At 37.0% G+C, this 288,358-nt stretch overlaps 13 protein-coding genes and 1 pseudogene across 14 annotated transcripts in view; 10 read left to right on the top strand and 4 right to left on the bottom strand.

The window, feature by feature from the left end:
* Window positions 1–287: 287 nt before the first annotated feature.
* mylk4b (myosin light chain kinase family, member 4b) lies at window positions 288–24,258 on the bottom strand. Its single transcript, XM_060865108.1, has 15 exons — window positions 24,077–24,258; window positions 17,784–18,003; window positions 8,703–8,787; window positions 8,219–8,582; window positions 7,889–8,106; window positions 7,698–7,803; window positions 3,010–3,103; window positions 2,793–2,902; window positions 2,555–2,696; window positions 2,404–2,474; window positions 2,147–2,275; window positions 1,330–1,482; window positions 1,159–1,237; window positions 877–926; window positions 288–614 (listed from the first exon to the last, which is right to left on the bottom strand). Exons 1-14 carry the CDS (start codon window positions 24,256–24,258, stop codon window positions 882–884), a joined length of 1,998 nt encoding a protein of 665 aa, XP_060721091.1. The 3' UTR covers window positions 288–614; window positions 877–881.
* A 4,030-nt stretch (window positions 24,259–28,288) lies between these two features.
* LOC132843259 (leukocyte elastase inhibitor-like) lies at window positions 28,289–33,001 on the top strand. Its single transcript, XM_060866451.1, has 7 exons — window positions 28,289–28,417; window positions 28,781–28,966; window positions 29,628–29,765; window positions 31,519–31,636; window positions 31,745–31,887; window positions 31,995–32,162; window positions 32,415–33,001. Exons 2-7 carry the CDS (start codon window positions 28,799–28,801, stop codon window positions 32,820–32,822), a joined length of 1,143 nt encoding a protein of 380 aa, XP_060722434.1. The 5' UTR covers window positions 28,289–28,417; window positions 28,781–28,798; the 3' UTR covers window positions 32,823–33,001.
* A 28,970-nt stretch (window positions 33,002–61,971) lies between these two features.
* On the top strand, window positions 61,972–181,064 carry lrfn2b (leucine rich repeat and fibronectin type III domain containing 2b). The gene is made up of 5 exons (XM_060866452.1): window positions 61,972–62,486; window positions 69,823–69,879; window positions 148,000–148,101; window positions 170,348–171,744; window positions 177,291–181,064. The coding sequence occupies exons 4-5, from the start codon at window positions 170,369–170,371 to the stop codon at window positions 178,216–178,218; spliced, it is 2,304 nt and encodes a 767-aa protein (XP_060722435.1). The 5' UTR covers window positions 61,972–62,486; window positions 69,823–69,879; window positions 148,000–148,101; window positions 170,348–170,368; the 3' UTR covers window positions 178,219–181,064.
* A 9,837-nt stretch (window positions 181,065–190,901) lies between these two features.
* Window positions 190,902–195,319, top strand: LOC132842432 (ankyrin repeat domain-containing protein 9-like). The gene is made up of 2 exons (XM_060865109.1): window positions 190,902–191,707; window positions 195,226–195,319. Exons 1-2 carry the CDS (start codon window positions 190,902–190,904, stop codon window positions 195,317–195,319), a joined length of 900 nt encoding a protein of 299 aa, XP_060721092.1.
* A 6,327-nt stretch (window positions 195,320–201,646) lies between these two features.
* Window positions 201,647–202,872, top strand: LOC132842321 (ankyrin repeat domain-containing protein 9-like; annotated as a pseudogene).
* A 3,147-nt stretch (window positions 202,873–206,019) lies between these two features.
* On the top strand, window positions 206,020–211,079 carry LOC132842322 (G-protein coupled receptor family C group 6 member A). 2 transcript variants are annotated; one of them, XM_060865002.1, is made up of 6 exons: window positions 206,020–206,292; window positions 206,409–206,700; window positions 207,059–207,847; window positions 207,928–208,134; window positions 208,268–208,385; window positions 208,835–211,079. In XM_060865002.1, exons 1-6 carry the CDS (start codon window positions 206,093–206,095, stop codon window positions 209,674–209,676), a joined length of 2,448 nt encoding a protein of 815 aa, XP_060720985.1. In that variant the 5' UTR covers window positions 206,020–206,092; the 3' UTR covers window positions 209,677–211,079. The 2 variants fall into 2 exon arrangements, with proteins under 2 accessions (XP_060720985.1, XP_060720986.1); XM_060865003.1 differs by lacking the exon at window positions 206,409–206,700 and having other exon boundaries at window positions 206,163–206,292.
* A 1,937-nt stretch (window positions 211,080–213,016) lies between these two features.
* LOC132842323 (uncharacterized) lies at window positions 213,017–216,493 on the top strand. Its single transcript, XM_060865004.1, has 2 exons — window positions 213,017–215,023; window positions 216,318–216,493. The coding sequence occupies exons 1-2, from the start codon at window positions 213,039–213,041 to the stop codon at window positions 216,421–216,423; spliced, it is 2,091 nt and encodes a 696-aa protein (XP_060720987.1). The 5' UTR covers window positions 213,017–213,038; the 3' UTR covers window positions 216,424–216,493.
* A 4,199-nt stretch (window positions 216,494–220,692) lies between these two features.
* On the bottom strand, window positions 220,693–224,821 carry ypel5 (yippee-like 5). Its single transcript, XM_060866453.1, has 3 exons — window positions 224,621–224,821; window positions 223,925–224,069; window positions 220,693–221,685 (listed from the first exon to the last, which is right to left on the bottom strand). The coding sequence occupies exons 2-3, from the start codon at window positions 224,063–224,065 to the stop codon at window positions 221,461–221,463; spliced, it is 366 nt and encodes a 121-aa protein (XP_060722436.1). The 5' UTR covers window positions 224,066–224,069; window positions 224,621–224,821; the 3' UTR covers window positions 220,693–221,460.
* Window positions 224,822–227,759: 2,938 nt separating this feature from the next.
* On the top strand, window positions 227,760–248,465 carry LOC132843263 (phospholipase B1, membrane-associated-like). The gene is made up of 43 exons (XM_060866454.1): window positions 227,760–227,869; window positions 229,912–229,961; window positions 230,176–230,230; window positions 230,971–231,034; window positions 231,137–231,171; window positions 231,306–231,415; window positions 231,695–231,772; window positions 232,196–232,249; window positions 232,350–232,411; window positions 232,691–232,766; window positions 233,293–233,397; window positions 233,487–233,561; window positions 233,639–233,707; window positions 233,823–233,888; window positions 233,966–234,109; window positions 234,884–234,944; window positions 235,792–235,850; window positions 236,452–236,519; window positions 236,802–236,845; window positions 237,255–237,363; window positions 237,460–237,511; window positions 237,781–237,861; window positions 237,980–238,045; window positions 238,385–238,485; window positions 238,629–238,710; window positions 239,535–239,636; window positions 239,792–239,887; window positions 240,022–240,093; window positions 240,215–240,292; window positions 240,469–240,529; window positions 241,203–241,261; window positions 241,650–241,717; window positions 241,811–241,854; window positions 242,479–242,581; window positions 243,826–243,877; window positions 244,753–244,833; window positions 244,947–245,012; window positions 245,679–245,773; window positions 246,408–246,489; window positions 246,751–246,855; window positions 246,960–247,055; window positions 247,284–247,358; window positions 247,935–248,465. The coding sequence occupies exons 1-43, from the start codon at window positions 227,824–227,826 to the stop codon at window positions 248,202–248,204; spliced, it is 3,417 nt and encodes a 1,138-aa protein (XP_060722437.1). The 5' UTR covers window positions 227,760–227,823; the 3' UTR covers window positions 248,205–248,465.
* A 1,947-nt stretch (window positions 248,466–250,412) lies between these two features.
* Window positions 250,413–255,156, top strand: fkbp3 (FKBP prolyl isomerase 3). The gene is made up of 7 exons (XM_060865005.1): window positions 250,413–250,568; window positions 252,191–252,292; window positions 252,457–252,555; window positions 252,672–252,807; window positions 253,819–253,886; window positions 253,978–254,075; window positions 254,921–255,156. The coding sequence occupies exons 1-7, from the start codon at window positions 250,464–250,466 to the stop codon at window positions 254,973–254,975; spliced, it is 663 nt and encodes a 220-aa protein (XP_060720988.1). The 5' UTR covers window positions 250,413–250,463; the 3' UTR covers window positions 254,976–255,156.
* A 133-nt stretch (window positions 255,157–255,289) lies between these two features.
* faua (FAU ubiquitin like and ribosomal protein S30 fusion a) lies at window positions 255,290–257,910 on the bottom strand. Its single transcript, XM_060866456.1, has 5 exons — window positions 257,807–257,910; window positions 257,096–257,178; window positions 256,157–256,301; window positions 255,817–255,872; window positions 255,290–255,463 (listed from the first exon to the last, which is right to left on the bottom strand). The coding sequence occupies exons 2-5, from the start codon at window positions 257,168–257,170 to the stop codon at window positions 255,338–255,340; spliced, it is 402 nt and encodes a 133-aa protein (XP_060722439.1). The 5' UTR covers window positions 257,171–257,178; window positions 257,807–257,910; the 3' UTR covers window positions 255,290–255,337.
* Window positions 257,911–261,385: 3,475 nt separating this feature from the next.
* Window positions 261,386–268,102, bottom strand: prpf39 (PRP39 pre-mRNA processing factor 39 homolog (yeast)). The gene is made up of 14 exons (XM_060866461.1): window positions 267,943–268,102; window positions 265,965–266,539; window positions 265,750–265,875; window positions 265,499–265,617; window positions 265,182–265,349; window positions 264,878–265,049; window positions 264,365–264,472; window positions 263,998–264,162; window positions 263,454–263,580; window positions 262,918–263,186; window positions 262,526–262,710; window positions 262,262–262,336; window positions 261,985–262,102; window positions 261,386–261,813 (listed from the first exon to the last, which is right to left on the bottom strand). The coding sequence occupies exons 1-14, from the start codon at window positions 267,953–267,955 to the stop codon at window positions 261,724–261,726; spliced, it is 2,310 nt and encodes a 769-aa protein (XP_060722444.1). The 5' UTR covers window positions 267,956–268,102; the 3' UTR covers window positions 261,386–261,723.
* A 4,340-nt stretch (window positions 268,103–272,442) lies between these two features.
* Window positions 272,443–275,368, top strand: arf6a (ADP-ribosylation factor 6a). Its single transcript, XM_060866463.1, has 2 exons — window positions 272,443–272,822; window positions 272,979–275,368. The coding sequence occupies exon 2, from the start codon at window positions 273,603–273,605 to the stop codon at window positions 274,128–274,130; it is 528 nt and encodes a 175-aa protein (XP_060722446.1). The 5' UTR covers window positions 272,443–272,822; window positions 272,979–273,602; the 3' UTR covers window positions 274,131–275,368.
* An 8,526-nt stretch (window positions 275,369–283,894) lies between these two features.
* Window positions 283,895–288,358, top strand: part of LOC132843265 (E3 ubiquitin-protein ligase pellino homolog 2) — a 13,864-nt gene continuing 9,400 nt past the window's right edge. The window contains exon 1 of the mRNA XM_060866457.1: window positions 283,895–284,195. Coding sequence (XP_060722440.1) covers window positions 284,122–284,195 — 74 coding nt within the window. The 5' untranslated portion in view covers window positions 283,895–284,121. The remainder of the gene's footprint in view (window positions 284,196–288,358) is intronic.

Consider the following 288,358-nt stretch of genomic DNA (forward strand, 5'->3'; position numbering starts at 1 on the left):
TAGTTAGTTTAAGTTGAAGAAGCTAGTTAAAGAAGCTACTATTACTGTACATGGCAAACATATCTCATAACTACTTTAGGGGAACTGTGTAATTATTATTTTTTTTTTGATGAACATCTTAATATCTAAATTAAATGTTCTATTTCAGGCAAATTATGTCATAATAATAATAATACAATGCAAAATAAGACAAAAGCCATGTATTTCCCAAATCTAACCAAGAAAAAAGCATGAGGAAAATGCTGGATTTGTGACATGGAGGGAAAGTAATCATCGTTACATAATGATATAGTAAAATAAAAATCTTTTAGCACTTTTATGACAGTATAAATATCAAACAATAAAATAAAGAGTATCACAGAAATAAGACTTGATTAGAAAAAGGTGAATTATGTACAACAGCAGGGTTGTGCGCAGGCTGTTTGCAGCAAATGGAGGACTGTAAAGACCGTAATGCTCTGCTGTTGTTCAGGCATTGTTACAAAGAAGAATTCATACTGTGTTGTATATTACTGATAGTAGTTATGAAATGGATACACATTGTTAGATAGCAGCTGGAGGGCATTCAGGTGCGGTGTTGTTGGTCCAGTTCTTCACATGGATAAAAAGGTTTTCTGTAGAAAAAACAATTGTAACTTAACACCAAATTCCTAGGCAAGGTCCATATAGTCTAGTGGGAAGAAATAATTCAATAGAATGAATGAAACTACTTTATATAAGATCTCAATGGCATTTGTAATTAGATATCACTGAAATATTATTAGAATTGAAGAGGGTTATCATTAGCATGTATCAATTTATCCCAGTCTGAAACTTCAGTAAGTGGTCTGCAGAAAGACGTTCATGTGTTTAGATTTCTGAAGAACAGTGAGTTACCTGTTTTAGCCTTCTGCTGGAGGAGCATGTGCAGAGTGGCATTTGTTCCTCTGCAGACATAATACATTTATGAGTGTTAAACGCATGCTACAAAGCACAAGTAAATGGTTTAACACTAGATGGCAAGCTCCTTACACATATATCAAAATTATTAACTTATATCCCCTAAATGGAGCTAAATTTAAAATGTTTAAATCTCACAATATCAGTCTCTATATATCTCGATATCTCTATCAGTCTATACTACTGTCTAAAATAGTGAGATGAGGTATTGGTGCTTACTTTCTGATGCAGACGATTGTGAAGTAATCGATCAGACAGCCAGGGATGTTTAAGTGATTGAGATGCACTCATCCGCCAGCTATATTGAACACAAGCATTACCCTGTAATGAACCCTCCACTAAAATGAACAATACCACCCACACACGTTAAACACACACAAAACACTTCACCTCTTGCTCTTAATGAGAAGGCGTGTTATGAAGTCTTTGGCTTCATCGGAAATATCTGCAAACTCGGCTTCTTCGAAGCTCCATTTACATTCCAGGATGTTATTCAGTGTCTCGTTGTCATCATCACCCAGGAAAGGAGAGAGACCGCTTAGCCTATAAGCACAAGCATAATAAGAAAATGACTATAGCCTGCATCTAAAATTAAAGAATCCAGCACATCCAGCAAAATGTAGACTTGAAAAAAGCTATTTTTAGATAGACTTGAGACTCTTTTTAACCCAGGTCAGGTGATTATAGCTCTGGGACGAGTAACAAGCGAGTAGCAAGACATTTCCACCACACAGACTACCTTGGGATATGCCCTCATACTATATGAATGCCAGCTTCTTGCGGCAGCCCTCTCTCTGTTACAGTGCTCACAACATAAGTCAAGATTCAAATCCATCTTTAAGCTAAAAAAATAGCCTATATATCAAAAAAACATCCAAGTGTGTTTATGCTTAAATTCTATTTTTCTCTTATTTGATTCCTGTCTCATTCTGTTAGTCACACTTTATTGCTTGTTTTCTTCCCCGATTGGCTGTGGAAAATGTGATTTCTTCCCATCAAAAAACTGAAGGCTGTTGAAGCTAAGATGTTTTGGAGATGGTTTCAATGTATATTCAATTTTGTGCCAATTCCAAGCAGATACCCCTGTCACGGTGCACGTTTGGAAAACTTAATAATCTTTTTCAGTTTCCAAAAAAAAAAGAAAAGAAAGTACTGTACTTTAATTACTAGAAATAAGTAGGTCAATATGTTGAGAGCTGGGACTCACAGCATGTAGGTAATGACTCCTAAGCTCCACATGTCTGTTGGAAAGGAAACAAACTCATAGTTGATCACCTCAGGTGCAAGAAATTCAGGTGTGCCAAAATTCACTCTGAGCTTCTCCCTTGGTTTATATCTGATGAAGGAAAAGAATTAGAGCATGGAAGATGAGTGAGTGAGAGAGAGAGAGAGAGAGAGGGAGGGAGAGACTAAGAGAGAGAGCTGATATTGATATTAGCCAATGTTTCCTGTCAGTATACTAACCTTCTGGCCAAACCAAAGTCGATGATCTTGATCTTATTTGTTTCTCGACTCACACACAGTATATTTTCTGGCTGAAAAAAACAACAAAGATTCATTTGGATCTCATTAATAATAACTTATGCATCTAAGTTGGTTGGTAAGTAAGTGCTACCTTCAAGTCAAGGTGCAGTATGTACATCTTGTGCATGTATTGCAGCCCTTCTGTGATCTGTCTGATTAACAGCACTGTGTCCAATTCAGTCAAATTGTAATTCTCATCGATGATGCGGTCAAATAATTCTCCTCCCTCAACACTGAGATCACACACACATAAATAAATACACACCTACATGTAACATAGACAAACAGACATACAGTAGCATGAGATCTAGGAAATTTTATTTACTTACTACTCCATGATGAGAGTGATATCATTGCGAGATTCATAAGCAGCATAGAGTTGAATGAGGCTAGCATGATTCAGCTGGTTCATAACCTCAATCTCACTTTTAACCACTTCCTGATAAGGCAAAATAAATCAATATTTCATAGTAAATACACAAATATACTATTATAAAGTATTATATATCCAGCAATAAATGATATGCAAGCCTATAAACGAATCACCTTCTCCTTCTGATTCCTGGTTTTGATGATCTTAGCTGCCAGTGTGAGGCCAGAAGTATTCTCCACACACTTATGGACCATTCCGAAGCGTCCACTAGCAACACCAAATAAATTTTACACAAATTTTAAGTCAAAGATTTATTAACTGCTTGCACTTGGCAGGCAATGTATTGCCCTTAACCAATATATGATCTCAAGCATACTTTATACTTCTCTCTCTCTCTCTCTCTCTCTCTCTCTCTGTCTCTCTCTCTCTCGCCCGTTCTCGCTACACTTGCTACTCCTGAGTTTCCAGGATTCCTGACTGCTTCTGGTCTCCAGACTACCTAATCCTTCCTGATACCCTACTTCTGGTTGCAGTCTCATTATTTGGAGATGCTCACTGAGTATGGTCCTTTTTGGACAGCCTGGAGATACATGGGACAGTACCACTTAGAGAGCATGGTGGTTTGAACTGCTTTTTGTGCAGTGTCCATCATTAAAAATTAATTAATAACATTCTCTAATGTCACCCAGATTAGGATCTGTTCATTTTTGAGTCTGGTTCCTTTCAAGGTTTCTTCCTAATATCATCTAAGGGAGTTTTTCCTTGCCACCATTAGCCTTGGTATTAGGGATGAATATAAACTTGAATTTTAAACTTTGTAATTTTTTTCAAGCTATGTTGTTAAAATATTCAAAAGCCTTGGCCTTTATTTTAAGTGATGGAGCAAAACAGGCATTCAAGCAGGTCACAGGAATCCCATTTTAGAATTCCCTAAGTAAGATGGTCTGTGCTTCTAGCAAACTTCAACACAACAAGAGGATACTGAGAAAGCTAAGAGAAGCAAGAATTATAACAGTAAAGTCTTTGGTGCAATTTCCTTAGTATCCAAGAGGGATTGCTTATCCAGGGTTCCCCAAATTGTCCTTTTTAGCCAAGGATTTCCTGGCTTGCTACTGACATTGTCTGAAATACACTGACATATTTCCAGAACTATAATAAGAAGGGTGTGAAAGTAAAACAAATACATTCAAACGGGTTGAGGGAACAGAGGAAGAAACCTCATGATAGAACATCATAGACATCAGTCTGAGCTTTAATTATCAAAAATTTTGGGAAGATAATCTGTCACACCTTCTACCAACAAGTCCTGAGCCATGAAAGACCAGGGAAAGTATTCAATCCCAAGAAGTGTAATTTCAATTCAAGCAACCCTCAACATAGACCGCACCACATTGTGTACACTTGTGTAAGAATAAAGTAGAAGTGTACATTGTGTACATTGTGTTAGAATAAAGTAGAAGACTTTAGTTGTCGCATATACATAACAGCACAGTGAAATTCTTTCTTCACATATCCCAACTTTTCGGAAGCTGGCGTCAGCCCTGCTATAGCACCCCTGGAGCAGAGAGGGTTAAGACCCCAATCAAAAACCAAGAGCCTTAACCATTTGAGCCAACACCACCCAAACACGTGGCCCGTTTGGGGCTCAAATCCAAGACATTGGCGTTTTTAGCACCACTCTTTAACCAACTGAGCTAACCAGCCTTTGAATCCTAAAATTCATGTCAAAAAGAGAGTCAAAAGACTTTCAAAAGCAGAGACGTCACTATAAAGCCTTAAAGTTGCTCCAACAAATAACTGACATTAAATCTTCAGGATATATTGCAGTGTAATTAGGATTCCTGTAAACAAACCCAATGGAATACTTTGACTGTCTCATTAGTTAAACATTTACATTTATGGCATTTGGAGTGACTTACAGAAGTGCTTTGAAGTCTATAATAAATGAATGCCAAAAGGTAATTTTTAACTCTTAAGCCGTTAGTTCCCATGTGGCAGGTGCCAGTGAAGGTGTTATTTGTTCAACGGAAAGTGAGTTAACTGTAGATCTCAAGTTTGCAATTTTTTCATTAAAAAACCTCAAGAAGCTTTCACAGAGAGTGTCAGAGGCTACAGACAAAGTACATACAGTTGGGTTAACAACAGAATTTATTACTGAAAACAGCACCTTTGGTCTGGAGTGATTACGTAAAATTAAATCCGAAAAATAAGATGTAAGGAAATATGTAAATTGTCCTTTTTCCACTTCCGCTCGGCCTTTCTACCGGCTTGTCTTAGCAGCCGAGTCTCAGCAGTGTGCCACAGTTCTGATTTAGGTTTCGGCTTAAAATGCTTTAGTGGAGCAGTCACATTTATCACATCAAGCCAGACAGAGTTTAATAGACTGAGATGTTGGCCAGATAGCGGTGAGTCCAAATGTACATCAGCATAGGACTCTATAAAGTACTGATTAAAATCAGTACTGAACTGAGGAGAATAGAAGCGGGACAGAGTTTGAGCTTTAGTGGAAACAGAAGTAAGACTGGGTAGGGACATAGAAAATAAAATGGGCTTATGGTCCGAAAGCATAAAATCAGAAATAATAATGTCATTAATATCGAACCCATGAGAAAGGACAAGGTCCAAAGTATGACCATAAATATGAGTAGGATCATTTATCCACTGTACCAGATTAAAAGCATCGATGAGGTTGAGAAAATCCTTTGATAGAGAATTTCCCTGACAGCAAACATGAATATTAAAATCACCCACAAGCAAAAATCGATCAAATTTAATAACAATATTGCCGATCAAGTCTGTGAGTTGCTGTAAAAAGTCCTTATCTGAGCGAGGGGGGCGATAAATCACCGCTAAGCAGACAGGGCCATTCCAATCGAGGTGAAGGAGCTGAGCTTCAAAGCTGGAGTAGGCATCCATAGGGACAGGTCGACATCGCGTCCGATGAGAATTTTTTAAAATTGTCACAAGACCACCACCTCGTCCAGAGGGGCGGGGGGAGTTAAAAAATGTGCAGTCGGCAGGAACCAGATCAAAAATGGGTGTTGAATCATCAGCCTTAGTCCAGGATTCAGTAATAAACATAAAATCCAAATTGTTAGAGGAAAAGAAGTCATTCAAAAGGAAAGTCTTATTTCCCACGGATCGAGCTCCCTCCAAAGATTCTCTATTGGGTTTAGATCTGGAGACTGGCTAGGCCATGCCAGAACCTTGATATGTTTCTTACAGATCCACTCCTTGGTTATCCTGGCTGTGTGCTTCGGGTCATTGTCATGTTGGAAGACCCAGCCTCGACCCATCTTCAATGCTCTAACTGAGGGAAGGAGGTTGTTCCCCAAAATCTTGCAATACATGGCCCCAGTCATCCTCTCCTTAATACAGTGCAGTCGCCCTGTCCCATGTGCAGAAAAACACCCCCAAAGCATGATGCTACCACCCCCATGCTTCACAGTAGGGATGGTGTTCTTGGGATGGTACTCATCATTCTTCTTCCTCTAAACACGTTTAGTGGAATTATGACCAAAAAGTTCTATTTTGGTCTCATCTGACCACATGACTTTCTCCCATGACTCCTATGGATCATCCAAATGGTCATTGGCAAACTTAAGACGGGCCTGGACATGTGCTGGTTTAAGCAGGGGAACCTTCCGTGCCATGCATGATTTCAAACCATGACGTCTTAGTGTATTACCAACAGTAACCTTGGAAACGGTGGTCCCAGCTCTTTTCAGGTCATTGACCAGCTCCTCCCATGTAGTTCTGGGCTGATTTCTCACCTTTCTTAGGATCATTGAGACCCCACGAGGTGAGATCTTGCATGGAGCCCCAGTCTGAGGGAGATTGACAGTCATGTTTAGCTTCTTCCATTTTCTAATGATTGCTCCAACAGTGGACCTTTTTTCACCAAGCTGCTTGGCAATTTCCCCGTAGCCCTTTCCAGCCTTGTGGAGGTGTACAATTTTGTCTCTAGTGGCTTTGGACAGCTCTTTGGTCTTGGCCATGTTAGTAGTTGGATTCTTACTGATTGTATGGTGTGGACAGGTGTCTTTATGCAGCTAACGACCTCAAACAGGTGCATCTTATTTAGGATAATAAATGGAGTGGAGGTGGACATTTTAAAGGCAGACTAACAGGTATTTGAGGGTCAGAATTCTAGCTGATAGACAGGTGTTCAAATACTTATTTGCAGCCGTATCATACAAATAAATAGTTAAAAAAATCATATATTGTGATTTCTGGATTTTTTTTTTTTTTTAGATTATGTCTCTCACAGTGGACATGCACCTACGATGACAATTTCAGACCCCTCCATGATTTCCAAGTGGGAGAACCTGCAAAATAGCAGGGTGTTCAAATACTTATTTTCCTCACTGTATTTATTACTTTAGAGGTAGATCATTGTTTGAAGACAGGAAGTGACTCAGCTGTTTGGCGATCTAGAGGAGTAGATCTCTTAGAGTACTGCATTAAACAATGCATGAGTACCATATTAAAGTTAATTTCAGGTTAATTTACTGAAAGCTTTTTGTATCTTTGAAGATTCCCTGCACATTGTTCATTAGGGGTTATGATGAAAGATACAAGATTTAACAATTTAAGAGCAAGGTTATGATTTACTTAGATTTTTTTCTTACTCTTGATATATACAATCCTGTCCTTTGTTCACTTGAGGAGTGCTCAGGCTGTTCTTATGTATGCAATAAACTAAATTATACCCTGGTATAATTATACCCTGGTATTTTAGTGTCCTGACTGTTCACTTACTTATCTTGCTTCTGGTGAAAAAGCATAAACTTTTAATCATCCAGAAAGATCTGGATATAAACTTTTAATCATCCAGTCTATCTGCAATTCTGTAGCTTACCCTCCAAGCATTTCCTCTCTGTTGATGGTATAATAGGCAGCTATATGTTGGGTTTTGGTTGTCACCACGCGGTGGTCAAAGGGTGCTGGAGGAGGAGGTGAACAATCTGGAGGACAGAGCAATAAGCAGAAATGATTGAGAAAGAACTGTCCAAATAAACAGCCATTGGTGACTGTGTTGTAGCATTCTACCTATGATGTACTCTTCCGGCATCAGTTCTCTTTGTTTCCTTCCCTCCTCAGGTTTCTCTGGCTCCACTTTTGTTGCTCCCTCTCTATGCTGTGTTTCTTCCTCACTTTTTTCCACCTCCTCTGACCTTTCCTCCACTCTGCTTTTCTTTAGATCATCTTTCTCCAGATTCTCGACTCGTCTCTTAGTACTTGAAACTGGCTCTGTGTGTTCATTATAGCTACACAAACACAAAGCACAAATGCATTAGATTATGCAGACTTTTTCTAAATAGTATCATCAGTTAGTTTAAAGTCCTTACTAAAGGTGTTTAATATAGGATCTTTTAGTACCTTTTCTGGGGCACTGCATGTTCTTGACTAAAGTCACAGGTTGACAGGAGTAAAGAAGGCACCTCAGGGACACTCAAACCATCTTTTCTTTCTGTTCTCTGATGCTTTCCTTCTTTGCTGGTCTCTATTTTTTCATTTATCTTGGATTCTATGGGAATATCTTTATTTTCCTTACTGCTTGCCTCATTTTCCTCTACTTGAAGCTCTTCTTTTTCATTCTCTTCTTCTGTTTGTAATTCTGTCTTATCTTGGATAAAATCCAAAAGTCCTGTTACGCTAGCATTGGCTTCAGCATTGCCACGGTGAAGGCTAGAGTTCTGTTGGTTGAGTGTTTGTACCTTTTCCAAGTCATCCTGGGCTGCACCTTAAAAGATATAAAAACACAAGGTTTATAATGATATGCTGAAGATTCAACATTTAATTACACATCCAAGACTAAATTTCCTAACAACATGAATCACATAGACGTTGGATTTGCATTTACCTGTTTCATCTGGAGGTTTCTTCTTCTGGGATTTCAACAACTTTAAGCAAACATTTGGCTTCTCCGTGCATTCTTTCTCTTTCAGCTGCACAGGGGCAAAGAAAAGAAAGAACAGGAAAACTAATATTATCGTGTAATTTTTTTGTATTTATCTATCTATGTTTTCAGCAATAGATGATACTGTATATAAATACATAAAGCAGTAGATGGCAGAATACATCCTACTTTAGCCATTTTCCAAATGTGTTAAATGAGAACAAAAAATACAAAATATAGTTTCATACATGACACTCTTCTGCTGTTTATAAAAATAATGACAGGATATTTTATTGTTTACTAAGTGATAAAATATAGTAAGGAATAACAATTATAACCACAGGCTTGTTAAAATAGTTTGGAGAAAAGATAGAGGCACATTTTTCATATGTCAGACTTTGTAAACACATATATGTGTACTTAAGGTTGCAATTTTATTTTCCCCTAAAATCATATTTATATAATTATATTAATAACTATTAATACTAGTTATTTTAATCCATCGATATATTGCACAGGCAAACATGAAAAAGGAACTTCAGGAAATAGAAAAATAGGTGAAAGGCAGAACATTAAATGCCGGCAGACACTGATAAAGCTACACTGGAATGGTTTGAAGTGAAGAATTTAAACCTGATGCAGTGGCAGACCTCAGTCCTATCGGGAATTTATGGCAAGTCGTGATAAATGATCATCATGAAAAAATCCTCTCCCCAAAAATGAATCTCCTTTTTTGATACCAAGCCATAATACTACAAAATGTAGAAAGGTTGGAAGGAAAGGCTTATTACAGTTAGAAGCTACAATACACACCACTGTATGGAGTGTTGTGAAAGTAAATTTAGAGCCACTGTGAAACAGTTAATCTGCTCATATCTCTCCCCAGACTTTGCAGATATTTCATCCACTATAAACATAAACTCCATGTCCTTAGATGAAATTGTGCAACTAGCTTCCAAAAATGTATAACTTTCCAATCCATCTAGTCTCTGAGACTGTTGGTCTTATTGGTCTGTTTATTCATTGTCCCTATGCTATTTAAAATGGTAGGGTACTTTTCTCCAGTACACTAGTGTTACAGTGCAGCAGCAGAATGGAAATTGACTTATCAGACATTTTCCATCAGTATAACCAAATGAGTAATTTTATATTTTTAGAATCAATATTAAAACATTTTAGATGCTTATGAACAACCACCCCATCTCAGAGAGCAGAAATTTGTTTGATTCACCATTTATTTAGAAGATATATACATGTGAAACACATATTAACTTTTCTATAACGATATTGTCCATAGTTAACAAAAGAAATACTTTTGAAAACTTATTGTTTAACTTAATGTAAGCCATTAACCACCACTTTGGAATGTGACATGACAAAGAAATTTAATGTTGAACGTGGACATGATGTATGTTCTTCCCATCAGTGATGAATCCTCACAACCAATTGTGTCCAGACAGCTTATGGCCAACTAAGTGCGTCAATCTCTCTTTCTGTCAATGCAAAGCAGGTTCAGCCAAATATAATTTAACTTCTGCAGTCAACAAGGATTTTTAGTTTCTCCATTGCCACTATTGCTCCCATTGCTGTGGTGTTTTAGAGTGCATAAGGGATTTTGGGTAAAAAACCTTGGCTGGAGATGTTATAAAACTTGAGCTCAACTTCCAGTTGCACTTACAAAAGATGTTGCAAATGCAAGAAATACCTGTCCTAAGGAATGCTGTTGTAAAAACTTGTTTGTCTTCAACTATATTGTTTATTCATTCCCTGTTCATTTCCTTTTGTTATATCTACTCTCAACCCCACAGTTCTAACATTTATAAAGTCATCTTTTGGCTGCTGCTGATTGGTCTGTGCTGAAGTGGATCATGTGAGACTCCTCTGCCGATCCTGCTGTGAGGCCAGGAGTCAGGTGTGAGTTTGCTCAATCTCTCTTTCTGTCAATGCAAAAAAGGTTCAGCCAAATATTATTTAACTTCTACGGTCAACAAGGATTTTAGTTCCTTCATTGCCACTATTGCTCCCTTTGCTACAACTCTGTAACCAGAGCTTAAAAGAGTGATGCAGAAGAACATGGATTTGACACTAAGAAACACTTAGTACATTATTTGGTTTGGAACAGATAATGTACTTTAAGTAAAAGGATATAGATATAAATATCAGGTGCAGTAACTCTTCTTAAATCCTTGGTTCATTTGTACACACATACAGTATGTGTCTATTGTTTTATAAGTTCTGGTGTGTGTGTGTGTTACACCAGGATGTTGCTTTCATTCAGGACAGGACCCATGTCCTGTTGCTGAACACACAGACAGAAATGTGTCTGTCAGAGAACCGGAGTAGGTGTGTTAGGGCAAATTGAGGAAAAATTTACTGTGGACCGATTGGATGAAATTCAATAAGGATGTTTACTTGCATTAGTCACTTACTGTATAACTTGTAGGTCTCATACTTGTACATTTGTTTAGTCATATCATAAATCATATGGCTTTTTTAAAAAGGCAATCAGCTTTATGTGGGATTATTATATTCATGCTATAAATGTACAGCATACTGCGAAGGTGCAGAGTCTGTCTGTCATTTACCACCTCTGTACAAGAGCTTAAATTGATCTGCCCAGATTTAGACACAGTCCAGGCAATAAACACCCCTCTTGCTATAATGAAACTTATACTAGACTGGTTCAGGCTGTCAGGAAGTCTACAGTAATGCAAACAAATGCAGCACACTTGGCAGCTTGAGGTAGATGGGCTACAACAGCAGAAGTCTCTTACTCTAGATTAAAGTTGCTAATAACTGAATGTGAAAACGTGATTTGGTTGTTTTGATGTGAAACATGATGTCTTGTAAAAAACAAAAAAAACAAAACAATGGTTATGTACCAACTGAAAGAAAATCTTTTATGTCAAAGGAATTGCAAAATTAACATTTATCTAGTTCAGGGGTTTCAAATCTTATCTGCATGGGCCACTGTGGGTGCAGGTTTTTATTCCAATCCAGCAGAAGCCACACCTTATTCCACCTGTTTATTCAGTTGATCTTAACTTTCAGTAGACTTAGGAATGACAAGCTACACACATCCCTGCACCCGATCCGGATAAGACCGGACACTCCTGATCTAGATAAATTTATCATGTTTTAATGTGCTCAGCAAAACACTGACCTTTTACTGATTCACCAGTGGAGGGCAGCAGATAAGCACAACCACACAACCACACACACACACACACACACACACACACACACACACACACACACACACACACACACACACACACACAAGATTCCATGCCACCCTAAAAACTTGGTGTGGTACTAAATAGCTCTTTCACTACTCAGTGTCACTCAGACACTCATTCACTGATCTACAAGTAAGCTTAGTGTCCGTCTTAAAAAAAATTCCCAAATGCACCACAAAAAACAGGGCACACTGATGGAACTATGTTCCTGTACTGGAAATGATGTCATGTTTTCCTAAAACTATCAGCTCAGTTGTAGCTCTTAAATGCTTACCTAATTTAACGGTTTATAACTTTATTTGATGTTCTATATACAGTTTGTTTGATTATAAGGACTCTTACGTGTTATTAAGTGTAATTAAATATTTCATTTGTTTGAGTTTTTACAATGACTGATAAGGAAATAAAAATGTAACCGGAAATCACTGTCCTAGTGTTGTAGTGATTCAGGGTCCAACCAGTGATTTTTGACATATTGTCCTAGAGAGCTGATTGAGACGCAACCTAAGAGTGCATTCATTTGTTTAAGTGAGTAACAGAAGGAGGAATATCTGTAGCAACAGAGGTTGAACTGAGTGTGTCATGTTATGTTTAATTCAGCCTGTTTAAAAACCTCCTGACTTTACAAGGCCTGTAAACTGCATAGAGTTTCTGGATAGAAGTGTATGTGAATGTGATATGTTTAGAGAATGTGATTGTTTGCATAAGGTTGGTAAAGGTCCAAGCATGCGTACATAGAGGTCAAGTGCTATTTTAGTGTTTGAGAGGGCAGAAGAAGGTAACTAAATATCTGCTCCACCCCCCACTCTCCTGTCTTTTCCCCTCAACACATCTCATTGGGCTCAATTTAGTTATCTAACTGATATGTGCACTGACAGGCACCAGGTCCTCTGTGCAAAAACACAGTGGGCATGTGCAGGGCTGCAGTGTAGAAATGTATGAGCTGACAGGAGGGAGTCCCAAAGAAACTCTGGCAAACACTTGTCCAGTGCTGAAAGCGGTGTCTGGCACACAGGTGGTAAACACACCACCACTGACTGTACTGCAGCCACTACTGATAATATTTCTGCCAATTATGACATTGCAAATGTAATTTTACATGATTGCAGATAGTTAGTAGTCTATAAGGACTAGACAGTATTTTAATAGCAAATATGCATAACTAATTAATTCAAGTAATTATTAGTTTCAGTTTCATTATTTGATGGTGTCTCCTCCATAAACCAACACAGAACAACTCTTTATCAATAACATATTGAATAATCTGTTAATTTTTATTTCTGGATGTTTTTTGTTTGTTGTTAAGTTATTTTATTTTTTATTAGAATTATCAAAAGTGCTTCTAATATATAATAACAATAATATAATAATAATGACTTCATTATTATTATTATTATTATTATTGAATTTGAAGCAATATGAACATATTATTTATATGTTGTTTGTTTGTGTAATGATGTACATACATGCATACATGTGAAAAGCTCTCCTTTCACAATTAAGTAACAATTAAGTGCAATTAAGCAATCAATATAATTGCAGTGATGATTTTATTATTATGACTACAATAAATGATTACTTATTATCTTTAATTTTACAGCTCAGTTCTGTAGATTTTACTGAAATATAGAACACCCTGCTGGAATACAAACATATTGATTTATAATACATTTATAATACTGTATGCTTATAATATTATATGTTATGTTTTTAGTATTTCATATATGTTTGCAGTGCAATTAGTATGAAACCATCTGCCTGAAGTTTTTGGAGGCTTCAGCAGGCAGGAATCGACTATGTTTAAATGAGTGAAAGGTATAACACAGGGCCACCTGCTTCTGACAGTCAGAAGTGAGAGACCTGTGCTCAGCATTGCTGATGATCCTGTTCCACCTGAACATGATGTTCTCCACAAACCTTCAGCTCATTCCTTAGACTATATAATAGATTCTGAACCAACCATGCCTTCATTCACTTTGCTTACTTTGTAAATTCCCAGCATAGTTTCATTTATAATTTAACTCGAATTAAAATTTTATCTTCCAAGAATTATGAATAAGCAAATGCCTCCATATCCTCGTCCTCCTTAAAAAACAAAGAGCTAATCAGAAGGCTGGACTTGTATAACACTAACCGAGGTCACCCCATACACCCATGACAAATCTGGTTACCTTTGATCACCTACTGTAATTTAAACTCACTCTTATTTTCAACTTTACAGGATCTTCAACTCCATACCTTTAAATTAATCTCTATGTATAATAATTATGTTAACTATGCACCTAGCTGTGGTTTTACTGGCTGGATTGTGGTATTTCAGTTAATCCAGGATAATTAAATACAATTATGCTCACGGATCAGACAGATCTGCAGTTACAGTTACTTAAAAAATGGTCTGTTATTCTGCCACATTCACATGAAGTACTTTTCCTTTTTGTATCCTTTACCTCGATGCTCCATTTAGCCGCTGCATGTCTAGTCTTCAGCACAGCTGCGTTTCTGTCTCTGCTTTATGTTTCATGTCACTCTTATTTATTTTTTTATTTATTTGCATTATTAGTATGCAGCAGCTAGATGGATATAAGGATGATGAATAGTATTGTAAAACTAGGGGCTCATACACTATTATACCTTTTATTATCCAATTTTATCCAATTGTTTTATGCAACTTTACTTTTGGGGAACAAGCCTCTGAATCTCTGCTTGTGTGTGATTAAAGTTCAAAAGCAAATTTCTCAAAGCATGTTAGTGATTAAAAGGCTTTATAACACCAGGTTACATGTACAGACAGCACCTTTACACAAATATGAGAGAAAAATTAAACACGACACACCCAAGACACCTAAAACTGGAGCACAAGCGGTACGTTAAGAGTACATGAATAATCAGCACTAATACCTCAATGAATACTTACTAAAATACGAAATAATGATGTGTGAAAAAATATACTAATCACACTAATTAACTAATTAGCTAACCTTAAACTACAATGTAAGTCTTAGAAATTTATGTGTGAATAAGGTCCACCTTATATATGATAGTACATGTTTGTGAGGTAATGTATTAATTAAAACATAATTTCAATTAAACATGCTCTTTAAGAAAGAATATATATTGACGTGTTCACCCTTTTGGGTGAAGGAGCAGAGCCCCAGGCACGAGACACTACACTGTCTACTAGTACTGCAGTGGGATTTGAAAAGAAATGGATGGAGAATGATGCAAAAAGGGTTGGTTTTTGCTATTTGAACGTCTTTCTGTGTTCAATAAGAATGATCGATGTGAATTCTAAGAGTAATCCAGCGCCATCCAATGATGTTCGTGGACGTAGCTGAATGTGGCTAATTAAATAAACAATTTGGCATGATTCAAAGTGAATTTATATTCTTTCTTATAGATCATACATAACATAACTAGCAAACGTACTAACATATACTTTATAGTGGTCATTAGTCACTCTATAGGTGGTCATTAGTCACACCGGAATTCACATATCATCACTCGTGATTAGTACATGTTGTAACTCCTCATTAGATCATTTTTAATCATGTTTGAATGCAGGTACTAGTGTCTGATTATTCATGTAAAGTTCATAAAGTGTAAACTGTAAATGGTTAACATATTACAACCCAAACTATATTATTTGATTGGAGACAGCAGAGCCTCACTGTTGAACCTGCTAACCTCTATCACATGATGAATGTGCATATGAATGTCTGAATTATTTGACTCATCACTGAGTAACCAAAGCAGGCATGGAGGCTTCCACAGCTGGCAGCTCACATACTATGTGCTGTTAGACCGTGCATTACACAGTTTTCTCTTCTATTTAGCACAAATACAGTATATTGAAACTCTCCACACTATCATTCATTGCTCACTTTGCCACTTGTAAAAAACTCCTGTAGGGATAAATGAAGGCATGTGTGTTACCTGTGAGTAAAGTGATGTGCTTCCTGTTGACTTGTCTTGTTTTCTCTTGTGGGTAAATAAACTCCAAAACCTTCTCCATAAAATGGATACGACTAAGCACACACTACCCACAATCCAAACCACTTTATCACGCAAAAGGTTCTCCATGGTAACCAACTTCACAACTATGGGTGAGCCTCTGCCTGTGCACCAACTTTATTTTAATGACACTTTTAATCCCCTATGTATCCCTACCTCCCGCTTTTTCAGCTCTACATTAACTGTAGTCTAGTTGTTGACATCAACGGTGTGGCCAAGCCACAGATTCTGAAAGAGAAACAGAATTAACCCCAGACCCCCCAGTCCACCTCTCTATAAGGAGCAGAGAATGTGTCAGTCACAGAGACAAGTGTCAGACAGGTGGAACTCGGCCTCTGAGAGAACGTACGGTGCTGAAGCGGACCCAGTGTATCCTTTAACATTAGACGCAGCACTTAAAGTGCTCAGTCATTCCATTGCACTTGCACACTTGCACTTAAATTCACACACACAAACACACACACACACACACACACACACACACACACACACACACACACTAACAACCAATCTATACAAACTGATATAAATTTATACATTCATGGCCTTGATTAAAGGCAGTCAGTACTCTTTAGCTGAAGTATGTGTCTATATATCAAATGTATTAGAGGTTACAGGGCTCTAACTAAAGGCTAAAGTGAAAATCTAATTCACAAATACTGATGGTGCACACCCAAAAAGCATTAGTCATTCTACAGCAGCCAAAATCCAAAGCAAACATTTGGGTTCTTTTTCCGGTTACTTAATTGTAAAGGGTAACTTCAATAGCAAGACTAGGTATCATATGGTATCAGGAGAGACCTGCTAATACAACCAAGATCTTTAACACTCTTCAGCAGTTTCAACATACACACACGCACAAACAGACACACACACACACACACACACACACACACACACACACACACAAAACAGTAGCAGACTGGCAGTGCTGAGGTGTGAACCCACAACTTTATACACACAAACCAAGTACCTTAATTACTGAACCACCACTGTCCAAATCTCATGAATCTTCTGTATTACCACTTACACATGGCACCAAAAGTATCCCCTAATGAATGAATACTCCACATAATTGTAATTGTTTAACTGTCCATCACTCATAATATATTGTATTCTGATACTTCCTACCAAAATGACTGAATTAGGAACCGTAATAAGAACTGAATTGGGAACAGCATGACAGCCCCCCCTAGTGGTGTTCTGTAAAAATCGTTTAGTGAAAAAAAAACAGAAATAACAAACAAAACTTAACCACATAATGCGCTTTCTCTTGCTCTGGAACTCTATTAATCAGCCTTTTAGTTATTTATATTAAAGTATTGTATTCAGTAAATAGAGTAAACATTTTTTAAACAAAAAAGTAAAAAGGACAACACAGGTGAAAAAACAAATCCTTATATTATTATTATTATTATTATTATTATTATTATTATTATTATTATTATTATTATTACTATTACTATTATTATTATTCAGTAGTCAATTTATATATACCTAATTTCATATATACATCTTCGGTAGTTTATTCTTTATTCTTGTCAGGGTCATGAGGAATCTGGATAATATCTCTCGAATACTAGACATAAGATAGAAAGACATTTTGGATGGGATGAAAAGTTCATTGCAGTGCATTACTCTTACTCTTACACACTCACATTTACAGTAACTGAAAAACCCAAATGGACATTGTGAAAACATAAAAAACTCAGGACAAAGGAGTAATATAGCAACTGACAGATAAGGCCATATGGGTATTTGGTAGTTTCTGATTATTCATCTGTTATAGTCATACCTGCCCCAGACCCTCCAACTGAATATGTTTGAGCTCCCAGTAGCAGCGAAGAGTCTCCACTCTTTCCAGGTGTCGGAAGAAATCCATGCGACCAATGGCTGTTTTCCTACCTTCCCCACCCACTGGGACATGTTTACCCAGACATGCAGAATGTGGCACAGGTGAACTCACTGCATCAGAGAGACCACATGTTCTGTGCTTGCCTTCTGAAATTTCCCAGCTGCAGAAAAAGAAGTAAAGAGATTTGATGATTCTGTTGATGACAATATCGTGACTGCTATATTTATTATTATTTTGTTAATAATTGTGTTGATTAATGTTTAAATTCATTTTAATACTGATCAGCTTTTATCAGAGTCAGAATCAGAATCAGATTTATTGGCCAGGTGTGTTGACACACACAAAGAATTTGGTTCCAGCTGTTTTTGATTCTAAAAGGTACAGACATAAATAACACTATACTATACAAGAAAACAATGCAGACGATGAGATACAATATAGACCGAATGAGTATAAAATATGAATATAGAATGAATAAAATACAGTATATAAAATATGAATACAGAATATGAATGATTAGTTATGTACATAAAGTGTGGGAGTGCAAATCACAATATTGTGTAATATTATGCTTTTTGTGCAATATACAGCAGCAGCAGTGTTTAATATACAGATGATTTGAAGACTGACAGTCCTGATAATGCAGTACTTATGATAAGAAGCAGTGAATATAATTATGGTGAGTTGTTGATCAGGGTGATTGTCTGGTGAAAGAAACTGTTCCTGTCTGGCAGTTTTAGTAAGCAAAGTTCTGTAATGCCTGCCAGAAAGGAGGAGCTGAAAGAGGATGTGTCCAGGGTGAGAAGGGTCAGTAGTGATTTTCCCTGCCTGGTTTCTGGTTCTTGTGTCCTACAAGTCCTGGAGAGTGGGCAGGGGGGCGCCAATTATTTTTTCTGCTGTTCTAACCGTGCGTTGCAGTCTGTCCCTGTCCTGTTTTGTTGCTGCACCAAACCAGATGGACAGATTCCATCTGGACAGATTCCAACAGGACAGATTCAATGACTGCAGTGTAGAACAGCATCAACAGCTCCTGTGACAGACATACTTCCTTAATTGACGTAGAAAGTACATCCTCTGCTGGGCTTTTTTGATGATGGAGTTTATGTTGCACTCCAATTTCAGGTCTTGGGAAATGGTAGTGCCCAGAAACTTGAAGGCCTCCACAGATGACACTGTTGGATATTGTGAGGGGGAGTAGTGTTGAGGGGTCTTTCCTAAAGTCCACTATCATCTCCACAGTTTTGAGGGTGTTTAGCTCTAGACTGTTCTGACTGCACCATAGCACCAGCCGCTTCACCTCCTGTCAGTATGCAGGCTCATCACCAGTTTGGATGAGACCAATGAGCGCAGTATCATCTGCAAATTTCAGGAGTTTAACAGTTTGGTCACTTGAAGTGCAGTCGTTAGTGTAGAGGGAGAATAGCAGTGGGGAGAGGACACATCCCTGTGGAGCGCCAGTGCTGATTGTCCGAATGCTGGAGGTGACACCTCCCAGTCTCACCTGTTGTTTCCTGTCTGTCAGGAAGCTGGTGATCCACTGACAGATGGAAGGGGGGATAGTGAGCCTTAGGAGTTTGGAGTGGAGAATTTCCGGGATTATTGTATTAAAAGCCAAACTAATGTCAACAAACAGAATCCGGGCATATGTCCCTGGGCAGTCCAGGTGTTGCAGATTGTAGTGCAGTCCAATGTTGACTGTGTCGTCCACTGATCTGTTTGCACAGTAGGTAAACTGTAGGGGATCCAGCATCTGTTCTGTGACAGTCTTTAGGTGGGCCAATACCAGCTGTTCAAAGGTCTTCATGACAACAGATGTCAGAGTGACAGGCCTGTAGTCATTCAGTCCAGTGATGGAGGGTTTCTTGGGGACCGGGACGATTGTGGAGAGTTTAAAGCAGGAGGGGACTTCACACAGCTCCAGCGATCTGTTGAAGATATGGGTGAAAATAGGAGCCAGTTGATCAGCACATGCTTTGAGACAGGAGGGGGAGACCCTGTCTGGGCCGGGGGCTTTCCTTGTCTTCTGTCTCTGAAAGAGCCGATTCACATCCTCTTCACAAATCGTGAGTGCAACTTGAGTGCTGATAGGAGTTGTTAATGGGGTTCCCAGAGATGTGATGTCAGTCAGTGTGCTGGGTTGGATGGGAGGTGTGATGTTCTCAAACCTGCAGTAGAAGGTGTTGAGGTCATCAGCCAGGTCTTTGTTTGCTTCAGTGGGAGATGATTTATATTACAACCACCAGCCTAATATAGTGTAAGTCACTCTTGTGCCACCAAAACAGCTCTGACCTGTCTAGGCATGGACTTCACAAAACCTAAAGGCATGCTGTATCTGGTGCCACGTCCAGTAAGTTGTGAGATGTAGCTTCCATAGATTATGTTTGTTCAGTACAGTATATCCCATAGATGCTCTATTGGATTAAGGGGAAGCCAAGGGGAAATTGGAAGCCAAGTCATCACCTTGAACACTTCAGTTCTTCAATCCATTCCTGAACATTTTTTGCAGTGTGAAAGGAACTGAATGAGGCCACTGCCTTTGAGGAATACAGTTGCCATGCAAGGGTATACTTGGTCTGCAACATTGTGTTGGTAGATGGTATGCGGTATCGTCCACAGGAATGGCAGGACTCTGGAATTCCCAGCAGAACTTTAGATGCCCAGAGCATCAATCTGCATCCACCAATGGTGCCATTGCTTCTCCAGGTACGTGACATGGCTATCCACAAGATGCAAAGGAATATGTGATTTATCAGACCAGCCCACCTTCTTCTAGGGCTCTGTATTCCAGTTCTGATGCTCACATTTCCATTGTAGGTGCTTTCCATGGTGGGCAGGGGTCAGCATGGGCACTCTGAAGGGTCTGGGGCTATGCAGCCATATGTGAAGCAATTAAAATCATACCATATAGACTAGCCCTTATTCCTCACATGCATCAGTAAGCCATAGATGCGCATGACCCTGTTACCCATGACCCTGACTTCCAGCACATCAGCTTCAAGAAATATTATTTTGCTGCCTAATATATCCCACCCCTTGACTTGCTTCAATGCAATGAGATAATTAATGTTATGTATGTCACCTGTCAGTATGTTAATGTTAATGAGTGGATAAAGGAGTGAATGTTTTTAAATGTATTTATGATAATTGAACCAATTATGAATGATTAATGAATTATAAATAGATGATTATTAAAGCATTACTGATCTTATCTGGATGTGATTCCAGAGTAACATAGGAAAAATGTCTTCCACTAGCTGAGATGAATAAACCACATGATTAACACTAGGTTTGATTCAGCTGAGTGAAGTCCTCAGGAACTAAATATGGCTCAGTAGGCGTTAACCATGGAAACAGTACTTGATGATGCTGACCTCTGGAGTACAAAAGGAATCACAGAATTTCATAAACATTTTGTCATCAGTTAGCCCCTGCTCTCCTTAACATGCAATACAGGGGCAGTGTCAGTGACAGGAATGTTGCCACTGTTGGGCCCTTAACTTTCAAGTGCTCAGCTGTATAAATGAGATAAATGTAAGTATGTAAATTGATCTAGATAATTGCAGCTGCCAAATACAGTAAATGTAAATGTAAATGCAATACCTGTGCTGGCAGAATGATAGCAAGCAAATGTGAAATCACAATAACTTGTGTGAAATGTGAAAGATTAGTGAACTGTTGCCACTAGGATTATAGACTATGAACAGATGGAATAGTATCCACCAGGACATCATTTCCTGAATATATTACATATATCTATTCAGTTAATGTATTAAACTGACTATATAAAAAGATCATGCGTTAAAGGGTGAGTGGGGATTTTCTAACCAGAAGAGTGTCTATAATAATTAAAGAAGTGTAGCATTCTATGTCTCAAAATGCTGTAGTTTACATTACAATCCCAAGGCACAACCTCAGTAAAGGTCACACAGCCCCAGTTAATTAGTCATGAACAAGGTACCAACTGGGACATGATAGTGTACATACATACATACTGTCCTGGAATATTCCACAAATGCAAGGAACACAATGTTCAGACTCCAAGTATGGACTAGTCTTGGTGCACTGGGAGGCTTCCCCAACAAAGTACTTAATGAATGATGTTCTATTTTTATCCCATATAATCCTGAATCAGCTCTGGCGCCTGAACTTAACCGAGATCCACAGCAATGACAAAGATGTTAAGTGGTACTGTTCCAGTCCCTAAGCAGTTGTTACTAAAAGTCAAGATAGATATGCTGACAGATATGTAGTACTACCATTGTTGTTAAAAAGAAATTCTTAGTACATAATTGTTCTTGTTAAAGGCTTGTTAAAGACAATAACTATTTACTTGAATCTAATTTATAACCAAAGTGCCAAATAATACAATGATGCAATACTGTGATTTTAAAAAGAAGGTTAGTAGTATATCATTGTTGATATTCTTCACTGTCATTTATTTCCTTGCACTTATTGTAATATAACCCCCTGAAAGTTTGTTGGTCAAGACATGGGACTGTGTGCTATGTTAATGTCTGTCATTTGATTTTTTTTATGCTGTATTGAAAGGCTTTGGATTGTTCTTGCCACTGTGATCAAAGATAAACTGTACGTCTGTCAACACATCTATTTTATAACAGAAAATAGTGGTGAGCCGGTGTCTGTCTTTCTGTCTCTCTCTGTAACTCTGTCTCCGTTGTTCTCTCTCTCTATCTGTCTCTTTCTCTGCCTTTCTCTGACATTATTTTGTTAGAGCACGTATAGGAGCTTGTTTCATGTTTGTGAAACAAAGATATGTTCAAATACAGCCGTACACTGTGTCACAAAATGCAAAAATCTTTTCCAAAGAGATTTCAGAAAATACTAAAAGACTATTTCAGTCCTGTAACTATAATTGCTTCCAAGTATAAAACCACCTATTTTTATAAATAAAATATAAATATATTTATAATTCATCTTCATATTACTACATTCACACCATTACCTGTTTGATAAGTGATTACAAATGCATTTATTCCTATCATTTTCTAAATCAACATTCCAACCAGCATTAAACACTGTATTAGCTTTTCATATTCAACATCGGTGAAAGAGATTTAAATCAGCCGGAGATTAAATATCAACATGCAGCGCAGTCAATAGTGTGAGTAACATAAGTTTTTGCTCAGATGTTATTTGGGAAAGGAAAATATATATATATATCATAACTTAGACTAATGCATTAAAAATGATATTAGATGCATTTGCACATAGAGTTAGCAGTGAAAATGATTTCATCTCAGTAGCAGCTCAGTTTGCAGTCAAAACATTTAGGAAACTAGAGCAGTTTCCTTGCCATTAATTTTGATTGACAGTTTATACTGGAAAGCATATGGGTGGATAAAGATTTGTGTTGTGGAGACATGATAAGCTACTTCAAAGCATGCGCTCTATCTATAGCTCAGGGGCTCCCAGGCATAAACCAAGTAGAATCCCACCAGGTGCATTCTACAGAAATAACAGTCATAAATATATATATACTCCCAAAGTTCACATTAATGTATCAGCTAATAAAAACTGAAATTTTTTTAAAAATATAAAATATATACACACATGACTGTAAACTGTAGTTTATGTTTAAACCAAATCCCATTGAATATGATTTATTATATTACTACATGATGTGTTCAGCTTAATTCGTTCATTTATTTAAACAATTTCAACTCCCTCGATTCAGTTCACTACCTAATGATCAGTCGAATCAGGTATGAAAAACACAACAGCTGCAAGTGCCCTCAAAATAGAGCAGCAGATGACAAATAATTGAATTCCTTTTTCTGCCGTAACATCCAGACACCCAAAAAAGAATTTAAGAGGAAGTGAGAGAATGTCTATAATGTCAATCCTGTTGTTCCCTTCTTTCATTATCATCACTCCTGCAGCAGCTTGAATGCAAATGCCAAAGTGTAAAATTACACTTGGATGAATACCCTCATGGTACATGAACACACATATGCAAATGCAAACAGGAAGCTAGAAAATCTTTACATATGCTAATCATTTATTCCCAAAAAAATGGTCAAACTGGACATATCTGTGTGTCTTGTTTTTGTAATATTCACAGTGTCAGCTGTTATCTCAAGTTTAATAAGTGCAAGACTCTGCAATATACCCTGACGAAGCAGAATTTAATTGCAGACACTAAATAGCAACAAGGACTTCCACAATACTGTGTATAAATCCTGACTCACCACACTCACTCAGTTTCTACTTACACTTCATATTTAGCAATGTTTAAAATCTTCTTCTCTTTTCCTCCCATCTCCTTTAACACCTGTTTAATTTGGATTCCACCTTTCTTTCGATTCCCTGTTCTTCTCTCAGCAGCAGATGCTAAGTCGAAGTGTTTGTTGTCCTCAGTCTGAGCAGTCTCAGAGGTCAGTGTCAGAGTGACCATACACACGATAAGACAAGGCTGAATTAGATATATGGCAGGGGAGAGGGAGGTAAGCAGGAGGGAGGAGTGTATCTTGTTATTGCTGGGCATTGGGAATTTCAGCAGTGTATGTGTATGTAGCACATTCAAACATATGAAAATCACTTGAAACCGGTCACTTGCCAGCAGACAGACACAGATCCTGCAGATCACGTGCAGTGTGTGAGGTGCTGAAACGGTAAAACCCTGCTGATATGATACATTTATTTTGGGCTTAATCTGACTTCTAAATGGTGCTGTCAGTGTGTAATACAAGCATGTCGTTTTAGTTCTGTCTCTGTAGCTAACTGGCTGTCTTACATTTAGTGTTCTAATGTAAAGAACTCTCGCTGTTATTGAGACTTCCTCTGATTTTGCACTGCTTAGGGGAATTGTATCTTTGCTGTTTATGTAATGTAGTTTTTTTTTTGTTTGTTTTTTTAATATAGAAACATTATATTGTCTACATTCAGAGGCTTGAATTCACCCAATTGTTGTAATACAGAACAAAGAATATATAGACAGTAAAAAAGAGGAACCATCACAAAATGCACAGCTGAGACTTCTACTAGTACTCAGTGAAATGGAAGTATATAAATTTATACAAAAATACAATAATCTACACAGACAGGGAAATCATTACAGTGAGCACATTTACACACACAGAGGTTTATTGGATTAACAGAAAATGCGCAATATGCATCAAAACAAAATTAGACAGGTGCATAAATTTGGGCACCCCAACAGTCATCAATATTTAGTATTAATATTTAGTATTAATATTTACAACAGTCACCCAAATCACATCAATATTTAGTAGAGCCTCATTTAGCGGAAATAACAGCCTCTAGAGGCTTCCTATAGTCTGTAATGAGTGTCTGGATTCTGGATGAACGTATTTTGGACCATTCTTCCTTACAAAACATCTCCAGTATAGTTAGGTTTGATGGTTGCAGATCATGGACAGCCCGCTTCAAATCACCCCACAGATGTTCAATGATATTCAGGTCTGGGGACTGTGATGGCCATTCCAGACCATTGTACTTGTTCCTCTGCATAAATGCCTGAGTAGATTTTGAGCAGTGTTTTGGGTCGCTGTCTTGTTGAAATATCCAGCCCCGGCGTAACTATCCAACCCCGGCATGGTAACTTTGTGACTGATTCCTCAACATTATTCTCAAGAATCTGCTGATATTTAACTTTAACCAGATTCCCAGTACCGGCACTGGCCACACAGCCCCACAGCATGATGGAACCTCCACCAAATTTTACTGTGGGTAGCAAGTGTTTTTCTTGGCATTCTGTGTTCTTTTGTCGCCATGCATAACGCCCCTTGTTATGACCAAATAACTCAATCTTTGTTTCGTCACTCCATAGCACCTTATTCGAAAATAAAGCTGGCTTGTTCAAATGTGCGTTTGCATTCCTCAAGCAACTCTGTTTGTGGCATGTGACCAGTTGATCTTGATATATATATATATATATATATATATATATATATATATATATATATATATATATATATATATATATATATCAAGATCAAATATATCAAATATCAAATATATATATATATTATTACTTGGATTGTATTGCACAAATACAGAAATCTGAAAGTGGTCGTGTGTCTGTAAAGAAACTTTATAAGAGTTTAAAATGAAGTTGTTAATTAAAGATTAAAGCATGTTTATTAAGTCAATGCTGCTATAGGAATCTCTGGCACTCAATCAAAGTGCTGTATGTTCCTCTCCAGCATAGTGCTCTAATTAGGGGGTTGGCCGAGTGGATGCCAACAGCTTTGGCCTTGATCTCTGAATTTCCCTGCTGTCATATCCACATGACTTTTCTGTGCATGCACTGCAGTTCTTCAGGTTAACTGCTGAATGGCAACTTAAAGCCACAGCTTGACAGGTCAGCTTTTCAAAAAAGAGTAGACTGAATTAAAGAAAATATCCACTCTGAAACACTTGTATGATGTGCTTAGCAAATCTGTCGCTAATTTGTAGATTGTGCTGTATTTTTGTTATTCTTGTGAGCAGTTAGAGGTTGTTGGCCATGCTGCTGTCACAGCAGGACATTAATATTGTAGTTAGAGAACACTGAGAGCGAATCAGGAATGCACACTGAATGGATTTCCAGTTCAGCTTAGGCCACTCATCACTGACTCAACACACCTAAATAAATAAACATTCATTCAATGACATCTTGCTTTCTTGTGTCTTTGTTCTCAGAAGGGTGTACAAGCAATAAAAAAACTGACAGTCCTCAGATTATGCAAGTCCACTCACCATTGCCGATGAAATCTGATCAGAGGGTTGCAATGAGTGAGCAAGCATTGCCTGAGCCTAGCTTGATAAACTGTTAATGCTGACATGTCTAAATACTATTTAATAAATACAAATATTTCTATAACTTATAACCAGTGTTCCTAATGTTTTCTAAGATTTTATGAAACTCACCCACCACACATATTGCTCTGGAAATAATGGCAGAAAGAAAATATGATTTATTTAACTTCATTATTGGTGATAAGTATGCGCTGTATTTTGGCAATGGTTACATAACACATAATATGTCATAAGAATAAGTCATAAGAAAGGTAAAATTGCAACAGAGTACAATGTATAATCATGAGCAAAGCAAGTTATCAGTCATACTGACAGATCTAGAGAACACACCCAGGTAGATACACACAAGTAGAGTCTAGTGGGTGTTTCATCAGTGGAACTGAGACCTCTCAAAGAAGCCTTTTAGACAGAAAGCACTATCCAGATATACAGTGATAATAACAATTGAATCTGGTCATTGAATAGCAGAATAAAGAGTCTGATCAATCCACTAAGAATTTTCATCTTTTTTAATCACTACTTCAGATCTCTCCTTTTCTGTACACAGTATCACTTTTACAAGTAGGAGTGTTGCATTACTGTTGGTTTTTGTATGTGAGCAAAATGAAAATATGTAGTTTCACCCATCCCTAACAATAAGCAAACACAAAAGTTACACATGAGCTAGGCCACACCTGCTTTTCTGCATTTCTTCTTCTTCACATGTCTCTATCAAAATATTTCACCAGCTGGATTTATATTCAAAGTCTTATATGCCGATTTATATGCATTAATTCTGAGTTTATAATTCAATCAAGCATTCGAGCCTCACAACTGCAGTGACCCAGGTTTGATCCTGAGATTGGGGTACAAGAATAAACTGTAAATTCGGTGTGGATTTTCTGTTCTTGTTAGGTGATGACTTGGCCTCTAGGTGTTAATGTGTGTGTGCGTGTGTGTGTGTGTGTGTGTGTGTGTGTGTGTGTGTGTGTGTGTGTGTGTGTGTGTGTGTGTGTGTGTGTGTGTGTGTGTTCCAGCCTGCCATACAGTAGGTTCCTGGGATAGACTCCAGATCCACAGCAACCCTGACTAGGCTTGTGTAAAGTGAGTGGCGTGAAATTGATTACAGGTTACAGGATAATTATCACATCCTAGTGAGGTATCATTCGGATTATGAAAAAATTATTAGCCTGAATGTAACAGTCACCACAATTGTAAAAAAAATTTGTAAATTTGCAAATGAAAATGCTAGTCATGTGGTAACACCACAAAGCATAAAATCAGATACAGATCAAGAGCTTCATTTAATGTTTACATCAAAATGACAGAATGGGAACTCAGTGACTTTGACCATGTTGTTTTTTGTCAGATTTTGCCTTGTCTGAGTCTATAAAAAATAGCTAATCAACAGTCTTTTGAGTTTAATGTGATAACGTGAGTCTGGTTCCATGTGATATTAAAAAAAAAAAACACTGTTTACTATGGAAAGCATCACACATCAAAACTTGCCATCCAGGGTTCTACTTCTGCCTGTCAAGATGAGGAATGAAGGGTTATACCTGGTTCACCTAAACTGGACATTTGAAGTTTTAAAACAAAAAAATTCTCTATAAGATAACCATCTACAGTTCAGCAGTTTATTTATCTTCTTTACTGGAATGTTCCGCCCACTGGTGCTGCGCCCTTATTAAATCCCCTGCGCTCTGCTCTGTCTCCCTTCCGGAAACACTACATTTCCTCGTTTTCCTCACCGCTTTAAAACCTCTGGTGTTGTCACTTGTTATATTCACCCTGTTCACCCGAAGCTGACATATGTAAGTATAAAAAAAGCCAGATTTCTAGGTTACGATAAATAGATTTAGAGCCGACATGTGTGTATAATGTAAACTTCCACTGGTCAGCACTCCAAATGTGTAACCAAAGTCTGACTGTCTGCTTCCATTTGAACTGTACAGTGTTTAACACACGGAAACTGTTTTGTGCAACTGAATCTTGCCTGTTATTCCTGTTCCGGTAATCGTGAGACAGGAATAGTTTAGTATTATGGTGAATAAAACATGTTTGTAGCGGTGGAATTGGCAGCTAGGGAAAAATCTATATATACGAATTTATACAAACAAGTCACTCTGGATAATTTGATTAACTGGTTGCGTTTATTTATTTATTTTTTTTTATAGACTTATTAAAACATAAAGATGGAGGGTTTGAGCCGTGCTAATAGTGCCTTCGCCATGGACCTGTACCGGGCAATAAGCGCTGATGCCCCGGATGGAAACCTGTTCCTTTCCCCGCTGAGCATCAGCGCCGCACTCAGTATGGTCTACTTAGGAGCCCGAGGAGCTACAGCTGAGGAAATGGCTACGGTATGAGAGTGTATCTTAAGCACATACATAACACCAGAGCTGTGTGTCCAAAATGTCATAATGGTGACTATAATGCTACATAATGTGATTGTCTTGTAATAAGCCAGACTGCATCTCAAAATCATTTTGGTTTTGGATCATGTCATTGATGACTGTCTATAAAGACATTTCAATGTCCATGCGACATTTCTTAAATTGGTCAGTATAATAAACAGTACACAGGACTTTTTTTTTTTGACATTCACAGCTCTTATGCTGAATATTGTGATAATAGCTGGTCGGTTTTACATAGACAACCCTAGATAAAACTATGCAAATCTGCAAGCATAAAATTTATAGCATAGCAACGAACTTTAGACTGAAACAACATTTGCATTGCCATGTCTAGGGTGTTATACAGTAAGAGTAATGAGACCACACCTGTTTAGACACTCAGTGAACCATGCCATGCTATGCAATCTGTGTTTTTTATTTAGTATTACATGTTCTTAAGGGATGTTAAACAATTCAAATGTTATGTTTAAGATCCGTTTATTGTCATAGAATTGTCATTTATGCACCTTTTCTTGTTATTAATGTCTGAGGCTTATTTAAGGAGTGTGAAGACATTTTGACATTTTGTACATTGTGGAATTCTTCATGGTTCTGTTGATCATTGCAGGTCTTGTCCTTCAGTTCAATCCCTGATGTTCACAATCATTTCAAGACCCTCAACTCTGCAGTAAACAGCCCCAAAGCCTCCTACATCCTCCGACTGGCCAATAGACTTTATGGAGAGAAGACTTTCAATTTCTTATCAGTAAGACTTTCAAAGCTGTTTCTTTATTTTTGTTTGGTTTTGTTACAAAAGTATGACTAGAATCTTTGATCTGTCAGTAAAAGACAAATGAAGTCCTAGAGATTCATGACTGTAACACAAATTCTTAACATACTGCTGACAGTACATGCAGTGCTACAACATTCAAAGAGACAAAATGGTTTCCTCCATCTATATTTAAGTAGTTTTCCATGCCAGACTTGAGTCAAATGTATTTGTGCTGAGTATTTTTGTCAAGCTTTCCACAAGCATTCCAGTTTACAGCCCGATCAGCAGCAGTGATTTCATAAAAATAGACTCTTTTTCATTTTTTTATGACTTTGGTTTCTTCTTTTTACAAAGAAGGAAAAGATACACTAGCTGCATTCAAATTTTGCATGTGAAATTTCTTGTATCTCCTGTTAATTCAGCATGTTCACTGTTTAACCATGCTAACATACCACACTGGAGCAGTCAGCCATCTCAGAATTGGAGCATGCATTTTCCTCCATCTGCTCTTCTCACAAACAACAACAGTGCACTGCCATTGGCTTGTGGACCTGTAGCTAATGATTGCATTCAGTCAGAGACACCATGCCATTATGTTTATGCAGCCGGTACCAAATCTTCTGAAATCTGAACACAGCCATCAACTATGTGCCCCATGCCTCAGTTTCAGTCTAAGTAGGCTGCTAACTATAAACATTCATACCTGGTCTTGGGTGACATCAAACACAGTTAATAAAATATATTTTAAGATTTTAAGATTAAAGGCAGGGGGGCACGGTGGCTTAGTGGTTAGCACGTTCGCCTCACACCTCCAGGGTCGGGGTTCGATTCCCGCCTCCACCTTGTGTGTGTGGAGTTTGCATGTTCTCCCCGTGCCTCGGGGGTTTCCTCCGGGTACTCCGGTTTCCTCCCTCAGTCCAAAGACATGCATGGTAGGTTGATTGGCATCTCTGGAAAATTGTCCCTAGTGTGTGATTGCGTGTGCGAATGAGTGTGTGTGTGCCCTGCGATGGGTTGGCACTCCGTCCAGGGTGTATCCTGCCTTGATGCCTGATGACGCCTGAGATAGGCACAGGCTCCCCGTGACCCGAGGTAGTTCGGATAAGCGGTAGAAGATGAATGAATGAATGAAGATTAAAGGCATGTAGTATGATTTACACAACTGAGGAGCATATTGATGTTATATCTGTTCAACATCCATAAGACTCTTCCATCAGCAACTATGTTACAGGTTTCATTGGCCATCAGCTTCACATTGAAATGTAGTTCGAGCCTTGGCTAGATGTCTGGTCACCTGAAGGATCCACATGAAATACCCCATTACAGACGTGCCGATGCCTTTCTGATAAAAGCTGATGGTTCATCTGACATGATTGAATAATTCTTTGGTGACTTTCCAGCTAGAACTGGCAAATTAGTCCCTCCACAATAGAGCTGATCAAAACTTTCACACCCTGAATCTTCCACAACCCTGGGCCAGATTTTCTTGCCCTGTGGGAACTGTAGTCCTTTGTCACAGGATTCATGGAATTCAGTGCTAGAGGCAAAAGTGCTGGCTTTCTTGTAGGGGCAACTGAATAGTGAATACTAAACAGCCGATCCCCATCTACCTTTCCAGATTATTCAAGGTCAACATCTAATTATAATGCTATTTTTTTGTAGAGTGATATAGAGAAAAAATCCCAGGTGTTTTAATTAGGTGTTTGTGCAAGTTTGTTTCCTGAGTGTGGAGCTCCGTTTGTTGCAGGATTTTGTGGACTCCACTCAGAAGTTGTACCAAGCTGACATGAAAGCAGTAGACTTCATTGGGTCATCAGAGGAGTCACGGAAGCTCATTAACCACTGGGTGGAAGAGAAAACTGAGGGTAAGAACCAAATTCGTTTGCGCATATTCTCTCAAAATCTATAACATATAGCACATAATACAACAGCTATGTTCAGGTCTAAATTTTTTTCTTTGATTGTGGTTTTAGGTAAAATCAAAGATGTTCTGCAGCCAGGGATGGTCACAGCAATGACTCGACTTGCCTTGGTGAATGCTATTTATTTCAAGGGGAAATGGAAGCATGTGTTTAATACTGAAGAGACTAAAGAGATGCCCTTTAAGATCAATCAGGTGGAAGTCACATAATACACATTCACATCATAGTGTTTCAGCCTTCATAATACCTATTCTCTGTATAGTATACTTATTCCTCGTTACTGTTCGTGTACGTTTATTAGAAAGAGACAAAGCCTGTGCAGATGATGTACCAGACAAAGAAATTCCTTTTCAACTATGTCGATGAGTACAGGCTGCAGGTGCTGGATTTACCGTATGAAGAAGAGGAACTCAGCATGGTGGTGCTTTTGCCTGAAGAGTCTCAGGATGGCTCAGACCCTCTTCACAAGGTCAGCACAAAAAAAATGAAGATAAAAAAAACTTATTATTAACTTATATCTACTAGAAATTTTAACTGCTTGTTAGTATGATCATAAACTATTATTGAAATGTTTAGTGGCTGCTGGCTGGCAGCTTTCACACTAGCATTTTTGTATGATTATCCTTATGACTTTTATGGAAGTATATAATTCTTATACCAAAATTGTACCACCATAGTCTCACTAGCACCTGAATGTGCCTTTGTGTTACTTCCTTAATAGCTGGAAAGTGAACTAACGGTGGACAAACTGCTTGAGTGGACAAATCAAGAGAAGATGGACAGATGGACTAATATCAATGTCCATTTGCCAAAATTTAAGCTGGAAGAGCAATATTCTTTGCAGGGTATACTGAATAACATGGGCATGAGCTCTTTGTTCAAAGCCAATGCTGCAGATCTGACCGGCATGAGCAGCGGTGGAGGTCTTTTTGTGTCTTCAGTGGCACACAAAGCTTTTGTGGAGGTTAATGAGGAAGGCACTGAAGCAGCAGCCGCCACAGTTGTAATGATTGCGCTATGCATGGCACGAGAAGAGCACTTCATGGCGGACCACCCCTTCCTGTTCTTCATCAGACACAACCCCACTAAAAGCATCCTCTTCTTTGGGAGATACAGAGGCCCACAGTAGAAATTAACTCTATAATGACAGCAAAATCAAAATGTTTGTTTATAAAAATAAAATCTGTTAAATGTGCTTTGAAATGAAGAGAGGTTGCTTTGGATGATGTACATTACTGTAAATCACAGAAACAGAACGAACATTACCTTTTGAAGTGTAAACATACAATAAACCACTTCATAACAACATGGTGGCTTTTCTTTTTCTTCTTTATGTCTGGTTCATCAGATCCTCCAAGGAATATGAGATATTATGTTTATGATATTACTGTGTCAATGTACTAATGTACAGTATTGTGCTCTATAATTCTGCAATAATTTTTCATTCAGCTATTTGCGGGAGTTTCTTATCCAAAATGCTGGTTCATAATTTTACTACTCGTACAGTTGTAATTTGTAGTGTTCCAGTGCTGCTGCTCGTTCGAAGTCCTCCGCCGGTGCTCTCCATATTATGTTGCTGCAGTGTTCTTTATATTATGCTGATTCAGTGTTTTTCTTCATACTGACTGGATTTGGAGAATTACTCATGCTGTGTGTATTTCATAGTGCTGTATTTCAATGCAGAGCTTGTCGAAATGGCCTAATCATTGGCATTATGCGCAAATTAAACCAACTACTTCAATCATCACCACACAGTGAGGATCCACCTTGAGCAGCATTTTTTAAAATTTATTTTAAGGTAAGTTTTATTTTATCATGATTAGCATTTTAAATCTTAAGTGGGCTCGATGTTTAAATGATACCTACCCATATTCACAACTACCCATCCCCAGGACCTTAGGTTACCTGTATAGTGTCTATAAAATAACTGACAGGAGATGCATCCAAACGTAAATATCAAACTGGAAAAATATTCCTGCCCTGCTCTCTGAAACTTTAATTAGAAGGCTGCATTTGTCACATACACATTACAGTACATTCTTTTCTTTGCATTTCCCAGCTGGGGCTTGAACCCCAGTCCTCCAATCAACAACCAAGAGCCCTAACTGACTGAGCCAAGATACGTTAAATAGGCCATTTATACATTCTTATACAGTATTTGGTATAGACTCTGATTATGAGAGAGTTCATGGCCAATATTGTCCTGTCCCATACTGTGAAGGCATGAAATATGAAAGGTTTGTAAGGATTAAAGAAAGATTTTGGACTGTAACTCTGCCTTGCATCCTATAAGAGCAGGCAAGTGTTAAAATAAATATTTATACAATGTTAAACATGGTCAAAATACTATAACAAATGTCAAATTAGTGTGCTTTGTGTAAACACTGTTTGCCATCTGCTGTGATTTTGGCCTACAAGAATTCAGTCTCACATTAAAAAAAATACATTATTGTAAGAAGACCAACAACTCTATTTGTGTGATGTTTTATTTATTTATTAATATGTTTAAGGGCGTTGTTCTGTGATTCGTATATAAACCACGTCCGACAGTTTGGTTCATAGGAAGTTAATATTATTTACAACATTTCAAAAGTGTTTTTTGTATCTTTAAATGTGTTTGTTAAAATGCATTTTGTTGTCTGGATCTTGTCTGATTCAGCAGTTACTGATAATTCAATAAACAACACCAGCTAAAAAGTAACTAGTACTTTTTTTATTTTTTATGAAGAATAATTTTTACTTTTTTTAACACCAGTACTTTTACTTGTAATTAAGTATCATTTCAGCAATGTAACAGTACTTGTTTTAGTACAATGTAATAGTACAAATTTTCAGTACCACTGGTTTCAACCACTGGTTATTAAGCCCCTCATTAAGAAACCTAATTTAGATCCTAACAAACTATCAAATCCCATTTCAGACCTTCTGTTTATATCTAAAATATTAGACAAGTTTGTGTCTGTTCAACTGTGCTCCTTCTGGCAGGAGAACAATATCTTTGAGGAGTTTCAGTCAGGTCTCAGATACCATCATAGCACGGAAACTGCACTTGTTGAAGTTATGTACAAATGGCTTGTTCTTAGCTCCGGACCAAGACTGCATGTCACTATTAGTTCTACTTAATCTTAGTGCTGCATTCAACACTATAGATCACAACTTTCTCATAGATCGCTTACAAAATTACACAGTTGTTCAAGGAAAGGCTTTTAGTTGGTTTAGATCCTACCTGTATGATTGATACTATTTTGTAGATTTAAATTAGTTAATTATGGGGTCCGTCAAGGATCAGTTTTAGGACCTCTGCTTTTCTCAATATACATGCTTCCCTTGGAAAACATCATTAGAAGGCATGGGATTAGTTTCCATTGTTATGCTGAAGATACCCGGTTATATATTTCATCAAAATCAGATATATCTAATCTAAGAAATATCTAAATTGTCTAGGTTAACCGAGTTAAAGATATAAACAATTGGATGACCTGAATGGATGATTGAATTTTCTATTGTTAAATTCTGATTAGACAGAAATATTACTTATTGATCCAAAAACCAGTACACAGAAGTTCTCAAAATGTACTTTCCATTTATTGGGATGTACTGTAACTACTAGCTCGACAGTGAAACACCTGGGTGTTAAATTAGACAGCAACTTGTCTTTTGAAAATCATATCGCCCATACTGTATTACAAAAACAGCCGTCTTCCACCTTAAAAATATTGCCAACCTAAGAAATATCCTATCTGTATCTGATGTTGAGAAGCTAGTTCATGCGTTCATAAACTCCAAACTGGACTATTGTAATGCATTACTAGGTGGTTGTCCTGCATCTTTAACAGGAAAAATGCTTTAACAGGAAAAGATACATCCTTAACAGGACAAGAAAATACGATCATACCCTGAGTACAAACCTGTGTACTACCCCGAGTACAACCCTGAGTACTTCTACCCCCAAACCACAACGGTGGAGACTGTTGAAGAAGAATGCTTCCTCCCATCTCCACAGCCTCCTCAGAACCACCAGCCAATTCTAACTGAAAGGAAATTCACACTGGTAAGAAATCAATAAAGGACTACAGTAAAAATGCTTAAGGTTCTTATAATGGTGTTTTCACATATTAATTGCAGACAATTAACACCTAAACAGCTATAGGCGATTCACAATTTAACTCTAACTTGTATTTTCTACACATTACAAATCAGGACCCCAATGATAGTGGCCGAGACATTATGGTCAATGAGCTTCTGGGGGAACAATAATGTATCCACCCAAGAGCGTGTTTCCACCGAAAACATGTCAGTACTCCAACATGTGTCTCCACTCGAACCTGCATCTCCCCCTGAACCTGTGTTTGCACCTGAACCTGTGCCTCCACCTGAGACTATGTCTCAACCAGAGCCTGTGCAGACTGATAATGCAAACACAAAGGTACAGCATTAAAGTCTGTATGCAAATTGCAGACCTGAGAGGACGTGACTTTGTGTCTATATCTGGACATGGAGACTTGCTGCTAACGTGATTTGATTATCATGAATTTAGAGGCACACTTTACTCACGTTTACATGCTGCTTTATGATTTTCTGTTTATTTTTCTGTGTCATTTCTCACATTTTGAGCTTTGTGATTGGCTTATTTAACAAATTGATGTTATCTGGTCTTTGCTCACTTTTCTGCAGGGAGTTGAATTGTTCATTAGGGGTTTGGACTCCATTGATGAGCAGTGCCTCTATAAGGATTTCCTCCAGTTCCAGAATATCATCAGAGCTAAGGTGAACTACTGATCCCTCCAGTCTCTTCCTTTTCCAATACAATGTGTTCATTTCCCCTTACTATCCCCTTTTGTAGAGCTGCTCTCTGAAATGACTTTTATCAGTATAGATAGATAACAAGTAAATATGGACTATAGGGGGTTTAATTACAGTTCCATGATACTAACACAGCATAGCCATTCTGTTTTATATATATTTTAGTGTGTGTGTAATGCTCATTTTTTGCTTTCTGTATCTCTTTGTACAGCTTATAAAGCCAAAAGGATTTGGATACATACAGTAACATGTTCCTCTGAAACTGAAGCCAAAACATCTATCAGGGAGATGAATGGGAAGTTTGTGGTAACGGACCTGCTGAATATTACTCTGTATAAAACAAAAAAGGAACTAGCAGAGGAGAAGACGAGACATGGCGGGAACAGAAGCATGAGGCAGAGTAATAACAAAGACTCGAAGTGGGTCTGGCCATGGACATAAAGAACCGTAATAAGACTGAATAAAATAAGCTCTTCCAAATGTTCTACAAATAGTCTTAGTTTTTAATCACAGTAAATAAATGTTGGTGTAAATGCCGCACACTTCAGCAGCAGTAAAAGTGCTGTGAAATAATCATCTCTAAAATTCCACCTCAATAAAATAGAATTAGAAATTAATAACCGAACATCATTAAAACCTCAGTTATGAACTATGTAATAACTGACGAACAGGATTAATTTAAGGCTATTTTATCCATATTATAGCATTTCCTTTCTGAAAACCTTTTCTTCTTGTAAATGTTCTGTAGAGCTGCCTGTTATAAAGCTTTTGCTGTAATGTGGATTGTTTAAGGATTCAAGATTTACAAACGAAGTCATCTTAACGTTCTCCACAAGGGGGCGACACAATCATGGCCATGTTTCGTCACTGCAGCACTGAGCTGATTCTCCAGCCAGCATCGTGTCATGGTGTACATGTAAACACTCGGTACATATCATAGCAAGAGTGTGTTTTTGGGCGGCTCAGATTTTTAGTTTTGACACCTGCTGAAACAATAAAACACTTTGTGCTTTAGCACAGCAGGAACACGTTAGAGCATGTGTTGGGAACTCAAATAAATAAATAAAAATATTTGAGTAAAATTAAATGAAATTAAATTAAACCCTACAGATTGTGAAGTTGACTTTATCGTATTTTATATAATAGCTCTAATTGAGGCCAGTAGTTAAGATCTATCTAGAAATGCAAGCTTTTAAAGGTCCACAAATGTCATGAGGCTCTGAATAACTGCCATAGAGCTCTAAGCCCCAATTAATTTTTATCATGTATGTGGTAATGAAATGATATATATAGAATTGTCTCACTGATATCTAAAGAATATGTGGTAGTGGTAGATTCAGAGTTCTTACCCAACATTTTGGTTTGTGGTTGTTCTATGGAAAATATCTGTTGCAGAGTTAGCCAGATTTTTTTATTTTTTTCATTTTTTTTTTTTTTTAAATTATAGATAGTAAGTAATTTTATTCATCTGTCAACAAGATTCCATGGTATGAAAATAGATAGACGTTATTTCTTCCCTATCTATTCTAGTCATAAAATTACCATGGCATACATGTGACACATACATTGTAATAAATCATATCAAAATCCTTGTCTGCTCCACTGTCAGATAGCTTATATATTGGTATGAATAGCAGGGAAATTGGGGGCGTGGGTGGTGAGGATGAGGGTTAATGTGGGGGGAGTTAAAGGGCAATAACATTGCTTGACTGGTTTGCATAAAGTTTCTCTGTATTTGGGTGCCATGGCACATAATCTACACCTTTAGAAGGGTGTTTTAACATTGTTTTAAGAGTTTGCAGAATGTATTATAAAGTTAAACAAGATTGCTGCTATTTGTATGTGAATTCTTACAAAGCAATTAATTTCCCTTTTTTGGATCGTCTTTAAGCCTAAAATTCTATATGCTGGCCTCTCTAGACAACTGAGAGATCAGATCTGGCCCTGTGAGACTGATTTTAGAAAATCTGCTAATTTTATTAAAAGGCTGACTTCCAGTTTCTGTGTTGAAAACTACTGTATATTGATGTTTTTGCCAGCCTTCGTAATCATATGTCCATGGCCATGCTATGAAGTTTGTGGAAAATATAAAGGAAAATAACTTACGTGATGTTGAATTGAACTGATGAATTGATTAACTTACTTTTTCTTTTGATTTTTTGTGAATAACCCTTTGTATATTTAACCCTTTCTTTTGATTATTTGTATAACCCTTACAATAGACCTTTTCCAAAAGCAGCTTTACATAACATTTTAATCCAGATTTTAACCTGGATTTTAGGGAGCAAACCAGAAGCCACAGTGGTAAAGAAACCACTTGGAGACGACATGAGGAGGAACCCTCGAGAGGAGCCAGATTAGAAGGGATCCCATTCTCTTCTGGATGACACCAGATAGTGGGATTATAAATCATTACAGTATATGCTAAATATACATAAAAGTCGATCAGTATTAAACGTATTGAAAGCATATGGAACAGTCTGTGTGATCGTTTTGTTAGTCGCTTTGGTGGTACAAGTCTCTAGGGTATCCTTGTGCGATTATCCACAGCAGCAGGAGGTGAGTCATAAGTGCAGAAGATTATGGCAGAGCAAACAGCTTGCTAGGTATGATAAGAACATACAAAGGTTTAAATATTGTTTTCCTTTTTTCACATATCAGCAGGTCATTAAAAGCTAATTTGTAAAGCCATATCACACAGTATTTTTTGTGCAGCACAGACTGTAGTCTCTTAATTACATTATTAAATATTTTCATTATTTTATACTACATTTTTAAAATGGTTAGTATGTTTAGCTTTAGCTCCAGTTGGGTGCTGATTTCTGTCTCGGCATTGTGTGGATGGAGATTGCACGATCAATTGAACAACAAATGAACAATTGCATTGTTCTTCAGTCCAAAGACATGCAGGGTGTTTGGCATATTTAGATTGTCTGTAGTGTATGAATAAATGTGTGAGTATATTGTACGTATGTGTGATGTCCAGGTTCCCAGTGATCTTGTGCAAGATAAGTGGTACAGAAAACCATAACTGGATAGATGAGGATGAGCTGGATAGATGGATAGATGAGATGATTGTTATTTCTCAGTATGAATAGTAAATAATTATGCTGAGAATGCATAAGGATTAGTAGATTAGTTACATTACACGAGAAAATTAATAAAAAATGAAAGAAAAATAGTGATATCAGAAATAAGAGCAGTAATTTCTGAAGCATTTTTTTTATAACCAGATGCACTGAATCCACATTTAATCTGAATAGCTGAATAGTTATGGTGGATGATGATCTGCGAGAGGAGGATCTTGTTCTTCATTATCTGACATTAATACCCATGTTAAAGCCTCGCCTTGCTGGGTGAAGAGGATGAAGCAGATGTTCTGGTCTCCTTTAAGGACTTATCTTGTCTGAGCTGGTAAGTTTGACTTGGTATAAGTCAAAGTGTGTGAGCCATTCTTAATATTCCTCCCCTCGGGCTGGTCTTGGCATTCAAGCCAGTCTTCATGTCTGTTCCTTTGTGAATGTTTATGATAACCATTTTTGTGTTCTTACAGCAGAAGAAATCTGATCTAGTGCCTTCTTGCCATCAGCTTGGAAGTGCTCACAGTATCTTCACACCAAAAGCCTCTCCAGGATTGGCTATCAGGCCTTGTGTCAGTGGCAAAACGCCAAGTAAAGCCGAGCCACCTACACACTGCCTGGTTTTATGTATTTAACCGTGCTTGATTTCACACAACTGCCATAGAAAAGGCAAGCAGCTTGAAATGGATCTATAGAGTTATCTTGGCTTAGGCCCTTTTACCTAAAGGTGTATGTGTGTGTGTGTGTGTGTGTGTGTGTGTGTGTGTGTGTGTGTGTGTTTGAGTGTGAGTGTTGTTCTGAAATAATGTAAATTCGGATGTGCAAACCATGTGTTAAAAATAACTACAGCTTATCCAGAATGTGGTGGCGTGAATTAGAATCTCAGAAAGGGTTGTCTCTGAAGTTGGAACTAAGCAACCATAATTATAATGTTAGCAGGCATGAGCTGTTATCACAGCATGACCTCATTGACAGTCTAAACCATGATTGTCTGAATACTGATTTGGGGAAATTGAAGAGTTATAATGTCAGGGCTGCTGATAGACAGCATCACTATAAACTATGTAGTTTCCAGAGCTTATACCTGTTGCACTATTTATTTCACCATAACAGAGTGAATTCCTGGCCCACAGAAACAGTTAGGTTCCAAAGTGCCACCCGGAATCAATAATCAGTGATATTGTTGTTCATGATAACTCACACAGAATAACGTTGCTGTGCAGTGGCCCAGACATCTTATATTACAGTGGGTTAGCATTACTGTTTAGATAAATCACTTTATCACATACAGATATTTTGTCTATTTTGTATTATGAACAGTATCTTTTTTGTGTTACCGTGGATCCTGAAATCATGGGATAAATACAAGTATGGTACATTAAAGGCAAAAATGACCTCTGTTACAGGTTATTATACAAGTGAGAGAAGCTTCACATTTCTGTGCTTAATTTTCTGTGTATGCCTGTGCTGTTGTTTTAAATTCTATTCGACCTAGCTTAAAAAAATGTGCTATGAGCAAGTGATGTATAACATTCATTAAGAAGTGTGAGGTAGTTTCACAGTGGAAACTGGGAGGTCCAGACGAAATCCCAGTGAGCTGGTCATGTTTCAGTCTGATTATATATGTATGAAAGTGGCTTGCCAAGGCTAGCCCTCACTGTCTACTACATGGAAATAAAAAGAATGCAACCAAAAACTGTAAATGTTACAAAATTCTGCATCTGTAGTCTTTCAGTTGGGTAAATCATCAGCTTTTTGCTACAGCCTAGATTAGAATTGGAAAAAAATCACCATTATCATGAAAATACGTTTTCAAATCATAACATTTTCACTTTGAATGAAGATACAGTACCTGGCTGCTGCCTTCAGTGTCCACCCACAACCACACCATGTCCACAAGCTGCCATTGTACTGCAGGAGTGCAAATCAATGCTTGCACTAAGATTAGCAATGCTAGGACAGTGTGTTTAATGTGTTACAAATCACTTGGCTATGCTGTATGTTTGTTGTCACATTGGTTTTACTGTGCTACACTCCACTGGGAAATTGTGCAGCAGTTGTGCAGAAGACAATGCAGCCAAAGCTCACCAAAGATCTATCTACAGCTTATTTGGATGAAATACTGAAAACCATAAAATGATGACAAAACACTTTATTCAATGCTAAACTTGTGCCCCAAAATCTCCCTCAGTATTCTGTTACATTTACTTAATAGTTATAATGTAAAACTAAAGCAGCCAAATTTGACCACCAACCATGTCTCATGATCAAAAACATTTGGGGTATCAGAGACAGGGTATATATTTAGTGTTTGGATGATCGATTGCTTTTAAAAGGAGATTAATTAAATCTTCTTCACCAGTAGTTTCTAATACAGGGACATGATAGGAAGGAAAACATAAGGTTCATCAAAATTTCAGATAAAGGATCAGACACAATCACTGAAGTAAAAGAGATACTAATACACTAATACTAATGATGATACAAAAGGAAAAATGTCTTTGGGAGAGCCAAGGAGAAAAAGAAACTGAGCCATCAATTAAGGTTTATGTAGTATTCATGTAGCATTTATATTTAATGTAGGGCAACTGAGGGTTAATGCTGGAAGGGGTGTTTCTGGGTAATGTGGTATTAAAGCTGCTAAATGAAATGCATTATAAATCTTATAAATGGGTATATAAGTCTTAATGAAAAAGAATTCAAACAAGTTCCTTAGATTTGTCAAGTTAAAAAAAAAACAAAAAAACTTACTTGCCCTGTCATTGCTTTCCTTTATTCTTTCAGAGGTTTATTTTTATTAGAAATTAGAAATTCCAGTAAGGCTGCATTCATTTGCATAAAATAAATAACACATTTTCACCTAAACAGTTGAAACAAAAATAGCATTTTTAAAATAGTCCAATATTATTGACACCTAAACTGAATATTTCAAAATGAATACCAAAAAAGAGTCTACTTATATCCTCAGTACCTAGAAACACCAATTAGACTTTGAACCATATCACTCACTGATCAATCATCAGCCATCCCTTCTTTAGCCATTACTGTAATGAGCCATTACAGCTCTATACATTTATGTACCTCAGCCTTAGTGTTTTCAAATATTTAGAAAAAAATATACACTGAAAATACACTGGAGTAACATTTTCTTAAGAAAAGCATGGTAACAATTTCTACACCTAGAATAAAGCATGTAGCAGCAAGGATTATTCTCACAAAATGTGATAAAATTTACAATAAAGTAAATTTAACGTTTTTAAGGTAATGTTACTCATATTGGAGCTAAATTGCACAAATAACAAATACATTTTGATTAATAAATCAAATTTTAAGTAAAATTTGTAACACAAAACTGAACTGTGTGATATGTTTTCTATTTCAGATATTAGCTACTGTAAACTACAAAGTTTATTCAATTTATTAAAAGATCAGGCAGATTTAAAGATATACACCATGTGTGTGGGGTGGAATGTCTGAGAAAAACCTTGCCAAATGAAAGTCCTTAGCAGAGTTAGAGACTTTAGTCTTTGCAAGTAACCCAGGATTACAAGCTGGAATACAGCCCCAAAGCAATAATCATCCACAACAGTACAATATTTTACAATGACCATATGGGGATTTTTAAACACTCTAGGTTTAGGATTTACTGACTACAGAAAATAAAATCACAGTATAGACAGTTCAGACTAGTCTTATTTAATAAATGTTATAGAATTTTAAAATTATACTTAGAAAAAATGAATAATATTTCTATTATTAGATGAAAAGTAAAATTTACTTGTTGAAAAAAACTATAATAGTTCCATTTTTAATTATATAATATAATCTTAATAATAATAATATATTCATTAGTGGCATCTTGTAGGTTTTAAACTTTTGAAGTGTAGAGACTGAAAAGGAGTTATGAGTTATGAGACATGACTGTGAAGCTCTCAGAGCAATTTATCTCCATGCTCTGCAACTGCAAGATTTATTTGTATTCCTGCTTTAGGGGTCTGAAGTCACAGATATTCAGCCTGAATTTGACAGGAGCTGAGATTAATGGTCAACTGGAGATGGTTTTCATTTTTATCTGCTGAGTTTAGGTCATTTTGTTTGAGCAGCAGGAAGAATGTCACGACAAATGTAGCCCACAACGGCCATAAAAAAGCAGAGGTGTTACGCATGCTAAAATGGTACTGTAGTCTAACGCTATGGCTTTAAGAAAATCTGTTCTATTATTCATGACATTGATGATTACTAGCAATTGTTAGCAAGCATTCTTCCACTATGGAGTTCACATTCTCAAAACTCTACAAACATCTTTCTGTCTAAATTAATTAACGACCAAAACAAATCCAAACATTTCACAAAATAATTTTAAATATCTCATGCTTGTTTACCCCAGTCTACTTTATTACACCTTAGGCCCTGTCTTGCTATAATATGGGTAAAATGGTTTCATCATTCATGAAGGACTGATCATTCGAACTATATGATCTAGTTTAGTACATATTGTTGTACTATTGTGTAAGTTGCTTTCGAGTACATACTGGACATGTATAACCTTTAACCTTGTGCAAAGGAGACATGAGACAACAACAAGAATCATTAATGTCTAGACCATTTTAAACAATAACTACAAATCTAGTGCATAGTATGTGTCAGGGCAAGCAAAGCCAATAATCTCTAGTGGATAATGGGTACTGTCACCTTTTTCTATGTAATGCAACTAGTGGCTCTTATTAATCTGTTATTATGCCCATCACAGTTCATGCAATAGATGGCAAGCCCATTGGGGAAGGATCAGTCATACAGGTTCCACATGCCACAAACAAAATAAAATGAAAGAATAGAGAAGACATTTTCTGGACTTCATCACATAGAAAGACGGGTTTACTAATGTCACTATCTGTCCCATGTTTGTCTGTCTTTGTTAAGTCCTCTGAAAGCTCTCATTTATTTGAGGCAGGAATTCCCTAATGTTATTCAAATCTTAAGGAAGTTTCAGAAAAGAGTCCCTAAACTCTCTCCTAACTGTGTAAGTGCCATTGGACTACGGAAAGGCACAATACCATTAGGTGACAGCATATATCTTTACTCATATAAAGAGATGAAGCCATTGGAAGAGTACTCTAAGAGGCATGCCAACAAGGATTTATTTGACCATCCAACACCCCTGTATCTGCTGGATTCTCTGTGAAGAAGAAACAGGGAAATCTCCATCCTTGCATTAACTACCTTTATTTGAAAGTAATCACAGCAAAATATATTCTCCCATTTTGTGTGCACTTATGGGAATACTCTACTATTACTTCCATCAACTTTAGAGCAGCTCAGAAAATCTTTATTCCAATAGTCTAGAGCCAAACCACAAGACAGAACTGGATATGTACAGTATAAGAAAGTGCAACAAATGGAACACTGAATTTTTTAGAACTAGCAGGCATTATGGTTACATGTTGATGTTTTATGGTCTGGACAAACCACCTCTGTGTTTCGGACATTTGTCAATTATGTTGTTAGCATTGTGTTGAATAAGCAAGTAATAAGGTACCTTGATGATATCCTGATACAGTCAGTTACCCTACCTGACAGTGCAAGATTGTCACTATCTGGATCTGTGTCTCTATCTGTTTAGTGTTCAAAACATGTATATCTGTATTTAAAGTGAGTGTCATCTAAACCAGAGAGTGTTGTTTGTTGATTTAAATACAAACCCACTGGAACCACTGAAAAACACTTGATAGGGGGAATCTCATTTACATAACACAAGCTGATGATTGATGTTTGCAGTGCTGTTTATTTTTAAATCCCATTAGCACTGTTTTTAATATATAATATTTTAATGAATTAACTGGTTTTATTTTCCAAAATGTAAACAAACACGTAGCTAAAATTAAACCATCACAAGCCTGACCAGGCAGTTACTATGGATAAATTAAGAATATGGTATTTGTTCCATGAACATAGCATCTGATTGCTCATTTACACCAGCACAAACGTCAAAGCCTTCCCCTCACAAGAAATGGGATGAGAAGAGAAGATTTTCAAATTGTTACCATATTTGTGCACAAACATCATCTGTTTTTCAATCCTGATAAATGCGTCTCTCACCAACAACAACTATTTCCTTCCTAGGAATTGTGAACAGTGCTGAAGGGATACAGATGGAGGTTGAAACAACAGCTGAGTGTCTAGAGCCTCAAATGTAAAATGAACATAAAGGATTTCTGGATTTTGTCTTTTTTCCTCATTCATACATTAGAAAATTCAGACAGTAGCAGCAATATATACTTCTCTACAAAATAGAGGGTCATGCAAACTTTAGCATGTAACACAGACCCTGTTACTTCCAGGGTGTTATCCAAATTGAAGTATATATTTAGTGATTCTGTTAAAGCACCTGGATCCTTTAGTTTATTTTTTGTGTACTTAGTTTGAGAGAAATTATGACTTGGGGAATGGGAAGCCCCTGGTTATTAAACTACCGCTGGAGCAGTAGAGACACTGGCTGGAAGTGGCTCTGTATTTATATATTGTTCTGTCAGAGCAAGTAAACTTGATTACATCCAGGCTGCTGAGAGACTCATCCCATGACAGGGCTGATGCACTTTGCTCTTTTCCAGATTCAATTTCACACTCCTATATTGCCTAGGTCTAAAGAAAGGGAAGGCAGATGTCTAGGAAATCTTCTTTGTCTAGAATTCATGAGAATGACCCCACTGAAAGAAACTCTCATACCATTTTGCCAAAATCCTGCATTGTAGCTCACATCCATTGGGAGATCACTGAGGAGATCAGGGCAGATTAAGCTGTGACAATAAGTCACAATAAATACACTGTTACTGTGTGGTGATCAGCTCTAATAACACCAATGGATGTCTCCTCCAGCTTTGAATCTTTTCAGTTCTGTAGCACCACTGAGTGTTTAGCACAAAATATTGCTTAACCAATATTGTTTAATAATTGCTTAATATACAAATCTACACAATATATAACATTTATTAACATTTAATAAGCTAGCCAGCTAGCAAAACCATAAAATTAACAACATTAGCAAGTAAACAAGTTAGATTAGCTAATGTTAACATACCCTCTTCAACAGTAGTTAGCTGATATTATCTGGTAGCAACCCAGGTAAAAGTCAAGTCAAGAGTCTAAGATTAGGCAATTTCTTGAACCAGGAAGAGTGTCATCCTACACGATCTATAATCTTATTAATAAAAGTGCACCAGCAACCGATATAACATAAGACTCAGTGTGGATGTAAGGATGTAGGCGAAAATGAAGATTATACATTATTTAGACATTAAGTCTGAATAAAAAGAGATCTCTGAAAAGAGATTGAAGTAATGTGTAAAAACATAAATAGAGAAATAGATAACAATAGGGGCTCGCTATCCTTAGCATAAATGTTCACAGAGCATCTAAGTGACATTTATGATTCAACAAAAAAATTCACAGTTGTTGATAAAGCTCAGATGAAGGCCACAGTCATTAACATGTAGATATTACCGTCATTAATTAATGGCCTGGTGTGTGAAGGTTTAAATTAGGCCACTAGTTTGTTTATATTTTGGGAAATACAACCAACCTAATTTTGCTAGAATACATCCCTGGCAGATACAATCAATAATAATAAAATAACCCCACAAGCTGAATAAATACATCCTACATCTCTCAGGTGATAGGAGGCAGAGAAACTGTCAGAGCCAGAATACTTAGACCATGCTGACTATACTTTCCAGTGTTGACTGATTGTATATAATAATAATAATAATAATAATAATAATAATAATAATAATAATAATAATAATAATAATAATAATAATAATAATAATAATAATAGGTAGTGTATATGAATAATTAAAGCGCTAAACAGACACAGACACTATTTGTGGTACTGTGTTACACTGCTAATGGCAAATAAATAAGAAAAAATGTAGCCTAACAACAAACATTTTTATGAAAATGCAAATAATTTATTCAATAACATGCTATAAGACAAGATAACTGCAGAATTTCTCCTTTGCTGAACCGTATTAGAATTTCCATTTCATCTGGTAGCAGTGGTGAAATTAGAAAGCAATATAGACTGTCACCAGAATTTGCACATGGAATCTCTGAATCTCTGTTTTCTTGCTTGTTTGTTTGGTTTGGTTTTTCATTCTCTGATCATGCTGCTTCCAATTTTTGTATCTGTATATTTTTCACAGTAAGATATTTTCACTATTATATTTATTTATTTTTTTCTTATAATAAACTGTTCTTACTATCATGGCTCTGAAACACTGAAACACTAAATTCCCCAGCAGCAATTAAAGTAACCTTATATTATTTTAAATTAATCTTATCTGAAAGAACACAACATTCATATTTGGATAGAATAGGTCTTTGAGACTTTGCTTGATCACTGAAACTCACAAATCACAAGATGTCTGTCAGAACTCTGCCTGGACTTTGGCCATGTGCCTTTTGTTTATGTTCCTTGTGCACGTGTCTGCCCCGCCCTTGTCTTTTCCTCCCCGCCTCTGCACACCTGTCCCTCATGTGTCATGATGATTTGTATTATTTAATTGAGCCGCGTTGCCTTGTGCAGCACGGAATCCTCTGTTGTCCTTGTCTGCTGTTGTCCACGTCTGTTGTCTTTGTCCTGTTTTGTGTTCCTTTAATTAATAAACCCTGTTTATGTTAAGCTGTCCTGCATTTGGGTCCATTTTTACCCCCGCGTCCGTGACAATGTCTCAATGATACTCCATGTTATGGGCCAGTACAAAGCTGACCAGTACACATTTTCACTAAAAAGATATCATTCATTCATTCATTCATTCATTCATTCATTCATCTTCTACTGCTTATCCGAACTACCTCGGGTCACGGGGAGCCTGTGCCTATCTCGGGCGTCATCGGGCATCAAGGCAGGATACACCCTGGACGGAGTGCCAACCCATCGCAGGGCGCGCACACACACACACTCTCATTCAGTCATGCAATCACACACTAGGGACAATTTTCCAGCGATGCCAATCAACCTACCATGCATGTCTTTGGACTGGGGGAGGAAACCGGAGTACCCGGAGGAAACCCTGAGGTACGGGGAGAACATGCAAACTCCACACACAAGGTGGAGGCGGGAATCGAACCCCGACCCTGGAGGTGTGAGGTGAACATGCTAACCACTAAGCCACCGTGCCCCCCCTTAAAAAGATATCAATAATCAAATATATCAATATCAAAGATAACAATAAACTAGCTATTGTGATGTGTAAATAAATGCAGTGTTCACATTTGCTAGTAAGCTTGCTTACAATGGGGGAAGAGATAGTGTAATAGATCAAAGTAGAATAGATCATGTCATATAAAAGAAAATGGCAAGATCTCTTATGGGATCCATAAAAAAGACAACATTTTACTCACATTCAGTTCATACAACTATATTAGCCTTTGAGCCACAGCACAATTATTTTTTTTGCTAACATATAACTGGTTATTATATGGTCATATAGAGAGGCAGTACAAATGCAGCTTACGAGGAAGTGTGCGTATGACATGTTCTTTATTATTTAGGGCAGCAGTGTGAGAGACAATCTAATTAACAATGCTTATTTTTAGCACTGGTTGTCTTTTCACATAATGCTTTATTAGCAGAGAGGTGTAAATTGTCAGCACTTCTTAGGCAACTTGGTACAGAATTAGAATTTAGGATCAAAAGTGTAGTCAAGTCAACTTTATTGTCAGTAAACAATGCAGAATGCAATTCCATAATAAAATGCCACAGTGACTTAAGCACAACAAGAAATAAAAATCATGATTATTATGAAAATCAAGATTCAGATTTATACAGATCAACTCACAGATTCTACGCAAATGAACAGACCGCTGGTTGTTCATTTTTTAATAATAATAATAATAATTAAAGCTGCAAGCAGCATTTCCCGGGTTCAAGCGTTTAAGGCCTTTAGGGAGTTTAAGGCCTTAAAGGATTTTCACATACACAAAGTGACAAATAAACAAAGTCATATCGGTGAGTCTACAATCCTCGTGCGAAGCAAAACGAAGTATGAAAACATACTTGGCAATAAAGATCATTCTGTTTCTGATTCTGATTCTGAGACTTTGCCTTACGAGTCAGCACAAAATTGGGTTTTTGGACCTATGGGCACAAACGCGTTTTGGGGGCGCTGAAGCGCCCCAGATTGTCCGATTCCGCTGAGATTTTGGCCCTGAGTAACTGTGACCAGTACTACCATCTGACCAAGTTTGAGCTCTCTAGGCCTTACGGTTTGGGCTGCACGACCATTTCTAGGGCGGAATAATAATAATAATAATAATAATAATAATAATAATAATAATAATAATAATAAAAATCCTAACAAAAACAATAGGTTTCCAGCGCTTCGCGCTTGAACTCTAATAATAAAAGCTGGCTAATTCCTTACATTTCACCTATATCTCTCTGTAAGTCTAGTTCAGTGGGTTTATGAGTAATCCTTGAATGAGTTGGCTATGAAACTCTATTAAAAGTCATGCACAGCATCTTTTCCATATAAAATGAAAGTTTGCATCATTTACAGCGCTGCACTTTATCTATTGTGTCAAAGACAAAGCAAGTATAAGCATAAAGATAAAAGATTATACCCTTCAATATTGCTTGTGAACTGCTTATTCAAATGTACAGTACACATACAAAAGAAAAAAGGGAATAGAAAGGCCTTTGGCCCCCGCTACTTCAAATATTTGCAAAGAATTGTGGGAAATGCGTGGGACTGAGTCATCCACAGCCAGTACACAAGCAAAGTTCATTGAAAAAAACAGGAAAATGTGAATGGCACAACAGTGTGTCACCTGTATTCAAAGCTCAAGTGAAAATGAGTACATGGATAAATGATTGTATTGTAAGAATCAGACAAGATAAATCAGGGAGGAAAGTGGTCAGTACAGTAAAACACTGGCCACTAAACATCACAGCTCTATCTATCATCTTATGTGTCTTAGCAGTCCAGATCCAGTTGTTCCAGTCATTATCAGAATAGTGGTTGAAGTAGGAGACTAACTCTGTGTTCACACTATCAAACATCACGTCTCTTTTATTGCTACAGTTTTGCCTCTTGCACGCATGTAAAGTAGTGACTGTTTAGTAACCTATAACATCTGTAGGCATGCAACATAGAGTTTTTAGTTTCTGATATGAAATTCTAGAAGAGCTGTATTATTAAAACTGTATAATGACCATAACTCATCCTCCATATTTCCAGTTACGTTACAAAAGTGTAGAGAAGGGTAAGTAAAGGTTACTGTCTGACATCAAAAACTATTGAAATGTATTGATACATATAAGAAATATTTACAAGCATTTGCATAGTTAAATTTTTCCTTTCACGAATTTACAAAATGCAAAAAATTAAACAAATATTTTAATGTCCAAAAATGTTACAATTCAGGTCTAAAATCTGTCATGTTTATTTCTAATAGACTACTGTGTCTAGGAACATCTTTATCATTGCTTGAGTTTTAAATGAATATCTCAAAAAAAAATGATAGAATTCTAGTTTTAAATGTAGTGTAGTTTTAACAGGGATAACCTTAAAACAAAATGAAATTTTGTGCTGTTTTTCCACCACATTTTTAATATGGCTCAAATTTAAATGCCACATATTGGTATTTGGTAATGTCTGCAAAGCTATTATGTTATACACTAGGTAGAAAGACTATATTTTCAATTATATTGGTACTGAATAAACTTTGTAGGCATACAAAACTGGCACACCTACCTTCTTATGGCTAGAAGATACAGCACTTTATTTTATCCTGAAGCGGGAAGAGAACAAAGCACACTGGCAATGAATAAAAGTTCTGCTGCTTTAGTGATAATTCATCTGACAAAAAGATAGTTGTCAGTAGTTGACAAAACTTCTCTGAACTGTTTTAAATCTCAGGCATACATTTTTGAACAATATTGTTATGTTAAGTAACCAATAAAGCCATGCTGAAGTAACCTTTACTTCAATTATCAACAAAATATAAAATAAGGTAATGTTAGCTTAACAACTACAGAGATTTTGCTAAATGCTGTTGGGGTTTCAGTAGCTTGTTAGGTTCCTTAGTTAGCTAGCTCATGGTAATTCATACATACGTTGTAATTCATACAACGTTTCTAGCAGTTAATCTACACTATATTGCCAAAGCTTTTGGGGAATCTGCCTTTACATGCATATAAACATTAATGGCATCCCATTCCTAATCCGTGTAGTTTAATATTTAATTGGTACAGCCTTTGCAGCTTCAAATCATCTGGAAAGGATTTCCACAAGGTTTAGGAGTGGATTTATGGGAAGACAGAGAAGTGTGATTCCTCACTCCACAGAACACGTGATTCGTCACTCCACAGAAAAAAAACATAAAACTGAAAACTAAACCATGAGCTTCCTTGATATTAGTGATTCAAATGCATCAGTTACAGTACGTCATCATAGCATATCTGGCCAGAAGTTGTGTGGTTAATGCTACTAAACAGCAAGGCCACTGGGGCATTTCTGAGATATTATGACCTTAGGTAAGATTTAATCAGTTTCAGCTTTGAAAAGGACCACTCTGCTTCATCTACGGTCACTGGAAGAGTGAGACACATCCTGAGAGCTGTGGAGAAGTGGAATCCTGATCCTCTTCTGCAGGTTCAGACACAACATATGTGAAGACACCTGTGTAGCTGAGGAAGAACTGGATGGCTCTTCAACCTGACTGATACCAGAAGGTGCTCCAAAATATTTCAGAAGAGCCCCTGAATTTGCACAAATTAAAACAAATTAATCAGACACCCTGAATGCATTTGTTGTGCAATTACTGTAAATACACAATGAATGCATGTCATTTTGCACTTGTATTTGTCATTTGCAGTTTATCAACTAACACAAAAAAAATATTTCATTTCAAAGATATAACCAGTCTCAACATACAAAACAAAAGATCATTTCTGTACTATTTCTATAATATTCTGTTTGTTATATATGCCATAGGTAATCAATGTAGTAGCATTAGCAATAGGATTCATTACATGCTATATACTGTTAACAAAATGATTAGTCTTAAACTAAACTTAAACTAAAAAGTCTTGTACCTATATTTATATTGAGTGTTTTTCCTCCTCTTCTTTTCTTTTTTTCTGAATAGGGCTTCTGATAGTTTTGGCCGTTTTTTTGTCCATTATTAGCCTACAATTTTTTTTCATGTTGAAACTCTGTGCCACCCCCCAGCCAGATGTTGCCCCTGGGCGTATGCCGATGTCGCCCATGCCTAAATCCCTCACTGGGTCTCACAAAACCTTTGACAATATAGTGTGTTTCATATGTTTCAGATAACGTGACTGGATTATATTAATATACTGATTCTAACATTCTCTTGCATTTGGCTGGATTATTAATTAATGCTAATAGTTTATACTTAAGGTTTTTAAAATATTGCAAATCATACAAAGCCTCCTAGCGAAGCCTCCTGACATTTCAAGTTGATTTGTTCAACTTTGAAATGTCGGTCATGTTCATAGACCATTTCTATCAATCATCATGAAGTGCATGCTTTACCACTGAGGGAAACCGAGCATCCGAGCTCAAAATAAAGTTTTAAAATACAGCTGTCCACAAACACTAACAGACACTGATTGCTGCACATGCTTCAGCAACTGTGTATTAGCTCTGTGTTGTGGGCTTCAAAGGAGATTTTCATAGTTTTAAGGAGTTTTAATAACCAGAGTGATATTTAAGTGAGCTATTTCTTCCTTTGATTCGAAATATTGAAGATCAAATGAAGATGAAGAATTCAGTGGAGATATGGAAGTCAAAAATTGAATTCCAATAAACTTGATAAATAATACACACTTTGATAAACGTTTTATTGCTGCATTGCACTGAAATTGTAGGGTTTTCGTGTAGTCTTAAAGCCGTTGTTCTGCAGGATGAATGTTGAGCTGTAAAATGTGAAATGATGCTTAGTGTTTCATATTAAATTTGATATTGTTCCGTTTGCAATTTTCTCTAAAAAGTAACACTATTTTGTGATTATATGATAAAAATTCAATGATATTATGCTCAAGATGATGACCACTTATGTATTTTTTTTTGTACTGGTGCTCTTATTGGATATTCAGGTTGACCAAAAGATGATACAAATGTCTGAGGCCAAATATAAAATTGCCCTTGACATATCAGGGGATTAAATTAAATCTACACCCATCCAATTAGCCACCTAATTTAAATAATGTAGTCATCATGAGCTCAGCCAGCCAAAACTCAAAGTAAGGCCTTCTGGGAAGGTTTCCTACACAACCACACTGTATTAAACCTAATGAGCCACAACTCTCTCCCAACACCAACACCCAAGTTAACAGAAACGCATGAAATGGAGTTAGGAAATAATCTCATAAGTTTCATTTTCTGAGAGAAACCAATTCAGGGAGCCAAACTGGACTGATCTATTGGGAGAAAATGTATTTTGTCCTGCTTCCTAAGGTCTTGCTCAGTCTTGTTATGTAGGACATATCACAGCCTTTCCTATAGAAATCACTAACAAAACTAACAACACCCAAACAACAGTCAATTTTATATACAACACAGGCTGCAAACTCTTTGCCAAGTCTCACTCCACTCCACTCAGTGTGTGTGTGTGGTTAGGTTAAGCTCTAGTCCATCCAGATTAACTAGCTTTTATCTGACCCTTTTGAAAGTATTGCCTAGCTGTCTTATTTTATATGGATATCTGTTTAATAAACCTTTCCCTGCCTTATATTCCTTCTGTCTTTAAGTTATTATGAAATACTCCAATATTGGTCAAATATATTTAAGCATTATACCAGCATATCTCATCCTACTAACCTGGCAAAGTTGCAATCATTGATTTTGTAGATGAAGACATATCTACAAAAGAGATGTCATAATATGAAGTTATTACTCATTAATAAATTCAGCTTCCTCTTCTCCCCAGGCTGCCCCGATGGCAGCGTTTAATGATGTTTTCAGTTTATTGCAGTGATCCCTTTAAGACGTACAATGAAAAACAATGCCTCATGACTGAATATCTGAACATATGTCATCAATTATTGTTCACCACTTTTTAATCAGCTACATCATTGATTATCTGCATATGCAAGTAAAAAGAAAGGCATTTAACATTTGCATCAAGGAAAGCCAGACTAAAAATTTATTGCTACCTTGTCAATAATACACACAGGAATATAGCCAAGCATTTAAACAGGAAATAGCTACAGTTATGAGCTAATGTTAATGGCACATTTGTAGCAGAGATTCCCTGTGAAAATAATACATCCAGCCTTTAAAACAGAAACATGCACTGCAAAAAATGTATATCATAGTAAGTGAACATCTTGAATAAAACATAAGTAATATTCTTATTATGAGATTATTATGTCATACATAAATGAGATACCAACAGATTGCCAACAGAACAATAATTAACAGATCTATTTTCATGTAAAATGTCAAGCTTAAAATGAGTACAGTTCAAATCTTTAACAGGTTTAATAATCTTATACAGTATACTGTACACACTCACTATGGGTACACTTGTTCTGCTGTTGTAACTCATCTAGCTCAAGGTTTGATGTTTTATGTTTGCCGAGATGCTTTTCTGCTCACTATGGTTGTAAAAAGTGATCCTTCCAGGCACCTCGAAACAATCTGCCCATTTTCCTCATTTTTACCATTTGTCTTTTTAATAAACAAGGCATTTCCACCCACAGTGGTAAGTGTTTTTGTATTTCTGACCATTCTGTTAACACTATAGACCCTGTTGTAGGTGAAATTTCCAGGTGATTAGAAGAAGATTTTATTTTTGTCACATATACATTCACACAGTGATTCGTTTTTTTTATATTCCATGTTTGGATCAGAGAACAGTGCCAGCCATGATGCAGTGCCCCTGGAGCTGGGAGGGTTGGGAGCCTTGCTCAGGGGTCAAGCAGTGGCAGGTTGGCAGTGCTGGGGCTTGAGTTTCAGCAACCGCTGCACCCATGGTCAGTATCTGATGATCAATTTCTGAAATACTCTAAGCAATCAATTTAGTTCCAACATACATGCTGCAATAAATGTTACAGAGATAAGATTTTTTTCATTCTGATGACTGATATTATAACATTAGCTGAAGCTCTTCACTTGTATCTGTTTGATTGTTCTGCGTTGCTCTGCTGCCAGATGATTGGTTGATTTTGATAACTGCATGAATTTGCAGGTCTAAAGGTATACCTAATAAAGTGGACAGTGAGTGCATTTTATATTTTACTTGCTTCAATGACATTTTTGGTGTGTGCCAAACCCATTTCAGTTTCAATTTTCAAAGAAGTTTCCTGAGGCTCCTATTTAAACTGTAATAATCAGGGCTTTCCTGTCCATTAGGTCGTACTGGCCCTAGGCCCAAGAGGTTGAAACAAATCCTGAACAACATGATCATAAAGCTTATACTGCAGCAATATTGGTCCGCAACATTCAAGTTGTTCTCGCTGTATCATTGCACTCCAAAAAAAAAAAAAAAGTTCTTGGAGTGGAGTGGTGCTGAAGTCTCAGGGTGCCTTAAAGTCTGTGCTGCCTTCTGCCTCTTCAATTATTGTTGAAGAGTCTTCAGCTAGCTAAGTTTGATTCTTCTATAAAATCAATCCGTTTTTGTTGGTCCACCAAGCTTGAGGTGTGCTCCTGATGTCCACAATTCAGATTCACGTGTTGTGGTTCTTTTTACTTCCTAATGCTTCTTTATCTTCATCTTGGATATTTATTGTTGTAGTGAATATACTCACTTTCTTGTGCCATATCCATATCATCCTTTTCAATATTCATACATTATTTGAGATGTGCACACCATGTTGCCATGAATGAAACAGGAGTTATAAAAAGGAAAATTAAGATCAGGGAGTGCACCGCTTCAGGCTTCAGAGGAACTTAGGGATGATTCATTTGATTGACAGTTTCCAATTCAATAATAGTTAAAACATTTCCCAGACCTCAGACTATCAAATCAAATGCTATGGTTAAGAATATTTTCTATAAAACATCCCTAAAATTACATCTTATTTCTTGAGATACCATATGTACTAAAGTCATACTGACATGGTCCTAACTCATCTTTCATTTATTATATCTATTTAAATAAATATATTTATATTTACATATATAATACATTGTTTTATATTTATTTCAAGCACAAACTATTCTAGGAAATTATTTTGTGTTCTAATTTTAAGCATGTAATATAGAAATTCTACACAGTAGAAAATATATTCGCCACTAAAAAATAAATACATAACATGAAATTTTTCATTTTTTTTGCAGTTTATGATGCTGAAAAACTAGAACATACATATTACTCTCAAGGTATAAGGTAAAGTTGCTCACACAAACACAAACACACACGCACACACACACACACACACACACACACACACACACACACAAACAGAATGTTTAGACTGCATCTGTCTGTAGCTGACACACTGTGATTATGATTAATTGTTACTAACTAAGGCCCAGAGGGCTCCATCACAAAAGACATCTGCCATTTGCACACACACACACACACACACACACACACACACACAAACTAAAAGAAAAACTGCGAATGAAATTTAATTAGCAGTATCTCAGAATAGTCTTTTTGTAAGACACTGACAGCCTTTGCTCTTTTTGAAGATGATTGTAATTGTCATCAGTGAACTTTCCTTCAGTCACAATGGCTCTCTAACTCTTTCTAGTTGCCCATTTATGTGTAAAAAAGAATGTAGCAGGAGGCAGCAGTATCCTTTTTAGATCAGAGAGAAATAAATGCCTTCTGTAGGTTGGACTCTGTAGTCGTGATATCGCATTGCCATCTCACACCTCCAGGGTTTAGTGGCCGTAGCTGGATCTGACTCGCAAGCATAATAATGTCTGATACACTTTGGTGGGATATTCTAGCATTCTCACTGAGATGTGGCCTTTTTCAGTGTTGGGGAACTTTTTCCTAAGTTTACTTTGAGACCTTAAGTATCAAGTACTGCCATGTCTGCAAAGACGATGTCCGTATCCCAAATGGTATGCAAACTGATGATGGTACAGTTAATGAAAGTGATTTTGTGCATTCTGTGATGCTCTCGTGTGGTTTTAATGGGCACATGTTTGCCTCTGTTCTCCATGGTATGAACAACGAGCGCAATTATTAGATTAACTTAGATAAACAGCCTTTGCACTTGAATCTGTCTCTGAGGATGAAGGAGGTAAAGGCTGATGTGTCTCCATTGATTTTTCTGCTGGACTTCCTGGGTGATTACTTACTAATGTCTGCTCTCTCACGCTTTCTTTCTCTCTCTCTCTCTCTCTCTCTCTCTCTCTCTCTCTGTAATTAACAGCTCACAGGTGCTTCATTACAGTAGCACCCAGTGATTTGAAGCGTGAGGAAGATAAAAGTTGTGTCCCAAATGAAGGTTTACACACTTACACTATGTGTTATATACTCTAAAGTCTAGTGTATGAATTTTAGAATGGTGTAACATCTCAAATTTAACACTATTTATTTATTTTTTTTATTGTTTTACAAATAGTGATGTCGCTAGCAGAATAGTCAAAGAATATATTCAGGAAAATGTATAAAATAATTTTCTATTTAATTTTAACAAGTTATAAAATAAATTCCACAGTGTAGGCTAACACAAGACATAAGATGTAAGATGTCTTGTCCAGTAGATTGTTGTCGACCATCTTGAAATTTTTTCCTCATCCGGCATCTTTTAGCCTTGTCCATCTTTACCTACAAAAGCAGAACTGTGACTATTGAGCACATGAATGTCAAACATTGAATACCTGCTATAAACTGCCCTTATCATGAAATTCAAGTCCATGTTTCTTCTTCTCATCCTAGAATTCTTTACCTACTCTTCATAGCAGTAATTTTGCCGTCAGTGTCATCAGCCAGCAGTTAACCATGTGTAGCATGTAACCATGTGTCATGGGTAATGCTCTTTAAACATCAGGATAAGGTGACCTTTGTAGCTAATTTGCCATTAACATGATGCCAGGCTCCTCATTAACATCCATTAGAGCTCTGATATGGATTATGTGCATTTCTGCATCACTGCAATCTGCTATACATGCTACAACATCGGTACTGAAACAATGGGTGAAGAATGGTTTAATAGTCTGATTAAGACAGTTTCAAAATTGTTCCTTTCTATATTGCCTTGTGTGTGTAAATAATAAACGAAACCATTATGGGCCATCACTTTGCGATGACAAACACAGACACTGTCATTTATTACACACTTTCTTACCATGAAGCACACAAAACATTGTAGATCACTATATTCATTTGATTGTTTAAATAAACGTGTTAAAGAAGCTTTGGTTATTTAAAATGTGATAGAATACATTAAAAAGTGTATAATAATGTTTAGTTTCATGCTACCTATAAGACAGCAAAAGGTCCGGTGTGATATTAATACTTTCAGCTTTTTTAAACCACCCACTGAAGTGCATTTTATTGCATTTAGTCATCTGACATTGCAGTCAAAGCTCTATTTCAAACCACATCACAGTAGTTATTATTTTTTCATGATAAGTAGTGCACTTTTCAGCTTGAATTGAGAATTCTGTTTAACTGATTTTATTAAGAGTTTTAGTTTTTAGTTTTCCTTTTTGGAGACTGATTAAAAATGTATATCCATGGCTCATCTTTAGAGGGGAATATGAAAGATAAAAACACACATATGATTTGAAAACTCCATATAAAGCACAGTATTAATGCCCATGGCTATGAAACAGGATCTCCCAACAACAACTGTAGGTGTGGTGGTCAACTGTCCACTTATGTTTGACCTGCACTTATGGTGTATTAATGACATGTGCTTAGACAGTAATTTGCGATATAAAAATATGAATTGAAGTCTGATCTGTCAGTCACATATTGAGTATATACTCTATTCAGTGTTACATTTAAATAACATTAATTACATTTAAATAACATTAACATTTTTATGTTAATACAGTTCTGTAAAATTAATGTGCTACATTTACTCACCATCACTGAAATCATTTACAATAATATTGTTAGATTAAATGGCATGAACACACACACACACACACACACACACACACACACAAAATAGCGGTGTTTCTTCTGTGAGCAAGTCTTTTGTGAACAACTCTTTTTGAACAAGCAAATTGCTCTTGTTCACTTCCATGTATTGACTCACATCACACACATTCACACACACACACACAATGCTAGCTTTTTGCTGCTTATTTTGGGGAATGTCGTTGGCTGAAAAATTGAATGACGATTACTTCTACTTTGACTACCCCTACTTTGAGTCTGAGCAATAGTGATAGATCTGATTCAGAGTTTTAAACTGGTGTGTTCAGTTTGTGAACCAAATGAACAAACTGCGTCAATTATCAGGAATCTACTGATCCACTGATGATGGCTTGGCTGATACATGCATGTTGTTCATTCAGTTCACCACCCTTGCATTCTAAAAGTGTGTAGCACTAAAACAAACCCTATGTGTTGTGCTGATCCGAGCATAATCGCCATAAACAATGGCTATTTTGTTTTACTATTGTACCATTGAAAACTACTTCGTAGTCATTTTTTTTATTCCAATCCTTATTTGTGAACACTTTTGAAACTCTCAAAAGAGAGATCCTGCACTGGCTGCACTGGCTAAAATGTCTTTCTTGAAAATAAAGTAAATAATTTGACATGAAAATTTCAATAAATCATAATACTAAAAACACTCCGTCCAGGGTGTATCCTGCCTTGATGCCCGATGACGCCTGAGATAGGCACAGGCTCTCCGTGACCCGAGGTAGTTCGGATAAGCGGTAGAAAATGAATGAATGAATAATACTAAAAACTTGACACTTAAAAATTTGGCATATTGAAATGAATGTATTGAGTAAATTAAACTTATCTTAATAACTTAATTATACCTTAAAAGTCACTTTCTGGCACCAACCTCTGGTGTAATGATGTAACTCATGGATAGAGTCACTGAACGAATCAGTAAACGAATCATTGGGTGAACGGAATCAAAAGATTCGAGTAACGGCATGAATCGAAATGACCATAAATAACACACATATACACAAGTATGTAAATTTATAATATATGGATATTATAACTCACAAAAAAGGTAGTACACTGAGCTACGCCATCATTTTAATGTATTGCACCACTCTTTGTTTTACAGTTAATTGTCCCTACTAAAATTACTTCTTATCTAGATTATGAAGAACATATATCTACAGTAGATTAAAAACATAGAGTCTGCAGCACAGTGAAGTGAGAAAAGAAACCCTGGAAACTATATTAGTCGTAGCGGTGAGAAATCCCACCTAGTGAAGAGCATGTATGGACAACCCAAATGGTCCACATAGGCTGCTTATCATAGTTATCAAGATAGAATGGGTAGCCAAACAGGTCTGTGTTGAAATTTTTACTTGGTGATTTCAGAACCTATCAAGTTACACGATCAGTATAGCAGAGCACTCCAACCTTATTCACAAAGGGCTGTTTAGGCTTCAGGTTTTTAATAGTTTGTTCTTAAAAATGGTGGACTCATGTCTGGTTCCTGCTTGACTGGAAATAAAACCTAGACCAACACCAGCTATTGTTGTTAAATTGGACACCCACACTATATAACCTCTTGATTTTAACCAATGTATTACATTTACGGTATTTAGCAGACACCCTTATCCAGAGTGACTTACAATTTATTTCAATTTATACAACTAAGTAATTAAGGGCTAGAGGCCTAGCAGTGGCAGCTTGGTGGGGATTTGAACTCAAGACCTTTCCATCAGTAGTTCAACCTGGGATTTGAACTCAAGACCTTTCCATCAGTAGTTCAACGACATAACTTGGCATAACAACGACATAATTTGTTTAGCTAACAAACATTTTCAAAATTGTGAATGTAGACAAAGAATACAATTATCACATTTTGTTTTTCACAAGATATTTCACTGCATTATTTTAAGCAATAGGCAGCCAAACATCTTACTGGAAAGTCTCAGGTTTTACTGAAGACATGAAAGTCTAATGTTATTTACATAATCTAAAGGCAGGTAGTGGCCATGCAATGCCAAATTTCCCAGGATGAATGGCAAGGTGATAAGGCATGTGTAAGTTTCCAGTTGTGTATTTGTTTGGTGGTCTGTAACGTTACAATTTTTTGTTTATTTCTTTATTTATTTTAGCACAAAACAAACAAACAAACAAACAAATAATCATTGTGGTGGGGTAAGTGTGAAAGAGACTTTCAGACATTACACAGGTAAGTTTCATGGAGTTCTATTGACGCTCGTTTTCGGCGTTTATGACTGTTATGGCTTTCCACACTGATCCGCGCACTTTCCTGTCTCTCCAGTACGAGTAATAATCGGATTTACTTTTGTTTCAAGATATCACAGACTAGGTCGGTTTTCTTTTTACCAAGAACCAGAAATTGGGTTCGTTGCAGTTATATTATGCTTTTCTTTTGATACGGTTGTGACTAGAATTTGTTTGGGTATTTTTATTTTATTTATTTATTTATTTTTAAATACATTTTCAGTATGCGTCCAGGAACTGGTGATGAAGGAAGCCTGTGCAGATATGAAGGCATCGTTAGAGTCTAGTGCAAAATAATCGACTCGGTTCTTATAAAGTGGTCGGTCCGAGATTATCTGAGGTTTATTATAGAAGATGCCAGGGGTCCAGCACTGAGAGACCCAGATCCGGTTTCGTCTCTCTCTCTCTCTCTCTTGCTCGCTTTCTCTCAGCCATTTTCGTCATGGATTGAATTTTCCGACTGGGAAAAGACGTGGAATAACATGCCGATGTTGATATTTCTCAGAGGTGTTAAATAATTGTACCGGAGCGCACCGGCGGATCATCATGGCTCTGGGGGCAGATCAGAGGTAGGCTCATCTGGGTTGCTTGGATGAGATGAAAAGGCGACGGTCATGATTTATAGCCAGATCACTGTTGGGGGAAGAAAACAGCACAACACAACTGGAACTTTTCACCTGCAAAATGTGGATAGTTTACTGTCAGTGGTCTGCTTTTGTATTCTGTGCAATAACTTCCTCCAAAGCTCAGATTTCACTATCATTGCAAGAATGGTTGTAGGCTTACACTCATTATACCATGCAGAAATAGTCAGTCTGGTTATTGTCTGTGCCCACATAGTGTAGGTTCTGATATACCACTTGTTTTTTTTTCCTTTTTGAAATTTATACCTTGCTATTTTTCCACCCAGATCTGATCTAACACCTTGAATTGCTTTCATTGCATATCTGAGTCAGGTACGATATATATTTCCTCTCTGCACTAAATCTGGGTTATGACAATGTTGTGTAGGTGGGAGGTGTATATCAGTCCCCATGTATCTTTATACTGTTATTCAGGCACAGACACAATGTCCAGCGCAGAAAATTCTGGGTTATATGCAGCATGGTTGAGTGGCACGGCTGTATTGTGGACTAAAATTGACCTGACTGTAAACAGCTCCAATCAGCTCAAAAGTCAGAATAGTTTTAATACACAATACACCATCGCCATGCAGCAGTATTTGACCCAGAATCATCTGCTGTCTGCTCTGGGTGGTAGACAAAAAGCTTCTTGGCTGTTCACAGTGCCATATAAAGGTGGGGTGAGCTTTTTTAAAGTAGAAGCGTTTTTAGCAAAATTCTAGATACATTTCAGCAGCTTTAGTAAAATATATCATCAAGATCTGGATGTGGTCTCTATGGTGCCTCAGACTCTGTAAACAGTAGGAAAAAAACAAATGTGTACCACCAACATTCAACCAACCATTCAGGACAAGTAGGCATCTGTGTTTTCCTGCCAGTCATATTTTCTGTTAGTTCAACAAGCACGTCAGGGGTTCAAACTGAAGCTGTGCAAGTAAGTGACTTGGCAATGAACGCTGAAGGGAGGAGATTTAATTTGATTTGCTTTGATTTCCAAACATCTAGCTTAATCTAAGTAGAAAATTAGTTTATTACACCTTTAAACAGCAATGCACTGACAAAACATATAGCAAGCCAATACAGGACATTTGTTTGGTAGCATTTCTTACACGTTTTAAGACAAGCTTTATTTACCATTAATTTAATTTAACACATTTAATGTTTCAGTCACAAATGTAATAAATTAAATATTACTGCCAGTGTTCACTAGTTGTGCCATTAAGATGGAGTAATGTTACAATGTTGGCTTGTGATTGACATTGCCTCTGTGGAAGCCTGCTTCAGATTTAAGAAACCCTTCATTCTAATCAAGGCTGTTTATTAGCAGTGCCTAGATATACGTTAAGTAGCTTGCAAATTGCAATTCTGCTGTCTGTTTACAACAAAAAATATTTATGCACCATAGATTTTATTGTTTATGACTAAACTACCACAGGCAGAGCTTTTTTTTTTGGCTGTTAGATATAGTTACCTTTTTGGACTATATTGCTACAGTTATTTACTGATATGTTAGTGCATGTCTACAATTAAACATCACTGTTATTCTACAGCAGTAAGTGGACCAGATGAAAGTGGTAAGCACTAGGATATCACTCTTTTGCTGTCTGGAATAACTGCTTGCCTGCTTTAGGAAATCCAGCTTAAAGGTCGACCTTTGGCCATATGGCACCCTATACAGGTTTATCTTGCACCATAATGCTAAACAGTAGTAACAAGCACATGCAAATCTCAATGGTTCTAAGAAAAAAAAATAGACTTGAGACTTGGAATATTTAACTGAAGCAAAGACAGACTAATGATAAAGTATTTATAATTAAAGTTCTGTGTTTATGGATAGAACATTTTAAGAAATCCCACAACTGCTAGACAGACACTGCTGGGTGCTTGTGCTGTTAGGATTCACTTAGCTTATCTTGCCTCACTTTTGGTTGAAAAGGCTATTACTATTATAATGCTGTTTAAACTGCTCTCACGGTTATCTGAAACACCTCTGCATAATGTATAAATAAAACTTAATTTCAAGCTTTTTTAGCAAAATCTCACCAGATTTCAGCAAACAATCTTTTTTCTACTTGTTAACTTCCACACTGGCTGTTGTTTTCAAAACGTTTCCTGCTTTATAAATAGCATTACAGCTTAAGTTTATTATGCCTACACATCCTTGAACCCGAGTACTTGTTTATCATGTTTTTTTAATAAATATGTTTAAATATATGTATTATGTACATTCAGACTGTGCTCAAGGTAAACTAGATAAACCGCATTAATATTCTTAATTGGGATTCAAAGTGAGTTAGTGCAGGAAATTTAAATTGAGCGCAAAAGATCAACACAACATGTTTAGCGATAGCCAGTGCTGCATATGAAGGCTGGAGCATAATTGTCAGACGAGAGTTTAATAGTATAATTGGTGTTATCAGTGTGATTGGAGCCTTAATAATGTTGCTTCAGGAACAATGTGCTAATCTTTTCCTGTTTAACAAGGGTCAGATTAATTAGTTCATATGGTTAATTAGATGGGTTCGGAACACAAATTTCACTTGATGGGGCAAATATTGCTCATTATAATTTTCGAATGGACTTTTTTGTATATTTGTTTTAATTTGGTGGTAAATTATTATGTTTTTGTGAAACAGTTAGTCATGGTCAATGGTATTGAGTGTGTTATTCCACTTATAACACAGTGATTTGCCAGCAATTTTTAATTGATAAATAACACTTTTTAATAGTTTATAGTTAATAGTTAATGATGTGGTATATTGGGAAGACAAGTTAGTTCCTTTTACCAATTACCTTATAAGTGAGCTTAGGTGGAGCATCCACCCTCCAACTCTATATGAGCTGTTACTATAGAATCACAATGCAGTAGATGAAGCACAATAATTATATTTCGTGTTCCACTCAGGACTATGGACTGATCCATGCTGTTATTAAATAAAATAATGCACATCATCTGACCAATCAGATGAGAGAATTAAAACTCTCTGTGATAAACATATCGAAATATAGAATATACGAAGATAAATAAGGCTAATATATTAAAGTACCCTTTGTCAACAATACTGAGCTTTAGTAATTAATACTGTATGTCATTGAGGATCAGGATCTGTGTTGATGATGGTGGTGTGAAGAGCTCATTTTAACACACTAGTCTCGTATACTGTAGGTGCTCAGGTGGGTAAATATGATGACTGCTTAGAATGTGATTTATCATTTTCACACTCACCAAATACCTCAGTGAGCCTTAGTGCTATGAGGATAGAAGCACTGACATCCTGGAAAAGAGTTTTCCCATCAGGTTAGAAATGTTTCATCCCAGGAAAAGGTGATCCGTCAAAGTAACTTGGTATTGATTTGCAGTGGCCCTTTCCACTCAGCAAAATGCCTGCAAGAGACACCTTTTTTCCATTTACTTAGTCAGCCATCTGTATATTCTGATACATCAAAATGGCTGATATGACATGAATGTATTTCAGGGAGGCATGATTTATCCTGCTGTACATGAAAGGGCTCAGTGCTCAGGGTCATTTTAATAGGAATAAGTGAAGGTCACTGGACTTGTAGTAGCGTTGATAGATTAAAAATTATATGGTAAAATATTAAGCAAAATGAGTGCTATAATAGGAAAAATAAAAAAAAGGGAAAATAAAACACTAGGTCTTAAGCACTGCTTTCTACTGGACCCAACTGAAGTGCTTCCAACCTTTTTAGACATCACAGGAAAGGGCTAAGTGTCGTTTTTCTTCAGTATTGTTATTAGCATGTGTTACATATCTTTTGCATATGTTTGAGATTCTAGCATTCTAGCTAGTATATGACATTTCATTGAAAGCACAACATATTTGTTAACACTGACCTTAATAAGGAAATATCATGTATAATCACCATATTTGCACCCCTAGACTGAAGACACAAATGGCTTTTATTGTTTTGTTTACTGTATTCAGATTTCTATATAATGTCAGTACAATAATTTCAGCTCTGATCTGCTGGCTATAAACAATACCTCATATGTCACTCAGATCTGGTTACTCCTTAACTCCTACTATGCTCACTAATGCTTTCCAACAGTCGGTGGACTTCTTGCTTTTCCTGACTTCTGGCTTCTGTTTATGTCTCTCATCTTTCTTTACTCCATCCCTGCTTCAGGCTATTGGCCCAAAGGCTTTTATATGACCACTGGGACGTGATGAAGGTCAGGGTTTTATTTCACTGAATTCCCAGGCCATATGTTAGGCTCCGGTCACTGATTGTGCTAGAAATTATTCTGTGCAGCTTATACTGTAGAATCACCACCTCAAATCTTGTCACGTTTGCTGTTTGCATAATTAAACCCAATTCCCTCTCAATACTTTTTTCTTGCTGTGCATTTAATTGCTTCAATTTAGCAGCATATTAGAAAAGAGATCTGCTTTTTGACCACCAAGCAGGTATCCTCTTCTTTAAAAGAATAAACAAGCATCAATAAAAATCTATTCATTTTCTTATTAAATTTAATAAAAAAAAAAACAATGGACAAAATTTTAGAGAGGTGGAGATGCTTAATGAATGTGTAATTTATTTGGTGATAAACAGGCCACAGGTTTACGTAAGAAGGTGCTGAAGAAACACCACTTAAACCTAGATACACTTCCAAACTTAGATTTAGCACAGGTTTGAATGTGTGAAAAGACATATGCGTAAAGATGTATAAGCAATGACCAAATTAGCATGTGTTGTTTGTTTTGTGTGGTTGTCTTAATCCGTATACACTTTGGGGAACGTTTTGCCAGAGATGTGATATGCAGGAATAGATCAATTAATCATGACATTCAATTCTTGAAAATCAGTTGTTATTATTATTATTAAATGATTATCATTGAAAGGCATGCATTGAATTTGCACAAGCCTTTTTTTAGCATTGTTTTTAACAAAATCGACCAATGAGGCCTTAATTAAGACATAATTAGAGCTAACAAACAATTTTAACTTTGAAAATAAATAGGGTTCACTTTTATATTTGAAAAACATAAATAACAATTTTCATATATTTATTTGTTTATCTTCGTCTAGCTTTATTTGACACCCAGATGCTGCTAATAATTAACCTGCTTGATGTCCATTCTTGGCATTATTAGTCAAAATAAAAAATGTCTGTCTCCCAAATGGAAGTTGCCCAGAGGAAAGGACAACTGTATGCTTCTTCTGGGAAATAAGGCAGAATCTCATTTGCTTAATTTGCTCCCAGCAAGTGGCTGTGCCTAAAGAATGCAATATTAGAAGATGCTATGTACTCAATCATGGCAAAATGTATGACAAGTGTATTGGGCAGAAAAAGAGAGAACAGGTAAAGCAGCTCTAAAAGAGAAGTCAGGGTTCAGTAAAAGAGAGGTTTGAATGATTCTAGTTTCAGCAGTTTATTTGTATTGTGTTTATTGGTAAAAAGGTATACAATTAAACAGATATTTTTAATGACAAGTGTTCAAATGAATTTATGTGGCCCCTTTGTTGCGCATTTTTATTAATTTGGCTTCCAACCCTAATTGTGTCTGCGACCCCTCCTTTAACACAGTTGACAGCACCCAGTTGTGTAATTGAGCTTATGAGCTGAATCAAATGTGTTGAAGCAGGAAACACACTACAGTGTGCAGAGCCAAGGAAATATAGCCACTAACAGCTTTAAAGGAAAATTCTGGAGAAGAGGTGTCCAGACTTATCCAACGTGGCTACCTTTTTTTTCTGGCCAAGCAGAAGCCACAGTACAGCTCATCAGCTTTTTGAAGACCGAGACTAATTGATTAAATATGTTCAGTCAGGTTCGGCAGCCACATCAGCTCTCTGCTAATGAGACTGGACACCTTTGTTTTAGGCTATCCAATGTTTGTTGTATTCACAAATCACCATTTCTTATAACAAACTAAACATAATCGTAAAATATTGTTGTGATCCAGTTGAAATTATGACTTTTTTTGTTTTTTTGATTGAAACTTTAGGGTCTTTTGCACAAACTGGACACTTTCATACTCTGTATAAATTTATTTTACGTAGAAATCTGAAGATTTTAGCTTCTTAAATTGGTTATGTGTATCAATGGCAACTTTCCTATCAGCTGGTTTATTTCAAGATGATAAACAAGAGTCTGTGGATTGACAGTAGCAAATAAGATACTAAAGATTAATTAAACACTAAAGATAATTAAACACTATTTATTTGCTTATGGAAAACACAGCAGAAGAAAGGAAGAATATTCACTGTGTGAATTTTTGTTAAAAGTATCTACAGTAGCTTCACAAAGTATTGAGACGCGTTCCATTTTTGCCCAATTTATTCTATTAGAGATTTAAATAAAAATTTTAATTAATTCATATTAACAAAAAAAGATTGTTAATATAAAAAAAGATTTTTGCACCAATTTTCAAAAGATCTTTCATAAGAAACCTCTTATTTACAGTAGATGCTTGTTCAGACTCTTGGCTAAAGCTTCCTTTACTTTGTGTTGTATACACAATGACACAACATGAAAGATAATCTTTACCTGTGCAGGGTCAGAAAATTTTGATTCAAATCTCAGAGTGTGAGCTCTGCTACGCTGCCTGTCTAAAAGCTACCAATCGGAGGATGGCATATGATTACACAAATCTCACAGGGTGGCTACAAATACACTAGTGGCAATGGTGATACATAAACAAATTCTATAGGATTTAAAATAAACTCTGTCTCTGTAATGTCTCGTCACCCTTATACCACAACAGGACTAAAAGAAACATGATAGGGAAAGAAACAAAGAATAAAGTCCTGCTTCTAGTTTGTAGATAATTAGCATGCAGACATTCCGTTCATCGCGTTTATTTACTATGGTGACACAGTGAAACAATTGCATGGTTCCAGATGAGGAACAACACACCTGTGCTGCATCCAGCAAGGCAGAACATAGTAACTGTGTAATCTGACATGAACAACATATTATCTGTTGTAGAATTCTGTGAGTCAAACGGTGTAAAACTACCTTGAAGTTCTCTAAACTGAGCTCAGGTATTATCTTCCAATGTCTCTGGAACTTGACTGGAGTCCACCTGTGGCAAATTCATTTGATTGGGCATGATTTAGAAAAGCACACATTTGTGAGTCCAACAGTTCACAGTGCCCATACGTAAGACCAAAAATCAAGCCATGAAGTCCAGTGAGCTCTCTGCACAACACTGTACCGATTTAGTCATTTCTTTGCTTCTGGCTGGTTTTGCATTTTGGTTTAAGCTGCTTATTATTAAAGGCAATATATTTCACTCTGTCCTCTCTTTTTTAGGGTAAGGTTGCCTTGGGCTAGAAAATGAGCTATAGAATAACAAGCTGTGGGATTCAGGTAAGGTGTTATTTCATTTACATGTCATGTTGTGTTTTGATCTGTGTTGAATTAAACGCATATCAGTTGTTAAATACATGGTACAATGATTTAGGCACCAATAACTTATAAGTAGTAGTAATTATTAACTATTAATAATAAAAATAAAATTTAGTTAAAAATATGCTAAATTGTATGAAAAGAAAATATAAACAGTTATCACTGTGTTGCTGTCTTTTTACCTTAACATATCTTGCCTAGGCTAATTCATTTATAGAATTATAATTTAAGGACCAGCACTTTACCACAGAAATTACAATTTAGATAGATTGTATATTTGTGTCATTTCAGTCTGTTCTGATGGAGTGGTTTGTGTTTTGTATGAAAAGTCTGTACTATTTGATATTTTTATTTGCTTTATTAAATGGCGGATCTGCTTTAGTATTGTTTTAAAATATTAGTAAGTAAATATATAAAGTACATTTTTAAACATTTTTAATAAAATGGTTTAAAATTTTGTTTAAAATGCTTCAAAAATAAATCACACAATTCGGGCTAATCTTAAAAGAAAAATACATATATATTTTTTTCTTTTTTTTCTGAGAGTTTTTAATGGACAGCAACAGTGAGGACTAAGAGACTTAACTGAAGTGCAACACAAGACATAAAGTGCACAACAAACTCACACAATAACACAAAATTCGAAAAAATGCATATAGATACACATAAAACTCCCAGTTATTTACAGGCTGAGATTGAGAATTGTGTGTTGTATGAAGTGGTGGATCTGCTTTAGTATCGAATTTAAGGAGAAATCCTGACCAAACGAACCAACATATTAAAATATGGGTTATTAAATAAAATAGTTACATGGTAAATAATTGAAATGAACAACACATCAAGTAATTACTAAATATCCCATTAACAATCTGCCTAATTACTCATTCAAGTTAATTACACAGATTAATTAGATTTTCCCTAATGTAGCAGTCAGTGTGTGTAAACATATTCATCTATATTTATATAGAGATTAATAATTTAACTTAGCTTATCATTTAATTACACATATATTCCTTATATTCATTAACCATTACTCAGAAGAAGTTTATTTTGAAAGTTTTCATTAAACATTTTTCATTAAACACCATTTTTTCATTAAGAAATATCCTCTTTTATGTATAATATAATATTTTTAAGTCAACAAGAATATTAAAATAAATATATAGGATTCATTTCTAACCATTTCTGAAAAATAAATCACAGATTGTGGGCTATTTAAGAAGACATCAGAGAATTGACTTTATTAATTCCCATAGGGGAAAATTTGGTGTCACAAGATTAGTACGACGACCTAACAAGAACAGCACAACACTTAACGTGCACAATAAACTCACAAAATACCACTGATGGGCATGGACACAACTTTGTAAGTTATTTACAGACCTAGACTGAGATTTCTGTACAGATAACTGTATGGGAAATATTTTCCAGGTTTAAAACTGTATGTTAGCCATCATAATAATCGTAATTATGATTGAGCAGTCGTAATAGTGTGTGTATAAAAATATACAGTGGTCATAATTAAAGTCATAAATACTGTGGCAGTGTGTGTAAGAATGAGCAGTCTGACTATATAATAGTGTGTTGTGCAGTATGCAGTGTAGTAGTTGGGTTTGCAAAATCAGTACTTACATTTGTAAAATTCAACTCCCTTATCTATGTTGTCTTGTCCATCAGTGTCATCGGCTATTTTTCAGTGTTTTCTTATCCTGCATGAGCATGTGGTAGCGTTGCCTCTCTTTAGCGACGTAACTGAAGTTCATGATGTCCAACATTTCACATTTTATTTTCCAGGCTGAATAAGTATATCTTCTTGGTACTTTATGTGTAATACTACTTGTTGGAATTTTCAGTGTGAACTCACTTCTCACAGCAAATTCTGGCTTTTATTATTTAAACATTTTAAAAAATCTAAAACACTAAAATTGGTGAAAACACAATTTTACAAAAAAAAACAAAAACAAAACACATACATTTACAGCATTTTTGCCATAATCCAGAGTGACTTATATTCATTTGTCACAACTGACAAACTGAGGGTTGAGGGCCTTGCTTAGGGGCCCAGGAGAGGCAGCTTTGTCGATCTGGGATTTAAACTCACAACCTTATGATTAGTAGTTTGAAGCCTTAACCAGTAAGCTACTACATACAAACAAGGTCAGGAATCTCTGAAAATCCCTCAAACATAAAAAATAATAGATTTATGAAGGAAAATGGTACTTTTACCTTCCTCACAACGGAATTCAAGGTAATGTAGCAAGGTGCAGTAAAGATCTAGACTAAACCACACCACTTTAGAGTACAACACCAGCTGAAGTCTAAGTTAAAAAAGAAACTCCCTTGCATATGTAACTCCTTGCATACTCCCTTGCATTCCTTGCATATGTATGTAAAACAATAAAAGAAAGTCCAGATGAAAGCATCTTGATATAAATCTAGCCTCCATTTACTCTAGCAAGCAGCAAAAGGACAGATGACGTGAGCAAATTCAATCTTAATATTCTCAATTATATAGTAATTATTTGTGATGTGGTGCAAAAATATATGCCGATATATTTTTGAATTTGGTTTGCCAAGGTTGGAGTGGAAGAACTCAAGTATCCTACACAGAACTCGCTAACCTCAACCCCATTGAACATCTTTGGGGTGAATTGAAATTTTGACTTTACCACAAGATTTCATTCAACATCAGTACCCAATCTCCCAAAAGTTCCTGTGGCTGAATGAGGAAAATTCTCACAGGCACAAAATCTACAGGAAAGCCTTTCTCAGAGGAGTGGAGCTTATTATAACCGCAAAGGGAAACTAAATCTAAATTGGGATGTCCAGAAACCATGAGCGTGGTAGTCAGGATGTTCCTGAACTTTAAGCTACTGTATATGGTGAATTTTTTTTCAGCCAGAAGAAGTCTAAAATAAAAAACAAGCGACCAAACAAACATCAGCAAGATGGTGCCTTGTAACCTGAATGCAGATGAGAGAATGAAAAAGTAAGAAGATGGATGAAGTGTGAAAGAGAGAGAACAAGAGAGTTTAGCAATAAAAAAACAAAAAAGGCTGAGGGTGTGAAAGTGATTTCAAGTTTCCTAAGATTCTCATTAGCGGGTCTGCTGTAGAGGCAGTGTGTATCAGTTGATGTCGGCATGCCACAAATGGCCCATGCCGTGCCAATTACAAATTTTTGGCTCACTCTATTTGTTCATTTCATCACTCTTTGTCTCTTTCTGAGATCTGAAAAGAGAGTTTTGCATCCTGTCTGTTCCAAATTACTTAATCCAAGTTTCTAGCCATGTTGTGCCCAGTTGTCTCAGGAGTTGTATTCTCGTAAAAATACAACCATAGCATTTACATAAAAATCCCCCTGTCTGTTCTGAAATTGGTGATCACTATTAGAAAGAAAGTAAATAAGACAAGGGAATTGGACAGTTTTAATGTTTATCAAATGAATCACCATCATTATAAAGCAGCAGTATCTTTACAGCAGGTAAAATAAAACAATTAATTACATAATGGGGCAGAATACATAAAAAAGAATATATCATAAATACGACTAAACTGTCAGTATAGATCAGCCGTTTATATGCAGATGGACATAAACATTGCACTAAAACTGAAGGATTGTAAATTACTGTGTCATTTGTCATACTATGATAGTTTTATTTCAGTACTGAAAAAGAATCATCTGCAGTATTTCAGGACTGGTATAAAGGATATTTGCTATACTTGCTGTACATCTATAGAGCATGTTGTTTCTTTATTGGTTGGATGTTATTGCAGGGGTCTTCAATCTTATACACAAAGGGCCAGTGTGGCTGCAGGTGTTAATTCCAACCAAGCAGGAGCCATGCCAGTTTCCACTTGTTTAATCAGTCTGTCTTGGTTTACAACAGCCACACCATTCCTTCACAGATAAGATTAAAGAGCACTGTGTTATTACATAATCACAGACATTATAGGGTTTATATCATGGTAACACAAATTTTCAGTAAAAAAAAAAAGCTTAATATATTTTTTCCATATCTGTCAGGACCTTTGCTTGGACATTCTCTGCCAGAGCATTAGGGGGCATTCCAGCAGTGTGTTTTGTGTCACGTGTCTCGTCAGTACTCACCTGTTCGTAATGGACTCGTTATTATGTCTATTTATTTCCCCTGCCTTGTGTGTCCACGTCTTTTGTGTGTCAGTTTTTGTATCATTTTTTGCCTGTTTTTGTGCTTGTGAATTTATGTCCCCTGTCTGTTTCTTTTGTTAATAAATTTTTTTAACTTGTTATCCCTCTGTTTTGGGTCTGCTTTTATCCCCGCCTCAACTGACAGAAGCAAAAGTCCTGACAATATCTGTATAATGCTCCAACTTACCCTTCTATAAAGTCATTTTATGGAACCTGTTATAGGCCAGTTTGGATTATTTGTTCTTTCCGTGACATCACAGAATGGTTAAACCCACATACTCACTTTATAGCAGGGTAACTCCACCCACTCCCTTTACAGCAGATTAATTCCGTCCACTCACTTTATAGCAGGTTAACCCCCACACTCACTTTACAGCAGATTAACCCCCACACTCACTTTACAGCAGATTAACCCCCACACTCACTTTACAGCAGATTAACCCCCACAATCACTTTACAGCAGATTAACCCCCACAATCACTTTACAGTAGGTTAACCCCCAATCACTTTACAGCAGATTAACCCCCACACTCACTTTACAGCAGATTAACCCCCACAATCACTTTACAGCAGATTAACCCCCACACTCACTTTACAGCAGATTAACCCCCACAATCACTTTACAGCAGATTAACCCCCACAATCACTTTACAGTAGGTTAACCCCCAATCACTTTACAGCATGTTAATGGTTTCCCTGTGAATGTTATAATAGGCATTATTCATCATGTTACGTCAAAAGCTACTGTAGAAGGCCGGGGCAATATTGGACTTGACAGCAGATCAACAACCAGTAAATAGCATTATTTCATTCTAATATTTTATATACCCAGGACAATTCAGTATGAACACTGAATGTGGGGCAATTTATAAAAATACATTAAAAAAAATGCTTTCAATATGCTAATCAGTGTGCCAATTTTATACTTCAAGGAATTTTTTTACTCCATCATTTCAACATCTTACAGAGTCTCCTAAACAGTTCTGCAGGTGTTTGGAGTAGGGTATCGTGCATGTCTGTTCACTTGTAAAACCATCCAATCAGAACAGAGGCCATGTAAATAATCAAAAACAAAAACAGCCTGAGGGATAAAGGCAAGTTTTTTTTTGTGCAGAAATCTAGACAAATAGTATGTGGAATTCAAAAAAGTGAACAATTTGATACCTTTAAATACAGCATTTTTGTGGTGACAGAAATTCTCAAGTATTACAGTAGTTCAGCCAGCTGCTTTTATTAGAATGGGAAGGGAATGTTGCCACCCCCAGTCTGAGGTTCATTGTCAACTGTATCATTGATATAATCCAATTGCTTTTATATTTCATGGACACACTGATATTTAGTGGTGCAGGAGTTGTGCCAAGTGTCACTGAAACCAGGAAAATATGAACAACAGCTATCAAAAAAATAAAATAAAATAAAATATTGTTGTCAGTATATTAGACTCCAATCAAGAAACTAATACAGCCTGCACTTAATGCATGGACCCACAAGAGAGGAAGAACATAGGAAGATGAAACAAAATCAGAGATTTTCAAAATTCTCTAAATTTATTTAGAATATATATATATATATATATATATATATATATATATATATATATATATATATATATATATATATATATATATAGTTAGACCATATTTTCCCACAGATTGGAAATAGGCATAGGAATAGGTTTGGATTGAACATTAGGGGATTGAAGTATGAATGAGTATGCTTCCTGATATATTTTAAATTAAGGTATATTGGGGAAAACAGCTTTGTTACATATTTAATATCTTTAATATTTGTCTAATCTATCTATCAATCATCCACAAAGCAATTATGATCCAAGGATTGTTTCATTAAAACAAATTACATAGGCTATAACAACCGTCTCAAATTAATGCACACTGTAACTAATTAAAACTTATACACATCATTTATCGTGAGATTTTAATGTTCCACTGTAGTGCAGACACGCGGAAACCAATATTATGCAAGTGAAACATACATTTTTCTCTGTAGCGTTAATGACATACGGTAGAAAAAAGCTGGAAACTGAGTAAAAAATATGAAAGCAATATGATAAAATAAATAAAATTAATATAAATTAAAAATATAATAAGTTTTAGTAAACTTGTTATATAGATAGTTATGGTTAAATTGCATTAGCTTGTGAATTAGCTAGCTTATGAATTAGCTAGCTTGCGTCAATGTATGTGGAATAGTGTTAGTTAGATTGCAACACATTATCCTCTTACAGAGTACATGTTTTTTTGTTAACTCTCCCTCTTTGATCAGCAAAGGCATAATAGTCTCTTCATCTATAAAGCTACCTTTAAAGCTACCTGTGCTCTCTTAGCCAAAGGACAGTATTCAAGTGGGTAAGGCAATAATTAGCCATTACCAACCTGTGCAGTGGAAGGCGGCTTTAAGTAAATGTATCTGATTTACTATGAAAAAAACTCAGTCGGTTTAGAAGCATCAATAATGTTACAAAATAAATGGCTTCTACGTATGTTTCACTTTGTTAGGGTTACCACCACCCATATATCTATAGAAACTGCACCTAGACTAGATGTATGCTTTATAGAGGTTATATACTGTATAACTTGCATAACTCACCTGTCTTGAATCTTGGTACTGGCAATACCATCTAAAAATGTTTGTTACTATTTCATCTTTATTTACAGTTCAATGTGACATTCTATTAATATTTGCATTAGAATTGTTACTAACATAGTTACTTTCCATGTTGGTGTTTAAACTTAATTAAAATTCATTACTTGGGCATATGACTGATCCACATGACTTCAAATATTTGTCTGAAGATTTTTTTTAGGTGTGCTCATGGTCAATATCGTCGCTGTTTGGGCGGAATCCTCGTATCTCCAAAACCATTATTTTTCAGGAAATTAAAAAAACGGCTTTTTTTTTTTGAGTTATTAAACATTGTATCGTTAAAGTTGTTATTATACCTTATATTTCTAACATACTGTTGTGTACCAACATTAACACAACATTTTCCCAAAGTCACGTTTTATCTGAGATACGAGGAGGTTTTATCGGAGCTTTATGACTTGGGAGCAGGGAGATACGTGATTATGCTGTCATTGATAAGAATGGTACGGACACAGACGTCACTGCTGCCAGCAGTGTTCAATAAAGTCTGCGGTCACGTTGAGCCTTTTGACAAGAGACAAGGCTTCAATAGTTAACCAAAGCTAATGACTGTAGTTACATACATCTTCCTAAACTCTATTTTAAATCTTGAGGAGAAATATGCCTCGAAGCTCTTCTGCTGACTGAAGAAGAGGTGGAGTTACGAGATTTCTCAGACAGTTGAAGTGTCCAATGGAGTTAAGAGATTTGCGCTCAAGCTATTTCAAGACTTTAGATTGGTTAATAACTTGTAAAAATAACAGACCCACGTGGGGACTGACCAACAGCATCAATATGTGAAAAAATACAAAATTGACAAAATTTGGACATAGGAGGTTTCTGCCCGACAGCGACGATATACAATATTATACAGACTGTCACCAAATAATTACTGGCAACCAGAATGCAAATGAGGTTTATTCATTGGCCAAATTTTGCCTTTTAATTTTAACATGGGCTGTGGGCTACGAGAAAGCATGTTATTACAATATGCTGAATAAATTCAGACTAGCAATTGTGTTCCAGTTGATTTCAGGTGCTACAGCTTGCGTGTCCACAATATGACTGGAGTGGAGCTGCGCAGTACACAAACAATCTGTTAACACAAGACAGTTTACCATCTTACGAGTCTTACAATGTACGAGTATTGCATGTTACCTTTGAATCTCACCGGGTAATTAACATCCAAACATTAACAGTAAAAAAATCCTTCACCAATTCTATATGGTACCAATGGTGGAAGTCCTGGTACTGACAATGTCATCAAACCTCTAGCTGCTCTGCTCTTCCATGCTCTTCCTTGACTACAAACTGTCGCAAATGAGAAAGTATGGCACCGTGTGTGTTTTTAGCTTGGATTAATAAATATGTGATAGTATTTGATCGGACAGAATTTATTTGTGCGGTCATCAGTATAGCTGAGCTCGCTACCCTAATATCAACTATATGATATAAACCTTAATATAAATTATTTTTAATTGAATAGAAAACATAACAATCAGAATCTGTTCATGTTCTGAATTTTCATGTACACTATTTTATTGCTTAATACGCTGTATTATATGATCAGTTCTGCAATTTCTGTTGTTTCTCCAATATCATTTTCTCCTTAATTTTTCCCAGGATACTCATATACCATCATATGGCATCGCTTCATTGCTAATATTATCACACTCAACATGGCATCTGTATTGAGGCACAAATTCTGTTGCTGTGAAGGCAAAAAAAAAAGGATATTTTATGTTTACAGTTTTTGTGCTCGAGAGAAAAGAGCATGTTGGCGATGCGTTAATCTCGAGTGTTGTGAAATTCATCAAGAATCATTTGCAACTTAGTGATGCGGTATTATTAAATGCTTGTTTGTTTGTGGTCTTCAGGCTCCTGTTGCTTTCACAGTTCAGCAGCGATTTAAGTGGAACTGTCACTCAGGGCTTATAGAAAATTTTATTTTGCGAGACTTGAGTCTGCTCTCCTTGTCTGAGCTCTTTCCTAAGACAACCTGATCCACTCTACACATAACAGTTCAAATAAAACCAGTATTTAACTGGAGGGCTCTAGAAACCATGCACAATTTAATCTATTATTCATCGTCTGTAATAAAAAGTGCGTCAGCCAATCACATACTGATGGTGTGACTTTAACACACACTCACTGTGTCATTGTTTATTTCAAACTATCTGTGACTGTTCCTGTTTATCACACCATCTTATTATTCCACACTACAACATCATGACTGTTGTTTTATATTTGTGGTGTTTTCACTACACATATTTTTAGAATTTTCTTGTAGAAAATGTTTAATAAAATGTGTCCTAACTAGAGGCCTTCAATCACCAGACGCTGTTTAATCAATTATTCATCACTGCAGGTGCGGAGAGGCTGTGTTTAGTCACACAGTTAGCAAATTGGATGTTTCATTAGGCTGGGTAGTGCAGAGTGTCGGTTTCGTCTTATGTGAATCAATTTGATTTGGTTTCCCAGTTGGAATAGGGCAAATTAGTTCATCAACCAGGACACATCTGCTTCTTTAGGGTTGCATTAGAGCTACAAGGCTAATGTTGCTAAGAATTAATGAAAGCCCACTGACCCAAATAGCTTCTTATAAATTCATTGATCCATATCAAATTAATTACCATGTTGCTTTAAGCTTCAGTTATGTCACACACTCACTCAGATTTGTTTTAGGATAATATGGTGTCAGTATTATTGCACTTCAGCATGCACTTCCAAAAGGCCAAGTTTTATTGGCTAGTTCGAGTGATTTTATATGCTTGCATGGCTACAAAAACACCTGCATCCCAAAATTCTGAAGATGAAAGCTGTAAGTAAGTGAGAAATGATAATTTACATCTATTTCACATGTCCAAATTTAGAATCACATTGCTGTTTTTTCAAGTTTACTAAGTTAATCCATTTCATTAGTTTATTCCATTCACCTCGGTAAATGCTCAGTTATCTTCATGCTTAGCTTCATGCTCAGAGAGAGAACATAAATAGGGCATCAGATGTAATATACAGGTGTGTGGCATCAACCATCGACCCCCTAAATCATATCCTCCTGCTGCAGAATCCTGCTAAACCTCACTCCCACCTGCTACACAGTGTAGACGATATGAGGATTTGGGTGTTAGAGATTTTTATATCTACACAAGCACCATATTAATAGTGGGTAGGAGCCTCCTTTGCTCTTAAAACCATAGCTATAAATCCCTAGACGCAACATTTCCTATTGATGCTGTTTACGAGATTTATGCTGGGTGAGATCTGCCATAAATGGGGCAATCTTGAAGAAACAAAGCTCTACACTGTCACGTGATATTTAGAGGACTTTCCCAAAGGAATTTCATAAAACTAGATGTAGGACAGGATATTGCACTATGACACTACAACAGATTGTACCCCTGTTACAAGTGAAAACCTACTTGATACAATATGAAGTAGTTTTGAAACAACTCAACAGAAAGTTCTTTTATTTCCAGTTATTATATGGAAATAGATGACAGAGCTGTAATTTATGTTATCTGAAACAGACTTCACACTGATTTTTTTTTTTTTAAGATTCATAGCATGTTTCTGTCCTTGCATAATACATAAAATACTATGGTTTTTACTTTTGAACATTTTAGATTGAAATAACTGCAAGTGACAATACAGGCCTTAAACTCAAATAATAAAGACTTTGTGTCAAAGTGCATGATGTCAACGACTAGAGATGAGACTATTCATGTACATGCATCACTATAAACATGGTCATTATTACATATAATAAAGTAAAACCTCTACTTGTGAAATGAAATGCCTCATTCAGAGGTCTGTAAAGTCCGTTGTATGTAGAAAGATGTTGGAAACAAATCCTTGGAACGTCCAGGTTGACATAAATGCAAAACATAGTGGTCATAAAAAAGACAACACTACACTACACAGTACTACGTAAAGTCAGTTAGATAAAATGTAAAAAAATATCTGATTTTGAATCACATTAAAATATGTCTACAAATAGTGCAGCGAGTCTATTGTTTGTGAAATGCCATATTTTCTAGACTCCAACACATTCAAATGAAATCATCACAGTTAATTATCGAGTTGTTCATTGGCTGTGTTAATGCAGCCAAAAAGGAAGAAAAAAAAAAAAGAAAACTACAAATGGGATTGTGAAGCACTCATCAAATAGGCCTGTATTTAAAATGTCATTCAGATGAGTTCATCCTTCACAGATCACAGCAGATTTGTCATTTTGTTTCCGTTAGCAACGTGAACCGATGAAGTTGTGAAGTGTAAAATTTTCTTGGAGAGATTTACTTACAGATTGGTGTTGTTTTTGAGGAACTGCACGTGGCTGATGGTGACATCATAGCACACCGGGAAAAAAAATGTTGGCAATCACCCGCTGTTTTCTCAAATTATTTTCCACCTGTCTGGATATGTTTGTGTTTACAGTATCTGTTTCTCTCTGTACTGTATCTCATGCTTCCATACTTTTACAAACATACTTCCAAACAAATGTTAGTTGTGTGATAGTGCTTCAGGGAGGAAAGACTCAGTATCAATATAAAATTGATTATATATTTGAAATGCATTGGATTAATTTGTACATTAGTTAGGTACAAACAGAAAATGTTCACTTCATGTCACTAATATCTAACAATGTTTTGAGTTTTTTAATCCAGATTTTGTAATAGTGGCTGTTTTACAAAATAGTGGATTTTGTAAAACTGAATTATAAGCAGTTTTGATTGCAAGCTGGAAATTGTGGTACTTTGCTCATATTTTAAGTGATGTGTGAAAACATGCAGAAAACTGGAGACAAGCGTTTAATAATAAAAGTAACATTAACAAATAAGACTCAGAATAAATATGAGACAACATGAGTCAGGGGAAAAACACAAATATGAAGAAAGAAAAACAACAAGAAACTAGGCTCAGGTAACATGAACTAATAAACTGAAATAAAGGGGATGAAAGCAATTTACTTACAAGGGAAAAGAAAACAAATCCAAATGAATAACAAAATCATGTATCCATGAACTGATAACATGAGTCATGAACTGATTAATGACAGATGAGCAGCACACACACAAAAAAATGTGACTCAGAAGGGAAATTCATAGAATTTGTTACAGGCAGTTTGGTATATTGACTGTATTGTGTAGCATGTAGCAATAGAAAGACAAAAACACACCTGCTACAAAAGCAGTTAGATTTTAATATCTGTTTTTATCTTCTGTGTATCTTTATTATACCTCTTACATATCAGACATGTGGTAAACTTGTGCCTGTTGTTAGTGTCTCCATGACAAAAGATCTATTAGCTGGCTATTAGCTGTGTTCTGTAATCTCTGCTAGCATTGCATGTGTGTTCCAGTTTGATAAAAGATGCCACTGGAGTCAGGCTAGCATCATTTTTTGTCTTCTGACCATGTGTTTTAAAATGAGGTTATGGTTTGTTTCAGGCTTCTTATTGTACTGTAGTGTATGTTCTTCATTTTTGCCAGTGTTTCTTAATCTTAATGTTACCGTGAATGCTTTAGCTATGGTGTTCCAGTCTCCAGCTCTGAAATGATGGCCTGTCATCTCTAGCATTGTAGACTGTCATTTCTTACTTCAGTGTCGCTGTAACCTGTTGAACTACACTTTCCACCCACACTGCTATTGCAATCAGTCACAAAATTAGAAATGATTTCTGGAAGAGTTTTAAAACATTGCAGTAAAATACAATGAAGAAAGTTGCCAGAGAGAAAGAGAAAAAAGAAATGCAAACACGTTTATTAATATTTATTCTGAGATTTATTGAGCTGTCAGGATGGATCATTGGAACACTTGAGCACTTGTTTAATCAGATTTCTAATCAGATTTTTTTCCCCCCATTTTTAAATTAAATTGTTCAACCTGAAAAGAGATGATGACGGCTAAGAAAATAAAGGAAAGCGCTTTGAAGTGGAGGAGATGTCACACAGGGAATTAACCTACATACCAGCTTTCACATCTTAAAATAATGCTTCTGCTATTCATAGCAGGCGATCTTGCTCTTGTCCAGTCAGCTGCTTTAAATAAGAAAAGCAGGGCTGAGTGTGCGGGAAGCCACCAAATGGTCCAGAAATAGGCTTTGCACAGGGACAGTTTATTGCCTCTTTTTGTTATATGTAGTGTATATCAAATGTTTTGTCCACTAGAGCCAGGGCTAAAGTTGAGGGGTGTAGAGAAGTGTGAAAGCTCCAGCACTATCATTTGATGGAAATGTAAATCATAGCATGGCATAATGATGATAGGAATAATAAGAGATATTCTTCTTCTTCTTCTTCTTCTTCTTCTTCTTCTTCTTAGTATTATTATTAGTATTAGTATTAGTATTATAATAAAAATAAGAGATATTATTATTATTATTTTATTATTATTATTATTATTTTTATTATTATTATTGAGAATTATTTTACTTCCACGCAGTTGAAAGCAAAGCACTAACACATGCAATTGTACTATGATAATTTGTAGTCTTATTTTGAATAAGAAATTGAATAACAATGCCTTATTTGTAATTCAATTCAGTTCTATTAGTCTCTTAACAGTAGACATAAAAGCATACATTTACAGAAATCTGCATGTAGATTTAGATCATTGATTAAGCCAAAGATGACAAGGAGTTGTTCCTTGACACCTCGACATCTCTGGTGAGGTCGAATCTTTGAGAGTAACCAGACTCAAAATCGAACCTCTTCTCTGTGACACCGGATAGTAACATATTAAAAATCATTACACTTAAACTAAAACAGTATACTATGAAGTTAAACAGTACTGAGATTACAGCATCCCTTCAGGTCAATAAGAACGAGTCTATAGTATCCAGGTGAGATTATGTTCCTAAGGCAGCGTGAGAGTGTTTTGGAGATGTGCTGTCTTTTATGACCACCCACAGCAGCAGAAAGTGAGTGAGAGGCTTTAAAGTTGACAGTCATGTGTATTCAAACCTTCATAGAACACTTTACTCGAGCTGAAAAAGTCATGCAGCCCTTAAGATGATAACAGGGATTTAACCAAGAGGAGATGATGAGCCAATAGAGTACTGGAATTTCAAGAGAATGTATGGGTGACATAGACATAGACTGTGTTTAAACTGTGCAACCGAGATGCAATTTACACTGCCAAACCATGCAAGGGCAAATGCAGCACTTTAACAGATCTTGTTTTTGCAGTTTAAAGAATGATGTGGGATATTTCCTGTAGCACAAAATTTTCTTTTTAAGACATAAATCTAAACCATTACAAATGGATTGTCTTTGCTATTTTATAAACATGTATATTTGAATATTATGCAGCCTATCAAGGTATCTGATTATGCAGCCTATTAAGGTATCTGAAAATCTGAAATATCAAGTGTATGAAAATTTGCTTACAGAAAAGATTTTTGGCTTGTTATGAAGACTGGACTCAGCGCTAGTGCAATATGCAAACCTCTGACACAGACAGCTGATTACATTTACAGTAACTAGACATTGTTCACAAATGACACTTTCTTTTGCCAAAATTGGTTAGTTAACTACATTTCTGCAGTGCTAAAAATTAAAAACGAGAACTTCTTCAGAAACAGAAAGAGCAATGCTGTGCATGCTGATGTCGTTTTGACAATTTTGCTCTCATTAAAGCCTTACCCAATTAATTTGATGTTCAAAGAATGCTGACAAGCACCGTGTGAGACTGATGAAGAGGTGAAAGTATGCACAAGCCTACTGTAAACATCTGCTAGGAGAATAATAATGAGAAGAAGTAAAAGAAGAAAATTACTTTATTTGCCAATGTGTCACATTAAAACAACAATTCACCATAATCTTACGGTTTGAGCTGCAGTATTAATAACTGCACACTCAGAGCTTGTATCAAATATTAATGATGACCGAAGCAACACTTAAAGTAATTATTTTGCATGAGCAACACATGCTGGGAGAAACACAGCTACTATGTGCAGTGCTTCTCCATTTGTGCCATCAGAGCCAAAAATAGTAATTCAGCTCAATGTATTAAATATGTGGCCTAAATGCATGCACACACACCTACTTTATGCTTCCTGTGAGATATGCTTAACACGCTTACCTTAACAAACTTTATTTATTCAGAAAATACAAGACATTATTAATGGCATTTATAACCAGAAAGTATAAAACACGTACGTCTAATATGTAAATTACCTCTCAGCGCCTTTTGATCTGGAACTTTTTGCGCTCATACTGTGTCAGGACGGAGAAGCTTCTGCCAAACTGTCATTAAAACACATATGCGATCAGAGAGACTACACACTTACAACTTTGATATGAAAATGTGTAGTAGTGTGTGCTCTCAGCAGTTGTAGCCTGCCAGCAGAATCAGCTTTGGCAAGAACAACAAACGAGGCATCTGGTGTGAAAATCAGAAGTGGAAGCTGATTCGTAAGTGTTTGTCAGATGGAAGAGTGGCTGCTTTTATTCACTTGGCAGACGCTTTTATTCAAAGTGACTTATAAGTGAGACAGAATCAAATCCAAACATTTGCTCATGGACACAACAGCAGCTTTGCGGCACTTCTAGGATTTGAATTCCTAACCTTCCAGCAACTTGAAAAGAGTTCACTTAGCTAATGACTGAAAGTTTACACACAGAAATCACACAAGTATGAGTATACATTTTCTCTAAATCAAATTAGTTGGTAGACAGCAACTTTTTAAGGTTGCATTTAAGTATGAGCTTTGACTTGAAGATTTTCAACAATTTGCGTATATTTTCAAACAATTGCATCATATTTAGCTTGCGTTTAATAAGCTTCTTTATAACAACTTCCTCTCATTGCTTTGCGAACAGCCCTGATATCGCCCACATTGTATCTGCAAGTTTACAATTAGACACAGTAGGTTTATTATACATATGTGTACACATTAGTTACAATTTAGAGTAATACATATACTAAAAATAACTAATCTAGTTCTAATATACTTACATCTGATGCTGAAATACTGTAAAAAGATAAATAATTATCACTGGGGATAAAAACTTTATGGAGGAATTGTAAATCTACTTAGAAATGGAACCAATAAATAATAGTGGAGTTATAACGCAAGCATCTAAAATATTAAACCATGATGACATGCTTTGACTGAGCAGACGGCATGGATGGATGGATGGATGGATGGAGGGATGGATCTTACTACACTCATTTGCCATCGTTTACAACTCATTCGAGTTAGGTAGCAGTGTGCTGAATGTTTAAACCTTAAGATTTGTTTTTATAAAATGGTTTAAAAGAAATTAAAATCAACATGAAAATTATATGTCAGTCAGGGATACAATACTTGTATTATTTTAATTCTAAAAGAATATAATAGAATTTAATGGTCTCTTTTACAGTTGTCTGGTTGATTTGAGCAAAGCATAGGTTTACATCACTTTTCTCACTGGGAACTTCTCACTCAACTAGACCATCAGATAGAAGCTAAGGAGTATTTTTTCGCCAGAAAACTGAACACCCTGCTGTTCTAAACTGAAAAGGCTGGCAGGAACATGATATGCTGTTATGCTATAAAGATTCAGAAGACGACTTACACCTGCTTTCATTGTAGCCTTGTTCATTTGCTTGTGCTAGTTCTTGACACTGGGCCAATATTTTGACGTCTAACGATAATGATATTTGATTTAAGACTTCCTCAGCCTCATGCAAATTAATAATGACATGAATAAGCAATCAGCAGACCAATTCTAGAGTCCCAAGAGTGCAAATTGTCCCCCAGAATAATTTCCTACTATCTGTAGCACATACTATCCTGGATTCAAGTGAATCCCCACAGGATTTTGCCCTTCACTGACTGGACAGGTTGTCCAGCCTGAATCTCAAGCCAACTGCAGTAGTATTTGTTCAATAATTAATCACCCAGTGGTGCATTGGACACATTCTATCTAACTGTGATATAAATTTCCAGTGTAGTTCACAGACCCACTTTATTTTGAGCCATTCTGAATCATTATTTACTTACAATACATCTACAGGTAAACACAAGCACTGCTATATGGCAACCGACTAGAGATTATTTCCTAAGTTCAGAATGCCTATCCTAATTCTGCACTGGCTATTAAGCAAAAATGATATTGATGGGAATTTAACCTGTGTATTATTTCTATTTGGCTGTCAAACTGCCTACTGTGAAAGAGAATACTATTCTTGACCCCTGTTGTACTTCAGTCCTGTCAGCTTTTAAGAGATCCCTGCTGTGGTGCTCTAATCCTCTTGACATATCAACAAACACCTCACAACTTAACCTGCAGTCAAAAATGTTTTTTGTCAACAGTTTGTAAAGAGTTTGTTTGACTCTTTCAAAAGCGTCATGTAATTCTTTGAATGCAGCGGAATTATACATTCATATTAAAACTGAAAATTCAAAGCACTGACAAACAGAAGCTCAGTAACAAGACATTTTTACTGCAAATAAATATTCGGTATATATTATGGGTGATTAGGATCTATCTAAAAATGGTAACCATGGATTCTAAACAAATATATAACTGTAATGGACAAGAAGAAAATTCAGCAGAAAATAACACAATGATACAGGTTTATGATCATCCTCACTTACAGACACTGGAGCCAATTAAACAATAAACCTTATCTTGTGACCAACAATTCTTTGGCACTACCTTTTTCTGAGATATTTTAACAAGGATGTCTATTAAGGATTTCCTAATAGAAAGATCTGAGTGCTGATTGGCTGCTGTGGAAAAAATATGCAGTAAACTCAGAAAAGGAATACTAATGAATAATGTCACTTAAAGGAAAGATGTGAGGAGAGGATATAAAAGTATTGTTTTTTTAAACATATGTAGCAGATTATATGGCAGTGTATCCATGACTTTTTAGTTGCTAGACATTTAAAAGAAAACAAATTTTGCATCAGCATTTTAAGATTTCTTTCGGTGTAAGTTTGTTTTGCGTATATCGAACATATGAAGAATCAATTCTTATAATAATTCAAAGAATTAAGCTCAATAATGGGGGCACGGTGGCTTAGTGGTTAGCACGTTTGCCTCACACCTCCAAAGTTGGGGGTTTGATTCCCGCCTCTGCCTTGTGTGTGTGGAGTTTGCATGTTCTCCCCGTGCCTCAGGGGTTTCCTCCGGGTACTCCGGTTTCCTCTCCCGGTCCAAAGACATGCATGGTAGGTTGATTGGCATCTCTGGAAAATTGTCCGTAGTGTGTGATTGCATGAGTGAATGAGAGTGTGTGTGTGTGCCCTGCGATGGGTTGGCACCAGAGGTGGGAGTAAGTCACACATGTGCAAGTCACAAGTAAGTCTCAAGTCTTAACCTTCAGGTCTCAAGCAAGTCCGAGTCATTTTTTGTGAGAGTCAAGTCAAGTCAAGTCACTGCTTTATGTCAAGCAAGTCAAGTCAAGTCGTAGCTTGAGTCAAGCAAGTCACTGGCAAGTCATACAGATGTTTGATGATTTAACTAAATGTATATACATTAAACAAAGTTAAATCTACAGTATTTATGGACTATGAGTTTTATTTGCAACAAAAATGATTATATGCATTTATTTTTAAAAGGTGTCCACATACAGGTGAGTTGTAAATACAATAAAAATCTAAAAATCAATAAAAATCAATAAGAATAAGATGTAATAATAAGATTTAATAAGAATAAAATGTAACTGAAACAAGGCCAACATAAAAGCATGAAAAGTTTCAATATGCCTCAAACATGGCAGAAGACCATGGAAAAGTATATATATAAAAAAGGTGCAATGGTTTCTATGCAACCAAATGGCATTTTTTGAACAGGCATTCCCATTTAATGGGACATGAACACATCCTTAAATTAGATCCTTCCTTTTTAACAACAGAATAACAACAACAACCAATCACGTCAATCAAAAAACGTAAATTATTGAATCACACAAACCTTGAAGTGAATTATCTATTGGAGAGAGAGAGAGAGAGAGAGAGAGAGAGAGAGAGAGAGAGAGAGAGATGATTGGAGTGAGTGTAATTTATTAATTAAAGGGATAGTTCACCTAAAAATGAAAATTCTGTTATCTTTTTCTCACCCTCATGATGTTACATACCTGACACATGTAGATACAGTATTTTGAGGACTGTTTGTAACCGATCCATTTATGAGCCCCATTCACTTCCATAGTGGGAAAAAAAGAATACTATGGAAGTGAATGGGTCTCATGAATGGTTTGGATAAAAGAATTTTTGGGTGAACTATCCCATTAAAGTGAATGTGTGTGCGTGTGCATGCGAGACAAGAATATGGCTGTGCTTGCAACTCTGAAGTTTTTTATTTTTATATTTATATTTATGTTTTTTATATATATGTGCATCCCCATAAACGATCCATACGCTTTTCACTCAAAGCCTAACACTGAAGACCAATTATAAGTGCTATTGCAAAAAAGCTGACATTTCCACATAAACAGTGACCAACCATTTACACTACATTGCGCTTGCAAAAAATTTAATTTGATAGAACCTTGTCATTCAATTGTAAGCGATGTATTCGCATACTGCTGTTCTTCTCTTCTCATCTTGCACAAAATCCCGGTACCCGAACTTAATTATTTTTGGTGTAGCGCCTTCCATGTTTCGTCACGACTGTTAAGGTTTATTAGTTAGTGCGCGCGCTCCCTCTGCGTGCCTGCTGCGTCACGTGGTTAGATTACGCTCTTGCGTGCGTTTAAAAACATATTTAAAAACAAAATAGACAAAAAAGATAAAACAAAAACAAGTTATTTCGAGTCATTTAACTCAAGTCCGAGTCAAGTCTCAAGTCATGAATGTCAAGTCAAAGTCAAGTCGAGTCTTTTTTTAATATTTGTCAAGCAAGTCTCAAGTCTCAAATGTGCGACTTAAGTCCGACTCGAGTCAAGTCATATGACTCGAGTCCCCCATCTCTGGTTGGCACTCCATCCAGTGTGTATCCTGCCTTGATGCCCGATGAAGCCTGAGATAGGCACAGGCTCCCTGTGACCCGAGAAGTTCGGATAAGAGGTAGAAAATGAAAGAATGAATGAATGAATGAAGTTCAATGATGGTTATGATTTGGCTGTCGTGACTTACGAATCAGTTAGAATATCCTATGTTCTCACAGGTTTAGGAGCTATATTTTCTGGTTTATTTTTCCTATAAATCATCTACTCTTAGTCTTTGTGACTACTGTCAGTGATATGCCGTACAGAATGGTGCACCTCTTTGCTATCCTTGACCCTGACCTGCTAAACTTGTCTCCACAATTCATCATGTCAGAGGCAGAGGTGAAAGCTGCTTTTGACAGCTTAAGTACAAGAAAGGCAGCTGGTCCTGATCATTTCTTTCTTTCTACACTTTAGCACTGTGCTAATGTTCTGGCATCTATCTTTCAGTGAAATCTTTAAAGAGGAACAGCTACATAGTTTAGAAGTTTGCAATATAGTTTTGGACTTTTATTCTGTTTTATATTCTGTCAATATTGCCATCTAGATTTTAGTTGTAGTGCTGTGTTCATTTTGAATAGGCATGGCTTTGTTTGTACTGTACAGACACCGTCACTTATGTAGTGCTTTTCACTTTTCTACACAATGAACAGTTCTAAACAGGACACAAAGACGGTTCTGTGGTTAGCCAGTCTCAGTAACCCAAATTTAATGAAGTTAAATAAACTGAGAAACACTTGTCATCACTAGAGGTTCAAATGTCTAAAAGCACGATGCCTCAGTGACCTCAGACCCATTACCTTAACATCTTTTGGCATAAAATCATTTGAGCACCTTTTCTATCTGGCAATAACATATGCACATCACATGCTTACTGAACCCAACAGATCTTCTGATGATAAAGTCTGGCATTGCATCATATTCTTCAACATCAAGAGTCTCTCCACAGACTTGAGACAATCTGTTTTTCAGACTTCAAGGTGAATTTGGCACGTAGTTACTGGATATTGGACTTGCTAATAAGAGTCAAGGTTAAAAATACATATGCTCTCAGGTCTTGTCAGTCAGAAATGGAAGGTGTGTTTTAACCCAACTTCAATTCTGTTCACTAACAGACTCGTTTTTTGTTGTTTTTTAGTTTTCTGATGAAACCATAATTGTTCATCACCATAATTATTCAATGCTGACAGGGAAAAAATAGGAACTATAATAATAATATTAATAATAACAACAACAACAATAATAATAATAATAATAATAATAATAATAATAATAAAAAGAATTCTGCATGTTCAGAAGAAAAAAACAGGAAGAAAGGAGTCTTTGGCACCTTGGAACATGCATGGGTGCCCATATTAATGTTTTATGGATGTATAAATCAGATCTTTAATCAGATATAAGATGTCACATAGAAATGAGAACAGCTGGACTTGCAGAGAGAAGATTATGGTTTCTGCCTATAAAGCTTAGACACCATACGGTACATCTGGATCCATTATTATTGTGTTGTGTGATGTGATGTTGTGATTTCACTGATGCCCTTCAGAACCGAGATTTTTCACCATAGCAAAATCTTCAATATGTAACATATTTGTCTAATCAAAAGCTGTAAAGTGTGAGATGATTTCTGATTTTGTTATCATTGTATGTCTTGTAGTACTGCATGTGACCATCTTTAAAGAAGTAAAATTTATTTAATGCTCCCCCTTTTGGAAATATAAAGCTGTAGAAGCCACTTAAAGCTCTGACATTGGGTAACACGGATATCACACCAGGAATTTATAACATCATTCACGCCCCCTGTTTAGAAACGACAATTTTGATTTCCTACCCAAGTGCTGATGTTGTTCTCTGTTCTTTACTTAGTCACATCACGGCTTATTGGTTGATAGGGAAGGCTGGCAAGCCAATGCCAAACCTCTACACCCTCGTGAGCCTTGAGAAAACAGCAGCTGAGCACTCGCCATCGTGTTACTGCGTACGGGGCAATGAAATATGTATAAGACCTATTGGCTTCAGAATTAAAGCCAGCTTCCAAGAATTTAATCTGCAGTTCACAAAATGCCAAGGCTACAGAGAGCAACCAGGGAATACAAATCACCTCCGCCTCTGTGAAAAATAACAGGATTTTCATCACTTCATGCTTCATGCCATCCTATTTAGGTTGTGCTTAATACTGATACGATATATAAGTTATGGCTTGCTTTCCTTTATAGAGTCACTGGTCACTTTAATAGGAACGCCTGTACACATGCTCATTTATGCAGTTATCCCATCAGCCATCATGTGGCATCAGCACAATGTAGAAAATAATACAAGTACAGATCAAGCGCTTCAGGTAATGTTCACATCAGAATAGGAAGGGAAATGTGATATCTGTGCCAGATAGGCCATCTCAGGAGTTTACTGTATACAGAATGGTACAAAAAACAAAACAAAGCAGAGGAGCCACAGACTGAAACACCTTGTTGATGAGAGAGACCAGAGGGAAATGTAAAGACCGGTTTGAGCTGACAGGAAGGATATAGTAACTCTTATATGCACTTTATAACCATGGTGAGCAGAAAAACATCTCAGAACTCACAAAGCTTTAAACCTGAAGACCAGATCAGGTTATGCTCCTGTCAGCCAAGACAATTATCTGAGGCTATCACGGGCACAGACTCACTGGACAGGGCAGGACAGTCAAAACATATAGGTGTTTTTTTCCAGATCTTTATTTGTCCAGGTTGAAAGAGCCTGTGCCCTCAATGGCCTCAGACTGCTGTTCTTGGCTGTTGGGTGTATACCCTGATAAGATCTTCTGCTGTTGTAGCTCACCCACCTTAAGCTCATCTACCGTAAGGTGCTTTTCTGCTCACCACGATTGTAAAGAGTGATTATGGGTTACTAAATTCTTCTTGGTAGGTTGAATCAATCTGGTCCAGTTTCTTCAGACCTGTCTTATCAACAATTATTTTATTTTTGTGTTTTTCACACAGCTCCATGTATACTCTAAATACTGTTTTGTGTAAAAAGCCCATAAGACCAGTAGTTCCTTCAAAAAAACATACACAGAGATGACACTTTATTTTTGAGGTGAACATTAACTGAATCTCTTCACCTGGATCTGCATGTTTTTATGCATTGCACCAGTGTCACATGATTGGCTTATTAGATTACTGCATGAATGTGCAGATGTACAGGTTCTCCTTATAAAGTGGACTTTGATTAAGTCCTCTGAAGTAAGAAAAACTATTAAGTTGTTCAGTGGTGCGAGTTTAAAATAACTAATTATGACGGATGATGTGACATTGTAGTTTGCAAGATATACTCTCTTTGGTGGGTATCTAGACTTAGGTAAGGTTTTGGACTGAATAACAGTCTCAGTGACATTTTCCTTAACAAAATTCCAAAAACACTTTTTGGTGCGTTCTTATTGAGAGAAGGGAATTAGAAGGGAAAATAATGCATAACTTAGGTAGTATCAGGTATTATTCACTGAGATCATTTCAGGATAGCAGAATTAATGAATCTATTTTATAGGTCTTAACATACCGTAGCAGATTGTGCTGCAATGATAATCATTATTATCCTTACTCAGTAATAAAATGGTGCATAATTACTTTATTTCCTCTACTGAACTACAGTACAGTAACATATAATTCATCCTTATATTTCTGTACAGTCCTCTGTCCCTGCCAGAGCATGTTTTTAGTTCTGTAAGCAGTTTTTGGCCTCTTGTAGAAGTAAAGGCTAAGAACTTAAGGCTACTGAGACCTAAAGCTCTGTTATAAAATAAAATTTAAGGAATGAGTCAAACATGGTGTGACATTTGCACTTAGTTATTTGGCAGACACTTAAATCCGAAGTGACTTGCAGGTGAGGCAAAATCCAATCTAAGCACGTGCGAGCGCAGCAGTGGCTCTCTGGCAGTACTGAGGTTTAATATTATAACCAACATTTGCCAGTTGTTCCTTCAAGTAGCATAGAATGTGTAGAATTCTCTTTCTAGCAGACACGGCATCGTAAGAAGTTATTCACGAAGTGATTGGAAAGCAGAACATTGGCTCACACTCAACCAGTCAGTAACAAAATTGGCCAAGAAACAGGAAATGCTGAATATGGTGAAATCTGATGGTAAAATACCAGTGCGTGCAAGTGCATTAATAAAACTCCTGTGTCAGTTTGAAGTGTAAATTTAAGTGACAGAAAAAAATTCAATTTGCAATTAAGTAATCAAAATCAAAAATCTCAGGGTCATTATTAATTTAAAGTAAATCACAATTGCACATGTGAAACTTCTTGTTCTTGTTGTGATCCATCCATCCTATTTTGTACCACTATTCTGTACCCTACTCATCACTTGCATAAATTGAGGTGTGTTTCATATAAATTATATGTATACTACAGTACATTTTGGCCTTGTATGATATAAATGATGTATATAAAAATATACAGTACTGTGTGGGAGCGGATTCTTCCGAAAGCTTGTTTCTTCCAAGTGTTAATGAATAAATGCCAGTATGCTCTATGACATTTTGTGCTAGCTGAGGAAAGAGCTCACTATGCTGGCTGATATAAATATCAAGTCATTTTGTAGTAAAGCCAATGATCCTGTTTATAAGTGACATTACAGTGTATTTCTGCATGATGGACCACAAAGGAAAAACACCAATATTTTCAAGAATCTTCTTTCCAAACTATAGACAAAATTAAAATTCATGTCAAGTTGTTCAGATTATGTTACTCAGTACTGGTAGACTTGCACTTTTAACAGAATTGAGTAGCTTTGCACTACAGTACAGCAGAAGATGCTACTAAGGAAAGGTATATGTTATAAGTTTTAACCAGAGAGCCGATGAGTTAATGATCCACCCTTCCCTAGTGTGAAATACACACTGTGCATCATTTTCTTCTAGTTTTACATTTTATTAAAGAACTATCAGGCATTTTTTACAAACACCATAGCATCAGTCCTCTGATATTGCTTTTTGCCTCCTAAGGCTCTTGCCAAACAGAAAACTAATACAATAGATGTGGTTAAAAATAACAAAAAAACAGTAACATAAAGGTAGCATCTTTAAGTGTGACAGATGTGTGTAACCCTCCAGGGTTTCTGAGTACACACACATGCCTTGAATGCAGAATTATCACTGCATTCATCTCAGATATCCTCTCAGGTTAGTTTTTTATATATAGTTTTATTTATACAGCCATCTAAAATAAACAAGAAACATAAGAAATGTTCATTAATATGATTTAAATTATCACAGAAATTCTTTACAGTGCTTTACTTCCTTGTTGGCTTTATCTGCTCATATTGTAAAGCTGCAAAGGCCACACGCTCACAGCACATACCAGACACATTTTGGCTGATGTCTGCTGCCAGTAGCTGCAATGCATTATGGGCCTCAATAGACTCATAGGAGAGAAAGAATCTCTCCAATCTCTCCAATTACTGCATGATTGTGTGGAAACCCGACTGCTCTCTCCAGTGAACTCCTCCAAGTGACCCCTTGCTTATCGGGAAGCATGCCAACGGGATTCCCTTTAGTCTCTCGGCCATGAAAATACAGACACACATACTGTACACACACATACACACAAACACACACACACATTACACACACACACACAGCAAAAATGATACAATTTCACTGTAGGTCTCTGCATTCGGCACATGGTGAATAAGAGGAAGAGAATATCGTATGTATAGTGGTTGTAAAGATTTGATAATAGGGATAGATTTTTGTAATAATCAGTAGCGAATTTGTGTGTGTGTGTGTGTGTGTGTCTGTCACTCTTTACATGGCACCATCTTAAACCACAATAATACAGACTAAATAGTCAAAGTAATCATACTATTTTGCTATATTCAGGTAAGGAATATCCTCTAGTCATAGTAACTGAAAATACTTTTATGGCTATGCTGAGTTAGCTACCTACTGTAATATTACTGGCTTTTTTGTGATAGACGATACATTCATGTACAGTATATTGCAACATTAGGTAAATTAGGTTTTTATATTCTGGCCTAATAAGCAAACGTCAAAATGTATTTGTGTAATAGAAATTATATAATGATTTAACAGATGTGACTTTTTATAGCAGCAAAAATCTTGTAGTAACAAAATAGATACAATGCCATGTTATTTGATTAGGTTATAAATTGGTCATGACTAATATATTGTAACAAGTCATGAATAAATATAGTAAATATAATCACATTAGTATTTATTAAATCATATACATATTTTAATTATTTAATCATTTTCATTAATCATGTGCCATGCTTCAGGTTACATAGATAGTCAAATATAGTAAGTGAAGAAAGAAAGAGTGAAGAGATATAATTAACTGTCATGAACTGATTAGACACTTAGAGATTTTATGTCCAATAAATATTATTTTTATGAAGCCTCTTAATAAGCAGAGTAATAAGTAAGATGGAAATTTTAGAAATATATTCAGGCCTATCAATGAATATAGAGAAATGTTAACTTTGTGTACTGTGTTTATGTTTATTTTTGAGGCTGACAGTGTTTTTGTGTTATGCTACTTAAAGAAATAAATTATAAAATGTTGCATGTCCATTAAGGATGGTTTTCTACTGTGATTTTTTTTTAAAAATGGTTAGTTATGAATGTTAAAAATGTACATTTTCTAAACCCTTTAGTTACCGTTAGCTATACTAAATGAAGTGTAGAATGCTACAAAGCTACACAACAACTTTTAAATTGTTTGCTACACAACAATATGTGGTCATGTTGCTACTGTGTCCAATGTGAGAATATGAATAAGAATTTGCAGAATGTTTTCTGCAGAGTGTTGTCATTAAAATCGTGGCTGAAAGTAAAGGATCAAATTAACAAATGTCATTAAAAATAATTTTCCGTCAGATCGTCAACATTTACAGGAGATCAGAAACATACCATGTTTACTGGACCATGTGATGAAGTATTGGTCTAGTATTAATAGCAATAAAGCTCAATTAAAAAACTCATCTGAACAAGAATTCACCTTAATATTTTGTCACATATTAGTATAGACCTTGTGCTCGTAAGACTATGTGATTGCCTAGTGCTCTTTTCGTGGCTGTGTAGTTTTAGAGGTTAGTAAGTAGAAATGGTAAATAAATAGTTTGGGTTGCATGAGTTTAAGATAATAAATGGCAGCAAGACACATTGAGCTCTGATTCAGCCTCATGTATTTAATCAGCTTAAGTTCAGACCAATGCTTAATGCTCCAGTTCTGAATCAGGAATGGTTCAGTTTTATCAAATGTGATTATCCGGAATTAGATCACAGTTCTTTATTGACCTCCTTGAGTTTACTGGACATGGTGGCATTGATTAGTCTCAACATTACAGGAACTGTTTTCCATCTCATGTAGGGTCATCACAGAATTTCAGACTTTTGTTTATGTTTATTCATGACTTAATGTGATATAATTTAGAGAGGTACAACATAAAGTGTAACAAAAGGATTGTGAAAACAGTAAAATATAAAGGAACGAGTGGTCATGTTTGCATCCCAGGGACTGATTGCATATAGGCTTTCACCTTCTTCACTGGGATCGATAGTTCCTTTCCTAGGGCTGACAGGAAGAGTGCCTTTGCTTCCACTAGCTTTAATGTGCATAGGCAGTTAAATCAACATTACAAAGTATTAGTTACTGGTTGATTTCAAACAAATTATTTTTTTGCACAAGAACAGAAACAGCATCCTGCAGGAAAATGCTGTAAAAATGTTTCCTTTATTAAGGATTTTCCTGAAGAATTCAATATAATATTGAACATTTCACAGTTTCTTATCACAAGAAACTGCCTTTAATGTGCTGTAGTTTCCCATTTAATGATATACCTCAAGTTATCATCTATAATTGAATTCAGAAAGGCTCTTGACTCTCCACAGTCCAGCTGTGATACTCTGCTGGTTTGTTGTAGAAAAGGTGTATAATGAGGATAGTTCATTGTTTTGTTCTGTCAAAAACTTGTCCGCTATAGATTTACTAAATTGTACACTGACAAATGACCTGTATTTTCACATTTTTTCTATCTTTTAAATATTACTACCAATTGCTCAATCTGTGGCCTACATTACCAAACACTTTAAAGTATAAATATTCTTGGATAAAAACCTGTGCTGTGTTAATGTTAACTACATCATTGCAGGGTATATTTCATTTATTCTCTTTCTTTCTCACTGTGTTGTCAGCCCTATGTTTGATCTCTGAGCTCGGAGCGCACACACACAGACACACACACAGTGCAAAATTTGTACATGTCCAATCAAGCTTGGCAGCGAGGGTCAAACCCCATCTGCGCAGGAAGGGCATATATCATTAAAATAATCCCAACTTACACCAAGTGCTATATTTCATCATAGAGTCAAGACAGGAAAGCAGCAGAAGGCAAAAAAAAACAAGGATTGAAAATAATAAGTGGCAGGGGTTTATCTTAAAGTGGGTGAGGAAATAGACAGTATGATTAATCATTTATTTCTGCATTAAATATATAATTTTTTAATATCATTTGTATTTTATTATTATTAAATTATTTGTTTTCAGTTGTTTTATTATTATTTTTTTTTAAAGATATAGTGCATGTAGTATTGTATATAGTCTGCTATAGATATAGTATGGTTTTATTATTCTTTTATTATTTGTTATTTTTTTTAAGATATAGTGCATGTTTTTTTTTTCATTTTCTCTTGTTCTCTAGCTAATTATTGAGTGACAGCAGAAGAAATATGCTGTAATATTATACTCCTAAGCTGTCACCAAATATTCCTGTAGTAATTTACAGTCATTCTTGTGTCAGTGCTTTTTGAATCAGAAAGATGTTTCATACACCAGCTCAGATACATGAAAAATCATCACTCCAACTTTAGACATGAAATAAATCAGAAATCAGATAAACAAGAGCCAGTAATCAATCAGTACAGAAAGAATGAGGGGGCATTTATTTGTTTTATAATTTGGTTGGAAACTAGTGAGTGACAGAAGATAATAGTTGGCTAGATGGATAGATAGTTAAATAAAGGTTTATGAATACAGTAGTAACTAAATAAGTGTCTTGGTATATTTTTGTATTTCAAACTCAGATATATTTGATAAAAATGAGTGATTCCAGTCTGCTGTTTGACTGACATGTGTTTATACAGTATGTCTATTAAAGAAACAACACTTGTGATCCAGGACAATTTACACACACATCACTGGAATGTTATATTGTTAACGCCCTGGATTTTTAATCATGTTGATGTGATGATTTCTTCCTTTGTCTTGGTCTGTCTGCCATAGTTCATTTAAAATGCAGTAGACACCAACAGGAGTGTCCAAATTCTTTTGCTCAGCAATCTGCATCCACATACATTTTTCAGTCTATCATGTGCGTTTTTTTTTTTGTTTGTTTTTATAGAAGCATTATTTTTAGTGATAAACAAACTAACTAACGGATTCAGGATGACCACAGCAGCAAGCTAAACATTCCATTTGATAACAGTAAGGGATGTAAGAGTAAGTGTGTTTTTGTCAGGGACGCGGGGGTAAAAATGGACCCAAATGCAGGACAGCTAAACAAAACAGGATTTATTAAATTGAAAAACACGAAACAGGATGTAGACAACAGCAGACAAGGACAACAGAGGATTCTGCGCTGCACAAGGCAACGCGGATCAAATAAATAGACAAGACAATCATTTAGACATAAGAGACAGGTGTGCAGAGGCGGGGAGGAAAAGACAAGGGCGGGGCAGACACGTGAACACGAAACATAAACAAAAGGCACATGGCCAAAGTCCAGGCAGAGTCCTGACAGTTTTATATCATAACTAAAATGTATCTATCTATCATGATCTTTAAATGTGCAAAGAATGGATTTGTAAATAATTCCAGTATTAAGTCAAATCACCATGATTATCAATCCAGATATCCTGTAGGCCTAAATTGTATAAATAATTAGAGTTTACTCTCCTGCTTGTTCTCCCAGGTGCCTTTTATAGCTTTCAAATAACTCATTTCTCTTATTTTCGGTTGCACTTCAGACTGCAACCACTTTCCCTTCAGCAAACAATTGCCGTACTTTATCATGTAGGAAAGAACCGTTTCAGTCCATTCTTGCGAGAAAGAAAAACAAGACTCTGGAATCTGTTAGGGTTTTAAAGCCAGTTTTAGATTTGGGCTTAAGCTGAAACAGAAATAAAAGAAAAAAAAATATTATTAATCTCATGTAAAGAGAAGGCGTGATAAAGGAGCTTGGAAACAAATTGCTTGGTGTAGTTTAGGACAAGCAGCAGTAGGTTTCAGATCCTTCACTGTAAACCGAAGTGAAATTGACTAAATTGTAAATAGTTCATTCATTCATTCATCTTCTACCGCTTATCTGAACTACCTCGGGTCACGGGGAGCCTGTGCCTATCCCAGGCGTCATCGGGCTTCAAGGCAGGATACACCCTGGACGGAGTGCCAACCCATCGCAGGGCACACACACACACTCTCATTCACTCACGCACTACGGACAGTTTTCCAGAGATGCCAATCAACCTACCATGCATGTCTTTGGACCGGGGGAGGAAACCGGAGTACCCGGAGGAAACCCCCGAGGCACGGGGAGAACATGCAAACTCCACACACACAAGGTGGAGGCGAGAATCGAACCCCGACCCTGGAGGTGTGAGGCGAACGTGCTAACCACTAAGCCACCGTGCCCCCCATTGTAAATAGTGAATTGACTAAATTAATAGTCAATTTCTTTGTGTACATTGTAGTGCATTGTAGTGGTGTAGTATTATGGCATACTATCACACACTGCCATACACAGCCAAGAGTGAATGCTTACAGTAACTGAGAGTTTTATGATGCTGATAACTGCTCAGCTTACTAACATTATTTGTTATAATAAAGGTACCACAGATGGTGAACTATTTTGACAAGGCCTACTGTTGCGTAGAGTAGTAGGTGGTTTGAGATGACTGTGTGTGTGTGTGTCTGTGTGTGTGTGTGTGTCTGTGTGTGTGTGAGAGAGAGAGAGAGAGAGAGAGAGAGAGAGAGAGGTGTAAAAGTTGAGGTGTGAGATGTGAAAGAGAAAATGTGGGAGATAAACAATGATTCCAACAAATGATCCTGTAAATAAAATTTCATACTACTGCAGTGTTGTACTAATAGTAAAAGATTTTTAGCACAGACCATCAGTTCATTTGTGTAAAAGGATGAAATAAAGTAAGACTATAGCATTAAGGTGGGGAGGAAAGAGAGTGTACTGAATAAATGATGATGTGGCGAGTTGGAAATGTGATGGGTTTTGCAGGATGAGCTGATATACCAACTCTCTTTATCATATATATCACAGCCAGGCTTCTTATTTGTCTTCTGTTTGCTGCAGTGTTTAGCGTCAGATAAAACTGTTCTAAATGTTAATTGCGCAAATAAAATCTGCTGTACCGACTCGGTGTGTTCTGTGGTGTTTGACTCAGTTTGGCTTATAATGCAGAGCTGAATCATTTCCAAACAACGTTTATAAAGCTGTTCTCTGCATTTCATTCTAAACTGAATTAATTGTTTGCACTCTTCATTTGGAATTCAGTCAAAGTGTAGATTACTTGTGGGCGATAAAATGTATTCACATTAGTTCAATTCAAATGTATTTGTATAGCACATTTAACAATTGGAACCTCATCCTCATTTGGGTGACACTGGAGGGTGTGATTATGAATATACAGGCAATACTCTGAGACATTTCTACAGAATGCAATACGTGTCATGTAAACAGTTTTGATAACAAAGAGCAAAACTGTTTTTGTGTTGCATTTAAAAAAGAATTTTGTGCACAATTTCATGATACTTTTATTTAATGAATATAAAAATGTTGTGTCATTTTGAAAGGACAAAGAACTTATATGTATAACTACACTTTTAAAATATCAATAAAAAAGTTTTTTTTTTTTCAGCTAACTAAAGTGCTGCACAAAGTCCTATACAAACAAATATTCACCACCAGCTATGTCTCTCAGCTGCTTTAGACAATTATATGCCAACACACAAAAACACATAAATCATACCGACTTGTATTGTGACATTGTCACAATATTTATCACAGTATCAATAATATACATATAGTTTTTCCAACTTAATTATACATAGGTACTAATTTGAACACTCAGAAGCTGTCAAAAAGATATTTGGCTCTCTGTGAAATGTGTAATTGTAGGCTTGCTGTATGGGCTATAAATCCCTGACAGTAATTTGCATTAATGTGTTAGCTACACTAGCCTTTCTGCTCCAGTGTTAAATCGAATAGGTACATCTCAAACAGCACACCTGTCTTGGATGGTTAACTTCATATCAGATATTATAAAAGAATCTGTATATTTTATGCTGCTCTCAGACCACATTAAATGTCAGATTCTTTTTTGTCCATTTGCAAACCTGGGAGTTTTTGCCTATTTATGTACTGTCATATCCAGATTTATTGGCACCCTTTAAGATTGAAAAGATTAGAATAAAATGAGCGATACACGATGCAATTTTGCCTCAAATCTCTTATCTTTTGTCTTTATAATTTCATTAAATAATCATGTTTTTTAATCCTTGAAACAACCATACTTGTTATCCTTAAAACAATCCTATAGCTTTTAATTGCTTTCAGTTCTCACATTTTTTGCCCTTGACTACATATGAGGATGTATTCATCTATAAGCCTTTTATCCTTTGTCTCAATGAAGAAAAAACAATGCTTTTATCACTTGTGGAACTCAACAAATGGTTATACACAGCAGGAAACTAGTTAATTTAGATAATTTTTGTGTTCGTTTTTTGTTGTTTTTTTTAACAGCTATTAGGTGACAAAAACATGTTCACTTCAAACATCACAAATGTGATCTGAGTGAGAAAGTGTGAGCTCAGTGAGGAGGCGTGATCTCAGTGAGGAGGTGTGATCTCAGTGAGGAGGTGTGATCTCAGTGAGGAGGCGTGATCTCAGTGAGGAGGCGTGATCTCAGTGAGGAGGTGTGATCTCAGTGAGGAGGTGTGATCTCAGTGAGGAGGTGTGATCTCAGTGAGGAGGTGTGATCTCAATGAGGAGATGTGATCTTAATGAGGAGGTGTGATCTCAATGAGGAGATGTGATCTCTGGGAGAAGATGTGATCTTAGTGAGAAAATGTGATCTCTGAGATAAGATGTGATCTCAGTGAGAAGATTCGATCTCAGTGAGAAGATGTGATCTCAGTGAGAAGATGTGATCTCAGTGAGAAGATGTGATCTCAGTGAGATATCTGGAATAAGATGTGATCTCAGTAAGATGATGTGATCTCAGTAAGATATCTCAGTGAGAAGATGTGATCTCTGGGAGAAGATGTGATCTCAGTAAAGAGATTTGATCTCAGTTAACTATGCTATAGTTGGTGCCACAGATGTTAAGGAATGAGTAGTTCATAAAATCCTGATCTTCTGGCCTATTGATACATTGACATGTATAAAATTTCCACACACTGTGATCTTTTATCTGACATTTGATGTGAACATTAACTGAATGTTCTTGCCAGTATCTGCATGATTTTATTCTTTGTGATGATGCCTCATGGCTGATTGGATTATTGAATTAATGCAGTTTGTTTGGTTTACATGAGACTGGATTGTGGAGGTTTTTAGGGTGGTAACAATTCACTCTGTTTTCAGGAACAGTTTGTTCCACTTTCAAATAGACAGAGTCCTTGACTCCTCTCTCAAGCTGTTTATCTTCTTTGTCCAGTATATAGACGTTATCACTGATTGTGTCACTATGGAAGTGAAGGTGTTTCTTGGGTCATTTAAAGCCAGTGGGTGTTTGATCAAAACTGTAGATTTTATAGCAATCATGCTGTCTCTCCCACAGCAAACATGATAGGAAAGATACAGAAATTCACCGGTTAGGGGAAGAGTGCAGCCTGTTTTCATCATCATCATGCCTTCCGTATACTCGTATACCGAGTCCCCAGGATGGAATACATAATACACCATGGGGCTCCATTCACACAGTTATAGATACAGTAAGAACAGAGGAAATGAATAAAAGGAATAAGAAAATCAAGATGAAATAGCGCAGGAATTTGAGAATGCTAATTTGACATCCACAGACAGAGAGCCTACCCTGCCAGCAGTGCAAATCAAATCTAGTGAATGAAGTTAACATTCAAGTTATGCTGCAGTATGTTGCTTTATGGAAGATATGGTTTACTTGCTGAACTGTGTCTGCTGTCAGAGAGACACAGATACAATAAGCACATGTTTACCACTGCTTAGTCACTGCCAACTGGTTCAGTGGTTATTTTCAATGCACTAGCAAGCATTTTGGGGTGAATTAAACAGACTGAGAGATTCAATATTACATTTTGATTCCTCTCAGTTGCAAAATGCCTTTAGTACAGAGTGAATTGTAGCAATCAGCAACTGTTTGGGTGCAGTAGTCAGATAACATCCTGCGTCAAAATAACACTTAGAAAATAAATTCTGCAACTTAACACCTCCATGGCAGCACAGTGTGAACCGATTGGGAAAAGGCCCACACTATACAGGTGAAGTGAAGTAGAAGTGAGAACAGTATAACTATAACGAGTTAATGCATAGGATTTGTTTGAAACCATGGTGTATGTAGCCCTTTGGTGAGGTTTCTTGGGACACATAGCAATCATATCCAAACTTCAACTGCAGTGAGAAAACTTGAATTAAGTCAATTAAACCTGCTATGTATTACGTTTAATTTTTTTTTAAACTCACATATAATTTTTTGGCCATCTAGCTACAACAAAACTATTTTCAAGTCTCTGTATTGATGGTGGATCCTGTACGCTTTGTATAGAGGTTTTCCTATTGCTGTTAGAGTGCATTAAAATAACCTTCCAAGGTAAAATTTATATTTTTTACATTAATGTCAACATAACCTCATTTGTTTCAAATTAAGCAGATGTATGAAAGACACTGTATGTATATGGCTAATTGTGGATCCTGTTCAAGGACCTGATAGTGGCACTGTGGCATCTCTGAGATTTGAGTTTGTAACGTTCCAGTCTCAAGCATAGAACCGTAACTGCTGACACACTTTATTTATTTATATTCTGTGAAATGTGCAACATTTTTACTTTACATATCCTTACGACTCATCATCCTCCACAACTCATTTAAATTATTACAGGACAAAGGAAAAATGTATGGTTATTTTGTGCAGATATGGACTAAATCTCATTGAGCAAATGCAAAGCTGTTTCTCGCTCATATTCTTTCTCTGGAAGCACATGGCTTTGCCTTCATCACAAACAGCAGTTCCTGTTCTTCAAGAAAGGGAGGTGGGATTTTACAGCTCATGTTGTTGCCAGCTTTTATTGAGAAGGAGTGTGTGATGTGTGATGAAAGCCTAAGGGGATCAGCGATGCTGTATGTCATGATGGAAACCCAGTTTGGTAGAAGAAAAAACACAGAGATAGAATATATGCATCAACAGTCTTCTCCTTCTGGACATGGAAGACAAAAAATGGATGTTAGTCTGAGACAGACAGCCTGGAACCTCCGTTAAATGAATTCAAGTGTGTGTGTGTGTGTGTGTGTGTGTGCGCGTGTATGTGTGTGTGTGTGTGTGTGTGTGTGTGTGTGGCTTAAACCCACCTGCTGTGTTCCCTGTGATGTGTCTCATTACTCCACACTCATGTGTGAGTATTTATGAGTATGTGTGTATGTGTATGTGTGTGTTTCTATGATTTAACCTGTACTTAACCTAGATGCAGTATTTAACCTACTTAGTTGCAGCGTTCATAAAGCAACATGTAAAGCTTTACCCTAGGTGCTAACATTATTATTATTATTATTATTATTATTATTATTATTATTATTATTATTATTATTATTATTATTATTTTAGTATTAGCTAGCTATGCTAGCCATGTTAAAAACTATTATTTAAGTATTAGCTAGCCATGTTAGCTATGTTAAGAGCTGTTATTTTAGTATTAGCTAGCTATGATAGCCATGTTAAAAGTTAAAAACTAAAACATACTAAGTTTGTAACTGTAGTTGAAGTAGCATAAAGATGTGATGGAGTAATGAGCGAGATGCTGATAATGTAGCTCACAATAACATTGGATCATGTCGGATGATGCACTTCCTAGAAAATTATAAAATAAATTTTGACAGTTGTTCATTTATCATTTATGGTAGGAGTCTATATTGTCAAAGCTTTAAATAAGTCAACGTTCAAGCTGTGCCTTTAGGTTTTCTACCACAGGAAACAGTATAGAGGATTTAGCAATTTCTCAGAAGCATGACAACCTGCTCTTTCTTTTTGTATCCATATACAGAGAGAATAACATGCTGATAAGAGATCATCTATAAATATCTGCTTTAAAATAAGGCATAAAGGAATAAACAGTAAAAAACGTTAACTTGTCATTTGTTATTTATTAAAAATGTGTTAGCATTTTAACAGGAATTGAATAATTATCGACATGCTATTATAGGAAAATAATAAAGAGGCTTCATCACACCACCACATGCTGTAGATAAGAAGCTTAAATGAAGATGGCTGAAATTATGCCCTCTGAGAACAACTACTGGTAAACACAAAGTAATTTAATAATATATATGATAGTATAAAATGTGATAATCACTGTAATATGAAGGTTTAATATTGGCCCATGCCTTCTCATATAGCAGGATCATTATGGTGTCTTGCGAGCTGGTCAGTAATAGGCATTGAATGAGGCGTGGAGCTTTAGGATAATCTCATGTGTCTCTAATGGCAGTGTAAGTCTTTTGCCCTGATGTTATATACCTTCAAAAATGTTTATCTGCAGTGTATAGAGGTTACAGGTCAAATGTGTACAATATCAAGAATTAGGGACGATGACTAAAATAACAATGACAATCATTTTTCCTCAATATTTATGTCAGGGAAAGTGGGGTAAAAACAGGCCAAATGCAGTATAGTTAAAAAAAAAAAAAACATGGTTTATTAACAAAAACCAAACACAGACCAGACAAGACAAAACAAAAGACAACAACAAAAGACAACAAAAGACAAGGACAGAGCAGACACGTGAACATGAAACGTAAACAAAAAGGAAACCATGATCCCGTTGAGATCCAGGAGGGGGGAGCGAGGCACACGGCGAGGGGAGCGAGGTAGGTGGGGGGAGTGAGGCACACAGCAAGGAAGGTGGTGGGAGCTACAGTAGGCACACAGCGAGGCAGGTGGGGAGAGTGAGGCACACGGTGGCGTAACCAGAGAGGGCAGAGCGACATCCACAGTCGAGCAGAAGGGCCGAGTGATGTCCACAGCCGAGCAGAAGGGCCGAGCGAGGTCCACAGCCGAGCAGAAGGGCCGTGCGAAGTCCACAGCCGAGCAGAGGGGCCGAGCGAGGTCCACAGTCGAGCAGAAGGGCCGAGCGACGTTCACAGCCGAGCAGAAGGGCCGAGCGAGGTCCACAGCCGAGCAGAAGGGCCGTGCAATGTCCACAGCCGAGCAGAGGGGCCGAGCGAGGTCCACAGTCGAGCAGAAGGGCCGAGCGACCTCCACAGCCGAGCAGAAGGGCCGAGTGAGGTCCACAGCCGAGCAGAAGCGCCGAGCGACGTCCACAGGCGAGCAGAAGGGCCGAGCGAAGTCCACAGCTGAGCAGAAGGGCCGAGCGACGTCCACAGCTGAGCAGAAGGGCCGAGCGATGTCCACAGCATAGCAGAAGGGCCGAGGGACGTCCACAGCCAAGCAGAATGGCCGAGCGACGTCCACAGCCGCCGAGTGACATCCACAGCCGAACAGAAGTGCCGAGCGACAACCCCGACACGCCGCGGCCAGAGCAAAAACAAAAATAAATAAATAAATAAATAAATAAATAAATAAATAATAGGGCAAACATACAGGCCTGCAACACCCCCCTTTTAATTACTTTTAAAGTAGTGAGGCACATGAACACAAAACATAAAGCACATGGCCAAAGTCCGGGCTAGATCCTGAAAATTTAAATCAGTATTTTTATCACAGTTTTATCATCTAGTTTTGTAAAAAAAATATTTATTGTGTTTTATCTTTTTAAATCGACACACATCAGTCTTTCATCTTTCCACATTTGTCATTATAAGCCTGAATTCCTTAACAGGATTAAATCTGTGAATATTGGATTCCATTTACACCTGGCACATTTATACTGCTTTAATCCTGATGAGACTTTAAGATTTTTGTCGGGAACTGTGACTAAGTATCATTCCACTAACATCCTATTTATACTTAGTCATTTTATGCGACATAAACACCACTGTAAGGGGTTTGAATATAATCTGATAAGCTGATTTGCATATTAGCATGCAGTTTAGCTATTGGATTTTTGGATATTTGCCTGTACATTTTTAGCATTTTAGCAGATGCCCTTATCCAGAGCGTCTCACAATTTATCTCATTTTATTATACAATCGAGGGTTAAGAATTCTTATTCTCATACTGTGTGTGTGTTTGTGTGTATGTGTGTGCATGTCTGTGTGTTTGTTTGAGTGGTTTATTATATGCAAATATTTGACATTAGTCCATTTTAGAAGAATGTATCACAATATAAATATTGCATTTGGAATAAATACATATAAATATATTGCCTTGCATATCACATTTATTGGCATATACTGTATATTGAGAAAATGTATTCACAATCATTCACAATCATCCAAGTCCATTATTTTTAATGCTGTTTTTACATATAAGCTGTATTAAACATTTGATTCAATTTCAAAAATAGATACTGAAATATATTACTTTTTCATACAGGTTAGGAGACATGTAACAATTTTCTTTAGAACTGTTCTAACAAGGCATGTTTTGTGGTGTTATAACTGCCTCTGCTCTGAAAGGTCTCAGACCAATTTACTGTTAGTGCAATTTGCATTTGATGGCAATCCATCCGCATCGGGTCTAATTTCACCAGCTTCTCTGAGAAAAGTACATCTAATTTTTAACCCGCTGACAGACCTGACACTGTGTAAATTGGGACACTTGTTCATCATCTCTGTTTCACCTTTCCAATTTGGTACGATAGGGGTCAGAAAATCCTCAGCTCACTCTCAGCTTTTTACTAAATAATGGTGTGGACCTTGGAGGGAGCGGTGTTCATTGTTTGGACTCCATATTTCCATTTCACTGATGCTTTTTTTCCCCCCCATGTCCAGTTCACACTTCTGACCTGAGTGTAATGGAGCTCCTGTCTAGACTGTCAGCATGAATGAATGTGCATTAGTGCAGGGATTAATATTCAATATCTCTGCGTTTATCATGCTAAAGGAATGTCATTTAAGAAGAGTAACGAGTTTAATAGAGGCCATGTTCAAAGTAGAAGACGGACCACAAATGTTATTGTACATTATTTATGAAAGGAGCAGACATATAGATAAAGTAATAACTAGTACAAGTAGAATTTGACGCGTGAAATGGAACGCCTAAAACAGTGTTAACCTTAACTACAGTTTCCTCAGGTATTCTCTCTCTCTTCCTCTATACTCAGTCATGTTAAATATTGTTCATGACCCAATGTTTCCAGCTTATTATCTATGTCCATGAACAGCAAGCAACGTTGCACAGGGTACTCTGAGTGATTTCTCGGCTGTGGAAGTAACAGCCAATTTTCAGTGCACTCTCTCTGAGAAAGGGCACGAGATGGAGAATCTCTGATGTGAAATCAGATGTGACAGAAAGCCAGAAATATCAGCACAGCTGCACTATATGTCAGTTTATGTGTGCAACTGTGAGGACACTTCTGACAAAAACCCATCCAATGAAGACAGGTCAGACATATATTTATTTCCCGAAGGACTACTATACATGCACTACAGGAACAAATATGAAAAAAATCAAGTCTATTTTGAGCCTTTCAGTCTTTTTTTAGTTATCATCAATAATTTTAAGCCCTATGAGATATATACAGTATCACAGTGAGGTACTGTTGATTTTTTCTGAACAAAGTAATCAATTTAATAAAAAAAGAAAGTAGAAGATGTCGCAGTTGTAAACATGAATGTCTTTAATCGCTGAATTACAATTAAACTTTATGTTGTCAGAAAAGACAGGTGTCTCCAAGGATAAAAACCCGTACCCAAATGCAAGGATAGCTAAAAACACGATTAAATGTAACATAGCAGAAAAAACAGGAAACACTGGGAAAAAGAAAAGAAAAGCGAAATTCGAGACAGAGACACAAAACAAAAGCCACAAAGACAAAACCGAGACCATGAAGACAAAACAGAGACCACAAAGAAAACAGAATGACAAAGGGATAAATAGGAAGATAATTAGACACATGAGGAACAGGTGTGCAGAGACAGGAAGGAATTAAGACTAGTTCATGGCAGACACGTGAACACAAAACATAAACAAAAACACATAGCACAAGAGTCAACTGCCAGAATGCCCCCTAAATATTCCGACAGGTAAAAAGTCCAGGCGTTATTCTGACATGTTTAGGATTGTGCTTGCAGAATTGTTTATAAAGTAACTAAAAAAGGTACATCACACGTCTTATTTCCTATTTTTGTCTGGTCAAGTGGACTGAGAGTTACTTATTTAGCTTTAGATTTGTTATATACAGTATACAACTTACAGTGAAATGAAAACCCAGCAATTCCTAAAAAAAAGTTCAAATTAAAGCTAAGCTAAAAATGAATGAAAATGATTAAGAAGAAAAAGAGGTGTTTTGTACAATATGTTTACATGTTACATGTACCAATATGATGTGCTTTTTGTTTATGTTACAGATTTTGCTTATGTCATGCAGTGTGTAGAACTTTATGGACATTTCTAAATTGTTCATCCACAACATTACAGAAGTACAGTGAGCAGCATACAAACATGACTGGTTGTGACCATAAACCTGACAAACACATTTCAGCATTCTAATTGTTGTAAAATACAGGCAGTTTCAGGACTGACATACCCTTTGCATAGTGTTAGCCTTAGCACACAGTGTGTGTTCTCAAAGTTTATGCAAATCACTACAGAGCTCCCGGTGTGCCAGGATCTGTGCATACTCCCTTATCACAATGTTGGGGACAACAGCAGGTGATGAGCCAGACAAAGCTCCTGATCTCATATTCGGAAGTACTAGGACTAAAAGTTAGTCATGAATAGAGACACTTGACTCTTATGCAGACTGTTCAGTATAATGAGGCCCAGCAGGCAAAGTAGAGACAAATGCTTTAGGCCAGGGTGTGTTGGTGCATGACTCAAATCTACAGCAGTAAGCTTTTCCACTACTTCTGCTGCCGTGAATGACACTGCAGTGTGACTGTGCAGCTGGTTTATTAATAGCCCCACTCTGGCCAAACAGGCCATGGTTTTGTTTGCTATCAGACTGAACCTGACATTCCACATGCACAGGACAATGTGGCACAACAGTCTGGCCTATACGAATAACTTCAGAATTTTGACATGTTCACAATTTTTAGAAACACCCCATATGATGCAAGCACAAAACATATGCACAGTCTGCAATGGAAATTATGTTTTATGCAGAGTCAGATATCAGCATGTCTTTCTAGGTCTGTCCATTGTGTGCACACCGGAGAGTGATGGTTTGCCAGTGGAAGCACGTCAAATTTTGCCAGTGGTTTGCCACTGGTGAAAACTTCACAAATGGTAAAGAAGTTCTTTCTACACAAAATTGTACAGAAGATATGTTTTAAGCGCTAAGCATCTTAATGCTAAGAAATTCTTGGTGCTAAGCAATTTGTGAAACTTGTAACAGACAATAAGAGATAAAGTACCTTTTACTTAAGACACTCAGCACACAGTGACTACATCTAAACAGAAAACAGTATGAATTCTGCCACTCAGTGGAAAACCTTTATCAATTTGTGTGATATTTTAGACATATTGGTTCTTATGACAGAAGTTGGTCTTGTACACAAGAAATGTGTAGCTCAGTGGTTAAGGTGTTGGATTAATGATTGGAAGGTTCAATGAGTTCAAATCCAAGGGCCCCAAAACTACAACTCCTGGGCCCCTGAGCAAGGCCCTTAACCTTAAATTGCTCAGCTGTATAAATGAGGGCGTCTTCCAAATGCTGTATATGTAAATGTACTGCAATTTGAATGGAAGGTGTGGTCAAATGCCATGGTCTCCAATTACACAACACATTGGAAAATAGAGGACTAGTTCTGAGAGCCACACAAAAGTCTTTGTTGTTAGTGGTTTGCAAGATAACATTCTTAACTCTTTATGATCTTGCAGGCTGTCCCACAAAAATGGGGAACAGATTAATAAAAAGTACGTAATAATAAATGGAAGTGACCTTGCTGTATGCCCTAATTATTTAAGGAGCTGGATAACACTTTAATCTACTTTACATGTCTGCATTATTTTCCTACACACCCAATACAAAGCTAACTCTCATTTTCTTAGCTGCATCTCTGAATTCAGCCCTGATATTTATCTGTAAGCTTTAGAGAAAGTGTAGAGACGAAGGGTAGAGACAGCCAGACAACATAGTCAGTATTAAACTCTCATCAGTATCAAACTGTCTGAAAGCTCACTCTCCTGCCCAGAAAGGCTTTTTTAATTCTGTTTGTAAGGGCTCATAAACCAGGCTCAATAATGATTAAGAGTCTTAATATTGGTAAATAGCTTAAGGCCATCCATGGCACTCATTTGAACTTATTACCTTTTAGTTCTTAACACAGCTCTCACTGCCCACTGCCCCTCTTCACTTTAACACATCCTGAGTGAGAAAACAACTTGACACCCTGACCAGTCTTCTTGTATTTTGAGATGAAGTCTGAGTCAAAATCCCAAAGTCCTCAAAATCCTCCAAAGAAATGAGATGGCCAGTAAAGTCGGAATACTTCTGTCATCTTCAAAAATCTGACATCTTTCAGGCGGAAGGGAGTTCAGAGATGGTGGGATGGATGAGTAATGGATTTAAAAACACGAGGGCTTCGGTTTAAAAATGAGTCAAGTGGCTGTAATCAGCATTCTCTTTGAGCTTTAGCTGGACCTCACGTCTTTAAAGCTTCACGATCTGAGAGGGGATTGGGGTCACGCCCAAACAAATTACACTTTTCCAGCAGTTATGTAAGCAGTGCCTCCAGAGTGACTCATTCTGGTTATGAGAGAATAGAGTTTAGCTGACAGACATATACAGTAATTTTTTGACAGTTTTATTGGCCTAATTTACCATTACAGCATAAAGCTGCCTACATCAAATGTAGTGGAGTTTTCAACGTATCCACAACTATATAAAGAATCAAATTAAATTGTCATATAGTTAGTTATAAAGCATTAGTTAGTTAGCATTAGTTATTAGCAATTAAACCTTATGTCTAATATTTAAAATACCAGGGTGATGTCTATGGTAAAATGCAGTACAAAATATTCAGAGGAAAGTCTTAATAATTGGGAACATATCATTACATACATTGACTACAAAAGAATCTCCTCCCTTTTCTTCATTATTATCTCTAATCACATCCTGCATTGTGTAAAGAAAGCTTGCATCAATACTCCTAGGTGGCAAATTAGCACTTTATTTACAAAACAAAACAGCTTTCTGTTTGCTTTCCTTCTATATTACTTCCATAACCATCTTTTTTAGTTAATATTATTCTTGGTCCATGAGCAGTATCAGGGTGTATTTTTGACAGAGACTTCAAAGAACTTCTTAAAGCCACTTTAGATAAGGGCTTCTGCCAAATGCTATTAATGTAAACGTAGATGACAGCTCAGCAGAAAGTTGCTAACAACCAACAAATTAGCACCATAACAAAACATAAATAAGTGTGTCATGGGGACTACCTTTAAACAACAGAATAAAATGGATAGAGGAATATGATAAAACATTTCACTAGTAACAGTACAAAGCAAGGACAAATCCGATATATGGAAATATATTTTGATCCATAGAGGAAACACCATGAAAATGTTGTGGCCTGGTCTAGAAGCATCAGCTGCATGTTCTATAGTTCATTCTACAAATAGCATGTACCATGGCCTTTGCTGCTTGTCATCTAATTGTGATTGACAGCTGACAGTGATCTGTTGATCATTTAAGATCTTTTTTAATAATTGGTTGTAAATTTAATCCTTACAACTCATACAGTGCCTGTTTCCTTGGGTCTTAGTTATACCTCTGATTCAGTAATTAACCCAGAGGATTTTTTTCCTTAAAGGTTTTTCCTTTGATATTTAACTTATATATGTACACTTCAATTTTGTAACAGAAGTAAAATAACAAGATTTTTAAAGAGTTAAAACTTCGGTATTAAAACACACTTCTGGTCAGGTTTGGTAAGCATAAAAATGTGAGCTAGCATAACAAAGTTGGACTGTTAGTGGCATATGTTGGCTAAGAAAAATTTAATAATTACAGTATCTCACAGAAGTGAGTACACCCCTCACACTTTTGTAAATATTTTATCATATCTTTTCATGTGACAGCACTGAAGAAATGACTGCTACAATGTAAAGTATGGAGTGTACAGCTTGTATAACAGTGTACATTGCTGTCCCCTAAAAATAACTCAATACACAACCAATAATGTCTAAACCGCTAGCCACAAAAGTGAGTACACCCCTAAGTGAAAATGTCCAAATTGGGCCCAACTTCTCTCCCCGGTGTCATGTGACTCGTTAGTGTTACAAGGTCTCAGGTGTGAATGTGGAGTAGGTGTGTTAAATTTGGTTTTATTGCTCTCACTCTCTCATACTGGTCACTGGAAGTTCAACATGGCACCTCATGGCAAAGAACCCTCTGAGGATCTGAAAAAAGAATTGTTGCTCTACATAAAGATGGCAGGCTATAAGAAGATTGCCAAGACCCTGAAACTGAGCTTCAGCAAGGAAGCCAAGACCATCTTCTTCTTCTTCTTTCGGCTTTTCCCTTCAGGTGTCACCACAGCGAATCATCTCTCTCCATCTATCCCTATCTTCTGCATCCTCAACACTTGCACCCACTAGCTTCATATCCTCATTAATTACATCCATATACCTCCTCTTTGGCCTTCCTCTTTGCCTCCTGCCTGGCAGCTCCATGTCCAACATTCTCCTACCAATATACTCACTCTCCCTCCTATGAACATGTCCAAACCATCTTAATCTGCCCTCCCTAACTTTGTCCCCCATACGTCCAACATGAGCTGTCCCACTGATGTACAGTACTCGTTCCTAATCCTGTCCAATCTTGTCACTCCCAAAGAGAATCTCAACATCTTCAGCTCGGCTACCTCTAGCTCTGACTCCTGTCTCTTCTTCAGTGACACTGTCTCTAAACCATACAGCATGGCCGGTCTCACCACTGTCCTGTACACCTTCCCCTTGATTCTCGCTGATATTTTCCTATCACACAGAACTCCTGACACCTTTCTCCACCCACTCCAACCTGCCTGCACTCGCTTCTTTACTTCTTTCCCACTCTCTCCATTACTCTGGACTGCTGACCCCAAGTACTTAAACTCCTGTACCTTCTTCACCTCTTCACCCTGTAACCTTACTGTTCCACTTCACTCCCTTACATTCACACACGTACTCATTCTTACTACGACTGACTTTCATTCCTCTTCTCTCCAGCGCAAACCTCCACCTCTCCAGGTTTTCCTCCACCTGCTCCCTGCTCTCACTACAGATCACAATGTCATCTGCAAACATCATCATCCAAGGAGACTCCTGTCTGACCTCCTCTGACAACTGGTCCATCACTATAGCAAACAGGAAGGGCTCAGAGCCAATCGCTGATGCAGTCCCACCTCCACTGTGAACTCCTCTGTCTGACCTACAGCACACCTCACCACTGTCCTGCTCCTCTCATACATGTCCTGCACCACTCTGACATTCTTCTCTGCTACTCCTGACTTCCTCATACAGTACCACAGCTCTTCTCTTGGCACCCTGTCATACGCTTTCTCCAAGTCTACAAACACACAGTCCAACTCCCTCTGCCCATCCCTATACTTCTCCATCAACATTCTCAGAGCAAAAATTGCATCTGTTGTGCTCTTTCTGGGCATGAAGCCATACTGCTGCTCACAAATTTCCACCACCTTCCTTAACCTAGCTTCCACTACTCTTTCCCACAGCTTCATTGTATGGCTCATCAACTTTATCCCCCTATAGTTGCTGCAGCTCTGCACATCACCCTTATTCTTAAAGATCGGCACTAACACACTCCTTCTCCATTCCTCAGGCATCCTCTCACTTTCTAATACCCTGTTGAACAAACTAGTTAAAAATTCTACTGCTGCCTCTCCTAGACACTTCCAGACCGGGATGTCGTCAGGATCAACTGCCTTTCCACTTTTCATCCTCTTCAAAGCCTTCCTGACTTTATCCTTTCTAATCTTATCTACTTCCTGTTCCACAGAGTTCACCCCTTCTACTCTTTTTTCCCTCTCATTTTCCTCATTCATCAGCTCCTCAAAGTATTCCTTCCATCTCCTCTGTACACTCTCCTCACTTGTGAGCACCCTTCCATCTCTATCCTTAAAAATTCTAACTTGCTGCACATCCTTCCCATCTCGAACACTCGAGAACACGCCTAGCTAACCTGTACAAGTCCTTCTCTCCTTCTCTAGTGTCTAACCTAGAGTACAACTTGTCATATGCCTTCTGCTTGGCCTTAGACACCTCCCTCTTCACTCTGCGCTGTAACTCCTTGTATTCCTGCCTATTCTCTGTAGTCCTCTCCACATCCCACTTCTTCTTGGCTAATCTCTTCCTCTGGATACTATCCTGAACTTCCTCATTCCACCACCAAGTCTCCTTATCTCCTTTCCTCCTTCCAGATGACACACCCAGCACCTTTCTCCCTGTCTCCCTGATCACTTCTGCTGTAGTTTCCCAGTCATCTGGCAGCACTACCTGACCACCCAGAGCCTGCCTCAACTTCTGTCTAAAATCCTCACAACATTCCTCCTTTTTCAGCTTCCACCACTTGGTTTTCTTCTCTATCTTTGACCTCTTCCTCTTACAGACCATCAGAGTCATCCTACACACCACCATCCTATGCTGTCTGGCTACACTCTCTCCCACTACCACTTTACAGTCACTAATCTCTTTCAGATTGCCTCTTCTACATAGGATGTAGTCTACCTGTGTTCTCCTGCCTCCACTCTTGTAAGTCACTCTATGTTCCTCCCTCTTCTGAAAATAAGTGTCCACAGCCATGTCCATCCTCTTAGCAAAGTCAACTACCATCTGTCCTTCAAGGTTCCTTTCCTTAACTCCAAACTTGCACATCACCTCCTCATCACCTGTGTTCACCCTCACCAACATGTCCATTAAAATCCGCTCCTATCACCACTCTCTCACCCGTGGAAATACTCTCCATCACCTCATCTAATTCACACCAGAATCTCTCTTTCTTCTCTAACTCACAACCTACCTGCGGGGCATAACCACTAACAGCATTCAACATCACCCCTTCTATCTATAACTTAAGACTCATCACCCTGTCTGACACTCTCTTCACATCCAGAACATTCCTCACAAACTCCTCCACACCATAATAAAACAGCTTGAATCCTGCTCCTATACTACGAGCCTTGCTACCCTTTCACTTGGTCTCCTGTACACACAGTATATCCACCTTCCTTCTCTCCATCATATCAGCCAGCTCTCTACCTTTCCCTGTCATAGTACCAACATTCTGAGTTCCTATTCTCAGTCCTACACTCTTACCTTTTCTCTTCTCTCTCTGTCTGTGCACTCTCCTCCCTCCTCTACTTCTTCGACCAACAGTAGCGCAATTTCCACCGGCGCCCTGTAGGTCTACAGCTCCAATGGCGGTCGTTGTTAACCCGGGCCTCGACCAATCCGGTATGAAATTCGTACTGACGATTCACATGGTTAAATTTGGCAATGTTTTACGCCGGATGCCCTTCCTGACGCAACCCTCTCTATTAATTCGGGCTTGGGACCGGCACAGAAGTCACTGGACTGTGACTCCCATGGCTAGATTAAGGAAGCCAAGACCATACAGTGGTTTAACAGGACAGGTTCCACTCAGAACAGGCCTCGCCATGGTCGACCAAAGAAGTTGAGTGCATGTGCTCAGCGTCATTTTCAGAGGTTGTGTTTGGGAAATAGACGTATGAATGCTGCCAGCATTACTGCAGAAATTGAAGGGGTGGGTGGTCAGCCTGTCAGTGCTCAGACCATACGTCGCACACTGCACACTGTTGGTCTGCATGGCTGTTGTCCCAGAAGGAACCCTCTTCTAAAGATGATGCACAAGTAAGCCCGCAAACAGTTTGCTAAAGACAAGCAGACTAAGGACGTGGAATACTGGAACCATGTCCTGTGGTCTGATGAGACCAAGATAAACTTATTTCGTTCAGATGGTGTCAAGCTTGTGTGGTGGCAACCAAGTGAGGAGTACAGAGACTCCTGTCTCTTGCCTACAGTCTAGCATGGGGGTGGGAGTGTCATGGTCTGGGGCTGCATGAGTGCTGCATGAGTGCTGTGTACTATGAAGCTACAGTTCATTGAGGGAACCATAAATGCCAACATGTACTGTGACATACTCAAGCAGAGCATGATCCCCTCCCTCCCCATGTTGGAGTATTCCAACATGATAACGACCCCAAACACATCTCCAAGATGACCACAGCCTTGCGAAAGAGGCTGAGGGTAAAGGTGATGGACTGGCAAAGCATGACTTCAAACCTAAAACCTATTGAGCATCTGTGGTGCATCCTCAAACAGAGGGTGGAGGAGCACAAGGTCTCTAACATCCACCAGCTCTGTGATGTTGTCATAGAGGAGTGGAAGAGGACTCCAGTGGCAACCTGTGAACACTTTGTGCTGAATTTGAACATTTTCACTTGGGGTGAACTCACTTTTGTGGCCAGCGGTTTAGACATTAATGGCTGTGTGTTGAGTTATTTTGAGGGGACAGCAAATTTACACTGTTATACAAGCTGTACACTCACTACTTTACAGTGTAGCAACGTGTCATTTCTTCAGTGTTGTCACATGAAAAGATATAATAAAATATTTAGAGTAGAATTATGTACAGAAAAGAGAAAATAGACACTGAGAGAGTTCTTATGCACCGGGATAATATGGAGGCAAATTTACAAGCAAGCTAATGTTAGAGAACCATTGTAGTGATATATGATCAATTTTGTGATTACTTACATTTAACCTGAGGCTTTAAAAATCAGGATGTGATTGTGAAATGAAGTGAGGATTGAACAGTCTTAATGAGCCTTAAAGCCATATGAATGTGGAGGAGAACATAGATGCAGGATGGAGCATTCTTTCCTGCTCATATACTCTCACACACCCAGGCATCAAAGGCATCACCATGTGCACTCACTCACACACACACACACACACACACACACACCCCTCTCTGCTACTCAGGTCATGATCTAGCGATGTTGCTTTTAATAATACAGCAATCCATATATTAATCATGTGTTTTCCTGAGTGTGGTGAATGCAGAAGGCCATAATACACCTTCGATATAGGCACATGCAAAGTGTAAAGGCATTAGTTAATGACATGTTAACAAGTTATTCCTCACTGGTCATAATTCAATGTCTGGAAGCAGAGTTAACAACTCCAACACACCAACAGAAATTCATATTCATTATTGCACTCTCTGTCCTAGAGTCTCACTCTCTCTCTCTCACACACACACACTGCCTCTATCTCTACACCTCTTTTCTCTCACACTTCCTCTTTTCTTCCATGCTTTCTCTCTCTACCACATTTCCCCACATCTTCTCACCCTTCTTCTCACTTCCTTTCTATGGCTAACTTCATTTTCCATTTTCAACCCCCCCACTCCAGGCTGAAGACAAATTGAGTGGAACTGAGACAAATCTCATTGTTTAGTATGATTTTCTGATGCTCTGTTATTTTCAGTCATGTCAATGAGCACTTCTCCGACAAGTAGTAAGAACATCCAATGATCCACAGCCAATGAGAGTCCCACTCTTGTCAGCATATAAATAATATTGCTTCAGTAAGAAACAATCTGTCATGCCATCCCCAAATGGTTGTTAGGCAGAGAAAAATTAAAACAAACAAACATGACTACTGGTGAAAAACAGTATAAAAATAGCTATTCTTCTTCACACTATATATATACTTCAGGGTCTTTTTGCAGACAACATCCTCACTGCCCGCATCTTCCCAACTGGTCCTGCTTCCACATTTTTCTCTTTCATCTTGTTTTCTTACAAAAACCAACCACAGTGTCTTACTTTCAATTGTGACAAAATCAACTTATAGACAGCGCTCATGTTTATTTTCAAGAGAAAGCAGGATTTAGGGATCAGACACGCTTTGATCCCTTCAGGTGAAATACCTAGAAGTGTGTGAGCCTTGTCTGCTAATGCTTGTATAGTGTGCACACTGACCAGAAGTAATTACAGTTATATGATAAGAACAGTATGCCGATTCTGAGATCTAGAGAGTCATGTAATGTTTACTATATATATACGTTTTATATATATATAAAACAAGCTAGGTTATGTGAAGTTTCACTGCAATATAATTAACAGGGGATCTCATGCCTCTTTTACTAAATCCTCCCAACAGTTCTCTTCTAATCATTCTTTTTCTAGGCTTTTCTTCTACCATTACTATCTAGCTCATTTTTCTCACTAGGCTACAGACTGATGATACCATCAACCCTAAGAGTACCCTAAGAGATTGTAGGACCAGTCAAGCAGTGTTAGTAGATCTAAGGAAGTGCAGTGCAGTTACACTAGATATGGTTACAAAACAGCTGTGTAGAAATCCAGATTTACACTGAATTCTTTAATGAGAAAACCAGTAGTGACAGTGGCAAGTAAAAACTCCCTGAGAGCACATAAAGAAACTATTGAGAGAATTAACAGAAGCCAGACACATTAAGAGGAGCCAGACTTAATTGGGAACCCTCTTCTAACTGACACCAGTCAGTAGAATTATAAACAAGTACAATAGATAAGTGTAAAATAGGACAGACAAAAAGTTGTTGAAGGGATGTTCAGTATGATCATACAGTGACTAAGAAAATGAGCAGAGCACATTTATACGTAGTTATTTTTTTTATCATGCAAGCTCTGTCATCCTGATGCTTGCCTCTTTTCCTTATCTTAATGTTATTATTTCATTATTATTTGTCAGCCTGTGTGTTTGTCTGTCTGTCTGTCTGTCCATCTGTCCATTTGTCTGAAATTGTAGTTTGTGCTATATCTCATAAAAGAGTAGTTAAATAAGGTTTGTAGACTTTACTCAGATTTTTATTTATTGTAAACAGCAGATGAACATTTCAAGTATTAAGATCACAACAAGGTCAAATATCAGCAGTAATTGTTCTTCAGGTCAATGTAAGTTTTTTTGTCATTCCTTTGTCAAAAATGAAATTTCATGTCTACCAAATTGTGGTGCAACAAATAACAGTACACAGAATCAAGCCTAAGAGGTGCAGGACAATAAATACACAAAACAAAATAAGGATACACAGGACAATAAGTACACAGCATAATAAATGACATAACATTGACTGTGAGCTGTAAACTATTGGGTAGAAGAGCAGCAATAAGTATAGCAGCAATATTAGCAGCAAAACAAGTTTCCTTAAAAAAGTGTCTGATGCAGCTGTGTAAATTGCAGTGTGCAGAGGTATTGAGTGATTCTGGGTTAGGTTTTTGACTAGTTGAGCGCTGGGAGGCAGCATGGTGTTGTAATCTGACTGCCACAGGGAGCACACTGATGTGGATTGTGCTGCTGGTGTCTCAGATGTTCTCATGCCTTCTGTCAGATGGCAGGAGGGTGATGAGTTGGTGAGAGGAGTGATGAGTCGGTGAGAGGGGTGGATGCACCCTTGTAAGTGAATAGCTTTCCTCAAGTTTGAAGAATATTTAGGGTATTTTTGGCATACAAGTGTAGACATGACTTCACTGATGGCGCCCCTGGCAACAAGTTCTACTTGTTTTTTCCATTTCATTCTTCACTTCTCTGTCTCCTTCCATCTATTCTTTCCATAATTTAACCCCTTTCTCTGTCTCCTTTATCCTGACCCTCATACCCTTCTCTCTTTCCTACTCTCTCCAGTCTCTTTTAATCACTCATCCTCTATTGCTCTCACTCTCTCTCTCTCTCTCTCTGTCTCTCTCTCGCTCTCTCTCTCTCGCTCTCTCGCTCTTTCTCTCTCTAATGCACAAGTACACACACACACATGCACATACTCCTCTTCTGTCTCTTCTTGCACACATTTTGCTTGCAATGACATCACACCTCTGTAATTGAGTTTTGAAGCAGTGTGTGAGATGTGTGTGAGTAAGCTTGCCTCATTTCACACCCGTGAGCCAAACTGAGACATTCTAACCGATCTGCTTGGTTAAGACAAATCTTTCATGCCCTAATTTTATCAAGTGGAAATGCAAAATACCTGCTGCCTCCAGCAGCCATATTTTTGTGCAGGGCCATCAAGGTGGAACATTACAGCATATTGAATTCTGCTGCCTTGCGTTGGATTATTTGTATAGTATTTTTTAGGAATGAAAATAGTTGAGCTTTGTATAGTCAGCATGTTTTGGGGAAAACCTCAAACATATAAACTCAGAAACTTTGCACAGACAGTAATCAAATCTCTATATCAAACTGGGAACCCTGGAGCTGTGAGACAGAAGTGAGCCTGATCGGAGTCACTCAGATCCTATTCCAAATAATAATAATAAACAAACACATTCTAAACTGATGTCTAAACATATGCAAATACTCTACATACAATACTGAATACTTAATAAAGCTCACGATTTCAAATAAATTGACTTTGTTCAATATGTTTAAAAAGCGGGATAAAGTATATTAAATATGAACCCAATTCTAATAGCGTAGTGGAGGGTGTGAGCTAGAGTGTTTTCATGTAAAACTTAAATATCTTTATATGCAATGTGCTTGCAAGAACACTGATATTCATAATACACAAAGTGCTTCAAATAAGTTATATGTAAATGTTTTTCTGTGAAACTGAGTTGGATAAAACATCAGGCATTTGGCACCATCCTGCTGCACTGTGTTTAAGTAGACAGGGCTGCTGGGATTGAGTGTCACAGAACACATTCTCTGCAAATAATGCTATATTGGGGAAAATGAAAGGGCTTATTTTGAAAAATCTAAATATGAAACAGGTTACCGTTCCTTCTCATTAGGGGAACTAGTAAGCATAGAAATGGCATTTTTTAAGTGTTAGCCAGTCATATGGGATAACAAATCGTATTCCTACTGTATAACATCAACACAACATTCTACTTAACATTGGCTAGCTTGACATTGAAATTTTTGGTATTATTTGCTCTATATAATCTAATGCAGCTTTATAACAAATGTTAATTTAGATGTTAATATTACATGTTTTAAAATTTTTATTTTAGCTATGTTAAGCTGAAGATAGATTTGTGTTGATTTCATAATAATGACTGTGGTCAAAATTTAGCTTAGATTTTATTTAAATTTAAGTACACTTGTTAATTTGCAAAATCAGAACATATTGATTGTTCTGCTTTCTGAATTTGAATAATTACCTCTCTCTGTCTGTGGAACAGAATGACATTAACCAATCACAGGTGTTAGCAAATGGAGTTTGTAGTCGCCATTCCAATTCATCTCAAATGTGTTTGGTGGGATTGAGGTCAGGGCTCTTTGCAGTCCATTTGAATAAAACATTAAATCATGTAACCTCTGGCTAGATGTTTTAGATTCACTGAAGGGAAATTGTAAATATACAGAATTATAGCAAGACATGTTCATTTGAGTGTTTTCAACTTAGTAGCAACAGTTACTACTAAGAGTAACTACTCAGTTACTACTGAGGAAGACCCATATATAGGTATAAAGCTTTTAACAATATATTGTAGAATTTGTAGACTCACTGCCGCTCTATATTTTAAAGTTAGACCTATTTTCAAAAACTATAGGGCTTATAAAACTGACCTGTATCTTTAAACTTTTCCCCTCCACACACACCTAATCCAGATCAAAAGCTCATAATTATGAAGCCACATGCACACCCATTTGAACTGGCATGGCAATAAAATGTTGTCAGTGTTGGTGAAAAAACACTTCTGCTCCATCTTGACCTGATTGCATCACAGCAATTCCTGCAGACTTTTCAGGTACACTTTCATGCTGCGAATCTCCCATGGTGCATCATCATGCTGAAATTAGCCATTAAAGATGGGTAAATTACAGCCACGAAGAAATGCACATGGTCAGCAGCAATACTCAAAAATGCTGTGGCATTCCAGGTTTGATTGATTGGTTTTAAAAGGCCCAAAGTGTGCCAAGAAAACATTCCCCACAGCATTATACCACCCCCACCAAAATGGACTGCTCACTGCAGCTCAGCTTTCTGTTCTTGGCTGACAGAAGTGAAACCTGACGTGGTCTATATAAATAAGATAGACAGAGAGAGAGAGAGAGAGAGAGAGAGAGAGAGAGAGAGAGAGCGAGAGAGAGAGAGAGAGAGAGCGATACAAATATAAATGCAATATGTGAATTTATTAGAAGTGTATTATTGTAGTTATTTCATTGACAGAACTAAGTAAATAGATATATCTTTCATACATTCATATGTGCATTTTCATTAGTTTATTCACAAAATGCGATTTATCCTGCTCAAGGTCATGGTAGAGCTGACAGGGTGTAGGGTGAGAATGTGAAAATACATGCTGGATAGGACACCAGACCATTACAGAGCATCATGTGTGCACGTGCACACACACACACACACACACACACACACACTCACCCACACATAATGCAGATTAGAGTAGCAAGGCCACCAATATATATTTTGGGAGTTTTTGGGAAAACTCTTGTTACCTCAAGGAAACTCATGTGGTAAAAAGGAGAATGTCTGAAACCAGTGTTGCCCCTTCTGACCAAGGAATTTTAAATAGTTAAAAATGAGATTATATGACAACAAATATCATTATAATCCCAAAATATCAAAATCCAACAAGGGGTTAAACTTGCCTAAAAGGGAATCAGTTTGGAGCTAAGCAGCAAATGTTTCTTTTCTTCATATCGACCTTGTTAAAGGAGGAATCCATTAGCCGGGCTGGAAGCTGCAGGGGTTGATCAAAGCTGTGAACTCATCTTTGTTTTTAATCAGCAGACTCAGATCCTGCCTGAGCTCAATTACCTTTTCTGGCCAGGAAAAATAAGGCTGAGAGGACTGAAATTCGTTGTCAGTGTTGACAGTCCCCTCAGGCATTGTCATACTCAGCTGATCCTTATTAATAGAGAATCTTTTATTTAAAACTAAAAGATTCTTTGTTGATGTGAGAAACGTTCACAATAAAATTGAATCTATCTAAATCTCCTACAGCATTTGCTTGTTTTGTTGTCTTACAAATTGTCAAAATGTGAGCCTGTATATTTTATTTAAAAGGTAAGACAGTGCACATTTATAACACGGTGTTAAATGTTATCATCTCATAATGACAAACACTTTCATTTATTTATAATAACAGGCATTTTTTTTATAGCTACACAGTGTATTGTTCTGGTGTACTGACTGATCCCAGCCTTCAGTTTCTGTGATTGATTCATGTTGTTTTATAAACATCCAGCATTTCCGTTATAATATGAATTCTCACTCACTCACTCACTCATATTCTACCGCTTATCCGAACTACCTCGGGTCACGTGGAGCCTGTGCCTATCTCAGGCGTCATCGGGCATCAAGGCAGGATACACCCTGGACGGAGTGCCAATCCATCGCATGGCACATACACACACTCATTCACTCACGCAATCACACACTAGGGAAAATTTTTTCCAGAGATGCCAATCAACCTACCATGCATGTCTTTGGACCGGGGAGGAAACCGGAGTACCCGGAGGAAACCCCCAAGGCACGGGGAGAACATGCAAACTCCACACACACAAGGCGGAGGCAGGAATCGAACCCCCAACCCTGGAGGTGTGAGGCAAACATGCTAACCACTAAGCCACTGTGCCCCCCTTAATATGAATTCTGAGCATCAAAATAGTAAATTGTATATAGGTCTCTTTTTATATTCATTTATGTTTTCATCAACAACTAATGCAATATATTTCTTTGGTTTTCTTTATTAGTCAGCATTATTTGTAAACTGCTATTTACCACAGAGACAGTTATTTTGTTTCGCTGTATAAGTAATCCTTGTTTGAACATTTTTAATGGCATATATTTCATGTATTTAATACATATTGTAATAATGTACCCTTCTTACACGTATTTGAGAATGTAGCTAAAATGGTGTAATTGCAGTTTGCAGTGAAATATGGCATCTAATATAAGATGGGTCATGTACTTAAAATGTCATTTTACATAAAAGTGAAAGGGTCTATTTGACCAGAAATGAACAAAGGCAGGACATTTTTGGCAGAAGAATAATAATGTGCTGTTCTTACAAAGAGCTGAAAGTGATAGAGTGAGAAATTTTGATTATTATGATTATTGTTACTAATAAGATACATTGGAATTTTTTTATTTATTTAAATTTCCAGTAATCAATTTTCCCTGGTCAGAGTTGCACTGGTTCTGGAGTCTATCCTGGGAACACTGGTCATGCTGTATGGTGGAGAACACAGATACAGAGAAGGGAAGGGTGGTGGGAAAAGTGGTGCAGAACATTTTTATGCACTGCGTGCTATTATACTCTCCCAGATTCTCACTGAAGCTGAGGAGCTTTTGTCATCACTCTGATTGGTTGTTGGCCTTTAGCACTTCTGCTGCCTCACCTTGCAGCAATGTGCTCCCTGCTCTCCACAATATGGGTGATGAAGTGGCACTGTCATTTCAGCACCTGGGCGGTAGTCATGTGAGGAGTGTGATTTGGCTGCATGTGGACATTAGGGACTACACCCAGGGTGGGGACCAGTACATTTCCTTTTTAGAAACTCAAGCTCAACACTTAATGATCAGGACTGAATTGATCAGTCAAATTTTTCTAAGGAATTTAAAATCATCCACTAGCCCTCACTGCTGCAATTATAATCCCCATTGGCTGCCTTTAAAGTTCTACAATGCAGTGGTGCACGTCATCAGGTCATCACGTCAACACTCCCTGTGAATTTTCTATTTATGCTGATAGAGCTTTAAACAGGAAAAATTAGGAAACTATCAGTTATGAGACAGCTTTTGTGCTGCATTATTAATGCTCTCTGCCAGCAGCTGCACCTGAGTGATCTGCTCATGCTAAAGATCGACCTTCTCCATGAATGAATCTCTTTTTCCCTACCCACTTTCCCTCAATCAATTCAAATTTATTGTGCTTTAGTGCTTTAGGCTTTTCACCAGGAGAATTTGGCTCTGATTATTAGAAAGCAAGATTAGTAATGCTCCTCCATTACTGCTGTTCTTAGCTGAGAGATTGCATGTCAGAGGCAGGTAGATAAATTTGGCATATGGATAAAGAGACTTTGAGATCAAGGGAATCAGATTTTTGAATGATTGTGTTCTGGTTCTTATCCATGCTGACTTTCCAAACCTCTTCTAGTATTTGCAAATTGCAAAATCAAATTATATCTAGATGATAATTTTAGGCACATGAGTATCTCTGAGGGTGACCTGATTCAAGGGTTTCATCTGTTTCTCTCATATTTGTAAAACATGCATGGACTGGTTAACCTAAATTAACCGATAGTTATGTTAAAGTGTGAGAGATCCACAATGACTCTGATCAGGACTGATAGGAGGTGAATGGAAGGGACCCAAATGCAGGACACCAGACATGAATCAAGTTTAGGGTGTTTAATAATAGCCTTTTGCCAACAGAGGGCCGAGTGCAAGTGCAAACAAAAACCTCAGGACAGGAGAAAGAAAATCAGTCAATATAAACATACAACATTAATCCAACTTGGGCAATAATCCACACAGAACACATTATCAAAAATGTACACAGGCTGAAAAATAGCACAAATAATTGTCCACAAAAACAGTGTGTTAGCCTAGCTCTTACTAAAAAGCTAGCTAGACAATAACATTTAAAATTTCAAATACATCGACCTGTGAAAGCAAGAAAACAATTTGACAGAATTTTATCAAATGCTTCCTGATAGCATTGTCATGACTTCTGAGTCATGCTTCTGAAATTTTGTTTATTACATAATTTAGTGACCTAATTTGCAGTTACTGTATTTATCCAACACCACCCTGTCACGACCCAATACATTAACATTTTTTCACATTAACCTTTTTTGTATCTGTTTTAAGCACGGTAGCATGTAGTTTAGAACAATTAACGTTTAAAAAGCACTCATTTGATGCATTCATATGTATGTTTGCAGTAGACACATTGATTGAGTTGTGATGTTTATTAGATAGCTAATGGGAGAGGAAGGGGAGAGGGCTAGCAAAGAAATGAGTGAGGAAAGAGGGACGTATGGAGTTTGCTCAAATGGGAGGTGGCGTTAATGAAAACCGTTAAGAGTTTTACATGTACAACTTCCAGATGTGAGGTAAGATTAACAAATCACATCAAGGCTGCATCGAGTGCTGCATTTGAATAATTATTTAATATAAAAGATTATGTTATTTTATGATGGAGTGGATTTTTCAAGGCTAATTCTTCACACACTTTACTTCTTACTCATCACTTCATCCACTTCCATACTGTTCATTTACTATATAAGCATATTATACTGTACCTTGCTTAAACCTGGGCTTGTTTAAAATTTTCATGAGATTCTTCAAAAAGTATCAGGTGGATTTTGTTATGATGTTTTGTTAGATTTTCAATGAAAGTATTTAGCATTGGATTTGGTCCACTTGAAGAATCATTGCATTTATTTCAAGTTATTCTACAAAGTGAAGAAGTACAGTAGGAGGAACCACAGCAGGGTCAAAACTCTGTAGGCAACCATAGTGTTAGCAGAGAATATTTCAGGTCTAATTAGTTGAGATCCAGAACCGTCATGAGGGCAACTCTGTGTCATCAGCAGCACTAAACCCAACAACGAACCCAAGTGATCAAGAGCCGAGATAGATGGACTATCAGAAGGAAACATGGGAAGTGACCAGGCTGTGCTTTGGATGGCGAGCTTCTAGGATGATCCTAGAGAAAATTATATCTTTGGTGAAAAAGATATCACATCATAGATCTGAAATGTTAGTGCAATGAGCTTAATCATGAGCTCTGTTGTTGTATATGTTTACATCCCGTGTGATAAAATCCTGCAATCTCTCTTTGCTGTCTTTGCTAGATGAATTGAATCCATTTTACTGATTTTTAATGGGTTCATGTAAAAGTCATGCTGCTTGCTTCTTAACAGTAAAAGCTGTTTTCAGTGCATCACTGTATAACATTTAAACCTTCTATTTTAATATGAGGACTTTTTACGCTTTAAAAAAATGTACCACTTCAGAGTAGGTCAAGGGTTAAGTTATTCAGTGAGGGGAAAGTGCTAGAATATTTATTAAGGAGACTGGTTAAGAGGATGACTCTGAGTGTTCATTATCTCGTCACAAAAGTGTGGAAACATCATGCTCTACACGTTGTACCTGTACAAACTGTTTAATGTGGGGTCACCTGTACAGTACATGGTTTGTCTTGTCATTTGTGAATACAGACTTATGTGGGAAGTGGTCTTAAAAGAAAATGCTAATGATTTGTCTTTGACTCTTTATGGGTTTATTCTCATTGGCTAGTCACAGGTAGCATTTTACAATATTTTGTCAGTAACGCGGGGGTAAAAACGGACCCAAACGCAGGACAGCTAAACAGAAACAGGATTTATTAACTTAAGAAACACGAAACAGGATGAAGACAACAGAAGACAATGACAACAGAGGATTCCGCGCTGCACAAGGCAACGCGGCTCAACTAAATAGTACAAATAATTATTTAGACATACTGTAAGGGACAGGTGTGCAGAGGCGGGGAGGAAAAGACAAGGGCCGGGGCAGACACGTGAACAAGAAACATAAACAAAAGGCACATGGCCAAAGTCCGGGCAGAGTCCTGACATATTTAGCTAGAGGAAGATGACATCAACTGAGTAATGACTTCAGAACCAAAATACAAAAATACAAGACCCTTAAATTCCATACAGTCACTTAATAAATTTTGAGAACTTTATCAGTCACTGACTTTTCCAAATGAGGATTCATTCAAAAATGTATAGTGTTCACAAACAGCAAAACATTCTGTTGTTGTTTGCAACTGTCTCTGTTGTTGCTGACATTTCCTTCCCATTTTCTGACATGATTAATTAGTGCACAGTGCTGTGTGTTTGTGTGTGTGTGTGTGTGTGTGTGAACCTAATGAACTTCATGTTTTATGGATCAAAGACATATTGAGCTGTCTGCTTCTGTGTGTGTGTTTGTGTGTGTGTGTGTGTGTGTGTGTGTGTGTGTGTGTGTGTGTGCATATGTGTTTGAGTGTTTGCCCAATTATATCTTGTATTTGACTAGCCCATTTTCACCTCAAATACTCCATCACAAACACTCATGGCAGTTTCTCACAGGCAACATACACTCATGGGATAGCATCTAATCCGATATTAATCCAAGGCTCTGTGCTGCTTCTATTAATAGAAACCCTATTTGTTTATTTTGAGCCCTTTGTGTACTTCTCCCTCTCTTCTTTAATTTAATCAAAGCCTGCTATCAAATAGAAAAGAATCATCATTGTACTCATTTGCTTCCAGCATAGCAGAAACATACCACACCACACCATTTTCATCTTGGCAACTGATCTGGTCTGCCGTGTCATAATCACAATTCAGAGCTCATGAACATATATGGGGGGCACGGTGGCTTAGTGGTTAGCACGTTCACCTCACACCTCCAGGGTTGGGGTTCGATTCCCGCCTCCACCTTGTGTGTGTGGAGTTTGCATGTTCTCCCCGTGCCTCGGGGGTTTCCTCCGGGTACTCCGGTTTCCTCCCCCGGTCCAAAGACATGCATGGTAGGTTGATTGGCATCTCTGGAAAATTGTCCGTAGTGTGTGATTGCGTGAGTGAATGAGAGTGTGTGTGTGCCCTGCGATGGGTTGGCACTCCGTCCAGGGTGTCTCCTGCCTTGATGCCCGATGACGCCTGAGATAGGCACAGGCTCCCCGTGACCTGAGGTAGTTCGGATAAGCGGTAGAAAATGAGTGAGTGAGTGAGTGAACTTGAGTGAGACGTGAACTTACAGTTGGACCACTTAGAGCCTATACTTGAAATTCCACACAAAATATTGGATACTGTTAGTTATGTTCAGGACATTTTGGCCCAGATTCTGAATACTGTGAAATGTCCAACATCATTATTGTGGGCCATCAGCTCAGTTTAACTTTGATTTATGTGATTTATTGTCTCTTCAAAACAGTCATTTTCACAGGGAACAGCTGGTGTACACTTCACTCCCAAGATGAATGGAAAAGGCTACATCTGTTTAGCTATGAATGTAGGTCAGTTTTAAGTACACTGCATTTAGTAATCACAAACTGTAACTAAAAGCATAAAGAAGATCAAAGTAATGCTCTGTGCTGTAGGTTTTACTGCTATTTCATATACTGGCCCATATTATATACGACCGCTGTGGATGGCACCACTTTGAGACTATGGCGGAATATTTGGTGGCTTCGGCAGGAAGGAATTTATGTTAAATTTATAATGAATGCAGAAATTATGCTGATGCTCATACTTATAAGTTTTTTAAATGCTTCTAGATGCACAATTGCACTTGACTAGTAGCGTACAGTTACAGAAAGGAGATAATTTATATCTTGCTGTCCTGTGTCACCAAAATAAGGGTTTTTTCCATGCCACTGTTGCATCTGGATTGTTCATTAGGAACAATTACAAAAAAAAAGATAAAGCAATCAGCAACTTTTAAATAAATTAGTGGCACCCTGGTAATCACTGCCTAGACCATTTCTTATTTACTAAGTTGATTCAAATTGTTTGTTGTTATTTCACAAACAATTAAAACATACTGTATTTGCTTCCATTAAACAAAGCCAATAGAAGCATCACAGAGACTGGTAGATGATTCAGTAGTAAAATTCTGTGAAGTAAAAATCTAAGACAAAATGTGAATCAGCGATGGGTTGGCACTCCGTCCAGGGTGTATCCTGCCTTGATGCCCGATGACGCCTGAGATAGGCACAGGCTCCCCGTGACCCGAGGTAGTTCGGATAAGCGGTAGAAAATGAGTGAGTGAGCGAAAATGTGAATCAGAAGTTCAAAGGTAGAAACGATCCTTTCGTCATGTGCATTACTGAGACAGGGGACAGCTGAACTTCACTGCTTCTCAAAGCCTTTTAACACATTTATGTGCATGCTTCATATCTTCTTGCTAGTGATATTGCATTTCCAGATTCAAAACAGAAAGGCAAATGTATGGATTCACAGCTTTCACATGTACCACTGACCATTATATGTATAACTAAAACCATATTTGACTGAAGTTGTAGAGAAAATAAAAACACTCTATTGTGCATTTTGTTGCCCAGCAGTGCCACTGGCTGACCTTAAAGCATCATTTTAAATTGGTCAAGCCGTTTCAGTTGTTTTAGAACGTTTGTATTTTTGTATTTGCTATTTTGTTCTGATAATACAATCAACTTTGCATAGTCCATGCCTAGAAATGTAATTAAAAAATATATGTGCCAGAGTTATTTTTTTCTTTTTTTCATTCTCTTCTGCTTTCTCCTTCCATAGTAAATCCCTGCCTCATCTCAGGCTCTTAAGACTTCATCTATATTCAGGACACAGCCCAGTCACAAAAAGAGTTCAACTAACATTTCACATGCTAAATACTGATTTTTTTCCTATTATTTCTCTGTTTATTCTTCTTACACACACGAAGAAGGATGCATATTTTGCTGAGCAGGTGCATTTGCATCCACATACTTTAATTTTCATTTGTTCAGATGGGAATTGTAAGTAAATTGACGGATCCATTCGACGGATGGATTCCAGGCACCAGTGAGGCTGCTCTGTGTGCGTGTGTGTGTGTGCGTGCGTGCGTGTGTATGTGTGTGCGTGTTTGTGCGTGTGTGTGAGTGTGTATGAGCTGAGTCACACATTTAGTCCCTGAAAGTGACTAGGCTCAGGCTTCGGCTCAGGCTTCCAAGTAAAACAAGCCTTAGCATTTTAGACTTTGCTCTAGTTATCAGGCTGTTATTATCTTGAAGTCTCAGTCATTTTTGACATTGTACTGACACATTGTTATCAGTAAAATGGGCAAAGGATGTTTTTAACCACAGAACAAAGAACTGTGGTAGAAACAATCTTTAAACTATACTGCAGACCTTGGTTAATTTATAAAATAAACCTATTTTGCTATTTCATGGAGAAACAAATATTACCGAGCCACATGATGTCTACATTTAAGTTAGTAAGGAAATTATTTCCTTTATTTTCTGTTGCGTTTTAGGAATAACCATAATAGCTACAGTTACACTGCAGGTGTGTGAGTGCTTTTCTATGTTATTCAGTGTGTAATTGATGCATGCTTTGGTCCTTTAACAAGATTTTCCACTCTGCTGCAGTGTCAGTTTGATTCTCTCTATGATCGCTCATGCTGTCTTTCAGGAAAGCAAGTTATATAGTTATGGTACATACTGTTCTGTTAAGATAAGAAGAGTAGACCACGGAGAAGGGGGCATTTAGGGCACATCAATAACACCGGGATCGCCCACACACACACACACACACACACACACACACACACGCACACACACAAAAGCCATGGAAACCTCACCATCTAGAAATCAGTGTTCACCTGCAGCTAAGAGGAAATTATTACATCAAGAGGAATCATTACATCAATTACAGCCTTTTCAAATATTAATATATTCATATATTACTGCCTTCAAGTCAATGTGTGTGTTTTATAAACCTTTGTATGGTGAAGGTGTTTAATTAAGTAATATTGTACTCCCAGCTCATCACAGCCATGGCAATACTAAGTATAACCACACTCTTGATCGTTTAATATTGCTTATATACAATAGTTCTATAAACAGAGAGATTGAAATAGAGCCACCCTCACTTTACAGCGCATCATCTAGCTGGTGTCTAACTGACATCTTTCTTCCAACACATCTTTTTTGAAAAGTATTGTGAACTATATCAGCTGATGATGTTGAAATACTACTGTAATAATCATTTTTAACAGGGACGTGGAAGAGAGGAGTGATAGAAGACAGAGCCTGAAGTTGTATAATGCAATTTAGTCACCATAACTCCCACAAGTAAAGATAAAACCAGTTAGGTATTTTAAACCAAAAATCTCTCAAAATTTCTTTATTTATGACCATATCCTATATTATTGTAGCTATTTATTGGTGCCACAGAGTTTTTTATTCCTGTATTTATTTCTGTTTTTATTCCAGTACACGGTTAGATCCAAGCTGGCATGTACAGGCTGAATAGTGTTTGTGTTATGCAGAGCTGAATTTAACCTATTCAGTCCAAGTGAACAGTCAAACAAAAACCCATTCATTATATAATACATAATAAAAACTTTTTCACCTGTTATTTCCCACCGCTAAAAATAACAAGGTCCCTGACTGTGCTTCATTGACAACTGGGGGTCATTGACAACTCTTTGAGAGCTTCTGGTGCAGTGTCAGAGCCTCTTCTGAGTACTGGCCTGTAATTGTACTCAGATTTAATGTAACTTGTAAATTATAAATGGATTTAAGTTCACATAACATAACTCTGCTTATCACAAACTAGAAAGAATATTTCTTCTAAGATTACTTTACAATTATTATTTCAATTATTATTGTATTAATTTTTAGATGAATTAACACCAACAAGCAAGAAAGCATCACTCAGAAATGACTTACAAGCTGTCTAGTTTAAAAGTCTCTTACATTTGCACAACAAATGCAATTAGCAGGAATAGCAAAGGAAAAACACAATGGAGTAACATGATTTAATATACAGACGAAAATTGATGGAGTGGGTTGTGTTACTGCACTGTGTGTGGGTGGTAATCAGTCTGGGAGTATGGAGAGTTCATCACATTAGAATGATTTATAACTGTAGAATGAACTTTCATGCACTTTATTGTTCTGGATAGATGAGAATAAAGCACTCCTAATTCCTTAAATATATTGGCTAATATGCTGAGGTATTGAGTAATTGTACCTAATGAAAATATACTTTTACTTAATAACAAAGGAGAAAATAATCTACATTTTACTACTTACGTGTTTATTTAGACTTTCAATGTACCTGTTACAAATCTTAAAGGTCTCTTCTTCTCTCATTCAACTAATGACAGCTTGGGCTCAGTTAGCATCAGTCTATCATCAGTTTATCATCAAATTCTTTGATGTACAATAAACTATCAAGAATTAGCAATCAGTTCATCATCTGCGGTGACCACAGTTGGATGGATAAGCCATGAGGTATCTCCTTTGTCTGTTTATGAGGGTCTGTATGGTGGTATTACCATGTGAATTGTGGAAGCCTGTAATAAATTCCATGTCATGCTACCAGGTTCATTCAGAAGTGATTCAGAGAGCCCCAATGTGTAGCTGAAAGTAAGGAAGTGTGTACAGATTTAACAGGCTCTGACATACTGTACAATATCATATCTTAAGGTTTGTGACCAGAATTTGTTTTCTACCAGCCTCTGTGTTCCTGAGATGATACAGTGTCCCAGACTGAGGTGGGTGTGTTTCCATTGTAACACAGAGTTTCATGTGGATTTGGGCATGCTGAGACATTCTGTTCTTGTTGAGCTTTAAGGATGTCATCAAGAATGTTCATGCGTGACTGAGAAATGATAAGGGTCTTAAGGGTTATGTTTAGTTTGACCTGAATTTTCAGATAAAATTGACAAGGCTTCTCTACTTTTAGAAGTTTAATCTTGTGAAAAAGTAGGTCTAGCTGCCTTGGTGAGGGTTCAGTTGTTTTTCAGCTTTTTTTTTTTTGTTTTTTACTTACTGTATAGTCTGTGAGGATCAGAAACCGGAATCTAGATGGCTAGTAGTTCCCCATATCAAGTGTATACCTGTTAATATCATAAGACATACTAAATAATACTTATAGTGATCTGGAGATAAATCAGTTTCTATGATGCTTATAAGCAGCTCACAACTCAGTGGTCAGGAACTCATGGAAGGTGTAGCGGTACTTGACTGCATTTAGACCTTGATAGACTATACAGGGTGAACGTCTGGCATCTTTTTTCCCTACAAAGAAGAAGCTAGCTGCAGCTGGTAAGGTTGAGGTAAAATGTAAGTCTGTGTTAGTGCCTCAAAGATATACTGTTCCATAACTTGGTTTTCTGGAAGTATCAATGAGTAAGCATTAACCCTAGGGGCATAGTAACAGCCAGGGGGTCTATGGTGCGAACCCAAGGGCAAGTGGATTTCAGTATGGACCTAGAGACATGATAGAGAAGGGCAGTTATTATAACAGGATTTATCCGCAGGTGATTAGCTCACTTTGTTTCCTGGATATCTGCAGATCTATGGTGAATATAAAATAATGGGGCTGCATGGAGATTTTATTATCAATGAGAGCATTTCAACATGCGATATACTTGTGTGCATTTTCGATTATTTTAAACTTCTGAAGAGATGCTGTCAAGTAGCCTTTGAGAGGGACAAGAGGGATATAAGGTAATTGAGCCTCAGTTTCATCCATGAAATTACCAGCTGCCCCAGAGTAACCTAGTGCAGGGAAACACATGGGACTCAGAACACCATGAAAGCTTTATGGGAAGAGTAATATGTTTATTTTCGATTGGCTCACCTGATTACATGAATTGTTTTAAGCCCTCAGAGTACAAGTTACCTGAGTTTGCCCTTTATTCCTGCAGTACAACAACTGAATCTCATGATACCCCTGGATTCTGTGTCTACCATTATGGTTGGGTTTCTGGGACTGGAGAGGGAATTTTGACAAGGTTACCAGACTCTGAGAAGACTGAAAGAGAATGAGTCATTCCTGTATGCCAACTCAGATTGGAGTTTTTTTTAGGCCTTGTCTGAAAAAGGGTGTTAATAGCCGCTAAATCCATTTGCTTTCTGCAGCCAGAGTACAAAAGATTATCTGCTGTGGATGGTGTATCTTGGTTTAGTGAAAGTAGTCTCTCTTTAGCATCTTGCCCAGATTCTGGATAGCGGAAGACTTCTGGTAATTCCTTATCAAACATGCAAGATGTTTGGTTGAGTATTAGAATGTTAAAGGATTCACCAAGAACACACACCCAGATGATTTCTACCAATGTTTAGGAAATTTGCTGGAGATGCCAGGCATGAATTCCAAGCAGCTGACCCCCAGGTAATAGCCGAGAAAAGGAGACACATCTACAATCCAAGGCAAAGCCTTTTGGACCAAAAGGCTCTTAGACATGTTATATGGATCCCTTTGCTTAAGATTTATCAATAGCAATGGCAGGGTCAAAACATTCATTGATAAAGTTCTGGAAATTTCCAATCCCAAACATAATCAAATAATGTAATCACAGAAAAGGGCATGATCAGACTAATAGAAATCAGACATATTATTAAACCCAAAGGGCTATGCAAAAGCAAAGACGGGGCGAGGCAAGAAAGGTCATACACATCAATGCTGTCCAGAACAAACAACTCAGAACTCAGAGGACAATGCAAGGTTTTGCATCAGGTTCAAGGTCCATGTGGAGTCCATGTGGTTACCTGACAGGAAATGAGAATGACAACAGAACAAATGTTTAGGATTCAGGGGTGGTCACCCTCTGGTGGCTTGACAGAGAAATGTTTGGGATGGATATTACATTGTATAGCATATGTAGTATGCATGTCTGCATATAACCAGCAAATGTAATGAGATTATGGCAGATTTATTTATGTAATAAAACAACATTTAGCATGAAATTACTTAATTTTAGCAATTAAAATATTTAGATATGAATATTTAATCAATTTAACCTTATGATCCTCTCTAGTACATTTTAGGTTGCATGCTTATACTTTCTGACTGTTGTAACAAATTTTTAAAAGAAAGAAAGACATACAGTCCAAAAGTTCTTTTTATGGTGTTATATTGAGTGTTATAACAGTAAATAACTGATGTAATACAATATTTAAGAAATATTTTGTAGTCGGTTGAGTAAAATAATGGCTTTGGTATCACATGTAAAACCTCACACATTATTACTTGAATGAGTCCTGCACTTATCCCTCATTCTAATTCCTGTGAGATTGAAGAGGGGAAATAAGTCAGATGTGAGATAACAAATCCTATTTAAAAAATCTAGTTAAACCATTTGTTAGTTTAGCCAATGGTGACATAAATCTTACAAAATAGTCTTAGTAGCTGCTGTTTGTAAATAGAAAGGGAAAAAAGGTGATGTTAACATCTCACTCCCTCCAGAATCCGTTTCTGAGCTTTCCAGGGTTCATGTGGTTGTTGATGGTACTGATGGGATCAGATATTTGCAAGTACAGTATGTTGTAAATTAGTGTGCTAGCTAAGTTATTTTTGCAACTGTGAGCATTATGACACAGAGCTAAAGTCCAGTGTGAGCAAATAATTTCCAGTTTCTCCATCCCAAACCTCAGCCAACCTGCTTTATTTATATTGGCTCAGGCTTCTAAGGTTTGCAAAGAAAGTTCAACTACATAATTATATGAAACAAAATAAACTATTAATTTATATTTATCCTTTTAATTTAACCTCATTTTTGAGTGAGAAAAAATCATTCACATTAAATCTTGAGTTCGTCTTATTCTGAGTGCAGTTTTTTCCCTTTGCATCATCTCCTCCTTTTCCTTAACATTCTTTTTTTTACTTTGTGTAGTGACCTTGGCTGTGACAATGGTGCTAAAATAAAAATATTATTTATTCCAAGACTAACAACTTTTGCTGTCACAGGTGCACAACTGTTCTCCTATTTTTGGAATGAACCTGGTGTTGCATGGAGATATCAACAGAATGCCTAAAGCTGAAAAAGCTACAGGACCTGGCTAATTGTAAATCTATAATATCGACTGAGTATTTGTGTTGGTGCAGCAGGAGTGTGTTTTCTACTGCATGAATCCAGCAGCAAAGTCTAAGAAACACAGCATAGTGATCCACAGGGACGCCTAATTATTATCATCTATTTCCCTGTGAGTGACACACCTGATTCTCTGCAGTATTTTACACACACACACACACACACACACACACACACACACACACACACACACACACACATCTAATCAGCACACACATACACTGCTTTCCCTTTGACACAGAGCTGGAGCAGGTGTCTAATCTTGACCCGTTCCACGCTTTTTCACTGGTTCTCAGCCGGCAAATTTAGTTTTGAAACCTGCTGGACTGGAACCAAAGAAGTAGTGACGTCAGGTGCTGGGATGGGGAGAAGGTTATTTTATCGCTATGACAACAACTCAAGTTGTCTACATGACAGCAAAAAGAGATTGAATGAGAAAAAGTGCATGAGAAGGGTTATGAACATCATATGTGAGAAAAAGAGCATGATTTTCATTAAAACTGTGAATCAATAGTTTAAGAAATAAAGTACTACTAACTGGGAGGTATATGAAATCTTTAAACAGATACTATTTTAAATGAAATACCTAAATCATGCTATATTATTTTTGCCACTTGCTTTAACTGTCAGCGATGCGGGGATGAAACAGACCCAAATGCAGGATAGCGTAAAATAAACTGGTTTATTAAACAAAAGACACAAAGCAGGAACATGGACAAGACAACAGACGTGACAAGAGACAACAAAAGACGTAACACAAGACAACAATGATATTAGCACGGCTAAATAGACTCGACAATTAACCACATAAGGAACAGGTGTGTAGAGATGGGGAGGAGTAAACAAGGGCGGCGCAGACACGTGACACAGAACAAACAAACGCACATGGCCAAAAGTCCGGGCTGGATACTGACATTAACTACAGTAGTATGACATGCAAAGATAGTAGTTACAATGCTGACACAACAGGGATGTGTGGATCTATGCAGAGGGTTTAACAGTGAAGCAAGTAAAATACAAATCAGCAGAATGCAGAAGCCAAATTCTTAAATTAACCAAATTTGGATCTACAGTAAAGCAGCACCGAGTAACAGTGTCACAATGGTGCAATCCCAAATTACCAAGATGTAATCCTCATCCTTAAAGTGAAATCTTACAAAATCTTGATAAGTTAATGACAATACTCTTTAAAAGATAGAAAGAATATAAACAATGCTTCCTAATATTCTAATGACTCATTGCTGCCTTGATCCTAAGGTCTGTGACTCGGAATTCTGTTGAAGCTGTCTTCATGGATGTATTCATGCATTCAGTTCATTCTTAGAGGAATCAAGAAACAAAGAGAGATTAATGTCAAAAATGCACTTCCTACATAGTAGAATGGCACAGAAGCCTACTGTTTAAATAAAGGTCTGGTTAATGAGGCAGAAATAAGAACTACAAACAATAATAAAAAATTATTCTGAAAAAAATTTAGATGTGTCTGAAATAAAAGCTCCTATTAGTAGTCAAGTGATGAGTTCAGTCTTGGGGAAAAATCATCATTTATCTATATGTGATGAACACGCTCCATTGCTTTTATTGAAGTCTGTACAGTTTGCAATCACATTGTTGATGTGCACTGATTTGCAGACTCACTGTGGCCTGTAACGGGAGATTAAACTGTCCTGCAGTTTCAAACAATATGACTTAAAAGTGATCCAGTGCACAAAAATGACTCATTCAATAATATATACTTCACCTTTATTCCTCAATCCTTCCATCTTATCCTTCTATCCTTACACTCATAGAGAGACAAATTAAATACATAGAAAGCACTCAGTGATGCACAAGAGAAATATTTTGGCTTTGCATGATAAACGTTGTAATGTCAGGAACATCTGTAAGGTACAGTATATAAATATAAAAGACATGATCCATCCTGATTGTTGTTTTATGTCATTCTGTTGAAATTGCCCTAGTATCAAATCACTAAGAAAAAAGATTGAGTGGCACTCCATCCCCAACCATTGGCTTCATGTCAGGAAAGGGGGTAATAAAGGGCTGAAATTGTTCTGCATTTAACAGTCCAAAATCAATACTAGGAAGTCAAGGGGAACAAAAAACCTACAGTATAAGGCAGTTCTCTCATGTATCGGTCTACCCAAAGATGTTTATCAGCTCAGAGCCATTAAAAATTGTTATCGTATTGGAAACAAAAAAATTGAGATTGTGAGAGGTAAATGTCTGGACTCTGGACTCTGAAAACAGTTTTAGTGAGTGGTAGGTTTAAATTATAGTCATGGGCAGCTCAGCATAGATCAATTGACACACATGGAGCCTATTTCAGCTACAGTTCAAATCATGCCCTTCTGTCTTCATCCTCAGTTGCATAATGGTCAGACACTAGGACTAATGTTTCTTATGTGTTAGTATGTCAGTACTGCAGCTCAAGGTGTCTCAGTTCACAGTGCAGAAGCTTATGTGAATGTCCCTATAGAGTGATATTGAGCTGTAAATGACTGTCTCTGTCCATGGATCTGATCCATTTATAAATATTCCTGACTCCATGGTGCTTATCCTTATTCAAATATCTGTCTTTCAAAGGCTTGCTTTGCTTTGAATCTGTTCATGTGTGAAAGCTGGGTTACACAATGTGTAGTCCAGAAAGCCGATTTTTGGTACATGCAAGAAGAGAACTCTATCGTTCACTTAAAGTAAACTTGAGTGTGACTAAACCATGCAAGAAAGTGATCCATTCCCACAAACTTGTTATTTGTCATTTGTCATTTTGGTCAGGAACATTGTGGACTGTGGAGAAGATGAATGGAGTTCATTTAATGTCTGAAGAAATACACACAGTTGAAATGCAGAAATCAGAATTTTATGAGTTTAAAACTCTGTAAACCTATAAGCTGTTATATTGCTCATTTTACATTTACATTTACATTTACATTTACAGCATTTGGCAGAATTTTAAATGTGCTTCTCATGAAACTTTATAAAATCATCATTATTTTTTTCCTTCTTGATGTAAAAAGTGCAGAAAAATCTGGGTTGACACGCTTCTACTAACTAGGCCAGAACTGATCCTGAGTAAGGGCTTGAACATTTAAGGCAAAAAATGACACCTTCTGTAGTCTTATTCTATAGGATTAAGACATTGTTAATAGTGCTTATCTGTATTTGAGAATTGTCCTTGGAATTGATTTATACATGAAAAAGCTTTTGCATCCTGCTCCCAAGGCATAATTTAATGCTACTCTAAAGAATCACATTATAAATGAAGGTTACTGCTTTATTTCAGGGAAGGGTTTATAGTTTTTTTCCCTTGGATTTTAATCCATGTCGGAAAATAAAAAAGTCTGTCCAGAAATGTACCTCCAATATGGTTTTAATCCTGTATGTGATGCTATCACAGTGTGTTTCGTTTTTGGCTGCATTTCCGATTATTTAAATTCTTAATACTTTAACTCTGAGACCTACTGAAACATTTTATTTCACTCGTCAGAGAACATTATATGAACTGTAATGTGCACACTACAATGAATTTAGCAAACATGCCATTATTGTAGAATATAATACAATGTAGTCGTGTGTATGTAATCTGCAGCAATAAAGTAGTAAATAAAGTTCAGACTGTCTATCAGTTTCTGTTACCATTCAGTTGGACTAGACCTCCTGCCCTCTGTTAATTAATCCAATAAAGAACAATCTCAATCAAACACTATCCTCAATCTGCTGGAGATTTGACCAACAATCACTTTACATATTGCAATACCATATACAGTTCATTACTATGCAGCATCCAAACTTCTGAAGACTTCTCAAACCCAGCAAGGCATTTGGCAGCATCCTTCAGCTACCTGGATCTGTTAGAACTCTTGCTCAGTGAAACCAAAAAATTGTATGTCCTACCACATCAGAGTTGTCACAGGTATGTGATGTTTTTAAGATAAATTAGCCTCATAATATCATGGAGAAGCTTTTAGTGCTTAAGCTGTTGGGTTATTGGGTATGACTATCCATGATAGTAGTTATTTTAGGGGAAAAAAATTCAGGCCACTGTTGGTCTTCTGATGATCATTGGAGTAAGTAAGGGTTTTTGATCAACCCACTCTTCTTTTACTTAAATTGTGGGAGAACTTCCCTGTCACTGTCCTTGATGTGCCTTAGTACACACACCATTAGCAATTTATTAGAGTTTTTATATTCATATAACTTAAAAAGCTAACTCAGACATGATTGTGTTGAAAGAGACTATTGTGCATCTATATAGTGTATAGTACAAGGATATCAGCATTCTTCCAATCTTCATTTTTAGAGGAAACCTAAAATTAATCATACAACCTCAAACACTGTGGCAAGATAGCGTATATAAATTCAAAGTATCGTTCAAAGTAAAAATGCACTATTTTATGTTTTTTATTCAGACTGATGTCTGATTGGGAGTTTCTGTGTGGTTTTTCGAAGATATTTGATCTGTTGTCTATTTGTCAATCTTAGAATTACTGCAGCGAGTCTGGCTTCATCCTTTAAAGAGCAGGTCTGAGGCTACTAAAAGTAAAATTCCTGTTGCGAGAAGCTGGAAGACTTTATTAGTAGTGCAGGAAGCGCCTCTGGCCTTTGCTCTTGAGCAATAACACTTTCCAGGAAGGCATAATCCAACTGCTGAGGAGAAAAATCTCCAGAGGTTTCCTTTTATTTTCATTTAATATTTCGGCATCAGCTCACTCACTGATTGTTTTTTTTTTTTTTTTGCTGTCATCTGTATGAAGCTGGAATTGCTGTATCACTATTTCTATTAATGCATAGGTGGGCTTTTTGCTACCACTAAGATCAGATCATAATAAATGCTGCTCATATGGGAGCTGCTCATATTCTCAGTCAGTGGAATAGAGATTTCTCTCCCTGGAAATTAGGCTCTTTAAGCAGCGGTGGACTGCATTTGTTCAGCATTTGGATTACAGATGTACAAAGAAGCACATTTTGTGTCTGATATTTTGCATTTTTGGAGCTGTGAAAGTTTAGTTTAATGTTAGCCAAATGGCTATATTTAATCATATAATAGTCTAATATCTTTATATTTAGTATTTGTTGATGTTAGCAATTTAAGTTTGGTTAATTCCATTCTCAATCCCTTGTCGAAATGCCATTTATATTAGCTTTATTAACAATTTTCCAAATGTATTTAATATTCAACATGTACGTACCAAAATGGTCAAAATTGACATTTTAAAGCCCTGACAACACAGATGGTCTGTTGGAGTGACAGCAAGACAGTGACAGTGGGCTAACCCTAGGTAAAACGGCACAATTGTTATTTCCTACCAAGCACTCTGAAGTAAAATTGTAGCAGGTTGCTGCTTTTGGCTTTGAGGATGAAACATATTACGCTATGCTCTCCTTCAGTGAAAGCCTTTTTGTCTGACATTTGTGTATGTACTGTACATTAAAATCCAGTCTGCATATTTTTCATCAGCTGTGCAAGCAAAGTCTTCACAATGAGCACACACCATCTGGTGTGTATGGCATGCAGCATGTAGGTGGGCAGCAATTGCTTGATTCTAATTAACCAGTACTAATATATATAATGCTTAAGATGTTTTCTAATTCTTAGCAAGACCCCTTGACATGTTATAGTATACACCATGTTAGCATACACCAAGTGAACTGAGTCTATTAAGGATACTCTGTACAAGCATACAAGCCTCTGTGACTTTAGCCCTCTCCTGTGATTGTGATCATGTGAACAGGGTAAAAGAGGGATACACAATCTTTGTTAGCTAGCAAGCTGGCAAGCTTTTTCTACTTTCACAACCATTTAAATTTGTACTTGCATCTGTGGGGCATGACATAATCAATGCTATAATCTATAAAGAGTTACAAAAAAATGCAATATGTATTTGGGGATGTAGTAGCCTAGTGGTTAAGGTGTTGTATTACCAATTGGAAGGATCTGAGTTTGAATCCCAGGTTGACGAAGCTGCCACTCCTGGGCCCCTGAACAAGGCCCTTAACCCGCAATTGGTCAGTAAAAATGAGATAAATGTAAGTTGCTTTGTACTGTATAAGGTTGGCAAATGAAAAATATCCTGTTGTTACAATCACCAAAGGCCAGTTATAAGGTACTTAGACCAAAAATATTTAAACTTTATCCATGCAACCAACTTCTTGGTTGTTGTTTTTTTTTTTATTTCTTGAGAACATATTTCTATTTATTTGATTATCAAATAAATTTATTCTAGTTAAAATTTAACTACTACTATGGGGCCGTCTTCCAGTGTCAGTTAATAGCAGTTAAGAGAGTTTAGAACACTTGCATGCCTGTCAGTTATTTCAGATTTCTTTGTTGGTCAGTTTATTTACTATTTGTATTTCTATTTGTCGGCATACATGACAGTTTGATTACCTCTGCCTTAAACACAATTGTTGCATTATAACTATAAGTACCAATAACAACATGGCACTTCAAAATGTATACCAAAAAACATGTTGTCTTGTACTATCTCAAGCTAACCTGGTCTGTATACTGTTTTACATTTATTATTAGCACGAAATAGTGTCAGCTGGCAGTGGTGGATCCTGCAGTAATATTTTAGACATTACTTTTTCCATCATGATCTTTTCTTTCCTTTTTCTGGTCCTTTGATGTGTTAAAAAAACTAGTCCAGATTTAAAAGTGTGAAGATGACACTGATAAATGAGAAATGTGTGATCACATTGAATTAACAGATGGATTCCTTACCAGCATGTGAATCTGAGCTGTATTTTCTGTAACTGATGTGGATGATGCATAAGGATCTGCTACAGATCAGAGTTAATGGCAGGAAATGACCCATTTAAACACGCTTCACTACAGATTCATGTGATTTGTCTGTGTCATTAGGCACAAATCAAATGAACATAATGTACGCTTTGCTTAACCAAAATGTGAAATATTCAGTCATAAAAATATTTTCTGATTTTTTTCTGGAAACAGCTTTACTAGTCAATCAATTCTACATTGTTTTCGAGATAGTAAGAATTTTATTTGCTCGCAAAGCCTCTTTGTTGTTTGTATGCAAAGGATTGTATTTTTTTTTTACATGTCTTGAAAATCTGAGGGTATTAAAATCAAAAATCCATATTTTCTTGCTTCCATCTTATGATCTGGTAAACAGTATGAGCTGACAGTGATATTCATAATCACCCTCTTATCAACAATCCTTTATTTGCCAAGCTTTCAAGAAAAAAACAGGCTTTAAATACTCTCACATTTTGCCACCTGGATGACCGTGGTGCCTGAAAATCAATTCTGAGCTTCTTAATCCCTGTAATCAAATTCGTTAGAAAACAATGAATCTCCTTTGCTGAACATTAATCATGTCAAAATTTTATTTAATCACATGTTGGATGTCTGAAGGTCTTTTGGGTCACTGTGTCATTTTATTGTTCCAGATATTGTACCAATTTCAGATGTGTCTGGTGGCAATTATTGTCAAATAATCAGTAATTTAATGAGGACTGGAGAAAGCATTACCTTTAATGTTATGATAGTCTGAATGCAGTGACAACCAACTGAGGGAGTTTTTATTTCACTCAGTCACTGTCATGATGATGCGTACATATAGAGGTGTTCTTGAGACATCAGTTAATCAGCTAATTAATCAAGTATCTGAATCTGTCCGTTGTTGCAGACTCACTGGTTTCCCAGTGGTTGTGGATTTTTTACTCTCTGCTTCACAAAAGTGTAAGAACACAATTTTAACTATTTACAACCTGCACAGAGCACACATAAATAACAAAGAATATTTTACATCAGAATCAAAATATGAATTAAAGCTACGTGACTAGCACTTAGAGCTCAACAGTTACATTTCTTTATTGGATACCAAGAGGTTGTGTGTCCAATTCCAGGACTGCTAGAGAGCCATTTATGGGTCATTGAACAAGTCTGTGCTTGGATTGACTTTTACTTTTTTTTAATATAATTAATTGCAAAAATGTATTTATGAAATTAAACACTGAATTAACCGATTTAAAAACAATTTGAAATATAAAAATAACATTTTAAGATTTAATACATATCATCTGAACAATACTTTAGTCTTGCTTTAGTCTTTAGTTTGGAAAATATCCACATTTCAAGTGTTAAACTGATGAATGTATACAAACTTTTTTTGGGAAATTATTTGCAAATAAATTATAAAAGCTGCATAAGTGTTCATCCCAGTGCCTAAAATAATATATAAAGTCAAAAAAGGAAAAACAGTTGCAAGAATCAGTTGCATGACACTTGCATTAGAGTTTACCTGTGTGCAGTTAATGTGTCACATGATTCAAATTCAAATCAAATTCAAATTTCATTTCTCACATACACAATCGTTCAGTACGACAAAAGTGCTTTGTGCGACTGTCCTAAAAGAATAAAAAAGCCAATAATAAAGAATAAACAAAATAAAGGAATAAAGATAGTGTAATCAAACCTAGACCCAGTGCTACAGTAGCTTCCCAATTTTCTCACGCCTCACACGGCTCAGAACAGAGGTAGTGTGATGCAGTGATGTGCATGAGTACAAACACATATATACTGTATATATATATAAACATAAAAGGAAACAGGACATATATAAATGTTAAAGTGTAGGACATGTACATGCAGTGCAAGTGTGCAATGTGCAAATGTTCGGTTATGGTAGTGGTTTTTGTGGAAGTCATGAAAAGTCCAGAAAGAGGTCCAAGCTCTAGGTGTTCACCAGGTTGAGGGCCTGTGGGAATAAGCTCCTCCTCATTCACCTTCAAGGTGCAGAAGTGCTTCCCTGAGTGCAACAGAGAAAAGAATCCATTGTTTGGATCTTTCTGGCATTGGCCCAGCATCGCTTGCTGAATATGACTTCAGGTCAGGGAGCTCGGTGGAAATGGTACACTCAGCTGATCGCACCATCCTCTGGAGAGCTTGTCTGTCCTGTCTGGTGCTGATCCCAATTTAATTGTGTTCCAAGCTTTGAGTCTGATAGAGAACATACCCAAAAGGCATAGGACCAGGAATTCCTAGGACACGACAAAGTTTTAGAAATGAAACAATTTTGGTTAATGATAAAAAAAAACGCTTTTATTATAAACAAAATCTGCCAGAGACCTTTAAATCCATAAGCCACAATCAGGCTGTTTGTGTTAATTCCAAAACTGTGCTATGATTGAACAAAAGTATTGAAGTGCTTACTGTATAACTGAAGGTCCAATAAAACATAAAGTGGTGCGGTCGAGATTCAATATCTGATGCCTAGAGCATTGTCTCAATAGACAGATTGAGATTTTCAAAAACAAAAATATTAAGTCACATACCTATTTCTAAAGTAAGATATAGATCTTTTGGAGTAGATAGAGATCATAGAGAACATGGGCTGACAATATTGGGGGATTGTGTAAAGAATGTTTATTCAGATAAAACACTGATATGACATTTCTCTCTTCTCGTTTGTCAAGGTTAGCGATCCATCCTACAGCGCAGTTTGGAGGTAATTGGGATTTAATTGACAGTCTTTGAAGACAAGCCTGAACCTATGGCACAGCAGCAGTACAATACAGGTAAACATCTAGAGCATTGTGTAATTTCTTTAAATGTAATTTTCAGGGCTCTTAAACAGCAGGCAATGTTTTTGACGAGTTTGTTTCCCTGATAGAACACTAATAAGATCTTTAGCAGTATATTTGAGGGCCGATTCATCAAGCCAAATGCTTGTGCTTTTATACCAGAATTATGTTACTTAAAAACATAAAAAATCTTCAACAAACTTAGAATATTTAGTTGGGAAGTCAAAAAACTCTGACTTTGCAGTAAATGGCATCACATTATAACAACCATGAGTTTAAAAAATGGGAGCAACTTGCATGATTAAAGTTTTTGGCATTGTATATTTTTTTGTTTGTTTGTTAAATAGAAAAAGATTACTCAGGAGACAAAAAAAAATGTTGCATGACAGATGTTAGACAGCATTGTGAACCAGCTACCAATCAGGTGAGAGAGAAATGAGATTTTGGTCAGCTAGATATTTAGTGGTCTAGATTGATATTATTTGTTTCAAAATTGTTCCAAATCTTCATATCATTGTTTAGTATTAACTAGATGATATGTAGTGAAGTTGAGCTTCCCATAAAGACGTTGACTGTGTTTCAAGAGAAAGGCTTCGTTTTTTAAGTCAGAGCAGATGAGAAGCTTTAAGTAGAATGTCGATGATGTGTATTTACTGTTGTAAGCTTCTTGGATTAGAATGTTGGTAAATGTATTTTCATATACAGTACATAAACTTTAATTACAGTAATGCTAATTTACAATATTCTGAGATGCAGTGAAAAAAGAAGCATTCAAACAATTTGAAAAAAATCATTTAACAATTGTTAAAACCTGCACTGCTTTTATGACAGTTTGGAATGAAGATATTTTGATCATTAAACTAAAAATAGCTAGCTAGTTTTGGATGACTACTGAAGAAGCACATTGGTGAGAGAGTAAAGGACTGACATTAGTTTTCAGGTTATTGGCATAAAACTCCATGAAATAAGGTATTAAATCCATTCACAACCATCTTAATTATAAAGAAAGTGTACAGACTAATGATCCATTAGGACCTCTATTTAATCTTAACTATTTTGTTTCATTTACTCTAATATTGCTTTAGGATTTTGTATTGAGAGTGGATTTTTGGAAGCGTTTCCAGGTTTTATAAGTACAAGAGGCATACCAGTTCTACTTCAGCACTTTCAACAGAACAGAATCCCAGCAATTTTTTGATATCTAAAAGTCCAAGTCTTGAGGTTTACTTGGACCTAATTTGCCCTGCTGTTTTAAAACGTATCTGTGAGGAATCCGTTTATTGAAAGCCTGAGCTTGGCTTTTTTTTTTCTTCTGTTTCTATGGGGTTGCAAGGGATTGTCTGACCCTGTTCACTTCAAATCCTGCTGATCTGGAGCCTAAGAGGTCTGGGCTGTTGAATGGTGGAAACTGATCCTTTCATTTGTGCTTTACAGATCAGACATCAACAGGCTAGTGAGTACAGATGTCTAGCAAAGCCTGTAATATTGGTCTAAAACAAGCACCCAACTACAGTATATAGACAGCCAATCTTTACAGGATGCAGTATTTTCATGCTGTGCTAATGAAAATGTTATAGTTTAATCCTAGTAAGTGAGAGGTGTATTCAGATTGAAAACTAATTATGGTCTGTGGTCATTAAGAAAGCACAGTACACTCTAATTAGTGCTGAGTTCCACCTGTCGGTTTTTAGTGCTGACTTCTGACATAGCTGTAATTAATACCTACTGCAGAGTCTTCAGACTGTTCATAGATTTGGTACAGGAAAGGGAAAGGTTATTTAAGCTTCATAAAGTAGATGCGCTGAGAAAACCTCACCAGTTTAACCAGAGCAGGTGGGGTTGCACCCAACAGGAATCACTGCCAGTTAGAATGACAGTATAGAAGAAAATGCTCAAATGAAAGTCTGTCAAAAGTAGCAGCATATTTCAAAACAAGGGTGCAGACATCCTGTTAGCTTATGCTAAGACACTTTGTGTTAACAGTTAAGATTATTAGCTTTTATGAAATATGAAATAAACATAATTTAATTTAATTTTAGGTTAGCTAACTGGGCAATAGTCTAAGCAGTTCAAATTTGCGTAGAAGTGATGACTTTGCAACTAGCTAGCATTATCAGTGAAACTGGTTTACATTCAAAATGTGACTTAAGAATTCTCAGAAATGGTCTGGTTAGCGATCAGCTATCTTATATTGTATTTTGCATATTCAGTAATGTCATGCTTTAAAAACTAAGCATATGCACATTTCATAAAGAATCCAGATTGAAAATATGGACCGATAAATCAATCGCAAATGCAGACTGATGAGGTTAAAATTAGTAATAATAGTCATAACTGTCCAAACACTTTCTCGGTTCAGGGCGTTGGTTTCTCAGAACTGCATCACTAATAAACTATCTTTTCTATGAAAAAACATTTAGAAAAAAAAAAAAAGTAAAAAAAAATAAATAAATAATAAGGATTGTGTTTTTCAGACAGGTGTTCTTCAAGAAATAAAAATGAACACCCTATTGTGCTTATTGACATATATAAAAATGATGAGGAGGTCCAATTAATCTTGATTTTGAATCAAGATGGCGAGAGGAATATAGATCTTAGAGATATAGAGAGAATGAGTGCTTCAGTAGCTTTCAACAGACAGCAGAAGGGGGAATAGTTTGTGTGAGGTGTGCTTGGGGTCATCCACAATGAAAATTGCTTTGCAGATGCACCATGTGGTGTAAGTGTCTGTGATGGAGAGATAAAAGACCAGGATGATGATCTCAGCAGGCCTCACTATCCTCAACAGGGTCTTAATACGAAACTAGCCAGTAATGCACCTGCTCAGGAAGCTTTCAATAGTCCCCCTATAAAATATGTTAAGGATGGGGTAGGAAATGGGCTTTTCTTAGCCTTCACAGAATGTAGAGATGCTTCCTGGATTTTTTGGCCATGGAGCTGGTGTTTGAGCCAGATGAGGTTCTACTCAAAGTGAACACCATGGACTTTGATGCTCTTGATGATCTCCACAGTGGAACCATTGAAGTCAATTGAGAGTAGTTGTTACGTGCTCTCCTGATGTCAACAACTGTCTCATACCTTTTTTGGCTCAAAAAAAAAACCTTATTGGCTCTACAGTAGGCTGTTAGCCGCTCCACCCTCCGCTCTGTATGCAGACTCATCGTTGTTGCTGCTGAAACCCACCATAATCTTGTCATTGGGGAACTACTGTATGCAGTCTTGAGTCGGTAGAGTGAACAGCAGTGGGCGGAGCACACAGCCTTGTGTTGGTCCTGTAGATGCTGATGCAGATCCATACAGGCTGTGGTCTCCCAGTCACGAAATCCAGATGCTGAGGGAGTTCAATCCCAGCAATCTGTTTCCAATAAGTTCCAAGCATTTCAAATGCCTGTCAGGTTCTCAGAAAATGATCTATAAGAAAAAACAATTTCTTCAAAGTCATTTTCAGCTACTGCTGGAGATAACCTTTACTCTAATAAGTGAGTGGTTCTAATGGAAGGATGCTTGATCTTGGACCTGTTATACAGTAAGTGAATTTTAGTATGATGTACCATTTCATGTCCAGTTTTAGATGAATATATCTGATTTATTTATTTATTTATTTTTTTTGTGTGAGAGAGAGAGAGAGAGAGAGAGAGAGAGAGAGAGAGAGAGAGAGAGAGACCAGCGGATAAAAAGCATAAAAAGTGATCCTCCAGAAAATATCATCAGCAAGCTGCAGAAGTAATCCACAGCACAATTCCATTAAAGCTTTCCTCTTTAAAAGTAATTGCAGATCGATTTTGTTTTAAAAGAGGGGCATTTCGTGTAATGCAGAAAAAAATCACTTACACATGGATGAAAAAAGGATGAGTGTGCACTAAGAGTGCGTCCTCAGGCTGTGTTCTAATAACGTTCTTCGTTCTAAATAACGAATCTCTGAAAAACTTTCAGTGCTTCTTTTCAATTCTTTCAATTCAACCAATTGTCTTAGGCTGCTGTCAAGAGTATTGTTTATTGTATGGTTTGGGAAGAGTATCTTCACACTTCCGATGCAATTACACTCCGTTCGACTATGGGACAAATCTGAGGCTATTATTTGTTTCCTGTGTTCCTGCTTCTTTCATTTTAACCAAATTTGTATAGAAACTCAAGCCTGGGCTAAAATTCATTGAAAAGTATATACTATTAGAACCTATGTTGGTTCATCTTTAATATGCGCTTAGTATTGTTAAGGTATGTCATGGTAGGTCATTGGTTATAACCATGACCAGAAGTTCATCAGTTCAAGTACCTGAGGTTGACTATGGGGTTAGAGGGTTGTCAATGCCCCATACAGTTCCTGCCTCTGTTTTAACCCATAACTGCTTTGGTGTGACCAGGAAGCTGACTGTGACCGTGGACAGACAGGAGGAGGTGTCTCCTATGGCTTAATGTTTGGGTTTTCTAAGCTAGAATATCTGTAATGTTTCTCAGAGTGGCATCCACAGTAAAATAGAAACCTTTGGCTACAGTTTGAAAGCCAAAAAAAAAATCTGGGTTATTTATTTGTCCTAAAGCTTACTAGACTAAAGAATCTCTGTGGGAAAAATGACAATCTTGTTTGGTGTTTTTGAGTGTTTGTCCCAGGAGGTAGATAAGGCTGAGTTTGTAGCTAGAGGGATGCCAATGACTGTCTCTCAACTCAGCAGACACTTTATTCACTTTGATGGTATTTAGCCTAACCTATAAAGCCTGCCTGACTGCTTTATAACATTGAAGAGATTTCATCCAAGATTAAGCATGCATTTTGCTAAATGTCACGAATATGAGCTTAGAGTCAGGTGACGGAGTCTGGATGTAGGAACTGATGTGTACAAATAGTATTGTAAATACATGATAAGAGATGTATCCTCCATAATGATGGATATATCACATCTACTGTAAAAGATTTTACCACAGGTCAAGTAGCATTGGTATAATGTGCATCATATACATAAATAATTAAAATATTCAAGCAGAGTGTTGAATCAGTGATACCTTTTAAAGATGTACAAGATGGCATCTGACCTACTTTTCTTCTTTTTATTAATCAGGTCATGTGGAAAAGTGTACAATGTGTCTGAGAGGAATTGACTGTCTGAGGCTCAACCTGTGCCTGTTTTATATTCTTGTTTGTGACTTGCTTATCTTAATGTGGAAAAGCACACAGATCATTTCCCTTTTCTGTCATTCCTTTCCTGATTCCATTATCTTTTTTTTATTGCTGTAGATCCTGAAAGCTTTTTCTCTTTCTCACAGGAGATAGTACCTTTTTTGTTTGTATTTTTTAAAACAGGTAACTGTAAGTGTTTAGTAGAAGTGGTGGAACAGTGTGAAAAGTATAGGGTGTGGTTCAGCCCATAATGACCCAATTCAGTACACTATTAAACAAATTGCATTCGACTCCTCCTGCCACCTCCCATCTTTTGTGAGCAGTTGACCTCACTATGGTTTGAAGGGTGTTTAAAAAATTTATTTTTGTGTGATTACTTGAAAATCGCATTTGCAGCATGCTTTAAGTGTCTTCATGAAAAATGAAAAATCGCTTTTAAATATAAAAAAATATATAAACTGTAAATTTGCACAAAATAAATCTGCATTTGTATTGCACTGATATTATGCACTTCCTTTCGTTTCACCTTCACCTTAAAGATTTTTATATACATTTTTTAAGAGACTTGTAACATCCCTATGAGTATCACAGAGAACGTCATTTTTCTGACTGTTTAGTGCAGTAAGATTAGCATAGCAAATATTTTGCCTGAAATGAAAGCAGATGTTTAGAATTGAAATACAGCGTGCTCTCTTGAAAGTTTCATTTGCTGCCTCACTTTTGTCTCTCTTCTCCTGCACTGATTCACTCACCTTAATAATGAATCAGGAAAAGTATTTTACCACCAACCTCCTGAATTAGTTTCTACTCTAACTGACAGTTCTCACAGATGCTCATCAACAGCCAAAGAATAATGTAGAAATACTGCCAAAGAATAATGTCTAAAAACTGCAAAATCAGTTTTCTGCTCAGAAAAACTGATTTTGCTGAGGGACACAGTAAATATTCGGTAACTGAAGCCTCACCAGTTTTTCAAAGTTTGTGCGTTTTGATTACAAGTTTGGTTTTTCTGTGTGTAATTTGAAAAGCTTTAATTTTCCCATCGTCCTTCTTTTTATGCCTGGTCTTCGTCTAAAAGGGATTAGTTTATTTGAAGCCCTGAGCAGAGTGTGTGGGCTTCGTCACTCCTTTCTCCTAGCTACTGTTTTCCTTGGTGCTAAAATGTGCAGTGCTTTTTAATCCTTGCCAATTGTAATTTCAGTCTCCATGCAAGCAGTTAAAGGGAGTGGGTGGCAGTACACGGAGGAACACTCGCTCTTCTGGGTGTGCTATTCATCCTGGGACAAAAAAGAGTGGGCTTCCCTTATGTATGCTTTTCAAACACACCCACTATCAAACACACTCATGCACACTGTGTTTAATAATAATACATTTGATTTTATGTAACTTAGTCATTTACGGTTCATTAACATTTCATAACACATATAGTGTATAACACGTGAAAGTGGGGCAATACTGTCAAGGAAGCGAGATATTTCGGCTTGGTTCCATATGAGGATTAAAACGATGCATTTACACAAGTATCTAAAGCTATGCATATTCAACAAAATGCAGCTTCTAGGCTTCACCAACATTCACATATTTTTTATGATAGAAGGCAACTGCCTACAAGAATAATCCTAAAATCAACTGCACAAGATGGTGGTGATGATGGATTCTTCCTTTTTCTGGACATTCTAAATGTTTGTATTGGCTGTGCCTAATACTTGTGTACTTGTTTTTGTTTTTCTTTTCCTCCATTGATTCACTTACCTGAATTAGTAATCAGATAGATAGATAGATAGATAGATAGATAGATAGATAGATAGATAGATAGATAGATAGATACTGTAGATAGAGTGTTACTTTTAGGTACTTTGTCTTATTAGAGCTGTTTATGATGTCAGATGTGATCCCTCATTTATTCTCAATCATTTCTGCAGTACATTTCCGCTGTTTGAGAGTCTCTGCAGTACTTATGCCTCAGGAATTGCTGTGCCGCAGCACATTGCCAAGCATACGCAGAAGAGCTGAGGATAATTATGGATAATTGCTGTGGGAAAGATGGCTATGCTCATTACTCAGTGGCCAGCAAGGGTGGAAGAACAGCAAATGAGTGAGAGAGGGGGAGACGGATAGCGAGAGGGTAGGGGATTTGACTTAATGTTTCTGACACACAACAGCAGGAATTTCAGTCTGCCAACAATTCTTATATGCTCCTCCTCAATATTGCCTTCCAGGTCTAAGCAACCATGTTTCAAATGTCTGCTAGTAGATGGCACAAGTGTGTACACTTACTTAGTACTGTACAGTATATGAGTGTTTGAGTTACGTTTGATAGAGTCATGACTTTTATTGGTGATGTGCTAGACAGTTATCAGGCTTATCCCTATATTCTCTGGAACTAATCTTTAAGCTGTAACCAAGTTTGTCTGCAATGAGAGGCAGGTCATTTAATGCCCTAACACCACAGTTTCTCTGGGACTGTTTTTCTATTTCCTCCTTTAATAGCCAGCAAAGAAATACACACACACACACACACACACACACACGTATACCTCCTCACTGTGTTAGTGGTATGTTTCTATTGGAATCTGCTTTCTGTACCATGGGATGCACACCCCATGTAAGCACACCTGAACTCAGTCACACACAGAAGCACAAACAGTTCATAAATCACACTTAAACATTAAGTCAGAGTGAAGTATTAGTCAGTGTGGCCTTGTCTTCTGACATACCAAGCTTTAGTCTCTATTATCGTTTATTTGGTTATGGTCTTTGTTCTCTGGTATTTGAATCTTCACTTTTAATCACTTGATCACTGCCTGTTTATTCTGATTTTAATTTTGGATCATGATTTAGATCTGTTTGACTGTTGTAATGATGGTCTTCTACTTGCACCTCCAGTTGTTCCTGCTGCCTGACACCAGCCACTTATTAATGAAAATGAATGGCAGATGAGTGATTGTCACTTTCTACATGAGAAATCCTTAAGGCCTACAAAATGTTCCATTTAATTAGCTGAAAAAAATTCCAGTACAAATGTGCTCAAGGGTCAGGTCTTGTAAAAAGGCCTCTAACTGAAAAGCCCTGGTCCAGTAAGTGGACTTGCACTTCTGCACTGTACTTCATGCTGACTGCTTTCTCTGTAGAATTGAGCCTTGGGATTGCAATGTGGTTTTATGCTTTATCGTATATATGTCATAGAAAGTGCAGCCCTCATAACTCTTCTTCCTCACTGAGACAACACAATCACACTTCCCTGACCTCTCCATGTTCTCTCCATCACTCCTACTGCAAACATACTGAAAGTCTGAAACCACTACTCAGTGCTGATTTTTATTAGTTTTACAGTTAATGACACTTGTCAAACAAACCCCATCACTCTTCACTAATATCATTCCCAAACAATGTGTTCATATTGACTGAAAGTGGAGAAATATATTCTGTAAAATCATATTACATACAGACTTTGTGAAGGAAACTCAAGCTGCTTTATGAGTTGTGTCTTGTGGGTACAAGCTGCAGTACAAAATACAAAAGTCTGCTTTTTCTGCTAGCTGGATTTTCAAGTGTAACAGACTTTTACAATATTCTGTAACATACTTTCTCTCCTCAAACTTTAAAACTAAAGCTGATAATGAAGCGAACGTGCAAATAAGAGTGAGCAAAAGTTCAGAGAATAATAACTTGCAAAATACTAACGGCAAAAGAAAAGAAAATAGGTGAATGCTAGATTGTCAGCTGTCTTCATTAATGGATAGGTTAAGGAAAGACTGGGTCATGCTCCTCACTACATGTGCCATTATTTTTCTTTCTGAGATAATAGAACACGCTGGGAGTCTTGGACAGAAGGATGTCAATCATGTATACTTATGATATGGAACATGATATGGAATTTTTTTATAACATTTCTTTTTTTTTCCTATTCATATTTTATTTATGCATTTATTCATTGTGGGGGGCACGGTGGCTTAGTGGTTAGCATGTTCGCCTCACACCTCCAGGGTCGGGGTTCGATTCCCGCCTCCACCTTGTGTGTGTGGAGTTTGCATGTTCTCCCCATGCCTCGGGGGTTTCCTCTGGGTACTCCGGTTTCCTCCCCTGGTCCAAAGACATGCATGGTAGGTTGATTGGCATCTCTGGAAAATTGTCCCTAGTGTGTGACTGTGTGAGTGAATAAGTGTGTGTGTGTGCCCTGCGATGGGTTGGCACTCCGTCCAGGGTGTATCCTGCCTTGATGCCCAATGACGCCTGAGATAGGCACAGGCTCCCCGTGACCCGAGATAGTTCGGATAAGCGGTAGAAGATGAATGAAGGAATGTATTCATCGCTTGATGTTTAAACTTTTAAGATTTTTAAATCACAAATGTGATAAAATAATATGGGATTTTATACTGTTGTGTAGGCAAGGAAGAAAGTTGTTTAGGAAGCATCATTAAAACAATGCAACTGCACCTTTAAGTAGCAGAATAGCAACAGGCAATGGGAAATGCACTAGCCAGGGAGATTGCCAAGGGGGAACAAAAAACAGAATTAGACGGCAGACACAAACAAATCTAAAACAACATGCTGGTATAACACAAACTCACATTCTTTAACTAACAATCAACACTTAATTTAGCAAAACAGACTTCAAAATAACAGGCAGCTGCAAAAGCTCACAGGTATTCAAATTAGTGCCAGCTTTCTTAGTGACTTATTCTCTATGCTCTCTAAGCTTTTAAGCAGATTTATTATATCTTATTTATCTTATATATCAGATTTTTAATTGGCAAACTCCTGTGGAGTAATATCACTCTCTGGCAATACCGCTGTTGGATTTATTCAAACTCATTACAACAGTATGCTTCTGTTCCCTAATGGTAATTTCTGTGGTTTATTGGATAATAAATCAACTTTTAACTATATGCTGCCATTCTTGTATCCTTTTTCCCATTGAGCTGCTTGTGGAACATAAAAAAAGAAAAAAGCTTAACAAGCAGCCAGGCATCACAAAGCATGCTGCGAAGTTCATCGATCTTCTCCAGGCAAATAAGATTTTCTTCAACTTATAAAAGTCTTATCTGCTAGTGCAAGCGACCTTGCCAGGACTTTTTTGTGCCTTAGGAGTTGATTGACACTGCGGTATCACGTCAGTGAAAGCCTCTGGGTGGAAACCCCCAAATCTCTCATCTCCGAATGAAAAGGTTATGTAACTTATCAGATGAGTGAAAATATGTTTTGCCTATCTTTTCTTTTTTTAGGAAAACCCAGCCAGATAAGATCAGCGATTTTTCAGTACTTTGTGAAAAATCCAGGCATCCCATGTGTGAGCACGGTGTTACAGTTTTATGAAAAAGAAAGACTGAAAGAAGTTCAGTTTATGTCAAGCCTGATGTCATATTATCTTCTATGAAGGAGCAAGTGCAACAATAATGGCACTCATTTGACACTTTTTACAATCAATAAAAATGTTGATAGTCAGCTTGCAGCTTCAGCAGCTGTAGTGTTGCAGCCATGGTACAGTGTTTTCCCTCAGAGACCTATGGACCAAGTCTGATGGATAGTCAATGTTTAGTTCCATTTCCATGGTTACAGGGATATCTGTGATTCCTTGAGGTATGGTGAGTTACTTCAAATAATCACCTTTTTACTGACCACTATGAAGGACATGGAACCACACTGATGTTATAAGGTTTGGTGTCCTTTACATAAAACACATAGGAACAACTATTGTTCAAAGCTGGGCATGTTTCAAGTGCTGCAGAATATGTAGATCAAGTCTAAAGCATAATACACCTTCATTAGTGGGCCACCGATCAGAAAGTTGTGAGTTTAAAGCAAGACATTTAACCCTTAATTGTTCAGTTGTATAAAATGAGATTAAATGTAAGTTGCTCTGGACAAGGGTGTCTGCAAAATCCTGTAAATGTACCTGTATCTTTATTAAATTATTACATGTGGTCCTTGTTTGGTTAGAATGAAATTCTGTACCACAACCCTAATGTATTAGGTATCCAGTATTGTGATATTACTTTTGGCATATTCAGCCACCTGAAATTTAACCAGTGATGCATTACTCTTCAATGAATTAGAATCCTGGAGATATTGGAATTATTTTAACCACACGCTTGCAGCCTGGTGTGTGTGTGTGTGTGTGTGTGTGTGTGTGTGTGTCCATGTCTGACTGTCTGTAATGAGGGTAAGAGGTATGGTGTAACAAAGGTCGTACTGACCTGCTGGTCTGCCTCTATGAATAAATATATAGTTTGATAAAGTACTCCTACACACGCACACACACACACACACACACACACACACACACACACACACAACACACACACATTGTGTCAATGGGCATTGATTTAAGGTCTTATCAAAAAAAGGAATAATGTGTAAATGTATCTGACATAAAAGTACAAAGAAGAATAGATAAGTGATGGAAGAATTGGGCCAAGCTGCCTTTAAGAAGAAGAATTATTATTATTAGATTTATGGCATTTGGCAGACACCCTTATCCAGATCAACTTACATTTTTATCTCATTTTAGACAACTGAGTAATTGAGGATTGGGTGTCTTGCTCAGGGGCCGAGTTGTGGCAGCTTGGTAAACCTGGGATTTGAACTAATAATTATTATTATTACTGTTGTTGTTGTTATTATTCATTCATTCATTCATCTTCTACCGCTTATCCGAACCACCTCGGGTCACGGGGAGCCTGTGCCTATCTCAAGCGTCATCGGGCATCAAGGCAGGATACACCCTGGACGGAGTGCCAACCCATCGCAGGGCACACACACTCTCATTCACTCACGCAATCACACACTAGGGACAATTTTCCAGAGATGCCAATCAACCTACCATGCATGTCTTTGGACCGGGGGAGGAAACCGGAGTACCCGGAGGAAACCCCCGAGGCACGGGGAGAACATGCAAACTCCACACACACAAGGTGGAGGCGGGAATCGAACCCCGACCCTGGAGGTGTGAGGCGAACGTGCTAACCACTAAGCCACCGTGCCCCCACTGTTGTTGTTATTATTATTATTATTATTATTATTATTATTATTGTTGTTGTTGTTATAATAATAAGAAGAAGAACAATAATAATGATTATTATTATTGCTGTTGTTGGTATTATTATTCTTATTATTATTATTGTTATTATTATTATTATTATACACTCTAATGAATAAAGGGTCACATGTTGAGCAGCTAAAATGTAACCTCATACTGTGTGTGTGTCTGTGTGTGTGTGAGTGTGTGTGCAGTGCATTCTAATCCAGTGTGGATAATTGCAATCAGAGGTTGTGTCACCTCTGCATTCCCAATTAATCCCTAATTAAAGGCTATTAACACTTAAAGAGGGCGCTAAAGAGGCAGCAGACAGGTAGAAGACGAGTGATTTCAACCAGAAAAGAAGAGAAAACGAAGTGTTTTCTTTCACTCAATAAGCCAAACGAGTTTACTGTCACTGCTGATAAATGAGCGCAGTGTGGCGAGTACACTCCACTCAGTCACGCAGGTAGCACCTCAGTGAAAATGAGACACTGAGCACAGATGTGCTAATGGCTGTGGCTAACAATATACCTAGCTGCTATAGCATGTATAATTGAAGTCTTTTATATGGAGAGCATAAATATACAGTAACAATGGATATTAGGCTTTTTGATTATTTAAAATTTTTAGATGTGTTGGTACATGACTGAGTGATTTAGTGTGATACAAATAAAACAACACATGCGTTTAGTAGATTTAGTATCACGTGGATTAGTAGAGACATTTTTGTCATAAATCGGGACAAGGAGTGGGTTTGCTTAGGGTAGCACTGGCCTTTATTGCATGACATTTTGAAACACAGCATAGCTGGAAATATTGTCTAAACTATAAAGCATTACAACAAAACACTGTCTGAACTCCAGACAATTGGAGGTAAAATAAACGTTTTCAATAATAGCCTCAGATAAAGAATAAAAACTAATATTCTTTAAAAATGTTAAGTTTACACTTGTAAGTTTAAACATTCAGCAACCTGCAGCATGAGTTCATGTCCGCATGTGTTCTGTTCATGTTCCACTCGGTTCTTTGGTGTGTCACGTGTCTTTGTTATGATGCATGTCTTGTCTCCTGCCCTGTCTGGTTATTTGTTGTTTCCCAATTGTATCCTAATTATTCACACATTCTGCTTTTCACTTTTATTAGGGTATTTAAACCCTATTGTGTCGCATCTTCTGCGTGAAGTATCAGCGTGGTACACTCTAAACCAAGTCTTAGGTCCTGATATCGATCCCAATCCCTGTTTCATGTTTCTTGTTTAGTTTTGTCCTCAGTCCCTGTTAAGGCCCTTTTATTGATAACCTGACCGCTGACTTTTTGTTGGATATCTATTTAGCCTTGTGTTTTGACATGTTTGCCATTCAAATGTGTTTAATAAAACCTGCTCTACCTTCAATTGCATCTGCCAATGTGTTTCAACACGTGCCTTGTAACAGACCAACTTCTGTGCCACGTGACACTGTGTAGCCCTAATGTAATATGCTTAGCAAATGTCTAAAACTATAAGTTTTAAATAGTTTAAGGTGGACTAATAATATAAAGTAAAAATAAGATTTTTCCCTTTTGATTTCCAGGAAAATAGATTAAGTATAGCATTGAAAAAGAATGTGCTGAGTTTATATTATTAACTCACCATGAAATATCTGCTAAGTTTGCATGTCTGAGACTACATTTAATAAAACTGTCATACATCCTCGTTTGTCAATTATCTATCTATCTATCTATCTATCTATCTATCTATCTATCTATCTATCTATCTATCTATCTATCTATATATATATAATAAATTCATATACTGTACGTTACAGTGAAATTCTTTTCTTGCGTATCTCAGCATGTTAGTAAGTTTAACTATTATACAGCTAACTTTGTTTATGGCATGACTGCCATAAACAAAGAAAGCTGTGTATTGTCTGGGAACTCAACTCATCTTGATGACAGTGGTGTTAGTGGTAACGCAACTTTTAAAGGATCTGTTCTATTGATCAGACTGTTCAAGCCTCAACAGTTCCAAGCTGCCACAGTTAACAATCTCTGCTCCAGCAGTGCTGTCTCGTGGTGGATCCTGCTCCCTAACAAGATACAGCTAGGATATGGAAAGAGAAGCATTTCTGTGAACTCATACATTGTAATACTAATGATTTCATTCTTTTCTGTTGATCTACAGTAATTAGTAACACTGCTAAGCAAAACACCTCTTAACCATCAAAACTATAAATGTGTGATGTATTTAACAACTACTCCAAAATGTTGGTGTTTGAAGTAAACCATTTCACGAAAGCAGAATTTCAGTTCATTTCATGTCATTGTTTTACTCATTCCTTCTGGAGATTCAAAATATTATGTTTTCACTTGCTTTTATGTTTCATATGCTCCCTGGTGAGAGGAGTTATGAGCAAACTGCTGCTAACATGTGGGGATATTGAGTGCTCTTCTAATCCGGTTCTTCCTTAAGTTCAGTGACATTTCGAAGCAGCTTAACATGTCTTACAGCAACTTTTTTCATGGCTCAGATGCTTTATGGGGCGTTTTTACATTTTATCTCTTTTAGCACAAAAGTGCTTACTCCCAACCAATGCTATCAGGCAGCAGAGGAGCACCATGGGAGACATGCAGCTGAGTGTTTCAAGACTTTTTTGAAGAGATGAGATGCAAATGACCATGAAGTTCTGAGCTCAGGTAGATGGCTGTGATGTCTGCTGATAACATAAAGCTTGTGACTAGATATTCTATACATTGGGTATAATTTTTGGGAGATATTGAGAGGAGTTCTATGTAATGTATTGTTTTGATGATGGATTGAAATGATGATGCTGACATACTATAATTATAATGGGTGATAACATCCGGGTGCAGTGGGGAACAGACCCTGGGACTGTGTGGGTTTCATCTGGGTTCTCCTATTTATTTACATACAAAAAGAAGCCAGTTGGTGTGTTGGCTAAAATAAATTACCTCTAGTTGTGGTATTCAGTGTTGAGTGATCGAGCCTAGTGATCCAAAAATAGGCTTCAGATCCACTTTGTCAGGATATGAATGAGAGATTTGTTAACCTCTGTCATCTCTTGTTTTCCCTCATCCTCTGTTATAGCACAATCTTTTTGTATTGTATTTTGTGTTGCATTTATTGGTCTACACCACCTGCTACTTACAGTAACTAATATTGATTTTGTCATTATGATAGTCAACCATCCCTGTTTACTGAGAACATGAAGAAAAATCAAGCATCGCGTCAGTTCTGGCAGGCTACGTCTTCAAGCGTGCATCAGCTGTTCATCAGCTGTCCATGACGCGCACCAACCCAGTTACGACATCCATATTAACCGACCATTTAAATTCCCATTCATTGAGCCACTTTCTAGCGCGTCGCTGCTGCTACGACTTAAACTCTCTCTCTCCAAATCGCCACATATTTTTCTCTCTCTCTCTAATTATTTAATTATTTATTTATCCATTTATTAATTTCTTTTCATTTGCAAAAAAAAAACAAAACTCTATACATGATTAATGGTTCTGTTATAGGAGGGTCTATTCTATTTTCTAGTTGCTGCTCTCCCCGCTCGGCCCATGCATGCGCTTGGACGGGCGTGTGGATTCCTGCCCAGAACGGAACCATACCGCCAACACTAACTGTATGCTATCATCTAATAAATTCTCATTTGACAAAGTGGTCCTGACAGAAGTGAGGTTTTCTGTCTTTATCTCTTGTGTTTTCTACTTGTTTACTGTTAGAAGAAATTTAAGTTAGAGATGGCAAGGCAAACAGATCTTTCTTTTGGCAATATCACTTTTGATGTACAGATATTCACTGCTGTTTTTATTTTTTAATATAAAAAAGTGAGTGAAAATTATATGGATTAACTGGTGAGCAGCACTTTTAAGCTCTTTTTGATCCTGTTCTATCTGTGGCTGATAAAATGCTTCCAGCCCAGTAGAAGGAATGTGTGTGTCTGCACGTGGATATCCACATCCAGGCCTCAAATTAAACGGTCATGGAAGATTTGTCCATTTGCCAAAGCCTCCGTGTCCTTGCCTGTGATTTCTCGGTGATTTATGCTACATGGGTGGCAGAAACCGGCTTGTACTGTCCTTTCAGCAAATGAACCTATTTAGTTGTGAGAAATTATGGGGTGGCAGTCACTGTGTATCTCTACAGCATCCAAACCCTTTACTTTTAATTGAACAACCTTATTTATAAACACACTACATCAAATGATGGGGTTACTTTTATCACCCAAAAATTAATGTCTTTTAATAATCAGATACAGTATATGATCACATTTCATGATATTTACTTATATCTTTTTTGTCACTACCCCATGCCTGTAGGTGTTGTTGCTCCCTTTTGTCTGTTATTTTCAAGAAGACATAACAATTCCTTTTCATCATTTTAATGAATAAATCATTTAATCAACAGCTAAATTCTTTAGAAAAAATAGCAAGTATATACAGTACAAGCAAAAATCATTATCCACAATGATGATTAGACCAAAAAACATCTCCTTTTACGTTCATGAACTGAAAAAAAAATAGTGACAGTTATAGTATTTCTAACAGTTTATTTTTCCCCCAGTGTCTACCATAATGATAGGGTTTATATTTAATTAAAAAGAACCTTTGATACCAGTTTAGACAATAACCACATACACAGATATGGGCATATGGAGACACAGACACAGGCAGCGTCATTGTCATTTACACCCCAACATACACTCTCAACCATTTGATCAACCATTTTATTAGGGACACCTGTAGAACTGCACATTAATGCATTTATACTATCAACAAATTATGTGTAATGCATAAAATCATGCACATACAAGTCAAGAGCTTCAGCTAATGTACACATCAGAATAGGAACTCAGTGACAGTGACTGAGGCTACAGCGGGCACATCCTCAACAAAACCGGACCATTGAATTTTGGAAAAAGGCCAGGCAATGTTTTTCCTATCTTCAACTCTTCCGTTCAATTCAATTAAATTTATTTGTATAGTGCTTTTAAAAATTCACATTGTCTCAAAGCAGCTTTACAGAAGTACAGAAACAGAGGAGAATATATATACTGTAGACACACACACACACACATTTATATATATATATAAATTTATATAAGAAAAGGAATAAAAAGAAAAAAATAAGGATAAAATAAATAAATGAATACATACATTTAAAGTTTAAAATTAATTTAAAAATAATTCATTTTAAAATACTGTACATCCTTACATCTATCTCTAATGAGCAAGCTGAAGGCGAGGGGGGCAAGGAAAAACTCCTGAGATGATATGAGGAAGAAACCTTGAGAGAAACCAGACTCAGAAGTGAACCTATCCTAATTGGGTGACACTGGACGGGAAATAATGTAAATGTAAATAATGTCATTTCTACAATAGTTTATAATTGTAATGAGTCTGTCTGTGTTTTGCCCTGTTTCTGTCTGCTGGTCTGCCTTGCTGTTAATTGTTTGCTCCGCCCACTCATTGGTTACCATGGACACTAATTGCACTCCATCTCTCCCTCAGGTGTGTTGTCTTAGTCACTGATTGTCTCTGCTTGGTGATTGGTTCCTGTTTGTTATATCTACTCTGTTTGTTCACTTCCTTGGTGCTGGTTGTTGTTGAATGTTTGTGTCTATGTTCCTGTTTGCTCAGTGGTCTGCCCTGGTTTGCCTGCCCGCCTGTTTCTTGTTTTGGATTAATAAAAGACTGAACTGCATTTGGATCCTCACTCGCCTTTGCCTCACCGCGACAGTAATAGTGTAACGGAGAGCTCCTGAGGAACTAATGGGTCATTGCAAACGCTGAGTTCACCATGGACCCAACACTAATTCCTTTCTGTCAAAGTCTTCAAATGATTGCTGATTAAAAACCAATCCATACAACTGACTAATGCAACAAGTTATTTTCCTTAGCGCAGACATGGGTGGTACCGGTGTGATCATTTGTAGCCCATTTTCTAAATTTTGGGACCTGTTGTACATTCTGACATGATGTCCTGCACACCATGGTTGTAAGAGTAATTGTTTGAGACAATGTAGATTTCCTGTTATCTCAAACTGGATGTCTTAGGTGTTTTCCCCATTCGCTAGAGAAAGTTGTGTGAAAATTCCGGGAGAACAGCAGTTTCTATAACACCCAAACCAACCAACAAACATTGATTAAGCCTCTTGTCCCGTATCTACAATGATTTTTTTTCCATTGTGGAGAAATACATAAATCTAAAGAGTGAAATGCACGTCAAACTTATTTTAAAACTAAAACTGGTTGTGTGTGCAGTGACTGAAAGAGTAACGTTGGCTCAGTGATGCGCTCAGGCTAGTGAGGAGATGATGCAAGAGTAAGTGCCACTGCTTGTCATGTTACAGTAGTTACCTAGTTGTGTGGAAAGACTACCCTCTCCTCTTAATGGCCCTGGCTCTTCTCTTTTGCAATTTTTTTCCATGTGGGCAGTTTGCTTATTTGATGCTGACATTTTCCTCCTTATCTCTGTCAGACAGTGTGTTCACTCACTATAGCAATACCATGTATAGCACTAAATGTTCCAGTGTTGTTTTTAGCATTGCTATTGTGAGATGCATAGCTTTGCTGCACATTCTCTGAGGGTTGTGGAAGTCTCAGTTATGATATTAGGGGTAAAAATAAAGGCGAAGACCAAGGTGTGAAAAAATAGCATTACACTGAGAAGCCCACATTAAGTCACATTGCTCGGCTGCACTGCTTTGTTGAACTCCCCGGTTCATGTGCGGCTTTTGAGCACACACAGTAAGACACACAATAAAAAAAAAGATGAAACAGCTGATATCAAAGAAGAGCGGGATCAGCAGCCATAGGGATGACCCTGGGAGGTTGTGAACACACGCACAAACACACATGCACTACCACAGAAACTCCTATTCACACATGCACATGCGTACACACCCACACACACATTTATATTGAGCTGTTTATATTTGTTATAATATTTGTGTTATAATCTTTTATGATGTAGTATTGGCAGTGGTGGCTCAACTGGTTAAGGCTGTGGGTTGTTGATTGGAGGATCATGGTTCAAGGCACAGCACAGCCAAGCTGCCACTGCTGGGCCCTTGAGCAAGGCCCTCAACCCTCCCTGCTCCAGGGGCGCTGTATCATAGCTGCATACATTCCGCTGTAATGTATATGTGGCGATAATAAAGGCTTCTATGCCCCCGTTCTATTGAGAAATCTTAGATTAGATAAATAAGTTAAACATAGAAATGCAGATATGAAACACAGTTGTAGATTTAACCATATTTACATTATTTACATCACAGTACATGTGTTCAAACTGGCTCTATGTAATGAATATGAAGAACCTTGAGAATGTAGAATATATTTATGTTAATGTTTGTAGTAGTGCAATGTGAAAGTGTATCACGTCACACACACAGGTGAGCTTGTAAAATGTTATTGCGAATAGTAAGAATCACCTCCTTTTACGTTCTCTGTGACAATAATCTGAATTGAGTCTTTTGGACAAAGAGCTCCGCTGACTCTGTATTGTGTTGTATAGTGGCTGAGAATGATTGTACATGATAGAGAGCAGTTTGTTCTGTGACTTCCTATTCCTCACTGACTCAAACAGTTTGTGTCCAGTATTAGATCCATCCTAGTGAATTAACTTGTTAATCCTGCTGGCATCCCTGGCACTGATCTTTTTGTTGTTGCAGCCATGCAGTTCTATACTCAAAAAATACTCTTTGGATGAACTTTAAAAAATCATGTCAAATATTTCCACATGATTAAATGCCTTACTTTAAACATTAAGCAATTATTTTCGGCCAACCTGTGGTACTTAAGTTAGTACAACTTAATTTATTAGGCTCCATTAAACTTATTTGCAAGTGTTCTTTTCAACTTTATTTACTTAACCTGGGTTAACACCATTTAATGTGTTGATTTAACTTTTAACTTATGTGTGGTTTCACTTAATTTTTTTGGGTTGGTCCAACTATTTTGAATTAAGTCACTCAAACTTTAAGTAATCAAAAATTACTTAATGCTGAAAGAGAGCCATTGAATCACATAGAATTTTTTTTTCATGATTTATTTATGTACATTCTAATTAAAACATTTGAATCTACAGTAAAAAGGTTGTTTCTACTGTACAATTTGATAACAATCATTCAAATAAGATCTGAGCCATTTGCCTTATGTCTAGTAGATATCTAGTAGCTCATATCTACTAGATAAATATATATTACATTCGTTTCACTTCCACATGCTGATCCTGAGAAATAATGGTTCCCTCTGGTCCCCTACTGAAATCTCTCAGAAAGACATTCATTCATTCATCTTCTACCGCTTATCCGAACTACCTCGGGTCACGGGGAGCCTGTGCCTATCTCAGGCGTCATCGGGCATCAAGGCAGGATTCACCCTGGACGGAGTGCCAACCCATCGCAGGGCACATACACACACTCATTCACTCACGCAATCACACACTAGGGACAATTTTTCCAGAGATGCCAAACAAACCTACCATGCATGTCTTTGGACCGGGTGAGGAAACCGGAGTACCCGGAGGAAACCCCCGAGGCACGGGGAGAACATGCAAACTCCACACACACAAGGTGGAGGCGGGAATCGAACCCCAACCCTGGAGGTGTGAGCCGTGCCCCCAGAAAGACATTCATTCTTTTAAAAAATGTTATAAAAAGAAACATTTCAGTCAAATATCTGAATTTAGCAAATTATGCCGGTAACCTGTAATGACTGATGCAGATGGACTTCAGACAGGTGCAGCATGAACACAGACTTGAAGCTGCCAACCGATCAGAATGCTATGGCAGTAAACAATTGCTGTGATAAACAGAGACAGATGAGTTAATATCAGTGAATAAAAACATTATGATCATCATTATTAGTAGTAGTATTACACTAATATTAAATTGTTTTTACTGTTATGGTTTCATGTACTGTATATGAAGCAAAACTGCTTGGCACATGTGTGGTTTAGTCAAGCCATAGTTAGCGCTAATATGACTATTAATCTAAAACAGCGGCATGCTTTATTGGAACGCATGTGGACATTGAACAACTTTGGTTACTTAAATTAGTTTACTGGTAAACGCATTATGTTATGAAATTGAACTGCTAACGTTGTCACCGACACTAAAGTCTGCTATGCTAATAATAAACGGTCATTAGCTAGCTACGTTGATTAACAACAAAAAAAATTACATTAAGTCGATTAGCAACAAAAACATCTAATGACACAATGAGGACAAATTGTGGCACTGAGTTAAAGGTGATTTCATTTGCATTTTAATTCATTCAAGTGGTTAACAAAGTGATTTTCTAGGAAGCGCATGATAACTTGAATGTCTTATGTTGTTTTGATATGAGTGAATTTAGTAAAAGTAGTTGACCACCTAATAAATACTACATGATTTATTCATGAACATGGAATTATATTGTACAGAATATGTTACTGAGCTTGCGTTATTTCAAGCTGTAACCTTCTTAGATATATTGGCTGACTAATGTAGCATTACGTCTTTCTCCAACTATAAAGAGAAAACTCATTGATTTACTACAAAGGAAACTTCTAAGAACTAGGCAATAATGGTTAATTCAATGTTCCGTGCCACTGATCTATTGATTAGAACGGTCACTTTTTTGTCATTAGAAGGGCCTTTAACCCTCAACTACTGTACTTTTCCTAACACGTTAATAACTAACAAATTACTTTGATTGTTAAGTGAATGATTTCTTTTGTATATATTTTAAAGAATTTCTAGCATGTTCATACAGACATCTAGTCATGATGTGTGTATGTGTGGGAAAAATAATTCAGAAATGAAAATTTAAGTAGAGCAGAAATGGTCCTTGGTCACTGTGAGAAAGAAAAGGGGGAGATGATGCATATCATTTTTCTTTAAATCTTTCCTCTCCGAGTCCACTTGCATGACTCTACATTGTCACAATGCTTTGTTTGAGCCAAACCATATAAATGAAGATCTGTCACAGAGATCTGCCCCACAATGCTATTTTTCAGTCATTTGTTAGTATCAGATAAGATTTGGAATTATATCTACAGCATTTTAAATTACTATTCATTTTTAATTTCTCTTTTTCTCTTCCTCTTACAGGCCCCTTTTTATGAATCGACCATGGACTGTGTGCTTTGGCAGCTGCTGGTCCTGGTTATGACTGTGGTGGTTGTTCATGCGTGTCCCAAATACTGTGTGTGCCAGAACTTGTCTGAGTCTCTTGGGACACTGTGTCCTGCTAAAGGCCTTTTGTTCGTACCCACTGACATCAATCGGCACACTGTAGAGCTACGTCTAGGTGGAAACTTCATCTTACGCATTACACAGCAGGACTTTGCCAATATGAGTGAATTAGTAGATCTGACACTGTCACGCAACAGCATCAGTTCCATCCAACCATTCTCCTTTGCTGACCTTGAGACACTGCGCTCGCTGCACATGGACAACAACCGGCTGGCTGAATTGGGACAAGATGATCTACGGGGACTTGTAAATCTTCAATACCTAATTCTAAACAATAACCAGCTACGCCACATCAATGAATATGCCTTCCAGGACTTGGTGCCAGCAATTGAGGATCTTGATTTGTCATACAACAACCTGCAGATGTTGCCCTGGGATTCAGTGCGTCAGATGGTCAACCTGCACCAGCTCACTCTGGACCACAACTTGCTGGAGTACATTCCCGAAGGTACCTTTACTGACCTAGAAAAGCTTGCACGTCTGGACTTGACATCCAACCGCCTCCGGAAGCTTCCTCCAGACCCAATTTTTGCCCGGGCACAAGATTCATTGCAGGAATTGGTGCAAGTCTCTACACCATTTGCACCACAGCTTTCACTGAGCGTTGGTGGCAATCCACTGCACTGCAACTGCGAGCTGCTCTGGTTTAGAAGGCTGGACCGTGAAAATGACTTGGAAACTTGTGCTTCCCCTTCAAATTTGAAGGGCCGTTACTTCTGGACTGTAAGGGAGGATGAGTTTATATGTGAGCAGCCCCTTATCACCCAACACACACACAGGATGCTGGTTCTAGAGGGTCAAACAGCCAGCTTGCGATGTGAGGCCACTGGAGATCCAACTCCCACAATTCATTGGGTGGCCCCAGATGACCATCTGCTTGGCAATTCCTCTCGATTTGTGGTGTATGGCAATGGCACCCTTGTTATTACCATTACTACATCAAAAGACTTTGGCACATTCACTTGTATTGCTGCCAATGTTGCTGGTGAATCCACTGCTTCAGTAGAACTGTCAATTGTTCAGCTGCCCCACATTAACAACGGAACAGGACAACCTAAATCACGCCTCTCTGATATCACGGGAACCTCAAAAGCAACACCTAAGGGCCAACCAGAAAAGGAAAAGCCAGTTTGGGTTTCTGAGGTGACCGCAGACTCTGCCCTCATCAGATGGTCCATCAGCAAGGCAGCTCCAAAAGTGAAAATGTACCAGCTGCAGTACAACTGCTCTGATGATGAAGTGCTCATTTACAGGTACAGTATTAAAAAAGGCACATCATGGGTTCAGTACACATGTTAACATCAGAATCATATAGACTCAAAATAGCAGTAGTGAAAGTAGGAAAATAGTGTTTATTTGCTATGATTTGATTCATATGGAAAGGAAGCCACTGCCAGTTTGGTATGCTATAATATAAAGGGTTTTATATTCACTATAACACCTACAGTACATCTCCAGCTAAACCAGAAAGTAATAAATTTCCTTGGGGATAACAGTGTGATCTTTGATAGTCTAACCTTGTTGTATTCTTCAGTGATCTATCCATCATCCCCTGCTAGGTCCTCTAAATAGTGAATCATAGAGCTTTTTTATCTTATGTTTCTGACTAACAATAATTCAGTTTTTCATCAGGCATCCTCCTAACTTGGCACAGTGTGAATAATCCCTTGTGTCCAATGTCACTCATTATGCTGTTTTCTATTACTGACATTATCCAAGTGTTGGTGAAAAACATTTGCTTTCTTTACCTGTTTCTTCATATCTGCTTTTATTTCTCTACAGTCCTCAAATCTCATGAGTAACATTTGATTATTTTGGTCCCCTGGCCCATGATAATGATATAACGTGTTTTACAGCATATAAGAATAGTGCTGTAAATCTGAGCAAGAGGAGCAGAAAACCCCAAGCAGAGAAAAAATCCCATTACTTAATGGCATTTAAATCATTTATCCATTAGTATCTGTAGAAATGTGTGACAGCTCACTCCCTTCTGCTAAGTCCATTGCCTAGGAATCTGCACTTTTTTCATAGGGCATTATATATTTATGTGTTGAAATTGGCATATAATTATATAATGTAGGTGTATTTTACTGTGTATAATATATAGGCATTGTTAGTAGGTGTTGTCATTGTTTCCAACTAACACTGTTGTTGTGGATGGATGGATGGATGGATGGATAGATAGAAGGATGGATGGATAAATGGATATACAGATGATATATAGATGGATGGAATGAATAAGTGATGGTAAATATTTAGAGAATGTAAATAAAGCAGATTGCACAGTAATGTAAATTGCATTTGTATAATGTTGAGGTCATTAGAACACAACATTGCTAAGTAGGGAACATACTACATCTAGCATACTGCCATAGGGCAGGCAGATATAAGTAGACTATAGATGGGAAGTGAGATGTTATATGGAAAACCATAGTAATGTTTTACCTTGATTGCCATAAGACATCTATGATCTTTTTTATCCTTCATTGTCAATAACAATTCACCTCACTGCGCGATTTAGTGTGCTTGTCTGTCTCCTTTTGTGATATACAGTATATCACAATGCTGTCTAGGGAACTTTGCTCATTGGCTATTCATTGCTCTGGGTCTGTCTGCTTTATTAAAGCCCATTTTTGATTGACAGTAAACAAAGACAGCTCATCATGTCATTTTATTAAACTCAGACGTAGCATGATACAGCATGACTGTCATACAAGCAAGAATTTCAAGTGTTATTCCCTGAAAACAATACTAGCAGCTTATGTTCTGGGTATTTACTGTTGGGAGGACATTAAATTACAAGGTGTATGGTTCCTCAGACCTCAGGAATAAATGACCTTCTCCCATTAACTTTATGAATTTATTCTATTTCTTGAAAATATCTGTTGCTATGTTGTGATGTTTATCATTCTGATATATGTTATTTGGTTTGGTTAACCCATTACACACAATCTGGCAGCCTCTTAAGGCAGTCTACTCTGCTTTTCCATAAATCCTTATTTCTTTATAATGCATCCATCCATCAATTAGTGCTATTGACAAGTGATGTTTGTGCTGCATTTGAGGTCAGCTTATCTGCCAGACCAGACAAATGTCAAGTCCCATTTATTTCACACTGAATGCTTTCTATTCTCTCTGTTCCTCATCCAGGCCCGTTTACTATTTTTGTATGCATAAAGACAATCAGGTCTGCTTGCCATAGAGGAATCAATGCAGCAGGAGTATATTTGAATGACGTTACTCCAGAAGGAGTCTGGCCAGTGTAATAAGCAGCTATGTCTGAAACTGGAAGCACCTAATGAGAAATAAGGAAGTAAAATTGTGCCACAAAATGGTTTGATGATTAGAGAAGGAGAAAGACGCAGGAAAAAAGGAGTGTAAAGAGAACGATTTGTTTATTGGTGGGTAAGTTTTATTAAACTTAAAAGGTGTCAAAGGTGCTGCAGAGGCTATAAAGTTCTTAGAGGAAGAGTGGTCCAATATTTGCTCACTGTTATATGAGCTGTTTCCTGCTAGCTGTGTTTTTTGCTCTTTGTTAATAATGTTAGGGCCTCATGCAGTCTCTGAAAACCCAAAATCTTGATCTTCCAAAATTGCCTTTCATTGCTGGAGCCCTGCTATTTCTTCACTTCATCTAAACTATCACTTATTTTCCATACTAGTATGATAAGCGGAACCAAACATGTCCCACCAGGTTTCCAATTTGTCTGAGGTTTTGAATTAAACTGAATTAACTGCTGGACAAATCAATGTGTAATCCATGCAGGGGAGCCCGAGCCAGAGACATTCAGGAAATTCTGAATGTAGCCTATCTATTTAATCACCAGAAGCCAGGAATTATCGTATATAGCTCTAATGTGTGTACGTATTAGTGAGTAGAAGGGTGATGTACATAGAATGGCATCCAACACACTAGTAATGGATTGGTAATTAACCAAGTATCAAATCTGATATTGAGTACACTCATGTGAGATCGAGAAATCATGTGAGATCGTTCCCCCTCAATGTGAAATTGAAATATATAAAAATTAAGCTGAAATGATCAGAAACATTTTAACAGAAAAATTTAAATTACCTGGTTTCATAAGTATCTCACTATTTGAAAGCCATCAATCAGAAGAGGGGTCCAAAACATTAGGTGTACCCTAGAACTCTGTAAAGAACATCAACAAATAAATTCATCATGAATAGGACATCCCTCCAAAAAGTATAAAAGGAATATGTGACAAGCTATGGGATAGGGTGGCTAGTTGGAAGCCTTTAAAAAAAATAATTCAAGCTTAACTAAATCACCTCAAATTAATGGCATGCCCACAGTGCAGCATTGTGGATGCAGCATCATGCTTTAGGTCCGTTTTTCTTCAGCAGGAACTGGGGCATTTACCAAGGTAAAGGGAATCATGAACAATTACAAATACCAGCTGATTTTAGTGCAATAATCGTTTATGTAACAAATACGTATGTATCCCGGTTCCCTGAGAAGGGAATGAGACGCTGTGTTAGGGCTGACACTATGGGAATGCTTCTGTGAGGAAATTGTTTCTGAAGCTCTGTGTGCAAACACGGCAATTTAATGGCTCGTTAGGACACGTGACGAAGTGATTACTGATTACCAAGGCCAGAAATCGGGGTCATTTCACACATAAGAAGGGTATGAAGCCCACGGTTCGTAACCCTTATGAACATAAGGGGATGTCTGCGAGGATGATTCCCTTTTATTTCTGAGAAGATGGGAGCCACCCGAGCCAGGAGAAGTTCCTCTTGGAGAAACACCGCTTGGTGTTTGCCAACGATTGTGGGCAACACACTCTGAAAACGCAGAAGACAGGAGGTGAACTGGAGCCTGTAACCTTTTTCTAAGGTATCCAGGACCCACAGAGACACACATGGCAGAAGTTCCCATGCTGCCTGAGTGTCTGTAAGTGGTATCAACCAGGGTGGTGTCTCCCAGGTGCCCTGAAACAGCCCACTGGCAGGTGCTAACCCAGGGCACAGATCAAGGAAGAAGAGCAAGCACAAACCCTACTGCTCCCCGAAATGCTGGAGGCGGCAGGGAGAGCAGTAGTGGAAGCCTACCTGAAAAGATGCTCCTAGGAGCCCCAGCCCTCGGGCATCATATGACGGACCTAAGGCCCCTCTCGCCTGATGGGTCTGGGCCTGGGCACGCTGACTGGCCTCCCTAGTCTTAGACGGGGGGACACGGGCCACCACGATTGCCCTTTTTGCTGCTCTGAGTGTGCTAGGAGGGGGTTGGTGGCGGCTGTAAGATGGCCCAGGCTGCTCGCCGCAGTGAGGGATAAACTCCCTGAACTGCACCAGCTGGCGTTTCACCTCCTGTTGCCTGTGGACGACAGTATTCAGACAAGTCCAAACAAGTACCAAACAAGTCCTGAGGTGAAATTGGAGTGTCCAGGTGAAAGGTCTTATCCTTATCATTAATACCTGTTAAGTTTAGCCACAGGTGCCTTTCCGTGGCAACCAACGAAGCCATTGAATGGACTATGGAGCGGGCCGTTTGCTCAGCGGAGCTCAGCTACCGCCTGAGGGTCCAACCCTCTCCACCGTCGAGCTCTTTCAGCAGGTCAGCCTAGTCTCCTGCAAAACTGCCATGGTGTGCAGTACCGCACCTGCTTGGCCTCTGCCATATAGGCCTTACTTACAGTACAAGGGCTGAAGTAGCTCTACAAGGCTTGGATGGAAGCGTAGGCTTCCTCAATCTGGGCAACAAAGGAGAGAGACAGCTCGCAAGAGTCTCTTCAATCCCAGGCATCGCCTTATACCCATGACTTTCAATCTCTATAATGGCCAAAAAGTCAGACATGGCAGGGGAAAAAAGACGTGCTGAAAAGGGATTTCCCCCAAGACCTCGACACCTCAGCATGGAGGTCTGGGAAAAATGGCAGCCGCCTACATAGAGGTGGCCTGCAGCCTGAAGTAAGAAAGTGCTCATCTAGCTTAGAACAAACAACACTAACTTCCTCTTCAGGCGAATCTAAATTCAATTTAGACACATTACATGTCACCACCTCATGTTTTTCAGATGCATCCTGCATAATCACCACAGATCATATTAACACGGAACATATTAACACATTAAAGCACTGACATAGCAAAAACATTTTAACAAAAACATCTTGTCAAATAGGGGGGCACGGTGGCTTAGTGGTTAGCACGTTCGCCTCACACCTCCAGGGCTGGCGGTTCGATTCCCGCCTCCGCCTTGTGTGTGTGGAGTTTGCATGTTCTCCCCGTGTCTCGGGGGTTTCCTCCGGGTACTCCGGTTTCCTCCCCTGGTTCAAAGACATGCATGGTAGGTTGATTGGCATCTCTGGAAAAATTGCCCATAGTGTGTGATTGCATGAGTGAATGAGAGTGTGTGTGTGCCCTGCGATGGGTTGGCACTCCGTCCAGGGTGTATCCTACCTTGATGCCCGATGACGCCTGAGATAGGCACAGGTTCCCCGTGACCCGAGGTAGTTCGGATAAGTGGTAGAAAATGAGTGAGTGAGTGAGTGTTCTTGTCAAATATTCCTCTATTCTGAGATTTTTTTCCTCCTCACAAAGATAAAAATGACAGTAATTTAAATTTCCAGAGCTGTTTAAGGCAGCCTTTTAAAGATATTATTTTAACGCTATTGTATATTCATTTGAAATTCCATTTATGTGTTAATTGAAATATAAAGACCTCTTTGCATAGTTAATGCAGCAGTGCTTTGCATCCTTGCATGCTAATATAAAACTCTTTTTGACAGCATGTATTATTGTACTTGGTTTGAAAATCATGTTTCTTTTTTTAAAGGATGATCCCTGCTTCCAGTAAGGCATTCCTAGTGAACAACTTGGTCTCTGGAACCCGCTACGATTTGTGCATCTTGGCAGCCTGGGATGACTCAGCTACTACACTCACAGCCACTAGCATTGTGGGTTGTGTTGAGTTCTTCACCAGAGATGAGTATCCACAGTGTCATTCTCTGCATGGGCAGCTGTTGGGTGGCACCATGATCCTGGTGGTGGGAGGTGTGATTGTGGCTACTTTACTTGTGTTCATCGTCATCCTAATGGTGCGCTACAAGGCTGGGGAAGGTGGGTCAATGACTGCTGATGGGACTGAGCTTCCTGTTAGCAAGTTAAGTGACATTGGTGATACCTATTCGCAGCCCAATGATGGGTGTCTGGGGCAGAATGGAGTCTTTTTGCCTCCTTCAATTTCCAAAGCTAAACTCAAAGCCAAACCCAAGGTAAGTCTACGAGATGAGGTGGTGGAGTTTAAATGTGGCTCTCTTCAGAGTAGTATGAGTTCCCTTTCATCATCTTCATCCTCCTCATCTGCTGGTTCTGAGAATGCTTTGCACTCCTGTAGCCCCAACAGTGCTTTGGCCAACATCTTGAGGTCAGCGTCACTCAAACCGCGAGGAAATCTGGACCATCTGTTGGGGGCCATTAACTCTCTGGAGCTTAAGGGCCAGGCACCATCAGGAAACGCCAAATCTGGTCGTGCTATGGCATCAGCAGACCCCCCTACTGATAAGGAGCCTTTGCTGGGCAGGACATTAGACTCCAAGTTCAGGCGGAGTCACTCATTTGATGCTGGTGAGTTTGCAACATCGATCAGTGGTGTCTGGACCAAACGTAGCCTCTCCATCAATGGTATGTTGCTGAAGGATGACATGGCTAGCAGCAGGGGCACTCTGGAGAGCTCGGAGTGGGTGATGGAGAGCACTGTGTAGATTGTATACAGCACATTCAAGCTGACACCCTGCCCTTGTGTCAAAGTAAAATCAAGGGAATAAAGCCTCTGTTTTCCCCTGCATGGAATTACATATCTGTTCATCCAATATTAAAACATATATCCACTATACAACTTGCTGTACTGGACAGGCAGTTATAAGCTTTATGTTTTGGTGAATAAGTGCATTTGTTTGTGTGTGTGTGTGTGTGTGTGTGTGTGTGTGTGTGTGTGTGTGTGTGTGTGTGTGTGTGTGTGTGTTAGAGAGAGAGAGAGAGAGATCATGGAGTATGTGTTGAGCAGTTACTCTGCTGAGAAAGTTTAGGTCATATACCCTTGGGATTCTGCCATTTATCAGGGTCATTATAGTGTGGACAGATACATGACTGTTAAATCACAGTGAATAAAAAACTGCCTACACTTTCTCTAATGAATAGTACTGCAACTTCAGTCTGTACAGAAATATATCTGTGTTACAAATAATATTTATAAGTTGAATGAAGTTAAAGTTTTATATTTTTATCTCAATGGTGTCATATCACTCTTTCTCAAAAGGAAGAGTTTAAAAAAAGGTCACAGAACTTTCATACCATTTTTTTGTATCACTTCCTTTTCTCTTCTTTTTATCCAACGCATGTCCTAAACCAATCATGTGCAAAGAGCAGAATTTGAAAGTTTCTGTTGAAACATTTATAAATATTTAATTCAAAGTGCTGATTAAGTGTAAAGTCTAAAGTCCCAAAACATTTTCTGTCACATAGCAAGTATAATGTTTCTCTGTTCCCCTAGGAGCTAGAAAATACCTGATATTTTCTTATTGCCATAAGAAATAATGCCTATGTACATTAAGAGTATTAAGTTCCTCTAAGGAAGTCACATCAAGAAACACATAGCAAGCCCTGGCACAGTGCATAAATTTTTTGTGATGTCCTGTCAAATACAATTTTCTCTTAAACAGTATATAAACAAAGCTACACATATCTATCCGAGAAGTCTACATATGTCTAACAAATCTTTAATCGAGAAAACTACAACAATCTTGCTTTTGAATTATTTGGTATATGTAATATTAAATGTTTTAGAGTTACCTTCACAAGCCAGTGAGATATAACTCCAAGGCAAATCATCTCAATCTAATCATGTGTCAGATAGATGTGTGAAAATGTCACAGTCCAAAATTAGCTGGAAGTGGCAGACACTGGATTGGAGTAAAGCAAGAACAAACTGTGTAATGCTTCCAAGAAATTAGCATGCCATGCCAAACTTATTATGCTGTTATTGACATGGTTCTTAGTCCCAGGAGTGAGGACTGTATGCACTGCATATTTTGCTGTATTTTCCTGTCGTAACATGTTATTCCTATTACAAATGACTTAAACATAATGTTTTTCTTACCAGAGTGTGAACACAATGCTCTCCCTGCCGTAAATCTTCTCATGTTTGTTGACCGATGTTAGATTTTTTTAGGTTTGAGGATAAGACAACTTCAATTACAAATGGATGTTAAAGATGCCAATGTAGTTTGTCTTCATTTTGCATATGTGGACTTTCGGGGCTATTTTGCAAACCTTTCCATGTGCTCGTTTACATCACGAACAAACCTTATTATCCATAAACAACATCGGAAATAATTAATCTAGTATTATACACTGCTGGAAAAAACTAAGGGAAATATTAATTATCAAAGTATAACACCAAGTCAATCAGGGTAAATCTGTATATATCTTCAATCTGTCCAGAAGCATAACAGTGATTGGGAATCAGGTTTACCTGCTTTGCTGCAAATAAACGTGACAACATGTGTGCTGAAGAGGCAACAGAATGACCTGAAAATGGGAATGGTTTTGCAGACGGTGGCCACAGACGATTGCTTGCTAGTCATCCTCATTATATCTTGGGTGTTGTTTGTGCAGTCACAAGGAGGTTTGGTGTGTTGCCCAGCACAATTTCAAGAGAATGGTGGAGATACTGGGAGATTGTTACATGAGGAAAGCTAGACAGGGTCATAGAAGGGCAACATCCCAGCAGCAGGACCAGCAAAGAGGAACAGGAGGAGCACTGCCAGAGCGCTACACAATGACCTCTAGCAGGCTATTGGGGTGCCTATTTCTGATCAAACTGTCAGACTCAATGAGGGTGACATAAGGGGCCAACATCCTCTAGTGGGACCTGTTCTCACAGGCCAGCACCATGCAGCTTGATTGGCATTTGCCAGAGAAGCCCAGAATTGATACAGTAGGTCTGACAATGGCACCCTGTTCTCTTCACGGATGAGAGCAGGTTCACAGATGTGTCTGGAGATACTGTAGGGGAAAGATATACTTCCATCATTCAGCCTGACTAGTTTGTCAGTGGGTCAGTGATGGTCTGGAGAATAATATCCTTGGAGGGTTGCTCATGTGCTAGCCAATGGAAATCTACTACTGTTTAGTAACAGCATGAAATCCTCAGAGCCATTATCAAAACTTATGCTAATGTAATAGGCCCTGGGTTCCTCCTGGTACATGACAATGCCTGGCCTCATGTGGCCTAAGTGTGTAGGCACTCAGTCCTTAGACCCAAATCCAATTGAGAACCTCTGATACATTATGCACTGGAGCATCTAAAACCACCAGGTAGCACCACATACATTCCAGGAGCTCACTGATGGTCAGGGCTGGGTGAAGATCCTCAGGAAGTCAACTGCAATCTGTGCTGTGATGAAATTCATGCAAGGTGGATCAACCTATATTTTACAAACCATACCACGTGATCCATACCAATTTATTCAAAATTAGTTAAATGTAACAAAAAAGAAATGTAATGAGAATGTAAAAAAAAATTGTTGCATACAAGAATGGGAGTAAGAATATCTACTCATATCACATTTTAACCATTTGTAACATTTCATACAAATTTGCTTTTTAAAATCACTTTAGCATTTCATCTCTTTCAAACAAATACATTACCATTAACATTAGTATATACTGTATAGTACAATCCAAATATGAAACAATAGAGCAGATCATTGGTTTTTACTTGATTGCAGATTGTTACAGAAACTGAAGTATTAAGAAAATGACTTTTTAAGTTTAGAGTTATGTTTGGGTAGTGAATGTAGCTCTAGTTCTAACTTCATTCATATAGCATACACAGTTGTGTTTTTATAATTGCTGTCCATTGCCAGTGCTTTACTTTGTTATCAAGGTAGGTACACCTAATAAATTGAAAATGTTATAGGCATAAATCAGCCTTACTGTACAGAGTAGAATTGTAATGTAACAAAATAATAAAAAGTGATGCTGATTGAACAGATTGTGATCTAAACTATCACAAACCGATATGAATAGGAGGTGCACACTTTGGGCTTTTGTTTTTATTTGCTTAAGAAAGTTTACTGAGAAGATTGAAATTAATGTTGTGATTCATCACTGGGATCCTAGGGATGCTAGTTGTAAACTACTTTCACTTACTATTGTTGGATGGTGGTTACATTGGCTTACCTTCAGGAACTAGTTTGACTTATGTTTTAGGATATAGAACCAAGTAAATTCAGTTTTAAAAATGCTACTAAGAACTGCTTTTAAAAAAAAAACAGCCCCACACATTCTATAGATCCAGAATTCACAGAGACCATGATGACAGCAGTGCCCTTTTTCCCAGTGTGGTAGGGTTCAAATTCTGTGCACGATTGGGATGCAATGGTGTTTTGTTTTCTTGTTGAATTCATATGTAGACTTCTCTCCACTTTAGGAGAACTAGCAGTTTTTATCATCCACTAATCACACAATTACACAGTCATTCACACATAATTCACACTGGCTGCTTGATACTATAAAAATTGTGAGTTTTTTCTACACATAGGTGAGCGTGTGTAAAAAGAAAATTGTACAGTACCATTTTACTCTTATGTGACACAATATCTAAAGAAGGGTATATTCACTGTGTTATGTTGCAGTATTGATACAAGTCTTGCTACCTGTGAGACTGTTTCCTTGATCAATCAGATCACATTTTGTTTTTGCTACAAAAATATATTACATAAATCCTTTCTTTCCGTCCTGTCATTTCATTGACTAATGTTTTGGAACTAAATTATACAGTTGAATAAATAAATCTATAAATAAAAGTACTTATATGATTATAAAATATTTTGAGGATTATTTCTATGCTTCTTTAAAGCATTTGTTTGTTTATTTGTTTAGTTTTTGACAGTGAACAGCAGAGAATAATTTTACATCTACAATTGTATGCGATTTGATGGTCTTGTATCTAAGTAAATATATACTAAATATCTGATCATATTTAAATATTAAGTAACTCAGTTTGAAAGTCAGATCATATTTTTTGTTTTATGGTATTTGGTGTGTAACATTTCTCTATATCAGAAAACTGCCGTGAAAGCAGGTAAGTCAGTGAAACACTGCTTGCACCTTTTCACAATTGTCATGAGTAACTTAAATTGTAAGTATTTTTCTCATGCATAATCTCTTATATTATTTAATTTGTTCGGACAACACTCCGAATGATTTTACCTAAAATGGATCATACGTTTATGCATATGCAGATGGAGTGTGTGTCAGCTCGAGTGCACGTTTATACTGTACAAAAATGGTACAAAGCAAATCCTAAGCTCTGATATTTACTCGAGGTTTTGTCAATGATATCATTTGTAATTAAAAATTGTTGCATTAAATTAGGAAAGAATATAAAATAGAAGCATTTCCACTAGTTTTCTCAAACCTTTAGAGTGGACTACATGTCATTTTCATCAAATAATTCTACCTATAAAAATATGAGCTTTTTGTATAGAGGTTATTTGGTGCTTACAGATACAAGGTACTAAGTATGAGTAGTAAAATATTAAGCTACTAGAAATTCAAATAATTTATTTGGAAATGAAACCAGGCATCTCTTATTTGATGATAAAATGCATGTGCATTTCTCATGTGAAGTCTTAAACGTCAGGCAATAAGTTTATTTTAAATGGGATGTGAGACACACTCAAACAAGCATGCCAATCCTGTCTTACAAGACAACATTAAACACACACACATACATACACACACACATACACACACGGCAGTCAAATCTTTTCTGAGGCTATGAGCACTAAATATATTTACAGCAGTTACACCCTTATCCAGAGTGATTTTTTTTATAAGATATTTATCTCACTTTTCTCAAGGGCCGAGACATAACAGCTTGGCAGTGTTGGAATTTAAGTTCACATTTTTCTGTTCGGTAGAGCAACATTTTATCATTGAGCTGGGTGAAGTACTTATACCCTAATATGACTCAATTCAGATTTGCCCTAACAAGAAGATTTCAGATTTTACTTGAATCACAATACAAAAAATTAAGCTCAATAGGCTAAATAGTGATAGAAATCAGAGAATGTGATAAACATTACTATGGGTAAAATAAATAAATATTGTAAAGGTTTGGTTGAAATGTGTTTTTCTGTATTAATAAATTGCAGGTCTCTTAAATCCACCCAAAAAAGGACACTTGAAAAAGTGAAAGTAAACATTATTCTCACCTTCTACTGAAGAGTTTGTGCCAGTAAAGAAACATAAGGCAGATACATTAATCTGGATGTCTGTGCATCAGATCAATCGATGGTCTGCACTATTTTTAGCTATGTCCATATGTCATGGCTAGGCCAGCACCGTACCTGAGTGAAAATGGTAATCAAATTCAGCATGGGTACTTAAGCATGGCATGGCTCACTTGATGCTGGAAATAGCAACAACACAGGGGATTATGGGGAATTTGCTGAGCCGTGCCACATTGGGTGGTGAAAAAGTACTATTAGTAAACAAGCTCCTGTGCAGCGAGCAGGATGCTGCTTTGAAAATTGCCAGAGAGACAGAAAAATCAAGCTCTTTAAACTTTGCAGTCAGAGTTATTTTGAGAAATTGGAGTAAAGAAAAAAACAACACCGGAGGAAAACACACAGATCTTTCTTCCTGGTCCTGGAGAAAAAACTAAATAATACATCGATACATTTGCTAAGATTTGATGATTTTATCAGGGATGCTTAGTGAAGCTGAAGTACTAAGAGTCCAATATACACTCCAATATCATTATAATGCTAATCGAAGTAAAGGTCTTGCAAATCCATGGTGATGTCTACATTGTGTCCTTTATATCTTTTATCTACATAGTTTCTAAAGGTGTTGTATTTACATTCAGATTTGTCCACTCTCATGTCTACTTACAGTATATGTCTATGCATATGTATATTTCAGTGCCTTTTAGAAAAGAATAGATCATGTTCAGCAGCTTTGAAGAAATGTGTGAGAAGGAAAAACGTGATTGAAAAGTGAAAAAAATATACTAATCAATGATACTCCCTCCCTGAACATCCTGTACCAGCCAAACTACTTATAATCTTATACAAGTTTTATCGCTATTTTGATTAGCAAGACTTATATTTAGATGGATTGCCTAGTAGATAGTTATCTACTGATATTCACAGCTCTCACCCAATCAAAAAATCTATGTACAGTGGTTATAAAAAGTAAATCCTTCAAATTGTAGGTTTCTGTGGTGTGAAAATTAAAACAAGATAAATCAATTTCTACCTTTAAACTCATAAAGCAATCAACAAAATTTAAGGGGAAAACAAAACATAAGAAAAAGAAAAAAGTACAATAACATAATCTCATATACTGTACAGTATGTGCACACTCTTTGATAATGAAGCATGTGACTGTGCTCACATTCACACTCAGAATCATACAGTCGTCTTCAATAAAGTGATTCTCATTAACTCCAGATCAAGATCAGCTGTTTCTGTATGATTTTCTTGCCATCATCTTGGCTTTAACTAACTGCTGAAGTCATGGACCACGAAGATCGTACAAAGCCTGTACTGGATCTTATTGTTAAAAGGTGTTGATCAGGAGAGAGTTACAAAGGAATTTCCAAGACATTGGATGAACCATGGATGAAATTGTAAAGACCATCATTAAAAGGTGGAGAAAGTGCAATACATTGACATTACCTAGAATTCAACATATGACATGAAACACACATGTTACAGTGAGAGGATATTTTTAGCTTTTAGTTTTTTTTTTGTTTTTACGTGTTATTCTTGTATTGCATATATACATTAGATGTTGCCACACAGTGTCTTGTGATTATTTGTAAAAACAAACCAAGAATATGTCATAAGCATAAACAAATACAGTTTTATTCTGGATATTATTGTGGTATATTACATTATAATTCTTTGACTCACTGTTTTTTCTATTGCTTTCAGCACATACTGCAACACTTTTGATTGCTGGCTGGTTTCTCTCTTACCTTGCTTATCATTAGTAATAATAGAAGCTCAAGTGGTTCTGGGTTCTGGGTTGTTGATCGGGACATTAGGATTCAAGCCCCATCAACCGGATGAGCTCTTCGCTAAGCCTTAGTTTTTTTCATTTAATTTTAAGATTATTAATAATTGTATCTTTATATCTGTATATGACTGTGTATGATTTTTTTCCTTTTTTCCTGTTTAGTTAAACATGGCATTTTTTATGCTAAAGAATAGATATTTTGCTCATATTTATGTCATTCTAAAAGACATTATGTGTGTAAACCTGAAATAATGATATGCATTGATATGATATGTATTATTATTGTATGGGTGTATACTGAATAACAAAAACAAATGTGCCTGAATACTATTCCCCTTACTGTAAGACCCCATCACCCTAATCTTTGAAAGTGATATTACTTTGTTAACACTTTGTAACATGTGCCTGTGTTATTCCTATTGGGTGGGAGTGATTTTGTATACATAATTCAGTACAAAGTTAACATCTGTCATATGTGATCTTAAGTGTTATTGTCTTTTGTTCAGTTCATTTCACTAGTAAAGATGATGTATGAGAAGCAGTTGCAGCTTTTTATTAAATGTTTGTGTTTTATTACTTGCTTCAGTTATAAATGACCAAAAATGCACAGATGAATAACCTTCTATAACACTTGTCTCTTAATGTGTCACTTACAAATTGGTATGAATTTGTAATCATGACACAGAAACCTGTTAGTTATTTATGATAGAAAGATTGTGATCCTTAGCTGCTCTTTGTTTGCATTTGATTTTATCACACTTGTAAATGTCCTTGGATAAAAGCAAGTAATGAGTAAATGTATGCAAATGTTTGAGTGTTCTACTTGTCTGACCTGAAATCCATTTTCAGCGCCACAAAACAATTATGTGAGGCTATAATATTGTAATGAGATCACAGTGTGAATCACACATCCTTGATTGGACTTAAGTAAGTATGAAATTGTGTTTTGTTTGTTAAAAATAATTTTTATATAATTACCAGTTGGTGGCAGTAAATCAGGCCCAGCAAAGAAAGTGAGTAATTATGCGGCTTTTAGTTTACCAGCATGTCCAATATTCTTATTTTTGCCAGTATTATTTAACTAGTAGATGATTTATTTAGGTAAGCTTGTAGTAACCGATTATCTTGATTGAGCTTAATAGCACTAATTCTACAATGATAATGAGAGCCAATGTAATGTTTAAAAAAAAATCAAGCTCAGGGTGACATGGCTCATAGCTGTGTGGTTTGATCATGAGCCACAGTTACTTATTCTGTGGTGTTTAATATATTCTCGTTGGGTCCACATGGGTTTCTTAGGGGTCTTCCACTTTCTTCACATTGTCCAAAAACTTGAACTGGCATTTCTCAGTAGCTCCTGTAAGAGCTCTATAAGACATAGTGATTATTTCATTATACTCACTTTATTCTTATCCACTTCTATTGGAATTGAGCCACAATTTTCTCAAGATAGGTTACTTCAAAGCCAAGCATTCTCCACTTAGGAATCAATTTTATTCTTCTCACACTTTCCTCTGTAAGGTAAGGCACTTCAGACATTGTAAATGCTGCAGTAAAATGGAAATGTCCTTGGTTGCAATTCCAATGCGTTTACGAGAGTTGACTCTTTGAAGTACTTCTTGGCACTGAGGGTGATACTTAGCATCCAGTTGTCTATATTGGTATTTGCTCTCTCTCTCTCTCTCTCTCTCTCTCTCTCTCTCTCTCTCTCTCTCTCTCTATCTTTCTCATTCTCACAGACTAAGGCAGGAAATCAATGCATTTTGGAAAGCATCTCAGCTATTTTATTGATGCCACTGTATGGGAACTTCAGTCAAACAGATCTGCACACTGTGTTAAAACATAGAAGCTTAGGCTACTATCTAATCTCATGCAAAATTCAAGGTTCAAAGTGAGTACAATTCATAAAAAAAATGAATAAATCAAAAGCTAATGGCTTTAGTTGGGGTATTTTTGATAATGGGATTTCATTGCAGTATAGTAATTGCGAAAGCTTAGAGTACAAACGAAGCCGATCTTGAAAATCAGTTATGAATATCATGTTGAACAACCCTTTCCAAATGTTTAACAAATTTTAAATAAACCTGAACTTACATGAAAACCCTGTGGCTTACAAGAACTCGTTAGGGAAATTGGTTATATGTATGGATGTATAAAAAATTTAATAAAAAAATATTTTAAAATAATGCTTCTTAAAGTTCTCCAAAGGTTAATGAACATAATTTTTATGAATAAAGGGTATACATAAATTAAATGAATAGGCAAAAAATCATGAATTATAATAATATTATAAAAGTCAACAAAAGAAAGTCCAAATTGTGCTGTGTGCTTTCATCATCTACTGTTCTGCAGAATGATTTAAAAAAGACCATAAAAGGAGCAGAAGCCAAACATACACACCTGTGGGCTCCAAACGTTATAGCAGTACTTTTCCCTACTTACTACTGACTCTTTAGCACTTTTGATGTCTTTTGTTTCTATACAGGTATTTTTATTTTCACATTCAAAATTCTTTTACAATTAGGCAAAACACAGGTTCTACTTCTACATACAAATGGCTTCCTTTTTTAAAATGTGACTCAGATAAGGAGAGCAGTAAACAAGGTGCACTACTGTCCTCTGGTGTCCAATGAGCAGACTTTCACCTTGCATAGACAGCCTTTCTTTATTAGGTTTGGTCAAAATGTAAAAACAAAACAAAACATACACTTATTTTTCTGATAACTGTGTAGTTGTGCATGCCAAAGGTTTGCATACACAGACCAAAGATATTCACATTTAATTTTGCAATTAGGATTCCTACTTTATTTCCTTTAGACAACTTTTCAATTTCAGGCAATTTCACAACAATTTCAAAACAAGAGTTAAGAAACTTTTTTTTATCTTTTATACACATTTTGTAGCATTTTGTGGCAATTTTATTGCTTGAACCTGAATCAAAGTTTAGTGTACCCTTCCACGTGCTCCTAACAATACTATTTTAGCCCATTCCTTTTTACAGAACAAGTGTAATTCTGTCAGGTTTGTGGGTCTGACAAGCTTTTTCAGTTCCATCCACAAATGTATTATGGGTTTCAGATCAGGGTTTTGTAATGGCCACTAGAAAAAACTCTCTTTATTTTTTCTTTTCTTACACTTTTGGAGGTATGCTCAGTATCTCTGCCCTGCTGGAAGACCCACATGGGAATAAGTTTTGACTTTTTCGAATTTCAATTCAAATTTCTTTGTATAGCACTTTTTACAAATGATATTGTCTCAAAGCAGCTTTACAGTACATAAACATAGAACAAAATGTTATTATAAAGAATAATATAAAGATTAGATTAGATATATTTAAATGTGTTTGCATTTATCCACAATGAGCAAGTATGACTTGCTCAGGCAGGAAGGAAGAATCCTTGAGAGGAACCAGACTCAAAGGGGAACCCAACCTCATATGGGTGACACTGGAGGGTGTGATTATAAATATACACTCTGACAAATGTATTCAGAATCAGGTTTATTGGCCAAGTGTGTTGACACACACAAGTAATTTGGTTCCAGCAGTTTGTGACTCTCAAAAGTAGACACATAAATAACACTATACTATACAAGAAAACAATGCAGACGATGAGATACAATATAGACAGAATGAGTATAAAATATGAATATAGAATGAATAAAATATATAAAATATGAATATAGAATATGGACGATCAGTAATGTACATAAAGTGTTGGTGTGCAAATAACAATATTGTGCAATATTATGCTTTTTGTGCAATATACAGCAGCATTAGTGTGTAATATACAGATGATTTGATGACTGACAGTCCTAATAATGCAGTACTTTATGATAAGAAGCAGTGAATATAATTATGGTGAGTTGTTGATCAGGGTGATTGTCTGGGGAAAGAAACTGTTCCTGTGTCTGGCAGCTTTAGTAAGCTTTAGTAAGTTCTTGTAGCACCTGCCAGAAGGGAGGAGCTGAAAGAGGTTGTGTCCAGGGTGCGAAGGGTCAGTAGTGATTTTCCCTGCCTGGTTTCTGGTTCTTGTGTTGTACAAGTCCTGGAGAGTGGGCAGGTGGGCACCAATTATTTTATTTTTGATTAGTATTGATGAGGACATTAATGTCCTCAAAGACCACATTTAGTTGTCATCTCCTCTTTCGTATAGCAGAGTCTAACTGGAGCTGGTACATCTCTAGACGTCTCAGGATCCTCACAGAGTCGGCCTCATCTCAGTGGAGGTCCAAAATCTTCATGGCACGGAAGACAGTTGCTGGTACAGTACAATTAAAGTATATGTCTCTATGTTTTACTTATTATTTTGAATTATTCTTTTCATCCTGATGTAATTTATTTTGTGAATTGCACAATAACATTTTCAAGCAAAACCACACTTCACAGTTGGGATGATGTTCTTTGGGTTAAAAAGCTGAACCCTTTTTTCCATGCACATAGCACTGGTCATTATGGGCAATGATCAGTTTTTTAATCTTTTTTTGTTTCATCTAACCAACATTTCCTCAAAAAGCTGGGGGTGTTTTGAGAAAAACAACCAGCACAATTGTGTGATTTGCGAAGACAGTTTGAGAAAAAACACATACTGTATTGTTGTGATGGTTGGGTGTACTTTTGGACATACAGTGTATTTTCATGGGGTTCATGTTTTAATCACCTGAGCGCTAATCTTAATTAAAATTAATCGTATTGTTAAATTCAGTGTTGTAGAACATTAGAACAATTAGTTCCTATTAGTTCATTTTTTTTACCATCCTCTCAGAGTTTATAAGAATGTATTTCATTTCTTACTTTGCACCTTCAGACATCAAAAAGGGCATTTGTTAATTTTCTTGTTGATGACTTCTGCTTAATTAGGAGCAAATTTAGTTAGGTAGAAAGTGAATAGAAATATGAAAAAACGTGTTTAGGTAAAGATAACAAGCCCATCTTAAATAAAAATAGTATTATACCCAATAAACACATACAATTTGTTATCGTGTGATTACAAAAACAGGGTTGTGTTCGCTTATTTGTGAATGCTGTACACTAACTCTGCAAGCTTCTTGTTACGCCAACTAGACTAAATGGTATGAATCACATGAAACGATGTTATAACATAGAAGGTTAAATTTGGCGGCATAGCGTCACCATAGCAACAGGCAAACGCGACACTTCTGTGTATAAAGAACGTTGCTTCTGACCATGCGCACTGCACGACATCATAATCATCGCCCTCATTATTATTGTGTGACAGCTGCGTCCGAATGCATGTAAAGGACGTGATGTTCTTTCACAAGCATCCCGTATGTTCTAAATTCTAGAATTTTCAAATTACTATACAATATGTCTCGTAATATCTGTTATAACATGGCAAGATGGATAGCACGTGCAAGGGACACAAACGTCCCTTTTTATTTTCAACAAGCTGTAAAGGACCGTGAACCTGTGCAGATGTTGGAGGACATGCGCAATCTGGAGATGTTAAACCGGCAATTGACATACACCCCATCTGAGGCACTGCTGTATGCCATCGTGCACGACAACCAAGCCTACGCACAATACTTGCTGAATCAGTTCTCAGACGATGCACTTGCTATGCCAGGTGAGAATTTCTGCTGCTGTCCATCATCTGCTCCACACTTATCCATGGCTATCCTCTACAACAGGAAGGACATAATGGCGCTCATTCTTCATGTGGCACATAGAATGCCCTCTCCGCGGTCCTACGTGAACCGAGGAGGAGGCATTTACGTGTTGGATGACAGAACTCCACTCCATCTGGCATGTGAGATGTCACAACCAGAGACTGTCATTATGTTACTGGGAAGTGGGGCTTCACCACAAGCTGAGGATCTCGATTATATGACACCACTGGATCTCGTTCTCATGAAGCTACGGACTTCCAAAGTGAACATAGGTGCCAAGAAGTTGTGCCTCGAAAGGCTGCTCATGTTCATGCCTGAAGTGCGGTTCAACATGAAAAGCTCACTGAAAAATGATCCAGAGAACTGGTCAAAAGTTCTGGGAGAGGAGACGTTTAACTATCTGGTTGGAAGAATTCCAGGAACTCTCTTTCTCATAGCTATGCAAAGAACTCTGGCTCAACTGCCTGCTCAAAATTTTTTTAAAAGTCTGGACGAACTGCCCATTCCAGCTTTTCTGAAACCTATCACATCACAAAGGACAATATTTTTACATGACTAATAATAACTGAACAAGCAATGTATGTGTTTCCTAGTCGTTCTAATGAGTATGAAAATTATTTGTTGTACATTCTACCAGAGCTTTATGTTTGAGAACATGCTTGTATGTGTTTTATTGGAAAACCTGATGTTCTGGTTTGTTTTTTTCATGTCGTTTTTGTCTGAAGTTAAAAGACGAATCCTGATTTTAAGTTTTTCTTTTTATGTGAAGCATTCGATAGTATTTCCATCTGAAAGGCCATTAAAACACATACCAAACCCTTAATTCTGTTCACTATACTATTTAAGTTACGATTTTAAGGTGTGTTTTGTGTGTTTTATCATGATACAATCATAACACTGACTACTGAAAGAGAGATTCTAATTTTTTTTTCTGTGTTCTTCTGTCCAACCATGATTTAAAGGTAGGGTCACCGATATTTGAGAGATGCTTCAGAAAACTGCGTTGGGCCACGAAACAAAACAAAAATCAAAACAAATGTGTAGCCAATGAGCAGTAAGGGGTGTTCCTAATAAATTGGCCTGTTCCTAATATTCTGGCCTGTTCCTAATAAATTGGCTTCTTTAATCGGATGGGGGCAACAGTGTCTACTGTGCTAGTGAAGATAGCACCTATGCTAACAATCTATTTCATCTAGATTGTTTGCGTTTAAGGGTAAGTTGGTAAGTTGACTGATCAGGCAGATTATTTGTGAATCTGTCTTTAGTGGTTGGAATAATAGTTCTACCAATTAATCTGTTCTACAGGTTGTGTGTACAGTATGAGGAAATAGTCTGTGATGTCATCACATTGAGGTATGATACCTATTCCGTGTGATATTAAATCTAAAGCATGATTAAGATGATGAGTTGGTCAAGTGATGTTTTGTTTAAGCCCAAATGAGTATAGTAGGTACATAAAAGTGAGTCCTAATGCATCGTTTGTATTGTCAACAGGATTTTTTTCATGTGTATGTCCAAAAGTGCAACATTAAGAATGATCTCTTCAAAGGAATTAAATCTAAAACGTGTTCTATAATAACAGTAAGGAAATCGCTAAAGAGAGTGGCAACACCACCTCCACGACCAATCTGACAAGGCTCATGCTTATAGATATAACCTGATGGGGTAGACTCATTTAGACCAATGTAATCATTTGGTTTAAACCAAGTTTCAGTAAGGCAGAATGCAGTAAGGCTGTTTTCTGAGATGACTGCATTTACAAAAAGTGCTTTGGGTGCAAGTGATCTAATGTTCAGAAGCCCAAACTTTAGGAACTGTTTTTGTTTGTTGCTTTGGCATTTTTCTGGTCTAATTATGGTATGTGTGCATTTGTATCAATTTAATGAGTTAAAGGATAGCTATCAGAATTAAGCTTTAATTTGTAATTTACCAGTCAGATGGTGTGCACCCTGGAGATGTTGTCCTAGAGGATTTCAGCGCTAACTCTGCTGGGGTGCAGGCAATCAGCATGGAAAGAAAACATTCCAGTTGTCAATAAAGAGTAGATTCTGATCATGACACCATAACTGTAGCCATTCATTTAAGGCAAAAAGTCTACTGAACCCCTCAATTCCTCGCTGGTACGTGGGAAGCGGTCCAGAAACGATGATCGTTGCCGTGGCGATGTGCTGCAAACTGTCTCCACCAGCGACTTGAAGTCCCTCTTCAGGATCTCCGACTGCCTCAGGCTGCTGTCGTTCGTGATGTTCTTGCTCAGGATCCCAGGTACCTGTGCAGCGACATCAAGAACAGGAGCAGCAGGTAAACAGCAAGTGCATATCTTACCTTTAGCCACAGTAGCACGGTGGAGGGCGAGAGGTCTCGACCGGGACCAGGCTCGCATCTTCCTCTGCTGCTGCACCAGGATTGATTCACATCTGCACTGCCATTGCTTAATTTGTATTTTCAATGCTAGTGTGTGTGTGTGTGTGTGTGTGTGTGTGTGTGTGTGTGTGTGTGTGTGTGTGTGTGTATGAGTAAAAGGATAATCTGTCTTTAATGAGACAAAAGGCAGTATTTTCAGATAAAAAATACAAGCAATAGAATAAATAAAGAATAAATAAAGATGCTTAATAATAAACATTGATATGTTTGTTTATTAATGGTAACAAATAAAAGTAAGAAAAAGCAAACCTCTTGTTATATGCCAACTAGTCCACAGTCTGCCATCTTTGAATAGACTGTTCCTGTCAGTCAATTAAATTAGTGTACAAGGAAACACCTTCATATAAGAACTAAATGTATATTAAATTAATATATGTCATGTAGAATAAGTGCAGGGTACTTGTAATATTTAAATAAGATCACATTTCTCACAAAAGACTCATTACATACGTTTCGTCACTGTCAAGATTCATTTTCTATTTCTTCTGTGGCTTAGATTCAAACTTAAACTTCTACATTCCACAAAGTTCTGCATGGTGACAAGATGGTGACAAGATTATGTCCCGTCATTTGTGAGACTCAGATTCACACTACCACTGCTAAATCTGTATTGTCGATGCAATCGTGTGTGTAAGTATTCATTCATTATCAGTAACTGCTTTATTGTTAGAGATAAATCCAATGTACTATCCAATATCATTATAATGATAATCAAAATAAAGGTCTTGCAAATCCATGGTGATGTATTCATCGTGTTCTTTGTCTTTTATCTACATAGTTTCTAAAGATGTTGTATACATTCAGATGCAAACAAAATCTATAATATGTGTCCACTCTTATGTCTACTTATATGTCTATGCATATGTAAATTTCAGTGCCTTTTAGAAAAGAAAAAACTCACAATAGATAACGTTCAGCAGCTTTTTGAGAGCTGAGAAATGTGTACGAAGGAAAATATTGATTGGAAAGTGAAAAAAGTACTAATTAATGATCCTCACTGAACATCCTGTATCAGCCAAACAACCGATAATCTTATTCAAGGTTCATTGTCATTTTGATAAGAAAGACTGATTTAGATGGATTGCCTACTTGATAGTTATCTACTATATACTATTTAAGTTATGATTTTAAGGTGTGTTTTGCACTGCATTGTCATGATAAAATCATAACACTGACTACTGAAAGAGAGATTCTAATTTTTTTTTCTGTGTTCTTCTGTCCAACCATGATTTAAAGGTAGGGTCACCGATATTTGAGAAATGCTTCAGAAAACTGCGTTGGGCCACGAAACAAAACAAAAATCAAAACAAACGTGTAGCCAATGAGCAGTAAGGGGCGGGTCTTGTCAATATGGGCAGAGAGAGTGTTCAGTGCACATGTGTGATATCAGCAGAAAGCGGTTTTAACATTGACATGGAGGATAAAAACAAAGAAAGAAAGCGAAGAAAGGCTTACGATAAGGTCAGAAGTAGGACCCGTGTTAATATAGGATCAGCTTTCCAGCGCTGGAGAGAACTGAAGGAGCGGGAAGTTGGCCGCATATTCACAGATTTGAGTTTCCTGAGTCAATAACTCCTGAGCTAAACGGTGTTACTACACAAATAACACCTCTGTTTATGTACTGAGCCTGTACTAAGGTCCATGTTTTGCTGTTCCAGTACAAAACTTGAGTTCCTAATATTTTGGCCTGTTCCTAATATTCGGGCCTGTTCCTAATAAATTGGCCTGTTCCGAATAAATTGGCCTGTTCCTAAAATTCTGGCCTGTTCCTAATATTCTGGCCTGTTCCTAATAAATTGGCCTGTTCCTAATATTCGGGCCTGTTCCTAAAAAATTGGCCTGTTCCTAAAAAATTGGCCTGTTCCTAATAAATTGGCCTGTTCCTAATAAATTGGCCTGTTCCTAATAAATTGGCCTGTTCCTAATATTCTGGCCTGTTCCTAATAAATTGGCCTGTTCCTAATATTCTGGCCTGTTCCTAATATTCTGGCCTGTTCCTAATAAATTGGCCTGTTCCTAATATTCTGGCCTGTTCCTAATAAATTGGCCTGTTCCTAATAAATTGGCCTGTTCCTAATATTCGGGCCTGTTCCTAATAAATTGGCCTGTTCCGAATAAATTGGCCTGTTCCTAAAATTCTGGCCTGTTCCTAATATTCTGGCCTGTTCCTAATAAATTGGCATGTTCTTAATAAATTGGCCTGGCCAGAATATTAGGGTTTTGTGATCTCAGAGCATGTGAAGGATTGTAACGTTAGAAGACTGGTTTAGAGACTTCTAGAGACTTGTATGTAAATATCAGCAGTTTGTAATCAATTTTAAACTTTATCAGTGAAGAATCTCAGTACTGAACTGTGATGGAATACTGTTTTCAGATTTTTTGTTAATCAGTTCTCACCCAATTAAAAATTTATATAAAGTGGTTATAAAAGGTAAATTCTGTCCAATTCAACAATTCAGTTGTAGGTTTCTGTGGTGTAAAAATTAAAACAAGATAAATCAAGTCAGTCTATTTCTACCTTTAAAGTCATAAAGCAATCAACAAAATTGATAAGGGAAAAACAAACCAAGAAAACACCAAAGAAAAAGAAAAACGTACAATATACGGTCGCATACATGTGCAAACTTTAATAATGAAGCATGTGACTGTGCTCACATTCACACTCAGAATCTAAAATAATTATCATGCAGTCGTCTTCAATAAAGTGATTCTCATTAACCACAGATAAAGATCAGCTGTTTCTGTATGATTTTATTGACATCATCTTGGCTTTGACTAACTGCTCAAATTATGGACCATAAATATCGTACAAAGCCTGAACTGGATCTTCTTGTTTTTAAAAGGTATTGATCAGCAGAAAGTTACAAAGAAATTTCCAAGACATTGGATTAACCATGGATTAAATTGTTAAGACCATCATCAAATGGTGAAGAAAATTGTAATACATTGACATTACCTATAATTTAGTGTCATTCACACATGTTCAATAAACATTTCTGATCCAAATGTATGATGTAAAACACACATCAGTTACAGTGAGGGGAAATTTTTTTCTGTGTAGGCCCTTTGTTGGTATGTCAGAATATAGGGACAAACACAACAGATATATTTTATATTGGGATCTTTTATTCCCGACTGTGACCCGAAGAACTGTTGAGAAAAAATCTCAAATGAAGGAGTATGTGTTACGTATAATATAAAACCTGATTTTAGAGATGTAGCTGCTTTAACAATATTAATAAGCAAAATAGTTAAGTAAACACTAAAGAGCATAAATAGTAGTTTGTAAATTGAGGTTGATCAAAAATAAAATAATCACTCAGGAAACAGGGTAGGGTATGAAAAGGAACAGGTTTTATTAAAGAATGGTCTAATCGAGATAAATGTAAGAACAACCAGGGGAAGGGGATCTAGCGGCAGCCGGGGAAGTGGGATTGAGAGACGGGAGAAGGAATAGGTGGGGAGGAATACTTAGAAGATAATGGGCCCTGACTGGGAGGAGAAAGAGGAGGGGGAGATGGGGAAGCATAGGGAGATGCAGGGTTGATTCTTAGGCCATCATATGCCCCACAGGCATAACAATAATTCAATGGACGAAGGGGAGTTTGAGTGCTGTGTTTGATAAAGGGAGGAGAGGTAACTGGATCGGTTTGAGTGGCAGCATCTCAGTAGAGGGCACGGTGAGAGATGGTGATAGGTGAGGTGGCATAGTTGGTAGTGTCGGTGGCGTAAAGACGATCCAAGTAGTAGGATAACTCCACAGCCAGAGCAGACAGTTTAGAATGCCTGAAGTGGCACAGACGGCTATTGTGTGCAGCCTGAGTCATCATTCTACCCGGATGAGGATAAGGCCTGGGTGGAGATGGCTGATGAGGCCTAGTGTTCCTAGAAGCCTTGGTATCTAACAGTACAGAGAAAAGGGGGTAAATAAGAAAGTATAAAAATTAAGCAAGGCTTGGGCCAGTCTATTGTATGATTAGTACAAAAGAACATGTATGAAAAAACAGTTGCAAGCACTAAAAGACATAGCTACATGTAATGTAATCATCTATAATCCAATCAATTGTGATTTAATCATCTACCAGCACATATAATTTAATCAACTAGAAAAGCAGGCACTGAGCATTAGCAAAATTTTTACTGAGTAATACGAATATAGCAAGCGCTGTTCTATGGCACCTAACTTGGCAGTAACAAGATGACAGAGCAGGTTGTTGTTTGTTATGATGGTGAACTTGGAACCCAGCAAATAGCTCCTAAACTTCACTGTCACCGCCCACTTCAGTGCCAAAAGCTCAAAGTTTCATGCTGCTGTAGTTTCTATCATTTTTTTCAGCTCCTTGCAGCCTCCAAGGAGGGTGAGGAGTGTGCGTGAGGGGTGTGTGGGGTTATCCACAATGCTGTTGGTCCAGTAAGGGACTTTATTGTTTAGACTGATACAATTAGAAAGACTGTGTTACCCTGTGCTGCAGGACTTGACGTCCCAATAGGGAGGAATTTTGAATCATGCCATGCCCTACACTGTCGAGCTACATGTCCAATCCAGTCACATCTCAGGCAGAATGCCTGACCATCATACTAATTGTTACATTAATTCTTCCCAACCAGTGGAAATGTCTATTATAATGACACCAGCAACAACATGCACAGGAACATGTTTTATATCTGTATATGACTTTGTATGAATTACTCACTCACTCACTCACTCACTCATTTTATACCGCTTATCCGAACTACCTTGGGTCACGGGGAGCCTGTCTCAGGCATCATCGGGCATCAAGGCAGGATACACCCTGGACGGAGTGCCAACCCATCACAGGGCACACACACATACACTCATTCACTCACGCAATCACACACTACGGACAATTTTCCAGAGATGCCAATCAACCTACCATGCATGTCTTTGGACCGGGGGAGGAAACCGGAGTACCCGGAGGAAACCCCCGAGGCACGGGGAGAACATGCAAACTCCACACACACAAGGCGGAGCCCCCAATCGAACCCAACCCTGGAGGTGTGAGGCGAACGTGCTAACCACTAAGCCACCGTGCCCCACCTTGTATGAATTATTTCCTGTTAATTTCATTTACTTAAACATGGCATTGTTTATGCTAAAAAATAGATATTTATGTAATTTTAAAAGACATTCTGTGTGTAAACCTGAAATAATGATATGCAATGGGTGTATACTGAATAACAAAAACAAATGTGCCTGAATACTATTCCCTTTACTGTAAGACCCCTTCACCCTAATCTTTGAAAGTGATATTACTTTGTTAGATATACATGTGCATGCACTCTCATACACAGATAGGATCATGACTATCCTTAGTACATACCTTATGAACCAGCTGTAGATTGTAGCTTTGCACAATTAACTTACAAATATTGCATATAGTAACAATATAAGCTCAGATAACATTTGGTTAAAGTTGAATTTCAAATCTCACACCGAGCCAACAAACTAGTTTGCAACGTTGAATCATAGCCTACTAGTAGCAAGCAAACCATTGGCATGTACCCAAGTTTGCCATAGCCATGCCCTACACTGTCATGCCCAATCCATTCACATCTCAGGCAGAATGCCTGACCATCATACTAATTGTTACATGAATTCTTCCCAAACAGTGTAAATGTCTATTATAATAACACCAGCAACAACATGCACAGGAACCTGTTTTATATCTGTATATGACTGTGTATGAATTATTTTCTGTTAATTTCATTTAGTTAAACATGGCATTGTTTATGCTAAAGAATAGATGAATAGATAAATAACTGTTAGATATACATGCCTGTGTTATTCCTATTGGGTGGGAGTGATTTTGAATAGGAGGGGCACGGTGGCTTAGTGGTTAGCACGTTCGCCTCACACCTCCAGGGTCGGGGTTCGATTCTCGCCTCCACCTTGTGTGTGTGGAGTTTGCATGTTCTCCCTGTGCCTCGGGGGTTTCCTCCGGGTACTCCGGTTTCCTCCCCCGGTCCAAAGACATGCATGGTAGGTTGATTGGCATCTCTGGAAAATTGTCCCTAGTGTGTGATTGTGTGAGTGAATGAGAGTGTGTGTGTGTGTGCCCTGCGATGGGTTGGCACTCCGTCCAGGGTGTATCCTGCCTTGATGCCCGATGACGCCTGAGATAGGCACAGGCTCCCCGTGACCCGAGGTAGTTCGGATAAGCGGTAGAAGATGAATGAATGAATGAATGATTTTGAATACAAAATGTTAATCTTGAAAATTAACATCTGTCATATGTGATCTTAAGTGTTATTGTCTTTTGTTCAGTTCATTTAACTAGTAAAGATGATGCATGAGAAGCAGTTGCAGCTTTTCATTAAATGTTTGTGTTTTATTACTTGCTTCGGTTATAAATGACCAAAAATGCACAGATGAATAACCTTCTATAACAATTGAAACCTGTTAGTAACTTATTATAGGAAGATTGTGATCCTTAGCTGCCTTTTGATTGCATTTGATTTTACCACGCTTGTAAATGTCCCTGGATAAAAGCAAGTTATGAGTAAATGCATGCAAATGTTTGAGTGTTCTACTTGTCTGACCTGAAATGCATTTTCAGTGCCACAAAACCATTATGTGAGGCTATAATATTGAAATGAGTGACAGTGTGAATCAAGCATCCTTAATTGGACTTACTGTAGGCAAGTATGAAATTGTGATTTGTTCCTTTCAAATAATGTTTACATAATTACCAGTTGTTGGCAATAAGTCAGGCCCAGCAAAGAAAGTGATTCATTATGCAGGTTTTAGTTTACCATTTTTTTCAGTATTATTTAACTAGTAGATAATTTATTTTTATTTATTTAATGATGCAAAATGCAGGTTCTACTCCTACATACAAATGGTTTCCATTTTAAATATCTGTGACTCAGATAAGGAAAGCAGTAAACAGGGCGCACTACTGTCCTCTGCTGCCCAATGAACAGACTTTCACCTTGCATGGAAAGCCTTTCTTTATTTTATCAAGGTTTGGTCAAAAGTTTAAAAAAAAAAATAAACATATACTTATTTTTCTGATAACTGTGTAGTTGTACATACACGTATAGTGTACAGAGGCCAAATGTTTACATACACAAATCAAAGATATTCACACTTAATTTTACAATTAGGGTTCCTACTAAGTTCCTTATGACAACAACTTTTCAGTTTCAAAGACAATTTCACAACAATTTCAAAACAACAGTTGAAATTATTTCAGCTTACATACACAATTCTTTAGCATTTTGTGGCCTTTAGTTGCTTGAACTTGAATCAAAGTTTAGTTTATCCTTCCATGTGCTTCTCATACTCTTTTAACCCATTCCTTTTTACAGGTGTAAACAGGTGTAATTCAGTCAGGTTTGAGGGTCTGACAAGCTTTTTCAGTTCCATCCAAAAAATGTATTATGGGTTTCAGATCAGGGTTTTTTAATGGCCACTAGAAAATACACTCACTTTATTTCTTTATTTTCTTACACTTTTGGAGGTATGCTCAGTATCTCTGCCCTCCTGGAAAACCCACATGGGAGCATGTATCAACTTTAACTATATATCTTGAGGTTTTGCTTTACTATTTGAACTACTGCTCTTCCTCCTGATGTAATTTATTTTGTTAAGTGCACAAGAACATTTTCAAGCAAAACCACACTTCACTGTGGGATGATGTTCTTTGGGTTAAAAAGTTGAACACTTTTTCCTTGCAAATAGCACTGGTCATTATGGGCAATGATCAGTTTTAATGATCTTTTTTGTTTAATCTAACCAACACTACAATTTAAAAGAAAAACATACAGCACAATTGTGTGATTTGCAGCAACAGTTTGAGAAACAACACATAACGTATTGGTGTGATGGTCGGGTGTCCACATACTTTTGGCCACCATCCCCTCAGAGTTAAGAAGACAAAAAAAGCCAATCTTAAATAAAAATAGTATAATACATGATAAATAAATACAATTTGTTACACGCGACACTTGCGTGTATAAAGAACGTTGCTTCTGAGCATGCGCACCAAGCCGGCACTGCAGCGACATCATAATCATCACCCTCATCATTATTGTGTTAGTGACAGAATGCCTGGAAAGGACTACTGATGTGATGTTCTTTCACGTAATCAGGTAGTATGTATGTGTGCACGTATTTGTGGCGAATGAACGTGAGTTCTATATCTAAATTCTGTTCTAAATTCTAGAATTTCCAGAATACTATACTATATGTATCATAATACCTGTTGTAGCTTGGCAAGATGGGTGGCACGAGCAACGAACACAAACTCTTATGTTTTCGTTTTTACCGAGCTGTAAGGGACCATGAACCTGTGCAGACGTTGGAGGACATGCGAAAACTGGAGATATTTCACTGGGAAGAAGGCAGCCGGCAACGGACATACACTCCATCTGAGGCACTGCTGTATGCCATCGTGCAAGACCCCTGAGTTTACGCACAATACTTGCTGAATCAGTTCTCAGACGGTGCTCTTGCAATGTCAGGTGAGAATTTCTGTTGCGGTCCATCATCTGCTCCGAAGTTAGCCATGGCTGTCCGCTACAACAGGAAGGACATAATGGCTCTCATTCTTCATGTGGCACATAGAATGCTCACTCTACGGTCCGACATGAACCAAGGAGAATGCAAACATATGGAGCAGGGCAGAACTCCACTTCATCTGGCATGTGAGCTGTCACACTCAGATGCTGTCATAATGTTACTGCGAAGTTGGGCTTCACCACAAGCTGAGGATCACAATGGTGTGACACCACTGGATCTCATTCTCAAGCATCTACGGACCTCCAAAATGAACACACGTGCCAAGATGTTGTGCCTGGAAAGGCTGCTCATGTTCATGCCTGAAGTGTGGTTCAAAATGAAGAGCTCACTGAAAAATGATCCACAGTACTGGTCCAAAGTTCTAGGAGTGGAGACGTTTAACTACTTTCTCATAGCTATGCAAAGAACTCTGGCCCAACTGCCTGCTCAAAATTTTTTTAAAAGTCTGGACGAACTGCCCATTACAGTTTTTCTGAAACCTGTCACACAGCCCTTAATGCAGTCCTAACACTGGAACTCCTACTGAAACATACGTTTGTTTTGTTTTTTCTTTTTATCGAATTTATATCTGTGTGACTGGCATAAATTTGGCATGTAAATTCGTGTGCATTTGTGTGTGAACGTGTGTGCATTTATGTGGCATGAAATGAATGATTTAACCAATCACTGTAACTTAAGATAACAGTAAAAGTAAAAACGTCTTCCTGCTCTCAAATTAAATAATGGAAACACCTCTTTAATTAAAAAAGGACAATATTTTTACATAACTAATAATAACTGAACAAGCAATGAATGTGTTTTCTAGTGGTTCTAATGAGTATGCAAATTATGTATTGTAAAAAAACTAAATTTAATGTAATGTAATGTTGTATTGTAAATTAAATTTAATGTAATGTCATGTAACTTTTATTCTACCAGAGCATTATGTTTGAGAACATGCTTGTATGTGTTTTATTGAAAAACGTGAAGATCTGGGGGGTTTTTTCACTTTGCTTTTTTTATTGACTTTTAAAACAGTTTAAACAGTCTGAAGTTAAAAGACGAATCCTGATTTGAAGTTTTTCTTTTTATGTGAAGAATTCGAAAGTATGTCCATCTGAAAGGCCATTAAAACACATACCAAACCCTTAATTCTGTTCACTATACAGCGCTATACTATAAGTTACAATTTTAAGGTGGGTTTTGCACTGCATTATCATGATACAATCATAACACTGACTACTGAAAGATTATTATTGTATGAAACTCTGGGGGACGGGGACGGGGACGGGGACGGGGACGGGGACGGGGACGGGGACGGGGACGGGGACGGGGTGGCTTAGTGGTTAGCATGTTCGCCTCACACCTCTAGGGTTGGGGGTCCCGCATCCCGCATGCATGTTCTCCCCGTGCCTCGGGGGTTTCCTCCGGGTACTCCGGTTTCCTCCCCCGATCCAAAGATATGCATGGTAGGTTGATTGGCAGGCTCTGGAAAACTGTCCGTAGTGTGTGATTGTGTGTGTGTGTGTGCCCTGCGTAGGGTTGGCACTCCGTCCAGGGTGTATCCTGCCTTGATGCCCGATGACGCCTGAGATGCCCGATGACGCACAGGCTCCCCGTGACCCGAGGTAGTTCGGATAAGCGGTAGAAAATAAATGAATGAAAATCTGGGTACCAGCAATATTTAATATGCAAGTCTGTTTTTTCTGTGTTCTTTTGTTCAACCGTGATTTATGTGTAACCATTATATCTTCAAGTCATTTACGTTATTGTGGACAAAATAATTTAAAAAAAATCCATTCTGAATCTCCATCCCACCATCTCTTAGAACCACTGACTGGTGACAGTACATGAGTCATTTGGTACCTGGCTATACAGAAAGAATACAAAAAAAAACTTTGGTCCACAATACACTTCTTGTTCCTGTAGCTGACAACGATTATATGTGTGGTAGCTGCTTTTTTCCTGAAGAATAATCTACAGATACTGTAGTTGTAGCCAGCAGATGAAGACATTTGCTTTGTGAGTCCACAGTCACTCTAATATCCCGTACCTCCTTACCAATGTTCAGAGTTAGAGGTTTTCTACATGCCACCATTAAGACTTCATTTTAGCCTGCTGCTGGGTGGATGTTATATATTTAAAAGAAGAAGTTGAAGAAGAGGCCTTTATTTGTCACACATATAGCACAGTGAAATTCTTTCCTTCACATATCGCAGCTTAGGAAGTTGGCTTCATAGCACTGGGTCAGCCATAATACAGCACCCGTTCTGGAGCAGAGACAATTAAGGGTCTTGCTCAGGGGCCCAACAGTGGCATTTTGACAGTTGTTCAGCTTGAACCCTGTAATTCCAATCAACAGTATAGAATACATATAAAGTAAAATAAATGAGAATGTTATGTATTGTCTTCAATAAGACAAAAGGCAAACAATAATAAAGTAGTATTTCCAGATCAAAAATTACAAGCAATAGAATAAATAAAGATGCTTAATAAATAAAAAAAAAACAACATGTATATGTTCGTTTATTAATGGTAACAAATAAAAGTAAGAAAAAGCAAACGTCTTGTTATATGCCAACTAGTCCACAGTCTGCCATCTATGAATAGACTGTTCCTGTCAGTCAATTAAATTAGTGTACAAGGAAACACCTTCATATAAGAACTAAATGTATATTAAATTAATATATGTCATGTAGAATAAGTGCAGGGTACTTGTAATATTTAAATAAGATCACATTTCTCACAAAAGACTCATTAAATACGTTTCGTCACTGTCAAGATTCATTTTCTATTTATTCTGTGGCTTAGATTCAAACTTAAAATTCTACATTCCACAAAGTTTTGCATGGTGACAAGATGGTGACAAGATTCTGTCACTTGTCATTTGCGATAAAAACTGACTCAGATTCACACTACCACTGCTAAATCTGTATTTTTGATGCAATAGTGTGTGTGTAAGTATTCATTCTTTATCACTAACTGCTTTATTGCCAGTGATAAATCAGTCTACCTACTGGCATGTGTTCGAGAAAGGTCAATGTTTCTTTTCTGTTTCAGATTTTTTACATTTTTAATACATTTATATAGTAAGCCATGTTAAAAAACAGTTTTTATGTTTAGTGTAATAATTGATACATTGTAAACATAGATCTGAATGCTAAATGTACATAAAAATCTAAATGTAAGTTTAAATATGGTCTATGAAGTGAAGTGACATACGGCTAAGTATGGTGACCCATACTCAGAATTTGTTCTCTGCATTTAACCCATCCAAAGTGCACACACACAGCAGTGAACACACACCGTGAACACACACCCGAAGCAGTGGGCAGCCATTTATGCTGCGGCGCCCGGGGAGCAGTTGTGGGGGTTCGGTGCCTTGCTCAAGGGCACCTTAGTTGTGGCCTGCCCGAGACTCAAACCCATAAGCTTAGGGTTAAGAGTCAGACTCTATAACCATTAGGCCTGTGCTGTCTGCATTTAATTGTTTGCAGCAGGAACTGATTTAATTTAGTTCTAACTGCTTTAAAATAAGATTTGGTTGCATTATAAAGTTCACCAATATTCACCAATATTCATCCAGCATTCGACTTTATTTTTGGTGCCTCAGAGAAAACATGCATAACTCCTCATAGACAGGAATTCCAGCTCAAAATTAAACTAAGGACCCTGGAGCTTCAATAACTTTATAATGAACCATAATACAAGTAATACTGACATCACGTAAAACTCATTAAGCAGAACATTTTACAGCTTTTTATTCAATGATGAGGCAAAAGTTTTTAATACCCATTTTACAGTAAGTACCTGCACAATAAGGGTTAACAGTACGTCACTTGCTGTTGTACCTGTTCTACCTGTTTTCTGGCAAATTCTGGAAAAACAGAGGCTGTTTATCGCTGCGTATATATATATACAGTATACAGCTTGTGAGACACAAGTAACTTATTTTTCTTTAGAACATGGCACCCTCTGTTTCTCATCTATACCTTTATGTACTGGGGATAGTGATGCTAGGATCTGTAGTGCGCTGTGATTTTATAAAGTCACATTTTGGAGCATATATGCCTGGTGACATCGTCCTTGGAATTGTGGAATCAGTTCATTCTAAAGTACAAGATCTTGAAAATCGGACAAGTCCAGGACTGTATACATGCACAGAGTGAGTATAGAGGAATGTAATGTTCTTTTTTTAAAATATCAGCTATACTCCGATACCTTTCTGCTTTGCTTATGCCTCATTTGAACCAGAACTTCTTTTTTTCTGTTCATTTTTAGCTTTGATCAAATACCATTTGTGACATCTTTAGTTGCAATTCACACAATTGAAGAGATCAATAATTCAAGCTTCCTTCCTGGCATTAAACTTGGATATCTGATTTGTGATGCTTGTGTATATGGTACCAAAGCTTTAGACTGTGTGGAGCGCATGCTTGCAGTTAATGAACCACCTACTCGCCTCCCTGACTATTCAAACTTCACTTCACCCATAAAAGCAATTTTGGGTGAAAGATACTCAGAATTGTCTATTCCTATTGCCAAACTCCTTAGTCTCTACATGATTCCCCAGGTAAAATCAACAAAACATTGTTCTTAACAGCTTTTCTTCTATAAACCTGGCCTGACTTCAAAATCATTTGCATTTATTCACAAATTCTGCAATATTTAGATTTTGCTTTCCGATAATGGTTCAAATTTGCAATTTGGAAAATATACTGCAATTGTTTAAAATCAAGGCTTGGGCAGGGCAGACAAGTGAAAACAAACGTTAACAAAACACATGGCACAAGTAGAAAGTCTGAACATGATCCTGACATGCTTGTTTATTATCAATTTAGTGTGAATGAACATAATGAATGTATACAACAACTCAATGTAACATATTAACTAATTTCTCTTTTCTTTATTGATTATTTTTACCATAACAGATAAGTTGCACTTCTACCGCACCAGCACTGAGTGACAAATTACGCTATGCATCATTCTTTCGCGTTGTTCCAAGTGATTTGTACCAGACTAAGGCACTAGCAAAGCTCATGAGACATTTTTCCTGGAACTGGGTTGGGGTGGTTACACTTGATGATGAATATGGTAGAGCAGTCCTTGAGAACTTTGTGCAGGATGCACAGAAAGAACATGTGTGTCTCCATTACCAGAAAGTCTTACCAAACTACCTAGGTTCAGCAGATATAGAAGAAAGAATAATAAACATAGCTGATCAAATTGAATCCTCAAATGCAACAGTTGTTCTGCTTATTCTAAGGCCAGAACTTGTGCAGATGATCTTTCAGGAGATGATCATCAGAAACGTTAGTCGGGTCTGGATTGCTAGCGATGCCTGGTCCACAACACGCTTCTTAATGAAGATGAAAGACATTAACAAAGTGGGAGACATATTTGGTTTTACCTTTATAACTGGGGATATTCCTGGTTTTGAAGACTACATGCGGAACATTAGACCAAGTCCAGGGGCAAGGAATGATTTCATCACAGAGTATAAACAAATGCGGTCAAACTGCACTCAGACTCTGCAAACACAGAACCCATCACTTTTGTACTGCAACAATACAGATGATAGTTTCCTTCTTCGTACTGTGGATCTGACAGAGGCGTACGGTCAGAGAGTGGCAGTTTATGCCATTGCTCATGCCATCAAGAAGCTTTTAAAATGTGACGACACTTTCTGTTCTGAAGACACTAACTTTATGCCTTGGAAGGTAATAATCACAAATATGATCTTTAAATACTCATAACATTGTTGTTTATAATTTAAAAGTATTTTATTTTTTTTGTACAGCTTATAAGCATTCTTCGTAACATGAAATTCACTGTGGACAACCAGACATACTTCTTTAATAAAAATGGTGATTTTGAAAATGGTTATGATCTTATCATGTGGAAGAAGGATGGTGATGAAAAAATACGAGATGTTGTCGGGAAATACCTTATAAGCACTGACAGTGTCAGTGTCTACGAGCAAAAAATCTCATGGTTTAACAATACGGTGAGAGAAAAATAAATGCTATTTCTCTTAGAAACATCATATGAGTATAAAGCTTCAGTATGTTTATAATTAGAAGAACTAAACTGTTAAGGATTATATTTTAACAAAGGCATACATCTCTCTTCACATTAAGGTTCATGAATCCAGGTGTTCAAAGAGATGTCCAGCAGGCACACACAAGAACATATTAAATATAACATGCTGCTATACCTGTAGCAGCTGTGCTGCTGGAGAATATTCTGACCAGGCGGGTGAGTACACATAAAAGCATATAAACATATTCCTAAAGTAAAGGACATCAGAACCTGATAACATTTTATGGTTGGCAGTTTTTCTAAATTTTATAACTTGAGCAATTGCTATGATACTGCTTTCTTTGTATTTACTGTTAGGTGGCCTAAGCTTAGCTTTCCCAAAAGACCTCCCTGCCCTTCTAAACAGTAGTAGCTGAACAGAGCTAATAATTATATAATTCATTAGATTATATCTAATGTCTTAGACAAACTAATCAAATTTATGCCTCCATAGTGAAAGCCACTCTGATCCTTTTGACACTTTTTTCCTCATTTTTCCTGCATCCAACACATCAACTCTGAGAACCGACTGTTCACTTGTTGCCTAATATTTGCCACTGATTCACAGGTGTCACTGCAACGGGATAATTATTTTTATGCAAAAAAAACACTTTTTCTCCACACAGATCAACCAACCTGTACAAAGTGTCTAAATGGAACATCTCCTGCTGGTGCCACAGAATGTGTGGAGTGGACTGTGGGGATTTTGGAGTGGTCAGCACCGCATTCTATTGTGGTTCTAATTGCAACAGCAATAGGCATTATACTATTACTGGCCTCAATTATATTTTTCATTAAATACAGACAACACAGAATAGTGAGGGAGCTCTTCATATTTTTATGTATTATGCATGTAGGCCTGGCTGTAAGTTTTGGAAGTGTAATAGCATTTTTAGGCAATCCAAGCCATCATCAGTGCATGCTACAGCAGGCAATGTACGGTCTTGGTTTTACTCTCACTGTGGCATGCATTCTGGTTAAGGCGTTTGGCTCATTCATTGCCTACCTGTCCTATAACCCAAATAGACAGCTTTACTTAAGCAGGTTTAACAGGGCCTTTGTCAACATTGCCATCATCACAGCTGTTCAAGCTATCATTTTCCTCTTCTGGTTTATATTTGATCCTGTTTTTGTTAACAAAACACAATCTAAAGACAATCCAGTTGTTATGGACTATCTGTGTACTTATGGGTCTAAGATTGCTGGGTTTGCCATGATGCATATATACATTGCTGCTCTGGCTGTGTTATGTTTCGTGTTCGCCTTCAAAGGAAGAGCGAATGAGAATGAGCCTATAGTCTTCAGCATGCTCTTTCATTTGTTTGTCTGGCTTTGTTTTGTTCCATTCTTTTTCCTAATGGAGAATAAGCGGCACATTTTTCAGCTCTCTGCCATTATGCTCTCCAACTACACAGTCATGTTCTGTCACTTCAGTCCAAAATGGTTCAGGATCATTTTTAGAAATTAGAGAGAAGAAACCCCAATTTCACCCTTTTGACTCTGCTGACAGGCATATGTTGGGTCCATAAGGCAAAATATGTATACCAAACAAAAAAGTTACAAAAAAGTACATTACCTTAAAAAAAGAATATATTTTAGTGATAATGCAAAAGTAGTATTGTGATAAATAGTATTTTCATGCATGTAACTAATGAATTATAGAAGTCAATACAGAAATATCTGCATGGCTTTGTTCCCCAAAGATTATATCATTGCAAGAAATTGAACTCTATTGGAAATATTTGGTGTGAATTGAAAATGAGAGTCTATATGAACAAACATAAGAATGTGTGAAGTTTATTGAAATAATGTGCATTGAGGCAAATCTTAAGATTGCCCCATAGTACCATAGTACTTAATCTCACAATATGAGTTGTTGATAGAAATTGTAAAAGTGGAGTAACTACCATACCATGTGCATCTGGTTATCCTTATGTGACAACCTCATCCAATTCAATAAAGAAACAAAGTGAAGTTAATGCAGCAAAAAAGAGGAAAACAAAATAGAAGACAACAAAGACAGAAAGCAAGAAAGAAGGAAGCTATGAAAACTAAACTAGAGGAAATGGGGAAACTGTTGAATGAAATAAAGAAATTGAATGTATCTGATTAAATTGTGAAGAAGAGATCCAGAAGGAAGCTGGTTCAACAACAGGAGGAACAGACACTGTACCTAGACAGTTGGATAAAGACTCATTTTGCTGAAAGGAGATTATAGAAATTGCTACAGTATAAGTTTTCTTTTCCATTTTATAGTATGATACGTTTTCTTAATCTTTTGTATGCTAGGGAAATGATATGATGTTCAGCAGCATTTTTAAATGTCAAGACAATGAGTGACATTGAAAGCTTGATCGGAAACCACAAGGTTTCATAATATGCAACCACGGCTTAAGCACACACAGTAAGCAACGGCAAATATTTACCGACATATGGCTGTTTGCTTCGACTGAGATATATTAAGATGTTGTAGAGAAGCATGATGGTGTTGAGAGGATGTTGTTGAGAAGCATAATGTTGTTGAGAAGCATAATGATGTCAAGAAACATACTAATAAATGGTATAAAAAGGTGTTAGAACACGTTATTAGTGTGCATTCAACTAGAGGCAAGCTTAGTGTGTTATACTCGGTTATTGCTGATAGTGTGTGCATCAGAGAACAAACAAAGCTTACACCTGGAGAGTGTTTCTTGGTTTGTTATTATCTTTGCATTTTAATTACTTTTACTTATTCTAATACTGTTTGATTATTTGAAGGAGATTTTATTTGTAGTTTTATTTTTATTTTTACTTTACATATATTACACACATTTATCTGTATTATATTGCTTTTAATAAAAACAAGGCCTCCCATTGTGAGGAACCTGAAAAAACAAGAAGGTCTAAGTCTGACTCTTTCATCTAAAGATTCAAACGATAGATTAGGTAGAAGAACTTGAAGAGGATACTTTGATAGAAGACCGAGGGACTTTGAAGGACACCTGCGTTCAATGTAAGACCAACTCTGATAGTTGATCTTGTGTTTTCAAAACTAACCCCTGCAAACTAGGACACATTCCTTAGTGGGATTGTGGAAGGGTTTCCTACACAATCCGAAAACAAGTGTCACTAAGGGACACGTACATCAGTATAAATTACTTCATAACAATTATTGTTAATAGGTTTTGTTAAAATTATTTTGTAAAAATATTTTTAGAATTGTTTTTTTTCTGTGATGCAAAATGTTAATTATGTGGAAATATACATATTACATAAACAATTGTAAATTCTTATGTTTTTTGTAAAATATTTTTTTATCATTCTACATTTGACATAAAAACTAAAATTAAAATTGATGATTACACTCCTGAAGTTTTCTGAATCTTAAAAATATGGTAGGAAATGTAATAATCTGCTGTATAAGTGGGTTTTGATCTGGTGTGGTCTCAAAAGGAAATGGTCTGGCATTGACTTTCACACTTCAAGTCAAAGAAATTTTGTGCATTCTGAGATGCATTTCTGTTCACCGGGAATAAAGCGTGATTATATGACCTACTACATTGTTCATGGCAGCTCAATCTGCCCATTTTTCTCTGACCTGTCTTCATCACACTTCATCACACCCCTACAAGTGTTGTGTGGGAAAATCCCATGAGATTAGTTGTTTATGAAATGCACAACCACATACTGTAACTGCATATGTGTGCAGGTGCACAGGTGTTCCTGTATTTAGCAAAGGCATTAGGTATTAAGAGTATTACATACTAGCTGTAATTAGGACCAACAGCATTAGTAAACCAACAGCAACCTTGATTTTTTATGAGATTAGGCTCTTACGTTTACACTTTTTTCTTTGCATGGCCATCTGTACAACCTAAGAGCAAGGATCTCCAATCCTCCTTTATCCTCTCAACCACTTGACTATTCAAAGGCATGGCATAGAGGAGAATGCACTGGTTCTATTCTTAGGGGACTAAAAACTGTAAAATTTCCATCTAATGCAGACAGAATCAGTGCTTAATTTGGAGAAAGTATATATATTATTAAGGACTTGTAGGTTTTCTTTTATAGAGAACATCTTTGTCTTCCTTGTTACAATATAATCAACAGGCGGAGAACATTCTGATCATTGTAATGGGCTGCTCACCTTCCAAAGGTAAACTCTCTACAGCAATCTATACCCACCAAGATAAAGCTCTGCAGTCTGGATCATGTGAAAGCAACTGCGGTTGGACAGAAATTAAGAGCCAAACAGAGACAGCAATAGCCTCCGGAGGACAAAGTTTATTACAAGAAGAGAATTTTATTGTACAGCTCCAAGGTAAAAGAATTACAGTTTGTGATAGTGTTAGTGGAAGTGTTGATATAGGAGAGACAAATGTACATTCACAAGAGAAATTACTGACAATAGAAAGCAAGGACAAAAATGACAGAAGAATGAAAGAAAACGGATTCAAAATAAGCAAACAGAGAGAGAATCTAAGAAAAACAGTCTACATGCATTCAAATTTAGATCTTCTGCAAGCTCAAGAGGTAGCTTCTGCTTATATGACACATAATATTCCTAAATATGAGTCCCTCTTAGGGCTCTTGGAAAAAGCAACACAGACTCAACTTTCCTTACAGCCTATTGTCACGTTATTAACATTACAGTATGAGGAGATAAACCAGGTTTTAGATGAAATTGCAACTGAGGGAGAACAGATGCTGGAAATGCATTTTAACCAAGTTGCCCTGCCAACAGCACAAAATGATGTTCCACTAAGTCCTGACATACCAGAGACTGAGAGGAACTCAACTGAAGGTTCTTCAGACTTGCTGCAGCATATGCTTCAGAACTTGATTAAAAAAATGAGGTTAATAGGGGATTCTGTAAAAAGGCTGGGAGACACATCCTTAGAAGAAACTGGTGACTACTTTGGCTCACACTCCCAGCTGCTGGCAGGAAAGATGGGGGTAAAGAGAGATGTGGAATTGCGTTTGAAACAGGTATTGGCTTGTGTGGAATCATATGCCTTGAGAAAGCTGGATTCAGAAGACAGTGCGCTGCACAGTGAGGACAGTGGCATTGGGGTGGAGAATGAGTTCCACAATGGTCCGGTGAAATGTTGCAGCCACCAGGAGAGATCTGGATCAGGAGCTAGCACTCAGTCATCATATGGTTTTCCTGAAGGTAATTTATCATGTCAGGCCTGTGTTAATGTGGATGAGGATGACGATGTTGACAAAGTTATTGACGCTGAAAATACCAATAATGATGAAGAGCCAAAATATGAACAAAGTGATTTGACAGACCAAAAGATGTTTAGTTGGTCCCAGGAAGACCCTAGTCAGTATCCACTCCAAGTCAAGCAGCAGATCAACAAGAAATCAAATAATAGGACCTTTGAATGGAGTAAACAAAAAGACCGAAACATCAGACGACCCAAAACTGCAGATGATATATCTGTATCTTGTCAAAGTAAACAGACATCTATTCATTTGTGGGGTGCACAGCGATCACAATCAGCAGATTGCTTATGTAGAACAGTGAAATATGACACAGTACAAGGAAAGAACAGATTTCCAAATGATAACCAGAAACCTGAATGGACTACCAAAAGAAAAAATCCATCACAATTCTATTGTTTCCAAAATGGAAACAATGACCAATTTAAGCTAGGGCTAACACCTAGCTTGACTGCATTTGCACCTGTACCCCCTGGCAAAAATGCTGTCAAACGGCTCATTAATACATTTAGTCATGGGGCTTGTGACAATTCTAACCAAAAGCCACTTATTGGGACCTCAAGGTTTAGAGGAAAGAAAAAGAGCTTTTTGCCTGTGCTAACCAATTGCAGGGTGGGTGTTTCCTCCATTGTCAACAAAAATACCAACAGTCATCCACTTGATGTAGATGTGAACAGCTTTCCACCTCCTCCTGAATTACTGATGGACTCCTTTGAAAAAAATGAAGGTCATACTAGTGATGAATATGGCAATGAAACCCAAAATTCAAGGTGTTATGTTTCTCAGAGTCCAGGAGCAACAATGAAGACAGTAGCTTTTCTCCTCAGTCGGGATAGTATATCAAGGGACACCCTAAATATTTTAGAGTCATGTCCTAATGGACAGGATACTAATGATGATAGCCATCTAGAGCGAGACTGTGACCAGACAAATGAGGATGAAGACAAAGAAAAAAATGAAGCAATTGTTCTTTTCCAGCACTCTCAAACAATCAATCAGATGTGTCATTCTACTGACATTTTAGCAAACTTGGGCCCAGGGGATTGGGATAATAAAATGTCTTTACCTGATGGGGTGGGAGAAATAGTAGGAATGGGAAACAGGGACTCAGATGAGAGAGAAGCATCAAACGTTTATTCTAGCAGCTACCCTCAAACAACTCTACCAGTCTCCAGAGCACAACTACCACCCTCAAGTTATTCTACATGTTACAGAGTTCCAAGTCCTACTCCTGTCAATTGTCAGGGGGAGACATCCAGAGCTTCATTTACTTCCCAAATCAAGAGACGGACCTCAAGAGACAGCAATGACGAAAATGGCTTCATAACTGCCTCTAGTTCAAAGTCATTTTATGATGCTCGCTCTGTGTTTTGTCACAAGAACCAATCAGCCTCCCAGTGTGTCAAGCCATCCTGTAGATCTACATTACCAAGACCATGGGGAGAGTCAAAGATCTCAAGAGAGAGACTACAAGCTACTTGCCCACCACAGACCTTCAGAAGGAGCATACTTTTCAGGCCCACTCTTACTGACCACCAACTCTTGCTATCTAGTGTCACAGATCCCCACTACCAGGACAGTGAATCTACCACTTTAAACAACGGGAGGTAAATAAGTCCTTTACTAAAACCATATAAATTACTTTTAATGTTTACTTTACTTTACTTTTAACTGTAACTGACAGTGTTAATTTTACTTATTTTTGTGATAGAATGTATACAATATAAAATTATTTTAAAAATGCAAATGAAACATTTGTACAATATTCTAGCTGTTTCTTGGTATGACTATAACATTAGATTGCATATCATGTCAAGTGGATTATTATTGTCTTTCACTTATATACAGCAGCTTGTAGAAATTAGTTTAAAATGTCATTTCTTACAAGATTACAGCCATGAAATATTCATGACAGAGTAAAACAAGTGCAGAAAACGAAGTTTTCATGTTTAGGTACAATTCATTTGTTAGTGCAACTAAATAAATAAATAAATTGAACGCAATGTATTTACAATATTTCCATTAACAAATTACGAGATTAAAGTTGAAAAACTTTTTGTTCACTAAGAGGAACATATGAAAACAGCCTCAAAGCATTTTTGTGTAGTGTTATTACGTGCTGTTATGTGTCATGTGATTACATAAATTGAATCTTTTAAAAGAAAAAGGGCTTCTGTTCCTGCACAGAATTTTTACAGGCAGCTGAAACCTGAAACTGGTATAAGGAATTAAAGATTAAATAAAACATTCATAACTTATCAATTGAAAAAAGGTTAACACGTGTCTGAAATTTGAGTGAATTCGAAACCACATACATTTTTTCTATTGAACAACTGATACAAAAATGGCCTAAGTATTTGCTTTATCAAGTTATCTTTATTATCAAGTTTAAATGTTTGCATCCACATTGACACAGACAAGCTTAATTTGTGTTCTTAAATGTTCTTAAATAATGTGCCTAATATACTAAAAGAGCTAATGCATTACTTCCTTTTTTAATTCTGCTTTATGCTATAAAGGTTTGAAGCTGTTTACTGCACGTAATAAAATTAAAAGTGATTATAAATCAGGAAATCAGGAAAACAGCTATTGAAAACCCTAATGCTGTTAGACATAACTAACAGTAAAAAACACTGAAAATAGATAGATAGATAGATAGATAGATAGATAGATAGATAGATAGATAGATAGATAGATAGATAGATAGATAGATAAAATATTATATTAATTAGAAAGAGTTGTGGGTAGCAAAAAAAATACAAAAAAATGACGGAGGCTTCTTCAGAGACACACCTTATTTTCAAGAAATTACAAATCTGAAAATCTGAAAATGTAGATGCACAGCATGAACACCACATGTCTCAAGATTCCAGCCTTACTTCTGTCTCTGCTCTCTTCCAGGAAAGGATATTTAGGTGAAATCGCCCAGTGCTCAGAAATCCCACTAAGCTGCTCAGTGTCTGGTTCGCAGGAGGCCGAGCACAAGATTACAGATAAAAGGGATTAAAGCTTTTCTCTTTTTTACCATTCTAATTGTAATTCCAGCTAATTCTGAGAAGGGACAATGAAAAATATTTCTAAATTAATTTGGAGACAGCTTAAAGGTGAAAAACAATATTAAATATAAATTTATCTCACAAGTAAACTAAACATATAAATTATTATTGTTCGTATTTCAAACTTTTTTCACCTTGATATTTACTTGTATACTTATGTTAATAAATAATTGACATATTTATTAAAAGTTAATGGTTATTTTTAATTGAATTGTTAAACTACATCATGATGTATACACTGAAGTGTGTTTCGTTGGATTTAATAAAACTCTTAAAATCTTGTCTTGTTACTTTTTTATGATATTGCATTTGTATATTTTAAGGAAAATTAGATCATAAAGAAATGCCAACTGTTTTTCACCATGTTTCATTTATCAGTAATACTGATATATAGATGAATAGAACATGTCACATGTTTGCTGTCTATAATGTCTGGATCCTCAAGGTAAAATATCTTTGTATATGCTTGGTATTAGAAATTTGTAAAGGCTACCCTTTGCCCTTGCAATTAAGGCATACATTATAGGTTATCTACTGGGCTGAGTTAATACCCAGCATGTTTAACATTTTGTATCAAATGTGTCAAATGAGTCTCATGTGTCAGCACTTTGTAACAGTAACAGTGTAAATCTGTTCCAGTACTCACTGTGTACTTCACAGAGTACTTCACTCTCACTGTGGCATACGTTCTGGTTAAGGCGTATGGCTCATTCATACCCTACCTATAACCCAAATAGACAGCTTTATTTAAGCAGGTTTAATAGGTCTTTTGTCAACATTGCCATAATCACCTCTGTTCAAGGTTTCATTTGCCTCTTCTGGTTTATATTTGATCCTCTTTTTGGATTACATTTGATCAACTTATAAACAAACTATAAACCATCTGTGTACTTATGCAGGTCCGTAGCCAGCCTATTGCAAGGGGGGTTCTTTTTTCAAAAAGTGGACCTTTTTGCAGTTTTTCTCCTTTTGTATTTAATTATGAGGTTCAAATACTTCATTTTGGTGACCACTTATGCACTAGTCTGTGCTAGATTAGCTTGTCTGCTGGTATCTTAACAGGCATGCTTTTTGATGCACCTAAATTATTTACTGCATTGTTGTCAAATTGTTTCATGTACCTCATTTATCAGTCCATACACAGTTCATAAGTTTAAAGACCACACTAACAACAGAATAGATTTAATTAACTTTACTGAAGTATTAATAATAATTATTTTCATCATCATTTCTTGACTCTCTGTCAATGCCTCTTTGCTTGTTGCTGTATTTGTCTTGACACTTATGGCTTTAGTACACATCTCAGTCAACTGAGTTGACTGCCTCAGCACATGAAGTTGGCCTTTGTTCTGGGATGGCTTGTTTTGCCACTTCATAATATAATATTATTATATTGTAGACTATTGACTGGATAGAATATAATCCTTTTATATGTTATGATATATGATTATAATATATTATGCAAAATATGTAGGTCAAACAGAAAAGTTTCAAATTTAAAAGTAGTAAATGACCTTTATATATATATATATATATATATATATATATATATATATATATATATATATATATATATATATATATAAAATTTAGTGATAAAGCACAAGTAGTATTATGGTAAATTATATTTTCATGCATCTAACCAGTGAGTCATAGACGTCAATACAGAAATAGTTGAAAAAGATCATATCATTGCAAGCATTTGAACTCTATTAGAAATCTTTGGTGTGAATTGAAAAGGACAGTCTACACATAACAAACATAAGACTGTGTAAAGGTTATTTAAATATTGTGCATAGAGGCAAATCTTAAGATTGTACCATAGCACTTATTCTCACAATATAATAACAAGAGTTATTACTCATTTTTGTATGATGCTTTTCATGAAGATTTCCAATAATTATATGATATTTCTTATTGTAAATGTTGTATTAAAATAGCAGCATTTTCCAAAACACTTTTTGTAAATATTTTGTTGAAATTATTTTGTCTATTATTAAAAATCTTTTAACGTTAATTATATTGAAAGATACATACGCATAAACAATCGTTTTTTGTAATTTTTTGTAAAAATCATTTATACAGTTCACATATATCAAACTATTATGCTATGAACAACTCCCTTCCATAACATACTACAGTATGAACAACTCCCTTCATAGAACAGCACAAACTTGTTCTAACCAGAACAGAAAAAGGATTGCGAGGCCCCAGAGCCTGGAAAACAAGCCTGGAAATAAAAAGTGATTTCACACTTTTTGAATAGTATTGTACATTGTATCCCTAAAATTCAAAGTAGTGGCATTTATAGTAGTGAACAGGCATCTGGAAAGAAATTCATGTGATTCCATGCATTGAATATTTTAAAAGAAAAAGGGCTTCTGTTCCTGGACAAATTTTTACAGACAACTGAACACTGAAAATGGTATGAGGAAGTAAAGAATAAACAAAACATTCATAACTCATCAATTTACAGAAGGTTAGCAAACGTCTGAAAATTTGAGTGAATTCCAAACCACATACTATCTGTCAGTTTAAAACATTTTCCTTTTGAAAAACTAATACAAATATAGCCTAAGTATTCTCTAAAAGATTGAATCCCCATTGACACAGACAAGCTTAATATTTTAATGTTCTTAAATAATGTGCATAATATACAAAAAGAGCTGTACATGCTTTTTTTATTAATTCCTCTTGATGTTAAAAAAAATTTTAAACAGACAAAACTCTCAAGCAGTTCACTTCAAACAGTCAAATTAGAAGTCAGTATAGATCAGGAAACCATAGCAGCTATAACAAGACCTAAAGCTGGAGGAGGGTGTAAAAGTTACTTTCAAATCTGGTGGTAAACAGTTTAGAAATGAGCTTAGAGTAAACAGGCACAGCAATGGAGCAACAAAATTTCCCCTTAACATAAACTAATTAATAGCATTAAGAGCCATTCCAGCCTTACGACTGTCTCTACTCTCTTCCAGTAAAACATTAGCTGAAGCAGCCCGGTGCTCAGAAATCCCACTGAGCTGCTCAGTGCCTGGTGCACAGGAGTCCAATATTATAGATAAAAGGAATTAAAGCATTTAACTAATAACTAATTCCAGCTCAATCTAAGAGGGGACAATGAAGATTATTTCTAAATATACAGTTTATAGGTAAAACACTGTCCAATGTAAAATATACATTTTGTTAAAAAAATATATACTTAAGAAGTATAGCTCATATTTTAAACTTTATTTGTGCTATTTACTTGTACACTTATATTAACATTTTGATGGTTATTTTTAATTGAATAGTTAAAATATGCCATGATGTATACACTGAAATGTGTTTCATTAACTTGTTCTGAGGGTACTAAAACTCTTAAAATGACAAGTATTCTTTCCTTGTATATTTTAAGGATTATTTCATACATAAATGCCACAAATGTTTATCGATATGTATCGTTTATTCTGCTTAAAATTTCTAGATCCCCAATGTAAAATATTCAGTCTCATGTGTCAAATGAGTCTCATGTCTCAGCACTTTGTAACAGTGCTAAAACTTTCCTAATGCAGCAAATTGTTCAGGATAGATGACTTGCCCTTTTTAAGTACACAAAGAAAACTTCATATGTTTTTGATTCTTCATATGTCACTTGATTGGTACTATTTCACAGGAACTCTTAATATTACTCTAAGGGTAAAAATCGCACACTAGTTTAGACAAGTGTAGACAAGTTTAGAGTGCCATCTTGTGGCCAAGGCAAATAAACAATTACACATAGACACACATCCATAGGCAGCAGGGTGTACTTTTCTGGTAACAGGCCATGGTACAGTGAATTCTCTCTATGATTTCTGAGTATCTGAGAATTTGAGACACTTTTATCTACTTCCTTATTCTGATTGCTTTGACCCACTAACAATTTTTATCAGCTGCCGCTACCGCTAGTCACATTTATACTTACAGGGTTTTCATATTTGTTTGTACTCAGGGAAATAAATGAGAACACCCACATTTCATCCCTTGAATGATTTATATAGGGTCAGATAAGTGTTGCTTAAAAAAATGAAAGGAAACAGTTATAGGATATCCACATTAGTGATTTTCGTTGAAACCTATCTTTGTCTTCCATCCTAAGTGCAGTATAGAATAGCATATATAAGCTGACAAGTGACAATACATCATTCAGAAACTAAACTGGGTGTTCTGTGATTTGTTAAAGACTCAAAATAGACATAATGCTTGAGCAAGACCATTTACTTTATTAAATCAAATGAACACATTTCTATCACATCTTAGGAAAAGAAAAAAATAATATATACTCACTCAACTAAAAACAAGAAAAAGAATAATGCTAATTAAAATGGTGCTGAACTGAGCTTATCATTAACATAGGGTCCTTAGTAACCACCAATTCGAAAACAATGTGTTAAAATAGCAAGGGACCACCGACACCGACATATTTTCCCTTTGTGTCATTCTCTATATTTGAGGACTGAAACAGGAGAGCCTCTGAGAAAAACAGAATCAGAGACATCAGCATCTTGGCAAAAACTGGCATTGCATTCTGCTGAACTAGAAAATGCATCCCACACAGAGATAACTGCTACCTGCTTTAATCACTAACTGCTACCTGCTCAGATCCATATCTACAAAGGCTAAATTTCAAGAGTATGCCTGAATAAAATTTGACTGGCTATCAGTTTTTGTTGTTTGTTTGCTTTATTGATCTACACAGTGGCTGATGGACTGAAGAGTCATATGGGGTAGCTGGTTTGATTTAATACTTTACAGATCTGTAGAGAGGCAGCAGGTATGGGTTTGTTGCTTTATAGTGCCATGGATGGGTTGCTGAATCATTATGTTGTTTATTAACAGTCTCTAAGCAAGGCCGAACTGGATCGTGAGAAGCAGATACGTTGTTCAGATCATGTTCGGACACAGCAGTGACTGAGATACGCAGCATAACAGAGAGAGATTTAGAGAGAGAGTTAAAAGAGGAGACAGATTCAAGAGGCATCAGACGGCACATGTTCCTCAAATCCCTCACTCTCTCGTACTAGTGCCCTCTCTAGGATGACACGGCCTTCTTTGTAGCGCTGGCTGTCCTCAGTGGCAAACTCATAGATCCAGCCCAGTTTACTGTTGCAGTTTTTACAACTGACATCACGCACCATATGCCTCCCTGTGAGCATTACCCGGTCCTGCACATCACTGTACTGCAAGTTCACCACCTGGAGAGGGAAACAAAAAGGTTTTATAAAATGTCAATCTCTTCCTAATGCACTACCTCTAAAGGGGAACCACAAAATAGAGATTATCTACAGTTTATAGTTTTGACCACCGTTGTGCACCAAAGCTGCTCGGTCCACTTCAAGTTTTTTTGGATTTTATTTGCTTTACAAGTGTCTCATGTGTCAAATATCCAACAGTACAGTGTAACTATGTAATATACACACTACCCCTGCTCTAAATTATACATATTCATATATCATATGTATTCTATTGGAAACCTGCAGTTCCATTTCAGGTGTTATTTTTATGAAAACATGCACAATTCATAGTACTGAAAACAATAAATGTGTATAGTTATATTATCTTATTCATGGCTGTTCAGAACCAACAAAAGAAGCTGTCAGTTTCTTCACAATTGTATGACAGCTTAGAGACAAAAGATGCATCATATTTATGCATGGCATCATATCAAATATTAGACTGTTCTTGTTTTTTCCCCAAAACAAAAACAATTATTGCTCATCTCAACTCAAACTAAGAAAAAGTGATTCTGAAAATCACGATAGATACACTTTGCATTCCCAGCACATTAACAAATAAGATTACAAAGCACTTGCCACAAACTGTATACAATCTCGCAAAAAGTTCAGAGATCATTTGGTCTCAATCTTTGCTGATTGCATTATATAAAGCCATCTGGACAACTACCAATAAAAACCCGCCAGCAGATAAAGTAACCTTGTCCCAAATGTTGTTTTAGGTACCGTATTAATCTGCCCTTACAGCCAGCCTCTTGGACATCTCTGACATTACACAATTATAGTTGTCAAAATCAGCTATTTAGAACTAAAGTCTGCATAAAAGACAAATGTTTTGATGGACAGAAACTTGCTTCTTCTAAATCATACTTGTTCTAAAAAATACTAGACATCAGACTATTCCCCTGGTTTTTAGTAGGTATTTAGGTTTTTAATCAAGTGGCCCCAAACAGTGTAATGCCATACCCCAATCTCTCTGACAGTTCTTCTATTGCCCTTTCAAATCCTAAGATGAACACTTCACTTCAGATTTATAGGTAATCAAATTGTGATTTATATTGTTAACATTCTGTATTATAAACACAATCACTTCATCTGGGTCAGGGTGATGGTAGAGCTGAAGCCTATAATGGAAACATTATATCACCTCAGATGGGACACCAGTCCATCGAAGGGCACCATGCACGCACAAACCACACAATTATTCACACCTAGGGATAATTTATCTTAGCCAATCCTCATAACATCCCGCTTTTAATAATAAAAGCAAAACTGTACCTTACGGTTACGCTGTACCCAACGTAACCTGGAGGAAATACGTGAGTATCATAAAAATGTAGTTTTGAAGCAAATTAATTAACAAAAGTTTAAAAATAGGTTTTAAAGAATGTTTTAAAGAAAAATTATATGTAGCCCTGCATTAATTACATTGTGCAACCCCCGATGTAACAGCAGTGAGCCTTCATCTAAAATGCCTGACACTAAAAATACAGAGCAAGGAACCTGAGATGCTTTGAATGTCTTCAGGCTCTTTAAAGTGCTAGGTTATTGGTTCTGAACTCTCTTCATCTCAGGTTTTCAGCTGGGCTCAGGTCTGGTAACTGAGACAACCGTGTCAAAAGCTGGATTCTGTGGACTTGGCACCATATGTTTTGGAACACTGTACTGCTAGAAGATCCAACTGCAGCCCAGTTGTAGCTTTTTAACAGAGGCAGTCAGTTTTAGACCCATCTTTTTTGACAAAAAAAAATCTCATTTTAACTCATATTAGATATTACATATTACAGTTACAACATTCTTTGAAAAAAAATGCTTTTGTTGAGCAGTGGCACTACAAGTGAGAGCAAAAGTACACCAAGTATCCATTATCAGAAATGTGGCCAATAAGGCTAAACATATTTGGTGTTGGAAGATCCTTTGGCATGTAAGACAGCAAACAATTAATAAACTGCAAGTTTAAAATGCATCTTTCAACTGAGTTGAAAATCTAATTTGAATGCTGCGTCTCCTTTTCGGTGATATGAATGTGTTCTGCTAATTTAAGAAACAAATTATTTACCATGTGCTTGAATGGATTTGATGAATGTCACATTGTGTACTTAAGCAAAACCAAAAAATGTGAACTTCACAAAGACCCAGTGTGAACTTAACGCTATCACACGCTTTACAAAAAGATACAAATTGGAGGTAATTGTTTGACCTTGTTGAAGAGAAATGCACGGCCTGTTGCTCCTGTGAAGCGTGTGGAGATAAGCTCAGAGCGATTGGTAAGTATTGTGTCACAGTTAGCACACGAGAAGAGGCGAGTGCCTCCAATGTGGTCCAGGAAGATACGGCCCATTGTGCTGCAACAAGGAAAAGAAACACTCAGAATGTAGCACAATATCAGAAATGTACTGGTGCTGAATGAACGAGACATATGACTCAGAGGACTCCATTAGATGACCTGTACAAATATGATGGTTGATTGTGGCTGGTAATTCCATGTTACAAAACTACACTTAATCCAGATAACTATTGGGATTTCACAAATATCTACAGGAATTTTGACGTCATTAAAAAATTCCATGTTTGTAGAAAATTAGGAAATGGTGAATTTAGAATTTAGAATGGTGAAGTTTCACGCCAACATTTCAGATGCCAATTTACCTTCAATGTGTTTTTAATACATTTCTATAAATACATTTAGAAACAACTTGGTTTTCAGTCAACAAAGTCAACATGTTAGCCAACTCTGACCTAACACTGAAACAATAATAGACATAGGTAAAGCTAAACGACAATAATAGTGACATGTGAATCTTTTGACACAATAAAGACACAAGACATGATCCTAGCAGGTTTGCTAACAGCTAACGTTAAGCTAACCAGTTGTTTGTATATGACGACGTCTCACCTTTTTTGTTCTTCTTGTAATTTAAATTCGCTCGTTTAAAACAGAGCTGGTTTTGTTTGACAAGTCCCTTTCACTGATTTTCGATAGTTCTTCTATCACGGTTGTCTATGCCAATGTTATTTTTCAAGTCTTTTTTTTTTTTTTCAAAGCGACCGTCTGTTTTGTTGCTATGTTGATATGCTCTCAGCTGTTCCGCAGTCTATAGCAACATCCGGTGTTGCGTCGGAAATTGTCTCCGTGTAACTCCCCACCCCACTCTGATGACATGCGCATTCGTATCGCCACTGTGAAAAAAGAATTAGAATCAGAACCAGAACCAGAAAGAGCTTTATTGCCAAGTATGCTTGGGCATACAATTCAATTCAATACAACACATTACAATAAACTAAAATACAACACATTACAATAAACTAAAATACAACACATTACAATACAATAAATTAAAATACAACACAGCACAATAAACTAAAATACAACACAACACTCACTCACTCACTCATTTTCTACCGCTTATCCGAACTACTCGGGTCACGGGGAGCCTGTGCCTATCTCAGGCGTCATCGGGCATCAAGGCAGGATACACCCCGGATGGAGTGCCAACCCATCGCAGGGCACACACACACTCTCATTCACTCACGCACAACACAACACAATACACTAAAATACAACACAATACAATAAACTAAAATACAACTAAAATACAACACAACACAATACATTAAAATACAACACAACAAACCAAAATAAAACACAACACAATACAATAAACTAAAATACAAACACAACAAACTAAAATACAACACAATACAATAAACTAAAGTACAACACAACACAATACAATGCAATGAAGTAAAATACAACACAATACAATACAACACAATTCAATAAACTAAAATACAATACATAGTCTCACAATACATATACAATACAAATACATAGTCTTACAAGATTCATTTTGGAGTTAGAAATGTAAAGGGTGAAAGGGTGAAAAGGTGAAAAGGTGGCATTATATGCCTCCAGTACACAGAGACAATAATACCAAAAAAATACACATACAGTCCCTTGCAAAAGTATTCATACCCACTGAACTTTTTCACATTCTGACACAGTACAACTACAAACAAAAATGTATTTTATTAGGATTATATGTGATAGACAAACACAAATTGGCACATAATTGTGAAGTGGAAGGAAAATGATAAATGGTGTCCAAATTTTTTTTTTCCAATAAATATCTGAAAAGTGTGGCGTGCATTTGTATTCAGCCCCACTGAGTCAATACTTTGTAGAACCACCTTTTGCTGCAATTACAGCTGCAAGTCTTTTGGGGTATGTCTCTACAAGTTTTGCACATCTAGAGAGTGAAATCTTTGCCCATTCTTCTTTGCAAAATAGCTCAAGCTCAGTCAGATTGGATGGCAAGCGTTTGTGAACAGCGATTTTCAAGTCTCGCTACAGATTCCCAATTGGATTTAGGTCTGGATATATTAGGTCTTGTCCTGCATATCCCTGAGGTCTTGCTGAAGGCAATCTGGATGGGAACCTGGCTAAGGCTTGAACAGGCAAATTCAAGATGGCAGTGCTGTGGCAACAGGTCCATCACCAGTGTCCCATCACCAGCTGGGAAATTGGCAACCTCCAACCAGTAATTTGGGGTCTGTTCAGTTTTTTGTTCAGAATAAAACAAATCTTGAAAAGTTTTATTCGGGGACATGTTTTCTATACATGCTTCTGACATTACCTAGATTGAGGTGTCTGTACACTCTGTAACCAGCTCTACAGTGCTGCATGCTTTGCCTGTCCATTGCATTAATCCTCTAGAGTTTCATAGCCACCACCATCCTTGGTGTAAGGATGTCATGACAGGGCATCAGAAATGGAGTGCAAATGAAAAGTATAGTGATGAAGAGTGTAAAACTTACAAAGCTGAAGCACAAGGCCTGAGACAATTGCAAATACTTATCTGACTACCATTCAAAAGTCAGGTAAGCAAGACATATCCTTGCCAGTTCAAGGCCTTCCTATACTATAATGACCGTAATACTCAGCTTCTTTCCCCATCTGTAAATGTAAGGGTATGTTGACATCACAAGAATCAAGGTTCACAAATCAGTGACTGCCTGGCACACCAATAAACAGCCCACACTTAAGTTGTGTATATTTAACAGAAGTATTAAACTGTCCACAATGTCTTCTTCACCTCAGCAGCAAAGGTCAACTGACAGTAGATACTTTCCAAGTCCAAATGCTAAAACACTAGTAGCCAGCAATGTAATGATATTCAACATCATCAGTTCAGAACAACATTTGTAGAATTATGCTGTCAAGTTTGCTGTCATGTAGGCAAAATTTGCAGCAGTATCATCAAAGTGGAGACACATAAGCAGGCAACATATACCCTTGTGCTTTTGGGGAAAGTTGTAAACTTTTATTCTCCTAATTGTGTGTTTTTTGTGTCAGTCTTTCTCAATCTGTATGATAATAAGTATTAAGAGCTTAAAATGTACGATAACTTATCTTTTACGATACGATGTACGATAATTTATCTCCTGTAGACTGTAGTGAATTGACTTTGTGCAACTGTTAACATGATTAATGCTCATTCATCACCATTTTATCTTTATCTTTAGCTTCTTCAAAGCCTATCTATCTATCTATCTATCTATCTATCTATCTATCTATCTATCTATCTATCTATCTATCTATCTATCTATCTACTGTCTGTCTGTCTGTCTGTCTGTCCATCCATTTGTCTGACTAACATTCTCTCCTACCTTTGTTCCTCAGTCCATGTAGCCAGTGGTGGAAATTGTACAAAACATTAGTAGTAACAATTCATTTGAGTTAAAGTAATTGTACTGATCAAGAATATGACTCATGTTCTATATCTTGGAAATGCCTTTTTGTAAACAATTCTGTTTAGATCTTTTTGGGCTTCAGTAAATTGCTAGGTTCATTAGCTAGCTAGCTCAGAATGAGAGTACATATAATTCATTATTTTCCACCCTGGTATTAGACAGTGATGAGCTTTGCTCTACATTTGTGTGATCACGCCCCACCTCCTCAATACAACTGAAATCCTTTACTGATAAGAGATGCAACTGTCAATCATAAATGATCATAAAAGACAATTAAGTACATAAAGGCACAGGTGTGTGTTCTTTATTTCACAAAGTCTCCAGTTTCCAGAGGCTTGTATAAAGATGATGGATACATTTTGGATGTTATTTCTCCTGTCCTTACTCTCAGGTTGTTTCTGTTTTTTTTATTTAATTTTTATAATTTCAAAATACTTTTTTGAGTGGTGGATCTTTAAAGTGAAGAAGAAAGAATATTGTTTCATGCGTTTTAACAATAATGTAGCAAACATTTTGCAAATGTTTCTGGGAGTTTGCACTTGTGCTTTTGCTTCTACATCTATGTGCAAACATCAGTAAATATATTACTATGTTGACTTCTTGAGGAAGATTCTAAAACAAATCTCATTGTTTTGTAAAGTATCCATCAAACATCCTATATTTCTCTGATGGGACTCAGCAGTTGTGTGGGGTTAAACCCGTTAGATCTACACTATTTGGACAATTACTGGTGATCATTAGCAATTAACTGTAAAATAATATAATTGTTTGAAGTTGGTTCTGACCTTAAATCTTGAATTTTAGCCCAATAATTGAGCAACAGCCTTCTTCGTTGGAGGGGCGGTGGGATCGAGGTTTACAGTGATTTGCATAGATGTAATATGATGGATTTTTACAAAAATGTGACTGAATAATTCATGTAGACTGGCTTGTATTACAGAACTGGTGTGCATCTGAATGCATTGGATGATATTTTCCATTTTTATTTCAATAAGCTTGTTAGGTGTTACTTAGCAAAGTAATTATATTAATGCTTAACAAGCATTAATTGTGTTTAAAATGCCTGGTTATGTTGGTATCTAACAATTACTGATAAAAACTGAATCCTGAATGAGACACTGCTGAGGTTTATTTATAGTTAAAAGGCTGAGCCACAATTACTGCCACAGACAAAGATGTTTCTGTTAAAGATAAAGATGTGTACACAAACTGTGATAAACTTTACTTATGCAAAAATTGTTATATGAAAATTGAATATTACAAAATGCCTTGTCTGCAACATTCAGAGTTCATTTATGATGCAAAAGGTTCATAAATCCAGGTACCCTATTATCATTGTCCAGAACAGAAAATAATTTCCATGTCTTAAATAAGTTTAAAGATTGTAACCAAAAGTCTAATACAGTCCTTAGATCTTACATTTACACTGTTTGCTAATTGAGTAGTAAATACATTAAGCAATATATTAATTTAGAACATATATTGTTAAAAAGTGGTTCTACTGAAACTTTTTCAAAATTTTCCAAAAGAATCAAGTAATTGACTGTCTAATTAAATCAACCACTTGAAATCTCATTTCAAATTTTGCTTGAGTTTCAGTCACTGTGTTTTCCAGAGCATATCTGATGGGACACAATAAATATGTCGAGGCTTTGAAAAGATGAAAGATATTCTTTATCAGCATCCTATAGATAAGTCTGACCTTCATTATCACAGAACAGCAGGTTGTCTTAGTGTCATTTACAATTACAAGTCATAATAATTATGTTTAGCTCTATGTGCACTTTTGAACCTGTACTGAACTGTAGAGTAGAATTCATTATAAACCTGGTCTCATATAAAATCATATGGATAGGTCTGATTATTAAACAATATTGTGAAAATATCTTTAACTGCATCTTTCAGAGTTTATTTGAGAAACAATGAGAAACTGAGAAGCTGAAAGATGATGAAAAAAATCTTAATATCTTAATTTTAGGCTGTATATTGTTAAACATGCTTCTACCAGTGATTTTTCAAAACTGGATATTTGGAAAACATATCAAGTAATTAATCCTGCAATGAAATCATCCACTTAAAATCTAATTTCAAAAAAAAAGTTTTTGAGAGCATATCTTATGGGACACAATAAATAGCTTAAAGTTTAAAGATATTCTTCGTCAGCCTCCAGCAGTTAATTCTGACCTTAGTCTTAGTATCAAAAATTGCAATCCATAATAATTATGTTCACTTTACTAAACTTTTTATTTCAAAATGTTCTTTTGCCATGCCTTAAATACAGTCTTTGCAGTCTTTGCTGTAGAATAGAATCACGTATGACATCTAGTTAACATCAACTCCACCCTAACCCTAACCTTAATCTTGATAACTTGTGAGATCTTATAAAATAAATATCATAATAATTAAGGTATATTTGGTTGTTTTTATCCTCAGGGAGAGTATTTGGCCACACTTTACCTCAGAATTTTGAGAAACCCAACAAGGTAAGTTACAGAAGAGAGTGCACAAATTTAAATCAGCTGCAAAATTTGGTTCCAAGACATATTAAAGGAAGTGAGCATTGATGGCTCAGTGGTCTTATGCTAGTGTTCCAGAGGTTGGGAAAGTCATTTTAACAAGGTTCTTCATGTAACTATTGTATAAGAATGTGCTTTACGTTTGTGTTGTAAGGGTCATTTCTTGCTATCTGTCTGTCAGAAATTCTCCTGGTCTTGTTCTGAAGCTCCTGCTAGCACCCATAATCCTTCCTCAGGTAACTCCATTTAAATCTTATATATAAATATATATATATATATATCCAGTGACCTTAAAGTATAGAACAGAGTTAATAACAAAAAATTGTTATTTTTCTTAATCTTTCCTAATGTTGTATGAATGTTATGTTCTATGACCTTTCTATTTAGTCTAGAAGTTTTAGCATGATATGAAGCTACATTTTAACTGAGACTCGAATCTTTGCTGCTAGTATTTTGTTATAATGTGTTGTGAGATTTCACAATGTAATTGGTTTATTGTATTACTTAATTTTTACTTAATTTAATTGGTAATTATGAAATGTTAAAATTTTAAAAAAGTTTAACAATGACATTATGCTTTAATGGAAAACAAATAATTTTTTATTTGTAACTCTACTACTTTTTTTAAATCTAACTGACCACATAATTTTTTTTTTTTAGTTTTTTTTTAGATTCATCAGAGTAGCCTTGAAATGTTGCACGTTATGTTCTCATCACTGAGCTGTTGTTTTTTTTTTTTTTTTAATATATTTACCCAAATTCACTATTTATTTTATTAATAACTGTGTTGCCAGTTACTTGGAATATACTGTATATCCAAGTCTAGGAATTAATATGAATTTGTTTTTATTATTTCATACATTTTAATTTCAACTATATAAATAAATTTGTGTTGTTTATTCTTTTTGAGCTACTTTTTTATTAGAAAATCTGATAATGAGAAACCTTCTCTTTTTCAAATATACAAATATTGCAGTGCATTCACTGAGGCCTGCGGACATCACAGTCTTCTCTGTTGTTGGACTCACACACACACCGAAGTAAGATACAAAATCATGACACAGTATACATGTGTATGTGTTCGCAATAAAATGAGCAATATCCATAAATTATGATTTCCCTCCTCTTCTTCTTTCCTGCAGCAGTGTAATGTCATCAGTTATAAGCAGCTTTCAGGGTTAGTTGACCTTAAACTCACTTCTGTTACAGTCGGCTTGCTATGTTTAAGTCAGACCTGTTGTTTGGAAAGAAAGTCTGTGAATTCATTAATGTAATGAATGACATTAATTTTCATTGTTGATGTTTACTCAGATGTGATGTCCATGTTCAGTCCTGAGTTTACCAGTGTGTTACCTGATGATGTTCCCAGTGGCCTGGTAAATCAGGCTGAACAAGCAGTATCCCTGCTGAACACCCAACAGGTAATATAATATATTACAATATCATGTAATTTCTTAATATTTCAATCTTTATTTGTATTTCATTTTATTATTGCAAAGTTACTTCCTATTTATTAAGCTTTCAGCACAAATAGTATCTTTTTTAGTACAAATGTGTTTCATTTACTTTAATCATTTTTCATTTTTTTAAACATATTTATGATTACATTTTTATTGTATTTCATTTTTGTAATTTCTTTATTTAGCTATACAATTTACTGTGTGTGTTTTGTATGTAATTTGCCTATGTGTGTGTTTTAGCCCTACATAGCAGAGACTGGCTGGAAGCTGGTGATTATCTTTGTGACAGTTGATAGACGGTGTATGTGTGCTGAGGAGGTTAGTGGGCATCTCTCTCTCTCTCTCTCTCTCTCTCTCTCTCTCTCTCTCTCTCTCTCTCTCTCTCTCACACACACACACACACACACACACACACACACACACACACACAAAAAAACATTTATTACACATTACCTTATAACACTTCTATTAATAATTCAAAAATCACCTTAATAACCATACTGAAGACATAATTCACTCTTGGCTGCCCTATGTAAATGCAAAAAAAGGCAGTGACTGTTTGAGGGAAAATATACACATAAGAATTCAAAAGAAGCGTATGATAACCTTTACCCTGTCACACTGGTCATTGATGTGCTACAGTTAAAGCTAATTGAATAATTATTTCTTTTTTGTAATCATTGCGTGTGTGTGTGTGTGTGTGTGTGTGTGTGTGTGTGTGTGGGTGGGTGATTATTTTAGGTCACCACTGTGGCACAGGAAGTGGATGCTGCTGTACAAGTGCTACACTCTCAGGTGTGTTTGGTTTGAGTGTGGGTGGATGTGTGAGTTGGTGGGTACCACCCAACAGCTCTGCTTTCAGATTGTGTTCTGATGAACTGTGTGTGTATTACAGGTGAAAAAGGCCATAATCAGTGTTGTGATCCAGGATGCTGAACCTTACAGCCAACATGGCCGGTGATTAGCAGACTATATTAGATAAAATACCTGATTTACTGATCATCTCAATTCCACTGTGATAAGCTCTTAATATTCTATTACCTTTTAATATATTATTTTGAAAATATAACATAACAATTCTAAGAGCTTTTGTCAAATTTTCTTGAATATCTTATGCAGTTAATTTTTTATAGTTTTATCCATGAAGGACACAAGATTTAATAAAGTGAACATGGTTCTGATTCTGTGTAATATTAATGTCTGTATGGGTGTGTGGGTGTGTGGGTGTGCTGCCAGAATGTGTTCTTGTCTGTCATTAGACTCAGATGAAGAGCTGCAGTTGACAGGTGCAATTTATTCACATGCCCTTTTGGTGAGAATCATAATGCTACTGCCACTTAATAATAATAGTAATTATAACATTATCATTATTATTATTATTATTATTATTATTATTATTATTATTATTATTAATAATAATAATAATAATAATAATAATAATAATACCCTTTTTACCTTTCATACAATTTACATTTTTACGATGCTATAACATTATGAATAAAAGGCTAAAATAAAAAAGAATGATTAAATGATGTATAAATAAAAAGAATCTTAAAGCAACTACAAGTCTGCATGAATACAGTGAAGCCAGATTAACCTATTTTGATTTTTTTAACTGTAAACAACATAATTTGATCTAGACCCAAAGTTAGAAAGGTTTGTAGTTTAGTTTATGGAACAAAAAACAATAATATTAATATAATATAATATTATTTCTGTACTAGACTGAATGTGGTTGTAAATAAACTCCATGTGTTTCATTTCATATTTCATTTAAGTATCATTTACACTTTAACTGTATAACTTCCTTACACCTGTTTTTGCTGGGATTATTTCAGGAATATTTAAAAGAGACACTCAGTGAGAAAGACTGGTACAGCAGAGATGATTTCACTGTGGAGCTTCAGGACGTTCCTCTGTTTTTAGATGCCATTTCCAACACTGTAAGAAAATGTGTTTTTGCTAAATAAGTGGTAAAAAAAAAAAAGTGATAGATACCAGTAACCTTTTTCTCTTTTTTTTCGGTGTGAAGTATGAATGGACATCAGAGGAAAAACTGAACGACAATCAAGCATACACACTTTTTCTGCAGCTCTGGGAAAATCTTGTAAGTCAGAACAACACATAGTACAGAAATCCATCAACTTTCATACAGAGAAGCTGATTTTATGAACTGACTTGCAGCTCCAGCCAAACACTATGCAGTTAAAGCTGAAGAACGGTGATGTCCCTACAGTTCAATGCCAAACTCAGGTACATGAAAATGTTTATAATCATGCAGCACTCATTTACCTTTCTGATATAAATGCTGGTGTTCTGAATCATGTGTTAGCTACAGCAAGCATTCACACTTTTCTTCTTCCTACAGCATCAACCTTTTCTCAGAACAGAGAAGAATTTTCCATCCAGAGGGGCTGTTCCAAATCTCGATACTGTAAATGAATCCACAATCCATACTAAGTCATTTATGTCATCCATCGATTCATTTTCTGAACCACTTATCCTACACAGGGTCATGTGGAACTTGGAGATAACAAATTGTGGGGCACAATCAAGCAGACACGGAGAAAATTTAAAGATGCTAATCATCCTACATCGCAGGGCTTTGGACAGGGGAAGGATACAGGAGGATCCAGAGGAAATCCCCACAGCATGGTGAGAACACACAGGCAGGAATTGAACAAAAAGCCCAAGAGCTGTGAGTCAAGCATGCAAAACTGTGTATGCCACAAAGTCAGCACCCCAAAGTCACCCCAAAAGCACCCCAAAGTCATATCTATTGAAATGAAAAACACATAAATGATGAATATAATTTGTTTGCTGCATCTCTTACCTTTGAATCACAGGTTAAAACTGTACTCATCTCTGTAAAATATTCCTTAATATGCTACTCTCCATGTATTGCAGGATTAATGCAGGCCCAAATCACTAGATTTAACTAAATCAGTATCTTCAAATCAAGCTCATTACGATGTGTTTAATGACTTCAAGTATGGCTGCTCCTCCTAAAAACCTCATGCAGAGATCGGAATCGTTTCCATTTTTTTTCCAACTTTATTGTTTGTGTCAGGGTAAAATATTTTGGATTGTTTTATTTATATACACTTGTTATACACTTATATACATGATATGATATGATATGATATATGATATGATATGATATGATATGATATGATATTCATTTATCAGAATCACATTTTCCAGCTGACCTAACCTTAAATGTTTGAAAAGTCACCAAGATTTAGTTAGTGTCTTAGAAATTGAGCTCCAGCTACAGCTATGCCCAAACACAAATTTTGAATATGATTGAATGAATATTATTAATTGATATTATTATTGCTTCATAAAATATTCATGCAATAATTGTGTGTGTGTTGTTATATATGCGACCTATTTTATATCTGATGTTTTTTGTTTGTGGTTTTGTAGGTAACAGGCACTGAGATGCATTGTGAAGATATGAGTCCCTCCAACACAATCCCCACCTCAGGTACAATCACACACACACACACACACACACACACACACACACACACACACACACACACACACACCCCATACACATACACACACATACACAAGTATTTCATGAATATTTTATGAAGCAGAGATAGTGAAAGTTTTTGAAAATCAGAAGATAATATTGGTGGATTTTTGCAGCATGAAATAAAAGAGAGGACCATGAATTATCATTACCTTGCAAAATCATGCAAGTCATTCAATAATTTTTACTAAACGCATAGAACATAGGTAGCTTTGTAAATGTAAATTTACTGTACATTTTAGGATGTGAACATCATTAATCATTAATCTGGCTGACATATCAGCTTTATAATGGAACGGGATTCATTATCATTTTAGTACAGATTAACTGTGTATTTAATTATGCTCCATTCATATTTTTTAAAGTTTACATTAACACCTTTTACATTAACACCTTTGAGGGTTAAGGACATTTTTACATTTATAGGCCTAGCAGTGGCAGCGTGGTGATGCCAGGATCTGAACTCACAACCTGCATATAATCTCTAGTTTTATCATCTTTCACATTTAAAAATAAGCCTTTTATAAAATTGCTTTATAAATATGTGCTGTAAAGGCACTACATTATTTCCATTATTTTTACTCATGAAAACTATGTTTGAAAGAAACCATGACACCAGTTTGTCAGTAAAGTTTTATTATATTTATGCTTTATTATGAGAAAAGTACTGTTTTTCTCCATATTGTTGATTCATTTCTGGTAACAGAATGTGTTAGAATCTTATCCATTCTACAATCATACAAATCACTAAAAGACTGTGTAACTGGATGTATTGCTGCTCTTTGTACTGTAGTGCATACTGTGAGGCCAGCTGATATCCGAGTTGTAGGAGCAGTAGGTGATTCTCTAACGGTCTGTAGGACAAACAGACACACACACGTTTGCACACCCATAAACTTACAGCTAGTACACTTTAGCCACTATCCACTAATGTCAGCTAATTTCAGGTTTACTACGGCTTTTCTGGGTTTGAGCCAGAAATATAGTGTCATTTATTTATGCTACTGTAGCTACAAGATAAATCAATGATTTACATCAATGCACTGCTACTAATGCATTACCTTAATGCTAAAAAAAATACTTTTTAAAATAAGCTTCATTTAACAAAGAAAAGATATATAATCATTTTCTGTAGTAGTATCATGACAAGTTTCAATTTTTTTGACTACAAAAGACAGAACAGTATTGACTATAGGCCATTCAGTACAAAAAAATAATAAATGTTGTTGGCAAATTAATGTGGTACAAGAGGAATAGAACACTTTATAACCCTCCAAGTCACCACCGTATCTCTCAATATTTACCATTAACAGCACACTTCATTATGTTTCATTCATTATTATGTGCCCATCTATTTGAAATTACTGTTCTTTAATCTGCCCTATAGTGCTTTTTTTAATGTAGAGCCTTTAATTAAAATCCACTTTTGCACGTGTCCCATTCATCTGTGAAGGCAGGGAATGGTGTTGCATCTACAAACCTGGTGGCTGTGCTGAATCAGTACAGAGGATTATCATGGAGGTGAGTAGACCAGTGTTACTGATGTGCACTAGGGCTGGAACAATGTGTGTGGAAAGTACAGCTTCCCATTTTCAAAAAGGATAACATAATACGGTAGGGCGGTGACAGTAGTCAAGGAGCAGAAAGAGTTGTTGGAATCTTATATAACACTGAGACTTCAGTAAGTAAAGTGAGACACTAGAAATATATATATATATTGCTATACTAATTTCTTTATCATGAGACATCATTATATCAGTACATTGTCACACTCTGACCTTCACTGTCTTTTGTGTTTGACAGTATTGGAGGAGACAGCAACCTGTCTACGGTCACTACCCTTCCAAGTTTGTTCTTTTCTTTTTGTCAGAATGTATTATATGTATCGTTAAAGTTGAGGTCAGTGATCTTGCCCACATTAAAGCAGCTTAAACAATTTAGACCACCAAAATCAACCACTTATGACTCAAGGACCCATCTGTATAAGTCTGTCAGTTAGATTCCCAGAGGTAGTGTATCAGAAAGCTCCCTGTTTGTAGCATTTACACATTCTAGCCAGCAATTTGGTGGCAAGGCTTTGGATTAAACTCTAAAGCAACGGGCTAGCTTTAGCTACATTCTGCTAAAAATCACTGAATGTACATCAAATGAATATTATGTAGTGTAATTACTGCATATATTTTAAAAATTGGTATGTAATATATGTGTATTATGTACAAGATTTAATTTTCTTCTCATTACAACTTTTTTGCTCAGATATCATGCGTGTATTTAACCCGGAGCTTACAGGATTTTCAGTTAGAACGGGGAAACAGAACACCAAACAGGCTTTTCTCAACCAGGCTGTGGCAGGTGCCAAGAGCTCGTGAGTTTATTCCTCAATCAATAATTACTTCCATTAATTAGATTTTTCATGCATAATATTATTAATAAACATTAACATCCTTAATGTCATTGTCAGTGATATTCTGGGGCAGGCTGAAGAGCTGGTCAAAAGGATGAAGACTGACGATGTAAGGAATAAGCTGCATTCAGCAATTATATTATATTATATTATATTATATTATATTATATTATATTATATTATATTATATCAGTGAAAAAATATTGTTAATACTACTACAACTACTACTATTAATAATAATAATAAGAAAAGAAGAAGAAGAAGAAGAAGACTATAAGAAAACAAAAGAAGAATAAAAACAGAATATAATTATAATATTATGCATAATATGTTATTAATCATGAATTTTTATCATTATTTGTTGATTGTTCTTCACAGCGTATCAATTTCTATTCAGACTGGAAAGTGATTACCATGTTCATCGGTGGCAATGATTTCTGTGACTCCTGCCACAAACCAGTATGACTATTTCCTCTTAAGCATTTAGGGGCAGTTATGGATAATATGTATAAATTTTCTGCATATGTGCATTTTGTTGTAACAATGAATTTCATTTTGTTCGGTCTTTCATTCCCAGCTGTATTATTCTCCTGAAAACTTTATGAAGCGCATTCAGGTGGCACTGGACTTCCTGCACTCTGAGGTGAGATGGAAAATATCAAGTTTGTTTATAATAACACAAAAATGAAATTATTGAGTAAAATTAAAAAAAAAACAAAGAAACATTAGGGAATCCAGAGAAAGGCACACTAACCTGTGAACAGAAAATGTAAGACACGATGGAGAAGGAATAAAGTAAAGGATCATGCAGAAAAATGTTATACATGTCTATGGCAGATCCTTGATTATTAGTAACTACTTCAGTCACCTCATCAGTTGCAATATTAGACAGTTGGTTTTAATGTTATGGCTAATCAGTGCACTTCATAGTCTAAACAGAACAGTGTATATGTTATGTAATACCTATATGTTTAATATTCAGGTTCCTCGTGTTATCGTTAATCTGGTGGAGCCTCTTCACATCATCCCATTAAGAGTCATGCACCAGGACACCACTCTAGGTTGCCCCACATGGCTTGTGCGGTGAGTGTGTGCATGTCTGTGTGCATCTTATTAGATATTTTGACACATACAATACCATGAAGTGCATTTGAAGCAGAAAAAAGACACATTATTATTATTTTTATTATTATTATTATTGTTGTTGTTGTTGTTGTATCTTGTAGCATCCTCTGTCCCTGTGTCGTTTCACCAGAAGATGGATCAGAAGCTTTGCAGGACCTAGAAGATCTGAACAGAGCTTATCAGGTGATACATAAACCTTATGACTTTACTATGCTTACAAAATTTCATAAAATGAGACATTTCTGTGATATTCACAGCTTTTCACAACTTTTATACTAATTCACAGCTTTATGCAATATATATATATTAAGGTTCTGTTTACGGTCAGTGAGCTATCACACATGATATATGACACATGGCTGAAATATACATTTTCTGGATCTCTTTATCGCTGAATATAAGAACAATGTAAATGCACTTCTCACATAGGTTCAATGGACTATTTGTTCTTAATAGTCCTTTTTATAGCTTTAGTAAAGTTAATCACAGGAGACAGATTTAACTTTTACTCTGTAACTACTTTTACTTGTCAAGTGATATTTTGCTCACTATGTCAGCTTTGTACATTATTTAGCATGTATTTCTCATGTAGAGTTATGGTTGTAAGACTCTTCTATTAACAGGCTTCCAGTTTGCTAGTTAACAATTATTTTTACATTTTTTTCACTTGCTAGTTTCAATCAATATCCAACTTTCACTGTCTAGGTTAGAATTCACTCACTATTATCATTTCACGTGCTGGAAGATTTCATTTTCTAGTTTCGGCCTGTATTTAAAGATAGAATTAAGGTATTATTTTTTTCAGTAGATTTGATAATATGTGGGCAGAACAACTAACATCAGCTCTTTAATTGATGAGGCTGGTGTTACACAAGAATAGTCCCACCCATTTATATTAAAACAAGTGAAACTGTGTTAAAGTGTCTTTGCTCTGTTAGTTAGAACTTGTATTGAAGGTTGAGCCCATAAAAATGAGTGTGTGTTTTTGTGTGGGTTTATTTTTTCAGAGAGTACTGAAAGATTTGGTAGAGTCTGGACGTTATGACACACATTCTAACTTCACAGTGGTGCTGCAGCCTTTCCTTAGGGATATAGCAGTGCCAATGCTGGTTAGAAACACACACACACACACACGCTCACACGCTCACACACACAATATAATATAAAATGTACTTTTCTTAAGTGAATTTTAATCTCTCTCTCTCTCTCTCTCTCTCTCTCTCTCTCTCGCTCTCTCTCTCTCTCCCGCTTGCTCTCTCTAAAGGATGGACGTCCTGATCGTTCATTTTTCTCTCCTGATTGTTTCCATCTCAGTCAGAAGGCTCACACTCTCATGGCTCGTGCTCTGTGGAACAACATGGTTAGTTGCTTCACAAACACTAGATGTTTTTTAAGTACATTAGCATTCCATGAATAATGTCTGCACATACCCACTGATTCAGTTGATCCTTGAGTAAACTTTTCATCATTTTAACAATGTCTTTATATCACCAGATGGAGGAGCTGGGGAATAAAACACACAGACAAGATTTCTTTCTTGGTCTCCAAGCTAAATGTCCATCACAGGTAAAACTGCTCACGCTGTCTGCTCTTTCACACACACACACCCACACACACACACACACACATGCACATACAGCAGGATTGACATTATCACTGTTCTAGTCTTGTTTGTGTCCTTGTCTAGATCTCACCCTTTCTTCAGACCTTTGAGAACAGCAATTATACATATAAAGGCCCACTGCCTCCCCCACCTCCAATTACAGTATGTATTTTTATTTATTCTTTGTTCTCATCCTCATTCTCTCTTTTACCCTTTCTTTTCATCATAATCATCATCATCTTCTTCTTCTAATTATTATTATTATTATTATTATTATTATTTTTATTTTTATTTTTTTTATTATTATTATTATTATGATGTCTCTTTCTCTTACACAGAACTGGGGCAGTGATTTCTCCTGCACAGACAACAAGCCATCGATCAATGTCCCCAGCTCGGGTAAGACTGAAAGTGACATGGACAAAACAACAGACACAGAAGAAGCAAAACAGAAGAAAAAGACTAAATAAATAATAGTTCCAGTACTAGTAAAACTATAAACAAATGACCTAAATATAAACAAGTTATGAAGGATTTGACCATCTAAAGTTTCATGCATTACAGTATGTTATTAACACACTATGCAGACAGTTGATGAGAAGTAATGACTTGATATTAGAGAAGAGTAAATATTCAGGATGTAAAGAAGATGCTGGAACTTCAGCATGACTATGTCTTTATAACAAGTGCAACATATTGCTGTTTTATTTAACTAAATTACTATTCACCTGACATAAATAATGGTTCTGATTACATCTTGAAAGCAGGTATTATCTGTTTTTTTCACTTTTTTAACAAAATTCTGCTCTCTCTCTCTCTCTCTCTCTCTCTCTCTCTCTCTCTAGCCTATGAAATATTTCCTTCTGCAGAAATAAAATTCATGGTACAAATGTCTACATAAAGTGCAGACATAAAATTATACTGTGACATGATTATAAATTGAGTTGCACTCTGAACAGCACTCTGTTTTATTCTTACATTGTTGTTGGTTTATTTTTTGTATTAACTCTTACAATGTTGTTGAATAATGAGGTTGGAATTATTTTAATCTTCGTTTTGTATATACACTCAGTTCATCGCCTACGGCCTACGGATATCAAGGTGATTGCTGCACTCGGAGACTCTTTTACTGTAAGTTATGTAATAAAAGTTTGCCTATCACTGAATGTCCTCATTCACTTTTATTAGCTGCAACAGTGCTGTTTAATATGTGACTAATTTATCTCTCCACCTTAAATGATTTTTTCCTGCTCAGCATTTCTGAGAATCTCCACAGGGCCCAGTCTTACAAAATACATTGAATTAAATGTATTTAAATTGTGTATGTAGTTATGCAGTGCAGTGGTTAAGAAATTGATCTGCTGTATAAAATGTAAGATTAAAGTCCCTCTGCTGGGTCCTTAAGCAAGGCCCTCAAGCCTAAACTGTCCAGTTGTATGTAAACACAGTGCGCTAAAAGTCCATCGTTCTTTGTAAGTGTGTCTGCCAAATGCCATTAATGTAAACGTGTGTTTTCCAGGCTGCACTTGGCACCAAATCAAAGAACTACACTCAGTTTCATACAGAATACAAGGGAGTGTCATGGAGGTAAAACATAGAGGATTTAAATAAAATGTGAATTGTGATAAAATGTGCAAATGAAGTGAAAGTGTGTGTGTGTGTGTGTGTGTGTGTTTGCAGTATTGGGGGTGATCACTCATTGGACATGACTACAACACTGCCGAGTGAGTTTATCTCAGCATTAACTTGGACACAAAGACTTTTATATGTTTCTGATGTATTTACACAGACTGGTATGTTCTTTTTATCCTGCGTGTAGTCAAAGAGTGACGTTACATTTAAGTTTGATTCTTGCGCTGAAGGCTTACAGGAGGTTTACAGCTACTGGTTTAATAGTGTGAAATCCTTATGACTAAATAATCACAAATATGTATCATTTGTATATAAACCATCAAAATATAATAGAATAAACTGATTTTAAAGAAATATAAAGATCAATTTGGAAGTCTATTATTATCTGAGTCACCTCTAACCTTAAAGCTCTTCCACCTTAAAGCTCTGGGCCACTACTCTTGTCTAATGTTTGTGCTCAGTGACCTTAAATTATTTTCTATAGAAAAAATGCTTCTGCAACACTCTTTTTATAAATAACATGCAAATTTCATGCAAATGCTCAAGTCTGTATTCATATTTAAATTCTGAAATATTCAAAGTGGATTAAGCTGAGTTTTAGTACACAGAATCAGCAGAATATTAGTACACTTTTGTTATATAAGACAGCATTATACAGAAACAAAAGTAACTGTACTGATTCACTGCATTGTTTGTGTGTACGCTGTGTCTTAAAGACATCCTAAGACAATTCAACCCATCTCTATGGGGTTTCTCTAACGGAGACGGCCTGTCAGCACAGGACGGCTTCAACATGGCTGTGTCTGGAGCCACAGCCTCGTAAGTATTCTCAGCTGCTTTCTGCTTTTTTACAGAAGTCCTAAGAGGCAATGTATTATTATATTTTTTGTTTTTGTTTTGTCGTGATCACGACTTAATTTTCTCATGATCTCTGCATGTACCACATTTTTGTACCAAGCCTTTATACTCATAAATACTGTCAATTGTTTTGAATTCATTTTGCAGTGTATTTATTAAATAATGATATTTTTAAAAATGCTGAATGTTTTGTATTAATTTATTGTTCTGTGATGTAAGAGCTTGCTTTCCTCTTTCAACTCTATTAACGCTCCGTATCTAAAAGCCGCTCCTACAATATACTTAGTTTAATTGTGGTTTCAGAAACAGTGGCTGGGTTAACCGCAGTAGGGTCAATATATTGTCTTCGGAGATAAAGATGCAGTCATCACAGCCTCCTTCTTAAGTTTTGGACACTTATGTGGAAGTTGTCACTCACATGTGGCATGTGGTAGCCTAGTGATTAAGGTGTTGGGCTACTAATCGGAAGGCTGTGAGTTCAATCCCAGGTTGCCACTGTTGGGCCCCTAAGCAAGGCCCTTAACCCTCAGTTGTTGTATAAAAATGAGATAATGTAAGTCGCTCTGGATAAGGGCATCTGCCAAATGCTTGAAATGTAAATGAGTCCCTGATCAAAGTTAAAGTGCATGTTTTTATCTATGATGCTGTGTCTAAAACATGTTCTTTTGCTGCCTCTAAAACATGTTCTTATGCAGAGATGACGAGAAAATGAAGTTGTTATCATAACAAAATAAGAAAGGACAAAACTGATGCATGGACTCTTGGGACTTCCGTAGCTTTTACACGTTTGATATAGAATAACAGTATATGGGGCTGGTTATGTTTCATTTCAAAGTCATGGCTTAAAAGAAATTAAACAACAAAATGAAGAGGGTAAAATTATAAATATAATTTATATAAATACATAGATTTCCTGAAAGAACCTCATAAGACAATTGTATATATTTCAACCAGAGTGCTAGAGATTTAGCTTGTGGTTATTTGATATCTACCACAGATCTGGATAGTTTTAGGCCTAAATTTACATAATTCTGACCCAGAAATAAGCTCCGCCCCAGCAGAAACAGAGGATATTGCATTTACTGTTTTGCTTACATTGTAATGTACCTTGCTGGCAACAGACTTCTGTAACTATAAATTCAGTTTGCCCAAATATTAATTTCCATATATTTCTATTAACCATCCTGGTCTATTCTCCCTTCTAGTGATCTTGTTGATCAGGTCAACAGACTCATTCAAGGCTTAAAGTCCAGTGAGGTGAGGATCATTTTACACAGATTTTTGGTATTGGTTTTACAATTTCAGTCCAAATAATATCTTACGATGCAATACTATAGACTGCACATTCTGAATTAACTGCTGGAGTTATTTGATTGTATTTTTGGTTGTTCATTTAGATTCAACAAATCACTTTAATGGCTTATATGCTAAAACTACATGGTGCACTCAGTAATATTACTTGCAGTGTCTGCTACAATAATGTTTAATATGTAAAAAAAAAAATATATATATATATATATATATATATATATATATATATATATATATATATATATATATATATAAGATCATAATAATCATTCATTCATTCATTCATCTTCTACCGCTTATCCGAACTACCTCGGGTCACGGGGAGCCTGTGCCTATCTCAGGCGTCATCGGGCATCAAGGCAGGATACACCCTGGACGGAGTGCCAACCCATCGCAGGGCACACACACACACACACACTCTCATTCACTCACGCATTCACACACTACGGACAATTTTTCCAGAGATGCCAATCAACCTACCATGCATGTCTTTGGACCAGGGGAGGAAACCGGAGTACCCGGAGAAAACCCCCGAGACACGGGGAGAACATGCAAACTCCACACACACAAGGTGGAGGCGGGAATCGAACCCCGACCCTGGAGGTGTGAAGTGAACATGCTAACCACTAAGCCACTCATAATAATTGTATTACTTTTATTTTTTTATAAATATTTTTTTAGAAAGTGGGTCATCCTGCTCTATGTACACAAGCCCCCAAAGTTAAAACGTCAAGTCAAGTCAAACCCCATCATTATCAATAAAGTCCTTTCAGATTCCCTTATCAAATAAGTTTTTAATAGAAATCTTCCTTCTTCTGCAGAATGTAGATTTTGAAATGGACTGGAAGCTGATTACTGTGCTTATTGGGGTCAATGATTTATGCAAGTATTGTATGGACCAGGTATGTTTCTTTTTTTTCTTATCTGAAGCCTAGAGGTTGTTCTTGAAAGTGTTAATATATTTTTGTTTTTTCATTTATTAAACCTTTGTTCATGTGTTATCCCCTTTATGCAGAACAATCTGTCACCTCAGAATTACAGCCATCATCTCATGAAGGCTCTGGATCTGCTGTATAAAGAGGTCAGAACATGATGCACTAGCACTGTGGTAACCACGATTGTCCCCACTAAGTCAACAAGTTATAATAGTGAAACTACTTAACTGAGTAGACTTGTTTCTTTAATTGTGTGTTTAGTTATTTGTATGTTGAATAGTTGTACAAAATCTGTAGATTTTAGGACGTTGTTAATAATGATGTTAGCTCTAAAGCTGGTCTGAGCTACACTGCTAGTCAAACAGTTAGCCTTCCAAGTGCCCCTGCGTCTAACAATGCATTCATTATGTGTCCCAAAGATTCAGGTTTTCTCATTTAATGACTGGAATTTAACATACAACTGGACTTACATATATTACAGTTGATTTTGAAATACTATATTCTACTCTACTTTTCATTTAATAGAATTAAACTCTAGATATAACCTGCAATGGAAGTTGGACCCAACTATTCAGTGAGTCTAGGCGTAGTTTTACACATGAATCATGATGTGAAAAATTCACTGAGATTGCTTTGTGAATTCTGCAAATACTTTCTAGGATTTATGCTGTTCAGCCATGATGTAACCTTTAAAATATCTGAGGCAGTATTATCATGTTTGTAAATCAGTAAAATTGGATTAGTGGTTATTATCTTTATCACTGGCATCATGATTATCTTCAGTTAATTGCCCTTTGTTTCCTCCAATGCAGGTGCCTCGTGTTCTAGTGAACGTTCTCACAGTTCCAGAAATCGAGGCCTTGAGAATGGTCAGGAGGAGTTCATTAGGCTGCAGTTTTTTCCCCAGGTCTTTGACCTCACAGCAAATCACATTAAATCACACCATTTAATGTCGTGATAATTAATACTTGGTACATAACTGAGGATTTCAGTTAGCACATATGAAAGCATGCCTGATGGCCCTCGGGTTAGTGGTTGAAAAACCTTCACTAAATTAAGAAGAGCTCAGCTATATATGACAGCACTATGCAGGTCTTTAAATGGAGATGTTTGTTTTAGATCAGTCTGGACATAACATAGATTTGTAAAGTCTGTTCTCATTTTTGTAGATTGGTAACATAGGTCTTATTTAGACCTTAACATCTTATAGCATCTATCTTATTGTATGATCTATCTGCAGTAGCATCTATGTGTTAGTCGTGAGTCTGATCTAGGCAAATGCAGTTTTTGACAATACATGAATAGATCTATTAGATCTCAGTCTTGTCCTGTAGTCTTGTGGAATATTGATCTAGTCAGTCTTGAATTTATTGGCCTCTATTTCATTCATTATTTATACAGTTGGAGATACAGTAGATGAACAGTTAATCTAGTTACACATAGATATGATAGCTGGTTTTGCAGATTGCCCTGTTTATACCTACTGACCTATTTTTTCTGGAGTGTGTTTGTCTCGGTTTATATTTGTCTGTGTTTTTCAGAGATGTTTGTCCATGCTTCATGACTCCAGCAGAAAACTCATCAGAGCTGATAGAGCTAAAGCTCATTAATCATGAATATCAGGTAACTGAAATGTGTTTTTGATTGATTTATTTTTTTTCATTTATATTTTTTAATTTCTTTAAATTTAAATTTATTGAACGTATTGCTTCCCTCCACCTCATGCACTTTTATATGTCTATATGTTTTATATGTTAACTGAAGGTGAAAATAGAACAAGTATGCTTGTGTGGGTCAACTCCTAGACAAAGTCTTTTAATTGTTCATAATCTTCTCTCTCTCTCTCTCTCTCCCTCCCTCCCCCTTCTCTCCTTCTTCACTTAGACCCAGATAGAGCAGCTAATATCTGGGGAACGTTACGATGGCTGTGAAGATTTCACTGTTGTCCTTCAGCCTTATCTTCAAAACACAACCGTTCCTATAGATAAAGTGAGTGTGTTTTCAAGTCTTGAACTCTAGCAGCATTCTGAAAGATTACAAAATGCGAACAATACTTTTTACAATTACTTTTTTCTTTTCTTTACATATTCCAGGATGGAAAGCCTGATCTCAGTTACTTTACATTAGACTGCTTCCATTTCAGTGAGCGAGCACAAGCTGAGATGGCTATTTCTCTTTGGAATAACATGGTAAGACACAGAAGTGAACTGGTTTCTAATCAGAAAGATGTTTATGTGCAGCATAGGGTGCAGCAGGTTCCAGGGTCCCTGGTTCAATCATAAACTTCATCCCATGTTTGTATATGTTTCCACTGGTTCTTCGCTTTCCTCACACTGTCCAAAAAGTCCATTAAGCAGATACCTAAGATAAATTATTTTTCTCATTAACATAGCACACTGTTTGTCCTGTTTGTCTAGTTGGAGCCAGTGGGAAATAAGACAACCTTCAACAACTTTACATACGATCGCACAAAACTTAGGTGTCCATCAGAGGTGAGTGTGATCAGTAATAAACTCATCTACATTAATGGAGTGTACAGCAGTAACGGATGCTGTTAGTGAAATAATAAAGATGATACATAAGAGCTGTTAAAATATTAAACAATCTACAAACGGATATAGATACACATTTAAAAGAACGTGTATTAATGTAATTCCTAAATAAATCATCTGTGCATGCTAAAACATTAATACAATGATAGTATCTATATACAACCATCTGAGCTATGTTATTTTCCCAAGGTGTAGTGGTGCTGAACAAATAACAAACACTTTTGGCAAAGTGACAAAAATAACGCAATAACACAATCAACAAACAGAACCCTGCACTGGCATTTTTCATTTTGTCTTTGATGAAGAAGAAATTTTACCATATTAATATTAAAATAAATTCAGATATGTGTGTTAGCATTGCCTCAGATGCTAGTAATGTAGTTTACTATTACATTGTGTATTTTAATATATGGTCAGGTGGATGAAGAGATTTGATTGTTATTTACAATATATTACAAAATGTTTAGAAGTCCCATAGACTGTTTATGTCTTTCATGCCTGTTTTCTCTGTGTCAGACTCTCAGGCCATTCATTTATACCAAGATGAACAGCCACCCTGATTATTTCACAACTCCAAAACCAACGTCTGCAAGCACCTCCCAGCCCCAACTCCCAGCTCCCTGTCCTAACGGTGTACCTATGTGGGTACCAGCTATATTTGGGATCATAGGTTTATTCCTTGGCTGGGGGGTCACATGGCTATTTATGCGTCGGTGGATTAAGAAGCAGAAGAGTGAAAACAAATTGAAGGAAAAGGAAACAGAAGTGATGGGCACTAGCTTGTAGCACTGAGCTACAATTACTGTACCACTGTTGGTACAACTTTGGAAAACTTGAATATGCTTTTTTAGACTGCCAAACATAAATCAAATTGGGTGTGTATGGTTATGACATGGCTTTTATATATTATTGTGAATCTACACACACATATAATCAAAACTATTGTTCTTTTGTAAGGGTTGAAGGTAAATATTTGAACAATTCAAAGGCCATTTGGACAACTGAACACTGAACAATAATGCATAGTCTAGCTATTGTTGTAAGCTGACTTTATAATATTATATATAATAATATAAATTATATAATATAATTATATAATATTATGTATAATATTAGTCATGTTATAAAAGCACCAATGCCTACTTGCCATTACTATAATACTCCCATTCAAATTGCATAGTTGTTGTTTACTATTATATAAAGTGTTGCTTTATTTGTTACATATAAATTACAGTACAGAAAAATTGCTTTGAAAATGAAAACAGTAAGCTGGAATAAGTTCAAACAGGGTCAGTGATGATACAGCAACCCTGGAGCAGATAGTATGATGAAATTGCTGGAAAGGTGAGAGAGAGAGAGAGAGAGAGAGAGAGAGAGAGAGAGAGAGAGAGAGAGAGAGAGAGAGAGAGAGAGAGAGAGAGACCCCAATAAAATCCAATACTGCCACCTGCTGTTCGTTTCACCCTCGAATTTGAATCAGATTTATACAAATAAGTACTGAGAAAGACTGTTTTGAATGGAAAAAAGTTGGCATTAAGTCATGATCATAATCAGAAGCAGCCATAGCAAATGTTATAACTTTTGTCAAAGCCAGTCAACAGTCCTGTAGAGAACATTAAAGTATTGTGGGATGTGGTAACTCAGTGGTTAAGGTGTTGGACTACTGATCAGAAGGTCATGAGTTTGAGTCCCAGGTCCACCAAGCTGCCACTGCTGGGCCCCTGAACAAGGCCCTTAATAACCCTCAATCACTCAGTTGAATAAATTGAAATAAAAATGTAAGTCACTTTAACAGCAGTGGCTCATGATTATTCATGATTATGTTCTTACTTTTTAGGGCAGAACATTTGAACACGTGTTTAATTCATAAAATTATTTGCTAATTATAATTTTATATTAGCAGTAATAGACATTATATTTTATTATATTTCTATTAGCAGTAATAAACATTATATTTATACTATATTTATATTAGCTGTAATAAACATTATATTTTATTATATTTCTATTAGCAGTAATAAACATTATATTTATACTATATTTATATTAGCTGTAATAAACATTATATTTCTATTAGCAGTAATAAACATTACAGTATATTTCTATTATATTTCCCATTGTCTCAAAGCAGCTTTACAGAAGTATGGAAACAGAAGAGAGAGACAAAAAGAAATAAATATATAATAATAATAATAATAATAATAATAATAATAATAATAATAATAATAATAAGAAGAAGAAGAAGAAGAAGAAGAAGAAGAAGAAGAAGAAGAAATTAATTTGGGTGACATGCTACAGTAAGTAGTGTAAATGTAAATAATGTCATTTCATCACAAACTCAGAGTTCAGCACAGACCTGATTGCTAATAAAGACCAGACCATACAGCTGACTGACACAACATTGGTTCAAAATTATATTAACAGTAATAGACAATATATTTTTATTAAATTTCTATTAGCAGTAATAGACATTATATTTTATTATTTTTATATTAGCACTAATAAACATTATATTTATATAATATTTATATTAGCAGTAATAGACATTATATTTATATCATATTTCTATTAGCAGTAATAAACATTATATTTTATTATTTTTCTATTAGCACTAATAAACATTATATTTATATAATATTTATATTAGCAGTAATAGACATTATATTTATATAATTTTCTATTAGCAGTAATAGACATTATATTTATACTATATTTATATTAGCAGTAATAAACATTATATTTATACTATATTTATATTAGCAGTAATAAACATTATGTTTTATTATATTTATATTGGCAGTAATAAACATTATATTTATACTATATTTATATTAGCAGTAATAGACATACTCAAATCAGCCCTTCTGGTACCTAAACCAATGGTATGTTATTGTTATTTTCAAGTTATTGTTATTGTTATTTAATATCAAGAAAAAAAAGGCACTATGTTTACATACATAAGTCTTCAATATACCGTAGGCGAACATAAAGCAATCTGATTGGCTATTTTGGAAGAGGTCAGAGTTCGTGAAGTTCGAAAGCAAAATGGCTGCTGAACCAACACAGGAGTGGAGCGAGGAGAAACTAAACAGTGAGGAAATACCAAAAAAAGACCTAATCAAATTTCTACAGGACAATGCATCACATTCGGTATTCACAGTTTACATTTGTTTTAAGAAGCTTTGTATGAAATGTTGCTTTTTCCGCAGTTGATGCACTAATGCTAACGTCAGATGGCTACGCACCTTACATAGTGTGCATCACAGATGGGTCCAGATCACATAATGCGCATCACAGATGGGTCCAGATCACATAATGCGCATCACAGATGGGTCCAGATCACATAATGCGCATCACAGATGGGTCCAGATCACATAATGCGCATCACAGATGGGTCCAGATCACATAATGCGCATCACAGATGGGTCCAGATCACATAGTGTGCATCACAGATGGGTCCAGATCACATAGTGTGCATCACAGATGGGTCCAGATCACATAATGCGCATCACAGATGGGTCCAGATCACATAGTGTGCATCACAGATGGGTCCAGATCACATAGTGTGCATCACAGATGGGTCCAGATCACATAGTGTGCATCACAGATGGGTCCAGATCACATAGTGTGCATCACAGATGGGTCCAGATCACATAGTGTGCATCACAGATGGGTCCAGATCACATAGTGTGCATCACAGATGGGTCCAGATCACATAGTGTGCATCACAGATTGGTCCAGATCACATAGTGTGCATCACAGATGGGTCCAGATCACATAGTGTGCATCACAGATGGGTCCAGATCACATAGTGTGCATCACAGATGGGTCCAGATCACATAGTGTGCATCACAGATGGGTCCAGATCACATAGTGTGCATCACAGATGGGTCCAGATCACATAGTGTGCATCACAGATGGGTCCAGATCACATAGTGTGCATCACAGATGGGTCCAGATCACATAGTGTGCATCACAGATGGGTCCAGATCACATAGTGTGCATCACAGATGGGTCCAGATCTCACAGTGTTCATCACAGATGGGTCCAGATCACATAGTGTGCATCACAGATTGGTCCAGATCACATAGTGTGCATCACAGATGGGTCCAGATCACATAGTGTGCATCACAGATGGGTCCAGATCACATAGTGTTCATCACAGATGGGTCCAGATCACATAGTGTTCATCACAGATGGGTCCAGATCACATAGTGTTCATCACAGATGGGTCCAGATCACATAGTGTTCATCACAGATGGGTCCAGATCAAATAGTGTACATCACAGATGGGTCCAGACCATATAGGGTGCATCACAGATGGGTCCACCTCATATAGGGTCAGCACAGATGGGTCCAGCTCACACAGGGTGTATCACAGATGGGTCCAGATCACATAGTCTGCACCACAGATGGGTCCAGATCACATAGGGTGCATCACAAATGGGTCCAGCTTACATCAGGTGCATCACAGATGGGTCCTTAGTTCCTAAATAGGTCTACTAAAAAGGATATAGGTTTCCAAATCGTATATAATAGAGAGCGATTGGGAAGTGAACATATTTTAGTATTAACAATTTCTCTACGTGACTATCCAAAGTTTCATGTGTTATAATGTGTTGCAGTGTGACACTGTAGAAATTAAAAAGGATCTTAAGATGTCTTACATGAAAACATAAAAATATCTCCAAATGCACTGCTACAATTTTTCCATGTTTCTAGTAGTGTGAGTAGATGCAAAACGATTGCTCTGTATGACACTGTGCTTCCAGTTTCTTGTTGAGCACAAGCTCAAGGGAAATATCAAGAATGTTGTGAAGACTGCAAAAAAGGAGCAACTTATTGGGGCCTACAAACAGCTGTTTGAGAGCAAGGTAAATACTGTATGGTTTCATTTTGATAACGTCTGAGAAGATATTTTAATGGGAATTTCATTTTTTCCAACTGAATTAGAACATTTTCACTCAAATTGCTGAATTCATTTGCAAAATATTATCGGTAGATTTAAAAGCTGAGGTTGTGTGCTGGTATTTTTCAGAGGTTTAAAGGCACGGAAGTGGAGCAGGTGACTGAGGAGGTGAAAGCTGTGAAGATCGAAGAGAAGCCCAAAGAAACAAAGACAGAAATAGTAGATGAGGTAGATAAAAGATTCACTGCATGCAGTTCCAGTTGTGCTAATTGACTCAAAATAAAGTGTAGTTTAGCAATAGAAAAGTTCTTTCTTTTCTCAGACATTAGTGTTTCTCTACACAGGGCCCCCCAAGGTTCACAAAGTCAGTGACAAAGAAAGGAGACAAGACCAACTTTCCCAAGAAGGGGGACACAGTATCATGTTGGTATACTGGCACGCTTGAAGATGGCACTGTTTTTGATACCAACATCCCTTCAGGTTGGACAGCCATCCTAATGGCAATATATAGCATTCACACCTATGTGGTTAACTTAATATAAAATATAATAAAATTCATGAATATGTTATTAGCATGTAGATTGTATAACTGTAGGGATTTGTGTACATCCATTCACAAGAGCATTAGTGAGGTCTTGGATGAGAAGGTCTGGGGTACATTCATCCTAAAGTTATTGTGTAGGGTTTTAGCCAAGGCTCTGTGCTTTCTTCCACTCCAATCTTAGCAAGTAATGAGTTATACATTTTTGTGCACAGAGGCATTGTCTTGCTGGAGCATGTTTAGATTACTTAGCTCCAGTAAAGGGAAAGCTTAAATCTACAACATAAAGAGAAATCCTATACAACTCTATACAACAATTTTTTGACATATGTTTGGAGAAGATCCACAGATAAGTATGAAATGTAGATGTCCACATACTTCTGACCATATAAGTGTATGTGTGTGTGTGAGACAGTTACAGCAGGGACTTGGCTCTGCTAGTTAGCAGCCTACAAGATGAAAAGCATAAGAGAGCTGGAAGTATGAATTCTACCACTATGCCTCCTGGAAATACTGGAAAACAAAAGCATCTCTAGTTTTATCCGGATATCTAAAATATCTGGTACAGCAGGCTATCTATAAAAAAAATCATCATCATAACGCTTTTCCTTTAGTGCAGCTCTCTATTCCCATTTAGTCTATTTGTATCCATGTCCTCAGATTATGTGGTCATTAATAATAATATATTCATATTCGGTTCCATTCCTATGATGGAGTAATGGATCTACTGGAGCCACATGTCGATGAAAGACATTTCAATCACAAAAAAAGTAACTCAATTGAAACAAAATAAATTTTGAATAAATAAAACAATTGAAGATTATATATTGATTATAAATATTGATATATTAGGATATTCATGTCGAAGTTTTCAATTAAGTAATCTGCCTATGAAGAACAGAATCCTGACTGGTAAACAAACAGTAATTAACCCTGAGCGTCTTTTGCAGTCGCACGCAAAAAGAAGCAGACCAAACCACTTTCCTTTAAAGTCGGCATTGGCAGAGTTATCAGAGGGGTGAGTGTTTTCTGTTGTCCATCCCTTAAATGGCTTTTTATTTACCTATTCCATGCTGCTGTTTTTAATTCACTCCCTCATGCACTTGCAGTGGGATGAGGGGCTGCTGACTATGAGCAAAGGTGAGACTGCTCGCCTGGAAATTGAGCCAGAATGGGCCTACGGTAAAAAGGGTCTTCCTGATTCAAAGTATCCTTTCATAGCACTGTCATATTGTTTTGAACATATGCTCACCAACTTGCCATCAATCATTTTAAAGACGGTTCCAATATTTCTGGCAGCTCAGGTAAAGTTCATTGGCTGCCTAAATGGAGACCTGTGAGATTCTATCATGACTTTAGATTTACAAGTAAAACTCAAGCAAAATTTTGTCTTCTGGGAAACGTAAATATCTAACGTAGCTTCTGCAGGAACGTACTAAATGAAAGTTAAAATTCTTGTAACACCAATCATTCTGATCAAGTTTACATCCCACTGGCACTTAATGTGGGGTATTGGCTTTCTGAGCACCACTGAATGTTAGCACATTTTGTAATAGTTGGGTACGAGTCTCTCAATTGTCCTACAGTACTTGCGAAAAGATGGATCCCATATGTTGGAAAGGGCTTAAATATACAGAAGATCCTGGACTTTTTCTGAAGTCAATACAATACAATACAAGGGACATGTAAAAACTATCACAATGCAGAAAAATCGCTGATCAGCTAGGTAACACCACCCCACAGTAAGAATCGAGGGTCTGTAAACTTGTGGACTTTATGTAAACAGCTGTTATGTGAAATAGCTTAAGGGTAATACTAGATAAAATGCAAAATGTTTTTTCTTTAACATTTCAGATTCTGCTAGGCTACTGAAACTTATGACTTATATTAAATATTTGATAAGCTATTATGTTGCATTCTTAAGTAGCCAACTAATCCATAAACATCATTTTCTACAGGTTTGTTAGGTCTGTTAATTTCAAATCTGATTGTAGTGTCCAACTGAAGACGTTTTCTGAATTATTTTACCATTTTCCTTAATTTATTAACCAGAATTCCACCAAATGCTAAACTTATTTTTGAGGTTGAATTGGTGGCCATTGATTAGGATTGCCAGCATGGGAGGATCAGCCCTTACAACGGAACTCAAGCCTTCATGTTAACCTCAGTATTGTCATACACTGCACAAATCCTCTATATTACAGGCAGAGCAGGCTATTACTGATGTGAATTCACATCACTTTGCATGTTTTTCTGGTGAAGTCAATAATAAAAAAAAAGACATCAGAGCTCTGTGTGTGTGTGTGTGTGTCTTTTCCTACTTGTTACTTTTGTAATAACAGTATAAGATTTGAAACCCTGATCCAGGTTACTACCACTCATTTATCTTTATAGGTAGTATAAACAATGAGAGTACACTGCTGTTTTTAACCTGCAACTTTATTATGAACAAATGTTACAGAAAACTATTTAAGAGTTGGCATTAGGGCCCTTCTTCTTTCCAAAGGTAGGCACCACATTCACAAAGCGACGGTTGTACTGGATGCGACGCTTAGCACGGCCTGTCTTCTTTTTCTTCTTCTCCTGCTTGTCCACCTGAAATAAGCAATACAGAAAGATATGATGTGACCTCTGCTGCTTTCTTTTCCCTCAATCATTCCTGCTTTAAGTTAACTCAGACCATAACAAATATCTTGATTTGCATTTCAAATAAAGAATAGAGCATACAAGAATTACAACAATTTTCGCATCATTCTTAACTTCTTTACTAATCAAGGAAGGCATACTACAATCCTTAATCTGAATCCAGAAAAAAAATAAAAAGCCTGGAGTCACTGCTTTTCATAAATCAAAAGGAGTTCTTAGCATGATTAGAAGAGACATTGAACAGTACCAAAACACAGCAAACCTATTTTTTTAAGGGCTTTTAAAAAATAAACTCTGCTCACCTTGGGTGTCTGTCCCCGTACTTTTCCAGCACGAGCCAGAGAACCGTGGACCTTACCTAAAAAGAGGAAAAAAATAATGCCTTAAAACAAAACCTTTTTGCTCTGCTTAAACACTATTAAAGGGTAAACGTGCACAGGTTTTTATTCTTACTAAACAGGAGCCACATCAGATTTCACCTGCTTTAAACTATTTAAGCGGCTAAATGTGGCTCCAATAATCTGCAGTCATTTATAAATAGCAAATGATACTGCAGTAACAGTTTCTTGAACACTAATCAAGGTCCAAGAGAGTTTAAAAGTGCAGTTCTTCACAGCAAAAATCAAAAATTTGTGGACTTACCTCCCAGAAGCCTGCCAACAACCTCCAGGGTGCAGTACTCTGAAATTCCACAGCTCATGAGGGTTGCAGCATCTTCCAGGGGAGTGCTAGATAGGAGAAGTACCTGATCCTCTACACAAAGACCCTCTAGAGTCTGGACATGGGCCTGAAAAACACAACACAACATTTAGTCTGCACTGTTCCCATCAGCGCACTTGGTGACAATCCACATTGTTCAACATCTCGCAATACTAGTTTAAATGGAAGATTACACAGCTTCGTAATCATACATGACTCATGTCATGTACATGTGGTACTGAATGACAATACATTAAACAGAAGACAAAATGATCTTATACCACAGCTATGCTGTATTCTCCACTGTGAATGATCAGAAGGTGGGGGTTAATTTTCTGTGCACATTTTAATATCCGTATTTAAAGAATTCAATTTACTTGAAGTCTGCCATCGAGATCAGCCATATCTGTTTTTTCTCAGTGTGCCTATAAGTTTGTTACAGACCAGTTTACCTACTGTTTTTCACATAGATTAGTGATAAGTTTCAAAATAGTTGTCTTTAGTCCTGTCCGGGTGCAAATAAAGCTCAGAAATCAAACGGATGCATCTCTGTATACTTTGTGATTTTTCCTTTTTTTTTTTTTTTTAATTGTTGCTGTAACTTTGGTTAGATAAAAGGCAATATCTAACCTCTACAATTCATGTGGTGAACACAAACATCCACGCAATGAAAATACTAAAACAACCAAAAAATTCAAACTCACTGCTCATGTGCTAATTTTAATACTGTCTGCATGTATGATGTCAAATGACAATAGATCCACTCCAGGTCAGACCTCATCAACCCTCAACCTGTGATAGGACCCTGTTTGTTTTAAATTCCTTAATTATTATTATAACTACATCACATATTGTAGAATACAACCTGGCTCAGAGTCTCACCTTGATATCATGGACAGTCTCGTCTCCTGTCACCTCAAGGGTGTGCAGGTTCTGTGCACGCACGAAGAGCTGCATGTTGATTGCTTGAGGTAAAGAAAAAACAATGAAACATGATTAAAATTTAAAAGTTTAAAACTGTTCATGATGTACAATTATTCAGTCTTTTTTTTTGCCACGTCATTAATCAATCATGCAGCGCCTCTTGTAGGCTTGAAATTAAACCACAAATCATCACAAAAGCAGAATGAAAACAACTAAGAGGTTCTGATTAAGGTTCTCCAGTCGGTTCTCCTTCACTTCCGGCCTTGAGTGAGCAGCTACCGTCTCTCATCACAACACGACCTCATTATTAGTGATATTAAATCATTCACGTTTGAGTTGGATTCAAATAAAACAGCTCTTATAAAGTAACCAAGCAGAAACGAAGTACGTGTCGTGTAACGACTCTCGTGTTGTGCGGCAGACAAGCCGAGCATCGAGCTAGCTGTAGCGTTAGCATTAGCATTAGCTAGTTTAGCTGTTCGGCTGATCACTCACGCGCATGAGGCACGCGATCAAAAGTGTACAATAAATACTCCCAAAATACTGCAAAAGACCCTAAAAACCCGTAAAGCGCACATCCCAAGCATTTTACACGCATATGGACGCTATTTAAACACCACTAAGAATGAAAATAATAATAATAAATACATAAAGACGGACGGGCCTTACATCGCACGGTGCTAATCGTTCCACTCGGAGCGAGAAAAGGACCAGCGTATCGTCTGTCGTGCGCATGTGCAAGGCTAAGAATTCTGGGAAGGCGTTACGTCATTGAATGGACTGGCTGGTTGGTACTGTAGGGTCAGTCACATGTACAGGACTTTGTCATCAGAATCAGAATCAGAATCAGGTTTATTGGTTTATTGTGTTGACACACACAAGGAATTTGGTTCCAGCTGTTTGTGACTCTCAAAAGTACAGACATAAATAACACTATACTATACAAACAAGACAATGCAGACGATGAGATACAATATAGAGAGAATGAGTATAAAATATGAATATAGAATATGAACGATCAGTTATGTACATAAAGTGTGGGAGTGCAAATAAAAATATTGTGCAATATTATGCTTTTTGTGCAATATACAGCAGCAGTAGTGTGTAATATACAGATGATTTGAAGACTGACAGTCCTGATAATGCAGTACTTATGATAAGAAGCAGTGAATATAATTATGGTGAGTTGTTGATCAGGGTGATTGTCTGGGGAAAGAAACTTCCTGTGTCTGGCAGTTTTAGTAAGCAAAGTTCTGTAATGCCTGCCAGAAGGGAGGAGCTGAAAGAGGTTATGTCCAGGGGGCGAAGGGTCAGTGGTGATTTTTCCTGCCCGGTTTCTGGTTCTTGTGTCATACTAGTCCTTGGGGGTGGGCTGGGAGGCGCCAATTATTTTTTCCGCTGTTTTAACTGTGTGTTGCAGTCTGTTCCTGTCCTGTTTTGTTGCTGCACCAAACCAGATGGTGATGGATGTGCACAGGACAGATTCAATGACTGCAGTGTAGAATGGCAGACCATACTTCCTTAGTTGGCGTAGAAAGTACATCCTCTGCTGGGCCTTTTTGATGATGGAGTTTATGTTGCACTCCCATTTCAGGTCTTGGGAAATGGTAGTGCCCAAACTTGAAGGCCTCCACAGATGACACCGGGCTGTTGGATATTGTGAGGGGGAGTAGTGTTGAGAGGTCTTTCCTAAAGTCCACTATCATCTCCACAGTTTTGAGGGTGTTTAACTCCAGACTGTTCTGAATGCACCATAACACCTCCCAGTCTCACCTGTTGTTTCCTGTCTGTCAGGAAGCTGGTGATCCACTGACAGATGGAAGGAGCCTTAGGAATTTGGAGTGGAGAATTTCCTGAATTATAGTATTAAAGGCCAAACTGAAGTCGACAATCAGAATCTGGGCGTATGTCCCTGGGCAGTCCAGGTGTCTTAGTGTGTTAATGCATAGTAATGATAGAGAAGATGCATAATTATAGGAAACAAAGGTTATATAAATAAACAAACAAACAAATAAATGAATAAATATGTAACCAGATAAATATTTTTTTAAAAATAGATAGATATTTGTAAAAAATAATAATAAATAAATAAATAGATAGATCGAGTGTGTGTGTGCCCAGCGATGGGTTTTACATTTACATTTACAGCATTTGGCAGACGCCCTTATCCAGAGCGACGTACATAAGGGCTTAAATCTCTAACATTGAATCATTAATGCTGGCTCACTAGGTTACATACTTAAGATAACATGAGTTTAAAACATTTGTTCAAAGTTATGATGAAAAAGTCACGTTTTTTTTTTTTATAATGCAAAAGATAGGGAAAGAAGTGCTAGTTGAAGTGTTTCCTGAATAAATAGGTGGTGAGGGCTTTGAGGTAAGAGGGAGCTGGTCCATTTTTGGCTTTGTAGGCCAGCATCAGTGTTTTGAATCTGATGTGTGCAGCTACCGGAAGCCAGTGGAGGGATCGCAGCAGCGGGGTGGTATGCGAGAACTTTGGCAGGTTAAAAACAAGCCGTGCAGCTGCATTTTGGATCATTTGCAGAGGACGAATTGCGTTCATAGGTAGACCTGCCAGCAGTGCGTTGCAGTAATCCAGTCTAGAAATGACAAGAGACTGAACAAGTACCTGAGCAGCCTATGAGGACAAAAATGGCCGAATCCTTCTAATGTTGTAGAGCAGAAACCGACATGAGCGAGTCACATTAGCAACATGAGAGGAAAAGGACAGTTGATTGTCCATGGTTCCTGCCTTGATGCCCGATGACGCCTGAGATGCTCCCCGTGACCCGAGGTACTTCGGATAAGTGGTAGAAAATGAATGAATGAATGAATGAATGAATAATATATACCAACACCAAATGGTGATGGAGTAGATGAGTATAGACTCAATAATGGAGGTGTTGAAGTGCACCATCATTGGTAGGTTAAACTTCAGCTGCTGCAGACATATTTTTGTCCTGCACTGTTTGCACCAGGTTGCACAGATGCACTTTATGTATCTAGGATTAACTTACACATGCTGCCTCCTGTCAGTCAGGAAGACTGTGATCCACCTGCAGGTTGAGTCAGACACTTTTGATGTCCTCACAACAGGTTTGGTGAGCTTTAATTCCTGAATGTATGCAGGAATCAAATGGACCATGATGTGGTCAGCGTGTCCTAGTGCAGCTGGTGTCGGACATTTAATGGATTTCTGTATTTGGGGAGTTCCTGCATGAGGTTGTCTTTGTTAAAGTCGCCCAGGACGATAACAAATGAGTGCGGGATCAGAACAGTATTGCTGAATCACTGTCACATCTTTGCACCAGAAGGTTCCGCATGGCGATCGGCTCCGGAGAGTTGGGATCCTGCTATAGCTGCAGTCGGGATTTAGTGTCGCACAGCCATGTTTCCGTGAAGCAGTAGATAGAATATGAAGAAGTCTTTATTTTTCCAAAACGTTAGCTGAAGTTCGTTCAATTCGTTGCACAGTGAACTGGAGAGAAATATTCCCGGTAGCGGTGAGCGATGCGCTTCTTTCTCCTCCAGGGTTTCACTGTGCGCACCTTTGCCTAGAATGTCTAAAAAAGTTACGGATGTGCCAATAAAATTGGGAAATAAATTATATTTAATTTAATTATAAATTAAATTATAAATTATATTTTTTTGTTCTGGCTCGTTCACCAGAACAAAAAAAAAAAAAGCACACAACACACCAAGACAGCAAATCAATTACAATGATTGTCACTTCTGATAGAAATGCAAGCTATGCTTTTTATTTTTAACATTATTTAAATTAGTTATTTTCATTTTTTATTTTTCCTTTTCAGCTAGACAGTCGACTCCTTGATGATTTCAGAAATGCATTGTGCTGGAGCATCTTTTTATTGCTTAGATAAAAACTCTTGACAAAATACAAATTTAAAATCTGTCCTCATACATTTCCTAATCATTGGATATTTCTGCAAAATCTTGCAAACTAAATACCCTTATGTTTCTTTTATCAATGAAAACGTTTGTCTAAATAAAAATGGGTTTATTTAGCATTCAGCTTTTTTTCCTCTCTCTATACTCTGCAGAAAGACATTAAAGCTTTCAATATTCTGATAGTAGCTTGTCTGTATCTATCCATCAAGCACAGGGGGAAAACAAAAAAGCAATCTGTTGTGCTGTAACGTAGAGCTGCCAAATCGGTATACCGAAAAGTTCAACACCTAAAAATCATTAGTAGTTTATGTCATCTAGCACATAAAAACAAGACAAATGTCTCAGCAATCTCTTTATTATGAAATTAATTCAAAATAAAAAGCCTTCATTTCACATTTGGCTCTGAAAACAGTAATGTCATTTAGGAGGGCAGAAAGAGGGTTTCAGAATTTTCTACTTCCTTCCATACAAATTTAATTAATCCAAAAACAATTTCCAGGGACCACACTAAACCAGGCTAAAATAAACATCCGCACCTTTTTACAGAAAAAGAATCTTCAATTCCAACGCACATGCTCAGAACACAAAGAAACATGTCAAATGACTGAGAATGTCAAGAGTAGCAATAAGAACAGGTAAAAGGGACTTCAGCATCACTCCATCAGACTGCATGCCATTCATGTTGGGGGTGGTGGGTAGTACTGGTTATATTGGCCATACTGGCCATACTGGCCCCAGGTGTTCTGGCTTCCCCAGTTGTTGTATTGCTATTTAAAAAAAAAGAAAAGAAACAATTATTAAAAATAAGAGAAGTGCAACACAAAAGCAAATTTAGCAAAGTTTGACAAAAGACAGTCAAGACAATAAACAGGCTGTACACTGAGACCATATTCCTAGCCAAAGAATCAGGTCATTATACAGCGCTTAGGAAACCGTACCTGATACCAGTTGTTATAGTTGTATCCACCATGATTCGCTTGCATGTCTGGTGCCATCTGCCCAGATGCTGCTGAGCCATCGTCCATGCGCTGTCTCTTTGAATCTGGCTCTTGTGACCTTTGAAAATATCCAGTTTAGAAATATTTAACTTTTAGTTGTTAAAACCAGAGAGCTAGTATCCAAACGGAATAGGATGAATGTTAAATTGGGAAAGAAAAAAAAAAGGTTTTCAGGGTTAAAAAAAAATTAAATAAAATAAAATCAGGGTTAACTTACCCATTTTCTGCTTTCCTCTTAGTGGACTCCTGCTCTTTCATAAGTTTTTGATGTTGTTCATAAGCAGTTACAAGTCTGATAAGGAAAAGAAAAGCATTTTTTAATAAACATCCATGGTTATATGCACATGCTACTGGGACAATAAAACATCTTCAGTCATGTGTTTTAACTTAGCAGAGCTCTTTGGAAACATTTCTTAAGGTGAAAGGAGAAAAGATGAGCAATACAAGTGGTAAAAGTTTTATAAAGAAATGCTGCACTCACACATTTATATCACTTCCAAAGTCCTCAAGAAACTCTACTTTTCGCTGTGAAAAAGTGACACGGGAGTCTAATGGCATGGTGCTGCTAAGTGCTCGGTCAAAACATGCCAATATCTCTCCCTCATTCTGGGGTACGTCTCCACTGTACTCCAGCTCCAGCAGGTTCAGGTACAGCTTGGGACTAGTCTGGGGGATTGGATCAGACATGGAGTGAGCCCAACAATTTATAAATTTTTAGCAGTTTTCCTGCATCAATAAGCTGCTTAAAATTCAAGTCAGTTTACCTCAAACTGAAACTAAATACTAGTTATTAGAAACCAGTATTTATGGTAAATCTCTTAAATTATGTGACAGAAGATGAAGTGTAGGTTATGTATAGGGAAGTCAGTTTACCTCATCCTTTTCAATGGCCTCTAGCAATACTTTTTTGGCCTTTCCAACACTCCTCCGTACTTTGAAGAATTGCCGAGCCAGCTTCACAGAGAAGAAAGTTGATTCACTTGTGTTTTTTGCATTCTTGATGGCGTCCTCCAGAAGAGCTTCTGCTTCGTCCAAGTTCCCATGACGACGTTCAAGGCTCACACGACGTAATCTCACCATGGCCAACCCAGGAACAGCCTCCTCTAGGCTTTTCAGGATCCCTCGAGCCTCATCAATGTTCCCTGGAAAAATAAAGAAAATATCAAATCAATGTGTCTTCAAATAGGAATTTAATCATTTCACAATGGCCATAATATATGAATTCATATATACTACATTTTAACATGATAAATTTTATTAGACAGGAGGTTAAATAACATCCTAATTCTGTGTTTTGATCATGCATTAACAGTAGTCCTCTAGGAACGCTTGATCTGTAGCTGTACCACAGTTCCACTCATACAGCTAAAGTGGACAATACATTATACCAGCAGTACAATAAAACTCACCTTGCTGTTCCTCAAAGGCTGCCCAGAGAACATGGATGGCAGGCTTCTTAGGCAGGTGGACAGTGCATGCTTTCTTGAAGATGTGCCTCACTCCCTCTGTGCTGTAGCTCTCCAGGTACTTGCCATACTTCAGAAGTAAAGAAGGAAAGATGAGAAGGGGAGGACAGAGAGAAAGAGGGGGAAAGGGAATAAAAGGTAGAAATGGGAAAATAACACAGAGATTAAGCTTTCATTTCTGATTCCTGCACTGGTGAATTTCCATTGACAAGATCGTTTTGAGAATTTCTGTTTTAAACCCATCAGCACCTTCATGGAACCAATAAGATAAGTTTCTGTAAGGTAGTGGGAGACGGAGAGATGCAACGAGGTTGGCATATGCTGGACTCAAATCTTGTGTGGCAAGCTGGCCATCCCCTAATACAACAGATACAGTCAAATATCAACGTTACACGCAAAGAGTGCAGGAAGTTTTACTGAGGAAGTGAAAACGTTGATTGGGGGGGACAGGAGGAACGAACGTCTCTGCGAAAGGAGCTCTATTTACCTTTATCCAAAACTCCTCGTACAGGGCACAGGCAATCAGGCAGCGCTCAAACAGAACCACTACACGCTCCGGCGTCCCATTCTCCAGTTCAAAGTCCAAGTACTCCCTCCAGTTGTTAAGCTGAGTCTTCTCCAAGGCTTTCACATGGAAATATGGACGCTTGATCTGTAGGAAGTATTAAAAACGCTCTGCTCACAACCACAGTTTAGCACAGTAGAAACACTCACCAACTTCCTAACCATACACAATGACATTATTACATTATTATTAAAGTAGTATTTTTAAGTAGAAGTTTTTTAATGTAACTTACATTTATACAATTTATAAAAGACACATCTAGAGTAATATAGTTAAATTCAACACTTACCCCTTCTTCAAAGGCCCAGCGCTTGCTGACTTCATGTTCATTGTGGTTAAATATCTCTTGACGGGTCTCGATCACCTTATGTCGCATGTTCTCGATCTCTGTGACTCTCTAGAGGAGAAACAAACAATTATGTGCCATCGCGTTACAGCATGCTCAACTTATCGAGTGACGTGCAAACTGCATATTCAGCTACCAAGGTTTTACATCACCATGAGTTTGAGAGAAATTAGCAGCATCTTGCGCTGGGATAAGTACGGTATGCACACCCTGCACATCAGCTGTGGCCCAAGCCGAGGAAGGGCTGAGGGACGGTGTCATTCTGTCACGGTCCCGTCCCACTTTTAGATCGACTCCCTGATTGGATGCCAACTTGGATCCTCAGGTATTCATTGGCTGCTAACGGAAAGACACCTCTTCAAACCTGTACAGTTTTGCTTCTCTCCAGGATCAGGTAGGATCCTCCCTATCCCTGGCATGTTTAATACCCACAAAGAGTCCAGCTTGGGCTCTTACCTTTGCTGGGTCAGGAAGGTCTTCAGTGCCTGGCGGTAGCTCCTCACTGGGGGTTTCCTCCTCTCCCTCTCCACTGGGCTTATTGGCGGCTGCAAGTTCCAACCTCAGCTGAACAAACTCCTCTTCAGACAGGAAGTGCTTCGGATTATTGTTTTGGACATGATCCTTGAACCTGTAAATAATAAGCAATTAACTGTTAAAAGAATTTTGTATTTTTTGTAAAAAAATAAAAAAAGATGTTAATGTCTTTAGTGTTGTCTCTGATGTTCACCCACATGGCAGAGAGCATTTTACACACACATACCTCTGGAAGTGCTGGGAGTACAGCTGAGTTGGTATACCCAGGACACGGTCATAAATGGCTGTAACATTGGCCAACTTGTTCTGCTCAGTCTCCCAGCTAATATAAGCTTCCCATAGACGGTCTGACCGGAAGTCTGTACCCGCAGCAAGAACAGCATGCTCATAGGCACTGAGGGGCAGAACAAAAAAAAAAATAAATTATACACAAACACACACACATACACACACACAGGAACTAGAAAACAAACAATAAAACACGATCCATTTTATTTAGGTAGAAACCAGTCCAGCTACTAGACTTGTAGACAAGTTACTTACGCCCGTACGCGATTCTCAGCCTCTCCATCACTAGTGTCTTGGTTCTCCTTTAAGAAAGTTATATAATGAAGCCAAAGGTCAACGCTGAGTGGGATGGCCTGTAGACCTCTGCGATATACCTGTGTCGACAAGAAAGAATGCACCAAGTCAAGAATTGTAACAGCATTGAATAAATTCAAATGTGAACAAAAAATATGAGATATATATACACACACAAGTCTGCATGTATTTAAAACAAAGAGCCATCTTACCTCATCTGCCTCCTGTATGCATCCATGTTTTTTTTCTATGTCTGCATATTTCTTCCAGTATCCATAACAATAGGGGTAGCGTAGAAAAAAGGCATCAAATGCCTTTCTGGAAGCCAGCAGATGGTTCTGGAAAACAAAACACACGCACATCTTTAAATCTACAATGAACCTGGCATACTCAGTTTAATCTGTTCACTGGATTATGTAGCACTCACCTCTTGTTCAACATATTGCAGGAGGTAGACCCAGCCATTAAAGTCCTCAGGGTCATCTTCAACCACCTTGTAGAGTCTCTCGAAGTCAGCAGGGAGTAAAGATTTTGGCGCCGAGGCATCTCCTACCTCACTTTCCTCTTTGGACCCATCCTCAAGCTCCATATTTGCAGGGCTGTCTGAACTGCCTGTTTCAGCCTGCTTTTCTGAGCTCAGCTCTGACTCTTTAAGATGACCCTCTGCAGTCTGTCCATTAGTGTCCGGCTGATTTCCATCAACACACGTGGAATTATCGTGCGGTCCGGCCAGGCCCGGTTTTTGATCCACCGCAGACTGTGAATGCCCATCTATCAAATACTGCTCGTACTGATCCAGCTGGCCTTGTTCTGGGTTCTGTTGATTTCCAAGAGCAGCAAAAGTGTCAGGTACTTGGTCCATTGTCCACTGAGCTTCAGGTGCCAAGTTAGGAAGGTCAGGGATGAAACTGTCTCCTGCACCTTCCATGACAGCAGCATCCCCACTGTCAGAGGCATTTGCACCAACCATCCCCGTCATGGCCTCTTCCGGGAGTTGCAGATCTAGACAATAATAATAATAATAAAAAAAAAAAAGTCAGTAACTTGTAAAATAGCAAATTGAATATGCACTGTAAGTGAGGTACAGGGCAATATAACGGTTAAAATTTTGTCCATTATTCTGTCAGTTGTGTATGAAGCTCACTGTTAAAAATATCCTATAACAGTAAAGTGTGAAAATGTTGTGAAACTGATCCTAACGCAGTCATGACGATCTGAGCCGATGGCACTCTCATTCCAGTCAAGCAAGCAGGACTGTTTACAAATAGATTTATTTAAAAAAAAAGAAAAGAACAACAAAAAACCCAAAGTAAAAAAAGTTAACCGTTTATCCACGATGAACACAAGCGTACAGACAAGATGGCAACCGTTTGTTGACTGAGCATTCGACGTCGATACAAAGTGAATAAGGTGCAAACGAGTGGCGGGTCCTTGGATGACGAGGCGTTAGTAATTACCCCATTACGATTAGGTTACCTGTGTCTACTACAAACGTGTCCATATGCATGCGACAGCTGGGAAATTGATTTAATCGGTCAGATCAAACATGTATCTAACCCTCAGCTTTGTAACACAACCCTCTGGAAGCCTACCAGGTTAATGCCCCGGGAGTCACTGATTCCTGAGAGTTTGCCAACGAAGCAGAGACTTCTTTAGCAAGTGTTATGATAATTTTACCTGCGCAAAATAACTAAAATGCACATTTTCGATCTACTAACACTCGCTCATACCAAACGCCAAAGGAGGAAAAAAATTGCAAGTTTCTCCAACAAAACATACGCAACATGTTACATACGCATAAGACCAGCAGAAACGAAACAGTTCTCGAGCACGGATTTTAGCTAAAACACCAAACACGAGCTAGCACTTTAGCTAGCTATCTGAACTAATATTTAGTGAACAAAAACCGACTGAAATAAACGCGTTGCAATAGACATAAATCAGTTGTGTAAATCTATCCATGCCGTAAACGTAATTACAGTTTTTATACAGCAAAGCTGGTTAATCGTTACCTAATTGCTAGGCTAACAAAGTTAGCCGATAACTAGACAGCCCGCCACTTAACAAGCTACATCCGAAGCCGTTTATTGTACGCTCCATTTCGACAAAAATTAAAAGAGGAATTATTAAATATACGCAAAATAGAGCCGAGGCCCAAGGAAAGATTACAGCTGATAAAATTTTATCAGAAAGATACGCAACGGAGAGCAGCAGCAGCAGCAGCTAATAAAGCTAACAGTAACGGTTTGGTTTGAGGCCTAGTTCTTTAGCCACAAAGCAGAACGCTAGCATCATTAGCATTAGCCTACACACATTGTCGTCGAGTTCACCGCAAACTAAGTTCAACAATACATTAAAAATGCACACATAACACACCCAAAGCATTCTTTTGAGCGTTTACCTACCAGATTGTTCCATGAAACTTTGTTTGCAAAAGAATTTCTCTCAACTTTTGAAGTTATCTACTCAACAACATGTGGTCGAGTTACCGAGCTCTCATTCTACACTTCCTCTCTCACCACAACGCAACTACACAAGGGCAAAATCGCCCCACGCATGCGTACTACGCCTGCAGCTGCTAAATGGGCGGGTAGCTGGCCAGGTGTGAATGTGTTGGCCTCTTTTTTGGGCCTGAGTCGGACTTAAAGAAAATATTATTTCAGAATCAGAATCAGCTTTATTAGCCAAGTTTGCGCAGACACACAAGGTATTTGTTGTGGTTTTAAGGTGCTCTTGGTACATACATACTTACATACTGTACAATATTTCAGTTGTTTCTGTTTTTGCACAAGCTTATACACTATCTGAGGGACCTGCTGCTAAGAAACTGTGTTTTTGTCCGATATTGTCTGAACTTACAGTATTTACATACAGTATTGACACTGGTCGGTCGGTGCTGTTTTTTGTTTACTGTCTTTTGTGTGTTGTCTTGTAACCTTTTGTCTGCACTGTCTTTTGTCCTGCACTGTCTTGTCTGTCTTGTTTGTATTGTCCTGCACTGTCTTGTCTGTCTACTTTTCTACTTTATGTGGCTAGGACTACTTACTAAGTCCTAGCCCTGTCTTTGTTTTATTTAGCACCTTGATCCTGGAGAAACGTCTCATTTCACTATGTACTGCAACAGCTATATATGGTTGAAATGACAATAAAAGCTTCTTGACATGACTTGACTACATACATGCATACATACATGCATACATACATGCTTACATACATGCATGCATACATACATACAGACATACATACATACATTAATCCATTCATACATACAACATACATGCATACATACATACACACATACATTATTTCATTAATACATACAACATAAATAGATACATACATGCATGCATACATACAGTGGCAATAAAAAGTATGTGAACCTTTTGGAATTTCATGGTTTTCTGAATAAATTTGTCATATGATCTGATCTTTTATCTAAGTCAAGGGTATTGACAAACATAAAATGTTTAAACATTCATTCATCATTCATTCATCTTCTACCGCTTATCCGAACTACCTCGGGTCACGGGGAGCCTGTGCCTATCTCAGGCGTCATCGGGCATCAAGGCAGGATACACACTGGACGGAGTGCCAACCCATTGCAGGGCACACACACACACACTCTCATTCACTCACGCAATCACACACTAGGGACAATTTTCCAGAGATGCCAATCAACCTACCATGCATGTCTTTGGACCGGGGGAGGAAGCCGGAGTACCCGGAGGAAACCCCCGAGGCACGGGGAGAACATGCAAACTCCACACACACAAGGTGGAGGCGGGAATCGAACCCCGACCCTGGAGGTGTGAGGCGAACGTGCTAACCACTAAGCCACCGCGCCCCCCTATGTTTAAACATAATTACACAAAAAAAATCTGATCTTTCATGTCTTTATTGAGAACAACCAAAAAACCTCATAGAGCATCGTGGAAAAAGTATGTGAACCCTTAAGTTAATGACCTCAAAAAAGCTAATTGGAGTCAGGTTTTAGGACACCTGGAGTCTTGTTAAGATAATATGTTTGGAGGTGTGGATTAGAGCTATTTTTGACTGATAAAAACCCCTCAAACTTTTTGAGGTCTGCTATGCACAAGAAGAACACGCTTATATGAGCCATGCCTGGCCAAAAAGAGCTTTCGGAGGACCTACTGTATGATCAAGAATTGTTGCTTTACATAAAGCTGGAAAGGGTTACAAAGTCATTACAAAGACTTTAGAAATTCACCAGTCTACAGTTCAAACAGTCAAACAATCTACTGTACAAATGGAGATGCTTTGGGACTGTTGCTACTCTGCCCACATCTTGGTAGAGTAGCAACAGTCCCAAAGCATCTCCATTTGTAGATTGATCTAAAGCAGTTCTGCAGGAAGAATGGGCTAAAATTCCTCCTCAACCATGTGCAGGTCTGATCCACAGCTACTGGAAGCGCCTTTTTGAAGTTATTGCTGACAAGAGGAGGTCAACCAGTTATTAAACTGCCATTTTGAATGTTGAATGAGTGTGTTCAATAAAGATCAGATATTTTTTTGTGTGTAATTACTTTTAGACACATTATGTTTGTCAATACCTTTGACTTGGATGATCAGATCCCATTTTGACAAATCTATTCATTAAACCAAGAAATTTCTTTTCTTGCCACTATGCATGCACGCATACATATCAGTAATTGTATATATAATTAATGATTGGAATATGTTTGACTCACCATAGGTTTTTTATGATACACAGTATATTTCCATATCCAACTAAGCTTTTGGATTCTAAGCTTTGGATCCAACTAAACTTCTTTTAATATAAGGCCTTTAAATTAACCTTTAATTCCTAAAACAGCAAAATAGAGCTCAGCTCATAACTAGTTTATATAGGTGGATTTTTTTTGTGGTATTATACACTTCACACTAGCTGTGCCCCACCATGTGTTGTCTTGTTTCACACCATAGTAAAAAAAAAATAATTTGAGCTATTTTAAAAATGCAGTTGAAAGAAAAAGCTGAGAACTCTAACCTGGCATTTAAAGTGGAACAGTGTATCTGAGAACAATAGATAAAGGGGTGGCTCAAAGGGTTTGAGTAAAATGTTTGTATAGACAAGATATTTAAAGAAAGTGCTTACATGGCATTAAGAAAGTCACAAAAACATTAGCAAAACTTTAAAGGACTTTCAGTTAGTAAAGAGTTGGCGTAGGCATTCTTTGCAATACAGTGCTACACTTTCAGACAGTACATGCATGCATACTTATGTGTATAAATATATATATGTTTATATAGATGGATTTTTGTTAGTTTTCAAAAAGGTATTATACACTTCACACTAGCTGTGCACCACCATGTGTTGTCTTGTTTCACACCATAGTGAAAAACTCTAATTAACCTGGTATTTACAGTAGAACTGGGAAAGGGGTGGCTCAAAGGGTTTGAGTAAAATGTTTGTATAGACAAAATAATTAAAGAAAGTGCTTGCACAGCGTTAAGAATGTCACAAAAACATTAGCAAACCTTTACAGTTAGTAAGGAGTTGGTGTAGGTATTCTTTGCAATATAGTGCTACACTTTCAGACAGTGCCAGCAACACACAGTTGGTGTCTGTTGTGATGCTCGGTAACAGGTTTCACTACAATATAACAAGGTTAACACAGTGCACAGAAATCAAAACAATACCTAGAGTATATATAATACACACACACACACACACACACACACACACATATATATATATATATACATATATATATATATATATATATATATATATATATATATATATATATGCCTATAAATGTTTAATGCTTTATGTAGGAAAACTGGCATGTCAAGAATACAAATAAAAGTAACTTAAAGATATAAAATTTGTTATATACAGAAACTAGACACATAAGCAAACACACAAAGAAGGTTCATCTTATGAATGGATGCCAATTGTTTAACACTGTGTCTTTGTCCTTAAACTGGCTTCCAGTTACATTTAGAATAGATTTTAAAGTATTGTTACTCGTTTATAACTCACTTCATGGCTAAGGACCGAAATACATTACAGATTTGCTAATTGAATATAAACCAAGCAGACTACTCAGATCATTAGGATCAGGTCAGTTAGAGATACCAAGGGTTCACTCGAAATAATTTGCGTCAGCATTTAGTTATTATGCCACCTATAGCTGGAATCAGCTTCCATAAGAGATCAGATGTACTTCAACAGTAGACACTTTTATAATCAAGATTAAAAACACATCCGTTTAACTCTGCATTTACTGAATGAGCACTGTGCTGCTTCACACTGACTGCACTTTTTATCTAAATCACTTTTACTCCTGTTTTATTCTTTTTAACATATTTTAAACTGTTTTTTTTTATTAAAGTCACATTTATTTCTTTAATTGTTCTTTGTTTTTATTATGATTTTATCGTGTGTCTCTTATTTTTACACTTTTTTTTCTCTCTCTCTTATAAACCGTTTTCCAATTTCTATGTAAAGCACTTTGAATAACCTCTGTGTATGAAATGTGCTATACAAATAAACTTGCCTTGCCTATCTATAATACCAACAGTTTATATTTCATTTTTTTCTTTTTTTTTCATTATTGCTGTTGCTTTTTGTCTGCATTACCATTAAATATTTACAACATTTATGTTCATTTCTATTCATTTGTTTATTTCTTGGCCCACAATGGTATATATGAGATATAATCATAGATATAATGTAGATAAGGTAGATATAATGTATAAATAATATAAACTCTTGCATATGAGTTTCCTAGTTTCCTGGCGAGTGTAAAGCATTATTCAAATCATAAAAAAAAATAATAAAATTCAATGTTTACAAAAAAAAAAACTTTAACATCTTGTTTCGAAGCATTATTTAAACTGGGCGTGACGTCACAGAGCCCCGCCCCCTCACGTAAGATGACGCCACCGAGCTGGTTTCCTCTGGTAGGTTGTACGTCTGCGATACAGCTTATTAAAAAAAAAAAAAGAACCACGTGATTATAAAATCATTTCATATGTTTCTAGTACGCCTTTACGACCCGAACACGCTTTCTGAAATTCACGGCGGTCGAGTTTTAAATGTGAATGGCGTCCATTTCATTCAACCGCTGACAGACTCGTATGTTAGCTAAATGCTAAATGGCGTAGCGCACGAGCGCTTCAGAGGAAGTGGCGGGTGAAGCAGGTCCGCACCTTTTCCGGTAACACAGCGCGGCTGAAGGGGACTGAAGCGAGCGACTAGAGGGGGAGAAAGAGAAGGAGGAATAACGGATTTGTTGGAGTCCGCCGCGTTTGGAAGGTAATATGATTTCCCTTCACCTCAGAACCGCTGTTTTGTAATTTCTACATCAGTTTGTGTGTGTGTGAGAAAAGTAACCGACAGAGCGGATGATTAAAGTTGTGTCCTGTCCCTGTTTGTTACCCCTCCCTTTTCTCAACGGCTCTTGTGTCTCAGGGAGAAAGAATACACGGAGAACGGAAACTCGGATTCATCAATGACTTTCGGAGTTTTATTTCCCTTTGGCTGGTTGTTCTGCTGCTACGACGTTAAGTACACAATAATCAGCATGAACTCTTAAAGGGAAACCCGGGCGCTTGAATGTGCCGAGAACCGGCGAACAAGGAGGAAGTCTGGACTGCTGTGGACCAGTGAACGGGCCGCTGTGTGTCTGAAGTCTAAAACACACACACACACACAAGGACTGCTGAGGAGTCTTAAGAGCTAAGAACGGATTTTAATGAACCTGTCGTTGAGCCACCAGGAAGGACATCGAGACGTTCAGGGAGGCTGATTATATTCACACACACACACACACACACACACACACACACACTCTCTCTCTCTGTCTCTCTCTTTTTTCTATTCCTCTAAAGTATGCAGATTGATCTAGCTCAGAATTTCTACTCAGTATCATAGAAGAGCCGTAGTTTTTGGTGCGAAGCAATAGTTTTGCTGTCTGTTACAGTATCTAAAAAGCCGAAGTATTATAGTAGCACGTAACCCAGCCAAAAGTACGTTACCAAAAAAAATCCAAATCTTTTTCTCAGTCGTAAACGTAATATATGCACACCCAACAAGATGGGGAAAATGCTTTCAAAGATCTTCGGAAACAAGGAGATGAGAATATTGATGCTTGGACTTGACGCAGCCGGTAAGACGACCATTCTTTACAAACTCAAACTGGGACAGTCAGTCACCACCATTCCAACTGTGGGCTTCAACGTGGAAACCGTCACATATAAGAATGTGAAGTTTAACGTGTGGGATGTGGGAGGGCAGGACAAGATACGACCGCTTTGGCGGCACTACTACACAGGCACACAGGGGCTTATCTTTGTGGTGGACTGTGCTGACAGAGATCGCATTGATGAGGCCAGACAGGAGCTGCACCGCATCATCAATGACCGTGAGATGAGGGATGCCATCATTTTGATCTTTGCCAACAAGCAAGATCTGCCAGACGCAATGAAGCCACATGAGATCCAAGAGAAGCTCGGCTTGACCCGCATCCGAGACAGGAATTGGTATGTTCAACCCTCGTGTGCTACCACGGGTGACGGACTATACGAGGGCCTGACCTGGCTCACTTCAAATTATAAATCTTAATGCACTGTTCACTTGGACTGGTCAGTGCAAGAGAAATAGATAAATGAAAAAAGTAAAATGAGCAATGAAAAAAATTATAAAATGGAAGCATTTAATAAATCATTCCTCTTGCATATGTTGGCAAAAAAATTTGCTTATAATCCTGTTTTTTGTTGATCTTGTTTTTGCCCTGTAACAGTTTTCTTTTACATTATCTACCAATTTTTTTGGCTGGCTCTTAAGTTTGCGTTTGGCACTATTAGAATCATATTACATTCAAATGCCACTTATTGTCTTTCAATATTACATAAGTGTTCTTTTTGGATATATGGAGATGTAGATTTCTTTTGCTCCCATTAAGATTTCTTTTTAGTCACTGCGTTTATTTGATGCTTGATCATATTTTCTTTTAATCACCGCACCATACTTATGTTGGTATTCAGCTTGCATTTTTATTTCATTGAACCCAGATTTTGCCCATGAATGTAGTTGGAGTGTCACCCACCGTTCATTCAACTGTTACACACTCCAAGGTTTCTTTATTTCTTTCCAAACATGTTATCTGTCCTAAAATGGCATCATGTTACAAGAATCCAGAAATGTAAAGATCAAATTTTGTGACACTGGCTGATTTTTTTTTTTTTCTTCTATATTTGAGTTAGTGGAGATTGATTAGTAAATGAGTATTAAAATTGTCTGGCTTCTTCTCTTGGGAAGCACAAACAAAAGGTGTTTCACAAGAGATGAGCTAAATTCACAGAGGGAGCAGTGCATGTAATGGTGTCACAGAGGGAACAAGTACAAGGGCCATTCACATTTCTCTTCTGACCTTGTGCCCTAAAAAGTGTTTACTAACACTACTACCTTTTAGTCATCTGGATCTTTCATGGTGCTCTGGATTCTGATATGCAAATACAATACTCCTCAGCTACAGAATGCAGTCAGACAAGGTTATTACAATCAGTGCTTTCTTGTATTATTTAGAATAATTTGTTATGCTGAAAAAAAACATGTTCCAGTTCAACAATGTAGTAAAGAAGAGAAATTTTAAAACCACCTCACACAGGAGCAATTTAAGTAAAGAAAATGGTTTCAGTATTAGGTCATGATTGGCCTGTTTTAATTCAATGTCCTTCTGAGTTCTTCTTTTATACTTTGTGGATGGACTGTTTCATCATAACTACAGACTTCTATATGCAACATGATGATCTCTTGCTTGGTATAGCAAATTAAACAAAACCCAAAGTTCATCAATTCAACAGTTACTCAGTTGCATCATTCTTTTTTTTTCCCCAAATGTATTTAACTTAAGCAATTCAGTATTTATAAATGAGAATTATGCATCAAAGTTAGATATTTTTAGGAGTATTATTTGTTATTGTGGCTTTTATCACTGCATTTTAATTTTTGCTTTCACCCTACAGCATTTCTTTAATGTATATTAACCTGTTTGCATCTCATTTTAGAAATTTCCCCACTATGGGACGAATAAAAGTATATCTTATCTTAGTTGATAGGGATCAGAAAAATCAAACTATTTTCATCCACATAAAATGAATGCCAGCATTGATGTTTTAAAGACAAAGTGTAAACTATGTATACAGAATACCTGAAAATATAATGACATGCTTTTGACTTGATCTCTAGACCATGTTTGCAGTGTTCATAGAGATTCGCTGTTTTCGGTGATCCGAAACAATTTTGATCATGGTCATTTGACAATAGTCATGGACCTGACAAGAAAAATATAGAATTGCTCCTATAAACATTATATCCTTAATAGTAAACTGCTGAGACCAATTTGAGAGCGATTAGAAAAAGAAATGTAAATACTAGATGACATCATCTTCTAAATGTAGGAACAAAGGAATGAAGTCATTTGAACTTTCAGGTCTACGGCCTAACTGCTCATGGTGTAGTTAAAATGATAGCGAAGTTTCAACCAGTTCTGTTACTAAAGGAGTATGATGTGACACAATAACATGAAATACCCTGGTTTGTAGTGTTTATTGGATTATGCTAGTCTTTTGTACTGGTGACCTCACAGTCTACACTCTAATAATGTAATAAGGGAATATCAAGCCAAAGCGGCATATCACTGAACATATTTGTCAAAAGAATTTTGCTGTGGAGTTTGACCTGTTGCTGTGTTGAAAGAACCAGATTGCGATCGAGATAAAGGACACTCAGCCAACGTTGGGTTAATAAATTCCTAAACAAATCAAATAAGTATCTTTTACTCCAAATGAGAACAAGGTCATTCCATATGTACATATATGCACTTCTAAACTTTGTGCCACATTGAGTGTTTAGTGTTAAGACATGAATGATTGTGTAATAAGCTTAAAGGTAACACAAAAATCTATAGACCTGTTTTATCCGTCTCTGCATTCAGAAGTTCTGTGGAATACTGAGTGGCTGCTTTTGTCAGAGGCCTTTTTAAGTCAGTGGCCCATATAAGAACCTCACTTTGTATCATAGCCAGGGGATCGGTGTTGTTTTTTCTTATTAGATAAATGATTCAATTCATGATCATATTATGTATTACTAGGTTAATATCATTATTAACCTGTTTGACTGGTCCCTTGAATTGAATGGGTTCAATCGAAAACAAGTCAAAAAAAAGGAGGATTATAAATAATGTCAAAATGGTGCTAATGTTTTGTCAATGGAAAGATCAGGAGCAGAAAACTCTTAAAAGAAAACGTGATCGACTGTATCTGGGGTGAGTGAGTGAGTGATTGCGTGAGTCTAGCGGTACAGTCACAGTGGTGCCTGGCTACAAAAATATTGAGAATCTTTCAGCAATATTTTTTGCATTAGTCATGTAGTAAATAAGGATTAGGCAGATAATGATCGTTTAACCCTTGTGGTTAGGTCCTCCATGGCTGGTATGTCCAACCCTGAGCACACTATTTTCTCAGCTGCAACATAGAAATCTTCATCAACAAATCAGATAACTGTCAGCCGCCCTTCCTGGGTCATCTTGTTTGTTTTAGAGCAGGAAATTACTCGAGAACTAATGCTGGAAACCACTTATCTAATTAAGTATAGATAATACTATCCACATGTTTATCAGTTCTTTACAACAATTATACAATAGTTAATTAAATCACTTCTAGGACATGTACTGTATGTAGGTATGTGCAAAAAACTGCTGTCTGTCCGGCTATTTCTACTTGTTCAGATTGCAAATGCAGACACCAAAATGCTTAGTGGTTCTGTTTTACTCACTGAGGGAGGGTGTGGATTTGTGTGATCTGTAAGAAGGTAGTTCTCAAAACAATGAGGTTAAACGAGGCTTTGTTAGTTCCCTGCATTGTTCACTCAAAGAGCACTCCTAGTTTTTAATCCGGTTTCATACTTGCAGAAGCAAAGCCAGAATACTGCATATGACCCTTATAAAAGAGAAAGGAGGTGTAACCCAACAAATAACATTACATAATCCCTAAAACACGGAACTGTATTTAACTGTCAGGTAAGTTATACCATGACAAATACAAAAATACATTGTCATATGGTCATAACAATCATGTTACATTAACATACGTTTGCAATACTCTCACAAAGGCATGGATCGTGTCCATAGGGAGAGGCCGGCTGTTCTTGTGACTGCTGAGTCAGATCACAGCCTTCCAACAAATCAGGTCCAGTCATTAATGTGATTAGTTCAAGATACATTGCACAATGTAGTAGTGCACACATTATTTCAGTTTTTAACACTATAGCTGCCTAATTCATCAGTGTAAGGCTAATCAAGAGCATGTATTAACTACTGTTCTTTTCAGAATGCAGTTTCATTTGCAGTCTTTAAACAGCATTTAAGTTACAGTTTCCCTCCCATCCTCCAGGCAAATCCTAATCAAAAGTTCTTATTTGACTAACCGTGCAAAACTGGAGCCAAAGGTTGCTGAGGTGCATATGCACTGTAAGTCTATATATGAGTGGGCTAAATTCATAACATAGCAGTACTAGCTATTCATCTATCCAGTTAATTCAGTTTTAACTTATATATCACTTTATTTCTAGATGTCACTGAACAACTACTGATTGTTCAATGAATTCTTTCAACATACAAGTGATAGTTATTTGGACTTTGGTTGGTATGCTGAAGTAGGAAGTCACTTCATGGTGACCTTTATACACATAACTTCATAGATATTTTAGTGCAGAAAACTGCACTAACACTGTGCTCATTAAACAGTCTGTTTGTTGTTTATTTAGGTTAATTTTATTATTTATACCTGTTATCAGTCTTCTATAATTAGTATAAATACACTATCTATTCATTATGCCTGTCTGGATTGCTCTAATATGTTGGCCTATAATAGCAAAGTGCATTTCATAACCAAAAAGTCAGAGAACACACGAGGAAAAAAAAACAAAAACAGAGCAGCAAATTCAGTAACACATCACCATTTACTTCAAACGGAAAGGGTAGGTCACGAGTTTAGTCAGAACATGTGTTAGTCTGAGAAACCGTGGTGAACGGAGAGCTGGAGGATGTTGACAGTAAGAGGAAATATGTGCCTAAATAACTGATGCTACTTTGCTTATTTTTATCAAGGGCATTCATATGATGTTATTTTACATACAGAATTTCATGGGATTAATATAAATATTTAAGCACTGAACGCACAGTAATTCAGAAGGAATAATTACCACTTGCTAAAATAAACAAAGAAATTCTGTATTTAATTATTTTAGGCCTGTGATTGTTATATGCCTTTTGTAGTGAGCAATAAAGATTTTGCTGTTGAGGTTTTTTTATTGCTGCATTTGCAGTTTGTTTCTGTGTTTTGAACTTATGTACCAGCAGCCAGAAACAGATCTACCCTTGTTACTCATGCAAACAGTTATAAGGCCTTCAGGGCTTTGTGACTGCTGACAGTTTACTTTGTCATTCTGTGTGCACAGTGGAGGGGGTATGAGTGAAGTAGGGTGAAACTTGTGATAGATACAGGAAGTGATGTCAACTGCTTTGCTTTTCAAAGAACCGATTATAAGTGCTATTATCTAGCATGACAGAAGGTGATGTGCAGCACGATTCCAGCAGAACACATGGTCAGAATGAAGCTCTGACAGATGGGACCATTGTTGACACACGCATCCTTTCTGAGGGCCAAAAGTTCAAACCTGGGCAATCATTATGAATGTGATGAATAGGGGATTTATTTTGTTTAACAGATCATGACAAAAGCAGATGAAGATTATATCTACGTTATTCAATGTTCTACATAAAGTAGTATAACTAATTTAGAAGGGTTTGCATGCATGTTGGTCATATTCATATGCATACAAAAACAGCTCAGTCTAGATTCGTAGTGGTTTTATTTTCTGTGACTCTCAGGGAGTTCTTAAAAGTTTGATATAGGACCTTATAACAGAGTGTCTTATCTACAGAAGAGGATTCATGTAGAAACTATGAACCATTGAAGAAATCTTGTTTCAAGAGGGTAAGAATATAATTAAACACCCATGTCTGACTATACACATCTTTCAAATATGAAATAATACTAATATGAAACATATTGCATTAACCAACTAATATAGAATAAATAGAATGCTCTAATATAGCATTCATTCATTCATTCATTCATCATCTACCGCTTATCCGAACTACCTCGGGTCACGGGGAGCCTGTGCCTATCTCAGGCGTCATCGGGCATCAAGGCAGGATACACCCTGGACGGAGTGCCAACCCATCACAGTCTAATATAGCACAAGTTCTTTATATATTCAAAACCTTCTGTCAAGGCCGTTATTGGGCTGAAAGGGATTAAGCTTGTCACCTGTTATAGTGGGTCCTGGCAGACTTGGCGATGACCAGGCACACAATCTGATGGACTAAGGCAACTTCAGGATGGCTGAACTACATTCCTCCTACAAAACAGGCCTGAGCACTTAGAACACAGTAGGTTTCAGATTTCTCTCTGTAACACAAAAAGATTCTTTTGAAGGTAAACTGTGTTGATCTTAATCGGTTCCTTTGGACAGAGAAGCTTGAGCTGTGAAAAGAGAGGTAGTGTTGATTTGTACATGAGAGCCAAAATTTAACCATCCTGCTTTTTAAAGCAGAACATATTTAACAATATATTTCAACATACTTTATTTTGTTGTTCAGATTGTCTTAACTTTTGACAAATTCACTATAATACAAAGCTCTTACAAGACAAAGTCAGTTCAAGGTGCAAACTAAGATACAAATGATTATTTAATAATTCTATAGTCTAATCCAATATCATCTGTGTCAACAATGCGAACTTGGAAAGAGATGTGAGCAATCCAATTTTCTCAACTGGGAAAACAGGTAGTAGGAGCAGTTTTTGGAGCAGTATACACACACAGTTGATCAATAAAAGGAAAATGGTGCTTCTGCTATGTTGTAAGCATTTTGCTGTCATGGTTTGAGTCCAACGTGTATCCTTATAGAGAAAGATCACTACAAATGTATACAAAGTTATTCTGGTTGATCACCTAGGATGACACCTTTATAGCCAGTCTGACAATGTCCCCGTTTGAAAGGCACAATGGCTCACTGAATGGTGTGATATAACAGATATCCGCTTGAGCCTGGGAGATTTTGGAAGTGTTAGATGTAATCAAGAAGCTCCATAATCAAAATTGAGGAAATACACTGTATATTTCAGAGGAGTGATGTTCATCCCTCCAGTACAGTCTCACATGTCTTCATTAGTGAAGTGTCAGTAAATGGTGCTGTGGTGTTTTGAATGCTGCAGGGGGTACTGGTCTGGGAAACAGGAAATTCTGCTAGAAATTCTTTATACATCAGGAAATACCAAATAACTGTATTATTCAAATTAATTTCACATTCTAAAATAGAATATAAATATATTTTTATATATTACAGTAAACGGTAAAATCCAGACATTTACAGTGTGTTAAATACTGTACATATGATTAAAACTGAAGGAAAAAATTGCATCCAGTGTTTTCTCTGAAATAGGAAGCTGGCCCACCGAGTCATGCAGCCTGCTCTGTTTGTACCGTTTTTGTGCTGACTGATGGATAGATGACTTCTCAAAAACTTCAAAAACATCTCAAGCAGTAGACTGCAATAACCTAACCATTCTTCTGAATTGTAGAAATATTTTATACCAGACCATAAGCTTTATTAAGACTGCAAAGTCAAATACTGTATAATTTCACTATACCACAGCTAAGCCTCCATATTGACCAAGCATGTACTTAAATCTGGTCTTAACTGTCTTAAATATCAATCTAAAATACAAATATTTGAATGAGATTGAAATAGAATTCTACTGATAATAACATAATTTGTTGGATACCTGCACAGATTGTTACCTACAGAATAGATCATAATAAATCTATTCCCTTACTTATAAATATATGCATTTTTAAAAATATGGATGCAAGCACTACCATTAATAATCACTGCCAGCAATTGTAATAGTACAATAAAGGTTTCAAGAGTGGTTTGTTCTTCTGAATGTGTAGCTGCTTATTACTGCACCGGAAGATTTTTATTTTTTATTACTGCTGTATACTGTATATTGTGGTCCCTTTTCGACATTAATAAGCTTAATTAACTTCATAAAAGATGTTCATATATGTAAGACTGCTGCAGCCTCTCCCAATTCTCCAAGCCAGTTATATCCGTGCACCATCATCTAGTTATTAGTCTTATTTATTTATTTTTGTATTTTTAAAGACATGTGTAAATAAAGGTTGCTATAAAAAAGCTTCCTCAAGTGATAATGCAGCTGTATTCCTAAAACAAAAGGACAAGGGACACTTCTTTGAGAATGCCAACATTCATATTCTGGAAAGAACTCAATTTCCATGTCTATTTTGGTTCAAATGTGCTGTAGTGTAATAATGCCACAGGAAGCATGATTAATAATACACCGAAGGCAGATATATGTACAGGCTTTAGGTTCTGACCTATTTTGTTTTGCCGCATTAATTACCATGATTTCCAACGTAGATCTAATCATAGTTCTAACACTGAAACACTATAGTCTACTTAATATATAGATTTAGTAAATTGACTCTTTGATATTGTTTTATTTTCCACATTTGTCAGTGAAAAGTCTCTTATTGAACTGACCTCCTTCACAACATTGACCCTGACATTTCTTTATTGACTTTAATCTATTGGCTTTAATGGTATAACTATATTATTATATTCACACAACAATATCCAGTGCTTCATTGATACTGTCTTAGTAAATAAGCCACGCTATGAGTGGTGGCAGGCATAAGGCAATGGTGCTTGAGTAACATAGGAAATAGGATGAATGGTTAAATGTGCTGAAGTTTATAAAAACTGGAAAAAATTGTGAAGCTGAAAAAATAAAAGTCACAGTAAATGAAAAGGAAGGAGTAAAATTCTTGCTAATGCATTGTACTAAAGTTGGCACAGTGGTGCACTGGGCAGCCTTACTACTCACAGCTCCAGAATTTATCCTACATTTATCCTACACACGGGTTACTCTCTGTGTGGACTTTCTCTGCTTGTTCTCACAGTGTGTTTGGGTTGGTTTCCTCTGGGTTCTTTGGTTTCCTCCCTTTGTCCAAAAACAATCAGCTAGGAAGACTGGCTATGCTATATTGCCTCTAGCCATGAAAGAGTGTGTACATGCACGGTGCACTTGCAATATTACCGTTGTTGACTCCATATACGTTGTGATAACAAGGATAAATCAGTTACAATTAATGAATAAATGTATTGCATTGACTGTATGAGACTTTAAAATAGCAGAAATTAATTTAACATATTTTAGTCTGTAACCTGTTCTATAGTCAGTTAGGGTTAGGGTTATAGCCTGTAAAAAATTGTGTTGTTTTATGGATTTTTGAACACTATGTTGTGTTTATAAGGGTGTCTGTGGATATATATTTCAAATATATCTTTTCAAATATGTTACATTACTACAATATTCCCTTTACTGGATATTTTAGAGCTTTTACATGCTTAACCTCGTGAATATTAAAGATTTAACAGGGTGAAGAGCTGTATCGTGTTGGGAACAAGGGGAAACACCTAAATGTGCATTGCATGGGGACTCCATCAGCAGGAAATAGTGTTATTAGTGCAGACTGAACGTCAACGTGGCCACTGAAAGCTGTGCCAGTGTGTGCGCCTCCCAGTGGAGAAGCTGCTTTATGTGCAATGTGCAAATGCAGGATTTCCTCTGATATGCAGCGCTGATGCAATATGAGATCAGACTATATTGGTTCTAATCATATTTCACAGCTATCCAAGCGATTCAGACCTCAAACCTGACACTGATTGGGTTTCTATCCGAAAGGTGTCTATGTCACGATTCTATGAATGGACCACACTCTCTTCCAACTTACTCTCGTGTTCACCACTGAAATCAGCTATATAACAGTCTGGAAGGATTTCGTTTCTCATATAGTCTCGTGATGAATCGTCGAGACTCTTTTAATATGGTGAGAGATTTTTATTTCTCTAACTGTAAGCAGGGATTTATCACATGGTATTCCGTAGCGTACTATCTCCACACTGACGTAATGTTAAAGGCACTGAGAACGTACCATTCCGTACTACACTCGAAGGGGCGAAACGTTCTCAAAGAAACGCTCTGAGAAAGCCTAATTAGATAGGTTATCTTTAACCGAGGTGCGGATGTGAATGATAAGAGTTTTTGCACCACATGTTCGTATACAACAATAGCATAATTAGACGTCGAATGCGTACAGAAGTCATTCCAAGTGTTCAGCGCCCCTGTGAAAATCATGGTACGCGCCACTCTGCCGCGAGCCCTTTTTTTTTTTTTCTCCATCCTCCACCACTTCGTCTGTTCGTATCAAGCTGTTCCATGTCTTCCGTTCTTTAACACAACAGCGATGTGGCTAAGGAAACCAACCTGCTATTTTTGGCACGTATCCTGCTGTTAAAACGGAGGCCCGTGTATTTAACAATCCGGTTATTACACAAGTTAGTTGTTTCAGGCTTTCTTGAGAAGGAAAGAGTGCGAAAAGCGACGTTAGCTTCAGTCCCATGTTGTCGCCGAATCAGAACGAACATGACCGCTCCAAAGATCCGGTGAAATACGGCGAACTGGTCATACTCGGGTGAGTCACGTCACGGTACCTAGTCCTACTTTACACTGTCTGGCCTTTGACACTAAAGTGTGTTGTATGTCCAACATACTTTAGCTATTCCGGTTTCGCACGAGCGTTTAAAAGCAAAAGTATCCTAGTAACCGTAATTAGGTTGTCATGGTGACACCTCAAGTGTATAATAAACAACTACAGGTATTGAAATATCCATTAATAAAACCTCGTGTGTACTATGTACTATGTACATAATAACAAGCATATGCACTATAGTGTGTGTATGTATACTAAGATAATTGTTAAATATGTATATAAAGCTATATACATACATAGGTGTGTGTGTGTATATGTATATAGATATATATATATATATATACACACACACACATATATACATGCTATATACATATACATGCTATAAAGCACCGCACTGTAGTATCATGAGTCAAATCACCACAATGAAACATGATTATACTACTATAGGGTCTCGAACATGGTCATAAATGTGTCTGTAACTTTTACAATACAGTATTGTAAGAGAGTGCAGGTTTCCTAGTCAAGTACTGTAATATTTACAGTAAACAGCTGTTAAACATGTTTACAGTGTGGTACTGTAACATGTTGCATTAGTATAAAATAACACACATTTGCAAAACTGGATTTAAAAAAAGGATTTGTACCCAACCATGGAAGGTTGGAAGTGCTGAGGTTTGGACACACACCTTCTGTTCTGTTACTCAAAGACAACCCATGAGCCACCGCTACCGCTATGTGATCTATATTGCAGGAGTTAATTCAGGGGTTGAATTAGTGAAAAGCTAGTTGCAGTGGCTCATTGGTTAAGACGTTGTGTAACAGTTCACAAGGTTGTGCGCTTAAATCCCAGCACTTGGGTTGGTCCTCGAGTAAGATCCATATCCTTTAAAGGCATCAGCTGAATGAAGATATAATTGGATTAAGCATATTTTATACTATGTTAGATATTATAGTTTTTTTTAAAAAATATGTTTTACACTTACACGTTATAATTACTACTCTAAAATTTATAGCCATTTTGTACAGTGGTAGTGTATACGTTTATGTATATACTCAAGATATTTTCTTACCTATGCAGTTTAAGGGAGGTTCAAATGTAGACTTGGATCTGCATCAAAGAACTGGAGAAAGTTGTATGGAAAAACTCCTTTAGAAGGCATGAAGAAGAAGCCTTGGATGGAACCACACTTAATAAGGAAACAATACTTTTCTGGGTAAAACTGGAGAGTGGGACTATAAACCATTTCTTTTCTGTTTTAGCACAGTTTACAATAAAGTTAAGCAAAAAAAACCAACATAGAAAACACAGATTTTCTAACAAGAATCAAATTATGCCTTAACACAGACTGCAGAAAAAACAGATTTATGTACTATAACCAAAATCTGTGGACAGATGGTTAATTATGGTTTGAAACCTGCATTGATTTTGGGGCCAGGTACAGTTTGAAGACCTCTTGAAGTTATGCTTTTTTTATTTCCTTAGGCTGCTCTGGGTTGCCACTGTGGATCACTGATCCACATATATTTTATATATTATATTGTGTCAGTCAGCTGTATGGTCTGGTCTTTATCAGCAATCAGGTCTGTGCTGAACTCAGTTTGTGATGACCCATTAGTTCCTCAGGAGCTCTCGATTGCACTATTATAAACTGTTGTAGAAAGGATATTATTTACATTTACATTATTTACTGTCCAGCGTCACCCAAATGATGATGGGTTCCCTTCTGAGTCTGGTTCCTCTCAAGGTTTCTTCCTCATATCGTCTCAGGGAGTTTTTCCTTGCCGCTGTCGCCTCCGGCTTGCTCATTAGGGATGGGGATAGATATATAGTATTTTAAATTATAAGTTAATGTTTTTAAATTATTTCGAAACTTTAACTGTGTATATTAGTTAATTTATTTTTATCCTTATTTTTTCTTCTTCTTCTTCTTCTTCTTCTTCTTCTTCTTCTTCTTCTTATATATTTATTTCTTTTTTCTCTCTCTTCTGTTTCCATACTTCTGTAAAGCCGCTTTGAGACAATGGGGATTGTTATAAGCACTATACAAATAAATTGAATTGAATTTGAATTTGAATATTTGATTTATTCTACTACAATATATACAATCATGTATATATAAGATGTACCTTTTGGGATTGAGTGTGTCTCCTGTTGGTCTTAGCCGTCTCCATGGGTGGTAGTGCAAATTAGTGGGCCTTTTTGCCAGGTCTGTCACGATGTGATGGCGTAAACAATAGGAAAATGAAGCCATGTATGTTGTTTCAAGTTGTTTAATTATAGTTATGGCTCCTCTGAGTAGTTAGTGATAAGCCATTCTAACAGTGATTGTAATGTGTGTTTATGTGCCTGAAATACTGTGCAAAATGTGTATGGTCCTTGACTAAAAAAACAAATAAATTTACACACCCTACTAGTCACGAGAAAATAAATGTTCAACCTCAAAGCAATAAGTAAGGATGAAGTTAGTGTGGTTTCTGTATATAAATGCTAAGCATGTTGGTTATTTTCTGTTTATCGATGGGCAAAAACCGTGCAATCACTGTGTATTGAAATGTATTTAAAATACTGCTAAATTCTCAGTGCTACTTAATGGAGCATTTTAGACTGGAAAAAATGGAGGGTAAAAAATGTGGCTCATTATGTAGCTATTTTTAGTTTACATTTTCCACACAGGAACAGGGAATACCACATTCAGTAAACAGGAAACTATATAAGCCAGTCCATGCAGAAAAGGACATCATAAAGTCATCAAAAGGTCCACTAATTTAATATTGTTATTTGCACTCCCACACTTTATGTACATAACTTATCGTTCATATTCTATACTCATATTTTATATATTTTATTTATTTTATATTCATATTTTATACTCATTCTGTCTATACTGTGTCTCATTGTCTGCATTGTTTTCTTGTATAGTGTTATTTATGTCTGTACCTTTGAGAGTCACAAACTGCTGGAACCAAATTCCTTGTGTGTGTCAACACACTTGGCCAATAAATCTGATTTTGACTCTGATTTTAAATTCAGATTCCACAACTTTCAGTTTTGTCTCATAGTCTTTGTTAATTTTGACGTTTTAAACTTTCAGGTCCCTTGAGTGTGTCCAGATTTATATTCTCTACAATATACCATTCCTATTAGTTTCCCTGTTGCTACTGAATCATTAAATTCAGTAACCAAATAATGCTTTAAAATGAATGAATAAATGTATAATATGCTCGACATTTGAGTATAAAGTAAATAAAGTAAAATGTTAATAGATTGTTTTACATTTAATCATGTGAAGAGATAAAAGATACATTAACTAAAATTCCTAGAGAAATCCTAGGTTGTGAGTTAAAACTGTTGGTCTTTCACTGTTAAAGTCTGTCATTCCACTTGTCTGTGTTCGATACGTAAAATGACAATTCTAGCAACAGTTCATTAAAACCGTTACTACACTTGCTGCAGGCTGTCAATCAGACTGTGTGTTGCATGGCAACTGGCTTGTTTGGGAATAAACAAAGTATTTGTCCATATTGTGTCTGAAATGTCAGGATCTCGATATTAATTTCTTGTTTATACACTGCTGTTGTATAAAAGCCACATCACACTCTCCCTTATGGTGTTGTACTGAATATCAGCTAGGCTGTGATCACCTGCAGCCTTGTGCCTACAGCCAAAACACAGCCGTGCTGACATTCAGTAAAACAGCTCTCTTACTTATGCAATATTGCCTGATCTGATTATTCAACATTAGCTCTGGTCCACTAATTTGATTGGAAAAGTGGCTTGCAAAGAGTGCTGAGGTTTAGTATAACAGCATTGGAATCTTTCACTGTTTGTATCACTGTTCTAAGCAATAGTTTTTACTACCACGTTATGTCAGTCTGTCTGTGTTGCTTTATCCAACCGAGGCTTCTTTGGGAAATATCTGTAAAACAACAATACCAGCAAGTAACAAAGTGTTGACTACTTCATATTTATTTCTTGTTTATAGAGCTGTTGTATGAAAGGAATATAATACACACATTAATAGTTTTTTATATTAAATATCAGCACAACCCCGAGGGCAAAGCACAGCCATGCTAATATTCGGTACAACAGAACACTTCATGTGAAGTTGCTAATCAGCAACAGAGAGAACATGCAAAAAAAC

Source organism: Tachysurus vachellii, chromosome 3, assembly GCF_030014155.1.
Source record: "Tachysurus vachellii isolate PV-2020 chromosome 3, HZAU_Pvac_v1, whole genome shotgun sequence".
NCBI lineage: Eukaryota > Metazoa > Chordata > Actinopteri > Siluriformes > Bagridae > Tachysurus > Tachysurus vachellii.

Excerpts from the sequence above, each read along its gene's own strand:
- arf6a (XM_060866463.1), top strand. The coding sequence starts at position 273,603 with ATGGGGAAAATGCTTTCAAAGATCTTCGGAAACAAGGAGATGAGAATA.
- ypel5 (XM_060866453.1), bottom strand. The coding sequence starts at position 224,065 with ATGGGCCGTATCTTCCTGGACCACATTGGAGGCACTCGCCTCTTCTCG. Across the intron at positions 221,686-223,924 it reads GTGCATTTCTCTTCAACAAG|GTGGTGAACTTGCAGTACAG; the intron begins GTCAAACAATTA and ends TTCCCTCTCCAG.
- LOC132842432 (XM_060865109.1), top strand. The coding sequence starts at position 190,902 with ATGGCAAGATGGATAGCACGTGCAAGGGACACAAACGTCCCTTTTTAT. Across the intron at positions 191,708-195,225 it reads GCTTTTCTGAAACCTATCAC|TGAGCCTGTACTAAGGTCCA; the intron begins ATCACAAAGGAC and ends CTGTTTATGTAC.
- mylk4b (XM_060865108.1), bottom strand. The coding sequence starts at position 24,258 with ATGGTCACTCTGACACTGACCTCTGAGACTGCTCAGACTGAGGACAAC. Across the intron at positions 18,004-24,076 it reads AACATTGCTAAATATGAAGT|CTGGGAAATTTCAGAAGGCA; the intron begins GTAAGTAGAAAC and ends CTTTTTCTGCAG. Across the intron at positions 2,697-2,792 it reads ATCACTCTCATCATGGAGTA|TGTTGAGGGAGGAGAATTAT; the intron begins GTAAGTAAATAA and ends GTGTGATCTCAG.
- faua (XM_060866456.1), bottom strand. The coding sequence starts at position 257,170 with ATGCAGCTCTTCGTGCGTGCACAGAACCTGCACACCCTTGAGGTGACA. Across the intron at positions 256,302-257,095 it reads AGACTGTCCATGATATCAAG|GCCCATGTCCAGACTCTAGA; the intron begins GTGAGACTCTGA and ends TGTGTTTTTCAG. Across the intron at positions 255,464-255,816 it reads TACGGGGACAGACACCCAAG|GTGGACAAGCAGGAGAAGAA; the intron begins GTGAGCAGAGTT and ends TGCTTATTTCAG.
- LOC132843263 (XM_060866454.1), top strand. The coding sequence starts at position 227,824 with ATGATGGATACATTTTGGATGTTATTTCTCCTGTCCTTACTCTCAG. Across the intron at positions 232,412-232,690 it reads CCTTACAGCCAACATGGCCG|AATGTGTTCTTGTCTGTCAT; the intron begins GTGATTAGCAGA and ends GTGTGCTGCCAG. Across the intron at positions 245,774-246,407 it reads GGCTGCAGTTTTTTCCCCAG|AGATGTTTGTCCATGCTTCA; the intron begins GTCTTTGACCTC and ends TGTGTTTTTCAG.
- lrfn2b (XM_060866452.1), top strand. The coding sequence starts at position 170,369 with ATGGACTGTGTGCTTTGGCAGCTGCTGGTCCTGGTTATGACTGTGGTG. Across the intron at positions 171,745-177,290 it reads GATGAAGTGCTCATTTACAG|GATGATCCCTGCTTCCAGTA; the intron begins GTACAGTATTAA and ends CTTTTTTTAAAG.
- prpf39 (XM_060866461.1), bottom strand. Across the intron at positions 264,473-264,877 it reads ACCTTCCTGACCCAGCAAAG|AGAGTCACAGAGATCGAGAA; the intron begins GTAAGAGCCCAA and ends TTTCTCCTCTAG. Across the intron at positions 261,814-261,984 it reads ACTATAACAACTGGTATCAG|CAATACAACAACTGGGGAAG; the intron begins GTACGGTTTCCT and ends TTTTTTAAATAG.
- fkbp3 (XM_060865005.1), top strand. The coding sequence starts at position 250,464 with ATGGCTGCTGAACCAACACAGGAGTGGAGCGAGGAGAAACTAAACAGT. Across the intron at positions 252,293-252,456 it reads AACAGCTGTTTGAGAGCAAG|AGGTTTAAAGGCACGGAAGT; the intron begins GTAAATACTGTA and ends GGTATTTTTCAG. Across the intron at positions 252,808-253,818 it reads TGATACCAACATCCCTTCAG|TCGCACGCAAAAAGAAGCAG; the intron begins GTTGGACAGCCA and ends CGTCTTTTGCAG.
- LOC132842322 (XM_060865002.1), top strand. The coding sequence starts at position 206,093 with ATGGCACCCTCTGTTTCTCATCTATACCTTTATGTACTGGGGATAGTG. Across the intron at positions 207,848-207,927 it reads CTAACTTTATGCCTTGGAAG|CTTATAAGCATTCTTCGTAA; the intron begins GTAATAATCACA and ends TTTTTTGTACAG. Across the intron at positions 208,135-208,267 it reads TCTCATGGTTTAACAATACG|GTTCATGAATCCAGGTGTTC; the intron begins GTGAGAGAAAAA and ends CTTCACATTAAG.
- LOC132842323 (XM_060865004.1), top strand. The coding sequence starts at position 213,039 with ATGAGGTTAATAGGGGATTCTGTAAAAAGGCTGGGAGACACATCCTTA. Across the intron at positions 215,024-216,317 it reads ACCACTTTAAACAACGGGAG|GAAAGGATATTTAGGTGAAA; the intron begins GTAAATAAGTCC and ends GCTCTCTTCCAG.
- LOC132843259 (XM_060866451.1), top strand. The coding sequence starts at position 28,799 with ATGGAGGGTTTGAGCCGTGCTAATAGTGCCTTCGCCATGGACCTGTAC. Across the intron at positions 28,967-29,627 it reads CAGCTGAGGAAATGGCTACG|GTCTTGTCCTTCAGTTCAAT; the intron begins GTATGAGAGTGT and ends TGATCATTGCAG. Across the intron at positions 31,637-31,744 it reads GGTGGAAGAGAAAACTGAGG|GTAAAATCAAAGATGTTCTG; the intron begins GTAAGAACCAAA and ends TTGTGGTTTTAG.